Source organism: Dermochelys coriacea, chromosome 3 (genome assembly GCF_009764565.3).
Source record: "Dermochelys coriacea isolate rDerCor1 chromosome 3, rDerCor1.pri.v4, whole genome shotgun sequence".
Classification (NCBI taxonomy): domain Eukaryota; kingdom Metazoa; phylum Chordata; order Testudines; family Dermochelyidae; genus Dermochelys; species Dermochelys coriacea.
The window spans coordinates 1-236,238 of record NC_050070.1 but is presented as its reverse complement, the minus strand read 5'-3'; the positions used below and the strand labels follow the sequence as shown (position 1 = coordinate 236,238).

The window sequence follows — 236,238 nt, the reverse complement described above, 5'->3', positions numbered from 1 at the left end:
TATAAAATCTCTCCACTGTATTTTCCACTGAATGCAGCCGATGAAGTGAGCTGTAGCTCACGAAAGCTTATGCTCAAATAAATTTGTTAGTCTCTAAGTTGCCACAAGTACTTCTTTCTTTTTGCAGATACAGACTAACACCGCTGCTACTCTGAAACTTGTCAAGACTCCCTTTTATACATCGAAAGGTTGCATTAGACCTTTTGACCACAGCGCCACACTGGGGACCTCATGTTCACCTGATTATACAGCAGGACCCGCAATTCTTTTTTTCCCCCAGTCACTGCTTCCCAGGATAGAGTTCTCCATCCTGCATGGCTTACATTTTTTGTTCCTAGATGCATACATTTACATATTAAAGATATTAAAACACATATTGTTTGTTTGCGCCCAGTTTACCAGGCCATCCTGATCACTCTGTATCAGTGACCTGTCCTCATCAGTATTTACCTCTCTCCCAATTTTTGTGATATCTGCAAACCTTCTTAGTGATGACTGCATGTTTTCTTCCAGGTAATAACAAAAATGTTAACTAGTGCAGGGCCAAGACCCAATCCCTGCAGGATAGCAAGAGAAAAACATCTGCTCAATGATGATTCCCCATTTACAATTACATTTTGAGACTTATCAGTTAGCCAGCTTTTAATCCATTTAATGTGTACCAGCTTAAGTTTATATTGTTCTTGTTTTTTTAATCAAAATGTTGTGCAGTACCAAGTCAAATGCCTTACAGAAGTCTAATACATCAACATTATTACCTTTATCAAACAAACTTGTAATCTTATTAAAAAAAATGTACATCAAGTAGGTTTAACAGGACCTATTTTCCATAAACCCATGTTGATTACCATTCTTTTGATTATTTATTGAGCTCTGTATCAGCTGCTCCATTATTTTGCCTGCGATCAAAATCAGAATGACTGGCCTATAATTACCCAGGCCATCCCATTTACCCTTTTTAATTGTTGACCCAATACTAGCCGTCTTCTAGAACTTCCCCAGTGTTCCAAGTTTTACTGAAAATCAACATTAATGGTTCAGTGAGCACCTCAGCCAGCTCTTTTAAAACTCCTGGATTAAAGTTATATGGATCTGCTGATTTTAAAGTGTTGAACCTGCTGTTTAACATTCTCCAGAACTACTAATGAAGTGGCAAGAGTGTTATCATATGATATGACTACATCGTCTCCCCGCAGACATATTTATTGAGCACTTCTGCCTTTTCTGATTATTAACAATTTTACCATTTCCATCTAGTAATGGACCAACACCACTGTTAGAATTCTTTTTGTTCCTAATATATGCCTTTGACTCTTTCATAGAATCATAGAATCATAGAATATCAGGGTTGGAAGGGACCCCAGAAGGTCATCTAGTCCAACCCCCTGCTCAAAGCAGGACCAAGTCCCAGTTAAATCATCCCAGCCAGGGCTTTGTCAAGCCTGACCTTAAAAACCTCTAAGGAAGGAGATTCTACCACCTCCCTAGGTAACGCATTCCAGTGTTTCACCACCCTCTTAGTGAAAAAGTTTTTCCTAATATCCAATCTAAACCTCCCCCATTGCAACTTGAGACCATTACTCCTCGTTCTGTCATCTGCTACCATTGAGAACAGTCTAGAGCCATCCTCTTTGAAACCCCCTTTCAGGTAGTTGAAAGCAGCTATCAAATCCCCCCTCATTCTTCTCTTCTGCAGACTAAACAATCCCAGCTCCCTCAGCCTCTCCTCATAACTCCTTTCTGCCCACATATTTAATCTACATTAATGCAACAGGCTATGAGGAGGGTTGGAGTGCTAGATAGAGAAAAGTGGTTGAAAAACTGAAAGTGAGTGCCCTTTGCCTCACTGGTTAAGGGCATGCGTCGTATTGGCACCCACAACGAGCCCAGAGACAGGTAGCTCTGCACTCTTCTGCCCCATACTGCTAAAGTGGGGATGATTCTAAAGACACTATACACCAAAGAAACAAGAAATCACATTCTTGCACTGGTGACATTTTATTTCATTTTGTTCCGATCCTGATCCTGCTGTTATGACCACAAATTTCACAGCCTCTATAGAAGAGCCCAGAAACCTGCCTCTTTAATACAGCACTGCAATCCATGATAGCTGCAGGTCCCAGCATGAAGTGCAGCTGCTGCACCTAGATCAGAATGGAGCATTGCATGCAGAGTCCAACAATCGCCATGGGTGTTAGGCAAGAGGTGGGGGTAATTTGCTTCACTCTACGCACATTAGGGTATAGCTTCTGTAAAATGGCCATGGCTGGGGAGAGTTGGGTCCTACCCCCAGCCACAAAAGCAATTTAATTATACGGGTGAACGAACATCACTGCTAGAAAACACAAATAAACCTGTCTGTGCCCTCTGCACCTCAGGGAGTCCTCTGTGAATTTCAGCACCAGCAACTTTGGCCGAGGTGGAAGCTTTCACTGCAGCGAGACATGAAGGGTACTGTTGAGTGCCGGATCCTGCTAACTGAATCCTTACATATCAAACTAAAGAGCCAGCTGAGGCAGGGAACTGTAGCAGGACAAGAGAGAGTAGAGGGTAAAGAGACATCAAATCTTGCAGTTTTCCCTGTCAGGGGATGTGGTCTGATATCACAAATCCTGCAGGCCCCGTCCCTGCCCAGCAGAGAATGGGGGTGCCTATGCCTGCCAGAGATGTTGCGCATTTACGGGTCTCAACTGGCTCTGCTGTACAAGTGGAACATGGCAAAACACTCACCATGTGCTAAATTAAAACTTAATTCAACAGGTAAACAAGACCCCCCTACCTCCAGCCCTGACACCAACACACAGGAAGGCTCATTACATAAGGCTTGTCCCAATAAAGGTGGCTAGCTCAGGGGAAAGGGCATCTGCAGAGCTCACTTACAAGGAGAAGCAGCGCCTATTACGGCTTGAGAGGGAAGGAGGACACCAAATTAGGGCAAGGCCACCCCATGGCAGCAATACACAGTGCTTTGCTACTGTGTATGAGCTCTATTCTGCAGGTGGGAGGTGGCTGTTATGAACAGTGAACCTATAACATAGCACAAGCCATCTGCACGGATCTCACACATCCCCAGACTGCAGTGTGCTGGCAGACAAGTTTGCTGCCACATGCCTCTGGAATGCAAGGGTACAGACAGCTGGTCTCTAGCCACAGACGGGAGGAAGAGCTCCCTCCCCACTTTTGACCAGTCAGTGCTCAGCCTTAAAGGAGGCAGGTGCTGAAGGGTGCATTAGCCCACGGCAAACACTTCTGCTTTTGACAGGGTGATGTCCTACCCCATCAGGCAAGCCTGGGTTCCTAAACTGCTGGGCAGTGCTGAGTTTGCAGATTAGTGTAGTAAAGGGATGGTGCTTTATGGCAATGACCTAAAAGGGAGACTGCACTCAAGTGTCTGAGTCTCAGAGGCGGGCCCTTTAAGCACCTGAGATAGCACTGGGCTGCAGGTGATCAAGCCGGAGCATCTGTGCCCCACCCCAGAAACTGCCCAGGATCTGCACTCACTACCCCAAAGGAAATCTGTCCCCCAACTGAGACCTGCACACCCAGTCCTAGAGATCCCATAAAAGGACACATTCTTCCATCAAGGAAACCTGCCCTCACCAAAGCTGAGGATCCCTAAGAGGAGGACAACAAAAGCAGAGAGCTGTAATGGAGGCTAAAATATTTAAAATCACTAAATAAGCAACTAACATAAACTGAACTCGGCCTGTAACTAGGGCACAAACTACACTGGATACACTGCTAGCGCCGCTGTCCATGGGAGGAAGTGACCGCGGTGCCATGACCTGGGCCCCTGGCTTCCTAGGACTGTCTAGTTCCTCTGCCTCCAATGATCTATTTCCTGCCCCGTTTGTGGATGTTTTTTGGAGTTTCTGCTCTCTGTACAGCTTGGGGCTCCTCCTCCTCCTCCTCGCTGCTCCTGCTCTCACTGTCCACCAGCTGGGAACGCCCCCTCTTACTCCTTCTTCTGCTTTTCTCAGCCCCTGCACCAAGGAGCTTCTTGGTAGACACAGTTACAGGCCTTTTCTTTCTGCTCCGGGCTGCGGTACGCTTCTTTCGCTGCTTCCTCTGCTCATCTTCTCTTTGGCGGATTTTCATCAGCTTCTCAAAGCCTTTTTTGTTAGTGGTATTCACATCAAACCAGTCCTGGAGGGTTCAGAAGGCAGAGGGTTAGTACTGGGGGAGGAGATACAATGGCAGTGCCTGTCCTGTTCCACTACTGGAACCACCCCCCAAAGGGGAGGGATTAGCAGAGAAATGGGATCCAAGAATGAGGCTGGCCAGCAAGGTGTTATTTTTACCAGTTGCTGGGCAGATTCCATTCTGCTCTCTGGGGGCACACTAGATTCTGCAATGGGTTGGCTAATACTGCAGGATATGGAAGGTGCTGGCAAAATGAAAAAAAAAAAAAAAAAAAAAAAAAGAGTGGCAGCAGCATGGGACAAGGGCTAAGACATGGCACTTTTCCCCCATCCCTTTGAAGGGGGCAGGGCACCACGCTCTTCTCACCTCAGCATGCACAGAGTTGATGTGATACTTGACCCCGCTCTCCGATATGAATTCCTTCTCACACAGGAGACACTTGTATTTCCCAGCCACAAAGTCTCCCTGCCACCAAAACAGAAAACACATCACCAGACACCACCCTCCTCTCTGCCCAGTGACGCTGAAAGGCCCAGACCTTGCACCCAAGGCATGGCCAGACGTGATCCAGCAGTGAGGAGACAGAGCACAAAATCCCTTAACTCATCCCAGAGGGCGAGCACTCAGGCCACAGCAGCACAGACACTGATGCCCAAGTGCACGCTGAGAGAATGAGGGTGGAACCAGCTCCAGCTACTCCTCAAGTAACCTCCATCACTGCTGGAGGCCTTGCAGGTCTCACACAGGGGGAGTATCTGGTAAAGGTGCTCTTGTAGCCATGGGATTGCAGGCAGGATAGTGACTCAGGTACAGATGCAAGGGATATACAGCCTTACTGCCTCACAGCGCATCTGTGATGCGGATCCATTAAGACGTGGTGAGGCAGTCAGAAACTGTGGACAAGGGGCTATTAAGACCCTAAGGAGCTAAGGACCTAGGAGTTACAATGGATGAGAAGCTGGATACGAGTCAACAGTGTGCCCTTGTTGCCAAGAATGCTATTTTGGGCTGTATAAGTAGGGGCATTGCCAGCAGATTGAGAGACGTGATTGTTCCCCTCTATTCGACATTGGTGAGGCCTCATCTGGAGTAGTGTGTCCAGTTTTGGGCCCCACACTACAAGAAGGATATGTAAATATTGGAAAACATCCAGAGGTGGGCAACAAAAATAATTAGGGGACTGGAACACATGACTTATGAGGAGAGGCTGAGGGAACTGGGATTGTTTAGCCTGCGGAAAAGAAGAATGAGGGGGGATTTGATAGCTGCTTTCAAACTACCTGAAAGGGGGTTCCAAAGAGGATGGATCTAGACTGTTCTCAGTGGTAGCAGATGACAGAACAAGGAGTAATGGTCTCAAGTTGCAGTGGGGGCGGTTTAGGTTGGATATTAGGAAAAACTTTTTCACTAGGAGGGTGGTGAAGCACTGGAATGGGTTACCTAGGGAGGTGGTGGAATCTCCTTCCTTAGTGGCTTTTAAGGTCTGGCTTGTCAAAGCCCTGGCTGGGATAATTTAGTTGGGAATTGGTCCTGCTTTGAGCAGGGGGTGGGACTAGATGATTTCCTGAGGTCCCTTCCGACCCTGATATTCTATGATTCTAAAGAACATTGACAGACAAGGGTCCAGCAGGCCAATGACTCTGATATGCAGGTATCTGAGGAACAATACAGTGGGAGTGCACGTATGAAAGAGACTGTATAGAAATGGTACAAACCAAGGTGCAGGTGCCAAGGTGAGATTTGAGTCCTGAGACACTGCCATATACAGACTCACAGCCCTGAAATGAGAGAAGGGCAACAGCTGTCAGCAAGACAGTTGAGAAATCAGTTCCCCATGCACAGAAATGCTTTTTCTTCTGGAATGGTCCTTCCTTAGAAGGGAGAAAGCAAAGAAAGGATGTACAGTTTTATAAGACCAGACATGACAGGAATGGGGAGAAGAGAGCCCTCTGCAGATAGATTTGTTTAAGACTCCAGTAAATGAAATAAATTCCCACCTCTGGGCAAGTGTGCAAATCTCAAACAAAATAAAAAGACTCTAGCCAGCAATGAGCTGCTGATAGAGATGCCCATTCTACTAAATCCCTGAGTGCATTGATAGGGTTTGCATCATGCCCTGAAGGTCCACAAACCTGGGCTCTGTCAGAGAAATGGGTGGGGGTAATTACCAGAGTCTAGGACTCTTCCTCCACACTAACAGATGGGGTAAGTACTGCAGCTGACCTCAATGGCCCCAGCTGTCATTGGGAAAGGGGCACCTCTATGTCTAGACCCCGTAGTGCTTTGAACACCAATCACAACACCTTGAATTGTTCTCACAAGGAAGCCAGTGCAGAATCTGGAGCACAGGGGGCAACATGCTTCTTGTGGAAAATGCTGCTGGAGCAGTGGCTGCTGCACTGGGTCATCCACCATTTCTGAGGGTAACCACACATGCAGAACATTATAATATTCCAAGGTATGTTGATGATAGAGCCCTAAAAAAAACTACAGCAAGATCCACTGCAGAGAAAGGATTATGGTGGGGCAGCCCCATCCCAGTCGAGGAGGAGTTAAAGAGCTCCTCTGGGTTCAAACAATCCCAACCTGTTGCAGCTGTAAGGCCTATGGGTCCTGGAGAACAGTGGGTCCTTAAAAGGGAGAATACTGGCTCAGGCACAGTCTGTGGGTGGCTTTCAGGAGCAAAGAGAACTAGTGCTGAACTCCTTGGCCCCAAGAAACAAGATCTATCTGCTGGTAAAACTTTGAGAGCATCCTGAGCCCTCTGAAGAAACAGAGGGATCAGTTTTTCCTTACTTTTATTTCCAGCATTCTGGGACTCAGACTTGGTTTGTATGGACACACAAGGGATAAGGAGCCCAGACTTTCTTCCTCAGACTACTGGTCTTTGCCCTGCATGAGGCTGTAGGGACATGGCCCCTTTCATGGACCGTAGTGGTATTTTCACTTTTCCTTTTGGATTACTCTAGCCCCCCTGGAAGAGCAGAGGCTCAAATCTGACCTGGCAGCCTCCCCATCATGATGGAGTGGTGGCTGGGCCAAACCTGAGTGGTGCTGTGCAAGTTCAGTATATACCCTTCTCAAACTGCCATCATTCTACTGAGACAGCAATCAAAGGAACTAAATATGCAGTTTATGTATCATGTGCTCTTTGGGGCACCTGAGTCCCATCAACAGTATTGTGCCAGTTAGGAAACAGGGTGGGCAGTAGAGTTTTCCCACCGTGCACCACTTTCATAGGGCTAGAGTGTTCACACGGGGACGGGGGCGGGGGGGGGACTAGGCACTTTGGGACTGGGTTCCTTTGACTCAAATCTGTGCACAGCATTGTGGACACCAGAGCCCTAGGTTCAAACATGGGTCAGAAAATCCTTAACCTAGAGTTAAAATGCAGTGTAGACGCTCAAGCCCAAAGTTCCTAACATGGGTCAGCTGACTCAAATCCCACTAACCCAAGGCTTACATTGCTGTGTAGACATACCATAAGGAGAAAGGATTATGAAACATATGAAAATGATTCCCAGTTCTTAGCCTGGGTTAGCCATAAAGGACATTAATTGCTGTGTAGACATAGCCTGACACCCACGGCTGTCACATGCCAGCTGACTCGGGCTGCGGGGCTGTTTCACTGCAGTGTAGACTTCTGGGTTTGGGCTGGAGCCCAGGCTCAAGGGCCCTGCACAGTGGAAGGAGCCTAGATTCTGGGCTCCGGTCCATGCTTATCTTGGGGCCTCTCCTTCTGCCCCTCCACCCCCACAAACATGAAACAGTTCTGTGGTGATCTAGAATCCTATTTTTGACGTCTCCAACTCAAGGAATATTTCCAACACACCTCTGAACAACATACTAACCCATAGAGACCTTCCTACCAACACTACAAAAGGAAGGATTCTGGGTGGACTCCTCCGGAAGGTCAAAACAACAGACTGGACTTCTACATAGAGTGCCTCTGCCGACATGCACGGGCTGAAATTGTGGAAAAGCAACATCACTTGCCCCATAACCTCAGCCGTGTAGAACACAATGCCATCCACAGCCTCAGAAACAACTCTGACATCAGAATCAAAAAGGCTGACAAAGGAGGTGCTGTTGTCATCATGAATAGGTCGGAATACGAACAAGAGGCTACTAGGCAGCTCTCCAACACCACTTTCTACAAGCCATTACCCTCTGATCCCACTGAGGGTTACCAAAAGAAACTACATCTGCTCAAGAAACTCCCTGAAAAAGCACAAGAACAAATCCGCACAGACACACCCCTGGAACCCCAACCTGGGGTATTCTATCTGCTACCCAAGATCCATAAACCTGGAAATCCTGGACGCCCCATCATCTCAGGCATTGGCACCCTGACAGCAGGATTGTCTGGCTATGTTGACTCCCTCCTCAGGCCCTACGCTACCAGCACTCCCAGCTATCTTCAAGACACCACTGACTTCCTGAGGAAATTATAATCCATTGGTGATCTTCCTAAAAACACCATCCTAGCCATTATAGATGTAAAAGCCCTCTACACCAATATTCCACACAAAGATGGACTACAAGCTGTCAGGAACAGTATCCCCGATAATGTTCTGGCAAACCTGGTGGCTTAATTTTGTGACTTTGTCCTCATCCATAACTATTTCACATTTGGGGACAATGTATACCTTCAAATCAGCAGCACTGCTATGGATACCCACATGGCCCCACAGTATGCCAACATTTTTATGGCTGACTTAGAACAATACTTCCTCAGCTCGGGTCCCCTAATGCCCCTACTCTACTTGCGCTACATTGATGACATCTTCATCATCTGGACCTATGGAAAAGAAGCCCTTGAGGAATTCCACCATGATTTCAACAATTTCCATCCCACCATCAACCTCAGCCTGGAACAGTCCACACAAGAGATCCACTTTCTGGACACTACGGTGCTAATAAGAGATGGTCACATCACCACCACCCTATATCGGAAACCTACTGACCCCTATGCCTACCTACATGCCTTCAGCTTTCATCCAGACCACACCACACGATCCATTGTCTACAGCCAAACTCTATGATATAACCGCATTTGCTCCAACCCCTCAGACAGAGACACACACCTACAGGATCTCTATCAAGCGTTCTTACAACTACAATACCCACCTGCTGAAGTGAAGAAACAGATTGACAGAGCCAGAAGAGTACCCAGAAGTTACCGACTACAGGACAGGCCCAACAAAGAAAATAACAGAACGCCACTAGCCATCACCTTCAGCCCCCAACTAAAACTTCTCCAACTCATCACCAAGGATCTACAACCTATCCTGAAGGACGACCCATCACTCTCACAGATCTTGGGAGACAGGCCAGTCCTTGTTTACAGATAGCTCCCCAACCTGAAGCAAGTACTCACCAGCAACCACACACCACAACAAAAACACTAATCCAGGAACCTATCCTTGCAACAAAGCCCATTGCCAACTGTCTCCACATATCTATTCAGGGGACACCATCATAGGGCCTAATCACATCAGCTACACTATCAGAGGCTCGTTCACCTGCATATCTACCAATGTGATATAGGTCATCATGTGCCCGCAACACCACTCTGCCATGTACATTGGTCAAACTGAATAGTCTCTACGTAAAAGAATAAATGTACACAAATCAGATGTCAAGAATTATAACATTCAAAAACCAGTCGGAGAACACTTCAATCTCTTTGGTCACTCGATTACAGACCTAAAAGTGGCAATTCAACAAAAAACTTCAAGAACAGACTGCAACAAGAAACTGCTGAATTGGAATTAATTTGCAAACTGGATACAATTAACTTAGGCTTGAATAAAGACTGGGAGTGGATGTGTCATTACACAAAGTAAATCTATTTCCCTCCATACTGTTCTTGTCAACTGCTGGAAATGGCCCACCTTGATTATCACTACAAAAGGATCATCCCGCCCCCCCCCCCCCCCCGGCCACGCTCTCCTGCTGGTAATAGCTCACCTTTCCTGATCACTCTTGTTACAGTTTGTATGGTAACACCCATTGTTTCATGTTCTCTGCGTATATAAAATCTCCCCACTATATTTGCCACTGAATGCATCCGATGAAGTGAGCTGTAGCTCACGAAAGCTTATGCTCTAATAAATTTGTTAGTCTCTAAGGTGCTACAAGTACTTCTTTTCTTTTTTGCGAATACAGACTAACATGGCTGTTATCTTTGATGGAAGGGATCATCTATCACAAAGGTAAGCTTACTTGGGTGGCAAGACAGATGGAAGTACCCAAGGGGACTGTCTGAGACTCCACTGTGATGCTGTTATCGCTCTTGAGGAGTATACACTTGATAATTGGTTGGTGAAACCTAAATATAGAACTCTCAACCAATTTGGGATTTGTGTCCTGTTTCTTAACAGTCTGCCCTAAGGTTGGTACCCATGCTCTTGAGCCACTGCAAGACAGCTTGGAGCGCGAGTTACGTGATGGGGTAAACAACACTTCCCTCATCACTGTCCTCTCCACCCCATTCAGGGTTTTATAGCCCTGACCCTACCTGCTCAGTCGTCTCTTTTCCAAGCTGCATAGTCCCAGACTCACTAATTTCACATCATACGGAAGCTGTTCCGTACCCCCCATCAGGTTTGTTGCCCTTCTCTGTACTTTTTCCAATTCTAATACATCTCTTGAGATGGGCGAACAGATCTGCATGCGGTGTTCAAGGCGAGGCTGTACCATGTCTGTTTAATTATCAATACCTTTTCTAATGTGTCCTAACATTCTGTTCGCTTTTTTGACTGCTGCTGCACATTGAGTGGATGTTTTCAGAGAACTATCCACAATGACTCCAAGTTCTCTTTCTTTCTTGAGTGGTAACAGCTAATTTAGATCCCATCCTTTTGTATGTATAGTTGGGATTATATTATCTAATGTGCATTACTTTGCATTTATCAACACTGAATTTCATCTGACATTTTCTTACCCAGTCATTCAGTTTTGTGAGATCCCTTTGTAAACTCTTCACAATCAGCACTGGACTTCGCTATCTTCAGTAATTCTATAGTGTCTGCAAACTTTGTCACCTCACTGTTTACGCATTTTTCCAGATCATTTATGAATATGTTAAACAGCACTGGTCCCAGTACAGATCCTTAGGGTACCTTGCTATTTACCTCTCTTCACTGTGAAAAATGACCTTTTTTTCATATCCCTTGTTTCCTATCTTTTAACCAGTTACTGATCCATGGAGGACCTTCTCTCTTACCTCATGACTGCTTAGTGAGGCATGATAAGGGGGGATATGATAGAGATATATAAAATCATGAGTGGGGTGGAGAAAGTGGATAAGGAAAAGTTATTTACTTGTTCTCATAATATAAGAACTAGGGGCCACCAAATGAAATTAATGGGCAGCAGGTTTAAAATAAATAAAAGGAAGTTCTTCTTCACTCAGCAGACAGTCAACCAGTGGAACTCCTTGCCTGAGGAGGTTGTGAAGGCTAGGACTATAATAGGGTTTAAAAAGAGAACTGGATAATTCATGGAGGTTAAGTCCATTAATGGCTATTAGCCAGGATGGGTAAGGAATGGTGCCCATAGCCTCTGTTTGTCAAAGGGTGGAGATGGAGGGCAGGAGAGAGATCACTTGATCATTACCTGTTAGGTTCACTCACTCTAGGGCACCTGGCATTGGCCACTGTCAGTAGACAGGATACTGGGCTGAATGGACCTTTGGTCTGACCCAGTACAGCCGTTGTTATGTTCTTATGATTTCCATTTACAAAAGCTGTGTTGGCTCTTCCCCAACATACCATGTTCATCTGTGTCTCTGATAATTCTATTCCCCAATAGTTTCAACCAGTTTGCCTGGTACTGAACTTAGGCTTACCGGTCTTTAATTGCTGATTTAAGTGATGGTTACATACCACAGTTAGTAATTCTGCAATTTCATATTTAAGTTCCTTCAAAAATCTTGAGTGAATACCATCTGGTCCTGGTGATCAATTTGTTCCAAAACCACTGGCACTTCAGCAGTCCCTGTAGGCTGCGAACCTCATGACAAATGTGGGGAAAGCCTCATACTATAGGACAGCTCCCGCACACAACCACATATGCTTTAGTAGTTCCCCCATGCAGTATCACCTGTTTCTTATTTGTCATGAACCTCAGCCAGCTCACTGTCATTCAAGCCCCTACCTCAGACACTGGGAAAGCAGGGATGTATGGTCTAGATCCAATGAAAAGACATAATGATGACACCATATCCAAACTGCATCTCTAAACCTCCAAGTGGCCTCAGATATAGGAGGGCTGGGAATACAACTCTCCAGGATTCCTTACTGGAGTCCTTGGGCATGGATGAGCATTTCCCAACACTTTCCAAGGATCTCTGACAGGGAAGTAGAGACATTTCTCTTCTATGAGGAGTCCCATAGTCCAGGCGGCCACGGGTATGATAATATTGTAGGATGCTGTCATACTGAACAGAATCAGCATGGATTTCTGGCCTTCATCCATCACTAACCAGAGAGACCAGTGCAGTGTCCATACTAAACCCAGACCTAAAGCCCAGCCAACAAGGATCTAGAAAATACCAGGGCTCTGCCTGCAGTCAGAGAGGCTTCTCTAACCCCTCAATAGCCTCGCTCTGGAAAGTCCAGGTGGAATTTGCAAGATTCTCAACATTAAGTGATGGTTTCTAGGCAATGGACTAATGCCCACTCAGTTCTTACTCGCCTTTGGAGAGACACTAACAGTGTCCATCAACGGACCCAATAGTTCCCCACTGGATTTTTCTAGCCATAACACCAGAGGATCGTCTCTTAAGAAGCAACCTAAATGTTGCCCAGGCACATCCAGAATCTCAGTGGGAAACTGACAGATATTCACCCTGAGAGCAAGTAGTGTTTGATTCCTCCGGACACAGAGATGAAGCTTGATTTTGGCCTTGTGGAAGTCTCTCAACTCATTGCTGCACAGCCTGGCCAGACTCAATTATTTTTCTAAGGTCCTTGGACTTGGTCTCTTTAGTGCTTTAGAAAGGACTGGGGGTTGGTTACCTGGTTTGGACAGTGGACCCTTCGGTACATCTTTATCTCCGATTTCCACTTGCACAACACATCCTGACTAAATGTGGGCAGTCCAGGCCGGGTGTATTTCAGCTGAGACAGAAGAATAGAAACAAAATCTGAAGTTAGATGGCAGGATGGCTACACACAGGATCAGGCATGTTCCTCTAAAGTTTTACGGCTGTTTTCCCACAGTAGACACTTCCCTTGTAGTAAACTTCCCTGCCAATCTAACAGTGAAACTCAATGAATAACCTTCCCCAGCACCACTGAGTGACTCTCCACAAGCTTAGCTAAGTCCCCACCCCACCCCACTCCTACCATCCAAAACCTCCCCCAAACTCACACTGGAGTGATTTCTCCCACCCTCAGTTACATAAAAGAGTAGGACCTGGGCCCCTCTCCCTCACAGAAATCACACAAAAGTAGACCTCAAAGGGATCTTAAGAGGTCATCTAGTCCATTCCCCCTGTGCTGAGACAGGGCCAAGTACCATCTGGGACAAGTATTTGTTTAACCTGTTCCTAAAAACCCCTAAGGGTAGGCATTCTACAACCTCCCTGTTCCAGTGCTTAACTATTCTTAGAGTTGGAAAGTTTTTCCTCATATCTAACCTGAATCTCCCTTACTGCAAACTAAGCTGATTTCTTCTTGTCCTACCTTCAGTGGACATGGAGAACAACTTATCATCATTCTCTTTATACAATCTTTTTACATATTTAAAATTGTTTTCATGTTTTCCTCCCACCCCCCACCTAAATTCATAGATTCTAAGACCAGAAGTGACCACTATGATCATCTAGTTTGATCTCCTGTATAAACACAGGCCATAGAACTTCTCCAAAATGATTCCTAGAGCAGATCTTTCAGAAAAAACATCCAATCTTGATTGAAAAAAAATGGTCAGTGATGGAGAATCGCCACAACCTTGGGGTAAATTGTTCCAGTGGTTATTACGCTCGTGTGAAAAATCAACTCCCAGCCTTGGGATCAGTTCATAACCTTTCTCTGCTAGTACTGAAGATCCTAGTAAATAGGGGCACCTAAACTAAGGGTAGGGTGCTCAAAACTAAACCAATGTTCCAATTTTTTCAACCTTCTTCACAAATCAAGTTTTCTAATTCTACCTCTTTTGTTTTTGTTTGTTCATCTCTGGGATCTCTCTATTATGTCCAAATTTTTCTTAAAAATGTGGTGCCCAAGACTGGACATATTCCAGCTGAGGCCTCACAAGCAGATCAGAAAAGATTGTTACTTATCTGTCCCACAACTGTTGTTCTTCAAGATATGGGTGGAGATATGTATTCCAATCAAGTGTGCAGGTGTCCAATGCACCAAAGTTGGAGAATTTTGCCATGGGGTGGAACTCATGCACTGTCATAACCCCTCCTATGGTTACATAAGAGTGGCAGCACTCTGACCCCTCCCTCCCCCCTCAGTTCCATTGCCCTGAAATCCCAGCTGCAGACTCAGATTCAGACGGTGGGTTGTAAAATACAAGTCTGCATCCACATCTCGAAGAACAGTTACCACACAGATAAAAAACAGTCTTTTCTTCAAAAAAGAAAAGGAGTACTTGTGGCACCTTAGAGACTAACAAATTTATTTGAGCATAAGCTTTCGTGAGCTACAGCTCACTTCATCGGATGTAGCTCATGAAAGCTTATGCTCAAATAAATTTGTTAGTCTTTAAGGTGCCACAAGTACTACTTTTCTTTTTTGCGAATACAGACTAACACTGCTGCTACTCTGAAACCAGTCTTTTCTTCTTCAAGGGTGCAGACAGATTCCTCTCAGGTGACTCACAAGCAATTTCAGCAGGAGGTGGGGCTTGGATTCTATTTAAACAGTGACTGCAGAACTGTCTTAAAGTTTGCATCAGATCTTGATGCCAGGGTGATAGCATAAGTATGACTAGAAGACGTTGTAGCAGCCCTGCAAATATCCAATATGGAGACATTGCTAAGAAACGCAATTGATGTCACTTGAGCTCCTGTTGGATAAAACTGTAATGACTACGCTGGCATCATCTGAGGAACTCCATAAGCCAAGGTAATACAGGCAGTTATCTACTTGGAAAAAGTCTGAGCAGAGACCAGTTATCCTTTCATCTGCTCAGCACAGAATCGAAATAACGTACAAAGTGGCTTAGCCCTTTCTAAATAGAATGATAAGCACCATCTGATCTCTAAGGTATGTACATGTTGTTCCTTCACTCCTGAACATGGTTTGGGAAAAAATATAGGTAAGAAAATAACCCAATTAAGGTGAAACAGATACCACTTTGGACAAAAATTTTGAGTGTGATCTTAAAGACACCTTGTTCTTGAAGAATTGAGTGTCTGGAGGATCTGCCATTAAAGCTTGTGTATTGCTGATTTTTCTTGAGGATTTTATAGTCATAAAGAAGGTCTCTTCTGGAAGAGGAGAGCCAATGAGCATGTTATCAGCTCAAATGGAGTGCTGCCACCACCATATTAAGTTCCCACAATGGCACAGTTTCCTTCACTGGTGGAAAAAGGTGAACAATACCTTTAAAAAAATCATCATCATCATCATAGGGTCTGAGAATATTGACTTTCATTGGATGAGAGGATAGAAAGCTGAGATTGCAGCCAAATGATTTTGCAGGGAGCTAAGAACTAGGCCTAAGAGTACAGAGTTGCTTGCGAATTAAATGAACATAAAGTCTCAACCAACTTGTCTTAGAATATACATTGACCATAAGAAGATATATACGACAGAGCGTAGAAGCCTCTGGTGTTATTCCTGAATTCTGCAACCATGGTGCTCTTCTTATTGTGACCACTGAAGCAAATACTTTGGTAGCCATAACAGCTAAGTCCAGGACCAACAGAAAACATGTCTTAACCACCAGATGGCCCTTCGCAACAAATGCCTTGAACTCCTCTCGAAAGGAGTTGGTAATTTGTCTGTGAACTTGGCTACAGAGTCCCAGTTCATAAAATTATATTTGGAGAGCAGTGCCTGCTGGTTTGCAATTTACATTTTTAAGGAGGAAGTTGAATAAATCTTTCCGCCCATGAGACCAAACCTCTTTACCTCTGTCTTGGGGCATGGACTTGTACCTTTCTTGATTCAATCTCTCATTGGCTGCTGTCACAACAAGCAAGTTAGGAGCAGAATGTGAATAAAAATACTTGAATCCCTGAATAGGGACATAACACTTGCCCATATGCTTTGCCATAGTTGTCAAAGGGTGTTCCACAAGGTCATGACAGATTGCAACAGTGCTTTGCTAATAGGGCGAGCTACTCCCCCTGGGTTGAGGACAGAAGAATGTCCACTAACTTGTGAGTATTTTCCTGCACCAATTCAGTCTGATATACCCAAGGCTGAAGCCAATTGTCTAAGGAGCTCCTGATGTGCCCAGAAGTCCTCAGGTACTGGAAAGGAAGCATCTGGTACTCAGGCGTCATCCGGTGATGATGAGGACTAAGGAAGGGGGTTCACTGGCCTTTCAGCGCAATACCAGACCCTGCGCATGTGTCTGAGGCTGCACAGGTTCTGAGGGGTCATCCTCCACCTAAATTTGCACCTGGGCAGCTGGCACTGAGCGCTGCCGGAAAACAGGATATTGAGCTAGATGGACCTTTAATGTGACCCAGTATGGCTGTTCTTATGTAGGTGGCTGGGGAGGTGATGCCATGGATTTGTTGGGTGATCTCGCCCTGGAGCGGGTTGAAGATTGGGACCTTAAGGAACAAGAACATCACCTGGACTCCACGATGGTGATGGGCAAGGAATCAGTGGCCAGTAAACAGGGGGCCAAGAGCTCCTTTCTCTGCAGCAGGGAAAAAATCCTGGTATCAGCAGGTGGTCTGGGCTGTCTCTACACTGGCATTTGAAAGACAAAGGAATGGGGAGGATGATGACCTTGAGCGTGTCCTAGATGAATACCCAGAATCATCCAGAGTTAAGGGGGAGCAACCCCCAAGGGGCAAGCCACCATCCAGCCTCCTTGGAGGTCCAACATGGCGGTAACATCAGTCCCGAGGCCAGTAAATAAGTTGGTGCTCTGAAGACTAGCAGAGGCAATGCACCCTCTCTTAGTACCGATGCCAAAATGAGGCATCGATGCTGGGGTCAGTACCAATCCTCATGACATGGTTTGCATGATGATCGCTGTTGGTGCCGAAGCTGACTGCTCTGCTAATGAACCCCTTGGCACCGGTGAAGGCACCTGGACACCTGTGTAATTAACCCTGATGGTGGGGTCATTACTGAGAAAGTCACAGCAGCTGAATGTTCCTAGATAACTGGAGAATCGGGAACCAAAAAGGCATAGCAGATCTGATACTGCCTGGTATGCCAGAGGGTGGACACTCTAATGACAATGCCATCACTACTGGACTCAATGGACAAAGCCAGAGTCAACAGTACAGCCTCAAGTTGATGTTGCCTGGTACCAGAGGACAGGCAGAAGGCCCAGTTCCACCACACATACCTGAAGAGTCATGGTGCCAGTGTGCACGGATTCTGGCAAAGGAAGATGATGCTCCCCGAAATCTGGAGTGACTACAGTCTGTTTTATTGGTCCTTTTTCTCAGTGGGCCTGAGTAACAGTCAACAATCCCTCTTCCTCAGAGTCTGGACAAGGATCATCATCTTGTTGTGGCTCTGATGATGTCTGAGGAGCTGATACTATTTCTGGTGCTGATGCAGGCCTTCTGGCCTGCCCCATCAGGTGCTGCTCGAGTGCCAAGTCCCTTGACACCTGTGTTTTTTTCTTGAAGACTTGCAGACGAAGCACCTCTCCCAAGCACAATAAACACTATGTGCGGGGAATCACTATTAGGAAGAGCCACCCTACACGACAGACAGTGCTTGAATCCTGACGAAGGCATTCCACCAGAAAAAACAAGCTATTTAATCTAACTCACTATTCTAACTAAGGTACTACTAGCTAACAAACTACTATAACTATTTACAACTAAATCTCAGAAGACTGAGACATGAAAATCAATGTGAAGAAACACCACACGGAGCACTCTGACTAGCTCTGGGCAGTGAGAAGGAAATTATGGGGATCTGAGAAGTGCCACCCTTATATAGTCATGGCAGGGGCTATGAGGGAAGCGTGTGAGTATCACTCCTAGTGTACTGGCTAGGCAATATTCTCCGATTTCAGTGTCTGCAACTACTCATGGATGTAGTAATAGCAGTCTTCTAAGAATATCTGCATTTTTTGCAAGTTCATCACACTGATGACTCATGTTCAATCTGTGAGCCACTATAATCCCCAAATCCTTTTCAGCAGTACTACTGCCTAGCCAGGTATACCCCATTTTATATTGTGTCATAAATCAGCTCTTTCTGCACCCAATCAAGTACTATTGGCCCACTGCCTGGAACCAGAAAGCACTATAAAGTGCCATCTCCTAGGGGCCAGTGCACGATTCTTCTATTGTGCAAGACTTTTTGCCAATACAGTCCCCACCTAAAGCCTTATACCTTCCGATCATCTGGGACGAGGTCCTGTAGAACCTTTTTCTTAGGCCACTCCTTGGCCAGCTCTTCATTAGCTAGCTCATGAAGGTAATAGACTGCCACCTTAGCAGATTTTCTCTGGACTCTGCCTGCACTACTGGGCTCCAGGGTCATTTCCGTCAGACTCTCAGGCCTCCCTTCTTCATGGAGGAAAGTGACCTGCAAGGAAAGCCCAATAGGATGAGCTCTATTCATCAGATCCCACTTAGGCCACACTTGAATAATCCATCAAGGTCCTTCAGACCAGGCCAAAATGCCCTATTTCAGTTACTTCCCCTCAAAAAACTCAGGCACAAGAATACCTTGGGGGCAGGAAAAGACTGCAAGATCCATGTATCAGGGCAGTTGTGGGAAGAGAGCTCTCTGCCCAGACATGACACAAGGCTTGAGAGCACCTGGGCTCAGGAAGAAACCAGAGATGTGTGCCTTGGATGGGTTGATGCACCGCACCCCCATCTCTACTGAACACCACAGGAACAACATACATTCTGGTTCTTGTCCTGTCCCAGAGATGGATCTCAAATCTGGAGGAAAAAAAGAGCAACAAGCAGCTCTCACAGGACTTCAAACATGCCAGCACCATACCCCCAGGGAGGAGGGTGAGGGGAGGTGGGGGAAGGGTTTGCTGCCATCTAGACTACTTACGTATCAAGCTCTGTCCTAGCTGCAGAGCAGCAGAAGTCTCAATCTCAAGGGGAGCATTGCAGGTTCCCCTCCCAGATGAAAAGGGATCAAGAAGGAGACGATTCTACTTGAGAGGCAGGAGGAGCCTACAACACCGTGAAGCATGAAACAGACGGGACTAGGCTCTCCAGTGTACAGTGGGCCCAGGGAGATCAGAATCAATTGTCCAAAGTGGGCAAATGGAAGAGTGGTTTGGAGAAAGAGAGAGGTCACCACCCATAGCTCCTTTTCCCAATAGCAATGGCAACTCATACTTACCGGCCCATGCTCAGACTTAAGGTGATAAACAAGCCCTGCCTTTGACTTGTATGCTTTCCCACAGTGACGACATTTCATGGCCATTTTCTCCAACTCAGAGGCCTCCTTCCCACACTTTTTCATATGGTACACGTATCCCATTATGCTGGTGAAACTGCCTGTACACCCCTGTCAGTGCAGAAGAGAAGAGCATGGACCCAGAGCACTGGCACACGTGGCAGACCCCATCCCTGGCTGGCAAAGAACAGAAATAACCCTACTGAATCTGAAGAAGCCAATGGTCCATCCAGGTTGTGCTGATCGCTCTCTAGCAGCTGCCAGCCTCAGATGTTGCACAGGATATCATAAAACCCCCATAATTCACATACTGTATAATACTGTCCTGGGGAAAGCATTCATGGCTATATGAAGGAGCCTACTGGTCATGGTTTTCCCTCTTTGCCTTACTGCAGATGCCACCCTTTTAAAGCTACAGAGCTAGGTAACTACTTGGCAGCTGCAGAACATTACAGATGTTCAAAGGGGCAAGAAAACCTCCAATGGCAGTGACCACATGAAGAGATACCAATATTTATGGCACTGTGGAGAACAGGGAAGTGATCACAGCAACGAAGTACAGCTGCCAAAATGAAGTGCTTGGGGATTAGAGGCATCCTACACAATAAATACAGAACACCCACATTAGACCAGTCAGTGACTTGCTTCAATATCCCCTACCAGTGAGCTCCACGGAATAATTGTGTGCTACATTTACTTTTGTCCATTTGAAATTTTCATCTTACAGTGTAACCCCCACACCTCCTGGGTGTGGTGCTCTGTCCCATCTAGTGGCACTGAGGCCACTTAGAGAGATTAATGAGTCTGCTCTACAGCCTTATCTAACAGCTATATGCCTTTTAGCTCATGCAGTAGAGGCTCATGCACTAAGCTCCAGCGGTCCCACGTTCAATCCCGCCTGTCGACGTCCAGGGTCTGTCAGCGTTACATTCTGTTTGATAGGGCAGGATAAAGCATGGTCAGCCCCATTGACACAATCCATTGCTCTAAATACCTCTCATACCTCCTTGTACTCTTCCAAATGAAGCAGCCTCATGATCAAATTCTGCCTGTCGCTACAGCCTATTTACGCCATTACATCCCTTTGTGGATTACCACTTGTGTAAAGGAGTTCCTCCCACTGGCATTCAGCTCTCAGAACAGCCCTATGTCATGCTCTCGCACAAGAGGGACAGCACAGAATCTGGCCTGAGTCCTTAATTCCTCTTTCAATGGTGAATTCCTTTGGATGGCAGATGAAATTCAATGTTGAGAAATGCTAAGTAATGCACATTGGAAAACATAATCCCAACTACACATGTAAAATGATGGGGACTAAATTAGCTTTTACCACTCAAGAAAGAGCTCTTGGGAGTCATCGTGGATAGTTCTCTGAAAACATCCACTCAATGTGCAATGGCAGTCAAAAAAGCAAATAGAAAGTTGGGAATCATTAAGAAAGGGATATATAATAAGACAGAAAATATCATATTGCCGCTATATAAATCCATGGTACGCCCACATCTTGAAAAATGTGTGCAGATGTGGTCGCCCCATCTCAAGAGATGCACTGGACTTGGAAAAGCTTCAGAAAAGGGCAACAAAAATGATTAGGGGTATGGAACGGCTGTCTTATGAGGCGAGATTAATAAGACTGGGACTTTTCAGCTTGGAAAAGAGAAAACTAAGGGGAGATATGACAGAGGTCTATAAAATCATGACTGGTGTGGAGAAAGTAAATGAGGAAGTGTTATTTACTCCTTCTCATAACACAAGAACTAGGGATCACTAAATGAAATTAATAGGCAGCAGGTTTCAAACAAACAAACCAAGTATTTTTTCACCCAACGCACAGTCAACCTGTGGAACTCCTTGCCAGAGGATGTTGTGAAGGCCAAGACTATAATAGGGTTAAAAAAAGAACAAAATAAATTCATGGAGGATAGGTCCATCAATGGCTATTAGCCAAGATGGGCAGGGATCGTTAAGTGAGCTGTAGCTCACGAAAGCTTATGCTCTAATAAATTTGTTAGTCTCTAAGGTGCCACAAGTACTCCTTTTCTTTTTCCCTAGCCTCTGTTTGCCAAAAGCTGGGAATCGGCAACAGGATGCATCACTTGATGATTACCTGTTCTGTTCATTCCCTCTGGGGCACCTGGCATTGTCCGCTGTCGGAAGACAGGATACTGGGCTAGATGGACCTTTGGTTTGACCCAGTATGGCCGTTCTTATGGTACCCTCCTTTCAGCCCCACTATAAATAGCTGCCAAATCTTTTTTGTTGCCCTTCTTGGGATTTTACTGTTTTGTTTTACATTTCTGTTCTGTCTTTTCTGAGATAAAATGATGAACACCAAATGCAGATTCTTAGGTGTGGACACACTGATGACAGTACAAATATTAGATATTTGTCCCCTCCCATCCTGCTGTGAACTCAGTGCATGAGAAGTACCAAACTGAGGCCTTGTAAACTGAAACCCTCTTTCTGTAGAGCAGCTACAGCTTGGGAAGTGGTGGCAAAAGCTTGTGTACATTGTCTCTTGCCAATTTCTCTCAGCCCTTACCCAGACAGACCACCTACAGAGGCAAGAGGGGCTGTAGGTCTACATTGCTCATTCAGTTATTGACCTCATTCAGATTGTAGAGATGGGCTAGACAATTTGTGGTGAAGTACACACCTGCTCACTGAGAATGGAACTGTAGCCAAAGTTTATCCAAGCCATAGTACTTCCTAAGTATTTTACTTGCTCTTTTGATCACTGCTGCACATTAAGCAGATGTCTGTTTTTTTCACAATTACCTCTACATCTTCAGTTTTCAATAGATTAATAGAATTTAAGGCCAGAAGGAATCATGATGATCATGTAGTCTGACCTGCACAAAATATGCCAGAGATGTTCATGCAGAAATACCTACATCAAGCCCTATAATTTGGATTGAACTACAGCCCACCAGAACCCATCATATTCCTAGGTAAGAAGTTATAATAGTTCAGCGAGTGCAGATCATTTAAATCATTCCTTCTAAATGCATGTCACCTTACATTTCTCTATTTTAATCCCACTGCCTTTGTACTGTCTACCTGGCTACCTAACAGCATTAGGTTCTTCTGAAGAGGCCCATTGTCTTAAAACCATAACCAGAGCTTTGGCACAGGTCCCACTGACTGGCTCTTGTAAGTGTGTCCAGCAGACATCATGCAGCGCTCTAAACTCTGGCAAAGGCTGCTGCTTCATTTGGGACACAAGATACTGCAGCTCACCTCCCTCATACACTTTAGCTTTCCCATTCGCTTCAGCACCTTCCGGAGGCGGTCTCGTTCACACTGCTCATCAAATTCACCTCCCTCCTTCACAACTGGCTAAAAACAAAGCAGAGAGAAAAAAGGTGAGCACAGGGCCCTCAGCACTCTGTAATTCTACATTTTGGGAATCTGCTCCATAATCTAAGCACTTTCTAAATCTATGGCTGTGTAGGAAACCTTCCAAAAGTAACCTAAATGTATCTGATGATGCGATCTCTGCTTAAGTCTGCAGACAACTGAATAGCTTTAAGAAGAATGAACTGTTCCATTCATCCCAGTGGGGTGGTAACTACTTCACAGGTGATCATTTTAACATCCAACTAAAGGCCCCCACCCTGATGAAAAGCCCAGCCAACCTACAGCTGCTGGGAAGAGGAGGAAATAGGAGGACCTTATAAGGGTGCTATCCCTGGACTCTGGTTGGGGCGCCAATATTCATATCAGCCTCTGACTCCCAGGTATTGGATACATTTCAAGTTGCCCAGATCCCTCTGCCCTCCAGAGAGGAGGAGCATTCTCTTTCTGCTGTTCTCATCCTGTGAGTTAAGGGGCAGGGCAGGCCTCTGTTACTCTGCATGCCTGCAATCCCCCTTCCCTTTTCTTCCATTGTGTTCCCTCCTTCCTTGTGAATAACTCCTGCTGTCTCAGCTGCTGCTCAGAGCTTCTCAAGCAGTAGCAGCATGAAAGTGATACAATTCTCATTCGTTTCACTGCTGTCCTCAGGGTTCAGAACAGCAGGAACACAAATGACAGTTTTGTTAGCAAACTCTGCAGCACAGAAGGACAGCCCTACACCAGTTATTTATTCCATTGGATACCATGGTGATAAACACTATATAAACAGCAATGAGTGATAAATTCACCAAGCCTAGGACTCTCTCCCACTCTTTCGAGTGACATCTCCCGGAAGGGTCTCACTCTTCACTGCCAGACCTAGAGTCAGAGGCTTCTTAAAGGTGACTGCTACTCTGAAACCTAAAGGGGGAAAATGGGTTATGCCCTTTGAGTATCTTTATGCAGGATAAAGGAGGACTGAAAGGTGTTTACTGCTTGCTTTTTACTTTGAAAATGTCAGGATCTCAACTAATCTGCTCCATTATTGCTGGATGACTCTGATCTGTATTTTACAAAATCTCCCAGCCCTTTAGTGAAGGGGTGAGAATTATAGAGTCTTTAATAATCAGATCATTTCTTCTGACTTTTTTTTTTAAACAAATACACACCTGAGAGTTTTAAAGAGTCTGAATAGAAAGGCCTTCCCATCTTTATCAACTGTAACTTGCCTAGCATTTCTGACATCATAATGCTACTAGTTTTCCAGGTATTCAGTTTTTCAGGAAAAACTGGTTAGATAAGACCTGAATTTTTAAAGGTAGAAAATATTTGACAAAACCACCACCTTTCAGTCTCTTTGTGCATCAAAGGAGCAACAAAGGGCTCTCTGGCCTGGAAGGTCAGGGCTTCTGCTAGACGTACAATATCAACGTTACCAAGTTGTTGTGATCTGCCATGATGTGGTATTTCATTCCTGCCAAAGACCTGAGCTGTTTTCCACAGTGATGACATGTGAACATTTCCTACAAGTAAAACAAGACTGCATTAACACAAACCTCAGATATTGGGTGACTGTTTAGGAGAAATGGGGCAGCAGCCAGGGAAGAAAACCTTGTATGGGTCAGATAACTGCACAGTGAGAAAAAAACCCACCATGCATTTGGAAGTCAATGAATGGACTTTAGAGGGGTATAAAGACTAGAGAAAAACAGGGTAAGAAAAAGAGAATCGATAGGTCTCTGCCCACTTTCCTAAAACCACAAGTACACAGAGGAAGGAGCAGTTGGCTACACTGATTTACAGACAGGCAAATGGATACCTCTCACATTAACACGATAGAAGGAAATGGTGTGGTTCTTAATGGTCTGAAGGTTGCGTATCCGCTGGCAGGTACTGCGGTCATTAAGCCGGGGAAGAAAGGAATGGAAAATGGTGCTATTCTGTCTCTCTCACCTGTCTGCAATTCGCCATATGTTTCTTCAGCCCCTCTACAGTCTTCCTGACCACAGCTCTGCATGTTGGACAGGTAACTCTGCCCTTATTTAGGATCTCCAGGTACCACTGTTCCTCCACACTGCCTGTCAGATCATAGGAATGGAGGAAGAGGAGGAGGAAAAGCAAGAACAAAATGAAACACAACTTAGGTTTTCTCTAGCTTTGGCAGAAGGGCTTTTCTTTAAGTTAATGGTTTGATTGTATTGCTGGGGGACAAATTCCCCATTCTATAACTAAATCTGAATGTTGTGTGATCTCCTCACCCTCCCCAGATCATTTACACTAGAAACTAGGAAGGGGGCTGAAGGAATGAGGATGTGTGTGCGATTTCACTGTACATTAATAAATGGCTTTGCTACTTCATGCAAACATGGAATTGCTCCAGAAGACCATGCCACACAACAGGCAAAGAAAAGTGTATGGACAGGTGTGGCCTCCTGGCCCATTTCTGAGAATTAGCAGGAGAAGTTTCAGCTCCAAGGATTCTCTGGCCTGAAAATGGTTTCAGAGAATGAAAGCCAGAACTGGAATCCTTACAGCGATGTGCTCCAATACAGTTCCTCCTTATCTGTAACTCTAAAAGGTGTCCTCTGGAGACAGGAGGGAGGCTGATGTGAATCAGACCATTAGATAGACCACTGGTCTGACCCATTATGGCCGTTCTTATGTTCTTAATCATAAGTCCTTCTGAATAGGAGCTGGGAGTTGAGTTGGTGTAGTTGCCACTCCACTGGTCACTCCGCTGATTATAACAAAGGCTGAACATTATATGGTCCAACATTCTAGAACAAGAGTGTTACTGTATGGTTACAGAAGGGATTGCTTGAGCCTCTGGCTATCAGGCTATGGCATGGGGTGACTTGTAGTAATGCCTTCACTCTGCTAAGTGAAAGAAATATGAATATTTTGCTGTTGTCGAGGCTGAAATCAGCTTGATGCATTTCTGCACAATTCAAGAAGTGATTCCTTCCCCAGGCACCACTGAACACGCATTGCCAGTACAAAGTCTAGATTTCCATGCCTTAGAAAGGGAACATTACCATAGAATAGATTTAAATGACAGAAAGTGGTAAAGAGTAACATGCTGCAACCACCACCATTAGGTATTCCTACAATGTCATCGGGTCCGAATGACGATGGTATTCACACTCCTTTGCCAAAAGCAAAGTGATTGAGATCATAGAAAAACATTACCCAGGACTGACCACACAGAACTACATTCACCTCTTACCTATTGCATAAACACTGCTCGTCTCTCTTACCTGCTGCATACGTTGGTGGCTCTTTCCGCACACAACGTCCTTTGGATTTGGGATTTTGTTGCACCCCAGCTCGTTGCTTTTTCCTTGCTAGAATGTAAATAATGAGAAAAATCTGTGAAACCTAACTCTGCAAACCCTCTGTCATAAATGTAAAGGGAAGGGTAAACACCTTTAAAACCTCTCCTGGTCAGAGGAAAAACCCTTTCACCCGTAAAGGGTTAAGAAGCTAGGATAACCTCGCTGGCACCTGACCAAAATGACAAATGAGAAGACGAGATACTTTCAAAAGCTCGGGGGAGGGAGAAACAAAGCCTTGCTCTGTCTGTGTGATGCTTTTGCCGGGAACAGAACAGGAATGGAGTCTTAGAATTTAGTAAGTAATCTAGCTAGATATGCGTTAGATTATGATTTATTTAAATGGCCGAGGAAATAAACTGTGTTGAATGGAATGTAGATTCCTGTTTTTGTGTCTTTTTGTAACTTAAGGTTTTGCCTAGAGGGATTCTCTATGTTTTGAATCTAATTACCCTGTAAGGTATTTACCATCCTGATTTTACAGAGATGATTCTTTTTACTTTTTCTTCTATTAAAATTCTTCTTTTAAGAACCTGATTGCTTTTTCATTGTTCTTAAGATCCAAGGGTTTGGGTCTGTGTTCACCTATGCAAATTGGTGAGGATTTTTATCAAGCCTTCCCCAGGAAAGGGAGTGTATGATTTGGGGAGGATTTTGGGGGGAAAGCCGTTTCCAAGCAGGCTCTTTCCTGGTTATATATCTGTTAGACGCTTGGTGGTGGCAGCAATAAAGTCCAAGGGAAAAAGAAAAATAGTTTGTACCTTGGGGAAGTTTTAACCTAAGTTGGTAAAAATAAGCTTAGGAGGTTTTCATGCAGGTCCCCACATCTGTATCCTAGAGTTCAGAGTGGGGAAAGAACCTTGACACCCTCATTAGACAGAAAGTGGAGCTCATGGGGCAGGGGCCCTATTCAAGCTACTGGCTTGGCAGGCAAGGACTGCAAGGGTCAAGTTCTCTCTGCAGAAGACTGAAGTTTATTTACTGATTTTAAAATGGAGTCCATTAGCTCAGCATCCAAAGCTAGTTAAATATGACTCAAAAATAAATACTATAAAACCCAACTGCACAAATAATGGAGACGTAAAAGGCCTAAGTCAAGAGAGTATGTGATCTACAGGACGCCCTGAAGTTCATGCAACTGGGGCTCTAGTGTGCCCCATAGGAAGCAGGTTCCAAAGGTGGGGATTTTTCTCTGAATCCTACACCACATATCCCAGAGAATAAGCAACAGGAACACACAGGAAGAGCAACCCAGGAGACTACAACCACTATAATAGGATGTGGGGAGAGAAGTATGAAAGGAACATAAAACTGGAAGGGACCTCCTGGATCATCAAGTCCAGTTCCCTGCTATATCAGGAAACCCATGATACAACCCTGTTCAGAAACTTACCAAACTCCACTGTAAAACTAGTTAGGAGTAGTGGGGAAAACATCCTATTAGGAGGCTGCTCCAGAACATCACTCCTCTGATGGTCAGAAATCTTCTAATTTTCTCCCCAAATTTTAAAATGGTCAGTTTATATCCAATTGTTCTTATGCCAACATTTATCCTCCCTGGTGTTTACCCTTTTGATGTATTTACAGAATGCAATAATATCCCCTCTCAGCCTTTATTTTGCTAGGCTAAACAAGCTAATCTTTTTTCATCTCCTCTAGTCAGATAGGTTCTCCATGCACCTGATCATCCTAGTAGCCTTTCTCTGCACCTGTTCCAGTTTCAACTGATCTTTCTTGAAAATGGGTGACCAGAATTGTACACTGTATTCCAGAGGAGCTATTAACAGTGCATTGTACAAAAGTATGAATACTTTCCTATCTCTTCTGGAAATACCTCGCTTCATGACTGAGTGAGCACTGGTGGCTTGTGGTCATTTTGTGATCTATATATACACCCAGGTATTTCTGCTCCTTTGTTTCCAAATGAAGAGAGAGTTCCCACTTTTTGCAGAAATTTTTATTAGTCGGTAAATGCACGACATCACTTTTTACTATTAAATTTCATCCCATTTCTATTTTTCCAGTCCTCAAGGTCACCCATTTTTTCCTGTGTAATATTCCAACCCTCCTGTGTACTGACAATGCCTCCCAACTTTGTGTCATCAGCAAATGTCGTTAACATACACCTACTTTTTTATCTAAGGTAATTAATGAAAATAAGAAAAAAAGATTGGTCTCAAGGACAGATCCTCAAAGAACTCCAGAGTTACCTCCCTCCAGCCGAACAGTTCTCTTTTCAGCACAACCCATTGACCTATCCCTTTGAGACATTTCCTTCCTCACCTTACAATTCCTATACCAATTCCCATATTCTCCTTCTTACGTAATAATTCCCCAGGTGGTACGGAGCATTATTATATTCAAGGCTGTAGAAATGCCTACAATGAAGGAATGAAAATGCCTAACATTTTCCACTAGAATGGCCTAATTTCAGCTGCAGTTTTCCTCCCTGATTTGGAATAGCATGAGCCTGTGATTTGGAGTAGCAAGTAGGATCCAAGAGGTGCCTTTTGCTTTTCTGTGAAAATTCACCCACATTTGGCCAAGTTATAAAACATGGTGGAAAATCACCATTTTTAAAACACGGAAAATCAAGGAGTTCTCATAGGCATATAAAAATGGTGAATGCTTTTAATTTTCTGAAATTTCCATCTGCACTGTTCATGTTCCTAGGCGCTGCTGCAATTCCTGCATTATATCTATACAACTGGCAGAGTTAGAGTAGAATAACAGACAGGACAAAGAAAATATGGGATTCCTCCACATCATCTTGTTGCTTTCCCCCACCAAAATACCCCATTGGCCTAGGGTTGAGAGCCTTGAGACCGTGAGTTCTAGCTTTACCTTTTCCACTGACTAGTATTACTAATTCCATGAGCAAGGTCTCATACACCATTTCAGAAAGCTGGCAAGAATCTGGGTCCTCAACTCAAGACACACAGGACCTCACTTATCAAAGGAGCTGAGCACCCACAGGGTCTCCTTCACCTAACGTTGAGAGTTGAAGCACTTCAGAAAGTCAAACTCTATGCATCAAGTTGGGCAGCCAGAAAACAAGGAGCCTGCTATTAGTGCCCACTTCAGAAACTCTGGTGTGAGTGACTTGCCCGACACCATTCAGGGAGGCTCTGGTAAAGCCAGAGATAGAACGCAGGTCCCAGTTCAAAACCTTAACCTCCCATTTAGTGGGGCTTGCTTTAAACTTCAAGGGTGAGTGAGATTTAGAGCAGCTCCAGCTTCACTGTGGATTAGAATATGGGCAGCAGCAGCAGAGGGCTCGCATAGGGCACAATCCCAACAGAAAGGTAGCCAGAGCACGTGCAGGACCGTGGCTCCAGCAGGACATGGAAACAACATAGGAAGCTGAGAGCACACACAGGTCTGCGGCTAGGAACTACAAAGAGTCCTGTGGCACCTTATAGACTAACAGATGTATTAGAGCATAGGCTTTCATGGGTGAATGCTTATGCACCCATGAAAGCTTATGCCCGAATATGTCTGTTAGTCAACAAAGTGTCTTTGTCGCTTTTACAGATCCAGACTAACACAGCTACCCCTCTGATAATAGGAACTACAAGTTATTCATATTACCAGGAACTTTCTGCTTCTTTCTGGAAAATTCTTCATAATCTTCATCATCCTCTTGCTCAGATTTCCTCTTCCCTCTGGAAGGCGATTCTCCTGTGAGGTGTCAGAGAATGAAGACAGGTCAGTCCTGCTGAGGCTCGGGGAGCGTAACATCACACCTAGCCGATCTCCATCCGTTGCTTCAGTTTCCCCTTATCTCCAGTGGTGCTCTCTCTGTGTTCAACATGGTTTGGCTGCTGAGGTGACTTAGCCCCGGGGCCAAGTCTCAAAAAGTCCACACCCCTTCTGGGATATCAAAGTCCAAACTAACACAAAGCCAAAAATAGTCTTCTGCCCTGCTATTAAGCTGGACACAGCCTTTCCTTCCCAAGGGTCTATCTTCCCTTCCAACCCTGCCCTTCTCCTGGGCTCAGCTCTAGCCCCACCTGGGCTCTGTTCAGTCTCTCTATCCTCCCCTTGTTCTCAGGGGTCATTACATCTCCTTGCTAGGCGGCAGCGTGAGGGAACTCATATTCACCTTTTCAATGCATTCCCACTCCTGGGAACATAAACTAGGCTGTCTGTCCCCTGGAGCGTCAAATGGCCTGTCCCTCCAACCCACTGCCCTCTTCCTAATCTTTCATCCTGCCCAGATCCCCCCCAACACACTTTTATATAGCACTGACTCCCAGGCTTGTTCTCTCTGCAGTCCCTCTATGATTGAATAAGCTCCCCTTATTTCCCCAGCATACCTAGTTTAGTCATATAACTTCACTCATTTCCTCCACCTGGGGAGGCAAACTAAAAGTATGGCATAGGTGCAACTGAACCTCAACCCTCTTAAAGGGCCAGCTTACCCTAAGACAGGAAGCAACCATTGTGTGCAAATGGGAGGCAAGGAGTACAGCTGACATGAGAGCCAGAAAGAATAATCAGAGATCTGAAGAGTAACATCACAAACCGCTCACAACCAGGTAAGCAGTAACACAGAACAGCAACATGCACCTTGGGGCCTTATGAGGAACAAGGCTGAAGACCTGGGCCCTGTCTACACTGAGAAATAACAAGTGGGTCACCCTGTCCAACACTCAGCTGGAGCTGAAACTGATTTGGTGGTTAGTACAGACCAGAAAGAGAAAGTTGTTAGGTTTTGGATGAACTCCTTCTGTAATAGCTACTCAACACGCTTTGCCCCTGGGTTTCATAGTGGTCGAACTGCATACAAGCCTAGTCAAAGGGAGGCTAAGGGAAGACTCAACAAGTGGGGAACACTGAACCAGTGGTTGTTCTGTCAGGAAGGTGGAATTTTTTGCAGAACCTTGAAAGGACTGGAAGTACTGCACTGCTCCCAGGTTCTACACAGAAAGAGAGAAGCCCCACACACCCCACTGCCAGAACCAAGAGGATGGACTGGAAAGTTTGAGAAAAGGAATATAAAACACCTTCTGGAAGGGTTTGCTCCTCTGCAATATCCATGGAAATGGGGGCCAAATCAGGAGAAAAGATGCAGGAAGGAGCCCCTTATTTGGGATCCTGAGGCCCATATCCAGAACAAGGAACTGGCAACCAGCACTTAAAACTGACCCTCAGCTGCTGCTCCCAAAATTTCCAGTCAGGTCCCCATTAGTCATGAAACTGCTGCACAGACTGCTACAGAGTTTGTATTAGCTCATATAAATCACCTGCCCACCACAGCCACTCTCGGGGGGCGGGGAAGATCCTCATCCATTACAGAAGAGATTTCAGGAAGGCTCATCTGACCACCCACTACTGCCTAGTTTGCATTCTGCTTGTTGTAAGGCACTGAGACACCAAGAACACAGATATCCCTCCCCCACTTAGCGCACTGGGGGAAGAAACCCACACACAGGACACACAAATGCTGATGCAGCACACACATAGGATCTTTCCTCTCAAAAATCAGAGTTGCCAACTCTCATTGTTTTAGCACGACTCTTGTGATATTCTGTGTTTGTCTTAAAGTCCCAGCTCCTGGAGTGATCCTATTACATGAAAATTTCTACTTTCACGTTAAAAAACCCAACAAGGTTCTACTTTCATGGTTGCACCACAGTGGACCGTAAGAGCTCAAAAACCAAAAAGAAAATGCAAAGAAACAAACTTTTTTTAAAACATGATTTTTAAGCCAATTTCATGATATTTGAATGCCTGGGGCTAGCAATACTGAGATTTTTCCCCTGCTGTGTACTGGTGTCTCAAAGATAGGTTTTCAACTGACATATGACATGACCAATCCCTACATATGCAGAACCTTCTCAGCCAAATTCATGCCTCCTTTCACTCTGCCCCAGTTTTCATCCAGTATAGACATTGGAATATCAGAGGTCTTCCTCATCAACTAACAGGTTTTACCTCATGGGAATATGACATGCAAGATGCATTAGTACATGAGCACAAAAGGCCCTACCCCATTCTAAAATCAGAAAACAACAGATGTTAGAAATGGAAAGGACAACTTTGTGCCAGTTTCTAACCCCCAAGACCACTGCTGGCTTGCTCTCTTTTGTATATGTTCTAGTGTTGTTTCTATTGTCTAGCCTAGTTTTAAAATTCCTATGCAAAGCATTCTCCTGAAACACTGGCAGAGCTCTCACCCATAGATAAAAGCAGACTTGTAGTCATAGTTTCAGTGATCTTAAAGGCCAGATCACTTAGCCCCACCTTCTGCACAAAACTGACCACAGAATTTTACCAATAAGTTCTGCAGTGGAGACAGTTATTCTTCCTTAACCTAGAAAAGACACTATTGAGACCATAACTTGTGGTTTTGAACTGTAGCATATCTTTCAGAAAAGACATTCAATCTTGATTAAAAAAATAAGTGAGAAGACAGCTTTGCCCAGTACTATGGGCTCTAAAGTACCTTTCTTCTCTGAGGATTTATTAATATTGGTTTTTATTCCTCTCATTTCCAGCCAGTCAGTGGTCTGCGAATAGCCCACTTGCCCCCAGATTCTGAGCTCCCGCTCACTTGACCCTTGGAAGAGGTAGAAGAAGAATCACTGAAGCACTCATTGTTATTGTCTGACCCTAGGAGACTACTTTCAAACTCCTCAGACCTAGAAAAAAAAAAGAAATCCTAGATATAAAACAAACACCAAGATAGGTACATGCACACATGCTGATGCAATGAGTCATGGCAGAACAAGCTGCTTTCATCTTCACAACCAGTCTTCAAGCCCACACCACAGTTCAGTAAATCTTCTAATTTCTTTTTTATTAATAGTAATGTAGTGTCTAGGAGCCCAGTCATGGACCCAGACCCCAGTGTACTACCCACTGTACAAACACAGAAAAAGAAGGCAATCTCTGCCCCAAAGAGCTGACAATCTAAGTATAAGACAGGAGATAACAGATGGATACAGACAGACAGGGGAATACAGTCTGCAGGAGAGACATCCTGAATGTTGTCTACAGTGTTGTTGGTGCTTTGGTCAGTCCCAGGATATGTGACAGACAAGGTGGGTGAGTAATATCTTTTAGTAGACCCATTTCTGTTGGTGAGACAGACAAACTTTCGAGCCACACAGAGCTCTTCTTCAGTACTAAGTTACTAAGGTACTAAGTTACACCTGGGGGAATTCTGCACCACTGTGCAATGCAGAATTTGCTCAGAAATTAATGTTGTGCATGCAGAATTTCCTTTTTCTCCCACAGAAATTGGCTCCAGAGCTGCTGGCTGCCACTAGGGCCCACTGCACCCAGCAGCACCCAGTTCACAAATAGAGGACACTGCGGGGGCAGGGCGGGGCGGGGCGGAGCTAGAGGGTTCTCAGCAACTACAGTTCTCAACATGCCCCGAAGGAAGGAAGCATCCTGAAGGAAACTCCATACAAGCCCAGGACTCAGCATCTGGCTGTTGCTTCCTCTGGATCCCTGAGGAGTGGGGCCGGGTGGGGGTGGAAGACTCTGCAACTGGGTTCTGCGGGAGAGAGGATGCAGGAGTCTGGACTGGAGGGTGCCCCGCAGCTGGGCTCGGGCGGGGGGCCCGAGAAACAGAAACTGGGTTGTTGTTGTTGTTGTTGTTGTTGTAGTAAGAGTTTCTTTGACTCTGCTCCTGGAAGAAAATGTGTATGTGTGCACGCGCACGCGCTTGCTAACAGATATTTTGAAGTAGATTACTAAAATAATTGAAACTGGCATGATTACATAGCATTATTCTGACAAATAAAATATCCAGAATTTTAAAATATATAGTGCGCAGAACTTTTTGGTGCAGAATGCTCCCAGGAGTATAAGAGTGTCATAACTAAATACAAGATTGAACAGATAGTTTAATATAAGTAGTTAGCACATATTCTAAGGGACCATTAAAGATGAAGTGGCCTGTTAATTCATAACTTTGCTAGCCAAAACACGTGGGTGTATACTAGCACTTTTGTCAGTAAAATTTATGTCATGTAGAGGTGTGAAAAAAACCCACACTGCTGACCAGCAAAAATTACATAGACAGAAGCACAGACGTGGACAGCACTATGTTGGTGGGAAATGCTCTTATGCTGACATAGCTACCGCCGCTCATTAGGGGTGGTTTAATTATGTCAACAGGAGAGCTCTCTCACATTGGCACAGAGGGGCTACATGAGAGATCTTTTAGCGGCGCAGCTGCATTGGTACAATTGTGCTGCTGTAATATCTCTAGTGTAGACCTAGCCTAAAAATCATGGTCTTAATAAAGCACTGAATTTATGGCTTATTTTGTCCTACGACTACAGCGATGTTAACAGACCACTTCATCTTGAATGGTCCCTTGGAATACGTGCTACCTTATATTTAGCTATAACACTCGGAGCTCTTCCTCAGATCTGGGAAAGGTACTCAAAATAGCTTGAAAGCTTGTCTCTCTCACCAACAGAAGTTGGTCCAATAAAAGATATTACCTCACCCACCTCACACATCTAAAAGGAAGTTATTGTTCTACATACACTTCACAGACATTAAGGAGAGCTACGCAAGTGCATTTGAAGCTGGGTGGGGGGAGAGAAGAGGAGAGAGAGTCAGCCTAGCCCTTAAACACCCTGAGCAGGAGTGCATCCACCTAATTCATTACAGCTTCAAAATCTTCAGAAGAGAATGTTTACTCTTCTGACGATTTTTAACACTTTTTATCCTTGGCAGGGGCCAGGGTCATGGGCCTGAGTAGGCATCTGACAGAGGTCCGTTAGTTAGTGCCTTGATAAAGGCTGCTTGGAACTTTCATCAGCGCTGCCATTTGCAGTTTCTGAGTGGTCAATAGCTCCCTGGTGGTGAGGAGCGGAGCTGCGCTGGCTAGGCAGGGAGTTTTGGTATAAAAAGTCACATACTGGGTGAACTCAAGAGCCACAAACAGATGCAGCTAACAGTGGAGTTCCGGAGGGCATAACTGGGGACTCTGTGCTTGGAGGTAGTGGGACTTGGCGAGTGGTGTGTTTGGTCTGTTGGTGGGTTGTTTGTTTATTTGCGCTCTGTGTACAGGCTGCATAGCTAGGCCATGGGCCCTTGAGTAAGTAGATGAGACAGGCCTGTTTGCTGGTGCCTTGGTAAAGGCCACACAGCTCTAACTCTTGGAGCTTTGATCAACTCTGCTGTTTGCAGTCTCCGAGTGGTTAATTGCATCTTGGTGGTGAGTGGCGGAGCTAAGATGAGCTAAGCAAAGAGATTTGGACTATAAAGAATCACTTGTCAGGTGAACCTGAGCGCCATAAACAGAGACAGCTAACAGGGAGTTTCAGAGGGCATTTGGAAAGGGAGTGTGAGACGCTTTCCTTCCAGGGTCAGCTCTACATGTGATTTCAAGATAGCCAGCAATGAACAGTGGTGGCGAATGCAATGGATGTGCCATGTTTTCTTTCCTACCTGAACCCAGAAGGGACTTCCTGTGAATCAAGTGCAAGCTGGTGGCTGTGTTGGAGGAGAAGATTCTTGGATTGGAGGAGCAAGTAGAAATGCTACTGAGAATCAGAGAAGCTGAGGACATCTCAGATAGTTAGGCTCCGGAAGTATCAGCATCCCTGATTCAAGAAAGAAAGAAAGGAGCTTGCCACCAAGGAGCTGGAGAGAGAGAGAGAAGTCAGAAAGGAGGCCTTGGAGCTCGTAACCACTGGAGGCAAGAGGTCAAAGTGACATTCTACATGGCTGGAGACAGATGAAGATGGGTATGCCATGGCCACAAGAGAGAAGAGGACTGGAAGGAATTCCACAGCTAGAAGTTTCCAATTGATACCACATCCAAAACATGGAAACCGTGGACGACACCTCTCGTGATCCAGTTGGTCCAAGGGAATGGAGAGATGTATGGGACACACCGGTGGACAGCAGCTCAGCCCAACCTATAAGAAAAATCACACAGAGTCCTCCAACCGTCCAAGGAAGACGGACTATTGTTGGGGATTCAATACTAAGAAGAATCCAAACATTGTGCAAGGAACAGACAGACAATAGGACTGTCACTTTAAGATTGGACAGGCTTTTGAAGTCAACAGGAAAGGATCCATTGGTGTTGCTTCATATCTGCAGTAATGACACTGTGTTGTGGGGTATTTTGCAGATAGAGGACATCAAGGAACTCAGAAGCTTGCTGAAGAAGAATGACCAAGAGATCTTCTCTGAGATCCTTCTGGTCCTACGAACAAAGGAGGACAACAAGCAGAAGATTCTGGAAGTGAACCACTGGCTAGGTAGGTGGAGGAAGATTTTGGTTTTGTGGAACTTTGGTCTACCTTCTATGTAGTGAACGGCTGAATAGTTTGGAAGGAAGACAGGCTGCCTGGAGTAGTCAGGAGAACATTAAACTAATAATAAAAGGAGCAGAGGAGTGGGTAAAAAGGGAAGATATGAGCACTCAGCACACAATTGAAATGTTGAAACAAAATTAATTAAGGAACCAAAGGACACGAAGAGTAGAAATTAGGACAGTTGTGATTAAAAAAAAAATTGCGATAAAATCACGCTGTTAAACAACTGAATACCATTTATTTTCAATATTTTTGGATGTTTACTACATTTTCAAATATATTAATTTCAATTACAACACAGAATACAAAGTGCACAGTACTCACTTTATATTTATTTTTTATGACAAATATTTGCACTGTAAACAAAAAATTTTCAATTAATCTCAAATAAGTACTGTAGTGCAATCTCTATTACAAATGTTGAACTTACAAATGTAGAATTATGTAAAAAAAAAAAAAAGCTGCATGCATGTAAATACCTTGCAATGCCAGCTACAAAAGTGCCATGTGAACACCTGTTCTCACTTTCAGGTGACATTGTAAATAAAAGAGGCAGGCAGCAGTACCTCGTCAATGTAAACAAGCTTGTTTGTCTTAGCGATTAGCAGAATAAGAAGTAGGACGGCGTGGACTTTTAGGCTCTAAAGTTTTACACTCTTTTGTTTCTGAGTGCAGTTATGTAAACAAAAAAATCTGCATTTGTAAGTTGCACTTTTATGATAAAAGAGATTGTACTTTAGTACTTGTATGAGGCAAACTGAAAAATACTATTTCTTTTTTATAGTGCATATATTTGTAATAAAAAATAATATACAGTGAGCACTGTGCACTTTGTTGTAATTGAAATCAATATTGAAAATGTAGAAAAACACCCAAAAATATTTAATAATTTTCAATTGGTATTCTATGGTTATAAGTGCGATTAATCGTGATTAAAAAAATTAATCATGATTAAATTTTTTTTTTTAGTTAATTGTGTGAGTTAACTGCAATTAATTGACAACCCTAGTAGAAATTACTGAATTGCCTATACACCAATGCTAGGAGCATGGGCAAAAACAAGAGGAATAGGAATTTCTCATTCATTAACATAAAATTTATCTGGTTGGTATTTGTGAAACATGGTGGGAGGATTCCCATGATTGGAATGTTCAAAATCAAAAGGTTAAAACCTATTTAGGAAGATCAAGTGGGCAAAAAGTGGAGGGCAAGTGGCACTATGTCCAAAATGGCATTACCTCTTTCCTAACACTGATAACCAGGAGAAAATTATCTTGAATATTTACGAATCAATGTCCTAACAGATAGAGCACAAGATGGGGCATCAATCTGTGTCTGCTACAGACCACCAAAACATGCTAGTGAACTGGATGAGTGGCTCCTATAACGTGTAGGAAAAAAATAGCTGTGTGATCCTGAGACATTTCAATATGAGTAATGTATGCTAGAGGTCTCATGATGCCAATATTAAAACTATTTCTAAATATTACAGGTAACAATTTCCTAACTCAGAAAGCGTTATATCCAACATGAGAGCAGTCTATATGAGACCTCATCTTGACAGATAAAGAGGAACTGATCATGGAACTAAATTAACAATAACTTCAGTACAAATTATCATGACTTGATCACATTTATATTCTGTTTGCACACTAAAGTCCAGACCAATAATATACTGTGACAGGGTCAGGCCAGATGGCTACAGGAGAGTGATAGAAGGCAGATATATTAGCCCCAGGTTAAGTAGATCCCTTTTCCCTGGGTAAGGTAACAGGGAAGGTTCCAGAACAAGGAAGAACTTTCTGGAAACAATTAAGGCAGACAGGCTGATTAGGACACCTGCAGCCAATCAAGAAGCTGCCAGAATCAATTAAGACAGGCAGGCTAATCAGGGCACCTGGGTTTAAAAAGCTCCTCACTTCAGTTTGTGGTGTGTGCACCAGAAGCTGGGAGCAAGAAGCTGAGAGTGAAAAGGTGTACTACTGGAAGAATGAGAAGTACAAGCATTATCAGACATCAGGAGGAAGGTCCTGTGGTGAGAATAAAGAAGGGAGGAGGCCATGGGGAAGTAGCCCAGGGAGTTGTAGCAGTCATGCAGCAGTTACAGGAGCCACTGTAGACAGCTGCAATCCACAGGGCCCTGGGCTGGATCCCGGAGTAGAGGGTGGGCCCGGGTTCCCCCATCCCCCGCAACTCCCTACTGGATACCGGAGGAGTTGACCTGGACTGTGGGTTCCACCAGAGGGGCAGGTCTCTGGCCTGTTCCCCTATCTACTAGGTGGATCAGCAGAGACTGCGGGGATTGTTGTTCTTCCTTTTCCCCATGCTGGCCAGTGATGAGGCTAACTGAGTGAATGGCAGATTTGAGCCACAAAAGTGGCCAAACTGAGGGCTGCCGTGAACCTCTGAGGCGAGAAAATCCGCCAATAAGGCAGGACCCACCAAGGCAGAGGAGGAACTTTGTCACAATACATATACACCACTTGGGGCTTCAAGAGGACCAATTTCACAAAGCTGAAAACAATTATGAGCCAAATCAACTAGGAGGAAGAATTTAATCAAAAAAGGTGGCTGATCATTTGGAATTGTTTAAGAACACTATTAGATCAAAAAGCCATAACTGAGGAAGAAGGCTGGACTGGTTAAAAAACAATTTGGTTTAGAAGGAAAGTGAAGGCAGCTACACACACACACACACACACACACACACACACACACAAAAAGGGGAAGTTGATAGCAATGAATATAAATCAGAAGCTAGGAATTTTAGAAAATTGATAAGGGAAGCAAAAAGAGACACAAGGAGAAATCTGTGGCCAAAAAAAGAAGAAAGATTTTTTTAAAGTATATTGCAGGAAAAAAAAGAATGCTAACAAGGCATTACTAGATGGAAATGATAGAATCAAATATAATGCAGAAAAGAGAAGTATTCGGTAAATGTTTCTGCTCTCTATTTGGGTAAAAAAAACCCCCGTCATATTATAACACTTTCTATTCCGTTAGTATGTCAGCAAGGTGTTAAACAGCAGCTACTGAAGTCAGACATTTTAAAATTAGTAGGTCAGGATAACTTGCATCCAAAAGTTTTTTAAAAGAGCTAACTGAGGAGCTTACTGGATCATTACTGTTGATTTTCAAGAAATCTTGGAATAGCAGTGAAGTTCCAGAAGATTAGCTTTCTCCCAATATTTTTGAAAGAGATGACTGGGTGATTATAGGCCTGCTGGTCTGACATGGATCCCAGGCAAGATAATGGAGTGGCTGATATGGGACTCAATTAATAAAGAATTAGAGGATAATATATGCCTATCAACATGGATTTATGGAAACAGATCCTATCAAACTATTTTTTGGTGAGGTTACAAATTTGGTTCATAAAGGCAATAGTATTGATGCACTATAGATTTCTGTAAGGTATTTGACTTGGTACTCAACACATTTTAAATAAAAAACTAGCATGATAAAATTAACATGGCACATATTCAGGGATTAAAAGGTGGCTGAGAGGTCTCAAAATGTAATTGTAAATAGGAAATCATCATCAAATGGGTGTGGTGTCTACTGGGGTACCACAGGGACCTATTCTTGACCGTACTTTATTTAAAATTTTTATTAATGACCTAGAAGAAGGCATAAAATTAGCATTGATAAAGTTTGCAGATAACACAAATTGCGGGAGTGATAAATAAGGAAGAGGATAGGTTGCTGACACAGCAATCTGGATAGCTTGGTAAACTGGGTGCCAGCATATAAGATGCATTTTAATATGGCTAAATTTACTGTATACATTTAGGAGCGAAGAATGGAGGCCATACTTACAAGATAGGGGACTCTATCCTGCGAAACAGTGACTCTGAAAACGATTTGGGGGTCCTGGTAGTCAGGTGAACATGATGTTCCCAGTGTGGTACTGTGGCCAAAAGAGCTAATGCAATCCTGAAATGCACAAATTAGATAATCTTCAGTAGGAGCAAAGATGTTATTTTACCTCTGTATTTGGCACGGGTGCAACCACTGCTCTAATACTGTGTCAAATTCTGGTGTCCACAAATCAAGAAGGATATTGATAAAATTGGAGAGGGTTCAGAGAAGAGCCATAAGGATGATTAAAAATTTAGAAAATAAGCCTTATAGTGATGGACTCAAAGAGCTCAATCTACTTAGCTTAAAAAAAAAAGTTAAGGGGTGACTTGACTAAACTCTAAATACCTACACATGGAACAATTAGAGAAAGGTATAGCAAAATGTTGAAGCTAGACAAATTCAGACTGAAAATAAGGTGTAAAAGCTGAACAGTGAGAGCAATTCCACTGGAACAACTTACCAAGGGTCATGGTGGCTTCTCCATCACTGACAATCTTTCAATCAAGATTAGATATCTTTCTGAAAGATATGGTTTAGGAATTATTTTGGAGACTTACTCTGGTCTGTGTTATACAGGAGGTCAGACTAGATGATCATAATGATCCCTTCAGTCATCTATGAAAAGGGGCCATTCAAATCCACACTCCAGGTCAGAGCTGATCTAATAATAGCCTTCCAAAGAGATGTAAATGCCAGGTTATGGAGTGAAGCAGCAGCTGCCACAAGAGACTATTGGACTACCAGTATTACCAGAGAATACACCTCCAGAGAGTTCTTTATAAGAAAATCAAGCTAGAGTTTGTCACCATGCTATAGGTATGAGCTGCAAATACACAAATGTTTACACCTGTGGCAACTGCTCCTACCTTTAGTTGGCATGGCTTGTGGCTCAGAAGACAGCATCATAACAAATCCTGTGATTTACTCTATATTAAGACTTTCTGATTTGGAGTTTAGTGCTAAATAATGTCACCTATAAATGATCTGCTACCATCTGGGGTCAGATGGAGGCAGTGGTGTGCTCTCTTCTCAAATTCTGCCCACAACCCTGGAGTACTTGGCCGTTTCCACTAATATGATCAGCAACTAAATAGTTTTCAATGTCAACATTTAAATTGTTGGTTGTCTAAGATGTTCAGAACTTTCATAAGACCAAACGTGGCCCCAATCTTCTGCAAAGCACGTGTAAATGGGATTTGCACAGAGAATAGAAGAAGAACTGAAGGAAAACAAATATCCACCACCAATCTGGCAGCATTGTGTGGAGTAGCTGTTGAGATGCTCTGCTGCAATCACAGCCCATAAGCTGTAATAACAGTTGGAGGATCTGTGCTTCCTTGAGGTGGGGGAATCTGCCAAGTGGTGAATGCACTGGCTATCCCACTAATGCTTCCCCACCACGAAGCTCACAGCCTCATCACCCTTGCACAAAAACTGGAAAGTAATGGGGGATAAGTTGTGCCAGAGTGGGGAATTGTGTGCATCTGAGGGGAAGGGGTTACTTTCAGGAGAAGAGGCCATTGTCCTGCATTTAAGACTTTCCATAGGTATAGGAGACAGCACTTGACTCTTGGAGCTTTTATTTCTTTCTGTCTGCAGACTCAGCATTGCACTAGGTAACACTTGGAGCAACATATGATTATAAATTCATAGGCCAGAAGGGACCATTATGATCATCTAGTCCAGCAGTTCTCAAACTGTTGGTCGGGACCATAAAGGGGGTCAGGACCCCATTTTAATGGGGTTGCCAGGGCTGGCATTTAAACTTGATGGAGTCCAGGGCTGAAGCTGAAGCCCAAGAGCTTCAGCCCTGGGTGGCAGGGCTCAGGTTACAGGCCACCCACCTAGGGCTGAAGCCGTTAGGCTTGGACTTTGGCCTCTCCGCCCAGGATGGTGGGGTTCGGGCTTTGGTCCCCCCTCCTGGGGTCGTGTAGTAATTTTTGTCAGAAGAGGGTCACGGTGCAATGAAGTTTGACAACTGCTGATCTAGTCTGACCTTCTTTACAACACAAACCACAGAAGTTCCCCAAAATAATTCCTAGAGCATATCTTTTAGAAAAAAATGTTTGAACTTGATTTTAAAATGGTCAGTGATGGAGAATTCACCACAACACTTGGTAAATTGTTCCAGCAGCTAATTATTCTCACCATTAAAAATGAACACCTTAGTTCTAGTCTGAATTTGTCTAGGTTCAACTTCCAGCCATGTTAAGCCTTTCTCTGCTAGACCGAAGAGCTCATTTTAAAATATTTGTTCCCTGTGTAGGTACTTATAGACTTGGATCAAGTCACCCCTTAAATCTTCTCTTTGCTAAACTAAATGAGCGCTTTGAGCCTATCATTACAAGGTCTGTTTTCTAATCCTTTAGTTATTCTTTGTTGCTCTTCTCTGCAGTTTATCAACATCCTTCTTGAATTATGGACACCAGAACTGGAAACAGTATTCCAGCAGCAGTTGCACCAGCACCAAATAGAGTTAAAATAACCTCTCTACTCCTACTCAAGAATCCCCTGAAACAAAATCTTACAATTAATGGGATATCGTGAGAATTTCTCAGCTTTGTTCCTTGTTCTTAGCCAGATTTCACAAGAAATATATGCATACTTTTTTTTTCCCTCCCAAGAGATCTCTTGATCTTCTGTTGCTGTGCCCAGGTCCTGTATCCTAGCAAAACAGAAAGAGGAACAATTCAGGATAGTACCATAAGGATTTTTCTTCTTGTGTTAGTTTTTCAGTTCACATAATAAACTGTACCTTACTAATCTATCTCTGTCATATCACTTATGAAGGGGAAGTGCTGTCCTCTTCAGTGAAAAAAAAATTGTTCACCCCTCAAACCTGGGTGAACTTTTAAAGGAATTAGAATAGGGACCAACCCATGCAGTGGGAGATCTAATCCCTTTTCTTGCACAGGGGCACAATGAAGTTTTCATTATCCCAAGCCATTCATTCCCAATAGATGGGTGACTAAACTCAGCCTGGACTCTCTCACTTGATGGCAATTGGATCAGATCCCCAGCAACGTGTTCCAACTTCTAAAGTATTACTTTTTCCTAATTTTCCTATCACAGTTTAAGCCTGTTCTTACTTGCTCTATAGTAAGAATCACTAGCCTCTAACCTGGCTTAAACACTTTTTCTCCTGTCTCCTCCAACATTGTTTCTGGGTTGTATACGCTCCTGTCTCCTAACCTTTTCTCCTGTGTCTTATTCACCAAATCTTGTCATTTTTTCCATTCCAGTTTGTCTCCATTATGAAATGAGGGTCTTCAAATAAATCCTTGCCAGGTTGGGACAGCACTTAAGACATCAAGGTGATAGGGGCCATATGAATTCCCAAGAGGGAATAAGGATCTCAGCTGCACACCATTAGTCCCATCCAAAGTCTCATTTTCCACCTCCCTCCTCAGTAACATCTCAGGCCTAACTAAGTTTCAATATCAAGCAGTCAGCACAATCCTTTTTCAATAGCCCTCTATGCTTCAGGCTTGGGAACCCAGAGTGTATAGCTTTCCTGTTCTAAATGGGCTGGACATCTACATCTTCACAGCATTACAACACTGAAGATATGGATGGCACAGTGTTGAGAAAAGCTACAGTGTTTCCCCAAATCCAGTGCCTAGTAAAGATATGATTGACTCAGGTGACAGAACAGCTGTGGTCCAGGGTGAGAGGTCAAGTTCTATCATGGATTAGAAACTGGCTAAGAGACAGAAAACAGACAGGCTAAATTGTCAATTTTCTTCATGGCAAAAGGTTAACAGCAGGTGCCACAAAGTTCCCTTTCAACGATGGGGCTTGCTTAATGTATTAATTATCTGGAGGAGGGAGTTAGTAGTGAGGTGACCAAATTTGCAGATGACACAAATTATGTAGACTGGTCAGAGATGGAGGCAATGGGGAAAAACTTCAGAGGGATCCTAACAAAACTTGGGAAAATGAGCAGCACAATGGCAAATGAATGTCAACGGATGTTGACAAATGCAAAGAAATGCAAAATGGAAGGAATAATTCACTATTCACATAGTGCTGACTTCTAAATGTCCTGTACAAACCAGGAAAGATCTGTGGGTCGCTGTTGGCAGAACCAGTCAAAAAAAAAACAAAAACAAAAAACATGTTCGAATGCTAAAGGAATAGGATGGTGAAAAAAGTTATAATTACGGCTGTCAATTAATCGCAGTTAACTCCAGGGATTAACTGGAAAAAAAATGGGATTAAATTTTTTTTTTTTGCGATTAATCACACAGTTAAACAATAGAATACCAATTGAAATTTATTAAATATTTCTGGATGTTTTTCTTTTTCAAATATATTGATTTCTATTACAACACAGAATACAAGGTGTACAGTAGTCACTTTATATTTTTGTTTACAAATATTTGCACTGTAAAAAACAAAAGTATTTCAATTCACCTAATACAAGTACTGTAGTGCAATCTATTCTGAAAGTGTAACTTACAAACGTAGATTTTTTTTGTTACATAACTGCACTCAAAAACAAAACGTAAAATTTTAGAGCCTACAAGTTCATTCCGTCCTACTTCTGGTTCAGCCAATCGCTAAGGCAAACAAATTTGTTTACATTTGCGGGATATACTGCTGCCTGCTTCTTATTTATGTCACCTGAAAGTGAGAACAGGTGTTCGCATGGCACTTTTGTAGGCAGTGTTGCAAGGTATTTACATGCCAGATATGCTAAACATTCATATGCCCCTTCATGCTTCAGCCACCATTCCGGAGGACATACTTCCATGCTGATGATGTTCATTAAAAAATAGTGCATTAATTAAATTTGTGACTGAACTCCTTGTACGTCCACTGCTCTGTTTTACCCACATTCCGCATATATTTCATGTTACAGAAGTCTCGGATGATGACCCAGCACATGTTGTTTGATTTACAAACACTGTCACTGCAAATTTGACAAATGCGAAGAAGGTACCTGTGATGTTCCCCTCTGGCGTTATCCGGACTGGTGATCTGCTAGGTCACGCCAATCCTTGACTCTGGGAACCAGCCTTACCCTGCTCTGCTGTGAGAACCTCCCTATTCCTGGGATGTTCATGCACAGCCTCTGGCATGTAAGCTGCTCCCAGCTACTTGCAACTGAATGACACTAGCAAATATCTCCGGGCCCAGAGACAACCCTAGGAACCTCTGTCTTGCAGTGTCCAGTTATGCCCCCTGGACGCTGCAAGCTTATACGACTTGGTAAATGTAACAAAGAAATTGACATGTACCGTTTGTTATGCCAAGGGGAGACTCTGACACACTTCAAACCAAACGCACTGCTTCGGGTAGAACAAACAAATTTGTTAACTATAAAGACAGATTTTAAGTGATTATAAATCAAAACACAAGTCAGATTTGGTCAAATGAAATAAAAGCAAAACGCATTCTAAGCTGATTTTAACACTTTCAATGCCCTTACAAACTTAGATGCTTCTCACCACAGGCTGGATGGTTGCTCCTCAGCCAGGCTCTCCCCTTTGATCAACACTTCAGTCGCTTGGTGTGGTGTCTGTAGATGTAGGTGGAAGAGGGAGAGAGCATGGCAAATGTCTCTCCCGTTTACTATGTCCTTTCTTCCCCCTTGGCTTTGCCCCCCACCCCCTTCAGAGTCAGGTGAGCATTACCACATCACAGTTCCAAACTGACCAAAGGAAGGGGGGTGACTCCCTCGAGAGTCTAACGATTCTTTTTTTGCTCCCTAAGCCATCACCCTTTGTTCCTGTGTGGTTGGGCTGGGTTTGTCTCATCAACACCATGATGAGATGTGAACTGCCTTTCTGCTCTTGCAGAGTTTTTGTCTGGGCTTATTTTAAGCCATGGGGATACATTTTCAATCTCATGACTATATACATGAAATTATAACCTATAACATCACTATAACAACAATGGTCAGTACATCATGTGCCTTCCGAAGACACCCGACACGACAAACTTTGCATTGAATATCACAATCATTTTACAAGGGGCTGCTGGGTGTCCCCCGGAGGTACAGAGCATCACAGTACCAATGTGAGATTTCTAAAAAATAGCTACAGCTCTTGACCCAAGGTTTAAGAATCTGAAGTGCAGTACAAAATCTGAGGGGGACAAAGCATGGAGCATGCTTTCAGAAGTCTTAAAAGAGTGACACTCAGATGTGGACACTGCAGAACCCGAACCACCAGAAAATAAAGTCAACCTTCTGCTGGTGGCATCTGACTCAAATAATGAAAATGAACATGCATCAGTCCGCTCTACTCTGGATTGTTATTGAGCAGAACCCAGTCATCAGCATGATGCCTATCCTCTGGAATGGTGACTGAAGCACGAAGGGACATATGAATCTTTAGCGCATCTGGGGGCACATAAATATCTTGCAACACTGCCATGCAAACGCCTGTTCTCACTTTCAGGTGACATTGTAAACAAGAAGCGGGCAGCGTTATCTCTTGCAAACGTAACCAAACTTGTTTGTCTGAGCAATTGGCTGAAGTAGGACTGAATGGACTTGTAGGCGCTAAAGTTTTACATTGTTATTTTTGAAAGCAGGGTTTTTTTTGTACATAATTCAACATTTGTAAATTCAACTTTCATGATAAAGAGATAACACAAGTATTGTAGTGTAAGGTGAATTGAAATACACTATTTCTTTTGTTTTTTACAGTGAAAATATTTGTCATCAAAAATATAAAGAGCACTGTACATTTTGTATTCTGTGTTGTAATTGAAATTAATATATTTGAAAATGTAAAAAACATCCTTCTATTATTGTTTAGCAGTGCAATTAATCATGATTAATTGTTTTAATTGCTTGACAGCCCTAGTTATAATGGCATTATGAGAGAGACAAGGTGAGTGAGGTAACATCTTCCACTGGACCAACTTCTGTTGGTGAAAGAGAGAGACAAGCTTTCGAGCTCACTTTATCTCTCTAATATCCTGGCATCAATATAGCTACAACTACGCTGCATTAAATAATGGCATTATATAAATCAGAGGCTCACCCTCACTGGGCATATGATGTTCATTTCTGGTGGCCACCCTATGTACTTCTGTAGGACGAGAGATTGAAAAGATTGGACTGTTTAGTGAGGTGACAGAAGAGCAAGGATATGATAGCAGGATAAAAAAATGACAGGCCCAGAGAAGTTGGATTCAATGTTCCTATTTACCCTCTCAATAAAAGAGCAGGGGAACAGCCAACAAAATTGAAAGACATTACGTTTAAAACTGATAAAAGAAAATATCTTTTTACACAATGCATATCCAACCTGTGGATCTCAATACCACTACACATTATTGAAGCCAAGAGCTTTGCATGATTCCCAAAAGGACTGGACAGTTATATGGACAATAAGACAACTTTGTTTAGTTATTGCAGGCAATACAGTATTTGCATTGCTGTACAGTTTAAAAAAAATTCAACCTATCCTGCTGTTTCTTCAGTCTGGATATTAAAAATAAAACTTATAATTTTAAATCAGTCTGCTCTTCAAATGTTTTAGTGGTACACGCTAAACTATATGGGGAAAAAAAAAAAGCCTCTTACAGGCTGCAGTACCACACAAACGTGAAAGAGAAAAATACTGCTGTAGGTGAGTTTCTATTAGCAGAGATAGCAGTTTCACTGTGGGTATGTCTTCACTGCAGTTACCTTGAGTGTATAACAAGTTACATTTCTCAAGTTAGCCAAGCTCAAGTGACCACACCATGAAACAACATTTGAGCTGCTGTGTCCACCCAGCTGTTGCACTCACTCTCATGTAACACTAAGACATCTGGGGACACAACCCACGGTTCTCTGCACTGCAGTAAGCTGAGCTGCTCTATGAATTCTTCCCCAATAAATTGCAAAGAAGTTGTCTGTCCTTACAGGGGGAACTTTGGGACAGCATTGGAGGACCAATGGCACTCAAGTGGAGCTAGCCTATGTCCACACTACAGTGGTCATATTAGCAGCTGACAAGTGGCACTAACTCAAGCTTTAGCTTATAACCCCGGACAAACCAACCAATTTGAATCTAAAGCACCACCACACTCAAGTTAATAAGTTGTATGGATGGAACTTGAATTGGGGGTAACTCAAATTAACTTTGCTATGAAGAAACTCTATGGCATAGTGTTCACTAAAGGCTTCTGGCTCAATGCTATCAGAAGTGATGTTACAAAAACACAAAAGCTTCCATTATGCCAACAAGAAGCAGGCACATGAAAGACAGTATCCCCACTTCAGGGCCATAACCCTGGTATCAGGTGCCAACCTCATTTTACTGATATCCAACCAATTTCCAAATACTTAAAGAAAGGTAAGTAGACAAAGTCCCTGTCACAAGGACTTAGATTCTAAAGAGACAGTAACAAATTCAGGCACAGGATTGGATATTGAATGAACAGTGACATTTTACATGTAAATTATGGGTCCCCTGAATACCCGGGTGGATAAAAATCAAGGATTTAAATAAATAAATAAAATAAAAAATTTTTAAATTGTTTTGATAAAATGCTTTTTGGGGAAAAAATAAAACTATCTAAAGATAGTTTTAATGAAAACACATTATAGTTCAAAGATATCTCATCATGGAATAGGGATTATAAATTCTAATTCTATAGTATGAGACAATATATCCATGTAATGTTTAAGAAACGTTTTGTAAATACGTTCCAATAGTTCATGGATTAGGGACCCAATTTTATGGTGTTCCAGGGGCTTCTGTATAGATTATTTAATATATTTTTTTTTATCTACCTATTGGGACTCAGTGCTTAGTCCAGAAGATACCATCAGAGATGCTTAGTTTTGCAGTTCTTAAGCTGTGCATTTGTGTCTCCAGAGATAACATGCTTGTTAACAGTAAAAAATGTTTTAAAATAAAAATAAAATAAAAAATAAATATATAAAAGGTGAGAAACAACAGACCTCAACCCTATTGTCCCTCTGCAAATTTGTGTACACAGAGTCAATCCCTTACCTCTCTCTAAAAGTGCAAAGTTTCAAAAAGTTCAATGAATAGAAGATGGTTGGGGGCGGAATAGATCTGGACAAGGAGAAGAAGTCTGGAGATAAATGTGAGAAGGGAGGGACAGGCAGTAGAAACAAAAGTGAAACTGTTTGAGCAGCACATTCCAGAAGTCTTGAGGTCTTTCTGGGCATAGCCTTCATTGATCTGAAATCTACCCTGCCATTCTCTCACTAGAAGGGAAAATCTATAATGGCAGCAGGCCGTAAGAGAGACCCAATTTCGGAATATTTCAATGAAGTTCCTCAACCTGTGGGTAAGACACACACACGTGCAACAAAGAAACGCAAGGCCTAGTTGCCCGAATGAAACATCATGAGAAGTGTTCCTTCTCAGGAGGAAGCTGTATTGAAGATGATGAAAGGAACATGTCTGAACATGCAGGATCTTCAGGTTGGTAAACTTTTTTATTTCGTACTTCTTTCTTAAGGATTGCCTGTTTACCTTCTAGACTATTCTTGAATTCTCATTTTGAGCAAAAAAATATAGTTGTTACTTTATGGTACTATCATTTTAGATGCAGTTGTGATAAATAAATAGCTGAAATAGGCAGATCTTCCTTTTACAATTTCACCTTTAAAGTAGTATGGAGTGACAGTGAATGCAATGAGTACTACTAAATGAGCAGTATGGTGGTAATAATTAAATAACTGCATTGACTTATTTTGTTTAGGAGAATCCATCCTCAACATACAGGATTCTGAAGACTATCCACCTTCAAGATCACCATCATTTTCTATAGTTTCAGAGTTTTCAGTCACATCATGTATGTCACATAGTCACAGTACATTACCTGTAGCAAAAAGGAAAAAAAAAATCTCCATCATCCAGAAACAACCATAGATAAATTTGTGATAAGAACCAGCAGATTACAAAAAGAGGTAATTGATGAAAAAATTGCCTGGTTTGTTTATGCAACAAACTCTCCTTTCTGTATGATTGAGAACCCACAGTTCATTAACATGGTTCAGTCATTAAGACCAGGATACAGTCATCCCAACAGAGCAGATGTTGCAGGCGAATTGCTGGATAATGTGTATGAAAGAGAAATTGAGCAGTGTGCAAAAGGTTTAGAGGGTAAAATTGTTAACCTAAGTCTTGATGGGTCCACAATGATCCTGTTGTATGGGCTTGCGTGACAACAGAAGAAGGGAATGTCTTCCTTACAGAAACAATTGATACATTAGGAAATGCACACACAGCAGAATACTTACAAGAAGTAGCAGTAAAAGCTATAACAAACTGAAAAAAAATGCAAATGTCTAGTACGCAGCTTGGTCACAGACAATGCTGCAATTGTATCCGAGAAGAAATTTAGAAGAGAGTCCCAAGCTAATAACATAAGGTTGCAGTGCTCCTCTGATGCACCTTCTAGCCAAAGGCTTCAGCGTTCCAGAAAAAGGCTAATGTTGTTGAAACTGCAAAATACTTCCATAACAATTACTTTGCAGCCGCTGCTCTGAAAAAAGTGGGAGGAACCAAGCTAACTCTCCCACAAGACATGTGATGGAACTCAGTAGTGGACTGTTTTGAGCACTATATCAAGAACTGGCCTAATCTGATGACAGTTTATGAACAAAATCGTGAAAAAATAGATGGCCCTGTCACAGCCAAAATTCTCAACATTGGGCTTAAGAGAAAGGTTGAACATGGGCTGAGTACCCTGAAGCCTATTTATGTAGCCTTGAACAAAATGCAGGGAAATAGTTGTTTTATTGCTGATGCTGTTGAAATTTGGAAGGAACTGAGTGAGATCTTTAAAAGAGAAATATGCAATGACAGAGGTAAATTACAAGCATTAAAAAAAACGAATGGGACAAGCACTATCTCCAGCTCATTTTCTTGCAAATATTCTCAATACTCTGTACAAGGGTCAAACCTTAATTGCTGAATAAGAGGAGTTGGCTATGACATGGACATCCAGCAATCATCCCTCCATAATGCCAACTATAATAAACTTCAGAGCTAAGGGTGAACCATTATATTTGCCGATGAAGTTTTAAAGAAAGTCACACCAGTGAACTGGTGGAAGTCACTTAAGCACTTTGATTCAGAGACTGTTGAAGTGATAATCTCACTTTTAACAGCAGCAACTTCTTCTGCCGGTGTAGAAAAAATATTTTCTTCCTTTGGACTAATTCATTCCAAATTAAGAAATCATTTGGGACCTAAAAAGGTAGGAAAGCTTGTTTTCCAAATTATGAACAAACAGGAAAATGAAGGTGAAGACATCCGCACCGGTCACTTGCTGGAGGATTCTCTGCACCTTGAAGTCTTTAAACCATGATTTGAGGACTTCAATAGCTCAAACATAGGTGAGAGGTTTATCACAGGAGTGGGTGGGTGAGATTCTGTGGCCTGCACTGTGCAGGAGGTCAGACTAGATGATCATACTGGTCCCTTCTTACCTTAATATCTATGAGTTAGCGGCAGAAGCCAATGTTTTAGGTTTCTCATGTTGACCTGGCTGACAGTTGATTAAATTTGGGGTTTTTTTTAAATATTTCATTTAACTATTTTAGTTAAAAACAATTAACAAAAACAAACCCGATTTTAAAAAACTTGAATGTTTAACTAAACTCAAAAATTCATGTTTATTTTAAACAAACATGTTTGCTGCTGAAAAAAAAAATCCAGAATACATAACGTTGTTGTTTTTGTTAAATATAAGAACGGCCATACTGGGTCAGACTAAAGGTCCATCAAGCCAAGTATCCTGTCCTCTGACAGTGGCCAATGGCAGGTGCCCCAAAGGGAATGAACAGACAGGTTATCATCAAGTGATCCATGCCCTGTCACCCAATCCCAGCTTCTGGCAAACAAAACAATTTAAATGTCTGTCTGGTAACATTCTCCTCCTAATACAGCATGGCAAGAAAATCCTCTAAATATTAATGATTAACCTGTTGAATTAGAGAGAGTTCACCTCCCAATTACTTCATAAATACCTGCTTCAATTACCTTTGGTAAATGAAATAACCAATCATTCATTTTCTGATATAACTGCAAAACTAATCTGAAAAGTTTTCAAAAGAAATAACTTTAAAAATGTATGGTGTGTACCTTCTAAAAATGAAACCTAGATCTCTGAGTTGTGAAGAATACATATTAATCTTATAACAACCAACAAGAATGTACTTTTATGTAGAAATCCATGATTAAATCGAGTCTTCCTGAGTAGTGATTTAAAACTTGATTTAAGTTTGATTTGAATCAAATCCACCCTGATGAACACTGTTTGAATCTTGCAGAAGTATTTGTAATTAATCATCAACAATTCCAGTGCAGTTATGTGTCTGATGAGATGTTAATCAAGGTGCTTACAGATGCACATGGATAAAGAGGGGTCAGCCTCAGCACCAAATGTCCATGTGCTGTGTGGAAAAGTGTATTCCCGTTGCTAAAACTCTATTACAGGTTTCAGAGTAGCAGCCGTGTGAGTCTGAGCAGCAGTGTAAGTATCCACAAAAAGAACAGGAGTACTTGTGGCACCTTAGAGACTAAGAAATTTATTTGAGCATAAGCTTTCGTGAGCTACACCTCACTTCATCAGATGCATGCCATCATGATGCCATCATATGCCAGCAATGCCCCTCTGCCATGTACATTGGCCAAACTGGACAGTCTCTACGTAAAAGAATGAATGAGCACAAATCAGACGTCAAGAATTATAACATTCAAAAACCAGTTGGAGAACACTTCAATCTCTCTGGTCACTCGATCACAGACCTAAGAGTGGCTATACTTCAACAAAAAAGCTTCAAAAACAGACTCCAACGAGAGACTGCTGAATTGGAATTAATTTGCAAACTGGATACAATTAACTTAGGCTTGAATAGAGACTGGGAATGGATGAGTCATTACACAAAGTAAAACTATTTCCCCATGGTATTTCTCCCTCCCACCCCACCCCCCACTGTTCCTCAGATATTCTTGTTAACTGCTGGAATTAGCCTACCTTGCTTGTCACCATGAAAGGTTTTCCTCCTTTCCCCCCCCTGCTGCTGGTGATGGCTTATCTTAAGTGATCACTCTCCTTACAGTGTGTATGATAAACCCATTGTTTCATGTTCTCTGTGTGTGTGTGTATATAAATCTCTCCTCTGTTTTTTCCACCAAATGCATCCGATGAAGTGAGCTGTAGCTCACGAAAGCTTATGCTCTAATAAATTTGTTAGTCTCTAAGGTGCCACCAGTACTCCTTTTCTTTTTGCGAATACAGACTAACATGGCTGCTACTCTGAAACCTATATTAACATAGTGCCTAGGAGCCCTAGTCGTAGTCCAGGACCCCACTGTGCTAGGCCCTGTACAAACACAAAACAAAACATGCTCCCCTACCCGAGAGTTTATAATCTAAGTTTAAGGCAAGAGACACCAGATGGACACAGACCTACAGACGTGGAATACAAGGTAGCGTGATGACAGGCTATGGTCTCTATTTACCTACTTTGTAGTTTGCACCTTCTCCACCTACAGAGACAAGCTGCTCCTTTCCGGCCGAGAACCCGCCAGTAACTCGAGCTGGGCTCCCCCGGGCACGGAGACACCCCTGCCCTAGACAGCTCACAGCCCAGCCTGAAACAAGACACAAGTCAGTGGGGCACAAAGGGTGGAGCTGGCGGGACGCGCTCAGCCAGGGCTGCCCCTTGGCCCCCAGAGCCCATGGACCGGCGGGGGCGGACGGCACAGAGCACAGCACGGGGAGAGGGAAGCTGAGCTGCCTGAAGCCGGGGGGTGTCCGGGAAGAGGGGGCGGGCAGGAAGCACTTACCAAACAGCCGCCGCTCCGCCTGGCGCGCGCCCAACTACAGCCTCATCGCTGTGCACCCCACACAAACAAACATCAGCGCTCACCCACGTGACCCAAACAGGCTCGTGGTGACATAATCTTGGCGCGCCTCAACCATAGAGTCAAACCCTCCGAAGAGCGGCCGTTTCCGAGAGTGCCGCGCCCCCTCCCACTCTGGCGGACCAGCCCCAGTCCCCGGGCAGCAGCAGGAGTCAGGGTGTGTGTGACCACAGCCCGAGGCGGAGCGGGCCCGGCCGCTTCCCCTGCCGTGCCGGTCCCCTCACCACGTCCTCTGATGCCAGCCCCCTAGCGCATGGCTGGCGCCACATCCCCCCTTTGCCGTAGTCCATTGGCTCCCCTCGGTGGCATCAAACACAGGCTTCATGCCTTTGCCTTGGGGCCCTTCCTAGCCTAGCCCCAAGAAAACCAGGCACCTCTGCTGTGTGCCCTTCAGAAGCCAGCTAGCTGGCCATGCCCAGGCAGGTGGCCAGCTGTGAGTATTGCTCACTCAGCCTAAATTGCTACTGGCAGCTGGAGGGGCAGGTGAGGACCTGATGGCAGGAGTGGAGTTATGGGAGCTGGAGAGAGAGGCTGCCTGTGCAGTCTCCTCCTAATCATGAACTACGACTGAATCCTCTTCTGAGCCATCTGAATGAAAAGGTCACGGTTCCTTCTGGCTCCTTTGACTTCTCCCCCTCCCCCAACTAGGGAACCACCTGCCAAAACAAGCTCAGGAAATATCTTTTGAGTAGCCATCAAACTGTGATCATAATGGTGCTGCATTCCCCTTTGTGTCCTTTAGAGTGTCTGGCCTAGATTATAAACTCAGAAAGGACCACTGTAATCATCTAGTTTGATTTAGAAGTGTGTTATTAGAACATAGAATCATATAGGACTGGAAGGACCTCAAGAGGTCATCTAGTCCAGTCCCCTGCACTCCTGGTAGGACTAAGTACACCAGGGGTCTCAAACTCAATTTACCTTAGGGCCAGTGCCAGTCCTCAAATCCTCCCAGGGGGCCAATAATGTCACTCATGCTGCCCAGATCCTGCCCCCCCAAACTCCACCCCCCACCTGCCTAAGGCTCTGGGATAGGGTAACCAGATGTCCCATTTTTATAGGGACAGTCCTGTTTTGTGGGACTTTCTCTTATATAGGTGCCCATTACTCCCCACCCCCATCCTGTTTTTTCACAGTTGCTGGTCGCCCTACTCTGGGAGGGAGTTTGGGTGGGGGAGGAGGTCTAGGATAGGAGATTGGGGTGCAGGCTCCGGAAGGGAGTTTGGATTCAGAAGGGGTGAGAGGTTGGACTGTGTGAGGGAGTCTGGGTGGGAGAGGAGGTCTGGGGTGCAGACTCCGGGATGGAGATTGGGTGCTGGCTGCAGGCTCTGGGCTGGGGATGGGGGTGCAGGAGGATGGGGTGGGGTTGCAGGCTCTGGGAGGGAGCCTAGGGTGGGAGGGGGTGTGTGGGAAAGGGGAGGGGATGCAGGCTCCAGGAGGGGGTTGAGGTGTGTGGCACTTACGTGGGGCTCCAAGGGAGGGTGGGCCAGATCGGGGGGGCCTCCACACGCTGCTGCACCGCCCCCATAGCTTCCCATTGGCCGCAGAGGTGCTTGGGGCAGGGGCTGCTCGCGGAGGTACAGCCTTGCCCCGCCCCAGGGCCGCAGGGAGTGGCTGGTAGATACATGGAGTGAGCAAGCAAAAGCCACTCAGCTCCACTGCGCTGCCGGTAGTGAGTGGAGCACTGGGCCATTTTAAATCACCCGGGGGGAGTGCCCCGGGGCTACAGGCAGGGACCCGGCCCCAGAATTGCTGGAGCCACACGGGGCCACATTGGGGAGGTTCTCAAGCCGCAAATGGCCTGTGGGCTGGGAGTTTGAGACCTCTGATTTAGACCATCCCTGACAGGTGTTTGTCTAATCTGCTCTTAAAAATCTCCAATGATGGAGATTCCACAACCTCCCTAGGCACTTTATTACATTGCTTAACCACCCTGACAGTTAGGAAGTTTTTTCTAGTGTCCAACCTAAACCTCCCATGCTAGCTAATGTGTTATAGAAGGCTAGTTTAATGGCTGAAGCACAAGCCTAAGGTTTGAGAGACTTGGGATCAATTTCCTGCTCTACCAGAGACTTCCTTGTAACCTTGTGTAACCTTGAGCAAGTCACTTAGCCTATCTGTGCCTCAGTTCCCCATTTGTAAATGGGGATAATAATACTTTTCTATTTCATGGTGGTGTTGTGAGGATAAAGTGGTGAAGTTCTCAGATACTGTAATAATAGGAGCCAGCCATACAAGAACCTTAGAAAAAAGCCGAATGTAAACAAGGCAGTGAAGACTTTAACAGGTGGTAAATTGGTTGCCTTAAAAACCAAAGAAGTTCCAACATATTAGCTAACATACATCTTTAGTTAGACAAAGTCTAGCATTCACACTCTGGTAAACTGAGGAGAGTCTAGAGGATGTTTTCGGAGTTGTGCCGATAAGTCCATTTGTATTAAGTCAACCATTTATATTTCCACTTTCTTCTTTCGGCATTAAATGGACAAGTGAAAAATTTTTAACCTCTCCTCATTGCCTTGGTCTCCTTGTCTGTCTCCTTCACTTGGATTTTTCTCTCTAGAACTCCAATCTCCCTTCCCTTTCTTTAGAATTTTTTCCCCTTCAGATTAATTCTCAATCAATATTTATCTTCTGTATTTGGGATGAAAAAAAGATGATGCTTTCTCATCATACAGTGATAACACTCTTTCCATTCCACTAGTATTTCTGGACGGCCTTAAACAGAGGTTAGACATTTTAAAATCAGCAAGTCAAGATAACTTGCTTCCAAGAGCTTTAAAAGCGCTTGCTGAGGAGCTCGCTGGACCATTACTTGATGATTTTCAATCGGTCTGTAAGCACTGGAGAAGTTCCAGACGATTGGAAGAAAGCTAACTTTTTAAAAGGGTAAATGGGATGACCCAGGTAATTAGAAACTGTCAGCCCGACATTGATCCCAGGCAAGATAATGGAGTGGCTGAAATGGGCCTCGATTGATAAAGAACTAAGGGAGGTTAACATAACTAATGCAAATCAACATGGGTTTATGGAAAATAGATCCTGTCAAATTAACAAGATTTTTTTTTATAAGATTACAAATTTGGTTGATAAACATAATAGTACTTACATAATATAATAGACATCATCTGTAAGGGCTTGACTTGCTATTGCACAACATTTTGACTAGAAAATTAGAACATTATAAAATGAACCTGGCACACATTAAATGGATTAAAAACTGGCTAACTGATAGGTCTCAACAGGTAACTGCAAACAGGGAATTGTCATCAAACAGATCTGTTCCCTGGGTCCCTTATGGGATTGGTTCTTGGACCTACATTATTTAACATTTTTACTAATAACCTGAAAGAAAACATAAAAATTGGGGAAATGGTAAATAATGAAGAGAGCAGGTCACTGATTCAGAGCAATTTAGATCACTTGGTAAATAGCACAGGAAAACAATATGTTTTAATACAGCTAAATGTAATATATGCATCTTGGAAGAAAGAATGTAGGCCATATGTACAGGATGGGAGACTCTATCCTGGGAAGTAGTGACTTTGGCAAAGATTTTGGGGTTATAGTGGATAATCAGCTAAACATGAGCTTTCAGTGTGATGCTGTGGCCAAAAGAGCTAATGTGATTCTGGAATGCATAAATTGGGGAATTTCGAGTAGGGGTAGAGAGGTTATTTTATGTCTGTATTTTGCACTAGTATGACCACTATTGGAATCCTGTGTCCCTTTCTGGTGCCCACAATTCAAGAAAGATGTTAATAAATTGGAGTGAGTTCAGAGAAGAACCACAACAATGATTAAAGGAGTAGAAAACATGCCTCACAGTTATAGAGTCAAGGAACTCAATCTATTTATTGTAACAAAGAGAAAGCTAAGGGGTGATTACAATTTAAGTATAGATCTCTATCATATATAGATAACAAATATTTAACAATGGACTCTTCAGTTTATCAGAGAAAGGCATACCATGATCCAATGGCCGGACGTTAAAGATAAACAAATTCAGACTGGAAATAAGGCATACGTTTTTAACTAGTTAAGTCCAAAGCAGACTGTGAAGAGTTAGAAAGGGATCTCACAAAACTGGGTAACTGGGAAAGAAAATGGCAGATTAAATTCAATATTCATAAATGCAAAGTAATGCATATTGGAAAACAATCTGAACTATACATACAAAATTATGGGATCTAAATGAGTTGTTACCACGCAGGAAAAAGATCTTGGACTTATTTATGATAGTTCTCTGAAAACATCTGCTCAATGTGCAATGGTAGTCAAAAATCTAACAGAATCCTAGAAACCATTAGGAAAGAGATAACAAGCCAGAAAATATCATAATGCCACTATATAAATCCACTGTGCTCCCACACCTTGAATAAGGCATGCAGTTCTGTTCGCCCTATCTCAAAAAAGATATATTAGAATTGGAAAAAGTACAGAGAAGGGCAACAAAAATGATTAGGAGCATAGATCAGCTTCTATATGAGGAGAGATTAAAAAGATTTGGACTGTTCATCTTGGAAAAGAGATGACTACAGTGATATATTATAGAGCTCTGTAAAACCTGGAATGGCGTGGAGAAAGTAAATAAGGACGTGTTATTTACCCATTCATAACACAAGAACCAGGTGTCACCCAATGAAATGAATAGGCTGGGTTAAAACAAATGGAAGTACTTCTTTACACAACAAACAGTCAACTTGTGGAACTAATTGCCAGGAGATGTTGTGAAGCGCAAAACTATAAGTGAGTTTTAAAAAAAAAATAGATAAGTTATAGAGGATAGGTTCAACAGTGGCTACTAGCCAAGATGGTCAAGGATGTAATCCATGCTCTGGGTGTCTCTAAACGTCTGACTGCTAGAAGCAGGGACTGGATGATAGGGGTGGATCACTCAATACATTGCCCTGTTCTGTTCACTCCCTCTGAAGCATCTGGCACTGGGCATGGGCATCCTCTGAAGACAGGATACTGGTCTAGATCGACCATCAGTCTGACCCCGTATGGCCGTTCTTATGTAGATGATCACAATGATCCCTTTTGGTCTTAGAATCTTTGAATGAATGTATCCTTCTCTCCCCTTTCTGCATTGACTCCTCTCCTCCTCTGATCTTTCATGGAATTCCTCCTTCCCTTTCCTCTCACGTCTGCTTTCTTCCCCTTCCCCAATCTCACCTTCCTGTCTTCTCTCTTTTCACAAAAAGAAAAGGAATACCCGTGGCACCTTAGAGACTAACAAATTTATTAGAGCATAAGCTTTCGTGAGCTACAGCTCACTTCATCGGATGCATTTGGTGGAAAAAGCAGAGGAGAGATTTATATACACACACACACACACACACACAGAGAACATGAAACAATGGGTTTATCATACACACTGTAAGGAGAGTGATCACTTGAGATAAGCCATCACCAGCAGCAGGGGGGGGAAAGGAGGAAAACCTTTCATGGTGACAAGCAAGGTAGGCTAATTCCAGCAGTTAACAAGAATATCAGAGGAACATGGGGGGTGGGGTGGGAGGGAGAAATACCATGGGGAAATAGTTTTACTTTGTGTAATGACTCATCCATTCCCAGTCTCTATTCAAGCCTAAGTTAATTGTATGCAGTTTGCAAATTAATTCCAATTTGGCAGTCTCTCGTTGGAGTCTGTTTTTGAAGCTTTTTTGTTGAAGTATAGCCACTCTTAGGTCTGTGATCGAGTGACCAGAGAGATTGAAGTGTTCTCCAACTGGTTTTTGAATGTTATAATTCTTGACGTCTGATTTGTGTCCATTCATTCTTTTACGTAGAGACTGTCCAGTTTGGCCAATGTACATGGCAGAGGGGCATTGCTGGCACATGATGGCATATATCACATTGGTAGATGCGCAGGTGAACGAGCCTCTGATAGTGTGGCTGATGTGATTAGGCCCTATGATGGTATCCCCTGAATAGATATGTGGACAGAGTTGGCAACGGGCTTTGTTGCAAGGACTAACACGGCTGCTACTCTGAAACCTCTCTTTTCACAGGTAGCAATCACTCGTGGCCAATAAAACCACCAGACACCCTTGCATTCAAGGCCCCATCTGCTCAGGCATCTGCTGGATGGGTTACCCCACAACTGTATTCTCGTTGTTGCCCCAAACACACGAAGCACTCATCGTGCGGCGCGCCCACGCGGCACACGTTAACCGTCCCTCACGAAGGGCGTCCGGGCCCCTTCATCCCACCGCAGGCTGTTGCGCTGGGAGGCGACAGGCGGTTTTGTGGGCCCGCGTGGCCGTGCCGAGAGGCTCTCGGGAGAAAGGCTGGGGCGCTGGGCACGGCAGGGGTGGGAGAGGGAGCGATGCCGCGCTGCGGGACAGCGGGGAGCCCTTGTCAACAGGCAGAGCCCGGGAGCGAGTCTCTCTCTCCCTCCCTAAGCCCGCCCCGCCCCCGCTTTACACGCCGCGTCCGCCCGGAAGCGGAAACGGAAACGGAAACGGCGTTAGCAAGATGGCGGAGGCGGCGGCCGGCTCCGAGTCTTGCGCCCCGTCGGTGTGCGTGCTGGTGCTGGGCATGGCGGGCTCTGGGAAAACCACCCTGGTGCAGGTGATGAGCTTAGAGCCGGGGGAGGGGCCCCGGGCTGGGGGGCAGGAGTCTGCGGGGGGAGGGAAGAGAGGTCTCCTCCGTTCCTTTGATTTCTCCCTCGTCTCCTCCTCAGAGGCTCACTGCCCATTTGCACAGCCAGAATTCCCCGCCCTACGTCATCAACCTGGACCCTGCTGTGCGCGAGCTTCCTTTTGCAGCCAACATCGGTGAGTAGCTCGCGCTGCGCGCTCTGGCTCGTGGGGCAGATGGCTTCTATCAATCTCTGTTGATGCCCTTTCATGCAACCATGTTATAGGAAGTGCTGAGTCAGAGCTAATAATTGGTGGTTTAATATACAGACTCCTCTGACTACTGAGCCTATTTGTTCATCCCAGTCACGTTTCTAAGGCAAGTCTAACACCTCCCAGTTCATAATGTCACATGGAGTTGAGGGTTGAGCAGAATGAGCTCTTTCTCTTTTTCCCTTACCCATTAAAGATTTATCTAGTAGCGCTGTCTCTGTGCCTGGTCCTGATTGAGAGGGCTCTGGGTTGTAGGCAGGTTGTGATGAATATTGGGTTTTGCTAGTTTCCCTTCAAAATCGTAGTTACAAAACTTACTAGATGTGCAATTCACTGTATTCTCAATACGTTTGTAGTTTTTGTATATCTTTGTTCAGAAATGGGAAGTTGGATGCTGTGAGATAGTTGGCTAGGTGGGTTGTATCTCATGTTGGAAGAGTCTGAATGCTAATGTGGGGGTTTATTTAGGGTAGACTAATGTGGTATAACGGGAGAAAAGGGTTTATTTATTTTTTGCATTGCACTAGCAACTAAAGGCTTGAGTTAGGATTGAAGCCCCATTGTTCTGGGCATGGTACAGATGCTCAGGTAAACAGCCCCAGATTTGGAAAGTTTGCTGTCTAATTTGGAAGAAGCTGTAACAAACAATGGAGAGAATGAGGAATGAAAGACAAGAGTAGTAGTAATATGAGGAGGTTCAGAAGCATTTGGAAGATTTTTTTATTTATAAATAAAAGAGATCGACAGTTGCCACTTAGTTTAGCCATTTTCAATTTGTGACTTCCTTTGTGCATCACAGAAGGAGTCTTGAGGGAGGAAGCCGAAGGACAAGACTAATAGCCTTTCAGAATAGTTTAGAGAGAGCATTTTATTTTTAAGGGATGGTGTGCAAGGAAGTGCAAAGAAATTGCAGAAGGGGACAAATGAGTGAACAAGATTTTCAACTTTGAAACTGGAAAAGTAAAAAATATAAACTGCCTATCAAGAAGCACTTGATGAGGGGAGGTTATTTCAATTTGGTATGCCCTTCAATTGTGATATTCAGGTTGGACTAAGCAGAGCATTGGAGGATACTTTAATCTCAGGATGCCCCCTACAGTGTAAGGGAGTGAAGCTTTCAGACTTCCTTTTCTGGTTTGGGTAAGGGAATGCTACATAACAGCTCTGTCTTCTGTTTCAGTCTGTTTTAATCACTGGGAACAGCCGTGTTCTAGTTTGGGCATATGGACTACATGTTATTTCCGTAGCACTCAAAACTGGGCAGGCACCTTCCAGATATATTGATGTTGCTGGCCTGAAGAATTTAAAATCTAAATAGATTTAAGTGAACCAAAAAACCCACATAAGTTATGAAAGAAAAAAAATCAAAAGTTTAGGTGGGTGGGAGAAGGATGCCCAGGGTTCCAGTGAAAGCAAGTGGCTGCTTAGATAGATGTGTCTTGACCGATTGTGTTGTATCATATTTACTTATTTAAAAAGTAAATTTTTGGGTGGCTCTTGAGGTTTAATTTTTACTTTCTGAACAGCACGTAAACTCTTTGACACAAAATATTATTGAGACTAATAGGTTAGGATTCATTCAAAAAAGAATTACATCTATATGAATAATTTGCACATTCAAAATCACACTAGGACTAAAAAGGGATGGAAACTTTCCTACTTCAGGGCATAAAACAACCACCAGCTGCCTGAGGTTAGGAAGAAACTTCCCCCTGTGCATATTCCATAACTGTCAACTATGGGGTGTCATGCACCTTTCTGCAAAGTATCTGGTATTGACTACAGGCAGATGTGGGTGGACTGGACTAAAATAAACTACCGGTCTGATCCATCCTGTTAATTCCTATATTTCTGTGAAATGGGAAAGGGATGATATTGTGGTAACAAAAGAATGTGAACTGGAGAGTACAGAGAGGTGGATGGTGGGTGGCTGAAAAATGAAGAGAGAGGTTAGAAAACGAGTGAGAAACATAGTGGGCAATGGGAGGGAGTGTTAATAGTGAAGGGTTTGTAGTGCTAGATGAGGGGTGGGTTTAGAGGATTACAAGCAAACAGTGTTGTAGAGAACTATAAATTATTGCTTTACAGCAGCAGTTCTCAAACTCTGGGCTTTGCCCCTCACTCCCGTGGGGGTGGAACTTGGTTGGGCTCAAGCTTCAGTTCCTCCTCCTGGGGTTGTGCAGTAGTTTTTGTTGTCAGAAGGGAGTCACGGTGAATGAAGTTTGAGAATCCCACTTTACTGCCGTCAAGAGTGTTGGATTCCTCACTGTTCAGATAAATGCACATGTTCTGTTTACCATCGTATCTGGATCTAGCCCTGCTGAAAGCAAATCTAATCCAAACGGTGATTGTCAAACATGTAAACTATTTGGAGGTCTCATGTATCAATATGATGTTTTACAAGTATGGTGGGGGTGGCTAGTGTCAATGAAGCATTAAAGTTCTCTGTGAAACTAGTCCCACATGTACTGGCTTCCTTCATTGAGGTAGGGAGGGGAGGGGGAATGCTTACACCTGGGGAGCTGTCTTTCCCCGCTCATCACATTATAATAATTTATTCAGTTGTTACTTTATCATTTTATTCTTTTCTAGATATCAGAGACACAGTGAAGTACAAAGAAGTCATGAAACAGTATCCTTTTTCTTTGCTTAAGATCAACTCTGCATACTCAACTCCTACAGATAGACTACCATCTCTGTACACTGGGGAAAACAGAGAGGATTGGTCTGGGGTTGCTCATGGGTAAAATGTAGTCGGAGACAGTGAGAATTTAAGACAGGATACTGGTTGGGCTGGGTAGGTTGGAAAATGAGGACTTTGGTTTGCTTGTTGGCTGCTCCTGGGATGTGAAGTTAGAATGAAAATGTGTAATAAGGCCAGTATGCCACTTAGATCATTTGTTTCCTTCCTGTAGTAATGTCCGCCCCAGCCCTACTGTTGTAGTGTTTGGGGAATGAAGATTTGCACTTTGTGCCAGTGATTTTATGCCCAGACAGTTCTCTGCCCTCTCAAAAGCAACAGGGATAGGAGCAGGTATTTGCTTCTTTGGTCATGCCAGCCTGCAAACCCAATTCTGTGTGTCTAAGGGAAAAAAAAACAACCCCCCCCCCCCAATACCCTCCTACTTCTCCATAACGAGGGAGATTAAAGGATCAATTTTTGCAGGATTTAAGCAGTGGGTTTTTAAAAGAAATTTCTATCCCTTATAATTTAGAAGAATAACCTTCCATATTGTTTACCGAACATAAGCTGAAACACTGCTATCTTCTTGAATGTTTAGGCCACGGTTTTAGAGTCTCTTGCAGTACAGTGATTTTTTTTCAAGCAGCAGCAGAGTGAAATTAACATGAGTGGAGCTATTTGCTGGGAAGGAGGAATTAAAACTAGAGTATGGAGGGGAGAGAGTGCCCCTGCAGCACCACGGTGGCCTGATCTGAAGAGGTAAAACAGCTGCTTCTTTCCAGAAAAAGGAATGGAAAGTGTGGAGAGGGCTTCAAATTTCTCTCCCACTGGTCAATAGTTGATGTAAAAGACGGAGTCCCTGTGCAGGGTCCAGAGCTGGCACCCTGGTAAGAATACTAAAGTCTGGCTTTCATAAACGAAAATGAAGCAAGGCTTTTGATGTGGATTATTTAACATTTGTACGTAGTGCATGTGTGGATAATGAGTACTTGAGGTTAGACTCCTAGCTATTGATTAGGTGTGACTAGAAGTTTTGGTGGGGTATTTGGTTAGTGATTAAGATTTAATTTCAAAAAGGGGGACTACACAAAAATGAAGAAATTAGTGAAACAGAAATTAAAAGGTACGGTGCTAAAAGTGAAATCCCTGCAAGCTGCATGGAAACATTTTAAGGACACCATAATAGAGGCTCAATTTAAATGTGTACTCCAAATTAAAAAATGTAGTAAAAGAGAATAAAAAAAGTGCCACCATGACTAAACAACAAAGTAAAAGAAGCAGTGAAAGACAAAAAGGCATCCTTTAAAAAGTGGAAGTTAAATCCTAGTGAGGAAAATAGAAAGCACCATAAATTCTGGCAAATGAAATGTAAAAATATAATTAGGAAGACCAAAAAAGAATTTGAAGCTAGACAAAGACTCAAAAAGTAATAGCAAAATTTTACTTTTAGCAGGAAGCCTGCTAAAAAACATGGGGCCATTGGACAATCGAGAGGCTAAAGGAGCACACAAGGAAGATAAGGCTATTGTGGAGAAACTAAATGAATTCTTTGCATCTGTCTTCACAGCTGAGGATTTGTGGGAGATTCCCAAAGCTGAGCCATTCTTTTTAGATGACAAATCTGAGGAAGTGTCCCAGATTGAGGTCTCATTAGAGGACGTTTTGGAACAAATTGGTAAACTAAACAGTAATAAATCACCAGGATGAGATGGTATTCACCAAATGTGAAATTGCAGAACTACTAATTGTAGTTTGTAACCTATCATTTAAATCATCTTCTGTACCAAATTACTGGCAATAGCAAAGGCTGCGAGTCTGTCACGCATTCCATGACTGATGCAGCAGCTGGTGCTGGCTCAGGGGCTGACCCTGGGCCAGCAGCAGCATTCTGGGTGTGTCGGAGGGGACTCAGGGCTAGAAGCAGGGGGTTGGAGGCTGCGGGGGGACAGGACCCTTACCTTGGGGTTGGGCTCCCCGGCTCCCACTGGCATGGCCCCCCTGCAGCTCCTAGATGGTGGAAGAATCTCTGTGCTGTCCGCATCTGCAGGCTCCGCCCCTGCAGCACCCATTGGCTGCGGTTCCCAGCCAATGGGATCTGCCACAGCTGGTGCTTTTTGAGGGAATAGTGGAGCTCCTGCCTTGCTCCCTCTGCTGCCTAGAGCTGCAGGGATGCGGAGCCAGATAGGAAGCCCCTGCCAGTCCATTCCCCCAGCACCAATGGTGGTTCTGGGCCGTCCGGCCCGGTCCCTCCCCACCCTCCCCAAACACCTGTGGCTCTCTTCCGCCCCCGCCACAATGGGCAAACTGGTTGAAACTATAGTGAAGAACAAAATTGTCAGACATAGATGAAAATTTTTGTTGGGGAAGAGTCAACGTGGTTTTTGTAAAAGGAAATCATGCCATGCCAATCTATTAGAATTCTTTGAGGGTGTCAACGAGTATGTGGACAAGAGAGATCCAGTGGCTATAGTGTACTTAGATATTTAGAAAGCCTTTGACAAGGTCCTTCACTAAAGGCTCTTAAGCAAAGTAAGATGTCATGGGATAAGAGGGAGGTCCTCTCATGGATTAGTAACTGATTTAAAAGATATGAAACAAAAGGTAGGAATGAATTATCAGTTTTCCCAGTGGAGAGGGGTAAATAATGGTGTCCCCCAGGGGTCTGTACTGGGATCAGTCCTATTCAAAATATTAATAAAATGATCTGGAAAAAGGGGTAAATAGTGAGGTGGCAAAATTTGCAGATGATGCAAAATTACTCAGGATAGTTAAGTCCCAAGCAGATGGCAAAGAGCTACAAAAGGTTTTCACAAAACTGGGTGACCAGGCAACAAAATGGCAGATGAAATTCAGGATTGATAAATGCAAAGTAATGCACTTTGGAAAACATAATCCCAACTATACGTATAAAATGAGGGGTTCTAAATTAGATGGTACCACTCAAGAAGGAGATCTTGGAGTTGTGGATAGTTCTCTGAAAACATCCTCTCAATGTGCAGCGGCAGTCAAAAAAGCTAACAGAATGTTGGGAATCGTTAAGAAAGGGATAGACAGAAAATATCATATTGCCTCTATATAAATCCATGGTACACCCACATCTTGAATATTGTGGGCAGATGTGGTCACCCCATCTCATAAAAGATATATTGGAAAAGGTTCAGAAAAGGGCAAAAACAGTTATTAGGGGTATGGAACGAATTCCATATGAGGAGAGAGTAATAAAAATGGGACTTTTCATCTTGGAAAAGAGATGAGTAAGGGGGGATATGATAGATGTCTATAAAATCATGAGTGTTTTGGAGAAAGTAAATGAGGAAGTGTTACTTGCTTCTCATAACACAAGAACTTGAGTCACCAAATGAAATTAATAGGCCATAGGTTTAAAACAAACAAAAGGAAGTATTTTTTCACACAACACACAGTCAACCTGTGGAACTCCTTGCCAGAGGATGTAGGCCAAGGCTATAACAGAGAACTAGATAAATTCATGGAGAATAGGTCCATTAATGGCTATTAGCCAGGATAGGCAGGGATGGTGTCCCTTTGCCAAAAGCTGGAAATATGCAACGGGATGGATCACTTAGTGATTCCCTGTTCTGTTCATTCCCTCTGGGGCACCTGGCATTGGCCACTGTGGGAAGACAGGATACTGGGCTAGATGGACCTTTGGTCTGACCCAGTATAGCCGTTCTTATATTATGTTCTTCAGATGGAAATTGAGATTTAAGTGCAAGGAAAGGGTTATAGCTGTCTCTGCAGCATCCAACATTGACCACTGTTGGAGACAACACCTGACTTGATGGGCTTTTTATTATTTGCCTGATCTTTTATTATGGATATTTGATCTCTGGGAAGAATGGTGTTATGAAATAGTGTAGGTATTGATGAGTTAAAGGGTTAGTGTTTGTAGCATACAGTATAGTGGACTGCCAGGTCTGCTATAGTTAACTTTTATAATAGCTTTCAGTTTGAAGTTTCAGAGTAGCAGCCGTGTTAGTCTGTATTCGCAAAAAGAAAAGGAGTACTTGTGGCACCTTAGAGACTAACAAATTTATTAGAGCATAAGCTTTCGTGAGCTACAGCTCACTTCATCGGATGCACTCTCAAGTGCTCTAAAATCTGCACAATTACTTGAATAGCCTTGAACATTTTTGTGCCTCATGGGGGCGTGGGACGGGGTTAGTGATCCAGATTTTTGGTCATTTCACAAAGTGGTTCCTCACCTACAGCTTCCCTCCCACCCAAAAAGACCAAAAACAGATTTTAGGGTTCATGAATTCCGCAATTGTATTTTTGCATACAGATAAGGATCAAACTAGGGCTGAGATCATAACACCAGGGTCTCAGTCACTCAGGCGTTACCTCCGCCAAGTGCATGATACCCCTAGCCTTTTGGGGGACCAAAAAAATCATAGCATTTAGCTCTCATTGTAGGCATGTGCCTAATGCTCATGAACTAAATGGATTATGCTGAACATACGTGGACTGAAGAGCAAAAGGGGTTTGAAGCAAGGATAATTTCACTGCACCTCAAAAGAATAAGCAGTAGTCTTTGATCCCAGCCCACTCAGCCAGTGTCAATTTGAGTTCAGTCTAGGCCAGAAAACTCAAAAAGATCTGAAGACATTTTGCTAAAATCTAATTCTTTCAGGGTTTTTTTTTTTTCATTGTGGGGGGGAAATGTAATCAAAGTATATTTGAATGAAAAAAAGACCTATGGATGCTTGCTGGGAGAAGGAATGGGGGAAAGGTTTGGGGGTGATTATGGGGAAGGGCATAAATGGGGATGGATGAAATGGGAAGAATTGAGGGGCTCAGGAGAGGGTGGGGAGGTGGCCCACTTGGAAGAAACCTGGGGAAGAATGAGACAGAAGTTCCTGTAAGCTCCAAGGAGGAACTTTTTGCATGGTAATGGCTTCTGCAGTGTTAATTAATAGCATGGGAAGGGTAGAGTGAGCTGGAACCAAAGGGAAGGCAAAATGTTTCAGGGAATGGTTGGGAAGAGCTTGGAGAAGGAGAGAGAGACTTTGGATTTTTAATGTTTAAAATTACTGTAACAATGATGTAACAACTGTTAAGATTTTGGAACATAGACCATGTACAAGATTTCTCTGACCGACCCTGTTAGCAGCTACACACTTCAAACATTTCTAAGCATGGCCGTTATCCCTATTCCACTGTAATAAAACGGACAGAAGAGTGGTTAGGAAACTGTAACAGGGTGCAAGACCCGTCCCTCTTCCTGGGGCCTGCTTGCCCTCCCAATAAGGCTCAGAGAGGCTTCAGGGCTGTGCAACACCAGTGTCTTTATTAACTTAACTTCGTCCCACCACCAGTGTCCATCTATGTACAAGTTTTACAGGATTAATCTCCTTTACAGGCAGAGCCAGCCTTCAGCTAGGAGGCCTCCAGTTCCTTCCCTAACTGACTTCTCCCTGGCTGCCCCCTGCCCTTCTGGCTCCCTCCCAGTCTTTATTGGTTTGTCAGGCCAGCAGGTGTTGCCAATTCTCAGGCCGGCATCAGGCCTTTTCCATCAGGCTCAATCTGTTTCCCCTGATTGGAACTGACTGGGCAGGGGCTAATTAGGTGCTTTTGCACCAGCACCCTGCTACAGAAATGCAAAGCGAGTGTGTGGCCTTGTGAAGAGACCACTGGGACAATTCATTGGCCTGCTGAGTGATGTTGGGCAAGTCACTTCATTGCTCTGTGTCTCAGTTTCCCATATGAAAAATAGGGTAATGATGTCAAGTTCTTTATAATGTACTGATGAAAACACTGTCCTTTCCTATCGTTTATTTGGTTACATCACCTAGGAAATTAGATTGTAAACTCTCCAAGGCAGGGGCTTTTTTTCTTACTTGTTACTGTTAGGTGTCTGGCATATTCTTGGACTGTGTAAACAAACAGGTAGTACCGGGTTTTGGGAAAAAAGCCTAATAATATTTCTATAACTTTCTGCTTTCCTGAGCTGTGTGTGCAGATATGGTCTGGGCCCAAATGGTGGAATAGTGACTTCTCTCAATCTCTTTGCCACAAGATTTGATCAGGTACCAAGCTCTTTGTTCTTATTATATGAGGCTGTGCTGTATGTTAGTAAGAGGCAGCATGTAATTTACAATCCAGTTTGACACTCCTCCACATGTGGAATTGCAGAGGGCATAGTTTCACTGAGAAGAGAAGTTAGAAGCTGCAGTAAAAAGTAATTGTTTTGAGGCAGAGTAAGTGCAGTCTGCTGCATTGAACCACAAATTTAGTAAACTGAGTAATATTAAATTGAGTTTGATCCAGGGATTTGCTGCTGTGAGAGTAAAATGTCTCAGAGATACAGACTGGAAGGGTGCAAACAACTGGCACCTCTGCCTGCTCCACTTGGCAAATAGAAAGCAGCAATACTGCAGCGATGTGTTTCTCCCTAACTTTTGATGACCCAGTTTAAAGTGGGCGGGAAAAACGTTATGGAGAGATAATAGTTGTGTTTGCAGCCATGTCCCCTGATTGTTGTTGTTGTTAATCATGTTTATTATAGTAGTGCCAAAGTACCAACCAAGAATGGAGCTCATGATGCTAGGCACTGTACAAACATAGAGTAACAGACAGTCTAAGCCCTGTATTCTCTTATCTTGGAACTTTGATTGGGAAATGTATTTTTGTGCGTGTTTCCTTAAATTATTTTTTTGGATGTTTGAAGGCAATTCACCTAACCATTTTTAAGTTTGCTTAAAAATTCTGCCATTTTCAAAATTTTCCTTGAAGTGTCTTTGAATCCTGTAGCTAAAACAATGTGAAGTTTTAATGTTTACAGTAATACAGTTAAACCATATTAATATCTGGAACATAGTTTAGTAACAAGATAGTTGCCATATGAAGCTTGCATGGTTTGACAAGTACATCATAAATCCTATGCAGAGTAAGAAAAACAGAGGAGAAATGAGAACATTGCAGTTTGTATGTTATACCAATAAAATAAAAACCAGCAGGATCTTATTAAAGGGGAAAAGGCAAAACGCCACATTTATTGTTAATACAGAAAGAATCATAGTAAGCAGTTAGTTATAGCTATAACATTCCATTCAATTTCATATTTATTCACACATTCATTCTCACACACACAGGTTCTGCAAGGTTGTTATCATAGTTACCAGCCTTAGAGTAGCTCATGCCAAGCCACTGGCCTGGTGGCCTGGGCATGAGGAGGGAGCAGGGCCTTGTCAGATGCACATCTGATGCTCCTGGAAGTTGGTTTGAAATCAGACCCCAAAGTTCTCACTTTCTAGAGTCCATTTTTATAGGAATTTCTTCCTATGCCAGTCTGTGGGAATTGCTTCATCATGCTGTTGCTGAATCAATCAGCAGATGGTACATTCCTGACCGCTCCATGCTGCCAGATGTTATATTGTTCTTTGGTTCTCCCATTCTTGAGGCTGTTGGGTGGATTCCAGTCTTCCCTCTGGGGGTCCTCTGGTTATTTCCACTTGATGCCTTCTTCAGCCGATGGACACTGGATTCTTAGGCTGGCACCTCTCTGATCATTCAGTTATTATCCACACCAAGCATCCATCCGTATACATCCTCTATCTCTATTTTAATCACAATTGTTAACAAAGTGAGACGAATACAAAGAAAGGGCGGGGAGTCTCTGGGTGCTGTTTCTGTTGTTACAGAGTACTGCTTTGAGTCCCTCTTTGTGTGAGTAGTTGTTACAAAGAATTGCTTTGAGAACAGACTCTATCTTAGAATGTACTAACACAATTAGCAGCTTGCAAGTTTCACACATAGAGGGAGAGAAACAATACCAAAAACCAAGAAACCTCTTAATTAGTAATACCCTGGAATTTAAACTATGGGGAGTCAAACTCATTTGTGATTTTAATACAGAATTTCTTTAATATGATCCAACATATAAACTCTACAAAGCAATATGAAGCAGAGGAAAATTGGGGAAACTGCAGCTCATTAGCAAAAGTCAACATGGTTTCCTGAAGGGAAATCATGTTTTACTAATCTGTTAGAGTTCTTTGAAGGGGTCAACAAACGTGGACAAGGGGGATCCAGTGGACAGAGTGTACTTAGATTTCCAGAAAGCCTTTGACAAAGTCCGTCACCAAAGGCTCTTACGTAAATTAAGTTGTCATGGGATAAGAGAGAAGATCCTTTCATGGATTGAGAACTGGTTAAAAGACAGGGAACAAAGGGTAGGAATAAATGGTAAATTTTCATAATGGAGAGGGGTAACTAGTGGTGTTCCCCAAGGGTCAGTCCTAGGACCAATTCTATTCAACCTATTCATAAATGATCTGGAGAAAGGGGTAAACAGCAAGGTGGCAAAGTTTGCAGATGATACTAAACTGCTCAAGATAAGACCAAAACAGACTGTGAAGAACTTCAAAAAGATCTCATAAAACTAAGTGATTGGGGAACAAAATGGCAAATGAAATTTAATGTGGATAAATGTAAAGTAATGCACATTGGAAAAAATAACCCCAACTATACATACAATATGATGGGGGCTAATTTAGCTACAACTAATCAGGAAAAAGATCTTGGGGTCATCGTGGATAGTTCTCCAGTGTGCAAAGGTAGTCAAAAAAGCAAATGGGATGTTAGGAATAATTTTAAAAGGGATAGAGAATAAGCCAGATAATATCTTATTGCCCTTATATAAATCCATGGTACACCCACATCTTGACTACTGTGTACAGATGTGGTCTCCTTATATCAAAAAAGATGTGCTGGTATTAGAAAAGGTTCAGAGAAGAGCAACTAAAATGATTAGGAGTTTGGAATGGGTCCCATATGAGGAGAGATTAAAGAGGCTAGGACTTTTCAGTTTGGAAAAGAGGAGACTAAGGGGGGATATAATAGAGATCTATAAAATCATGAGTGGTGTGGAGAAAGCGAATAAGGAAAAGTTATTTCCTTTTCCCATAATATAAGAACTAGAGGCCAGCAAATGAAATTAATGGGCAGCAGGTTTAAAACAAAAGGAAGTTCTTCACACGGCACACAGTCAACCTGTGGAACTCCTTGCCTGAGGAGGTTGTGAAGGCTAGGACTATAACAGGGTTTAAAAGAGAACTAGATAAATTCATGGAGGTTAAGTCCATTAATGGGTATTAGCCAGGATGGGTAAGGAATGGTGTCCGTAGCCTCTGTTTGTCAGAGGGTGGAGATGGATGGCAGGAGAGAGATCACTTGATCATTACCTGTTAGGTTCACTCCCTCTCGGGCACCTGGTGTTGGTCACTGTCGGTAGACAGGATACTGGGCTGGATGGATCTTTGGTCTGACCCAGTATGGCCGTTCTTATTAGCTTCCGTAGGGCTATGTGATCTAGCAAGAGCCAGGATATGGTGGCACTCCTAAGCCTTGAATTTTTTATTTTATTTTATTTATAAAAAAAACCTCCAACAAAATACTACCTTTAAGTTAAAGATATTTAAGATGTTGCTATATCACAACGAACTTCGTTAAGATGAAGTTAAGTTTGCAGGCAAATATCAGTGGTTTGAGTTTATTAGCTTTCCGGAATGTTGGATACATTTTAACTCTAACATGCAGAAACCCAGAATATTCAGAGTTAAGACTAAAGATACAAGAAACCCAGACTTTTAAAAATTTGGAGGTTCCATGGTAAAGTAGCCAGTATGCCTCATCTCTACTCCCATAGAGATGCCAGCTTCTCATTGTGTGTAGAGTATAGAAAATGCCCACCACAGAACATCAATTGTGTAATTTTCATACGTATTTGTCTTTGATATTATGTGTTCTGCTTTGACACCATTCTGATTTCTGTCCTTTTCATGTATGTGCTCTGATTTCTGGACATCTGACGCTTGTATATGGAGACTTGCTAGCTCTATCTAATGACACTTGAAAACTGGCTTCCATCTGGAATCACAGGGCCTGATCTAGTGAAATGCTGAGGACCTTCTGTCAGGGTTCCTTCCCCACTCTGAACTCTAGAGTACAGATGTGGGGACCTGCATGAAAACCTCCTAAGCTTACTTTTACCAGCTTAGGTTAAAACTTCCCCAAGATACAAACTATTTTACCTTTTGCCCTTGGACTTTTGCTGCCACCACTAAAAGTCTAAAACAGGAATCTACATTCCATTCAGCACAGTTTATTTCCTCAGCCATTTAAAGAAATCATAATCTAACACACATCTAGCTAGATTACTTACTAAGTTCTAAGACTCCATTCCTGTTCTGTCCCTGGCAAAAGCATCACACAGACAGAGAGTGAGGCTTTGTTTCTCCCTCCCCCAAGCTTTTGAAAGCATCTTCTCTCCTCATTGGTCATTGTGGTCAGGTGCCAGCAAGGTTATGCTTTTGCCCTTGGATTTATCACTGCCGCCGCTAACGTCTAACAGGGATATAATTTGGAAAGAGCCCATTTGGAAACGTCTTTTCCCCAAAAATCCTCCCAAATCTTACACCCCTCTTCCTGGGGAAGGTTTGATAAAAATCCTCACCAATTTGCATAGGTGACCACAGACCCAAACCCTTGGATCTTAAGAACAATGAAAAAGCATTGAGACTCTTAAAAGAAGAATTTTAATAGAAGAAAAAGTAAAAAGAATCACCTCTGTACAAACAGGATGGTAAATACTTTACAGGGTAATCAGATTCGAATCATAGAGAATCCCTCTAGGCAAAACTTTAAGTTACAAAAAGACACAAAAACAGGAATCTACATTCCTTCAGCACAGTTTGTTTCCTCAGCCATCTAAAGAAATCATAATCTAACACATATCTAGCTAGATTACTTACTAAGTTCTAATTGACTGTATTTTCCACCGAATGCATCCGATGAAGTGAGCTGTAGCTCACGAAAGCTTATGCTCAAATAAATTTGTTAGTCTCTAAGGTGCCACAAGTACTCCTTTTCTTTTTACTAAGTTCTAAGACTCCATTCTTGTTCTGTCCCCAGCAAAAACATCACACAGAGAGAAAGTGAGGCTTTGTTTCTCCCTCCCCATAGCTTTTGAAAGTATTTTGTCTCCTCATTGGTCATTTTGGTCAGGTGCCAGAGAGGTTATCCTAGCTTCTTAACCCTTTACAGGTGAAAGGGTTTTTCCTCTGGCCAGGAGGGATTTTTAAAGGTGTTTCCCCTTCCCTTTATATTTATGACACACCTCCCAAATCACAGGTAGGGTGAAACGCTGGCTGGGATTTCTTTCTGGAGTTCTAGGGAAAAAGAGTTAATAAGCCACATGACCTCTAAATATACTACCAAGTATATAAAGACTAACAATATTTTCCACATTTCAAGGATGATTTTAACCAGTTGATTCTGGGAAACTTTCACGGGAGAGTGCATCAGCCACTTTGTTAGAAGCTCCTGTGATGTGTTGGATGTGGAAATGAAAATTTTGGAGAGCTAAACTCCACCGAATAAGTTTTTTGTTATTTCCCGTGGCGGTATGAAGCCACTGTAGCGCAGCATGGTCGGTTTGCAGGTGGAAACGCCATCCCCAAACATATGGGCGTAGCTTTTCCAGAGCATAGACAATGGCATAACATTCTTTTTCACTGACTGACCAGTTGCTTTCCCTCTCAGATAGCTTCTTGCTGAGAAACACTACAGGGTGGAATTCTTGATCTGGTCCTTTCTGCATTAAAACTGCTCCCACCCCATGCTCGGACGCATCTGTGGTTACTAGGAACGGTTTGTCAAAGTCTGGGGCCCTTACTACAGGGTCAGACATGAGTGTCGCTTTAAGCTGGTTAAAGGCCTTCTGACACTCTTCAGTCCACTGAACGGCATTTGGTTGTTTCTTTTTGGTTAGGTCTGTCAGTGGGGTGGCGATTTGGCTATATTGCGGTACAAAGCGTCTGTAATAACCAGCCAAGCCTAAGAAGGATTGAACCTGTTTCTTTGACTTGGGGACAGGCCACTTTTGGATAGCATTCACTTTGGCCTGTAGGGGGTTGATAGTTCCTTGACCCACCTGTTGTGCAAGGTAGGTCACTCTGTTTAGGCCTATTTGACACTTCTCAGCCTTAACAGTTAGTCCTGCCTCCCTTATGCACTTGAAGACTTTTTGTAGATGTTCCAGGTGTTCTGCCCAGGAATCCGAAAATATGGACACGTCGTAAAGGTAGGGGACTGCATATTCTCCTAATCCCGCTAGACAAGTCTTTGGAAGGTGGCGGGTGCATTCTGCAGCCCGAAAGGGAGTACATGAAATTCATACAGCCCGACATGGGTGGTGAAGGCTGACCTTTCCTTGGAGGATTCATCTAGCGGTCTCTGCCAGTACCCCTTGGTTAAGTCCAAGGTAGAGATGAACTGGGCCCGTCCCAGTTCTCTAATAGTTCATCTGTGCATGGCATTGGATAGTTGTCTGGGCGAGTTACAGCATTTAGCTGACGGTAGTCCATGCAAAAATGTATCTTCCCCATCTGGTTTGGGAACTAGAACCACTGGAGTTGCCTATGCACTGCTAGAGGGGCGGATTACACCCATTTGTAACATATTCTGGGTCATATGTTCTATAGCAGTTTTAGCTTGAGGAGACACCCAGTAAGGTTGGACTTTAATTGGGTGAGCATTACCTATGTCAATGGAGTGGTATGCCCATTCAGTCAGTCCTGGGGTGGCTGAGAACGTCGGCACATAGCTAGTGCACAGCTCCTGGATCTGCTATCGCTGCATATGCCCAAGGGTCATGGAGAGGTTCACCTCTTCCATGCCACCGTTACTTTTTCCTTCGTAGTAGACACCTTCAGGCCACTCAGCATCATCTCCTCCCGGGGCTGTAAACTGACAAACCTCTAATTCTGTGGAATAAAAGGGCTTTAGAGAATTAATATGATATACCTTAGGCTTTTGGTTGGAGGTGAGGAATGCTATGAGATAATTAACAGCTCCCAGGTGCTCCTGGACAGTGAGTGGCCTTTCCCACAATGCTTCCATTTTATGGGCCTGTAGCGCCTTTATGACCTGCTCTTCTACTTTGAAGGAATGCTCTCTGGCATGTTTATCATACCAGGCTTTTTGCTCTTTTTGAGCATCCTGTAGGTTTTCTTTAGCAAGGGCTAGAGAGGTTTGGAGGGTGTTTTGTAGGTTGGTTACAAAGTCCAGAATGTTAGTTCCTGGAGAAAGTGTAAATCCCTCCCATTGCTGCTTCGCCAACTGTAACGGCCCCTTAACCTCATGGCCATATACAAATTCAAATGGTGAAAACCCTAAACTGGGATGTGTTACAGCTCTGTAGGCAAAGAGCAACTGCTGCAACACTAGGTCCCAATCATTGGAGTGCTCATTTACGAATTTACATATCATGGCCCCCAAAGTTCCATTAAACTTCTCCACCATGCCATTTGTTTGATGTTGGTAAGGAGTGGCAACCAAGTGATTTACCCCATGAGCTTCCCAAAGGCTTTCCATAGTTCCTGCCAGGAAATTAGTTCCTGCATCTGTGAGGATGTTGGAGGGCCAACCTACCCTGGCAAAAAATGTCTGCTAGTGCCTGGCACACACTTTTAGCCCTGGTGTTGCTTAGAGCTACTGCTTCCGGCCATCGGATGGCAAAATCCATGAAAGTCAGTATGTACTGCTTTCCTCTGGGTGTCTTTTTTGGAAAAGGACCCAGAATATCCACAGCTATTCATTGAAATGGAACTGCAATGATGGGGAGTGGCTGGAGAGGGGCTTTGATCTGGTCTTGGGGTTTTCCCACTTTTTGGCATACCTCACAAGACCGGACATAGGTACAAACATCCTTGCCCATTCCCTCCCAGTGGAATGACCTCTCCAAATGGTCTTTGGTCCTGTTCACCCCAACATGGCCATTAGGATGATCGTGGGCTAAGCTCAAGAGCTTGACCCGGTACTTAGTTGGAACTACCAAGCATCTCTGAGGATGCCAGTCTTCCTGGTGTCCACCAGAAAGAGTTTCCTTGTATAAGAGTTCTTTCTACAACAAATCTGGATCGATGAGAAGAGCTGAGAGGCGGTGGGTTGCTCCGAGCTGCCGTCCAGGCTCTGTGGAGGCTTTCATCTGCTTTCTGTTTGGTCTGGAACTGTTCCCTTGATGCTGGAGACATCAGTTCCTCATTGGATTGTGGACCTATGCTTGGTCCCTCTGGAAGCGATGTAGGGGATGGGGCTGTTTCCGTTGACTGTGAACCGTTCTCCGCTGGTGCACTATGTTGGGGTTCAGGCTCCGGCTGAGCCTCTTGTGTAGGGTTATTGGCTGCTGCTGGTTCAGGTTTGGTGGGGCCCTCTGGTGTTGGGGTTGCAAGTACTGGGTTCAGTGCTGGCAATGGGTCTGGTGCTAGTTGTTCCGCTGATTCCGGTTCTGGCTCTGTCTGGGTCTCTGGGATTAGATCCACTACTGCTGTTGTAGACATTGGTCTGGGGTCCGGGTCCATCACCTCTGACTGGGTCCTGGTAGAAGTTTCCAGAACAGAGCTAGGTGTGACGGCTGGTTTAGCCTGGCTGCGGCTGACCATTCCCACCCTCTTGGCTCGCTTCACATGATTGGCCAAGTCTTCCCCCAACAGCATTGGGATGGGATAATCATCATAGACTGCAAAAGTCCACGTTCCTGACCAGCCCTTGTACTGGACAGGCAACTTGGCTGTAGGCAAATTGAAAGAGTTGGACTTGAAGAGTTGAATCATCACTTGGATCTCTGGGTTGATTAAATTGGGGTCCACTAAGGAAGCATGGATAGCAGACACTTGTGCTCCGGTGTCCCTCCACAAGGTGACCTTCTTCGTGCCCACACTCACAGTTTCCCTTTGGTCCGAGGGTATCTGGGAGGTATCTGGGCCTGAGGACCTCTGGTGTGATTCTGGTGCAATGAACTGTAATCTGTTGGGGTTCTTGGGACAGTTGGCCTTTACATGCCCCAGCTCGTTACATTTAAAACATCGTCCAGCTGACGGGTCACTGGGGTGAGGTGGGTTGCTGGAGAATGGGATGGCAGGACGATAGGGTGGCTGGAGGGTTCCTTGAGGGGTAGGTATGGCCTTGGGCTGCCCCAGGTAGTAGGGTGTGATCTGAGGTTGTCCCTTCTGGTATCCGCTCCAACTGCGACCAGTTTTTTTCCCTCTCTGCCACCTCCACCCATTTGGCTCCAATCTCCCCCACCTCGATTACAGTTTTGGGCTTCCCATCTAGGATGTATCTTTCTAGTTCCTCAGGAACACCCTCTCAGAACTGCTCCATTTGCATTAGGAAGGGCAAATCTTCTAGAGATTTAACACTTGCTCCTGATATCCAGGCATCCCAATGTTTCACAATGTGGTAGGCATGTCGGGTAAATGACACGTCTGGTTTCCATCTTAGGGGCTCTGAACCGCCGCCGGGAATGCTCGGGTGTTAGACCCATTCTGACTCTCACCTTGGTTTTAAACAGTTCATACTGGTTCATGTGTTCCTTAGGCATTTCAGCAGCCACCTCAGCTAAGGGTCCAATGAGCTGCAGCCTCAGCTCTACCATGTATTGGTCTGTAGAGATGCTGTACCCAAGGCAGGCCCTTTTGAAGTTTTCTAAGAAGGCCTCAGTATCATCGCCTGTGTTGTAGGTGGGGAACTTTCTGGGATGGGAAGGGGTACCTGGAGAAGGATTGCTAGGGTTTGTTGGTATATTCTGCTGAGCCTTTACCTTCTCCATCTCCAGTGCCTGCTTCCTCTCTTTTTTCTTGTCCTGCAGTTCCATCCGTCTGAGTTCTACCCATCTTTCATGTTCCTTTTGTTTTTCTTCAGCCTCAAATCTGGCTAATTCCAGCTTTTGTTGAACTGTGGAGTCTGTCATCCTAACCTCTCTGTTTTTAACTAACTTTACATCTGAGAGTTAGAAAGAAAACAAAACAAAACAACTTGGCTTGTAAAATTTTGCTGTGCTGTCCGGATACCTATGTTCTCTGATAGTGGTTGTCAGCCTACAGAGAAATCCTAAAAAACAAACAAAAAACACCCACAACCCTAACACCTTTGTCTTCAGGCAAATAGGCAGAAAACTCCTCTAGTTGCTCTTAGGTAAAAAAACAACTTTCAGGTCTGTGAAGACTTGTGAATTTCCCTGCAGGAGGAAATTCTTGCCTTTAGGTAGAGAGAACTCCAGCTCACAAAAGACAATTCCCTTTTGAGAAAAAAAAACTCTAACTGCTTTCAGTTTAAAACCTGCTTTCATAGAATCATAGAATCATAGAATATCAGGGTTGGAAGGGACCCCAGAAGGTCATCTAGTCCAACCCCCTGCTCAAAGCAGGACCAAGTCCCAGTTAAATCATCCTAGCCAGGGCTTTGTCAAGCCTGACCTTAAAAACCTCTAAGGAAGGAGATTCTACCACCTCCCTAGGTAACGTATTCCAGTGTTTCACCACCCTCTTAGTGAAAAAGTTTTTCCTAATATCCAATCTAAACCTCCCCCATTGCAACTTGAGACCATTACTCCTCGTTCTGTCATCTGCTACCATTGAGAACAGTCTAGAGCCATCCTCTTTGAAACCCCCTTTCAGGTAGTTGAAAGCAGCTATCAAATCCCCCCTCATTCTTCTCTTCTGCAGACTAAACAATCCCAGCTCCCTCAGCCTCTCCTCATAAGTCATGTGCTCTAGACCCCTAATCATTTTTGTTGCCCTTCGCTGTACTCTTTCCAATTTATCCACATCCTTCTTGTAGTGTGGGGCCCAAAACTGGACACAGTACTCCAGATGAGGCCTCACCAGTGTCGAATAGAGGGGAACGATCACGTCCCTCGATCTGCTCGCTATGCCCCTACTTATACATCCCAAAATGCCATTGGCCTTCTTGGCAACAAGGGCACACTGCTGACTCATATCCAGCTTCTCGTCCACTGTCACCCCTAGGTCCTTTTCCGCAGAACTGCTGCCGAGCCATTCGGTCCCTAGTCTGTAGCGGTGCATTGGATTCTTCCATCCTAAGTGCAGGACCCTGCACTTATCCTTATTGAACCTCATTAGATTTCTTTTGGCCCAATCTTCCAATTTGTCTAGGTCCTTCTGTATCCTATCCCTCCCCTCCAGCGTATCTACCACTCCTCCCAGTTTAGTATCATCCGCAAATTTGCTGAGAGTGCAATCCACACCATCCTCCAGATCATTTATGAAGATATTGAACAAAACGGGCCCCAGGACCGACCCCTGGGGCACTCCACTTGACACCGGCTGCCAACTAGACATGGAGCCATTGATCACTACCCGTTGAGCCCGACAATCTAGCCAGCTTTCTACCCACCTTATAGTGCATTCATCCAGCCCATACTTCCTTAACTTGCTGACAAGAATGCTGTGGGAGACCGTGTCAAAAGCTTTGCTAAAGTCAAGAAACAATACATCCACTGCTTTCCCTTCATCCACAGAACCAGTAATCTCATCATAAAAGGCGATTAGATTAGTCAGGCATGACCTTCCCTTGGTGAATCCATGCTGACTGTTCCTGATCACTTTCCTCTCCTCTAAGTGCTTCAGGATTGATTCTTTGAGGACCTGCTCCATGATTTTTCCAGGGACTGAGGTGAGGCTGACCGGCCTGTAGTTCCCAGGATCCTCCTTCTTCCCTTTTTTAAAGATGGGCACTACATTAGCCTTTTTCCAGTCATCCGGGACTTCCCCCGTTCGCCACGAGTTTTCAAAGATAATGGCCAAGGGCTCTGCAATCACAGCCGCCAATTCCCTCAGCACTCTCGGATGCAATTCGAGCAGCCCAAAGGAAAAAAAATATTTCCTTTTCAAATCTGTGCTTCTGGTTCAAAAAATCTCAAATTGATCTCAAAATGATTTCAAGTTAATCCTGCCACTCTGCCGCCATGTCAGGGTTCCTTCCCCACTCTGAACTCTAGGGTACAGATGTGGGGACCTGCATGAAAACCTCCTAAACTTACTTTTACCAGCTTAGGTTAGAACTTCCCCAAGGTACAAACTATTTTACCTTTTGCCCTTGGACTTTTGCTGCTACCACTAAAAGTCTAACAGGGATATAATTTGGAAAGAGCCCGTTTGGAAACATCTTTCCCCCAAAAATCCTCCCAAATCTTACACCCCCCTTCCTGGGGAAGGTTTGATAAAAATCCTCACCAATTTGCATAGGTGACCACAGACCTAAACCCTTGGATCTTAAGAACAATGAAAAAGCATTGAGACTCTTAAAAGAAGAATTTTAATAGAAGAAAAAGTAAAAAGAATCACCTCTGTAAAATCAGGATGGTAAATACCTTACAGGGTAATTAGATTCAAAACATAGAGAATCCCTCTAGGCAAAACCTTAAGTTACAAAAAGACACAAAAACAGGAATCTACATTCCATTCAGCACAGTTTATTTCCTCAGCCATTTAAATAAATCATAATCTAACACACATCTAGCTAGATTACTTACTAAGTTCTAAGACTCCATTCCTGTTCTGTCCCTGGCAAAAGCATCACACAGACAGAGAGTGAGGCTTTTTCTCTCTCCCCCGAGCTTTTGAAAGCATCTTCTCTCCTCCTTGGTCATTTTGGTCAGGTGCCAGCAAGGTTATCCTAGCTTCTTAACCCTTTACGGGTGAAAGGGTTTTTCCTCTGGCCAGGAGGGATTTTAAAGGTGTTTACCCTTCCCTTTATATTTATAAAAAGAAAAGGAGTACTTGTGGCACCTTAGAGACTAACAAATTTATTAGAGCATAAGCTTTCATGAGCTACAGCTCACTTCATCGGATGCCGTGAGCTGTAGCTCACGAAAGCTTATGCTCTAATAAATTTGTTAGTCTCTAAGGTGCCACAAGTACTCCTTTTCTTTTTGCGAATACAGACTAACACGGCTGCTACTCTGAAACCTTTATATTTGTGACACCTTCAATGAGGCATTGAACCAAACCACATCACACAAGATAAGACTCTTAATGAAGAGTGGGAAATGATTGCCTTCCTCGTACAATTTCTCTAAGTATATGGGCAGAGTTAAAGTTGATTTTAGTATATGCAATCATTGAGTACTTATCCACTTTCTCTTAGCAGTTAATTTCTATATTTTTTAAATGCTTGGGTTTTTAACTTTAGCATTCCTTGGTGTACATATAGTCAAAACAACTTAATTTGAAGTTAAAGCTTATCTTTGAATAAAGAGCATAGTCTTTGCTTTGTACTGGATCTAAATAAAAAGCCTATTATTTATTCCTTTTCTTTCCAATCAGGTGATGAAGTTTATTGAAAAGCGACAGAACACATCTCAGTGAGTAAATTCCAAAAGAATTTGGGGGAGGGATAGCTCAGTGGTTCAAGCATTGGCCTGCTAAACCTAGGGTTGTGAGTTCAATCCTTGAGGGGGGCCATTTAGGGATCTGGGGCAAAAATTGGGGATTGGCCCTGCTTTGAGCAGGGGTTGAACTAGATGATCTCCTGAGGTCCCTTCCAATCCTGATATTTTATGATTCTATTCTGAAATCCCTCTAGGAAAGCCACTTGAAAGAGTTCCAGTATAGGGTCTTTACTTGAGCAAAGCTGTCTGAAATTACCAGTCTTGTGCTGTGAAAGATTTGTATATATCCAGGTGTAGGAACTGTCTGCTACTTAGGTGTGTCGTGCTTGAGAAAAGAGCTACAGTTTGAAACAGAACCACAAGCTTCCAGTAACCAGAGCAGAATAATTTGGAGACTCGTTCTCCTGGTCTTGCACTTCTCTTGTGCTTTCCCAGTACAAGACTGGTAGTTTTATCTTTTTTTCTTCTGTAAGGTCCATGGGATGGGGGCGGGGGAGGGGAGAGTTCATTGCCACCTGCTTGTTGGTTTTCCCTTAGCCTCAATATTGATGATATCTAAACAAGACTTGGAATTTGATGGATAATTAAATTAATGTCCTCTGTGATATAGTCCAAATGCTAACAGTTTGAAGTTGTTAGAGAAGGGGTCTGTTGATTGCAAAGCTCCCTTAATATAATTCATATAAGCGCCATTGTTCTACGTGATGTGTAAACACGGAGAATCAGTTTTTGTTCTAAAGAGTTTACAGTCTAAGTACCTGTTATGTTGATGCTTTTGACTTTATCATTTAAATGTAATCTGCAGAGAACAGTAATGACCTTTTGCTGGCACCTTCAGTGCAGGAGATTTTCAGGTCCTTTCCTAAGGGTATGTCTACACTGGCAAGTTTCTTGTGCCGCAAGTTACATCACTTTTATTAAAACGCTGGAATTAAACCGCTGTTGCGTGTCCATGCTGTGCACCTTGTGATGCTGGAGCGCATTCAACTTAGCAGTTCTTGCAATGGCAAAGACAGCAGTGCATTGTGGTAGCTATCCCACTGTGCAACTGGCCGCAGGGTGCTTGGGAAGGGTTTGCAATGCCTTATGGGGCAGGCACAGCGTCACCTGATGCAGGTTTCCCAATCCCATTGTTCAGTGGTGTGACGAAATGGGGTTTTATTCATTTTGCTATGTTGCATATAAGTCTTACTGTCCTATACTAATACTGTGTGTACCTTAGTTTCCCTGTGTACTGCACCAATAATTAGGTGGTGGGAATTGGGTATGTGATTTTGCTGAGGCTCTCAGGGCAGGTGAGACTGCCCAGCTATTTGCAGCTATGTAACCTGAGACCCAGGATGGAGGTGCAACCAGGTGACACCTTTGGCCTGGGAATCAAGAGGAGGAGGAGGGGCTGGAGGCTGTCAGTCTGCTTGGGGGGAACTGGAAGAGGGGGAATCCAGGGCATCTGGCCCAGGATTTCCAAGATGGACTTGGCTGAAAGTCACTGATGTTTGTAATAGCAAGCTCTGTTCTATGCTGTGGTCCTGTCTACGAATAAAGCTTCTATTTTACCCTGGCTGAGAGTCATGTCTGACTGCAGAGTTGGGGTGCAGGGCCCTCTGGCTTCCCCAGGAGCACCACCGGTGCAGACTTGCTGTGGGAAGCACACGGTGTGAAAAGGGGATGCTGAATTCTCCGAGGTCAGACCCAGGAAGGTCGAAGCTGTGTAAGTTTCTTGCCCTGGAGACAGTTTGCTCAGACAGAGGAAGCTCCCCCAGAGTCCTGACTGGCTTCGTATGGAGTAGTTCCAGAGCATCGCCTGGTGACTCTGTGGCACATGGGCATCCTACTACATTGTCAGCTTCTTTTCAGCTGAAGGGGTGTGGGGGAGGAGAGGGGAGAGTGTGAGACAGGGAGTGTGTGTATGTAGGTGGGGAGAGAGACAGGATGTTTTGGGGGACAGAGTGTGTGTCAGTTCAGACAGGGGCAGGAAGCAGCCAGTCCTGGGGGAGGGGAAACCCCGTGTCAAGGTTCCTTCCCCACTGTAAACTCTAGGGTACAGCTGTGGGGACCTGCATGAAAACCTCCTAAGCTTACTTTTACCAGCTTAGGTTAAAACTTCCCCAAGGTACAAAAGAAAAGGAGTGCTTATGGCACCTTAGAGACTAACAAATTTATTCTTTAAGGTGCCACAAGTACTCCTTTTCTTTTTTGCGAATACAGACTAACATGGCTGCTACTCTGAAACCTGTTATTATCCAAGGTACAAACTATTTTACCTTTAGCCCTTGGACTTTCGCTGCCACCACCAAACGTCTAACTGGGTTTTTTATTAGGAAAGAGCTGTTTGGAAATGTCTTTCCCCCCCAAAAATCCTCACCAAAACCTTGTATCCCCCTTCCTGGGTAAGGTTTGGTAAAAATCCTCACCAATTTGCATAGGTGACCACAGACCCAAATCCTTGGATCTTGAGAACCATGAAAAAGCATTCCGTTTCTTAGAAGAAGAATTTTAATAGAAGAAAAAGTAAAAAGAATCACCTTTGTAAAATCAGGATGGTAAATACCTTACAGGGTAATTGGATTCAAAACATAGAGAATCCCTCTAGGCAAAACCTTAAGTTACAAGAAAGACACAAAAACAGGAATATCCATTCCATTCAGCACAGCTATTTTCTCAGTCATTTAAAGAAATCAGAATCTAATGCATATCTAGCTAGATTACTTTCTAAGTTCTAAGACTCCATTCCTGTTCTATCCCCGGCAAAAGCATCACCCAGACAGACCCAGACCCTTTGTTTCTCCCCCCCCCCATCCAGCTTTGAAAGTATCTTGTCTCCTCATTGGTCGTTCTGATCAGGTGCCAGCGAGGTTATCCTTGCTTCTTAACCCTTTACAGGTGAAAGGGCTTTTCCTCTGGCCAGGAGGGATTTTAAAGGTGTTACCCTTCCCTTTATATTTGACACCCCGACATCAGCTCCAGTCTCCCTCCCTGGACTCTCTGCACAGCAATCAAATGCGCTCACCTGCCTGCTTCCCTCCCTCCTTCTGTGTTCAACAGCACGAGCATTCCACATTAGTGGTTTGCTTTGTGTCCCAGAGCAGATCAGCACGCAATAGCTGTGAGAACTGTTGCTGTGAGAAACGGTGCTTTGAAAGGTGAGGGGAGTAGGTCTCTAGGGCAGCCGAGCTCAAAACAATGAGCAGAGTGGTCGTTTGAGGCAAAAAGCTGCTTTACCATGAAGAAATGTGCCAGTGTAGACAAGCCCTAAGTCTTGGAAAGCTTTGGGAGAAATCTCCCTGAGCTGTAACAAAAATTCACATGATCTGGCTGTCCCCATCTTTTTGCTAGGCTAATCACCAGGAGCTTGTGCTTTTGACTAGGGCTGTTGATTAATTGCAGTTAACTCACGTGATTAACTCAAAAATTAATGGCGATTAAAAAAATTAATTGCACTGTTAAACAATAGAATACCAGTTAACATTTATTGAATATTTTTGGATGTTTTTCTGCATTTTCAAATATATTGATTTCTATTGCAACACAGAATACAAAGTGTACAGTGCTCACTTTATATTATTTTTGATTATAAATATTTTCACTGTGAAAATAATAAAATAAATAGTATTTTTCAGTTCACCTCATACAAGTACTGTAGTGCAATCTCTTTATCGTGAAAGTGTAACTTATAAATGTAGATTTTTTGTTTTACATAATTGCACTCAAAAACAAAACAATATAAAACTTTAGAGCCTACAAGTCCACTAGGTCCTACTTCTTGTTCAGTCAATTGCTAAGACAAACAAGGTTGTTTCCATTTACGGGAGATACTGCTGACTGCTTCTTATGTTCGCATGGCACTTTTGTTTGCAAGGTATTTATGTGCCAAATATGCTAAACAATCATATGTCCCTTCGTGTTCGGCCTCCATTCCAGAGGACATACTTCCATGCTAATGCTGCTCATTTAAAAAAATGTGTTAATTAAATTTGTGACTGAAATCCTTGAGGGAGAATTGTATGTCTCCTGTTCTGTTCTGTTTTACCTACGTTCTGCCATATATTTCATGTTATAGCAGTCTCGGATGATGACTTAGCACATGTTCATTTTAAGAACATTTTCACAGCAGATTTTACAAAATGCAAAGAAGATACCAATGTGAGATTTCTAAGGCTAGATACAGCACTCGACCCAAGGTTTAAGAATCTGAAGTGCCTTCCAAAATCTGAGAGGGATGAGGTGTGGAGATTGCTTTCAGATGTCTTAAAAGAGCAACACTCTGATGTGGAAACTACAGAACCACCAAAATAGAAATCAACCTTCTGCTGGTGGCATCTGACTCAGATGATGAAAATGAACATGTCGGTCTGCTGTGCTTTGGATCGTTATCGAGCAGAACCAATCATCAGCATGGATGCATATCTCCTGAAATGGTGGTTGAAGCATGAAGGGACATGTGAATCTTTAGTACATCTGGCATTAAATATCTTGTGATGCCAGCTACAACAGTATCATGCTAATACCTGTTCTCACTTTCAGGTGACATTGTAAAGAAGACATGGGCAGCATTATCTCCTGTAAATTGTAACCTAACTTGTTTGAGCGATTGGCTGAAGTAGGACGGAGTGGACTTGTAGGTTCTAAAGTTTTACATTGTTTTATTTTTGAATGCAGTTATTTTTTGTACATAATTCTACATTTGTAAGTTCAACTTTCATTATAAAGAGATTGCACTACAGTACTTGTATTAGGTGAATTTAAATATACTATTTTATTTTTTACAGTGCAAATATTTGCACTGTAAAAAATAGTGATCACTGTACACTTTGTATTCTGTGTTGCAATTGAAATTAATATATTTGAAAAAGTAGAAAACATCCAAAAGTATTTAAATAGATGGTATTCTATTATTGTTTAACAGCGTGATTAATCACACAATTAATTTTTTTTAGTCACTTGACAGTCCTACTTTTGACTAATTCTTCCCTTGTTTGTGGGGGTTGCCTTCTTCACAGATATGTTCTTATTGATACACCAGGACAGATTGAGGTGTTCACCTGGTCAGCCTCAGGCACTATCATCACTGAGGCACTGGTAAGTGATTTTTGCACACCATCAGAGTGAGGCTGGCTGGGGTTGGTGGTTGCAGAATGGCACGTTTTACTTAACTAAAACTTGTTTTATCCTATTCTTTCAGGCTTCCACTTTTCCTTCAGTTGTCGTTTATGTGATGGACACATCTCGCAGCACCAACCCTATCACCTTTATGTCTAACATGTTGTATGCTTGCAGGTAAGAAATCATAGGTTCAGAAATCAAATATTTATCTTTTCAAAATGCTGTCTGTTTTATCCTCCCAAAGAAATGAGGGAGCCCACATTTCTTGAAAAGATCTTTAAATTGGAACAAAGTTATTGGATTTGACCATTCATATCTCACTCACAATGTTTTTACCCAAAGAAAACAGTGCAACACTGACAGATTCAATCATTCTTCTCAACCGGGACCTGTGTGAGAACTCTGACAAGCAGCTGCTCCTCACCCCTAAAAATCCCTTGTGGACCTTCACAAGCCTCTGTACCACCCATATCTCTCCCCAGTATTTGAGACCTCTTGGAGAGATTGAGAGGTGCTACATGAAATCAGTTGTTTGCAGTGTTGTTATATTTGTGTTGGTCCCAGGATATGAGCGAGACAAGTTAGGTGAGGTAATATCTTTTGTTGGACCAGCTTCTGTTGATGGAAGGGACAAGCTTTCAAGCTACACAGAGCTTTTCCTCTGGTCTGGAGAACGTACTCAGAGTGTCTGATGAAATCAGTATAGTCTGAGAGGTCATATGTCTGCTCTTCATCAAGATACTGATCTCTTGCAAACTCAGCCCAGGCAAGAGTCCTATGCTAATGGTGGGAGGGCAGAAATATTTTGTTTGCTAGCCGGGATACTCAGTAGTTCTTTCATTAAAGGCATCTGGTCTGCTTTTTGTCAAGGTCATTGATGTTTGAGTACTACTGGTAATCTTGGACAAAGTGGCAAAGAAATTGTTGCATCTACTGATATCTTGTCAGGATGCTTCATCGTTGCCCCTTGGAGTATGAAGCCACAGCAGTTCACACATTCGTCGCCTCCTGGAGGAGTTGTTTGAAATTCCATGTTGTCTTCCTCTTTAGTTCCAGATACAGGAATGTTCAGTTTGTGCAGGATCCCATCTGCTTAGCTACAAAAGCCATCAAGAGCACATCACAGTGGCATGCTACACCCTCCACTGAGTCCTACTTCCTTCAGTGCAAATTCAGTCCCGTGTTCAGGTCTCTTCAAGGCCCTTAATAGTTTGGGGCTCAGCTACAGCAGAGACAGAACTCGCTGCCTTCTTGACCCATCAAGAAAGCTGCATTCCTCAGGGAAAATGGGGCTGACAGTACCGGGGGAAAGCTCCTGAGAGCTGATGGTAGTGTGTTCTTTACGAGGGCCCTGTATGGTACGGAAAAGATTGAGCTTGAATCCCACTGTGGTGGGTTTCTCCCCCAGAGTGCCACCTGGAACTGGGGTACCATTGAGCCCTCTGACCCATCAGCTTGGGCTCCTCCTCACACTGTGCTGCTGTGACAAGTTGTAAAGTCCTTCAAGTTTGCACTTTCACCAGCATTCACCCAGGTAGAGAGACACTCTGCTGCAATCACATGCAGGCTTTTTAACCACCAGCCTTCCAACCTAGGACCCCAGATCAGGACCGTCCTGCCCTGATCAAATTTGGCCAGTATATGGGTTTAACACCCAGTCCGCCTCTCCCTCAATGTGAAGAGGACCATGCACACTTGTGGTAATCAAGCTGAGATTTTCCCAAGACACCTTAGTTCAACGCACACTGGTTTGAATTAAAACATAAAATAAGTTTATTAACTACAGAAGTATAGATTTCAAGTGATAGCAAACCAATCAAAGCAGATTACCTAGTAAATAAACAAAATCGCAAACTGAGTTTAACATACTGGATAGGTAGGATATGAATTAGCAAATTCTTATCCTGAGTGATACACAGGCTGGCAGATTTTTAAGGCACAAGCTGCTTTGGCTTTGCAGCTTGGGTTTCCCAGGTTTTTGTACACAGGCTAGAAATCCCTTAGCCTGGGATCATCATTTCCCCCTGTTTAGTCTTTATTTCTCAGATATTTTCAGCTGTGTTGTTGTAGGGAGAGCGAGGTCCCTTTATGATGATGATTTTTCCCTTTTATATCTTTTATTCACTTGTTGAAAAGCTCTTTTGCTGTGACCTGGGTCAAACAGTTCCCGTTGTGTAGTGTTTCAGAGTAGCAGCCGTGTTAGTCTGTATTCGCAAAAAGAAAAGGAGTACTTGTGGCACCTTAGAGACTAACAAATTTATTAGAGCATAAGCTTTCGTGAGCTACAGCTCACTTCATCGGATGCATTCGATGAAGTGAGCTGTAGCTCACGAAAGCTTATGCTCTAATAAATTTGTTAGTCTCTAAGGTGCCACAAGTACTCCTTTTCTTTTTGCGTTGTGTAGTGCTATCTCTGAGAGGTTTTTATTGTACACAGTTCTGAGGTTGTTCTTGTGTGCATTTCCTTAATAAGCCATTAACATTGTTTGGCCTTTTTACTGTTTTACCTGAAAGGCTACTTGTGGGTGTGTTCAACCCCACAACATATTTTAGTAACACATACACAGCCAAACTTTATAACTTCACATACAATGACAGCACATACAATTCAACGAGATACTAATGTCTAGCAGATTAAGACTTTTAGAATGATACTCACAAGGCATACTTTGTACAAAAAATGTCACACCCACCATTTTCTGAACATGCTGCAAGATTCCCCTTTTTGCAAAAATTTTTCTTATGACTGAAAATAAGACATTAAAATGGAAATAAAAATCAAACAACCACAGTAAACAGACGTTGCTGAACCTGGAATACAAAGCAGATTTCATTAAGGACAACACTAAACAAATCGTGCATGAGAACCATAGACTTATTTGGGCGCCTGGTTTGTCTTTTAGGTTAACTGGCTGATATCCACTCAAGGGCTACTTTTTCATGCAACATGTAATCAAGCTGTGTAGCTTACTGCCAGAGGAAGTCATTGAAGCTAAGAATTTAACAAAATTCAAAAAGGGGTTGGATATTTATATGGCTAATAAGAATATTCAGAATTTTTGTTCTAACAATACATATTTTGAAAGGGATATTAAACCTTGTGTTTCAGGTCTTAAGCCAATCTCTAACTATTAGAGATGAGGATGAGTTTTATATGGGAGATAGATTATTCCACATAAGCCTGCTGCACTGTTCTTATGTCATTCTCTGAAGTGTCTGGTTCTGGCCACTGTTGGAGACAGTATATTAAACTGGGTAGACCTGAGGTCTGATGCAGTTTATCAATTCTGTGTTCCTAAACAAAGAACTTCCCCTTTCTAGTAACTGGTTTCAGAGTAGCAGCCGTGTTAATCTGTATTCGCAAAAAGAAAAGGAGTACTTGTGGCACCTTAGAGATTAACAAATTTATTTGAGCATAAGCTTTCGTGAGCTACAGCTCACTTCATCGGATGCTGTAGCTCACAAAGGCTTATGCTCAAATAAATGTATTGGTCTCTAAGGTGCCACAAGTACTCCTTTTCTTTCTAGTAACTGTGCCTCAAAGTTCATGGATCCAAAAATATGTCCAGTTGGGTCTGCAGGTCTGTATGTATTTTGAGGTCATAGGTCAGTCCACAGATATCATCTCAACCATGCTAAAAGTCCTGAGTCAAAATAAAATTTAAAAAAAAAAAAGGAAGGTTAATAACCAGTAGAGCTGAAATAATAGGAAAATATCAGTCAAGCTCAGCCAGGCACACAGGACAATTGCTGTTCTACAGAGAGATGCTTATAATCTCCTTTTTCTATTTTGATCCTCAGTGATCTGAGTGAAAGATTACACTTTAATTTGGTCAGAGTAAAATGTCCTTTCCTACTAAAATCACAATTTTGGGGTTTGGTTTTTATATGCAGGCCTATCTGCCTCCTGCTTAATGTGGAAAGATGTTAATCTATGTCTTATTGAAGTCTAGGTGACTTTTCTGACTGCGCCTCTTCTCTCCTTTCAGTATCCTGTACAAAACAAAACTACCTTTTATTTTGGCCATGAACAAGGTAAGTAGAATCTATTGTCAGTGTCCAAGCAAACAAGATGCTTGTTAGACTTCTCTTATAATAGTGTCATCACCTCTCCTCAGCAAGGACATCATTGCTTCGGAGATGGATGGAGGAATACTGGCTACTAAAGGGCTCTAATTCAGTGGAGAACGGCATAATAAGAACCAATGGCCAGAAGTCAAAGCCAGATAAATTCTAATTGGAAATAAGGCACAGATTTTTAACAGCGAAGGCAATTAACCATTGGAAAGCAGGGATGTGGTGAATTCTCTATCACTTGGAGTGTGTAAATCAAAACTAGATGCATTTCTGGAAGATCTATTTTAGCCAAACACGAGCAGTTTGGCCTCATTACAGGGTAATTGGGTGAAATTCTGTGACCTGTGTTATACAGAAAGTCAAACTAGATAATCTAATGGTTGATTCTTTTCTTAAAATCTATGAATAGGAGGCTTATTTTTGATGTGGAAAAGATAAAGGCAGTTAAGCTCAGCCGTAAGGTAACTGACAGGAGTGATCAAATCTAGGAAAGTGAAGGCAGCATTTCAATTTGATAATCCATTAAATATTTTTGAAGAATGCTAGTTGTGTCATCATGTCTGGGATCAAAATGGAAGAGTAGGACTGAATGGAATAGAGAAGAGCTTTGTTCTACAGGAAATTGTCTCTAAATTGGAGAAAGTGCCAGACTCCTTCTTTTTCCTCTTATGTTTCCCTCTTTCTTATATCAAACTGTCAATCTTTGCTTGAAACCTCAGTCTAGATCCTAATTTTGTGGGGTTCTGCCTGGATGCTAGGTTTTTCAAAAGCATGTATGTGACTTAGAACCGCAAATCCCATTGAAAGTGACCTATGTTCCTAAATTACTTAAAATTTAAAAAATGACCCTTGCTTCACAGAGGTTAGAATCTAAATATAAGATGACACAACAGGTAAGTTTGACAAGCAATAGGAGAGAGAAAGGGGAAGGCAGGGCCAGGGTAACACGGCTAAGACTCTTTAGCTACAGAAGTAGCTAGTGCACAACGTGATTTTTTTTTTGGTTCAGTTGAAAAGTTCTGCCATTTTAAAAAATACCTTTTAAAACTTTGTTGCTGTTCTTGTGTATGAACATACTCGTGTGTGCCCACACACAAATGACCACCCCCAATTCTGCCCTCCCAGTGCCCTTTCCAAGGTTTAAGGGCTGCCATCTCCCAGCAGACAGCTTTGCCTTAAAAAAAAAAAAAAAAATGGGGCTTCTGAGGGACTGAAGATCTTTGCCTCTGCTGCTGCTCCTCGCTGCTCTGGACCTGTCAGAGAAATAGCCTCAAATGCTTGGATGAGGGCCCCAATTATTCTCTCCTCTTGCGGAAAGTTGCAGGGCTACTCTAGTTGGGACTTCCAGTTTCCAGCTGCTGCACCTTTCCTTTGACTCAAGTCTTCTCCTTTTTACACTGATTTTATATGCCATCTTCACTGATGAAGACCATATTTCTGCCACTTTTCACTTATACTGGATACCTTAACCCTTCAACCAAAGGTGTGGTTCAATACCATATCTACCCCCATAGTTTTGCCCTTCCCTAGTAAGGTAGGGAGAATTTTCTAAATCTACCACTTCTCAATAATGGGCAGAGTTTCCTTGCCAAACAGAAAAAGCACAAATGGAGTCCTGTAAACAAATTCCTTTCTATTGCCTAAGTTCCTTTTTCTTAAGGCGAGAGTCCTCTGTGCTGTAATGGGTATCCTTTGGCAAAGCGTGTTGGTGCCGATTATTGACACTACTAAACTGTATGCTTGGCAAACACAAGTCAGCCTAAAGATGTGTGTCCATTCCTTTTTATTTACTGATGTATACTCTTAAAAGGATGCTGTCATTTTGAAGCCTAGGCCATTTTTGTCAATGTGATAGTTATTTCAGATGCTATGTATTTTCCCAGAATCACCCCATTCCTGAACTTTTCCTTCTCTCGCTCTCACCTGCCTTGGCGACCCCCTGCCTGAATGCCAGCCTCACTTCTCTCATATACATCTGATCAAAGACCCACTGTCCTGAGTTCTCACACTACACTCACTCCTACTCTAGAGGCCACCACTTTGCATGCCCCCTCCAAGCCTGGCTATGTTCCTCTGACAGTTTAATTTTACATCTTCCTAATTTTGCAATGTATCTGTCTGCTTTTGCTGTATAAGAACCTGACCTGGTAATTGTGTGTAGACTGCTCCACTGTAGAGTGCTGTCTAGTGTACAAAGTCAGAAAAATGACACTTTCAGTTAAGGTGTATGCAGTGGTGTGAAGTGACCCTTTTAACACCCCTCCAGTCATAAGGAGGAAAGGTGTCAGGGGACAGACAGCAGCTGGGGGTGGGGGTTGTTAATTGGTTACAGATTGTTGTACTAAGCCATAAATCCAGTGTGTCTATTCAGTCCATGATTTTTAATGTCTAGCAAAGTAATGAATTTAAGCTCCCAGGCTCATCTGTTGAAAGTATTGCACTATGGCTACGCTACAGCTTAAATTGACATAAATTATGTTGCTCAGAGGTGTGAATTAGCCACCCCCTGAGTGACATAACTTATGCCAACTTAGTGTTGTCCCCACCGGCGCTTATGTCGGCAGGAGAGCTTCTCCTGCCAGCTTAGCTATTGCCACTCGCAGGGGCTGGAGTAATTAAGCCAACAGGAGAGAGCTCTCTCCCATCGGCTTAGAGCAGCTACATTAGAGAGCTCTCTATTGTAGGCATAAGATTGTACAGGTTTCCTTTGAGGATGAGGAATGATGGGTCAGCTATAGAGTGATTGCTGCCCACCCCCAGCTGCTTTTCCCCCTTCTTTTCTCCCTGTGACTGAAGGAGAGTTAAAGGGTCTCTGGAAATGTGTTAACTACTTAAGCTGAACAATCTGTTCCACCTTGTATTTAACAGTGATACTCAGGCTATGTCTACACTGTGTATCTTACAGCAGCACAGCTGTGCTGCTATGGCAATGCTGCCGAAAGGTATGCAGTGTAGCCGCTCTTTGTCAGCAGGAGAGTGCTCTCCTGCTGAAAAAATAAAACCACCCCCATGAGGGGCGGTAGCTTTGTCAGTAGGAGAGTGTCTCCTGGTGATAAAGTGTTGTCCACACTGGTGCTTTTCGTCGGTAAAACTTTTGTCTGTCGGGTGTGATTTTTTCCAAAAGTTTTTTTTTTTACCAACAAAAGTACAGTGTAGACAAAGCCTGAGTTAGGCCTTGTTTACACTACACAGTTTTGTCATCAAAAGGCAGCTTTTCACAACAAAACAGTGGAGGTGTACACACGACAATGCACCTCCCACCAACAATATTCTCCTGCTTTGTTGACAAAATAAAACCACCATGTCGAGAGACATAGAGCTTGTTGCAGCAAAGTTAGATCAGCAAAGCATCAGTGTAGACACAGCATTTATTAGCTACCCTCCAGGGGGTATCCCACAATGCTCACTGTTTCAAACTCCACTGCCCTGCATCCAGCTACACAGGCATTCGCCCCCTCCTTTCAAAGCCCCAGGAAGTTTTGAAATTCCTCAGTGTGGAAAGCTCACATGGCACAATCGGCTGGGCAGTAGCTGGCTCCCGATTCAAACGTACTCCTGCCTGGACTACAGGGGAGGGGATTGATCTCCTTGGTCTGTGGGGAGAGGAGGCTGTGGGAGAATATGTTGAACAGCACAGGTCCAGTATAGATCTTTGGGGGACCCTGCTCTTCTCCAGTGTGAACACTGGCCATTTATTCCTACCCTTTGTTTCCTGTCTTTTAACCAGTTACTGATTCGAGAGTACCTTCCCTCTAATCCCATGACTGCTTTGTTTGCTTAAAAGCCCATGGTTGAGGAACCTTGTCAAAGGCTTTCTGAAAGTCCAAGAATACTACAGCCACTTGATTACCCTTGTCCACATGCTTGTTGACACCCTCAAAGAATTCTAATAGACTGGTGAGGCATGATTTCCCTTTACAAAAGCCCTGTTGACTCTTCCCTAACAAATCATGTCTGCTAATTCTGTTATTTTCTATAATTCCAATCAATTTGCTTGGTACTGAAGTTAGTCTTACTGGCTTGGAAGTGCCAGGACTGCCTCTGGAGCCTTTTTTTTTTTTTTTTTTTTTTTTAAAATCAGCATTACATTAGCTACCCTCCAGTCATCTGATACAGAGGCTGATTTAAGTGATAGGTTGCATACCACAGTACTAGTTCTTCAATTTTGTATGAATTCTTTCAAAACATTTGGGTGAATACCATGTGGTCCTAGTGACTTATTACTGTTTGTATCAATCTGTACCAAAACCTCCTCTATTGACACCTCAATCTGGGACAGTTCCTCAGATTTGGCAGCTAAAAAGAATGACTGTGGGGCTGGGATCTCCTCCACATCTTCTGCAGTGAAGACCAGTGCAAATAATTCATTTAGCTTCTCCCAAATGGTCCTGTCTTCCTTGAGTGCTCCCGGTGTAATACACTATATAGTCCCTACTTTGCTGCTGGACTTCTGTCTGCATTATTTTTACTCTTGCAGGTTTTCTTTTTGGCTGGGGTGGGTGGGTGATTAATGGCCTAAATTTAGAGGATTTTTGTTAGGTGTGTCTGCCTCTCTCACTCCCTCACAAAACTCCTGTTGGCTGCTGTATTCGCTGCTTTCTCTGGTTGCTTAGGAGCTGGCTTTTTAAGCCCCCATTTTCCCTGAGTTATCCCTGCCTCTTGTCAAGGGACCCAAAAGGATTTAGGTATCAAAGGATAGCAGGCTAGAGCCTCATTAGTAAACTCTCAGCCTAGCCTAGCACTTGGCTTAGCACACAACTCCCAGAACAGACCACACTATAATCTTCAATTAAGGAATCACGCAGCAGGCAGGCAAGCAACCAGAGAACAAACTAACAGACAGACACCCATTCTTTCCTCCTTCACTTGTAAAAGTCCCTTGCAAAACTCCCCTTTGCTGCTCCTTTTCTTTTGTCTTCCCTGTTCTCCCCCAAATCCGTTTGTCTTGTGTTTAAAAATTATATTGTAAGGTCTATAGGGGCAGGGAGTGATGTACTATATGTTTGCCCAGCTCTTATTGCTGTGGTGCTCAGTGAGTAGTGTTTAGTCACTAATTAAAAAAACAAAGTTTTTCAAGCCAACCAATGGTATGTGAGGTCATAAGTGAGGACTTAACTTGCCTAGATTCCAGTACTGCAATCTCGTACACACTGGCAGGGCCCCATTGGTTTCAGTGGGACTGCATGCAGATGTACGAGTCCTCCCATGTTGATCAAATTGCAGTAGCATTGCCTTAAACTCTAAACATGCCTTTTTAAAATTGAAATAGAGTTGGGGGTTGTACCCTTTTCAAATTGAAACAACTGAACTAGCAAAACAAAGCATGGGATATTTTAGGCCAGGGAGTGAATGTTTTGGAAAATTATGAGCATTTGATAATGGAGTTAGAATGAAAACTGTTTACTAGCCTTAACTCTCAGGTACTAACGAGTGCCCATGCTAATACAGAACCAACCAACCACCATCATCTCTGAAAACTGACTTCTCATTTCCTTATATGTTCCAGACAGATATCATTGATCACAGTTTTGCAGTAGAATGGATGCAGGATTTTGAGATCTTCCAAGATGCCTTGAATCAAGAGACAACATATGTTAGTAACCTGACTCGTTCCATGAGCCTGGTGTTGGATGAGTTTTACAGCTCGCTCAAGGTAAGCCTCCTCTCCTGTTCACTACCCCCTACACAGGGATCTGTCTTCACTGCTCTCAGCCTTGAGTCCCTTGCTGAGTCCTGCACCATGGGGTATAGAGGGGACTGATTTCTCTGCGTCATTCTTCAGAGAAAAGGGTCAAATACTTTGGATTACTTTATCCTGCCTCAGGTGAGGAGGGGTGTGCAAGCTGGCAGAGGGAGTAATTTAAAATTAATTGCAAATAAATCACCAGAGAAAGCGAAGAATGAAGTAGTTGCATTCCTAAGTGTATTTGTTGGAGTGGAGGGTGTTGTTTCAGAGTCTCTCATTTGAAATGCCTTGTACTCTAGCAGGGTCAGCTAAGCCCTTCATCCTTTTTAAAGGAGTCTGATTCAGTTCTGTACCACTTACTGAGGGAGGTTGCTTTGGTCACAACCTTAGAACAAAGATCTAGCCCATATGGTAAATGGGAAAATATCTTTTCCTACCCCAGTGGGATTGGGAGGCTAAATCCCTTACTATAAAGTACTTAAATAATCCAGTAATGAGTGCCATTGAAAAACCTATATATCGGGGAGTGTCAATGATCCCATAGCTATTTCATTGGGGTTTGCATGGTGTCCCTCCGGTACTGTCCTCTTGCTGCAGAATTGTGCTCAACATTAGCTTTCAATTTTAAAAAACAGTGTTAAAATTTAATTTTTTTTTACCTTTGTGCTTTCACCCATGCTGCCCCACACACTTGACAAGTGTTTCCTGTAAACATCCACAAAGGTACCTCATTATCCACCTTTAACTCTCTCTTCAAAACTGTCCTTTGCCATAGTGCCTACAAAAAACTTGACAACAGTTAGGCTGTTGGTGTGCAAAGGCTATTGTCTATAATGCAAAGCCATACTGTCTCTTTGTTCACTTGTACCCCTCCATCTGCCCATATCCATCTGTGGTCCTTGCCTCATACTTTGATTGTAATCTCTGTGGGTCACGTACTGTCTTTTTTTGTTCTGTATCTGTATAACATCTAGCACGATCAGGTTCTGGCTCCTAGGTAGGATGGTAATACTACAGATGATAATGATTAAGAGAACAGAGCGTAAGCTGTTGCTGTATCTTCTTCCTGAAACATTAACTCTGTGTGAACTGCCCCATTCATCGTAACACGATGTTGACTTTGAGACATGATGATAATTTAAAATGTCACCTCACGTATTTCACTGATAATTTTAGTAGAAACATCCAGCTAATGAGTTTATTCCACAGTTCCAAATGGCCTCCTCTGTCTCCCCAGCTGCTAAAAGTACCAACAGCCTGCTCCCACTATGTAGCTGTAAAAACCCTTCTGCTTTCCTCCCTGACAGTTCTGTGATGCATTTAGGCATTGTCAGTACACAAATCTACACATGTTGACATCTGAAAATGTGGGGACAACATAATGTTGAATTCAATAACAAAATAAATAACACCAGCTGCTGAATCAATAATGCTATTTCTTATATATTGAAGAAGAGTGCTATAGTGCTTCCCAATCTTTAATGTAGTTGTCCTCATAACACCTGTCATTTAGGGAGGAGTAATATCCCCATTTTACAGATGGAGAACTAAAGCAGAGAGAGGCTAAGTAACTTTCCCAGGGTCATACAAGAAGTCTCTGGTGGAGAAGGAAATTGAACCTAGTTTTCTCATGTCTTAAACCAGTTTCCTAACCACCTGACCATCCTTTTCATGCATGGAGCCTCTGGCTAGAGCATGACTTACAAATATACTCTACTGATTGCATGATTTATTTTCATACCTAATTCAATAAAATTCTGCTGTTTTGTATGTAAATAAAGGAGTATCTCAGATTTTCTGGTTGTATCACTAGAGAACCACCAAAATCAGGTGGGTTTTACCACATACTTTAGGCCTTGATTATATTGCAAATGTTCTTGTACTTGATAACAATTGCTGCCTACCCTGGATGTTTATTATTTGAATTATGGTAGTATCAAAAGGCCCAAGGTCTGGGCTGCATTATGCTGCACAGACAGAGGAAGACCCTTCCCCTGCTCCAAAAGCCTTGTAATCTCAAGACCAAAATTAGATGAGATGGCACAACATATAAACAAAGTGAGCAGGGTCATGACAGGCCATGTCTTGTAGTACCATCCAGGGAACTGGGGCATAGAGACTAAGTGACTTGCCTAAGGTCACACAGTAAGTCTGTAGCAGACCACAGAATTGAATCCAATTTCCCAAGTTCCAGGCTAGCCCCTGGCCTATCCTCCCTTTCTAGAAAGCTGTGGGATGCTTTGTTTTCCATTGAGTTATCTGTAAGCTCCTGGGGACAGGGACCTTGTTGTCTGTCCTGTCTATAACCTCGTGCTCCTGCTCAGTTGTCTTATCATTCCTTCTGTTTGCCCTTTCATTCACACCATTCCGATTCACTTCTCCACTCCATGCAGCACCCCAAATTATAATAAACCTTAGATTTAAAAAGTCTGTTTAGGTCAGAGCAGGGACTATGTCTTCTTTGTTTTTAAAACCTCTTGAATCATAGAAATGTAGGACTGAAAGGAACCTCAAGAGGTTATCTAGTCCACCCTACTTCCCTGTGCTGAGTAAGGATCAATTAAACCTAGATTTATCCAACCTATTCATAAAAAAATCTCCAGTAATGAGAATTCCACAACCTCCCTTAGTAACCTATTCCACAAGGTAACTAACCTTATCGTTGGAAAGTTTTTCTTAATATCTAACCTAAATTTCCCTTGTTCCAAATTAAGACAATTCTTGTCCTACCTTCAGTGGACATGGAGATCAGTTGATAATCATCTTCTTTGTAACAGCCCTTAATGCATTTAAAGACTATCATCAGGTCCCTCCTCAGACGTCTTTTCTACTGACTAAACGGGCCCAGTTTTTTAACCCTTCCTCATAGGTCAGGCTTTCTGAACCCTTCATAATTTTTCTTGTTCTCCTCTGCACTACCTCTAATTTGTCCACATTTTTCCAGAACTGGACACAGTCCTACTGAGGGCTCACCAGTGCCTCATAGAGTGGAACAGTTGCTTCCATGTCTCTCATATGACATTCCTGTTAATACATCCCAGAATATTAGTCTTTTTTGCAACCGCATCATTTTGTTGGTTCATATTCAGTTTGCCATCCACTGTAACTCCCAGATCCTTTTTAGCAGTATTACCAGCTTGCAGTTATTCTCTATTTTGTAGTTATGCATTTGATTTTTCCTTTTTAAGTGTAGTACTTCGCACTCATCTTTACTGAATTTAATCTTGTTGAATTCAGACCAATTCCCTAATTTGTCAAGATCACTTTGAATTCTAATTGGCATCACGTTAGCTATCTACCACTCATCTAGTACAGAAGCTGATTTAAGTGAGAGGTTACATACCACAATTAGTAATTTTTCAGTTTCATATTAGAGTTCCTTCAGAACCATTGGGTGAATGCCATCTGGTTCTGGTGATTTATTACTGTTTAATTTATCAATTTGTTCCAAAACCTCCTCTATGGACACCTCAATCTGGGACAGTTTTCAGAATGGAGAGAGGTAAGTAAGTGTCCCCCAGTGATCTGTACTGGGACCTGTGCTGATCAACATGTTCACAAATGATCTGGAAAAAGGGGTAAACAGTGAAGTGGCAAAGTTTGCAGATGATACAAAATTACTCGAGATAGCCAAGTCCAACACAGACTGTGAAGAGTTACAAAGGGATTTCACAAAACTGGTTAAGTGGGCAACAAAATAGCAAATGAAATTCGGTGTTGATAAATGCAAAGTAATTATTGTTTTTATATAATAGGCATAATCACAACTGTATATACAAAATGATGGGGTCTAAATTAGCTTTTAGCACTCGGGGGGGGGGGGAAAGATCTGAGAGCCATAGCAAGTAGTTCTCTGAAAACATCTGGCTCAATGTGCTGTGGCAGTCAAAAAAGCTAACAGAACGTTAAGAACCATTAGGAAAGAGGAAATAAGACAAACTCTCCATCATAATGTCAATATATCAATCCATGGTACTCCCACACCTTGAATACTGTGTGAAGTTCTGGTCGACCCATCTCAAAAAAGGTATTTTGGAAAAGAACAGAAAGATCAACAAATGATAAGGATATGGAACATCTTCCATATGAGGAGAAATTTAAAAGATTGGTACTATTTAGCTTGGAAAAGAGACTACTGCGGGGGGGAGGGGGAGAATATGATAGAGGTCTATAAAATCATGAATGCTGTGGACAAAGTGAACAGGGAAGTGTGGTTTACCCATCACATAACTCAACAACCGGGGCTTACTCAATGAAATTAATAGGCAGCAGGTTTAAAACAAAAGGAATTACTACTTCACACAATGCACAGTCAACCTGTGGAACTCATTGCTAGGGGACATTGTGAAGGCCAAAAATATAACTGGATTAAAACAAGAATTAGATAAATTCATGGAGGATAGGTCCATCAGTGGCTATTAGTCAAGATGGTCAGGGATACAATCCCATGCTTTGGGTGTCACTAAGCCTCTGAATGCCAGACACGGGATGGATCACTTTGATAACCCTGTTCTGTTCTTTCCCTTTGAATCATCTGGCATTGGCTGCTGCCAGAAGACAAGATACTGGGCTCGGTGGACCATCTGATCTGACCTATATGGCCATTCTTATGTTTTAGGAAACAAAGGGTAGGAGTAAATGGTCCATTTTCATAATGGAAAGAGGTAAATAGTGGTGTCCCCAGGGGTCTGTACTGGGACCAGTCCTATTCAACATATTCATAAATGATCTGCAGATGTGGTTGCCCCATCTCATAAAAGATATATTGGACTTGGAAAAGGTACAGAGAAGGGCAACCAAAATGATTAGGGGTATGGAACAGCTTCTGTCTGAGGAGAGATTAATAAGATTGTGACTTTTCAGTTTGGAAAAGAGACGACTATGGGGGGGATATGATAAAGGTCTATAAAATCATGATTGGTGTGGAGAAAGTAAATAAGGAAGTGTTATTTACTCACAAGAACTAGGGGTCACCAAATTAAATTAATAGGCAGCCAGTTTAAAACAAACAAGAGAAAGTATTTTATCACACAACACACAGTCATCCGGTGGAACTCTTTGCCAGAGGATGTTGTGTAGTCCAAGACTATAACAGGCTTCAAAAAAGAACTCGATAAATTCATGGAGGATAGTCCCTCAATGGCTATTAGCCGGGATGGGCAGGGTGTCCCTAGCCTCTGTTTGCCAGAAGCTGGGAATGGGTGACAGGGGATGGATCACTTGATGATTACCTGTTCTGTTCATTCCCTCTGGGGCCACTGGCATTGGCCACTGTCAGAAGACAGGATACTGGGCTAGATGGATCTTTGGTCTGACCCAATATGGCTGTTCTTATGTTTAATCCTGTCCTTGAAAGTGCTTTCAACCCCTCCCACCTTGGTGTCATCCACACATTTTATAAGTATACTCTCCACTCCATTATGCAAATTATTAATAAAAATATTAATAGTAGTTAGACCCAGGACTGACCCCCTGCGGGACCCCATTAGATATGCCCACTCTTTGACAGTAAAGCCAATTTATAGTAATTTCATCTAGACTACATTTCCCTAGTTTGCATATCATAATGTCATGTGGGACTTGTCAAAAGCCTACTAAAAGCAAGATATCATATCTAATGCTTCCCCTCTTTTCTGTTAGGCCAGTAACCTTGTCAAAGAAGGAAATTAAGTTGGCTTGGCATGATTTGCTCTTGACTACCCATGCTGGGTATTTCTTATTACACCTATTCTTATTATCCTCTGAGTACTTAAAAATTGATTGTTTAATCATTTGTTCCAGTATTTTCCAGATGTTGAGGTTAGGCTGACTGGTCAATAATCCCCTGGGTTCTCTTTGTTCCCCTTTTTAAAGATGGATACTGTGTTTGCCCTTGCCCTGCAGGGCTGGAGAACACCTGTCCTCCATGAGTTCCTGAATGTAATCGGCAAAGGTTCCAAGATTGCTTTAGTTAGTTTAAGTACCTTAGGGTGAATTTCATTCTGATTTATCTAAATAGTCTTTATTCCCTATTCTGGCTTGTATTCCTTCCCCCTTGTCAATATTAATTGTGTTAAGCATCTGGAAAATCATGACATCATATAAGTCATTAAAATAGTGCTAGGCACACTTATCGTGCTAAATAGTTAATTGTACTGAGCTGCTTTATAATACAAGACCTAAACTCTGAATGGTAGCTTTCCGCATAGATTTTGAGGCTGAGAGAGACCAATAGACAGTTCCATGACTAAAGTGTGGATGCCCTTTGGTGTAACAGAGGGTATTTAGGTGCAAGGAGGGCTCCACCAGGGATCAATGCTTAGTCCCTCACTATTCATAATTGTGATGAATTTCATCAATAAGAAAATCAAAAATGGAATATTGTTCTAAGTTGATCTGTGTAGACAATATTTCTCTAATGCCCAATGCTGAGGAGGATTTGGTTCAGGCAATTGATGCCTGGAACAGGAAACTAACAAATTTGTAACCTCAGAATGAGTAAAGCAAAGACTAAAATCGTGTGGGGTGGCTTGGGTGGAACCAAGATAGACAAATATCAACATTGAGAGCCAGCACCTAAATCAGGCTTCTGTGGTAAGTATCTTTTGGGCTGATTAACGGCAAATGGCAAAATCAATAGAGAACCACAAGCAAGGCTTTGAGTGCAGGAGAAGTCTGGTGCAGCGGAAGTGTAATGTTCTATGATAAATGGATGTCCTTGCAACTTAAAGGACAACTACACAAAACCATGGTAAAACTAGCTCTTTTATACAGATCAGAGATGTGGGTGACCCAAAGAGAGGCACTTGAGAAGACTTGAAACTATTGAAGTGAGATGTTTAAAGGCATGAGGGAGTGACATTGCTGGACCTCATGTGGAATGACGTTCTCAGGAGTGAGACCAAGATCTGTGGTGTTGGAGAGAAGCAGCAAGAGTGGAGGCTGAGATGTTTGGGCATGTATGAAGGATGAATGAAGGGAATCCTGTTAGATGTTTGAAACTAGAGTTCATAGGCAGAGACTAAGAGGGCACCTGAGAAAATTGTGGATAGACTGTGTACGGACTCACAAAGTGGGTATGGATTGAGCATTGGACTGGCAATCATGTCAGAACTGATCCAGTGACCCAACCCCAGCTAGCTGGGAAAACAGGAAGAAGAAGAAGAGAGACCAATAGTTCTAATCTTACCTGTGTAAATACAAGGTTCCCTTCTGGCCTTAGGAATCTATGAATTTGCCTCAGTATTGCTCTAGGAGCCCATAATATATATGTTTAAAAGATGAATTTTTAGTTTCTGTCCCAGAATGAGAGATTTGCTCTATACCCCATGATAACCCATCTTTTTCTTTAATTAGAAAACAGACTTGATTTTTTTTCCCCTGCACTTGCCTCTCTCCTATATACAAGGAATTCATTATTTTCGTGTATTGGATTGTGTTGCCCATATTTTTTACTATGATTCAGCTGAACATTATGAATGTAAAGATACTATATTGTCAGTGTCACATTGTCTTTATTATTTATGCTGTGGCAGTGCTTAAAAGCCCCAATGAGGACTGGAGCCCTGTTGTGCTAGACACTATACATGTGTATAGGAAGGACCTAGTCTTTGCCCCAAAGACCTAAGTCTAAAGACAAAACAAAATAAGTGGGTGTAACAAACGGAGTGAGTGAGGAAGAGATGATGAATGTAGCAATGACAGGAACGTAGGCTATATATACAGCTTGATGGTTCTGGGTCATTTGAAGGATTGTAGTTGTAATTAAATTTAAATTGATAGCAGTCCCAATGGGTTATTTCCCTAGTCATTGTTTTGATTGGTAACTCCAGAATTCATCTCCCATAAAGGTTAATGTGACAGGGTCGGGCCAGATGGCTACAGTAGTGATAGAAGGCTGATGTATTAGCCCCAGGTTAAGTAGGTCCCTTTTTCCCTGGGTAAGGTAACAGGGAAGGTTCCAGAATATCAGGAACTTTCTGGAAACAAGTCAGACAGGCTGATTGGAACACCTGCAGCCAATCAAGAAGCTGCTAGAATCAATTAAGGCATGCTAATCAGGGTACCTGGGTTTAAAAAGGAGCTCACTTCAGTTTGTGGTGCGTGCAAGGATCTGGGAGCAAGAGGCACGCGAAGCTGAGAGTGAGGTTTACTACTGGAAGACTGAGAAGTGCAAGCATTATCAGACATCAGGAGGGAGGTACTGTGGTGAGAATAAAGAAGGTGTTGGGAGGAGGCCATGAGGAAGTAGCCCAAGGAGTTGTAGCTGTCGCGCTGCTGTTACAGGAGCCACTGTAGACAGCTGCAATCCACAGGGCCCTGGGCTGGAACCCGGAGTAGAAGGTGGGCCTGGGTTCCCCTCAAACTCCCTACTTGATACCGGAGGAGTTGAACTGGACTGTGGGTTCCACCAGGGGGGAATGTCTCTGGCCTGTTCCCGATCCACTAGGTGGATCAGCAGAGACTGCGGGGATTGTTGTTCTTCCTTTCCCCGTGCTGGCCAGTGATGAGGCTAACTCAGTGAATGGCAGATTTGAGCCACGAAAGTGGCCAAACTGAGGGCTGCCGTGAACCACTGAGGCGAGAAAATCCACCAATAAGCGCAGGACCCACCAAGGCAGAGGAGGAACTTTGTCACATTATTTATAATCCTTTGTATGAACTATCTCTCATTTAGTTTCTGGAACATACATTTCTTTTGTAGGTGGTTGGTGTTTCTGCTGTGCTGGGTACAGGACTGGATGAATTTTTTATGAAAGTCTCTGAAGCTGTAGATGAATACGAGAGGTGAGGTGGTGATTTTCAATGTGACAGAAAGTGTCCTTGATCTAAAGAATGCTGCTCAGCTACCAATTCATGTGCTTGTTCCTTTGGTTGACGGCGTGCTGGTCTTTTGCAGCTCAGTTGGCCTAGAGCAGTGGCCCCAAACTGTGGGGTGTGTCCCCCTAGAGGGATGTGGAGGAATGTTTAGGAGAGTGCAGTGGGGCCCAGACCAGCCCCCACAGGGGATAGTGAGAGAGTGCTACCCAGCTCAGCCCAGCTGCTGCTCTCCTGGCTTCCAACCATGGCTCCGGGATGTGTGGGGGAGGGCTGACAACCAAAAAAGTTTGGGGACCACTGGCCTAGAGTATTTGTTATAAAACACCTGTCCTGTGTATGCTAGAATACACAAATAAGACATTCAAACACACAAACTGTCCAGACATGAATTTCAAAATTGGTAACTGCTCAATAGAAAATCCACAAAACACCAGTACAGAGAACCCCTCAACTCACCTCCTCCTTAGATTTGCCTCAAGATAGTCTAGGTTTGCATTGTGTCCAGAAAGCAAACACAACAGGGCTCTGGCAGACTCAGTGGTGAGCAAATGCAAGGAACCTTCACAGAAAATATCCTGCCAGCAAGCCCTCTCCTGTTTAAACTGGTGAAGCTCCAGGTCAGGCATCTCTGCTGATCGCAGTTGTGCCTCTCCCCTCATGAAATGCTGCCAGATTGTTTGGTTGCCTTATACAGCCAAACTCAACACCTTAACTCCAACTTGACACCTGTGAGTAGACTGGATTCAGAGTAGCAGCTGTGTTAATCTGTATTCGCAAAAAGAAAAGGAGTACTTGTGGCACCTTCTCTAAGGTGCCACAAGTACTCCTTTTCTTTTTGTGAGTAGACTGTAGGTCATGGAGCATTGGTGAAATGTGCTGCCTATGTGAAACCCAATTAATAAGTAGCATTCTGCAATAGCTTTAGCTTCCAAATAGTCCCACTGTGTAGCACCATGTAAAGCATGCCAGAGTAGTGTAATCGTGAGGTGACAAAGTCTTGAAAAACTGAAACAAGTCCTGCATCTGTGAGAGGTAAATCTTTTTTTTTTTTTTTTTTACTGGGTACAGTTGCAAAAAGAACTCTAGGCTAGGGAGTGCTGCCAGGAATTAGCCCTTCTAATCAGGCCTATGAATTTCAAACCTGTGAGACACTTGTCTCTACTCCTAACCCTTGTTGTCACCTACTACCCCACACTGGAACCCATATGGAGTATTATGAAACAACTACAACCCATACTCAATAGGACATCCCACCCCCCCAACACACCTTTCACGATCTAGGGGTCCTACACATCTCTATCACAATGTGATCTACCTCATCCAGTACATTTTAAATGTCCCAATAACAGCTATGTGGGTGAAACCAATCACTGTGTTCTTAAGTCAGTGGTTCTTAACCTTTACTGCAGCCTACTGCACCCCTTTGGTTCTCAAAATATGTTCTCGCACCCCTTATCAAAAATCGTTGAAGTAGGTCAGTTCTTTAAACCTAGATATAACATAACTATAGAATGACAGAGAGAGAATTATATACATATAAACATAGGTTTGATGAAAGAAAGTAGTTGTACTTACGTGTCTGTGCTTAATTTGTGTTTTTGATGATTTACCTACTAAAAAAGTCTGGCCTGTCTCACACCTCCAGGGGGTGAGTGCCCCCCAGGTTAAGAACCACTGTCTCTTAAATGAACTCTGACAGGAAAATCCTAAAACAAAAACACCCTATCACTTGTGGGTGAACACTTTTCACAAAGCAGTCACTCCATGTTTGACTCATCTGTTTCAAAAGATGAGTCTAGGAGCTTAAATTCATGAGTTTGCTAGACGCTGAAAATCATGGTCTTAATAAAGACAGGATCTGTAACCCACTAACCCCCTTTTTTGTCCTATGACCACAGCGGTGTTAACAGGCCAGTTCACCTTGAATGGTAGGGCTAGTCTACACTAGAAGCATTACATCAGTGCAGCTGCACTGCTGTAGCATGTCTGGTGAAGATATTCTATGCCAGTGGTCTCCAACCTTTTTACGCCCAAAATTACTTTTTGAATTTAAAGGCAACCCAGGATCTACCCTACCCCTTCCCTGAGGCCCCCCCACTTCCCCAAAACCCTGCCCTCTCACTCTATCCACCCCTCTCTTGGTCACTCACTCTCGCTCACCTTCACCGGGCTGGGGTAGGGAGTTTGGGCTTGGGAGGGGGTACAGGCTCTGGGCTGGGGCCAAGGGGTTCACAGTGTGGGAGGAGATTAATGGAAATATGTTCAGAGGCTTAGGTAATGGACAGATGTTTATAAGTAAATGTTCAAAATGTTTCTCTTTTCAGGGAGTATCGTCCAGAATATGAGCGTCTGAGAAAATCATTGGTAAAGGTTTACAAGTATTTCACACACAAGCAGTATATTTTGGGGTCAGAGTGCCAATTAGTCTGCTCCACCTTTCCTTCAGAACCCCAGCTTCAGAGTATATTCTGGTTATTTTCCTTAAAAGACTTATCCAATCTGGATTTAAATTTCCACTGCACTGCAGAGGCCCATTATTTAATTTACTAATCACACTTACAGTGAAAAGCTCTTTCCTGAGACCCATCCTCAGTCTCTCCTTTTGGTAGATTTGATATGGTGCGGTTTTATTTTGTACAGCAGTCTTTTCTACAAACCACGCACCGTCCAAATGCTTTAGTACTAGTAATTGAATGTGTTAAGACTTGGACAGTGTGTCTGAGAGCCATGAGGAAGGCAAATAAGGTGTAGGGTGTGTACAGTGGGGAATAGATTATAAAGCAAGGAGTGAATAATCCTACTATACAAGCTGTAGAGAAATTACTCTTGGAATCCTGTGCATAGTTTATAATCACTTATCTTCAAGGGGTAACTAATCTAGAAGATTCATGTACCTTGAGGGGTGGAGGGCACCATTTGTTATGACCTTCCAAAGTGACGTTTTAGGTCTTTGTATACAACCTCAAATTCCCATTTTGGCTTACATTAAGATATCAAGTGTGTTAATAAAATAGAAGACGGAGATCTAACTTTCATGTTAGAGACAAAAAATGTCTTCTGGCTGTCCTGTTTTATGCAAAGTTTGGATTCTAGCTCCAGGCTGGTAGGTTACTGTACCCTTTTTTTTTCTCTTCCTCTGGGCTGTCCCTTGCCATCCTGAACTTTTCTATTACCATAGAATAGAATCATAGGACTGGAAGGGACCTCGAGAGGTCATTTAGTCCAGTCCCCTGCACTCATGGCAGGACAAAGTATTATCTAGACCATCCGTGATAGGTGTTTGTCTAACCTGCTTTTAAAAATTTCCAGGGATAGAGATTCCACAACCTCCCTATGCAGTTTATTCCAGTGCTTAACCACCCTGACAGTTAGGAAGTTTTTCCTAATATCCAACTTAAATCTCCCTGGCTGCAATTTAAGCCCACTGCTTCTTGTCCCATCCTCGGAGATTAAGAACAATTTTTCTCCCTCCTCCTTGTAACAATCTTTTATGTACTTGAAAACGGTTATCATGTTGCCTCTGTTTTCTCTTTTCCAGACTAAACAAACAGGTTGGTTTTTTTTTTCCCAATCTTCCCTCATAGCTCGTGTTTTCTAGACCATTAATCATTTTTGTTGCTCTTCTCTGGACTGGCTCCAATTTGTCCACATCTTTCCTGAAATGTGGCGCCCGGAACTGGACACAATACTCCAGTTGAGGCCTAATCAGAGTGGAGTAGAGCGGGAAAAATTATTTCTCATGTCTTGCTTACAACACTCCTGCTAATATGTACCAGAATGATGTTTGCTGCTCCCCCCCCCCCCCCAACAGTGTTACACTGTTGACTCATATTTAGCTTGTGGTCCACTATGAGCCCTAGATCCCTTTCTGCAGTACTCCTTCCTAGGCCATCATTTCTCATTTTATGTGTGTGCAATTGAATGTTCCTTCCTAAGTGGAGTACTTTGCATTTGTCCTTATTGAATTTCATTCTATTTCCTTCAAACCATTTCTCCAGTTTGTCCAGATCATTTTGAATTCTAATCCTATCTTCCAAAGCACTTGCAAAACCCCTCCCAGCTTGGTATCATCTGCAAACTTTTTATAAGTGTAATCTCTATGCTATTATCTAAATCATTGATGAAGATATTGAACAGAACCGGACCCAGAACTGGTCCCTGTGTAACCCCACTCGTTATGCCCTTCCAGCATGACTGTGACTCACTGATAACTATTCCTTGGGAATGGTTTTCTAACCAGTTGTATACCCACCTTATAGTATCTCCATCTAGGTTGCATTTCCCTAATTTATTTATGAGAAGGCCATGTTAGACAGTATCAAAAGCTTTACTAAATTCAAGATATACCATGTCTGCCACTTCCCCCTTATCCACAAGGCTGCTTATCCTGTCAAAAAGAAAAGGAGTACTTGTGTCACCTTAGAGACTAACAAATTTATTAGAGCATAAGCTTTCGTGAGCTACAGCTCACTTCATCGGATGCATTTGGTGGAAAAAATTTTTTTTGTTTTGTTTTTTGTTTCTCCCCCCCCCCCCCCACCAAATGCATCCGATGAAGTGAGCTGTAGCTCATGAAAGCTTATGCTCTAATAAATTTATTAGTCTCTAAGGTGCCACAAGTACTCCTTTTCTTTTTGAGATAAAATATAAAGTGATCTGAACCTCCAGACAATTTGAGGTTTACCTTTCACTATGCACAACTTTGAACAATAGCTAGAATCATCTTTATGATCCCTGCTCCTACCCCAAAGTTCCTGTCTAGGGTGCAGAAATATTTTTCAGAGAATAATTTTTAACCACCAAATCATATTTCTGCAATACGCCCCATGTAGACTAGTACTGTCACACTCCAGCTAACATAGAATGTTGATCAGTTGAGCATTTTTGACTGTGGAACTTGCTGTACCAGTTCTCTAAAGACTCTGCTGGCTTTCTATTCCTTTCAAGTTGAAACTTTAGGTGTTGATAGTGTTTAAAGTCTGTGGTCCAAATTCTGTTTTCAGTGACTCAAGAATAACTAATTGAAGTCACTGTATTCCACTGAAACAAAACAGATTGTACCCCTACATGCTTTGAGTTCTGGATATCCAGGAGTCACCTCTCTCAATGCACTAGTGTGACAGTTGACACTGGATGGCTTAAAGTGCTCCTGGTGGAGGTCCCTCAGGTCTAAAATTCACTTCCCTCCTCTGGTCCAACAAATTCTGCTGTAAAGTCCATTTATTGACTCATACATTTACCCAATGTTGGGGTAGTCCTCTCTTCTAGAGCGGAAATATTGTTTTACTTGTGTTACTTTAACTGTGTCCAGAGACTGTGGTGGGTGTTATATTAATCACACTAAAATGTTCCCTTGTGTAGGCAAAAGCCCAGAGCAAGCAGCAGAAAGAGCAGCTGGAACGTTTGTGGAAAGACATGGGCTCTGTGGCTATGGAGAGCAACTCACTTGCAGGTAATGAAAGGGTTTTGTGTGGTGAAGTAATTTAACTTGGTTTAAGTGATCATGAGCTAATTCAGTTCAAACTGAACGGAAGGATTAACAAAAATAAATCTGCAACTAGGGTTTTTGATTTCAAAAGGGCTGACTTTCAAAAAATTAAAGAAATTAGTTAGGGAAGTGGATTGGACTGAAGAACTTATGGATCTAAAGGTAGAGGCGGCCTAGGATTACTTTAAATCAAAGCTGCAGAAGCTATCGGAAGCCTGTATCCCAAGAAAGGGGAAAAAATTCATAGGCAGGAGTTGTAGACCAAGCTGGATGAGCAAGCATCTTAGAGAGGTGATTAAGAAGAAGCAGAAAATATACAGAGAGTGGAAGATGGGAGGGATCAGCAAGAAAAGCTACCTTATTGAGGTCAGAACATGTAGGGATAAAGTGAGACAGGCTAAAAGTCAAGGAGAGTTGGAGCTTGCAAAGGGAATTAAAACTAATAGTTAAAGGTTCTATAGCCATATAAATAAGAAGAAAACTAAGAAAGAAGAAGTGGGGCCACTAAACACTGAGGATGGAGTGGAGGTTAAAGATAATCTAGGCATGGCCCAATATCTAAACCAATACTTTGCCTCAGTCTTTAATAAGGCTAAAGAGGATCTTAGGGATAATGGTAGCATGACAAACGGGAATGAGGATATGGAGGCAGATATTACCATATCTGAGGTAGAAGCAAAACTCCAACAGCATAATGGGACTAAATCGGGGGGCCCAGATAATCTTTATCCAAGAATATTAAAGGAATTGGCACCTGAAATTGCAAGCCCATTAGCAAGTATTTTTAATGAATCTGTAAACTCAGGAGTTATACCGTATGATTGGAGAATTGCTAATATAGCTCCTATTTTTAAGAAAGGAAAAAAAAGTGATCCGGGTAACTACAGGCCAGTTAGTTTGACATCTGTAGTATGCAAGGTCCTGGAAAAAATTTTGAAGGAGAAATTAGTTAAGGACAATGAAGTCAATGGTAAATGGGACAAAATACAACATGGTTTTACAAAAGGTAGATCGTGCCAAACCAACCTGATCTCCTTCTTTGAGAAAGTAACAGATTTTTTTTAGACAGAGGAAACGCAGTGGATCTAATTTACCTAGATTTCAGTAAGGCGTTTGATACCGTGCCACATGGGGAATTATTAGTTAAATTGGAAAAGATGGGGATCAATATGAACATCAAAAGGTGGATAAGGAATTGGTTAAAGGGGAGACTACAACGGGTCCTACTGAAAGGTGAACTGTCAGGCTGGAGGGAGGTTACCAGTGGAGTTCCTCAAGGATCAGTTTTGGGACCAATCATATTTAATCTCTTTATTACGGACCTCGGCACAAAAAGTGGGAGTGCGCTAATAAAGTTTGCAGATGATACAAAGCTGGGAGGTATTGCCAATTCAGAGAAGGATCGGGATATCATACAGGAGGATCTGGATGACCTTTTAAACTGGAGTAATAGTAATAGGATGAAATTTAATAGCGAGAAGTGTAAGGTTATGCATTTAGGGATTAATAACAAGAATTTTAGTTATAACTGGGGAAGCATCAATTAGAAGTAACGGAGGAGGAGAAGGACCTTGGAGTATTGGCTTATAGGATGATTATGAGCTGCCAATGTGATACGCCTGTGAAAAAAGCTAATGCGGTTTTGGGATGCATCAGGAGAGGTATTTCCAGAAGGGATAAGGAGGTTTTAGTACCATTATACAAGGCACTAGTGAGACCTCACCTGGAATACTGTGTGCAGTTCTGGTCTCCCATGCTTAAAAAGGATGAATTCAAACTGGAGCAGGTACAGAGAAGGGCTACTAGGATGATCCGAGGAATGGAAAACTTGTCTTATGAAAAAAGAAAAGGAGTACTTGTGGCATCTTAAGAGACTAACACATTTATTTGAGCATAAGTTTTCGTGAGCTACAGCTCACTTCATCGGATGCATTTGGTGGAAAATACAGTGGGGAGATTTATATACACACAGAGAACATGAAACAATGGGTTTTATCATACACACTGTAAGGAGAGTGATCACTTAAGATGAGCCATCACCAGCAGCGGGGGGGGGGGGAGGAGGAAAACCTTTCATGGTGACAAGCAAGGTAGGCTATTTCCAGCAGTTAACAAGAACATCTGAGGAACAGTGGGGGATGGGGTGGGGGGAGAAATAACATGGGGAAAACTATTTCCCCATGGTATTTCTCCCCCCCACCCCACCCCTCACTGTTCCTCTGATATTCTTGTTAACTGCTGGAAATAGCCTACCTTGCTTGTCACCATGAAAGGTTTTCCTCCTCCCCCCCCCCACTGCTGGTGATGACTCATCTTAAGTGATCACTCTCCTTACAGTGTGTATGATAAACCCATTGTTTCATGTTCTCTGTGTGTGTGTATATAAATCTCTCCTCTGTTTTTTCCACCAAATGCATCCGATGAAGTGAGCTGTAGCTCACGAAAGCTTATGCTCTAATAAATTTGTTAGTCTCTAAGGTGCCACAAGTACTCCTTTTCTTTATGGGGAAATAGTTTTACTTTGTGTAATGACCCATCCATTCCCAGTCTCTATTCAAGCCTAAGTTAATTGTATCCAGTTTGCAAATTAATTCCAATTCAGCAGTCTCTCGTTGGAGTCTGTTTTTGAAGTTTTTTTGTTGAAGGATAGCCACCCTCAGGTCTGTAGTTGTGTGACCGGAGAGATTGAAGTGTTCTCTGACTGGTTTTTGAATGTTATAATTCTTGACGTCTGATTTGTGTCCATTTATTCTTTTACGTAGAGACTGTCCAGTTTAACCAATGTACATGGCAGAGGGGCATTGCTGGCACATGATGGCATATATCACATTGGTAGATGTGCAGGTGAACGAGCCTCTGATAGCGTGGCTGATGTGATTAGGCCCTATGATGATGTCCCCTGAATAGATATGTGGACAGAGTTGGCAACAGGCTTTGTTGCAAGGATAGGTTCCTGGGTTAGTGGTTCTGTTGTGTGGTGTGTGGTTGCTGGTGAGTATTTGCTTCAGGTTGGGGGGCTGTCTATAAGCAAGGACTGGCCTGTCTCCCAAGATCTGTGAGAGTGATGGGTCGTCCTTCAGGATAGGTTGTAGATCCTTGATGATGCGATGGAGAGGTTTTAGTTGGGGGCTGAAGGTGATGGATAGTGGCGTTCTGTTATTTTCTTTGTTGGGCCTGTCCTGTAGTAGGTGATTTCTGGGTACTCTTCTGGCTCTGTCAATCTGTTTCTTCACTTCAGCAGGTGGGTACTGTAGTTGTAAGAATGCATGATAGAGATCTTGTAGGTGTTTGTCTCTGTCTGAGGGGTTGGAGCAAATGCGGTTATATCGTAGATATACACCTACACCCTATTCCCCCAAGGCCACCACCTAACCTTACATGTGCATCTTCTCCAGGGTCCAGGCACCTAATTAGTGGAGCCACACTTGCGTGGCTCCACAATTAGGTGGGTGGCCCTTCATTCTCTCATGTGCGGCTGCCCGGGCACACACCTTAGAGGGAACAATCCATGAACCACCTGAATGGAGCTTGCGGACCACTGGTGGTCCACGGACCACAGTTTGAGAACCTGTGTTCTATGAGTTAGCCCCAGCAGAAGGTAAGGGAAAGAAGAAACCCTGTGCCTAGCCGATAGGGGAGTGGGCATGCTAGAAATAAATAGACTGTGTTGATAAAACATTCCAGGCAGGGTGACATAGCAATTAAATTGGCATCCAACAAGAATTCAACAATATGGGTGGAGCTGTAATCTGTGGGGTTCTACAGGGAACATGCTACTGTGTAGCATCTCACATTCTAGCGCATGTATTTGTCTTTGGGGGCCATGGGATGTGGTCCATATTTGTAGGGTAGGTACCAGTAGCTGTGGTTGCTGTGTGCAGATGCTTGCATTATGACATATTAGGGAATTAGGTTGTTGTCAGTATGAGACTTTGTCTTTAGAAGCTTCTGTTTCTCACTAGATTCTTCTGACACTTCTGCATTGGGCCCCTCTGACTTGATCATGACACGAGGAACTTTGGATGAGGAAGATGAAGAGAGAGAGAGTGATACTGATGATATTGACCATCAAGGTAAGGAAAAGCAAGGCTGCCTGTGGCTTGGAATTGCACAACATGCCCCCTGGGAGGGGAGATCAGAGGTCAAGTGCATGGCTGTTATGGTGAGTGAGAGAGCTGATGCAGGGTTGACGGTCAAATGAGGTGGGAGGCCAGGGATCAGACAGGTCATCAGTGTAGCCATTGGAGACACCAAGGGTAGGAAATTGTGAAGAGAGCAAAAGCGACAGTTATGAATCCAAAATTGGAGAGGAAGGTGAATGGGTCAGAGTCAGGGAGAGGCAGGTAACTGTGATGTGGAACAGGAAGCGGGGAGTCAAATGGAGCCATTCTTCAAAAGAATGGGCTGAAGGAGGAGAGGTTGGAAATGACAAGAGTGGAAGAGAAACCTGTGCCCACCATGTGGGACAGTTCAGAGCAACTGCACCTCTGTTTCCCCTCAGTGGTCCATCAAGGACACATAACTCTCATGCTTCCAGCTCTCCAGCAATGGCCCTTCTTGAGCACTCCCTTCCAACTTGGGTATTCTCATGCTGCACAGTTCCCTGCCTTCACTGTATTATTCCTAGCAGAGGCAGGCTACCCAAACACAGCTGCGTGCTTTCTCTTCAGACATGGAAAACAGTGTGAGTGTCCACACTTACAGTTAGTTACAGCACAGCTCTTTTTATGCAAGCCCATTTTATTCTTAAGGTAAAAACACTGCAAAGGAAAACATATTAAAAACAATAAAGAACCTACGCAGTTGCTAATAAGCTTACCAGAGATCACCCCAACCCTAGCATGGGCTCTGGCAGGAGCAGCCCTTCAACACCCCATCTAAGGGATTTCCTTGTGGATTCATGTTCATTACAGCTCCAGCCTAGACCAAGCACATGGTCTTATGGCACCTCAGTAGGCCTAGTCCTTCCAATCCTTCCCTAAGTATTAGGGCCCTCTGTGGACTTGGGGTCCTGTCTGTTTGCTGGATCAGGAAGAAGGCCCAGAGTTTATTTAAAACCAGGATATTTATTCAAAAACCCTTTCTTGGTCTGTTGGTCCATGGAGAATCCTTGACTTCAGCAAACTTTTTGACACTGTCTCCCACAGTATTCCTGCCACAAGTTAAAGGAGTATGGGCTGGATGAATGGACGATAAGGTGGATAGAAAGCTGGCTAGATTGTCAGGCTGGACGGGTAGTGATCAATGGCTCCATGTCTAGTTGGCAGCCGGTATCAAGTGGAGTGCCCCAAGGGTTGGTCCTCGGGCCGGTTTTGTTCAACATCTTCATTAATGATCTGGAGGGTGGCGTGGATTGCACCCTCACAAGTTTGCAGATGACACTAAAGTGAGAGGAGTGATAGATACGCTGGAGGGTAGGGACTTGGACAACTTAGAGGATTGGGCCAAAAGAAATTTGATGAGGTTCAACAAGGACAAATGCAGAGTCCTGCACTTAGGAAGGAAGAATCCCATGCACTGCTACAGACTAGGGGACCGAGTGACTAGGCAGCAGTTCTGCAGAAAAGGACCTAGGGGTTATGGTGGACGAGAAGTTGAGTATGAGTCAACAGTCTGCCCTTGTCGCCAAGAAGGCTAACGGCCTTTTGGGCTGTATAACTAGGAGCATTGCCGACATTGGTGAGGTCTCATCTGGAGTACTATGTCCAGTTTTGGGCCCCACACTACAAGAAGGATGTGGAAAAATTGGAAAGAGTCCAGCGGTGGGCAACAAAAATGATTAGGGGGCTGGAACACATGACTTATGAGGAGAGGCTGAGGGAACTGGGATTATTTAGTCTGCAGAAGAGAAGAATGAGGTAGGATTTGATAGCTGCTTTCAACTACCTGAAAGGGGATTTCAAAGAGGAACTATCTAGGCTATTCTCAGTGGCACCAGATGATAGAACAAGGAGTAATGATCTCAAGTTGCAGTGGGGGAGGTTTAGTTTGGATATTAGGAAAAACTTTTTCACTAGGAGGGTGGTGAAGTACTGGAATGCACTATCTAGAGAGGTGGTGGAATCTCCTTCCTTAGAGGTTTTTAAGGTCAGGCTTGACAAAACCCTGGCTGGGATGATTGAGTTGGGGATTAGGTACTGCTTTGATTGGACTAGATGACCTCCTGAGGTCCCTTCCAACCCTGATATTCTATGATTCTATGAACTAATATGTGAACCTTTCTAGGGGATGGCGTCAAAGGGGCTGGTAACTGGAGGAATTACATTAAATTAGCATCCCCCTCCTTTGTCGGGAGTTACATAGAAGCTTGAGAGTAGAGGATGCGAGAAGGAGAAGGCAGCAGGAGCTGTGTCTGAAGGGAATCTGAGTTTCTGAGAGCACCATGGGTTGGAGGGAGAAGGACATGAAAAGACGGCAGACTCTTATTGGAGATGGAATGGGCATTTCTTAGGAAACTGAGAGGCAGGGACGGGTTTGAGGATAGAGGAGAGTCTAGTGGGGTGGTATCATCAAATTAAGACTGGAGGCCTTTCTGGAAGATATCCTTTAGCCAAACCCAATTTATGTGACTGCATATGGAGGAACTGGGTAAAATTCTGTGGCCTGTGTTATATAGGAGGTTAGACCAGATGATCTTGTAAAGTCCCTTCTGGCCAGTGAATTAAGTTATAGATGAGTTGAGTTAAGCAGAGAATCATGGGTGGTGGAGGGATGCCCCTTTTAAAACATTTATATAGCGAAATGAAGATAAAGTTATATTAAAGCCTATATCATCCATGAATTACAATTAAATAGAGCTGGGAAAATAATGTTGTTGTTTTTTTTTAATTGGTGATTGAAACAGTCCAAAAAATTTCATTTCCAGTCAAATGAAATGTTGTTTTGATTTCAGCCATTTTAAAATGTGTGTATTTAATAAAATTAAAGGAAATTTTGAAATGAAAAGTCATTTCAAACCAAAATATCAAAACATTTCTTTGGAAAATGTTGAAATTAAAAGTTGAGGGTTTTTTGTGTTTTGCATTTTTTAGGGGTTTTTTTCTCTTTCAGTTTGGTGAAACCTACAAAAATTTGCAAAACATTTTGATGGCATTTTTTCAGTTTCATGTGAAAAATTTTTGCTGGTTGTAGAATTTAAGGTTGTTTTGTTGTGAAGAAATACACGTTCATACTAGATATGAATGTGTTTGTTAGAATGTGAGAGAGTTACTTATTTCCTTGCTATTCCTGTTTGAAAGTTGCCTGATAAGTAAATAATTTCATAGAATATCAGGGTTGGAAGAGACCTCAGGAGGTCATCTAGTCCAACCCTCTGCTCAAAGCAGGACCAACCCCAAATATTGTCAATTAAGAATCTTTACTGACTTCTGAAATTGTTTTTTCTTATCGTTTTGAACTGTACCCAAAGATGTGACTTATAATGAAGGTAGCTACAAACATAATGGGTGAAAGGGTGGGAGCAGGAGAGGATGACAACAAATAAGGTTTGGCAATTCCAAATTGTCATGTGGGCAGAGCTGCAGAAATGGTTTTTACAACATTACAATTCATAGATTTTATTTTAAAGCTGGAAAGGACTATTATGATCATCTGATCTGAAGTCAGCATAACAGAGGTTAGAGAACCTCACCCAGTAAGTCCGGCATTCATCCCTTAACTTCTGTTTGAGCAATAACGTATCTATTAGAAAGATATCAAGTCTCGATTTAAACAATTCAAATGAGGGAAAATTCACCACTTCCCTAGGTAAGTTGTTTCAAAGATTAATTAAACTCTATTTTTTGTTTTAAATGTTTCTAGTTTCAGGTTTCATAGATTTTTAAGGCCACAAGGCATCATCAGATCTAGTCTGACCTCCTGTATAACACAAGCCATAAAATTTCATCCAGTTACTCCCAATAACTTGTATTTGACCAAATCGCATCTTCCAAATGCATCTGAGCCTGAGCTCCAGTCCAAGCTAAACCTTCTAAGCACTATCAGTGTAGCTATTTCTATTTCTGTCAACCAGAGCTGAGAGGCACCAAAATGTGTGTAATCGGCATACCCATAATTTCTCATTCTAAGGCATTTTTTTCCAAACTTCCAATAACTTTTCTCTTCTGCACCCTCTCCAATTTTTCAGCAGCCTTCCTAAAATGTGGACACCAGAATTGGATGCATTAGTCCAGTATTGTTCTCACTAAAGCTATATACAAAAATAAAATAATCTCTCTACTCTTACACACTGCTTCCCTGTTTATACACCTGAGAATCACATTGGCCCTTTTTGGCACAGCATTGCATGGGGAGCTCATGTTCAATTATTTGTGTACTATGATTCCTAAGTCCTTTTCAGACAATCACTGCTTTCCAGGATACAATCTCCCATTCTGGAGGTATAGTATGCATTCTTTGATCCTAGATGTTTGACCTGGCATTTTACTATATAAAAAATGCACGTAGTTCAAGTGGGCCTATCTTACAAGTGATCTTGATTACTCTGAGAACTGAACTTTCTTTATCATTCTTCACCACTCCACCAATTTTTGTATAATCTGCAAATTTTATCAGCAATGGTTTTATATTTACTTCCAGATCATTGACAAAAAGATTAAATAGCATTGGGTCGAACCTCACTAGAACCAACCTAGTCCATTATGATTTCCCATTGTTGTTACTTGTATTAACATAGCATCTAAAAGCCCAAGTCCCTCTTTGAGTGCTTGCTCATGTTGATTCCATGCTAGGCGTGCGCATGCCATGTGTGTAGTTGCTGGAGATGCTTCCCTTAGTGGTATCCATAGGACTGGCCTTAGTGTCCCTTGGAGCCGCAGGGTTATGTGTTTGTACATGGGTCGCCGCCGGCCTCACGCTCTCTCAGTTGCTTCTTACTGCCCATGATGGTTGCTGGAACGTCTCTTGCACTTGCAAGCTTTCTAGTGGTTTTGGGGCTTTGCTGATCTGTATATAGTTAAGTTTAGTTGCTAGCTATAGTTAGTTAAGTAGATAGTGGTCCCATATTGGGACATAGTCCTAGGGGCGGGGCATGCCCCAGTCCCTAGGTTTCAAACCATGTGCCACTTAGGTTAAGCCTGTGCCAGTGAGCGACCCCGCCCCCCATTCGAGCTGCTTAAAGTGCCTCAGGGAAGCCCATATTAAGGACAGGTGCAGGATCGCAGGGGCTTCAGGCCACGCACACAAAAGGACAGGGAGACTCGTTTAAAGCCCTGTTAATGGAAGCAGCACTTAGACCAACTTCAGAGATGTGCTGCTCCGATTCAGTGCTGAGCACATCAGCCTCGATAGGGAGGCTCCATCAGCACCAGGCCCTCCCCAGCACCATTTGCCATCTCCAGTGCTGAGGGAAAGGCACAAGAAACAGCACACCCAAGAGAGCACTCCCCAGTGCCAAAGGAGGATAGGCGGAGAACGGTTGACAAGGTGCTGGCCCACTTGTCCCCTGCAGATCAGTGGTGGCAACTCCACCCAGGGCACCAAGCCTGGTCCAGGATCCACCACTGACTCCTGGGAGCAGTCGGGGTACTCTACACTTGCAAGCCTATTGAGGCTGGAGGCATTCCAGGTGTCAGGAGACCTAATGTTGCTCCCAGTGCCACCCACGCCCCAAGAACCTCAACCGGCGGAATTGTCGATGGCAGCCCCCACCAGAGAGAAACCCTCTATGGGCCCACTTCAGTGGTCTCCGGCTTTGCAGCATCGGTCGCCGGCTTCCCAGTTGCCAGCTTGGTGACACCTATCTCCAGTCCCATGACAATGATCGCCTGCTCCATTGCTCCGATCACCAGCTTCCTGGCACCACTCCCTGATTCCCCATCATAGCCGATAGACGGAAGTGGCAATGGCTCCACCATTGTCTCTGAGGGAAGACTCCTCATCAGAATACAGGTGTGAATCCATCCCTCCCCCAAGGAGACACTGGTATCAGCTTGTATGCACCGGACTTCGGTGCCGAACCTTCTGCAGGCACTTGGCCACCAGGGCAATGGTCAGTGCACTGGCAATATTGGAACCTAGGGGTGGGGAGGGGAGGGTGTTTCCCGTCAATGCTGGGACCTTGGTCCCAGATGTCGTCCTTGGTGGTATCTGAGAGGCGAATCACAGCATCGCCCCAGCCAGTGCCGAACCTTGACTCTGACCCCAATACTGAGACACCAGCAGTGGTCCAAGTGGAGGCAACCCCAGTGGTGGAGAAGGAGCCAGCTCTTCCTATAGTGGTGGCCTCTTCCTTATTGTCCCCAGACCAGGTGGTTGTGGGTCCGGCCAATCCCCTTCCACCAGACGACTTCGGGGCTCACCAAGAGCTCCTCAAGCAGGTTGCCACAAACTTGGGGCTGGAGGTGGAGGACCTCGAGCCCATGGACAACCTATTTGACATTTTAGCTGCAGTGATCCCCTCCAAAGTGGCCCTACCAGTTCACAAAAGGGTGTTGAAGCCGATTAGGGTGTTGTGATAGACCCCATCTTTCCTGCCGCAATCTCAAAAAGGGCAGAGAAGAAATATTATGTCCCAGCTAAGGGGTGTGAATATATGTATGAGCAGGACAGACAGGGAAAGGCAAGTGTCACCCTTAAAAATAAGGGTGCAAAGAGACTGTTTGTTTGGTAGGAAGGTATATTCAACAGCCAGCCTACAGCTTTGTATCGCCAAACAGTAGGCATTGCTGGGAGGTACGATTTTAATATCTAGAACTCGATGGCCAGGTCCAAAGACTCCCTGCGACAGGAGTCAAGTCGGGAATTCTTGGCCATCCTGGAGGAAGGCAAGTTGGTGGCCAGGGCCTCGCTTCAGGCTGCCTTGGATGTGACCGACTCAGCAGCCAGATCAATGGCGTCAGCAGTGTCCAGGCAATACAGCTCATTGCTGCAATTATCGGGTCTTTCTCATGAGGTGCAGCAATCAGTCCAAGACCTCACAGGTGCGTTCTTCTCGGTACAGACGAACACCAAGGACTGAAGGACTCTAGGGCCACGCTGTGCTCCTTGGGCCTGTACACATCCCCGGCCTCCAGAAGACATTTCCGGCTGCAGCTGCCTCCCAGGTTCTCAGGATTTCCCAGGTATGATCCCTATAAGAAAAAAGGGAAAGGTTTTAAGCGCCAACTGCCTGCACCGTCCGCCTCTGTCAAACTTGGGAAGGTACCCCAGTGGCTTGAGGCAGACCTTTTGAGGTTGCACCCAAGGATGGTGTTCCGGACTTGACACAGGATCCATCCCCTCTTTTGGTTTTCTACCATTTGTTTCCTTTTGATGCTGCATGGTCCCTAATAACTTTGAACCGTTGGGTACTCAACACCATGGCAGTTGGGTATACCCTGCAGTTTTTGTCCATCTCCCCCTCCTACTCCTCAACCCCGGCCCTCTTCAGGGACCCTTCTCACAAGCAACTCCTCATCCAGGAGGTGGAAGCTCTCCTATGCATGAGGGCCATAGAGGAAGTTCCTCAAGATTTGAGGGGAAAAGGATTTTATTCCCGATATTTCCTAAGGCCAAAGGGGGCCACAGGCCCTTCCTGGACCTGCATTGCTTCAACACACATCAGGAAGCTGAAGTTACACATGGTCTCTCTGGCCTCGATCATCCTCTCCCTGGACCTGGGAGACTGGTACGCCGCCCTCAATTTATAGGATGCATATTTCAATATCTCTATCTTCCATGGGCACAGGAGATTCCTCTGGCTCATGGTGGGGCAGCACCATTATCAATTAACTGCACTCCCCTTTGGTGTCTCATCCGCCCCAAGGGTTTTCACAAAGTATATGGTGGTGGTTGCAGCTTAAGTGAGACATCAAGGCGTGCAGATTTACCCATACCTCAATGACTGGTTAATCAAGAGCCGTTCACAAGCTCAGGTCCAACACAGCGTCAGCGTTATATGGGCCATGTGTTGGGAGCTGGGTCTGGTTATAAATGAGCAGAAATCAACTTTGATCCTGGTTCAAAGAATGGAGTTTATAGGAACCGTCGTTGACTCCACTGAGGCCAGGGCATTCCTGCTGGAGGCCCAATTCCAGGCGATGTCGGACCTAATCACCCATGTCAGGGCCCACCAACTCATGACAGCTCAGATATGCCTCAAGCTGCTGGAATACATGGCAGCGTGTACTTACCAGGTGCGGTATGTGCCGCTGTGTCTCAGACCTCTGCAGATGTGGCTAGTGTCAGTCTACTCTCCCGGCAGGCACCACTTGGACCCTAAGTCTGACCTAATTCGCTGACTGTTTTAGCATCACTGACTTGGTGGACAGAACCGTGCATGATGAACAGAATTCCCTTTGCTGTCCCATACCAGTCAGTGGCATTGGTCTCAGGTGCTTCAGACCTGGGGTGGGGGGCTCATACTCTCCCTGTGCATAAATGTCAGGGAACTCAAGGTGATACGCTTGGCCTGCCAGATGATCTGTCCCTAACTGTCAGGCAGGGTAATGCAGGTCTTGACGGACAACACGGCCGTGATGTTTTACGTCATCAAGCAAGTCAGAGTTCGCTCCTCGAACCTGTGGCAGGAGGCTCTTCAATTGTGGGACTCCTATATGGAACATGCCATTCACCTCAAGGCATCGCACATCCCGGGGGCCCAGAATGCACTGGCGGTTCTCCTCAGCAGGTCATTTTCCTCTCGCTATGAGTGGTCCGTTTATCCAGAGGTCATCAGCGCTATCTTCGAGAGGTCAGGGACCCCCTGGGTGGTTTGCCTCCAGACAGAACAGGAAATGGCAGCAGTTTTGCTGGATGCATAGGCTCAGCAAGGGCTCCCTGTCTGATGCCTTCCTGCTTTCATGGGCAGGGGGACTACTGTATGCCTTCCCACTGACATCCTTGGTCCACATAAAAAGGGACAAGGCGATTATTCTGATAGCCCCAGTGTGGCCACACCTGCATTGATATGGCACACTTTCGGTAACATAGCTCCCGACTTGATCTCTCAGAACCAAAGTTGGTTGCTTCACCTGAACTTCCCATCCCTACATCTGACAGCTTGGCTGCTGCGTGGTTGAACCCTGAGGAACGGGCCTGCTTGGAGCAGGTTCAGCAAGTCTTATTGGGTAGCAGGAAACCCTCTACCAAGGTGACCTACTTGGCCAAGTGAAGGCGCTTCACTTGTTGGGCCTCCAAGTGGGGTCTTTTCCCATCTCAGTCCAAGATGGACTGCATAGATGACTATCTACTCTACCTGAAGCACCAGGGTCTGGCTCTGTCATCGGTCTAGGTCCACCTGGTGGCCACGCAGGATGGCCTGGACTGCACCCTCAGCAAGTTTGCAGATGACACTAAACTGGGAGGAGAGGTAGATACGCTGGAGGGTAGGGATAGGATACAGAGGGACCTAGACAAATTAGAGGATTGGGCCAAAAGAAATCTGATGAGGTTCAACAAGGACAAATACAGAGTCCTGCACTTAGGACAGAAGAATCCCATGCACCACTACAGACTAGGGACCAAATGGCTAGGCAGCAGTTCTGCAGAAAAGAACCTAGGGGTTACAATGGATGAGAAACTGGATATGAGTCAACAGTGTGCCCTTGTTGCCAAGAAGGCTAATGGCATTTTGGGATGTATAAGTAGGGGCATTGCCAGCAGATCGAGGGACGTGATCGTTCCCCTCTATTCGACATTTAGTGAGGTCTCATCTGGAGTACTATGTCCAGTTTTGGGCCCCACACTACAAGGAGGATGTGGGAAAACTGGAAAGCGTCCAGCGGAGGGCAACAAAAATGATTAGGGGACTGGAACACATGACTTAGGAGGAGAGGCCGAGGGAACTGGGATTGTTTAGTCTGCGGAAGAGAAGAATGAGGTGGGATTTGCTCGCTGCTTTCAACTACCCGAAAGGGGGTTCCAAAGAGGATGAATCTAGACTGTTTGTTTTCAGTGGTTGCAAATGACAGAACAAGGAGTAATGGTCTCAAGTTGCAGTGGGGGAGGTTTAGGTTGGATATTAGGAAAAACTTTTTCACTAGGAGGGTGATGAAGCACTGGAATGCGTTTACTAGGGAGGTGGTGGAATCTCCTTCCTTTGAGACTTTTAAGGCCCAGCTTGACAAAGCCCTGGCTGGGATGATTTAGTTGGGGATTGGTCCTGCTTTGAGCAGCAGGTTGGACTAGATGACCTCCTGAGGTCCCTTCCAATCCTGATATTCTATGATTCTATGATCTCAGCCTTCCATCCTCCAGTCCAGGGTAAATTAGTCTTCTCACATGAGATGACAGTCAGGTTCCATAAAGGCTTGGAAAGACTTTACCCACAGGTTCGTGACCTGATTTCCCCCATAGGACTTGAATCTGGTACTGTCAAAACTCATGGGGGCCCCTCTGAGCCATTGGCATCTTGTTCCCTGCTACCACTGTTATGGAAGGCGGCCTTCTTGGTGGCAATTTGGTTGGCCAGAAGGGTCTCCGAAATCAGAGCCGTGCCTTCAGAACCCCTTATAAGGTGCCCTTCAAATATGAGGTCTGGCTGCACCCCCCACCCAACCTTCCTGCCAAAGGTGGTTTCATGGTTCCATAACAACCAGGACATTATTCTGCCTGTCTTCTTTCCGAAGCTTCACTTATCAGATGAGGATCATCGACTACATACCTTAGATGATAGGTGGGCCCTGGCCTTCAAATCAGCGCAGCTCTTTATAGCGGTGGTGGACAGGATGAAAGGTCTGCCACTATCATTTGAAGATCTCCTGGATAACTGCCTGCATCCGGGCGTGCTACGAGCAGGCCAAAGTCCCACTGCCGGCCATTGTGACAGCCCACTGTACAAGGGCCCAGGCTTTATCAGCATCATTCCTTGCACAGATTCCAGTCCAGAACACAAGCCAAGCACTTAATGGTTCTGTTCAGATAACTGAGGGCAAATATCTTGATGAACGATTGGATAAAACCATAGTCTAAATTAAGGAAAAAAGTTCCATTTCTTTTCCCATCTAGCCTTCAGAGGAAGGACAACAAAAATTGATACAGAGGTAATAAGTCGTCTTGTCATCGGGTGACCAGACAGCAAATGTGAAAAATCAGGATGGGGGTGGGGGTAATAGGAGTCAATATAAGAAAAAGACCCAAAAACCAGGATTGTCCCTATAAAATCGGGACATCTGGTCACCTTATTTTGTCACGTCTTCTCCTTCCCCTGGATAATGACTTAGCATTAGTTACTAACCAACATGAAAGATCAGCAAGGAAAGCTACCTTATTGAGGTCAGAACATGTAGGGATAAAGTGATACAGGCTAAAAGTCAAGTAGAGTTGGACCTTGCAAAGGGCATTAAAACCAATAGTAAAAGGTTCTATAGCCATATAAATAAGAAGAAAACAAAGAAAGAAGAAATTGGACTGCTAAACACTGAGGATGGAGTGGAGATTAAGGATAATCTAGGCATGGCCCAATATCTAAACCAATACTTTGCCTCAGTCTTTAATAAAGCTAAAGAGGATCTTAGGGATAATGGTAGCATGACAAATGGGAATGAGGATATGGAGGTAGATATTACCATATCTGAGGTAGAAGCGAAACACAAAAAGCTTAATGGGACTAAATCAGAGGGCCCAGATAATCTTCATCCAAGAATATTAAAGGAATTGGCACCTGAAATTGCAAGCCCATTAGCAAGTATTTTTAATGAGTTTGCAAACTCAGGAGTTGTACCATATGATTGGAGAATTGCTAACATAGTTCCTATTTTTAAGAAAGGAAAAAAAGTGATCCAGGTAACTACAGGCCTGTTAGTTTGACATCTGTAGTATGCAAGGTCTTGGAAAAAATTTTGAAGGAGAAGTAGTTAAGGACAATGAAGTCAATGGTAAATGGGACAAAATACAACATGGTTTTACAAAAAGTAGATCGTGCCAAACCAACCTGATCTCCTTCTTTGAGAAAGTAACAGATTTTTTTAGACAAAGGAAACGCAGTGGATCTAATTTACCTAGATTTCAGTAAGGCGTTTGATACCATGCCACATGGGGAATTATTGGTTAAATTGGAAAAGATGGGGATCAATATGAACATTGAAAGGTGGATAAGGAATTGGTTATAGGGGAGACTACAACGGGTCCTACTGAAAGGTGAACTGTCAGGCTGGAGGGAGGTTACCAGTGGAGTTCCTCAAGGATCAGTTTTGGGACCAATCTTATTTAATCTCTTTATTACGGACCTCGGCACAAAAAGTGGGAGTGTGCTAATAAAGTCTGTGGATGATACAAAGCTGGGAGGTATTGCCAATTTAGAGAGGGACCGGGATATCATACAGGAAGATCTGGATGAACTTGTAAACTGGAGTAATAGTAATAGGATGACATTTAATAGTGAGAAGTGTAAGGTTATGCATTTAGGGATTAATAACAAGAATTTTAGTTATAAGCTGGGGACGCATCAATTAGAAGTAACGGAGGAGGAGAAGGACCTTGGAGGATTGGTTGATCATAGGATGACTGAGCTGCCAATGTGATATGACTGTGAAAAAAGCTAATGCGGTCTTGGGATGCATCAGGAGAGGTATTTCCAATAGGGATAAAGAGGTGTTAGTACCGTTATACAATGCACTGGTGAGACCTCACTGAAATACTGTGTGCAATTCTGGTCTCCCATGTTTAAGAAGGATGAATTCAGACTGGAACAGGTACAGAGAAGGGCTACTAGAATGAACCGAGGAATGGAAAACTTGTCTTATGAAAGAAGACTCAAGGAGCTTGGCTTGTTTAACCTAACTAAAAGAAGGTTGAGGGGAGATATGATTGCTCTCTATAAATATATCAGAGGGATAAATACCGGAGAGGGAGAGGAATGATTTAAGCTCAGTACCAATGTGGACACAAGAACAAGTGTATATAAACTGGCCACCAGGAAGTTTAGACTTGAAATCAGACGAAGGTTTCTAACCATCAGAGGAGTGAAGTTTTGGAATAGCCTTCCAAAGGAAGCAGTGGTGGCAAAAGATCTATCTGACTTTAAGATTAAACTTGATAAGTTTATGGAGGAGATGGTATGATGTGATGATGTGATTTTGGTAATTAATTGATCTTTAAATATTCATGGTAAATAAGCCCAATGGCCTGTGATGGGATATTAGATGGGTGGGATCTGAGTTACCTAGGAAAGAATTTTCTGTAGTATCTGGCTGGTGAATCTTGCCCATATGCTCAGGGTTTAGCTGATGGCCATATTTGGGGTTGGGAAGGAATTTTCCTCCAGGGCAGATTGGAAGAGACCTGGAGGTTTTTTGCCTTCCTCTGTAGCATGGGACACAGGTCACTTGCTGGAGGATTCTCTGCTCCTTGAAGTCTTTAAACCATGATTTGAGGACTTCAATAGCTCAGACATGGGTGAGGTTTTTCGCAGGAGTGGGTGGGTGAGATTCTGTGGCCTGCGTTGTGCAGGAGGTCAGACTAGATGATCGTAATGGTCCCTTCTGACCTTAGTATCTATGAATCTGCAGGGCCGCAATGTGGTCATCAATCCATACCTTCGCATCCCACTACGCCATCATCCAATAGGCCCGTGACGATGCCAGTTTTAGGAAAGCAGTATTGGAATCGACATGTCCATGAACCCTGAGCCCACTGTCAGGGATATTGCTTGTGAGTCACCTAGAATGGAATTGACATGATCAAGCACTTGAAGAAAAAACGGTTACTAACCTTCCGTAACTGTTTTTTGAGATGTGTTGCTCATGTCCATTCCATGGCCTGCCCTCCTATCCCTCTGTCAGAGTTGCTAGCAAGAAGGAACTGAGAGGGTGTGGGGCTGGCGGCTCCCCTTATATGAACACATAAATGCAGGGCTCCAGGGGCCGCTAGGGCTGTCCCTACAGATACCACTAAGGGAAAAATCTCCAGCAACTGGGCATGTGGTGTGTGCGCAACTAATATGGAATGGACATGAGCAACACATCTCGAAGAAGAACCGTTACGGAAGGTTAGTAACCATTTTTTGTGGACCAGTACCCCATTGTGCTAGGTGCTGTACAAACACAAAGACAGTACTCACCTAAAGGAGCTTACAATCTAAATATAGGACAAAGAGATAACAAATGGACGGAGGAGTACATGGAGTCAGCATGATAAACAGTGGTCTTAGCTCACCAGTAGCCTAACCATTGTCAACCATTTTGTAGGTTTCATAGTAGCAGCCGTGTAAGTCTGTATTCGCAAAAACAAAAGGAGTACTTGTGGCACCTTAGAGACTAAAAAATTTATTTGAGCATAAGCTTTCATGAGCTACAACTCACTTCATCGGATGCATTTTTTGTAGGCATCATGGCAAAGAGTTTTTTGAGGAGGGATTTGGAAGTGGAGAATGAGATCGTTTTGTGGAAGTTTGGAGGAGCACCTCCCAAGTGTGAGGAGCAGCACTGGAGAAAATGCTTGTTTGAAAGCATAACAAATGTGCAGTGGAGGCTGCCACCATGGGTGGATCAGAGGCAAGCATCAACAGCTCATTAGCAAATGAGATAATTGGTAATATGGGGATTGACCGTGAAGGGCCTTGAAAACGAATGCAAGCAGGTTTATGTTTGATGTTAGAGAAGGGAGAGCCAGAAGAGGGATGCAAGAGATGGGTGACCTGGTCAAAGAGAGAGGCTAGGAAAATTCTTTGCAGCCAGCATTCTGAGTGGATATAAGCAAGGCAAGATTGCATTTTGTTAAGGCTAGCGAGAAGAATGTTTCAGTAATTGAGATGTGAGACTTGGATGAGAGTTTTAGCTGTGTGGATGGATAGGAAAGGCTCTGTCTTAGGCTATGTCTCCACTGCAGAGTTTTGTCACCAAAAGTTATGCTGTTTTCATTAAAGCACTTTAATTAAACCACTGTTGCATGTCCACATTATGCTGCTTGTGTTGGCAGAGTGCATCCACACTAGCAGCTCTTGCATTGAAACTGAGAGCAGTGCACTGTGGGTAGCTATCTGACTGTGCAACTGGCCACAGTGCTTTGGGAAGGGTTTGCAATGCCTCATGAGGCAGGTACAGTGTCATATGATGCAGGTTTTTCAATCCCAGTGTTCCATGAGGATCCTACTAGATTGCCAGCCACTTTTCAACTTGTGTGTGTGTGGGGGGGGGGGGGGAGTGACAGGGGGCGTGGCGGGGAGAGGCAGAAACAGTGTGTGTGTTCCTCTTCCCTGTCTAATTCTCTCTAGCTTCTCATATTCCTTTCCTGGGAATTTCTAGGACTTGAGTGGCCCAAGGAGAAGGGAATTGCAAGTAGATGAAGACCTAGATAGACATTTTCCATCCTACTCTGTGTTCCCAGTAGCCTTATTCCCACCTTAACTCAGAACCTTAAGCAGGGTAGGAGCTGGCTTAGCACTGAATTATGTATGTTTGTTTCCCCCCTCCCCCAAGTCACTGAGGAAAGCCAAGAAGAACCAGCCTTCAGAAACTTCATGCAGGAGACCAGGATGAAGTACCAGAATAGAAGTAGCCACTAAGAGACTTTCAGAAGCAAAGTGCTGCAAACCCTTCGACTGGAGGGAACAGCAAGAGCAAAGTGTCCACCACCTTCTGTGCTGTGAAGACACCAGTGCAGCCTTGTATGCAATCTAACTTCTGTGAAGCATTTTCTCTGATACGTAAATATCTGTACTTGCAAAATCAGTTGGTTACTGTGAGCTGGAGTTCTGACTTCAGGTGTTTAACCTTTTGCCATTGTGACTTTTAAAACAAAATAAGGATTGCACTTTTCCCTTTTCTCCAAATAGTTTTGCTCCGCCTTGTTGGGAACTTGAATTCCCGGTGTGTCATCATTATTGTCTGAAGCTTTGGTCCACCCCTGGGAGTTCAACACCATCCCCACATTCAAAGCTCATGGTTTTTCTTGGGTGCAGGGGATGGGTGAGACCTCTGCTGGCAGGCTCTTCTGGGAATTGTCTCCCTTTAGTTATGGTGGTGGCTCAAATTCAGAGGGTTGGGGCAATAGTCTTGTGATGACAGCCAGAGCCTCAATTTTAAATGTATTCCCTATTAAATTCTGTAGCTAAAAGTTTGATCAGAGGCTAGAAAGGTCTTTTCAGGAACTTGTTTCTAAATGGAGTTTTCTCTGAGTGACTGAAACAGGGTAACTGAAATGTCACTGCAATCCCATGTTTGACATTTTATTTTGTTCTGTAATTTATTATAAAATATTTTTTGCTATTGACAAATGGCTTAGTGGTGATTGGGAATGACAGAGTTGGACTTTATGGGAAGTTCATTGAAAAGCTTGCTCTGCATGCTTGCAGCACACTGAGGCACAACACTGGGAGCGAGCTGTGTGCCTGAAGCCATAGTATCTTGAGCTGTGAAGCTAAATGGCATTTCATCCTGTGACCAGAGACACTGAAAAGGCAGGTGCTTCAGGAAGTGGTGTTAGTGATTCAGTAGCTGGTGCTCCTTCCCTCTCAGTCAGAAATGAACCAATACCCTGCATAGTGTTGTGGGGACTGTGCTGGCCACCTACAATTACTCATCAGTTTCATTCTTATTCCAAATAGTTCTAAAACTTTTTGGCCCCAAGACAAGCAAAATGAAGGGTGCTATCCAAATCAGAAAGAGGGAAATCTTCCCATTACCTACAGTTACGTTTATTTACTATATACATTATCCATTATCAGGAGTTTTTTTTCATAAATTTTAAAGCCAGAAGGGATCACTAATATCATGTAGTCCAATCACCTACATGCACAGGCCATAAAATCACACTCAATAATCACTACATCAGTCCCATAATTTCTGGTTGAGCTAAATCATATATTTTAGAAAGATATCCAGTCTTGATTTTAAACTTCAAGTGAGAAAATCGACTGTGTTTCTAGGTATGTTGTTCCAATGGTTAATTATAATCACTATTAAAAATGTGCTCCTTATTTTTATTTTGTTTGCAGTATTGTAGCCGTGCTGGTCCCAGGATATTAGAGAGACATGGTGGTTGAAGTAATATTGATTGGACCAACTCCTGTTGGTGAAAGAAACAAGCTTTCGAGCTACATAGAGCTCTTCTTCAGGTCTGGGAAACTATTCAAGGTGAAATGGCCTATTAACACCTCCGCAGTCATAGGACAAAAAAGGGGGTTAGTGGGTTACAGATTGTTGTAAAAAGCCATATCATAGGAGTGACCACTTTTTCACAAAACAACCACTCCATATCTGACCTCTCAGTTCTCATCCAGATGGGATACTTGCACACCACCTTAAAAAATGAGCCTGGGAGCTTAATTTAATAATTTAGCTGGATGCTAAAAATCATGGTCTTATTAACGACACTGGATTTATGGCTTGTTACAACAATCTGTAACCCACTAACCCCCCCTTTTTTGTCCTACGACTGTAGAGCTGCACACCCTTCAACAAGCTAGAACGTCATTCCAGCTTCCACCTCCTCTGCCTCAATCAGTGTTGTGGGGTGTCCCCAAATCCAGCTCCTACACAAAAGAGAAAGACAAGGGGTTTAGGCAATGACACACTTCATCTTCCTGCTCTTCTGCCCAGCCTACCCCCTCTAGAGACCAGGGCAGCCAGAAACTGGCATTTTGAGGATGCGCCCAAGGATGGCACCCCAGCCAATGCCCAGGATCCATCTCCTGCTTTTCCCTCAACTGTCTACAACCCTTCTGTCAGCCCGGTTGCAGCTGATCTCGGACTGTTGGGCGCTCAACACAATTTCTTTGGGCTTCAGTTGGGCTTCCTGCAATTTGTGGCAACCCCCCTTCAAGCCTCTGGCTTTCTGTTCTCTTCCTTTCTTGGAAGGTTGCGTTCTTGGTCACAATAAATTCAGCCCACAGGGTCTCTGAGATTAGAGCACTTACCTTGGAATCACCCTATACAGTCTTTTACAAGGACACGGTCCAACTGCATCCACACCCGGCTTTCCTGCCCAAGGTGGTCTCCCAGTTTCATATGGGCCAGGACATTTATCTGCCTGTCTTTTTTCCAAACCACATAAGCTGGAGGAGGAGAGTTAGCTGCATTCCCTAGATGTCAGAAGGGCGCTAGCCTTCTACATTGAAGGGACCAAGCCATTCCGCAAATCGACACAGCTGTTCATCACGGTGGCTGACAGGATGAAAGGTGGTCCGGTGTCTGCTCAAAGACTTTCTTCTTGGATCACCGCCTACATTTGCTACTGCTATAACCAGACGAAGGTGCCACCTCCAGCGATTGTCACTGCCCACTCAACCAGAGCACAAGCCTCTTCAGCAGCTTTCCTAGCCCAAGTGTCTGTCCAGGACATCTGTATGGCGGCATCTGGTCATCTGTCCACATGTTCATGTCCCATTACATGCTTACCCAACAGGCCTGGGACAATGCTGGCTTCGGTAGAGCAGTACTGCAAGCAGCTAGGCTGCGAACTCTGAGCCCCCCTCCGAGGATACTGCTTATGAGTCACTTAGAATGGAATCAACATGAGCAAGCACTCGAAGAAGAAAAAAAGGTTACCTTCTTTTCATAACTGTTGTTCTTTGAGATGGGTTTTGCTCACATCCATTCAATTACCTGCCCTCCTGCCCCTATGTTGGAGTTGCAGGCAAGAAGGAACTGAGAAGGTCGTTGGGTCGGTGGCACCCGATATACCAACGCATGACTGCAGCACTCAAGGGGGCGTCATAGCTGACCCTGTGGATACTGCTAAGGCAAAAGTCTCAAACGACTGTGCACATGGGCGCACACACACCTCGAATGGAATGGACATGAGTAACACATCTCAAAGAATAACAGTTACGAAAGGTAGGTAACCATTTCTTCTTTGCCCTTCTGAAAATTTAGTCACCTCCACGAGTGACATGTCCAACTCACAACTCAAAGCTTCTTTTCCCACTTGTATCCTCTAAATGTACAGTAGAACCTCTGAGTTGCAAACTGACCTGTCAATCACACACCTCATTTGGAATTGGAAATGCACAATCAGGCAGCTGCAGAGACCAAAAAACTGCAAATACACTACAGCACTGTGTTAAACTACTTAAAAAAAGGAAAGTTTAAAACAAACATTTGACAGGATAAATAAACTGTTTCTGTGCTTGTTTCATTTAAATTAAGATGTTTAAAAGCAGCATTTTTCTTCTGCATAGTAAAGTTTCAAAGCTATATTAAGTCAATGTTCAGTTGTAAACTTTTGAAAGAACTACTATAACGTTTTGTTCAGAGTTATGAACATTTCAGAGTAATGAACAACGTACATTCGAGGTGTTTATAACTCTGAGGTTCTACTGTATTTTTACTGAGATTTAGACTAGTAATTGCAATTGTCTGCTCCTACCACAAAGCTGCTACCTGGAGATAGACAGCCCTCCTTTGTAGCAGACAGCTTTTATCCATACAGTAACTCAAAAATGTCTCTACGAGAAAGATGTTACATACTGCCCCTTCATCATCAGATGCCTCTTATGTATTCCCACTGGTAGGAATCGAGGTGCCTGTGCTGTGTCATGGTGATCTGGAACCTTCTGGAAAGTCATGCCCTTTGGGCATTGTTTTTTGGGGCAGGAGTTTAAAAAAAAAAAAAAAAAAAAAAAGGTGGAGCTCCGCTGATGTCAGCTCCTTTGGCTGCCATTGGCTATAGATCTGTGAGTAACCTTGCTGTTGTAACAATCTGACTTTTTCAGGCAGCTTTAACCTGAACACCTTTTTTTGTTTCTTTTTTGAATGGAGATAAGAATAATGCTAGATTAGGTGTCTCACATTTACCTCAAAACAATAGAACTGAATAAAGAACTATGTTTTACCTCCGTGTGTTACTGCAGTTTAGTCAAGTTGGTGCCAGTCATAACAGACCTGAAAAAGAGATTATAAAGCCTTCATTCATGCATCTGCTGCCTCTTGGGGAAACATTTTTCACCACCTCCTGAACCATGCAAATTCTGACAGTTTCTCTTGGACCTGGCAACAATTCAGGCCTTTGTATTGAAGCGGTAACTACGGGTATGTCTATACTTATCAATCTTATAGAAGTGGATTTTTAGAAATCGATTTTATACAGTCGATTGCGTATGTCTACACTAAGCACATTAAGTTGGCGGAGTGCATCCACAGTACCGTGGCAAGCATCGACTTCCGGAGCGTTGCACTGTGGGTAGCTATCCCACAGTTCCCACAGTCTCCGCTGCCCATTGGAATTCTGGGTTGAGCTCCCAATGCCTGATGGGGCAAAAACATTGTCACGGGTGGTTTTGGGTACATGTTGTCAGTTGCCCATCCTTCCATAAAAGCAATGGCAGACAATCGTTTCATGTCTTTCTTCCGTGCAGACGCCATACTGCTGTCAGCAGACGGTGCAGTAGGACTGCTAACCGTCGTCATCATCCACCGCTTCCACTGCATCTCTACTCTGCTGTTCTTGTCTCAATAGCGAATAGCTCACGAAAGCTTATGCTCTAATAAATTTGTTAGTCTCTAAGGTGCCACAAGTACTCCTTTTCTTTTTGCGAATACAGACTAACACGGCTGCTACTCTGAAACCTGTTTCTCCATGTTGTCTGTCATGTGCTCCCGGATACTTGTGTTCTTCCTCAGGAAATGTGTGTGGTGCTAACTGTCATCCTCCACCGCTTCCGCTACAACTCTGCTCTCCTGGTGCCATGAATCCACCTTGCAGGTCATAGAATATCAGGGTTGGAAGGGACCTCAGGAGGTCATCTAGTCCAATCCCCTGCTCAAAGTAGGACCAATCCCCAGCTACATCATCCCAGCCAGGGTTTTGTCAAGCCTGACCTTAAAAACTTCTAAGGAAGGAGATTCCACCACCTCCCTAGTTAACGCATTCCAGTGTTTCACCACCCTCCTAGTGAAAAAGTTTTTTCCAACCTAAACCTCCCCCACTGCAACTTGAGATAATTACTCCTCGTTGTGTCATCTGGTACCACTGAGAACAGTCTAAATCCATCCTCTTTGGAATCCCCTTTCAGGTAGTTGAAAGCAGCTATCAAATCCCCCCTCATTCTTTTCTTCTGCAGAATAAACAATCCAGTTTCCTCAGCCTCTCCTCATAAGTCATGTGTTCCAGTCCCCTAATCATTTTTGTTGCCCTCCGCTGGATGTTTTCCAATTATTCCACATCCTTCTTGTAGTGTGGGACACAGTACTCCAGATGAGGTCTTACCAATGTCAAATAGAGGGGAACGATCACGTTCCTCGATCTCCTGGCAGTGCCCCTACTTATACATCCCAAAATGCCATTGGCCTTCTTGGCAACAACGGCACACTTTTGACTCGTATTCAGCTTCTCTTCCACTGTAACCCCTAGGTCCTTGTCTGCAGAACTGCTGCCTAGCCATTCGGTCCCTAGTCTGTAGCAGTGCATGGGATTCTTCCGTCCTAAGTGCAGGACTCTGCACTTGTCCTTGTTGAATCTCATCAGATTTCTTTTGGCCCAGGTCCTCTCATTGTTCTGTATAAATATCTATTCTCATGGCATTCATCATCATCTACCATTTCCGCTGCAACTCTGCTGTCCTGCAGACGCCATACCACGGCAAGCATGGAGCCCACTCAGCTCACCGCTGCTGCAAAAGCAGGCGAGGAGGCGATGACAGTGTGATCACGATAGCGATGAGGACATGGACACCAGACTTTTCTCTCAAAGCACGGGCCCTGGCAATTTGGACGATCATGGAGGTAATGAGGCAGGTTCATGCCGTGGAATGCCGATTCTGGGCCTGGGAAACAAGCACAGACTGGTGGGACCGCATAGTGTTGCAGGTCTGGGATGATTCCCAGTGGCTGCAAAACTTTCGCATGTATAAGGGCACTTTCATGGAGCTTTGTGACTTGCTTTCCCCTGCCCTGAAGCGCAAGAATACCAAGATGAGAGCAGCCCTCACAGTTGAGAAGTGAGTGGTGATAGCCCTCTGGAAGCTTGCAATGCTGGACAGCTTCTGGTCAGTCGGGAATCAATTTGGAGTGGGTAAATCTATTGTGGGGGCTGCTGTGGATCCAAGTTCTCCCCTCTTCCCCCCGCCCCACTCTCCTGCTGGTAATAGCTCACCTTAAGTGATTACTCTCGTTACAGTGTATATGGTAACACCCATTGTTTCATGTTCTCTATGTATATAAATCTCCCAACTGTATTTTCCACTGAATGCATCTGTTGAAGTGAACTGTAGCTCACGAAAGCTTGTGCTCAAATAAATTTTAGTCTCTAAGGTGCCACAAGTACTCCTTTTCTTCTTGCGAATACAGACGAACACGGCTGCTATTCTGAAACCTTTCAAGGGTAGTGACTCTGGGAAATGTGCAGGTCATAGTGGATGGCTTTGCTGCAATAGGGTTCCCTAACTGTGGTGGGGCGATAGACGGAACGCATATCCCTATCTTGGGACCGGACCACCTTGGCAGCCAGTATGTAAACCACAAGGGGTACTTTTCAATGGTGCTGCAAGCACTGGTGGATCACAAGGGATGTTTCACCGACATGAACGTGGGATAGCCGGGAAAGGTGCCTGATGCTTGCATCTTCAGGAACTCTGGTCTGTTTGAACAGTTGCAGGAAAGAACTTACTTCCCAGACCAGAAAATTACTGTTGGGGATGTTGAAATGCCTATAGTTATCCTTGGGGACCCAGCCTACCCCTTAATGCCACGGCTCATGAAGCCATACACAGGCACCCTGGACAGTAGCAAGGAGCAGTTCAACTCTAGGCTGAGCAAGTGCAGAATGGTGGTAGAATATGCATTTTGACATTTAAAAGCTAGCTGGCACAGTTTACTAACTAGACCTCAGTGAAACCAATATTCCCATTGTTATTGCTGCTTGCTGTGTGCTCCACAATATCTGTGAGAGTAAGGGGGAGATGTTTATGGCGGGGTGGGAGGTTGAGGCAAATCACCTGGCAGCCAATTACATTCAGCCAGACACCAGGGCGATTAGAAGAGCACAGCTGGGCATCCTGCACATCAGAGAAGCTTTGAAAATCAGTTTCATGACTGGTCAGGCTACAGTATGACAGTTCTGTTTGTTTCTCCTTGATGAAAACCTGCCCCCTTGGTTGACTCTACTTCCCTGTAAGCCAACTGCCCTCCCCACTTCGATCACCGCTTTCAGAGGCAATAAAGTCATTGTTTCAAAATCATGTATTCTTTCTTAATTCATCACACAGATGGGAGAAAACTCGCAAGGTAGCGCGGGAGGGGTGTGTGAGGAGGGAAGCACGGGGTGGGGTGGTGGATGAAGGAAGGACAAGGCCACACTACCATTCAGAAATTATTGAATGCCAGTCTTCTGTTGCCTGGGCAATCCTATGGGGTGGAGGGGCTGGGTGCCGGTAGCTGCCTCCTTCCCCCCTCTCCCTTCCCCCCTGCGTTCTTGGGCGTCTGGGTGAGGAGGATGTAGAACTTGGGGAGGGCAGGCAGTTATACAGGGGCTGCAGCAGTGGTCTGTGCTTCTGCTGCCTTTCCTGCAGCTCCACCAGATGCCTGAACATGTCAGTTTGCTCCCCCATTACTCAGCATTGTATCCTGCCTCCTCTCATCATGTTCATTTAATGCTTTCCTGGTCCATTGTTTGCCTCCATGCATTCTGCTGAGCTCTTTCAGTGCAGGAGGACTGCGTGAGCTCAGAGAACATTTCAGCGCAAGTGCGTTTTTTTTCACCTTCTAATCTGCACTAGCCTCTGGGACGGAGATAAGGGGAGTGTAGAAACATTTGCAGTTGCAGAAGGAAAAAAGGGAGAGTAGTATTTAAAAAGATACATTTTAGAGAACAAAGGGAAGACTATTTCACACTAACCCTAAGCAATTCACATTACATAGCACATGTGCTTTTGGTACAAGGTCACATTTTGCCTCTTGTATTGAGTGCCTGCTGGTTTGGTGTGAGACATCACACATGCTTGGCTGGGCAACAGAATTCGGCTTGCAGTCAGCCATGGTAAGGCAAAGGGTTTCAACTTCTTCAACCTCCATAACGTGGGAATGGTTTCAAACAGCAGTGCCCTCCTTTCCCATACCAAGCAAAGTCCATTGGGTTGACCATTTAAAAGGAGGGGCTGCGGTTTTAGGGTGAATGTGCAGCACAGCACAACCCAACCCCCCATCCACCCAATTTTCTGGGATGATTGCTTCACACACACACCCCTGCACCGTGTGGCTAGTATCAGGGAAGATCCCTGTCAGCCAGACCCAAACAGCTTAGCATGAACGGGCCTCCCCATTGCATGGCTAACAGTGGGGATGATTTCTTTTCAGCCAAAGGCAAACAGTCTAGCAGGAACAGGCACCTCTGAATGTCCCCTTAAACAAATTTCCCATATTAGAACCAGGTGACCATGAATGATATCACTCTCCTGAAGCTAACACAAAGAGATAAAGAACAGATGTTGCTTGAATGCCACCAAAGCCCGGGCCCATTCGCTGCAATGCTTTGTTCTGCAATGATTCCAGACTACTTGCTACTGGCTTGGCATGGTAAGTGTCCTACCATGGAGGACGGAATAAGGCTGATCTCCCCAGAAACCTGCAAAGGCTTTTAGAGTACCTCCAGGAGAGCTTCATGGAGATGTCCCTGGAGGATTCCTGCTCCATCCCCAGACACGTTAACAGACTTATCCAGTAGCTATACTGACCGTGAATGCATCCCAAGTCTTCAGGGCAAATTAATCATTAAACACGTGCTTTTAAACCCTGTATTATATTTACAAAGGTACACTCACCAGAGATGCCTTCTCCAGTTTCATGGTACCTCCTTGGGAGGGTATTGGCTCCAGGGTGATGAACAGTTCCTGGCTGCCGGGGAGAATGGATTCTCCGTTTGCCTGCTATGCGCTATCCTCAACCTCCTCCTCCACAAAATCCTCATCCCTGTTGTGTGAGACTCCCCCCTTGCAAGTGTCCATAGACAGTGATGCGGTAGTGGTAGGGGCGCTCCCTAGAATTGCATGCAGCTCATCATAGAAGCGGCATGTGTGGGGCTCTGATCCGGAGCGACTGTTTGCGTCCTTTGTTTTTTGGGAGGCTTGCTGCAGCTCCTTAACTTTCACGCGGCACTGCTGTGTCCCTTTGTAGCCTCTGTCCATCATGCCCTTGGAGATTTTGGCAAATATATTAGCATTTTGTCTTTTTGGAATGGAGTTCTGCCTGCACAGATTCTTCTCCCCATACAGCGATCAGATCCAGTGTCCCCCATCATGTCTATGCTGGAGCTCTTTTGCTATTCTGGGACTCCATGGTCACCTGTGCTGATCAGCTCACCACGTTGGCCAAACAGGAAATGAAATTCAAAAGTTCCCAGGGCTTTTCCTGTCTGCCTGGCCAGTGCATCGGAGTTGAGAGTGCTGTCCAGAGCAGTCTCAATGGAGCACTCTGGGATAGCTCCTGGAGGCCAATACCATTGAATTGGGTCCACACTACCCCAAATTCGACCCAGCGAGGTCAATTTTAGCACTACTCCCCTCGCGAGGGAGGAATACAGAAATCAATTTTAAGAGCCCTTTAGGTCGACAAAACAGGCTTGGTCGTATGGACAGATGCAGGGTTAAATCAATTTAATGCTACTAAATTCGACCTAAACTCATAGTGTAGACCAGGGCTAAGAAAGAAGTAGGAAGAACTCTTGGCAGCTACAAGCTGGAGCACTATGTATGGCTCAAGGCAGTTTTTGTCAGCTCCAAAATCCTCCTGGGTGCCATAAAATTACCTTGGCACCATTGGCAGTGCAAAGTAAGGATTTGGTTATAGTAGGAAAGCAGAAGCCTGGAGTGGCTCTTGAACTAAGTGTGTACTCTGGCATGCAAGGTCTTAACTGCCAAAGACTTTGGCCCCAGCTCCCTCCAATTCCCAGCTGGTGCTAAAGAACTCCTTGGCTACTACTTGTTGACAAGACTGCAGTGCCTATGTCTTCTAAGAGGTTCCATTTGATAGTTGAGACCCAAAGGTTAATGACGCACTTGAGTGCTGAAATCTTGGTGCTGGCTACAACCTCAGCACCATGGGCAGCTCCAGAGTTCCAGTGTCACCTAACATCTCTGGTGCTCTCTCTAAGGCCTTGTCTATGCTACCAAGATTTGTCGCCAAAAACTGCCTTTTTTGACCAAACAGTGAGTGCGTACACACTGCAATACGACTTTTGTCGGGAAAAATGTCTGGTTTTGGCGACTAAATACATCCACCCTGCCGAGAGACTTGCAACTTTTTCCTCTACATTTTTCTCGACAAAGTGCCAGTGTAGACACCACACCTGATTTCATTGCTTTAATTGGCCTCCAGGAGGTGTCCCACAATGTCCATCCTGACCTCTGTGGTTAGCTGTTTGAACTCCACTGCCCTGCAGCCAGGTAACCAAACATCTGCCCTTCCCCCTTAGAAGCCCCAGGAATTTTTTAAATTCAATTTCCTGATGGCTTGGTGTGGAGAAGTCTCATTGCATTTTCCCAGATGACCATGGTGGGTTATCACACCAAATGCTCTCCCGTTGGACCACTGTGGAGCTGTTGGATCTGATCAGTATATGGGGAGAGGAGGCTGTGCAGTCCCAGCTGGGCTTGAGCCGTAGGGATTGGGATACCTATGGGCAGATTTCTTGTGGCTTGTGCGAAAAGGGCTATGATCGGGACACGCTGCAGTGCAGAGCGAAGATAAAGGAGCTGAGGCAGGTGAACCATAAGGCGAGGGACGCAAACCGTTGCTCCAGGGCTTCACCTAACACCTGCCAGTTCTATAAGGAGCTGGACGGTATCCTCGGTGGTGACCCCACCTCCACTGCCAAGAGCCCCATAGATACTTCGGAGGGCACAGAGGCAGCAGAAAGACGACCTAACCCAGAGGACAAAGTTATTGGTGAAGAGGTGGAGTTAGACAAGGATGTGCAGCTCCCAACAGGGCAGGTAGCCAGGAACTGTTCTCCACTCCAGAGGTGCCTAGCCAGTCTCAGCAGTTGCTCTCTGAGGAGCAAGAACCAGGAGATGAGACGCCTGGTAAATGGCTGTGGTTTGTGTAGTGCATAGCTGGGTTCAGGATATAGACATGTACAAGGCTGGCTGTGTTTCTGTGAGCTGGACGTTTCCCTGTGTAGCTAATCGGTACAGCAGAATAGGGTGTTGATGCATGCTGAGATCTCACGGGAATACTCCAGAGAGATCTCCAGGAAAGTTTCCTGGAGGTACTTGGCAATCCTTTGCTGAAGGTTCCATGACAAAGCAGCTTTGTTCCTTCCCCCATTGTAGGAAACTTTCCTGTGCCATTAGGCAATCATTTGTGCAGGGACCAAAGCGGCACATCGGGGAGCAGTATACGGAGCAAGGCAGAAGCCACACGCATGGAGTAGATGTACCCTCATTTCCCTGCTTACCCTTAGCAGCGAGATGTCTGCTAGAATGGCCCGTCTGGGGAAAAGTGTGGAAGCATTTTTTCCCTAGAATGCTTCACCATGACCTTTGCAAAGAGTGTATGCTCTTTTCCCTATGTGGAGTGCCCTGTGCGTGCCCTCCCTTTCCCCCCCCCCCACGCACACGCCAACACTTACCATGTTTTGGGTGTTCACAGAGATGTGTGCCTGACTAGGGTCAGTGAGAAAGTGATTGCAATGTTGCAAAAGGTGTATTTAACTGACATGTTTCAATACTGTGCATGAATTTAACAATCCCGCTTCTGTGCATTGTCCCCTGTGCTTCATCAGATGCGAACACCTTCAGAAACACTCCAGGCACTCCAGTCGAGCATCTCCACCGGATAAGAATGCGTCCAAGATGCACCAAAGAAGACATGTTCTGGGAGGTACTGCAGTGCGCCAATGAAGAAAAAAGGGAACGCAAGGAGTGCTGGGAAGCCGAATGGCAGGATAGAAAAGAGAATCACGTGTTTGTCAATGATGCAACTGAGTGGATGATTAGAGTAATGGAGGAGTAAAGGTAGATCTTGATGTCCTTTAATGCTGCAGACTGAGCAGATCTGTGCTCTACCTTCATTGCAGTACATTCCAAACTGTTCCATTGCCTCTCCTCCCCCCAAACTCTGCCCACACCGTCCTTTCCACTTTCCAGGACTTCTCGGTTTCTCCTTCATTCCACCCCGTCATACAACTTTCACAATGATAGCTAGACCTACACACAGTTATGAAAGTCTGCCCTTCCCCAGTTACTCCTTTACCACCAAGCATCTGTGTGTTTCTGTGCACTGTTTCTTGTGCAATAAACACAAAGTTTTATAATGGTAAATCATCTTTATTTTTTTCCTACAAATTGCGATTGCAGGCACTGCCAATACATGTACAGGCATTTTAATCATTATCTTACTGGAATATAAGGCACCAAATGTCACCATTGTGTCATAGACTCACAGGACTCATGCTCTCTCTTGGCTCTGTACGATCCCTGGAAGGAACCCCCTTCAGTGTGGCAGCCCTTCTCAGAGGTCCACTCTCTCTTGAGGGTTTAGCCATAGGCCCATCCGCCTTCTGGAATCGCACCTCTCAGCACACCTATCTCTCGCCGAAGGGCCCCTCCAGGGAGTCCACTCACTCTGGACCCCTGGAGCCTCCGCTTCCAGAGGTAATAATGCAACCCTGATCTCTAGACTGGAGTGACTTTCAGCCAGCGTAAACCAGGAGGTTTTATTGAGCATCTGAACCCAGCACAAGAAACTCTCTTGGACTAGCATCCCACAGCACAGTACATCTTGGTCTCTCCTGCATACAGGTGGGCTCTGTCTGCTCTCTCCCCCCGTCCAGAAGCCCCCTCCATCCAGCTGGGTATCCGATATCATTGTCTCCCAAGTCCACTGCAATACTGTTGGTCTGCGTCAAAGACCCTGGTCCAGTAAAAGTTCTGCAGCAGCCTCTGCCTTGTGCGCCAGATTCCGTGATGCCCCAAAAGGGGAATATCATGGGCCAAGTACACAGTGTGTGGGGAACAGTCTGGGGAACCACCAGCTGCTTCCTGACTTTCCAAGGTTCAGTGTGCCCCAGACCAGCCCATTTCTGGTACAGGAATACCTTCTCCCACCAGAATCTCTAGCAGCGGTCCTCCCCAGGGGTCCTGCACCACTGTGGCCAGCAAGGGCCCTCGGCTTCTCTAAGGAGGGATCCTCCTGCAGCTCTGTCTGGAATCCAGCTGCTGGATTTAGGGCACAGCTGTGGTTGGACAAGGATGTGCAGTTTCCCCACTTTGGGACAGGTGCAGGCTTTTGGTCCAGGATTTTCTGGACCAAACTCAGGATAGGCTTCTAGGGGCACAAAGCTCTAAAGATATAGAGCAGGTTGCACAGAGGAGCCAAGAGGCCAGTGAAGAAGCTTGGCAACATGTGACCTCCAGAAGAGGTAAGCGGAATGTCCGGGTTCCAGTAACACAGACACAGGTAACTAACCGCTTTCATGTTCTCTCCACAGGTACCATTGCGGAGAGTGGACCAGATGATAGGTCTGGGGGGAGAAAGCAGAAGGAGACTCCGCTGGTTGGGAGGCATGAGATGCGATGTCCTGAGGTTGGGGGTTCCACGACCACCACTCCCAAGAGGAGAAGGCGGGTGGTGGTGGTCGGGGACTCTCTCCTCCGGGGGACTGAGTCATCTATCTGCCGCCCTGACCGGGAAAACCGAGAAGTCTGCTGCTTGCCAGGGGCTAAGATTCGTGATGTGACGGAGAGACTGCCGAGACTCATCAAGCCCTCGGATCGCTACCCCTTCCTGCTTCTCCACGTGGGCACCAATGATACTGCCAAGAATGACCTTGAGCGGATCACTGCGGACTACGTGGCTCTGGGAAGAAGGATAAAGGAGTTGGAGGCGCAAGTGGTGTTCTCGTCCATCCTCCCCGTGGAAGGAAAAGGCCTGGGTAGGGACCGTCGAATCGTGGAGGTCAACGAATGGCTACGCAGGTGGTGTCGGAGAGAAGGCTTTGGATTCTTTGACCATGGGATGGTGTTCCATGAAGGAGGAGTGCTGGGCAGAGACGGGCTCCATCTTACGAAGAGAGGGAAGAACATCTTTGCCAGCAGGCTGGCTAACCTAGTGAGGAGGGCTTTAAACTAGGTTCACCGGGGGAAGGAGACCAAAGCCCTGAGGTAAGTGGGAAAGCGGGATACCGGGAGGAAGCACAGGCAGGAATGTCTGTGAGGGGAGGGCTCCTGCCTCATACTGGGAATGAGGGGCGATCAACAGGTTATCTCAAGTGCTTATATACAAATGCACAAAGCCTTGGAAACAAGCAGGGAGAACTGGAGGTCCTGGTGATGTCAAGGAATTATGACGTGATTGGAATAACAGAGACTTGGTGGGATAACTCACATGACTGGAGTACAGTCATGGATGGTTATAAACTGTTCAGGAAGGACAGGCAGGGCAGAAAAGGTGGGGGAGTAGCACTGTATGTAAGGGAGCAGTATGACTGCTCAGAGCTCCGGTACGAAACTGTGGAAAAACCTGAGTGTCTCTGGATTAAGTTTAGAAGTGTGTGCAACAAGAGTGATGTCATGGTGGGAGTCTGCTATAGACCACCGGACCAGGGGGATGAGGTGGATGAGGCTTTCTTCCGGCAACTCACGGAAGCTACTAGATCGCATGCCCTGATTCTCATGGGTGACTTTAATTTTCCTGATATCTGCTGGGAGAGCAATACAGCGGTGCATAGACAATCCAGGAAGTTTTTGGAAAGCGTAGGGGACAATTTCCTGGTGCAAGTGCTAGGGGAGCCAACTAGGGGGAGCGCTTTTCTTGACCTGCTGCTCACAAACCGGGTAGAATTAGTGGGGGAAGCAAAAGTGGATGGGAATCTGGGAGGCAGTGACCATGAGTTGGTTGAGTTCAGGATCCTGACGCAGGGAAGAAAGGTAAGCAGCAGGATACGGACCCTGGACTTCAGGAAAGCAGACTTTGACTCCCTCAGGGAACAGATGGCCAGGATCCCCTGGGGGACTAACATGAAAGGGAAGGGAGTCCAGGAGAGCTGGCTGTATTTCAAGGAATCCCTGTTGAGGTTACAGGGACAAACCATCCCGATGAGTCGAAAGAATAGTAAATATGGCAGGCGACCAGCTTGGCTTAATGGTGAAATCCTAGCGGATCTTAAACATAAAAAAGAAGCTTACAAGAAGTGGAAGGTTGGACATATGACCAGGGAAGAGTATAAAAATATTGCTCGGGCATGTAGGAAAGATATCAGGAGGGCCAAATCGCACCTGGAGCTGCAGCTAGCAAGAGATGTCAAGAGTAACAAGAAGGGTTTCTTCAGGTATGTTGGCAACAAGAAGAAAGCCAAGGAAAGTGTGGGCCCCTTACTGAATGAGGGAGGCAAGCTAGTGACAGAGGATGTGGAAAAAGCTAATGTACTCAATGCTTTTTTTGCCTCTGTTTTCACTAACAAGGTCAGCTCCCAGACTGCTGTGCTGGGCATCACAAAATGGGGAAGAGATGGCCAGCCCTCTGTAGAGATAGAGGTGGTTAGGGACTATTTAGAAAAGCTGGACGTGCACAAGTCCATGGGGCCGGACGAATTGCATCCGAGAGTGCTGAGGGAATTGGCGGCTGTGATTGCAGAGCCCTTGGCCATTATCTTTGAAAACTCGTGGCGAACGGGGGAAGTCCCGGATGACTGGAAAAAGGCTAATGTAGTGCCCATCTTTAAAAAAGGGAAGAAGGAGGATCCTGGGAACTACAGGCCGGTCAGCCTCACCTCAGTCCCTGGAAAAATCATGGAGCAGGTCCTCAAAGAATCAATCCTGAAGCACTTAGAGGAGAGGAAAGTGATCAGGAACAGTCAGCATGGATTCACCAAGGGAAGGTCATGCCTGACTAATCTAATCGCCTTTTATGATGAGATTACTGGTTCTGTGGATGAAGGGAAAGCAGTGGATGTATTGTTTCTTGACTTTAGCAAAGCTTTTGACACGGTCTCCCACAGCATTCTTGTCAGCAAGTTAAGGAAGTATGGGCTGGATGAATGCACTATAAGGTGGGTAGAAAGCTGGCTAGATTGTCGGGCTCAACGGGTAGTGATCAATGGCTCCATGTCTAGTTGGCAGCCGGTGTCAAGTGGAGTGCCCCAGGGGTCGGTCCTGGGGCCCGTTTTGTTCAATATCTTCATAAATGATCTGGAGGATGGTGTGGATTGCACTCTCAGCAAATTTGCGGATGATACTAAACTGGGAGGAGTGGTAGATACGCTGGAGGGGAGGGATAGGATACAGAAGGACCTAGACAAATTGGAAGATTGGGCCAAAAGAAATCTAATGAGGTTCAATAAGGATAAGTGCAGGGTCCTGCACTTAGGATGGAAGAATCCAATGCACCGCTACAGACTAGGGACCGAATGGCTCGGCAGCAGTTCTGCGGAAAAGGACCTAGGGGTGACAGTGGACGAGAAGCTGGATATGAGTCAGCAGTGTGCCCTTGTTGCCAAGAAGGCCAATGGCATTTTGGGATGTATAAGTAGGGGCATAGCGAGCAGATCGAGGGACGTGATCGTTCCCCTCTATTCGACACTGGTGAGGCCTCATCTGGAGTACTGTGTCCAGTTTTGGGCCCCACACTACAAGAAGGATGTGGATAAATTGGAAAGAGTACAGCGAAGGGCAACAAAAATGATTAGGGGTCTAGAGCACATGACTTATGAGGAGAGGCTGAGGGAGCTGGGATTGTTTAGTCTGCAGAAGAGAAGAATGAGGGGGGATTTGATAGCTGCTTTCAACTACCTGAAAGGGGGTTTCAAAGAGGATGGCTCTAGACTGTTCTCAATGGTAGCAGATGACAGAACGAGGAGTAATGGTCTCAAGTTGCAATGGGGGAGGTTTAGATTGGATATTAGGAAAAACTTTTTCACTAAGAGGGTGGTGAAACACTGGAATGCGTTACCTAGGGAGGTGGTAGAATCTCCTTCCTTAGAGGTTTTTAAGGTCAGGCTTGACAAAGCCCTGGCTAGGATGATTTAACTGGGACTTGGTCCTGCTTTGAGCAGGGGGTTGGACTAGATGACCTTCTGGGGTCCCTTCCAACCCTGATATTCTATGATTCTATGATTCAGGCCCAGCCCCATTGAGCTCTACTTTCGGTGCTTCGCTCCCCCAGCCCCCCTCCATTGGGAGGTTCCCTGCTGTCAGACCAGGACCAGGTGTCCCTTGCTGGCTCTGGCTCTGGGTAAGGACTAGGGCGCTCTGAGGGCCAGCCAACCAGTCCTCCAAGTCATTACCCATTAGCACCTCCATGGGTAGCTGAACATGCACCCCGACCTGTTTGGAGCACCTCCTTAGCCCCCCTGTTTCAGATGTATCCCTGCTACAGGCATGTTGATGGGGGGCCCAAACACCCCTCTCAGGGCCAGGTATGCATTGGGCACTAGCTGCTCTGGGTCCACCATCTCTGGCCAGGCCAGTGTCACCTCCGCACCTGTGTCCCAGAACCCCTGGACACTCTTTCCCCTCACCTCAATGGGGATGATGTGGCATTGTCCCCAGGGGTCTGTCCCATGCTCACCCAGTGAATTGAGTGTGGGCGCTCTGGGGCTGCAGCCCATGCCTTCCTCAGCTGGCCTGGCCTGACTGTCCCCTCCCCCTGGTCCTACCACATTGACCACGGCCCCCTGGACTGGTGCTGCACCCTGTGGGTGGACTTCCACTCTGTTGACACTCTGAGGGTTCTGCTTGGCCACCATTTCCTTCATCTTCAGGCATTGCACCACCTTGTGTCCTTTTTGGCCCCAGTAACTACATTTCAGGTCCCTCAAGTCCCATGAGGGGTGTTGGCCCGCCCTGGTGTTCATGAGCACCCCTGAGATGTACTTCCTGGAATTCCATCTTTGAGGGGTCTGTGGGTGACTCCCCTTCTGAGTCCTCAATGCGGGTCTCCCTCCTGCCCCGATCTGCTGTCCACAAACTCATCTGCCAGTGCACCGGCACTGCACAGATCTTTAGGCTTCCTGTACGCTAACCACATGTTACATTTTGGGGATTAGACAGCGGAGCCTGTCCGCGAGGTCAATCTGGTTCAAATCACAAGCTTTCTCAAAGGCTGTGAGGTAGGCATCAATATCTCCCCCATCCCCTCAAACTGGGGCAACAACTTGGTGTCCAGATTCCCTGCAGAACTGGCATCTTAGGGTCCTTTTCCACTTTACCCCCCCCCCCCCGCTCGCCAGCAGGCCCACCTCTCCTCCAATTCCAGTTCCTGCTTTTGCTGTTCTGCATGGTACTCTCATTCTCTTTGTCCACCAGCCTCCACTTCTCCAGTTCCAGCTCCAGTCTCCATCGCTCCTCTGGGGAGAAACCCGATTGGGCAACCCCCCTGCTAACCAGGGAATCGGGTCTGATAGACTCCCGGCTACTATGCTGACTGCACCTTTGGCTACTCCCAGGCTCTCCGGACGTCCCAGAAGCCCTGCTGGGATCTGTAACTTGGTCCTCAGACTGGTCACTCTCTACCAGCCAATCAGCTGCTCCTTAGTGAGCCTCCCAATGCCTAGCCATCCGTCCCTGCACAGACATGCAATATCCCTTTTAGGGAGCTGGTTATAGGCCATTTCCTCACTGGTTCCTTTAATTTCTTTGTTTTATTGCTGGCACCCACTCACTGCAGAGCCCCTCCGCTCACAGCCAGCTGTCTACAGGGTGCATCCACTAAACATCTTCTGCTACTAAGTTGTCACGGACTCACAGGATTTGTGCTCTCTCTTGGCTCTGTACGGTCCCTGGGAGGAACCCCCTTCAGTGCGACAGCCCTTCTCGTGGGTCTACTCTCTCTCAGGGGTTAAGCCATAGGCCCATCCGCCTCCTGGAACCAGCCATCTCTGAGCCTTCAGCATGCCTGTCTCTCCCCTCACCCCTATGAAGTCCACTCACACTGGACCCCTGGGGCCTCCACTCCGAGAAGGAATAATGCCACCCTGATCTCTAGACCGGAGTGACTCTCAGCCAGCATAAAACAGGTTTTATTGAGCATCTGAACCCAGCACAGGAAACTCTGAGCCCACAGGCCTAGCAACCCTCAGCACAATACATATAGGTCTCTCCTGCATCCAAGTGGGCTCTGGCTGCTCTCTCTTCCCAGTCCAGAAGCCGCCTCCATCCAGCTGGGTATCTGATATCACTGTCCCCTAATTCCGATTATTATGTAGACTTTTAGGTGTCGACATAACTTGGTAGTATAGACATGATCTAAGTTCATCCCTGGTGCCAGCTGCTTTCTCCCCATCAACTCTAGAAACAGCCTGACAAAAATCTTTCTTCTATCTGGTGCTGAGGGGAAACTATAAGAAAAAGAGAAGCAGCATCATTGCTCTTGAGAGAACTATGATTTTGCATCTATGGGGTCTGGATCTGACCCCCCCTTGCTGATGACTCCATTGGTATCCCCTACAGGCAACACCTCCACTTCATCAGTGCAGTTTCCTTGAGCTCCTACCTATGAGATATATTCCACATCTGAAGAATCTGCAGAAGAACTGAGTTTGATATATTTGGTTCCTGTAACCAGAACCTACTGTGACAGATTGGACCGCCCTTCTGGGATGCCACCTGATGTACTGGGGTTTCAATGAGCCCCTCTTGCTCCACCAGCCTGGATTCCCTCTCCCTGTTTTGCTGAATTAGGCTCTCCGGCCTCTTGCAGCACACATACACGGGCAGGGCCTCGCCCAGCTGCAGACACAGACTGAAGTCAGCTCTGTGTGAGAGGATTCACCCAGTACTCACGTTCACACCCATTTTGGGAAGTAAACCCAAAATAATACTGTCTTGAGCTGTATAGAAAGATCTGCACAGTGCAAGCTCATAAAAATTCCTTCTCTCCCTCAATGTGAAGAGAGATATGCACAGCTTCTTGCCCCCCGATATGGATTGCACAGACTGGGTTTAATAATAAACAAAAATGTTTATTAATTATAAAAGGTAGATTTTAAGTGATAAGGGATAGAAAACATAACAAAGCAAATAAAACAAAACACGCATACTAAACTTTAAGATCTTACAGATGCAACGGTTTCAAGATACTGGTTTCAAGAAGCAATTCCTCAACCTAAATATTATTTTAGGTAAGTTGCAGCATTTTAGTAGCTTAGAGTTCCAGTTATTTTTTGTTACAGACTGGACCCCAGTCTCAGTCGAGACTCACTCCTGCCTTTCCCTTCAGGTTAGTTCTTTCATCTCTTCTGGATCTTTCAGCAGTCCTTCTTCTTGGGTAGGCAATGGAGGAGAGTCCAGATTAACCCCTTCCCCAGCCTTAAATGGATTTACCTACGGCAGGAAACCTTTGTTTGATCCCCATCTCCCTACAGAGGAAAAGTACCAGCAGTGTCCAAGCTGGTATTTTGTATCAGGTGATCTTATCATCTTATCTGGTAGTGTCACAGTTATGTCCCAGGACGCCTCTCAGGAAGGAGAGAGATTAGTATCTTCACAGTCTTATTGTTTCTTCCAAATGGCTTATCAAGGCTGTGACAGCTGGTTGTCTGGTGGGTGTCTCGCAAATACACACACATTTGTAATTTACATAACCAATATTCCTAACTTTAGATACAGAAATAATACGTACATACACATTGGATAATTGCATTCAGTAAATCATAACCTTTCCAATGATACTTTACATGAGCCATCTTATATAAAATATACCTTACTTATGCCATATGCAAATCATAACCATATTTCTATGAAGAATATCGGGTGTAATGTCACACCTACTTCTTTCAGGTAATTAGAGCTTTGCACCCTCTATATGTTCCACCTCTAAGGGACATGTGGTACAATCCTACCTGATCTCATGGCACTTGCTTCTGGTATACTGAAGACCACGTGGGTTATCACCATTAATCCTCTACGATTATGTGGCCTTATGTTGTAGCAACCAGGCAAGGTACTAACAAACTTCAACAGGACTTTATTTTTAAAGTGGAAACCTCTTTGCCAAGCTGCTGCTGCACCCTTGGTAGTTCTCACTCTGCCTCCTCAACTCCCCCCCACCTCCTTCCTGTTTCCTGTCCTTTCAGACTCCCAACAGCCAGTGCTCCCAGTTCTAATAATTACAAGCAGCATCTAAACACCACACCTTACTAGCCTTAAGCCACACCCAGGTAGTCCAAGAGGCTTCATTCTCCCATTCTTTCCTCCTCTCCTTCCAAGAAACTAAGGATGCATTCTCATTCCCCAAAGTTTACTGAGGAAAAGACAAATTCTTGCAATTGTAGAAGTATAATTTAGCCAGGCCAAAGCAGAATTTGAGGAACATCTAGCAAAAGACACAAGAACTAAAAGCAAAATATTTTTAAATACATCAGAAGCAGAAAGCCTGCCAAATAATCAGTGGCACCACTGGAGGATCAAGGTGCTAAAGGGGCACTCAAGGAAGACAAGCCATTGCAGAGAAACTACATGAATTTTTTTGCAACCATCTTCACTGCAGAGGATGTGAGGGAGATTCCTACACCTGAGCCATTCTTTTTAGGTGACAAATCTGAGCAACTGTCCCACACTGAGGAAGAAATTGATAAATTAAACAGTAATATGACTTAAATGAGCCTCTGTACCAGATGACTGGTGGATAGCTAATGTACTGCTGATTTTTTTTATTATTATTTTTTTTAATGTTGAGGTTCCAGAGGTGATCCTGGCAATTACAGTCTGGTAAGCCTAATTTCAGTACCAGGCAAATTTGTTGAAACTATAGTAAAGAACAGAATTATAAGACACAGACATGAATATGATATATTGGAAGAGTCATCAGGGCTTTTATAAATTGAAATCATGTCTCACTAATCTATTAGAATTCTTTTAGAGGGTCAAAAAGCATGTGGCAAGGATGATCCAGTGGTTATAGTGTTCTTGGACTTTCATGGATCAGTAGCTGGTTAACAGATAGGAAACAATGGGTAGGAATAAACAGTTTTCACAGTGGAGAGGTAAATAGCTGGGTCTCCTAAGGATCTGTACTATGGCTACTATTGTTCAACATATTCATAAATGATCTGGAAGAAGGGGTGAACAGTGAGGTGGCAACATTTGCAGATGATACAAAACTACTCAAGATAGTTAAATCCAAAGATGAATCTGAAAAGTTACAAAGGGATCTCATAAAATTAGGTGACCGGGCAACAAAATGGCAGATGAAATTCAATGTTCATAAACACAAAGTAATTCACATTGGAAAACATAATCCCAACTATACATACAAAATGAGGGGGTCTAAATTAGCTGTTACCACTCCAGAAAGAGACCTTGGAGTCATTGTAGATTATTCTCTGAAAACATCTGCTCAGTGTGCAGCAGCAGTCAAAAAAAAGCTAACAGTGTTAGGAACCATTAGGAAAGGGATAGATACTAAGACAGAAAATATTGTAACAACTATAGAAATCCATGGTATGCCCACACCTTGAATACTATGTGCGATTCTGGTCTTCCCCATCTCAAAAAAAGATATTAGAGTTGGCAAAAGTACTGAGAAGGACAACAAAAATTATCAGGGCTATGGAACAGTTTCCACAGGAGGAGAGAATAAAGACAGAAAAGAGATGATTAAGGGGGGGGATATGATAGAGGTCTATAAAATCATGAATGGTGTGGAGAAAGTGAATAGGGAAATGTTATTTACCCCTTTGAATAACACACAAACCCTCAGTCACGCAATTAAATTAATGGGCAGCAGGTTTAAAACAAACATAAGAAAATAAGTCTTCACACAATGCACAATCAGCCTGTGGCAATTGTTGCCAGGGGATATTGAGAAGGCCAAAAGCATAACTGGGTTCAAAAAAGAATGAGAAGTTCATGGAGGATGGGTCTATCAAAGGCTATTCGCCATGATGGTCAGGGGCACAACCCTTGCTCTGGGTGTCCCTAAACCTCTGACTACCAGAAGCTGGGACTGGACAATGGGATGGATCACTTGATGATTGGCCTGTTCTGTTCTTTCCCTCTGAGGCACTAGCCACTGTCGGAAGACAAGATACTGGGTTAGATGCACCATTGGTAGGGCCGTCCTTACCCATACGCAAAGTACACAGCTGCGTAGGGCACCAAATTTCCTGGTGCCCTACGCAGCTGCATGCTGCTCCACTCCTGCTCCGCCTCTTCCCCATGGCCCTACTCCTGCTCTGCACCAGCCCCACCCCACTCGACCCCTTCCCCTGAGGACTGCAGCAGGGATCAGGCTCGCCCTGCACTCACTGGGTGGCGATAAGTGGAGTGACCCAGCCCCAGGCCACTCCATGCCTCCGGCTCCCAGCTGCGCCACTGGTGAGTGTTGGGGTGCGGTTCTCCCCAGCCCCCCAAGGCTGGGAGCCAGGGTAGGAGAGTGGAGCGGGCTGGGGCTGGGTCACTCCACTTCCCGCTGCCCTGTGAGTGAGGGGTCAAGCCCACCCTGCACTCACCGGGCGGCAGGAAGTGGAGTGACTTGGCCCCAACCCGCTCCGCGCCGCTGGTGAGTGCTGGGGGGAGGTTCTCCCCCAGCCCCCAAGCCTGCTCCTCCTCACCCCACTCCCCGTGGAGGCCTGGGGCCACACACACTCACACCCCGCAGGGAGCTGCGTAGGGCACCAAAATGGCTAGGGATGGTCCTGACCATTGGTCTGACCCAGTATGGCCATTTTTATGTTATGTACTCAGGTTGTGCGGGAACCACTTCCAGCTTATTCTCCAGTGTTTGATAATTACTGATACTCTTTTGGAAACGGAGTATGTTCCACCAGTTGTTCCTATTGATATAGTGACTCAGGGTCTCTGACATCACTTTATCTGATAATGTGGACTAGTCATCTTTAGCTCCTTTCCCTAACTGCAATGACTTTCAGCAATTCCATGATCAAGTTGAAAAGACAGCTGACACCCTGTTACTTAGCACACAGAGGAATGCTCAGGCACTTGAAGTCCAAGGGTGGAAAGTATCCTTTAGATTTTTCAGGTGCTGAGGTCACAGCTGAGAATTCTTGTCGCAAGCTCTAATTATACTATAGTAACTGGGAGAGTGGGGGCATAAGGGAGAGCAGGGCCCTAGTTGTGCAGGCAGTCTAGATGGATCTTCCCCATGGAGGGCTGGAAGTCCCAGATCTTCTGCCTCCTTCTGATTATTGGGGCTGTATTTGGTGAAAGCTCAGGTCATTAATGGTGATGGGGATATGAAGATAGTTCTTACCTTGGTCATTAACACCAGTGATTATTATGGGTCATATTGACTGCATTTCCTCAACTGAGCAGTGATAGCGTGCCATTTCTGAGAAAGTTAGTCACCAACAGTCAAAAGGGGTTCTAACAAACATCAACCCAAAGCTTTCCTGATGCGGCCTGGGAATCCTCTGGCCTCTTTCTGTGGGTTCCAGGCCCTTATTTGGCTTAGAATTGGAACTAGAGACTTTCAGTAGAAAAGTGTGGGCTGGTCATAGACTTAAGGCTTCTAGAGAAGGTCCCCAAAGTGTGATACTACTGTGCATGTGTAGAACGGCTGGTGTTCACCTCCCTATGGTGGGTGCAGTGATCCTGTATGTGCCTGAGAAGCACAGGGAGATCCTTTCTGTCTAGTTATTGTCTGTGGTGGCTTGTTTTGTGGGGTGCCAGAATGAGTGAGTTTCCCCTTCCTCTGCAGGGTTTGTTCATGTTCCAATTCCAACCCGAAAAATCCTTCCATTACAAAGGGCTAAAGCTCAGCCAGTATTGTCAAGGCACCCACAAAGAGAGAACATGAATCAGCTCATCTATGGGAAGGAAAATGAGATGGGTAAGTGTCTGAAGGGCATCCTCCATCCCCACCCAATGCTCTACTTGGGGGCAGTAACTCAGTCGGTGGAGCCCCATAGTCTCCACCCCCTTGTCTGGCCCCAGAATCTACATTTTGTGTAGAGATGACTAATAACAATCTTTGTTGTACCTTAGTTTATGTCTTCATCCACATTAACAGTGCAGGGACAGTCCTGCCCTGCTCCTCTGAACAGCTGGGGACAAAGACATGGATGGATCAAGTTTACAAATGGACCAAGGACACGGGGCAGGAAATTCAAGGTGCTGTAAGCCCTCCAACGTCCCTCCTAGTACTGAAGCTCTCTGTTAATTCCCGTGTTGGCTAGGCAGGTGGCATGAATCCGGGCCTCCCTTCATTAAAGTAGAGAACCTACAGGATATAACCCCATTTGTCTCTTCTCTGTCCCTCAAATGGTTTGCATTGGATCCAGTATTTGTGAGACCTCTTCTGGTGTATTCATTGTGTTCCTGACCACTGCTGGCCTAAGAGCCTGGAGTCACTGCTTTGCTTCTGGACAAAAAAAAAAAAAAAAAAGGTGCTCATCCAGATTTTCTCTGTGAGTAATTTATTTACTGCTTTGCCTCCTCTTACTTGCGTCCATCAGCCTTACTTGCTGTTACAAATGCTTTGAGCACACTTTGTGTCAGTTTAGCCTGTTGCCAGTCACCAGCATGAGGAACTAGTCCAGCTTCTAGTGTTATTGTGCTGAGACCAGCATCTCCAGCTCACTTCTTCATCTTTTGCGTGAAATTTACCCCAGGAGAGAAGGCCTAGGAGCACCTGAATCTTCCAAGACTTGTCCTGATCTTTTCATGTGTGCTAATCTACTCATAGTCCTCAAATGTTGCTCAGATGTATTGTCATCTGGCACCTCCATTTGGGACAGAATCATGGGTTCTAAGGACAGAAGCAACCATTGTAATTATCTAGTCCAACCTCCTGCATAGCACAGGTCAGAGCATTTCACCCAGTGTATCCTGTATCAAGCCCAATAATTAATTTTTGAACAAGTGAATGGCCCCATGATACTTGTAAGAACTTGGCACCTATTTCCAATGGAGCTGCAGCCAGCTACCCAATTTGGTTTTAATTAGGGCTGTCAATTTAATTGCGATTAAAAAAATTAATCATGATTAATCGCAATTTTAATCGCACTGTTAAACAATAGAATACCAATTGAAATTTACTAAATATTTTGGATGTTTTTATACATTTTCATATATGTTGTAGTTTGTATTGTAATTGAAATCAGTGTATATTATTTTTTATTCTAAATATTTGCTCTGTAAAAATAAGAAATTTTATTTTTCTATTCACCTCATACAAGTACTGTAGTGCAATCTCTGTCATGAAAGTGCAACTTACAAATATAGATTTATTTTTTTTTGTTACAAAACTGCATTCAAAAACAAAACAATGTAAAAATTCAGAGCCTAGAGGTCTACTCAGTCCTACTTCTTTGTTTAGCCAATCGCTAAGACAAACAAGTTTTACATTTACAGGAGATAATGCTGCCCTCTTCTTATTACAATGTCACCAGAAAATGAGAACAGACGTTTGCATGGCACTTTTGTAGCTGACATTGCAAGGTATTTACATACTAGATATGCTAAATGTTCGTATGCCCCTTCATGCTTCAGCCACCATTCCAGAGGACATGCTGATGACGCTCATTAAAAAAATGTGTTAATTAAATTTGTGACTGAACTCCTTGAGGGGAGAATTGTATGTCTCCTGTTCTGTTTTACTGGCATTCTGCCATATATTTAATGTTATAGCAGCCTCAGATGATGACCCAAAACACGTTGTTCATTTTAAGAACAGTTTCCCTGCAGATTTCACAAAACTCAAAGAAGGTACCAATGTGAGATTTCTAAGATAGCTACAGCACTCGACCCAAGGTTTAAGAATCTGAAATGCCTTCCAAAATCTGAGAGGGACAAGGTATGGAGCATGCTTTCAGAAGTCTTAAAAGAGCAACACTAATGCGGAAACTACAGAACCTGAACCACCAAAAAAGAAAATCAACCTTCTGCTGGTGGCATCTGACTCAGATGATGAAAACGAACGTGCATTGGTCTGCACTGCTTTGGATCATTATTGAGCAGAACCCATCATCAGACTGTCCCCTGGAATGATGGTTGAAGCGTAAAGTGACATATGCATCTTTAGCACAGCTGGCACGTAAATATCTTGCAACGCTGGCTACAACAGTGCCATGAGAACGCCTGTTCTCACTTCAGGTGACATTGTAAACAGAAGCAGGCAGCATGATCTCCTGAAAATGTAAACACACCTGTTTGTCTGAGCAATTGGCTGAATAAGAAGTAGGATTGAGTGGACTTGCGGGCTCTAAAATTTCACATTTTTTTATTTCTGAATGCAGTTTTTTGTACATAATTCTACATTTGTTAGTTCAACTTTCATGATAGAGATTGCACTACAGTACTTGTATTAGGTGAATTGAAAAATATTATTTCTTTTTTTTATAGTACAAATACTTGTAATCAAAAATAAATATAAAGTGAGAACTGTGTGCTTTGTATTATAATTGAAATCAATATATTTGAAAATGTAGAAAACATCCCAAAATATTTAAATGGTATTATATTTTAGCTTAACAGCACGATTAATTGCGTGATTAATTGTGATTAATTTTTTTAGTTGCTTGACAGCCCTAGTTTTAATGGGTTTATCCTTCATCCAGGGCACCTGGATTTCCCAAGCTGAAAAGAGTCAGGGCACCAGGCCTGTACATGAGCATTTAGGGCATGAAACTGTATTTTCAATTTTTAGTACATGTAGAGCCCTGCAGTATGTGTGCACAACTGATGTTTAGATAGGGTTTGCTTGTGATCATGTCATTTGTTTGCATAATCAAGGAACTTCTGCAGATGAAAATAAGGCCCCTTCAAAATGTGCTACTTAATTGTAGAGCGATAAACTCTTGATAATATACAGAAGAAAAAGTTGGGCGTCTATGATGTACAAGGCCTTTTCCATCTGTCTTACTTTTCTGATCCTGTAATGTAGACGAGACTTCAAGGGAAAAAACAAGGGATGGAAGAATCTACCATGTGCTCAGTCATTTTGATATCAGTACCCCAACATGACCCCAGATGGGGTTGTACTGCAGGAAGCAGTGTTGGTGACATAGTAGGGTGTGCTCTCTCCCTTGAGGCAGTACTGACCCCAATGCCTCAGAATTGTGCTGGGAGTGGGGCTGCGCTGCTGGAAGTGCCATTTTTGGTTCATATTTAAAACTGAAGACCTCTGGAAATTTAATTTTGTTTCCCTAAATTATTGCCTCCTCCCTGTAGTTTCAGTTGGATGTAGGGTTCATCTCTACTTCTTGTCTTGAATTGTTGTGCATAAGGGATGCTTGACTGTTAAACATCTGCTATGTAATACCCCAGAGATAGCTGCATTTTTCAGTGGTGGACGAATAGATCATATGTGTGTGAGAAGTTTTTTTAAATTGTTTGTTAGCCAATATATGTTAGGTGTAGTATACATCACATTAATGGGTATTACGCACACATTATTTATATAATACATATTATATAAATAAAGTGCTGGGAAGTTACGTTAACTGAATGTATTATGCTCTTCCCATAATTCTGTTCACCCATGTCAGACATCTCACAACACTGTCCAAAGCTGAAGTCAGCTGTGATATTAGAAAACAGGAAACTTGTCAAAGCAAAGATTCATGAATACTTTGTATCAAATATGGTTAGGAAGTACTTTTGTGGCTCATCAATGGTTGGAATGTTGTATTCAAAACAAGGTATGGGAAAGTGTAGGGAAGTACTAATGGCAAGCTGGCACAAACTAGTAGGTTAAACGTAAACTTTTAGTGATGCATAACTTGTAAAATCATAAAGAAAAAAGGAGTACTTGTGGCACCTTAGAGACTAACAAATTTATTTGAGCATAAGCTTTCGTGAGCAAAGTGAGCTGTAGCTCACGAAAGCTTATGCTCAAATAAATTTGTTAGTCTCTAAGGTGCCACAAATACTCCTTTTTTCTTTTTTGCGAATACAGACTAATACGGCTGCTACTCTGAAACTTGTAAAATCATACTATCTGAAATTAGTATCTTCGAAGCACACTTGTGTAAGGTGAACATGCTGCAAGAGTGTTTCCTAGAAGGAGAGTACGTATGTCTCTTTCATATTATACTGCTTTGTCTTTTGACAATAATTTTGGGCAAATTTAGTTATTTGGTTTCTTGACTGTTTATAAGAACGAACTGAGAGAGTGTAGTCAATGTGCCCCAGGATGTGTGGTTAATTAACATGCTTAGTATTTTGGCATAACCTGCTGGATTTGGAGCTTTGTGACTGGAACAGAAGACCACAATCTATAATCTCTCTCTCTTCTAGATTCCAAATATTGCTCCATACTGGAGAATGGATCCCTAGCCTTCAAGGACTTCAGCCCAGAGCAGTCTGGAATCTACAAATGCAGCGTCTCCTATTCCAAGGATGGCAAGCGCTACACAAAGCATTTCCATTTCTTTGTCAGGGGTATGGTATGTAGTAAAGCTGCCCGAGGTGTGGGAGAGGGATTGGCTGCTTTGTGAAGAACAGGTCAAGAGGCCAGAGATAAATTATTGCCATGACCAAAGTGGGGAGCATGATCTCCTATACTGGAGAGACCCGGGGGTCTGGGTATTGATGCAGGTTAGGGTGTTGAGGAGAGTGCCAGTGGGAATAACGGTGGGTCACTATGGGTATGTCTACACTGAGATTAAGAAAACCCATGGCACAACCACATAGCTAAGGGGAAGCATGAGCAGGCACTGCCCCCCTGTACATTTGTTTGTTCTCATAAATAAGATGTTCCAGTTTTTCTTCTCCAGTTTCTTATTCTGAGTTTCCTCAGATAAGCGATTGTAGTCCTAAAGCCACAAAGTAATAGTCACAGTTGCAGTAGCCATTGGGGGTGGGGCATGTTAGGCCTGGTCTACACTAGGCATTTGGGTCGAATTTAGCAGCGTTAAATCGATGTAATCCTGCACCCGTCCACATGATGAAGCCCTCTTTTTCAACTTAAAGGGCTCTTAAAATAGATTTCCTTACTCCACCCCCGACAAGGAGATTAGCGCTGAAATTGGTTTTGCTGGGTTGAATTTGGGGTACTGTGGACACAATTAGATGGTATTGGCCTCCGGGAGCTATCCCAGAGTGCTCCATTGTGACCGCTCTGGACAGCGCTCTCAACTCAGATGCACTGACCAGGTAGACAGGAAAAGGACTGCGAACTTTTGAATTTCAATTTCCTGTTTGGCCAGTATGGCAAGCTGCAGGTGACATGCAGAGCTCATCAGCAGAGGTGACCATGATGGAGTCCCAGACTCACAAAAGAGCTCCAGAATGGACCAAAGGGGAGGTATGGGATCTGATCACTATATAGGGAGAGGAACCCGTGCTATCAGAACTACGTTCCAGTTTTCAAAATGCCAAAAGCTTTGTGAAAATCTCCTAGGGCATGAAGGACAGAGGCCATAACAGGGACCCAAAGCAGTGCCAAGTGAAACTTAAGGAGCTGAGGCAAGCCTACTAGAAAACCAGAGAGGTGAATGGCCGCTCCGGGTCAGAGCCCAAAACATGCCACTTCGAGGATGAGCTGCATGCCATTTTAGGGGGTTCAGCCACCACTAACCCAGCCGTGTTGTTTGACTCCTTCAATGGAGATGGAGGCAACATGGAAACAGGTTTTGGGGACGAGGAAGACGATGATGAGGTTGTAGATAGCTCACAGCAAACAAGCGGAGAAACTGGTTTTCCCGACAGCCAGAAACTGTTTCTCACTGTGGACCTGGAGCCAGTACCCCCCGACCCAAGGCTGCCTCCCGGACCCACCAGGCGGAGAAGGGACCTCTGGTGAGTGTACCTTTTAAAATACTATACAAGGTTTAAAGCCAGCATGTTTAATGATTAATTTGCCCTGGCATTCGTGGCTCTCCTGGATATACTCCCAAAGCCTTTGCAAAAGGTTTCCGGGAAGGACAGCCTTATTCCATCCACCATGGTAGGATACTTTACCACACCAGGCCAGTAGCACGTACTCAGGACTTATTGTAGAACAAAGCATTGCAGTGTATGTTTGCTGGCGTTCAAACAACATCCATTCTTTATCTGTCTGTGTTATCCTCAGGAGAGTGATATCATTCATGGTCACAGGGTTGAAATAGGATGCTTTTCTTAAGGGGACATTCAGAGGTGCCCGTTCCTGCTGGGCTGTTTGCCTATGGCTGAACAGAAATGTTCCCCGCTGTTAGCCACGCGGTTGGGGGAGGCAAAATGCGAACTTATAACGAAAGCACATGTGCTATGTCTGTAATGTTAACAGCAAGGTTTACCATGAAAGAGTGTAGCCATTGTTCTATAAAATGTGTCTTTTTAAATACCAGTCACTTTTTTTTTCTCTCCACCAGCTGCATGTGTTTCAAGGATCACAGGATCTTCTCCTTCCCAGAGGCTAGCGAAGATTAGAAGGTGAAAAAAACCGCACTCGCGATGAAATGTTCTCTGAGCTCATGCTGTCCTTCCACACTGACAGAGCAGAGACGAATGCATGGAGGCAGACAATGTCAGAGTGCAGGAAAGCACAAGATGACCGGGAGGAGAGGTGGTGGGCTGAAGAGAGGGCTGAAGCTGAAAGGTGGCAGCAGCATGATGAGAGGAGGCAGGACTCAATGCTGAGGCTGCTGGAGGATCGAACTAATATGCTCCAGCGTATGGTTGAGCTGCAGGAAAGGCAGCAGGAGCACAGACTGCCGCTACAGCCCCTGTGTAACCAACCGCCCTCCTCCACAAGTTCCATAGCCTCCTCACCCAGACGCCCAAAAACACGGTGGGGGGGCCTCCGGCCACCCAGCCACTCCACCCCAGAGGATTGCCCAAGTAACAGAAGGCTGGCATTCAATAAATTTTAAAGTGCTGTTTGGCCTTATCCTTCCCTCCTCCACCACCCCTCCTGGACTACCTTGGTAATTATCCCCCTATTTGTATGATGAATTAATAAAGAATGCATGAATTTGAAGCAACAGTGACTTTATTGCTGCTGCAAGCAGTGATCGAAGGGAGGTGGGGAGGGTGGTTAGCTTACAGGGAAGTAGAGTGAACCAAGGGGCAGGGGGTTTCATCAAGGAGAAACAAACAGAACTTTCACACCGTAGCCTGGCCAGTCATGAAACTGGTTTTCACAGCTTCTCTGATGCGCACCACACCCTCCTGTGCTCTTCTAACCGCCCTGGTGTCTGGCTGTGCGTAACCAGCAGCCAGGCGATTTGCCTCAACCTCCCACCCCACCATAAACGTCTCCCCCTTACTCTCACAGATATTGTGGAGTGCACAGCAAGCAGTAATAACAGTGGGAATATTGGTTTTGCTGAGGTCTAACCGAGTCAGTGAACTGCGCCAGCATGCTTTTAAACGTCCAAATGCACATTCTACCACCATTCTGCACTTGCTCAGCCTGTAGCTGAACAGCTCCTGACTACTCTCCAGGCTGCCTATGTATGGCTTCATGAGCCATGGCATTAAGGGGTAGGCTGGGTCCCCAAGGATAACTATAGGCATTTCAACATCCCCAACAGTTATTTTCTGGTCTGGGAAGAAAGTCCCTTCCTGCAGTTTTTGAAACAGACCAGAGTTCCTGAAGATGCGAGCGTCATGTACCTTTCCTGGCCATCCCACGTTGATGTTGGTGAAACTTCCCTTGTGATCCACCAGTGCTTGCAGCACTATTGAAAAGTACCCCTTGCGGTTTATGTACTCGCTGGCTTGGTGCTCCGGTGCCAAGATAGGGATATGGGTTCCGTCTATGGTCCCACCACAGTTAGGGAATCCCATTGCAGCAAAGCCATCCACTATGACCTGCATTTCCCAGGGTCACTACCCTTGATATCAGTAGATCTTTGATTGCGTTGGCTACTTGCATCACAGCAGCCCCCACAGTAGATTTGCCCACTCCAAATTGATTCCCGACTGACCGGTAGCTGTCTGGCGTTGCAAGTTTCCACAGGGCTATTGCCACTCGCTTCTCAACTGTGAGGGCTGCTCTCATCTTGGTATTCTTGAGCTTCAGGACAGGGGAAAGCAAGTCAAAGTTCCATGTAAGTGCCCTTATGCATGCGAAAGTTTTGCAGCCACTGGGAATCGTCCCAGACCTGCAACACTATGTGGTCCCACCAGTCTGTGCTTGTTTCCTGGGCCCAGAATCTGCGTTCCACCGCATGAGCCTGCCCCATTAGCACCATGATGCCCACATTGCCAAGGCACGTGCTTTGAGAGAAGTCTGTCCATGTCCTCATCACTCTCGTAACCATGCTGATGTCACCTACTCGCCCAGTTTCGCTTTGCCAGGTTCTGGTGCTGCATATACTGCTGGATAATGCTTGTGGTGTTTAATGTGCTCCTAATTGCCAAAGTGATCTGAGCAGGCTCCATGCTTGCTGTGGTATGGCATCTGCACAGAAAAAAGGCGCAGAACGATTGTCTGCTGTTGCCCTGATGGAGGTAGGGGCGACTGACAACATGGCTTACAGGGAATTAAAATCAACAAAGGGGGTGGCTTTGCGAGAAACCTAATGGCCGCCTGAAGGATAGAACTCAAAACTGGGTTTAGCAGGCAGTTGATTTCACAGAGGGAGGGAGGAAAAAATGAATAGAAAACAAATCTGGTCTATTTCTTGTTTTGAGCCACTTCATCTATCTTTATACATCTTGCTGGCAGCAGACTGTGCAGTACGACTGCTAGCCATCGTCACCTCCTGGGTGCTCAGCAGAAGATGGTGCAGTATGACTGCTGGCCATCATATTCTGCTAGCTGCAGATTAAAAAAAGACCGTGCACTGCCAGTAGGACTCAATCGCCATGAGACGAAACAAGGGAAATGACCTGGCTGAATCACTCCCATGTTTGCCTAGGTGCCCGGTTAAAAGAGCACCCAGGACTATGTCAACGATGGTTACCAGTCATACTGCACTGTCTGCTGCCAAAAGGCAATAAACTGCTGCTGTGTAGCAATGCAGTACCACGTCCACCAGCACTCAGAAGACATACGGTGACTGTTAGCTGAGCGGGCTCCATGCTTGCCGTGGTACGGCGTCTGCACAGGTAACTCAAGAAAAAAGGCACAAAACGATTGTCTGCCCTTGCTTTTACGGAGGGAGGGAATGGGCGCCTGATATGTACCCAGAACCACCCGCAACAATGTTTTAGCCCCATCAGGCACTGGGATTTCTACCCAGAATTCAAATGGGCGGTGGAGACTGTGGGAACTGTGGGATAGCTACCCACCGTGCAAAGCTCCGGAAGTCGACAGTTGCCTTGGTACTGTGGACACAGTCCACCGACTACATGCACTTAGAGCATTTGTGTGGGGAACACACACACACACACACACACACACACACACACACACACACACACACAAACACACGTATAAAAATGCTTTCTACAAAACAGACTTCTTTAAATTCGGCCTAATTTCGTAGTATAGACATGCCCTTAGTGACCGTGTTTCAGCTAAATGAAGTGTGGTGACTGCATTACATTGCTGCCATAACAAAAGATGGGCAAGAAAGTCTCTGCAAAGTGGGAACACATGGTTCTATACTTGAGTTTCTGTGACCAGACTGCCTGTTTGGAGGGCAGGCAAGAATTCCTTTCAGACAGAGAGAGGCTATATTTTATAACCTATTTGATCTCTTGTGATAACTTCAGAATAGGTGTTTATGGAAAAAGCTATGGTATTAAAAGGTAGACCTTCAATGAAAAGACCAAATTTATTAGAGTCAAACTGGTTGTCTTTAGACTTACTATTCTTCCAGAACAAGATATACTGGACTCAGCGTTTAAGGCTAAATTGGCCACACACAGTGAATGTTGGAGATGCAAACAGCCACATGACAACCTTTCATACATCCTCTATACCAGCGGTTCTTAAACTGGGGTCCACAGCACCCCAGGGCTCTGCAAGGGTACACCCCGGCATCCGCGAGTCACGTCTGGCTCTAGGCAGGCCACGAGTCATGTCCAGGGCTGGCAGCTCTGCTGATCAACTCCTCTCCCTCCCAGTACCTCCTGCACACTGCGGAACAGCTGTTGAGCACCCCCGGGGAAAAATAAAAGCTGGCTTGGGGATCCGCAAAAATTTTAAAATCAAAATGGGAGTCCTCAGCTTGCTAAAGTTTGATAACCACTACTCTATATTTCTCCAAAAATGCATGTGTTTTGGAACATCATAGTCAGTGCTCTCTCAAAAACTTCTCTTTCTCCAAGCTTGTGTTATTTTAGGGGTGCTGGATGAGCTGGCTTTACCAATTAACATTAAGAAATGGATTGTGGCATCTATTTTAGTGGCAAAAAATAGAGAACTCTGTGACTTCCAAAGATCTCTGTGATTTCAGCCAACTGCCAGCCGGGAGCTGCAGGGTCCTGCTGCCACCCATGGTGGCTGGAAGCTGCAGGGTACCCCTGCCACTTGAGGTGGTGGGGCCCTCTGAGCTTCTGTAGGTGGCAGGGGTACCCTGGAGCTCGTGGGTGGTAGTGGGACCCCGGAGCTCCCAGCTGCTGCCCCACAACTCCTGCCTGCCACTGCAGGGCTCGAGCACCCCGCTGCTTCTCACCACCATGGGTGCCTGGGGGCTCCACAGCTGCTGGCCACCTTTGCAGCTCTAAGCTGGGGGGAGGGGGATCCTGGAACTCCAAGCCTGCACAGATGGCGAGAGCCCCCAGAGCGCCCAGCCGACCTCCCACAGCAGCTCCCCATTTTGTCATGGATATTTTTAGTAAACATCAGGGACAGGGTACGGGCATCCGTGAATTTTTCTTTATTAACCTGTCCCTGATGTTTACTAAAAATATCCATGACAAAATCTTAGCCTTAGTTATGGTGTCACTTATTTATCTCTTTAGTCATTTGAATAATCGATGCCCTTGCATGACTTCTATGGGTTCAGTTTTATTTTCTGGGGATTTTTTTTGTATTTTTCAGGTTTTACAAAAATTAACATTGAATTTTGTTGTTTGTATTGTATTTCTATATTATATGTTTATAGTTTATATACACCCATTTGAAGTTTCACCTTCTCAATATCTAATCCAAGCAAGTCAATCAAAGCACACAGTGATTCCTATTTCAAGAAGTCTGGTGAGCTGGTAGAATAGATTGCTGAAAAGCTTTTGTATAACTTGGTGGTGTTCTCAACAAATTTCCTTTGCAATTTGCCATTGGTTTCCTTGATCAGTTCATGATAAGTTGGGACTACTGATGTTCATTTACACTTTTGAGCCCTGGTAAGTGGGGAAAAAGTTCCCTACTTTTTTAATTTTCCATTACTAAGGTCTTGTTTTCAAGTTGCTTCAGTGTTTTCCCAATAATTTTAATGGTCCATCATTGTCTTTGCTGGGTTGTACAATGCTAGGTACTTGGAGCTTATCTCATCTGTTTGGGGAGGTGGCCCCTCCCTATCTACTTCCCTGTAGTGAAGTGGAGCTGAATGTTGCAGCAAAAATTATGTGTACAAATACATAAGCCAAAGTCTATGTACATAACTCATAATAGCCATCAGGTTCAGAACATTACAAGCTTTAACCCTGTGGTCAGTCAATCTAGGAGTTCCCCTTCCTTGACTCTGCTGTAGTGTCCAGTCCCCCTGGGCAGACTATCTAAGGTTTCTTATGGACTCTAGAGGTGCGTTCCAGCTCTAGTCAGCCCACACTCTCTACTCCTGGGGGAATTCTGCACCACTGTGTAATGCAGAAGTTTGCAGAAATTACCGTTGTACATGCAGAATTTCCTTCCTCCCACAGAAATGGGCTGCAGTGCTGCTAGCCACCACTAGGAGCTGCTGGACCCTGCAAAGCCCAGCTCACATATAGAAGACAAAGCAAATATGAGCTAGAGGGTTCCTGGCAGCTGCAGTTTCCAGCATGCCCCGAGGGAAAGAGACAGTGGCGCGCAGGAAACTCAACACAAGCCTGGGACCAAGCATCAGGTCCTATGTACCCCCAATGCAGATAGAGCTGCAAAACCATTGTCAGGCTCTCTGCATAGGTACTGCTATGAAGGTTTTGGAAGAGCCCTCTGAGGGAAGGGATCAGAAGGAGAACCCATTGGCCGGAAGGCATGGGATGCATTGTCCTAGGGGTGGGGGTTCCATGACCACCACTCCCAAGAGACCGGTGGTGGTGGTTGGGGACTCCCTCCTAAGGGGGACAGAGTCATCCATCTGCCGACCAGACCAGGAGACTCGAGAAGTATGCTGCTTGCCTAGAGCTAGAATTCAGGATGTGACTGAGTGTCTGCTGAGACTGATGAAGACCTCAGACCGCTACCCCTTCCTATTTTATTCGTGGGCACCAATGATGCTGCCAAGAATAACCTTGAGTGGGTCACAACTGACTACATGGCTCTTGGAAGAAGGATAAAGGAGTTTGAGGTGCACGTTTTGTTCTTGTCCATCTTCCCTGTTGAAGGAAAAGGCCCAGGTAGGGACTGTCGAATTGTGGAGGTGAATGCATGGTTACGCAGGGAGCAGGTGATGTCAGAGAGAGGGCTTTGGATTCTTCAACGAGGGGATGTTGTTCTGAGAAGAAGAATTGCTAGGAAGAGATGGGATCCACCTAATGAAGAGAGGGAAGAGCATCTTCGCAGGCAGGCTTGCTAACCTAGTGAGGAGGGCTTTAAATTAGGTTCGCCAGGAGATGGTGACCTAAGCCTAGGGGGAAGTGGGATACTGGGAGGAAACACAAGGAGGAGGGTACAAGACGGGAAACCTCCTGATTCATAATGAGAAAGTAGGGCAATCTTAGGTGTATGTACACAAATGCAAGAAACCTGGGAAACAGGAAGAATTGGATGTCCTGGCACAATCCAGGAACTATGACATGATTGGAATAACAGAAACTTGGTGGGGCAGTTCACATGACTGGAGCACTGTCATGGATGGGTATAAACTGTTCAGGAAGGACAGGTACATGAGGAAAGGTGGAGGAGTTGCATTGTATGTAAGAGTGGTAGGATTGCTCAGAGCTCCAGTTTGAAACTGGAGAAAGCCTGTTGAGTCTTTGGGTTAAGTTTAGAGGAGAGAGCAACAAGGGTGATCTCGTGGTGGGCGTGTGCTATATACCACCGGATCAGAAGGATGAGGTAGACAAGGCTTTCTTCAGATAACTAACAGAACTTTTCAGATCACAGGTCCTGGTTCTAATGGGGGACTTCAATCACCCTGATGTTTGCTGGGAGATCAATACAGCAATGCACAGACAATCCAGGACACTTTTGGAGAGTGTTGGAGACAACTTCCTGGTACAAGTGTTGGAGGAACCAATTAGAGGCTGTGCTCCTCTTGACCTGCTGTTTACAAACAGGGAAGAATTGGTAGGGGAAGTAGAAGTGGGTGGCAACCTAGGCAGCAGTGACCATGAGATGGTCGAGTTTAGGATCCTGATAAAAGGAAGAAAGAAGAGTAGCAAAATACAGACCCTGCACTTCAGAAAAGCAGACTTTGAATCCCTTAGGGAACTGATGGGTAGGATTCCCCTGGGAGAACAACATGAGGGGGCAAGGAGTCCAGGAGAGCTGGATATATTTTAAAGACGCCTTATTGAGGGTGCAGGAACAAACCATACCGAAGTGCAGAAAGAATAGCAAATATGGCAGGTGACCAGTGTGGCTTAACAGTGAAATCTTCAGTGAGCTTAAACTCAAAAAGGTGTGGAAGTGGAAATTTGGACAGATGACTAGAGAGGAGTATAAAAATATTGCTCAAGCATGCATGGGTGTAATCAGAAAGGCCAAGGCACAATTGGAGTTGCAGCTAGCAAGGGATGTGAAAGGTAACAAGAAGGGTTTCTACAAGTATGTTAGCAAGAAGTAGTTCAGGGAAAGTCTGGGATCCTTAATGAATGGGGGAGGCAACCTAGTGAGAGATGTGGAAAAAGCTGAAGTACTCAATGCTTTTTTTGCCTTGGTCTTCACAGACAAGGTCAGCTCCCAGACTGCTGCACTGGGCAACACAGTATGGGGAGGAGGTGAGCAGTCCTTAGTGGTGAAAGAACAGGTTAAAGACTATTTAGAAAAACTGGACGTGCACAAGTCCATGGGTACAGATCTAATGCATCCAAGGGTGCTGAGGGAGTTGGCTGATGTGATTGCAGAGCCATTGGCCATTATCTTTGAAAATTCGTGGCGATCTGGGGAGGTCCTGGATGATTGGAAAAAGGCAAATATAGTGCCTATATTTAAAAAAGGGAAGAGAGAACCCGGGGAACTACAGACCGGTCAGCCTCACTTCAGTCCCTGCCAAAATCATGGAGCAGGTCCTCAAGGAATCAATTCTGAAGCACTTGGAGGAGAGGAAGGTATCAGGAACAATCAACATGGATTCACCAAGGGCAAGTGATGCCTGACCAACCTGATTGCCTTCTATGATGAGATAACTGGCTCTGTGGATATGGGGAAAGCAGTGGATGGGATATATCTTGACTTTAGCAAAGCTTTTGATATGGTTTTCCACAGTATTCTTGCCAGTAAGTTAGTGTACATGGCAGAGGGGCATTGCTGGCACATGATGGCATATATCACATTGGTAGATGTGCAGGTGAACGAGCCCCTGATGGTGTGGCTAAAGTGATTAGGTCATATGATGGTGTCACTTGAATAAATATGTGGACAGGGTTGGCATTGGACTTTGTTGCAAGGATAGGTTCCTAGGTTAATGTTTTTGTTGTGTGGTTGCTGGTGAGTATTTGCTTCAGGTTGGGGGGCTGTCTGTAAGCAAGGACTGGTCTGTCTCCCAAGATCTGTGAGAGTGAGGGATCATTTTTCAGGATAGGTTGTAAATCTTCGATGATGTGCCAGAGAGGTTTTAGCTGGGGGCTGAAGGTGACAGCTAGTGGCGTTCTGTTATTTTCTTTGTTGGGCCTGTCCTGTAGTAGGTGACTTCTGGGTACTCTTCTGGCTATGTCAATCTGTTTTTTCACTTCAGCAGGTGGGTATTGTAGTTTTGAGAATGCTTGATAGAGATCACCTGCACATAGAATCATAGAATCATAGAATATCAGGGTTGGAAGGGACCCCAGAAGGTCATCTAGTCCAACCCCCTGCTCAAAGCAGGACCAAGTCCCAGTTAAATCATCCTAGCCAGGGCTTTGTCAAGCCTGACCTTAAAAACCTCTAAGGAAGGAGATTCTACCACCTCCCTAGGTAACGCATTCCAGTGTTTCACCACCCTCTTAGTGAAAAAGTTTTTCCTAATATCCAATCTAAACCTCCCCCATTGCAACTTGAGACCATTACTCCTCGTTCTGTCATCTGCTACCATTGAGAACAGTCTAGAGCCATCCTCTTTGAAACCCCCTTTCAGGTAGTTGAAAGCAGCTATCAAATCCCCCCTCATTCTTCTCTTCTGCAGACTAAACAATCCCAGCTCCCTCAGCCTCTCCTCATAAGTCATGTGCTCTAGACCCCTAATCATTTTTGTTGCCCTTCGCTGTACTCTTTCCAATTTATCCACATCCTTCTTGTAGTGTGGGGCCCAAAACTGGACACAGTACTCCAGATGAGGCCTCACCAGTGTCGAATAGAGGGGAACGATCACGTCCCTCGATCTGCTCGCTATGCCCCTACTTATACATCCCAAAATGCCATTGGCCTTCTTGGCAACAAGGGCACACTGCTGACTCATATCCAGCTTCTCGTCCACTGTCACCCCTAGGTCCTTTTCCGCAGAACTGCTGCCGAGCCATTCGGTCCCTAGTCTGTAGCGGTGCATTGGATTCTTCCATCCTAAGTGCAGGACCCTGCACTTATCCTTATTGAACCTCATTAGATTTCTTTTGGCCCAATCCTCCAATTTGTCTAGGTCCTTCTGTATCCTATTCCTCCCCTCCAGCGTATCTACCACTCCTCCCAGTTTAGTATCATCCGCAAATTTGCTGAGAGTGCAATCCACACCATCCTCCAGATCATTTATGAAGATATTGAACAAAACGGGCCCCAGGACCGACCCCTGGGGCACTCCACTTGACACCGGCTGCCAACTAGACATGGAGCCATTGATCACTACCCGTTGAGCCCGACAATCTAGCCAGCTTTCTACCCACCTTATAGTGCATTCATCCGGCCCATACTTCCTTAACTTGCTGACAAGAATGCTGTGGGAGACCGTGTCAAAAGCTTTGCTAAAGTCAAGAAACAATACATCCACTGCTTTCCCTTCATCCACAGAACCAGTAATCTCATCATAAAAGGCGATTAGATTAGTCAGGCATGACCTTCCCTTGGTGAATCCATGCTGACTGTTCCTGATCACTTTCCTCTCCTCTAAGTGCTTCAGGATTGATTCTTTGAGGACCTGCTCCATGATTTTTCCAGGGACTGAGGTGAGGCTGACTGGCCTGTAGTTCCCAGGATCCTCCTTCTTCCCTTTTTTAAAGATGGGCACTACATTAGCCTTTTTCCAGTCATCCGGGACTTCCCCCGTTCGCCACGAGTTTTCAAAGATAATGGCCAAGGGCTCTGCAATCACAGCCGCCAATTCCTTCAGCACTCTCGGATGCAATTCGTCCGGCCCCATGGACTTGTGCACGTCCAGCTTTTCTAAATAGTCCCTAACCACCTCTATCTCTACAGAGGGCTGGCCATCTCTTCCCCATTTTGTGATGCCCAGCACAGCAGTCTGGGAGCTGACCTTGTTAGTGAAAACAGAGGCAAAAAAAGCATTGAGTACATTAGCTTTTTCCACATCCTCTGTCACTAGCTTGCCTCCCTCATTCAGTAAGGGGCCCACACTTTCCTTGGCTTTCTTCTTGTTGCCAACATACCTGAAGAAACCCTTCATGTTACTCTTGACATCTCTTGCTAGCTGCAGCTCCAGGTGCGATTTGGCCCTCCTGATATCTTTCCTACATGCCCGAGCAATATTTTTATACTCTTCCCTGGTCATATGTCCAACCTTCCACTTCTTGTAAGCTTCTTTTTTATGTTTAAGATCCGCTAGGATTTCACCATTAAGCCAAGCTGGTCGCCTGCCATATTTACTATTCTTTCGACTCATCGGGATGGTTTGTCCCTGTAACCTCAACAGGGATTCCTTGAAATACAGCCAGCTCTCCTGGACTCCCTTCCCTTTCATGTTAGTCCCCCAGGGGATCCTGGCCATCTGTTCCCTGAGGGAGTCAAAGTCTGCTTTCCTGAAGTCCAGGGTCCGTATCCTGCTGCTTACCTTTCTTCCCTGCGTCAGGATCCTGAACTCAACCAACTCATGGTCACTGCCTCCCAGATTCCCATCCACTTTTGCTTCCCCCACTAATTCTACCCGGTTTGTGAGCAGCAGGTCAAGAAAAGCGCTCCCCCTAGTTGGCTCCCCTAGCACTTGCACCAGGAAATTGTCCCCTACGCTTTCCAAAAACTTCCTGGATTGTCTATGCACCGCTGTATTGCTCTCCCAGCAGATATCAGGAAAATTAAAGTCACCCATGAGAATCAGGGCATGCGATCTAGTAGCTTCCGTGAGTTGCCGGAAGAAAGCCTCATCCACCTCATCCCCCTGGTCCGGTGGTCTATAGCAGACTCCCACCATGACATCACTCTTGTTGCACACACTTCTAAACTTAATCCAGAGACACTCAGGTTTTTCCACAGTTTCGTACCGGAGCTCTGAGCAGTCATACTGCTCCCTTACATACAGTGCTACTCCCCCACCTTTTCTGCCCTGCCTGTCCTTCCTGAACAGTTTATAACCATCCATGACTGTACTCCAGTCATGTGAGTTATCCCACCAAGTCTCTGTTATTCCAATCACGTCATAATTCCTTGACATCACCAGGACCTCCAGTTCTCCCTGCTTGTTTCCAAGGCTTTGTGCATTTGTATATAAGCACTTGAGATAACCTGTTGATCGCCCCTCATTCCCAGTATGAGGCAGGAGCCCTCCCCTCACAGACATTCCTGCCTGTGCTTCCTCCCGGTATCCCGCTTTCCCACTTACCTCAGGGCTTTGGTCTCCTTCCCCCGGTGAACCTAGTTTAAAGCCCTCCTCACTAGGTTAGCCAGCCTGCTGGCAAAGATGTTCTTCCCTCTCTTCGTAAGATGGAGCCCGTCTCTGCCCAGCACTCCTCCTTCATGGAACACCATCCCATGGTCAAAGAATCCAAAGCCTTCTCTCCGACACCACCTGCGTAGCCATTCGTTGACCTCCACGATTCGACGGTCCCTACCCAGGCCTTTTCCTTCCACGGGGAGGATGGACGAGAACACCACTTGCGCCTCCAACTCCTTTATCCTTCTTCCCAGAGCCACGTAGTCCGCAGTGATCCGCTCAAGGTCATTCTTGGCAGTATCATTGGTGCCCACGTGGAGAAGCAGGAAGGGGTAGCGATCCGAGGGCTTGATGAGTCTCGGCAGTCTCTCCGTCACATCACGAATCTTAGCCCCTGGCAAGCAGCAGACTTCTCGGTTTTCCCGGTCAGGGCGGCAGATAGATGACTCAGTCCCCCGGAGGAGAGAGTCCCCGACCACCACCACCACCCGCCTTCTCCTCTTGGGAGTGGTGGTCGTGGAACCCCCAACCTCAGGACATCGCATCTCATGCCTCCCAACCAGCGGAGTCTCCTTCTGCTTTCTCCCCCCAGACATATCATCTGGTCCACTCTCCGCAATGGTACCTGTGGAGAGAACATGAAAGCGGTTAGTTACCTGTGTCTGTGTTACTGGAACCCGGACATTCCGCTTACCTCTTCTGGAGGTCACATGTTGCCAAGCTTCTTCACTGGCCTCTTGGCTCCTCTGTGCAACCTGCTCTATATCTTTAGAGCTTTGTGCCCCTAGAAGCCTATCCTGAGTTTGGTCCAGAAAATCCTCAGTCTCTCGTATACAACGCAGGGTCGTTACCTGTTGCTCCAGACCTTCAATCTTCTCTTCCAATATGGAGACCAGCTTGCACTTTGTACAGACAAAGTCGCTTCTGTCCTGTGGAAGAAAGACAAACATGGCACATCCAGTGCAGGTCACAACAGCTGAACCCCCCCCCTTCCATATCACCTACCTACTATGAGCTTCCTCAGAGACGTTGGCAAGATGTAAGCCTCACTGGGCTCACTCCAGGCGAACTCCCAGGCAAACTCCTGCTGTGAGCTGCTCTGCTGTCCCCGCTGCTCAGCTGGTTCGCGAGGCTCTGGCTATTTTTAAACAGCCAGGCTTCCCTGACGCAAACACACAGACACCCTAATGCCCGCCCCCTGCAGGCTAGCAGCCAATCAGACACTCACTCAGGCTCTCTCCCTGCCCTCCCAGCAAACACACGCTCGGATACTTCCTCAGCAAGCAAACACACACACTCGGATACTTACCAGTCCCAGGCAAACTCCTGCTGTGAGCTGCTACACATCTACCAATGTGCCAGCAATGCCTCTCTGCCATGTACATTGGCCAAACCGGACAGTCTCTATGCAAAAGAATAAATGGACACAAATCTGACATCAGGAATCATAACATTCAAAAACCGGTAGGAGAACAACTTCAATCTCTCTGGCCACTCAGTAAAAGATTTAAGGGTAGCAATTTTGCAACAGAAATGGTTAAAAAAAAACAGACTCCAATGAGAAACTGCTGAGCTTGAATTAATATGCAAACTAGATACCATTAACTTGGGTTTGAATAGAGAGTGGGAGTGGCTGGGTCATTACACATATTGAATCTATTTCCCTAAGTTAAGTATCCTCACACCTTCTTGTCAACTGTCTAAATGAGCCATCTTGATTATCACTACAAAAGTTTTTTTCTCCTGCTGATAATAGCTCATCTTAACTAAATTAGCCTCTTACAGTTTGTATGGAAACTTCCAACCTCTCTCTCTATATATCTATATCTATAATCTTCTTACTATATGTTCCATTCTATGCATCCAATGAAGTGGGCTGTAGCCCACGAAAGCTTATGCTCTAATAAATTTGTTAGTTTCTAAGGTGCCACAAGTACTCCTGTTTATTTTAGTCATGGGGATTTTTAGTAAAAGTCATGGATAGGTCATGGGCAGTAAACAAAAATTCACTACCTGTGACTCGTCCATGACTTGTATTATATACCCCTAACTAAAACTTGGGCCTGGGGGCTGCCGGGACCCCTACTGGTGCTGGGGAGGAGAGGGTGGGTGTCGTCGTGTGGCCTGGGACCCCTGCTGGCTTTGGGAGTGGGAGGATTAGCAGGGCTGGCAGTTTCCCTACCCAACTCCACGTGTCCCTGCAGCTCCTAGGGGTGAGGGAGGGAAGGCCAAGGAGGGCTCTGTGCACTGCCCCGTGTCCTGGAACTGCAGCCAATGGGAGTTGCGGGGGCAGCACCTGTGGCTGGGGGCAGCACATTGAGCCTCCTGGCCCCCTTCACCTAGGAGCTGTAGGGACATGCCGGCCACTTCAGGGGAGCCCTCCAAAGTAAGTGCCACCGCGCACCCCAACCCACTGCCCCAGCAGCGGCCAGTGCAGCTGACCCAGGGGCTGCCTGATCTGCTTTGGCAGCCCCAGAGCCAGCCACACCAGCCACTGCAGAAATCACAGAGGTCACGGAAAATCATGGAATCAATGACCTCCATGACAGACACACAGCCTTATCTAAAGTAATTCCTACAACTTGACTTTTGTTTTCATATTTCTTAACATGTTCTTCTAGAGGTGAGAGAGTTGAAACTATCCCCTATACTTAGAATCATAGAATCATAAAATATCAGGGTTGGACGGGACCTCAGAAGGTCATCTAGTCCAACCTCCTGCTCAAAGCAGGACCAATCCCCAACTAAATCATCCCAGCCAGGGCTTTGTCAAGCCTGACCTTAAAAACTTCTAAGGAAGGAGATTCCACCACCTCCCTAGTAAACGCATTCCAGTGTTTCACCACCCTCCTAGTGAAAAAGTTTTTCCTAATATCTAACTTAAACCTCCCCCACTACAACTTGAGACCATTACTCCTTGTTCTGTCATCTGCTACCACTGAGAACAGTCTAGATCCATCCTCTTTGGAACCCCCTTTCAGGTAGTTGAAAGCAGCTTTCAAATCCCCTCTCATTCTTCTCTTCCGCAGACTAAACAATCCCAGTTCCCTCAGCCTCTCCTCATAAATCATGTGTTCCAGTCCCCTAATCATTTTTGTTGCCCTCCGCTGGACGTTTTCCAATTTTTCCACATCCTTCTTGTGGTGTGGGGCCCAAAACTGGACATAGTACTCCAGATGAGGCCTCACCAATGTCAAATAGAGGGGAACGATCACATCCCTCAATCTGCTGGCAATGCCCCTATTTATACATCCCAAAATGCCATTGGCCTTTTTGGCAACAAGGACACACTGTTGACTCATATCCCGCTTCTCGTCCACTGTAACCCCTACGTCCTTTTTTGCAGAACTGCTGCCTAGTCATTCAGGCCCTACTCTGTAGTGGTACATGGGATTCTTCCGTCCTAAGTGCAGGACTCTGCACTTGTCCTTGTTGAACCTCATCAGATTTCTTTTGGCCCAATTCTCTAATTTGTCTAGGGCCCTACTTGCATGAATCTGTGAGCATAGCCACTGAAAAAAGGAATTGTGAGACAGTGGTAGCTGATATTTGTTACACATCATCAAGAAAGGGATGGATAATAAGACAGAAAATATCATATTGTCTCTATATAAATCTCATGGTACGCCCACACCTTGAATACTCTGTGCAGATGTGGTCGTCCCATCTCAAAAAAGATATATTGAAATTGGAAAAGGTTCAGAAAAGAGCAACAAAAATGATTAGGGATATAGAACGGCTTCCGTATGAGGAGAGATTAATAAGACTGGGACTTTTCAGCTTGGAAAAGAGGTGACTAAGGGGGGGGTCCGACAGAGGTCTATAAAATCATGAGTGGTATAGAGAAAGTAAATAAGGAAGTGTTATTTACTCCTTCTCATAATACAAGAACAAGGGGCCACCAAATGAAATTAATAGGTAGCAAGTTTAAAACAAACACAAGAAAGTATTTTTTCATGCAATGCACTGTCAACCTCTGGAACTCCTTGCCAGAGGGTGTTGTGAAGGCCAATATTATAACAGGGTTCAAAAGGGAGCTAGATAGATTCATGGAAGATAGGTCCATCAATGGCTATTAGCTAGGATGGGCAGGAATGGTGTCCCCAGCCTCTGTTTGCCAGAAACTAAGATTGGGTGACAGGGCATGGATCAGTTGATGATAACCTGTCTGTTCATTCCCTTTGAGGCACCTGCCATTGGCCACTGTAAGAGGACAGGATATTGGGCTTGATGGACCTTTGGTCTGACCCAGTATGGCCGTTCTTATACACAAGTAATCAAAGGAGGCCAGTCTATTTTTTTTTAATTGATCTTTAAATATTCAGGGTAAATAGGACTAATCCCCTGAGATGGTTTATTAGATGGATGGGATCTGAGTTACCCAGGAAAGAATTTTCTGTAGTATTTGGCTGGTGAATCTCGCCCATATGCTCAGGGTTTAGCTGATTGCCATATTTGGGGTCGGGAAGGAATTTTCCTCCAGGGCAGATTGGAGAGGCCCTGGAGGTTTTTCACCTTCCTCTGTAGCATGGGGCATGGTTGACTTGAGGGAGGCTTCTCTGATCCTTGAAGTTTTTAAATCACGATTTGAGAACTTCAATAGCTCAGACTTAGGTGAGGTTTTTCGTAGGAGTGGGTGGGTGAGATTCTGTAGCCTGCGCTGTGCAGGAGGTCAGACTAGATGATCAGAATGGTCCCTTCTGACCTTAGTATCTATGAATCTATTTTTGTGTTATATTTTTAATTTTTGTTAATCCTTTTTCTATCCAAACTGTCTTTAGCATGGAGTTGGCCATGATCCTGAGGTGCGGGTTATCCCAGAGAAGTAGAAGAAGAGAATTAGTGAGATCAGATGCTGTAATCATAATGCATTGCAAGATGCCCCACGTAGATGCAAGATTGGATTTTTCTTTGAGTGTGGAAGCCTCTTAAGGTGTATATAAAAGATGAGAGGGAACACAATTGCATAGCTAGGCTTTTTCAGTGTCAAACAAGGCTGATGTGTATAAAGAGTTACTGGAGGGGAAATACCATATAAATTGCATGGTAAGCCTATTTATTTGAGAAGAGAGCAAGGAAGAGAACTTGAAAGGCAATAGGCTAATACATCTAAATACAAAATGTAAACATGAAAAATACAATAATATATAAAACAAATCATTCATAGTGTATCAAATGCCCTGCACAAGTGAATCACTAGTGCAATTTAAGATTTAGCTTATATAGTCTGCTTTACATGTCAGGAGTGTTGGCTGTTCCAAGGAATTAGTGGTTATTGTAACACAATCCATCCACAAATCTGGTGAAGAGAATCTGTCTGGCAATGCAAGTTGTGATGATTAGTGCAGATAATACTTCAGTCTATAGATGGCACTGTATACCTCAGCTTAGTGTCAAACTATTACTCTGTGCATTGCAGTGCTACAGAATTGTCTTTACTGTTTGGTTTGTGGCAAATTGCCAGCACTACTATGATGGGTCTCACACTTTCTCTTCTTGGGGTGGGGGTGGGGGGTATCAGGGCACTGTTTCTTGCCCCTGAACTGGGATATTAACTGCCCTACTAGTGTCCTAGGGGAGGGGAGTAGAGAGGGAGGGACCTGGGCCTGCCCTCTACTCCAGGTCCCAGCCCAGGGGTCCTAGGGATAGCAGTAAACCACTAGAACTAGCGGTTCCTTCCCCTGGGCTACTTCCCTCTTCTACCCTTCAGCTTATGGAGCTTCCTACCCTCCCTCTGCACAAACCAGGTGTCCCTTTACCTAAGGTCTTGGTCTTCTTAGCCCACCGCAGCACTTCTCCAAACTCTCCTCTGCTTCCCTCCAAACTGCTCTTTGCTCCAATGCTAATCCACTCTGCTTCAACTCCTCCAAACTTCTCTCTGCTCCAACACCAATCCACTCTGCTTCAACTCCTCCTCTTGTCTGATTGAAGCAGGGAGTTTTTATCATGTGACTGGCTTCAGGTGCTTTAATTGCATTTGATACCGTGCCACATGGGGAATTATTAGATAAATTGGAGAAGATGGGGATCAGTATGAACATCAAAAGGTGGATAAGGAATTGGTTAAAGGGGAGACTGCAACGGGTCCTACTGAAAGGCGAACTGTCAGGTTGGAGGGAGGTTACCAGTGGAGTTCCTCAGGGATCGGTTTTGGGACCATTCTTATTTAATCTTTTTATTACTGACCTTGGCACAAAAAGTGGGAGTGTGCTAATAAAGTTTGCAGATGATACAAAGCTGGGAGGTATTGCCAATTCGGAGAAGGATCGGGATATTATACAGGAGGATCTGGATGACCTTGTAAACTGGAGTAATAGTAATAGGATGCAATTTAATAGTGAGAAGTGTAAGGTTATGCATTTAGGGATTAATAACAAGAATTTTAGTTATAAGCTGGGGACGCATCAATTAGAAGTAACGGAAGAGGAGAAGGACCTTGGAGTATTGGTTGATCATAGGACGACTATGAGCTGCCAATGTGATATGGCTGTGAAAAAAGCTAATGTGGTTTAGGGATGCATCAGGAGCGACATTTCCAGTAGGGATAAGGAGGTTTTAGTACCATTATACAAGGCACTGGTGAGACCTCACCTAGAATACTGTGTGCAGTTCTGGTCTCCCATGTTTAAAAAGGATGAATTCAAACTGGAGCAGGTACAGAAAAGGGCTACTAGGATGATCCGAGGAATGGAAAACTTGTCTTATGAAAGGAGACTTAAGGAGCTGGGCTTGTTTAGCCTAACTAAAAGAAGGTTGAGGGGAGATATGATTGCTCTCTATAAATATATCAGAGGGATAAATACAGGAGAGGGAGAGGAATTATTTCAGCTCAGCACCAATGTGGACACAAGAACAAATGGGTATAAACTGGCCACCAGGAAGTTTAGACTTGAAATCAGACGAAGGTTTTTAACCATCAGAGGAGTGAAGTTTTGGAATAGCCTTCCAAGGGAAGCAGTGGGGGCAAAAGATCTATCTGGTTTTAAGATTCTACTTGATAAGTTTATGGAGGAGATGGTATGATGGGATAATAGGATTTTGGTAAGTAATTGATCTTTAAATATTCAGGGTAAATAGGCCAAATCCCTTGAGATGGGATATTAGATGGATGGGATCTGAGTTACCCAGGAAAGAATTTTCTGTAGTATCTGGCTGGTGAATCTTGACCATATGCTCAGGGTTTAGCTGATTGCCATATTTGGGGTCGGGAAGGAATTTTCCTCCAGGGCAGTTTGGAGAGGCCTTGGAGGTTTTTTGCCTTCCTCTGTAGCATGGGGCATGGTTGACTTGAGGGAGGCTTCTCTGCTCCTTGAAGTCTTTAAACCATGATTTAAGGACTTCAATAGCTCAGACATGGGTGAGGTTTTTCATAGGAGTGGGTGGGTGAGATTCTGTGGCCTGCGCTGTGCAGGAGGTCGGACTAGATGATCAGAATGGTCCCTTCTGACCTTAGTATCTATGAATCTATGAATTGGCTTCAGCTGCTTTAATTAATTTATAGCAAACTTTCTTCCCTATACAGGGAATAAGGCTCTCTTCTAACACTCTCCTGCTCTCTGGACATGCTGTATTACAGGTTCTAAAGGAGATCAGTAGAAGAGTTCAGTGCAGCTGGTTATTTGTTAGGAACTGGAAGATTATATAAGTGAATATTACCATATCTACAAGGATACATAGGAAAACATACTGATTTTTAAACTTGTTGATGTATGTTTTTTATGATAAAAAAATATTCTGGTGCTTTTGGTCAAATCTGATCTCAGTCTTAGCAATGTCTGCCAACCTTCAGAGTGAGTTTTGCAAAAATCTTGTGGAGCCTGCTAAATCCATAGAGAAGGTGGATAGTTACTTGATGTATCTAACATTGGTCCCCTTCAGGATTTGTTTTATGCCATTGAATGCAGCCTTCTTTTTGTTAAATGCAGCTGAGAAGTCAGGAAAAAAGAGAAATTTTGTGGCCTTTGTACATAAGGGTTTCAGCTTTTCTGGCAGCATTCTTTAGTGTTAGTTTGTCACTGAACTTCAGCAGCTTGAAGATGATGGGATTCCTGCTTTCTAGTACCAGGCATTCAATGAGCCCTTTCAATAGCTAATGGGAGCAGCTGGGGTCCAATTTAAGTAGGTCAGGGGCAGCTTCTGAAGAAAGATGATGATATCCATCCTCTCAAAGCCCTCAGCAGTGCCCAAGTGGCAAAAGTTGTTTTTTCAAGATCTGTTTTTTAAATCACCTTGATTTTCTTCCAGTTTGTCTAATCTGAGTTTTAAGGAGTCAGTTTCTTCTTTAATTTCACTATTTCAATGGTAGTCTTTTGTAGCTCATTTTCCAAGTGAACCGTTCAGGATTTTACATTACATATAGCCTTTAGAGAGGCCATGAATATCTTTCAATATTTAATCTAGTCAGTCTGTGAGGAATTCTTTCAGTGCCACAATATCCTGGGTTAGGTTCTGCTGTGGCCTTGCATTCTCCCACTTCAGTTGCTCAGGTGATTCAGGCTTAGGTGTTTTGTTGCCCCTCATTTTGTCACTGGAATCTATAGTCAACAGTTTGAAGTTTATCCAGGGGTTTAATTTAAACTTTTATGACAGAAAGTTATTGGCAGTGTGCTAGGAAAGTAATTATTAGAGATGACTTGATATGTGGGGAGTGAGAAGTCTGGGACTAGGCAGCCATCTTCCTCCCCGTTTTCACCCCCAAATGGGTGAATTTAAACCACTGATAGTTAAAAAAAAATTGCAAAGAATTTGAAGAAGTTCTAGGTGCTGCCAAGGACTAAAATGAGGCTTTCCCATATATTTTTGAAATGTCGATAGTGGTCTTGTTGTTTGGAGCATCAACTACAACATGTGAGAAATCCTTTTCTTGTTTGAAAATAATTTTATCACACCTGAGGATGAGCATGACCCATGAAAGAAAGAGAAACAATTCTCCTGTCATATGAAAGTGAACTGACTTGAAAACTGAACCTTGCATGTCTTTGTGGAGGAATGAAGGCACTATTATCCAAGAAGACTTCAACTTTAGTGTCATGAACAGTCTTTACGTCACACAGCACTTTCATGTTCAGATCTATACTTTTATATTTCTGAATCTTTGAATTTTTGTGCATGCTTGAATATTTGCTATGCTGAACAATCACATAAACATGCATTTTATTTCTTATTTCATAAAAATAGTTTTAAAAGGCTTCTGATTGAAACTGCATTTTTCACTAAGTACATGAATTTATGAAGGCAAACCTCAGTCTGCCTCCCCGAGTAAATGTCTTAGCTACAGGGAGTGGCACCAAGTCTCAGAACCTGGGTCACTGGCTTTCTAGGGCTTGGGCTGGAGAGCTAAAATGTAGATGTTTGGGCTTGGGCTGTAGCCCATGCTCTGAGACTCTACCCCCTTGCTGGGTGTCAGATCTCAGACTCCTGCCTGAGCCTGAACATCTACACTGCAGTTTTATAGCCCGCATGACCAAGCCCCATAAACCTGAGTCATCTGACCTGGGCTAGCTGTGGCCATGCTGTAGGTCTTTTATCACAGTGTAGACATACCCTAAAGGGATTAGCTTCCCCACAGGATAGATGGGAAGGATGCTGCGTGTGCAGCACTATGAGGATTAGCAAACTGTATGCAAATTGAGTGTTTTTAATAGAGTTAACACTGTCCTTTCCCTTTAGCTTATCACAGGCCAGACAGGAGTGTGGAGATCCGGTCTGCCTTTTACTCTCCTCTCTGCAGCTCAGCAACCAACAGTATCTACATCCATAGCTTTCTGGAGCATCTGAATGGGCTAGTGAGGAATCTCAGCTGTGAGGTCTTTGAAAAATACACTGAGTGCATCTGGCCCTCGCAGGAAAGGAACCACTCTGAAGTGTGGATGACTGTGCTGAGTAAGAGCAAAGCTTGTTACTTAACCCTTAATGTGTTTACAGATACGAAATTACAACCATGATCTTGCTGGCCCTTCTCATCACCATTGCCTCTGGACATGTATTTAATCACAGTTTGCATTTCCAAGCTTCCTTCAGACAGCCAAAGTCCCTCACCAAAGGTGACATGAATAAGGTGGTAGAAGCCCAAGATCAGACTACAAACCAGGCTTCAAGCTGCTGCAATACTGATCAGGTAACAAAATAACACAAGGGCCCCTTTCCTCTTGCAGTGGCATAAGTCAGGTGTAACTCTGCTGATATCAAGAGAGTTATGACTGGGTAAGCAAGAAGAGAGTTTGGCCCAAACAGTTTATGTCATCAACTTATTAAACTAGCATTTATTGGAGAAGCCTGGAGCCTGGGTTACAGCATCTGGCGAAGGCTGACTTCAGGCTTGCAGCTATCTGCAGGAGGCTCGGAAATGTCTATGGGAATTGTACATTTAGACATTGCATATTGTTTTCCGACGGGAGCATGATACTTTCTTCCCCCTTAAACCCAGTACTGTTGAATATGAATGCAAGTAACAGGTTTATTTGTCTTGTTCCTGAGAGAAAAGTCAATTCCCAGTGTCCAGGATGGAATCAAGGCTAGAACCCAGAGCCAAGCCTGAATTCAGAGACATACTGAGGCATACAGATGCTTCTCAGAAATGACAGCGACTTCTTTGTAGCTATGCTTTGTGGATTGTGTACAGTGTCTGGAATGATCTGGACATCAGTAGCCATTTACAGTTGTGAAATGCTAACATACAAGGATGGATGGATAAATACTATGAGACAATGCAGGAGCTGTCAGTGACCATGTTTGCTTTATTATTTCACCACAGTGTTTCCTTATGGAGTCATGTGGGAAATTCATTGCCCACCAGAAAGTATGAGCAAAAACTGTGAACAAGACATCAAGGATCGCTCTAAAGAGGTGATGTATCTGCTGTAATTGGTACCAGATTCCAAATCAGTATCAGAGTCCTAGCTCAGAAAGCAAAATTGTCACAAAACTGACTAAACACACCGTAGAGGAATTGCAGATCATTATGGCTGGAAAGCTGGGGCAGTGTCCCAGGTTCCTGATCATTCACAGATTCCAAGGCAAGAAGGAGCCATTGTGATCATCTAGTTTGACCTTCTGTAAAGAAAGGCCAGAGAAATCCCCCAAAAATAATTACGAGAATCTATCTTGCAGAAAATGTTCCAATCTTGATCTAAAAATTGTCAGTAACAGAGACTCCTTCATGACCGTTGGTAAATTGTTTCAGTGGTTAATTACCCTCAGTTGTAAAAGGTGTATGCCTTATTTCCAATGTGAATTTGTCTAGTGTCATCTTCCAGCCATTGGATCATGTTAGATATTTCTCTGCTAGTCTGAAAAGCACATTGCGAAATGTGTTCCCTGTGTAAATTCTTTTAGACTGTAATCAAGTCACCCCTTAACTTTTTCTTTGTTAAGCTAAATAGATTGACCTCTTTAAGCCTATCACTATAAGGCATGTTATATAATCCTTTATTCATTCTCATGGCTCTTTTCTGAACCCTCTCCAATTTATCAACCTCCTTCTCGAATTGTGGGCACCAGATCTAGACACAGGATACAGAGGTAAAATAACCTTTCTCCACGACTCAAAATCCCCCTGTTTATACATCCTATGATTGCATTAGTTCTTTTGGCCCCAGCATCACACTGGGAGCTCATGTTCAGCTGATGGTCCACCATGACCCCCAAATCTTTCTCAGAGTCACTTAGTTCCCCATCTTGTAAGTATGCTCTACTTCTTTGTTCCTACCACCCTATCTGGAGGTGAACACTTCTCACAAAACAATCAATCTGTATCTGACCTATCAGTCCTCAAAGGAAATCTGCACAAGACTTTCAAAAGATGAGCCTGGGAGCTTAAATTAATTAATCTGCTAGTCACTAAAAATCATGGACTGAACAGAGACACTGGATTTATGGTTTATTACAACAATCTGTAACCCACAACCCCCCTCTTTTTGTCTTATGACTGCAGAGGTGTTAATTGGCCACTCTACTTTGAATGGTCCCTTATACAATATATGCTAACTACTTATACTAAACAATCTGTTCCACCTTACATTCAGCTGAGATGCTGGGAATACCTTTCCCAGACCTGAAGAAGAGCCCTGTGTGGCTCAAAAGCTTGTTTCTCTCACCAACAGAAGTTGGTCCAATAAAAGATATTACCTCACCCACCTTGTCTCTCTGAAACCAAAAAAGGCATTTTACACTTTGGCCTTTGCTGCGATTTCTGTTATTTTCTTCTCATTGAGTAATGGGCTTATCCTGTCCTTGGTCTTCCTCTCACTTCTAATACATTTGTAAAATGTTTTCATGTTACCCTTTATGTCCCTAGCTAGTTTAGTCTCATTTTGTGCCTTAGTTCTTCTAATTTTGCCTCTATATACTTGAGTTGTCTTTTTTTTTTTTAATGAATCCTTCATAATTTGACCTAGTTTCCACTTTTTGTATGACTCTTTTTTGAGTTTCAGGTCATTAGCTGGGGACCGACTGGCTAAGCAGCTGTTCTTCAGAAAAGGACCTGGGGATTACAGTGAACGAGAAGCTGGAGATGAGTCAACAGTGTGCCCTTGTTGCCAAGAAGGCCAACAGCATATTGGGTTGTATTAGCAGGAGCATTGCCAGCAGATCGAGGGAAGTGATTATTCCCCTCTATTTGACACTGGTGAGGCCACACCTGGAGTATTGTGTCCGGTTTTGGTCCCCCTACTACAGAAGGGATGTGGACAAATTGGAGAGAATCCAGCAGATGGCAATGAAAATGATTAGGGGGCTGGGGCACATGATTTATGAAGAGAGGCTAAGGGAACTGGGGTTATTTAGTCTGCAGAAAAGAAGAGTGAGGGGGGATTTGATAGCAGCCTTCAACTACCTGAAGTGGGGTTCCATAGAGGATGGAGCCAGGCTGTTCTAAGTGGTGGTAGATGATAGAACAAGGAGCACTGGTCTCAAGTTGCCGTGGGGGAGGTCTAGGTTGGATATTAGGAAACACTATTTCACTAGGAGGGTGGTGAAGCACTGGAATGGGTTCCCTAGGGAAGTGGTGGAATCTCCATCCTTAGAGGTTTATAAGGCCTGGCTTGAGAAAGCCCTGGCTGGGATGATTTAGAATCATAGAATCATAGAATATCAGGGTTGGAAGGGACCCCAGAAGGTCATCTAGTCCAACCCCCTGCTCAAAGCAGGACCAAGCCCCAGTTAAATCATCCTAGCCAGGGCTTTGTCAAGCCTGACCTTAAAAACCTCTAAGGAAGGAGATTCTACCACCTCCCTAGGTAACGCATTCCAGTGTTTCACCACCCTCTTAGTGAAAAAGTTTTTCCTAATATCCAATCTAAACCTCCCCCATTGCAACTTGAGACCATTACTCCTCGTTCTGTCATCTGCTACCATTGAGAACAGTCTAGAGCCATCCTCTTTGAAACCCCCTTTCAGGTAGTTGAAAGCAGCTATCAAATCCCCCCTCATTCTTCTCTTCTGCAGACTAAACAATCCCAGCTCCCTCAGCCTCTCCTCATAAGTCATGTGCTCTAGACCCCTAATCATTTTTGTTGCCCTTCGCTGTACTCTTTCCAATTTATCCACATCCTTCTTGTAGTGTGGGGCCCAAAACTGGACACAGTACTCCAGATGAGGCCTCACCAGTGTCGAATAGAGGGGAACGATCACGTCCCTCGATCTGCTCGCTATGCCCCTACTTATACATCCCAAAATGCCATTGGCCTTCTTGGCAACAAGGGCACACTGCTGACTCATATCCAGCTTCTCGTCCACTGTCACCCCTAGGTCCTTTTCCGCAGAACTGCTGCCGAGCCATTCGGTCCCTAGTCTGTAGCGGTGCATTGGATTCTTCCATCCTAAGTGCAGGACCCTGCACTTATCCTTATTGAACCTCATTAGATTTCTTTTGGCCCAATCTTCCAATTTGTCTAGGTCCTTCTGTATCCTATCCCTCCCCTCCAGCGTATCTACCACTCCTCCCAGTTTAGTATCATCCGCAAATTTGCTGAGAGTGCAATCCACACCATCCTCCAGATCATTTATGAAGATATTGAACAAAACGGGCCCCAGGACCGACCATTTAGTTGGTGTTGGTCCTGCTTTGAGTAGGGGATTGGATTAGATGACTTCCTGAGGTCTCTTCCAACCCTAATATTCTATGATTCTATGATTGAAGATGTCCTGGTTAAGCCAGGTGGTTTCTTACACACTTCCTGTGTTTTTGATGCATTGGGATAGTTTGCTCTTGTGCCCTTAATAACGTCTCTTTAAAAACCTGCCAATTCCTCTGACTCCTTTTCCCCTAGACTTGCTTCCCATGGTATCTTAACTACCAATTCCCTGAGTTTGCTAACGTGTGCCTTCTTGAAGTCCATTGTCTTTACTCTGCTGTCTTCTCTCCTACCATTCCTTAGCATCCAGAACTCATTGTTTCATGGTCATTTTCACTCAAGCTGCCTTCTGCCTTCAAATTCACAGCCAGTTCATCATGGTTTGTTAGAATCAAAACTAGAACACCTTCTTCCCTAGTCACTTTCTTCACCTTCTGCAATAAAACATTATCTCCAATGCATTCCAAGAACTTGTTGAATAATCATTACTCTGCTGTATTATTTTCCCAACAGATTTCTGGGTAGTTGAAGTTCCCCATCGACACCAAATTATGTGCTTTGGATGATTTGTTGTTGGTTTTTAAAAAAACTCTCATCCATCTCTTCGCCATAGTTAGGTGGTATATAGTAGACCCACTGCCATGACATCATCCTTTTTAAACCCTTTTTATCCTTTATCCAAAGACTTTCAACTGTTCTGCTTCCTGCTTCTATCTCAACCTCAGTGCAAGCGTATACATTTTTGATATACATGGTAACACCGAACACCTCCCATTTTTCCCTGCCTGCCCTTTCTGAACAAGCTTCTTCTATACCAATATTCCAGTCATGTGAATTATCCCACCAAGACTCTGTGATGCCAATTATATAATAATTGTGATTATTCACTAGTATTTTTAGTTCTTCCTGCTTATTCCTCCTACTTCTTGCATTAGTATACAGACATCTAAGATGTTCATTCAGTTTCCCCTCTATATTCTCTCCTGTCTCCTTTGCCCTGCTATGATTGCCCATGATCCTCCGAGATTCTGACCCTTCACCCAGGTCTCTATGTTTTGGACCTATCTATGGGCTTTTGTCTCCTGCCCCATCTAACCTAGTTTAAAGCCTTCCTCACTAGATTAGCCAGTCTGTATCCAAAGATACTCTTCTCCTTTCTTGATAGGAGAACCCCATCTCTACTCAGCATCCTTCTTCTCAGAACAACATCACATGGTGGAGGAAGCCAAAGCTGTCCTGTTGACACCATCTGCACAGCCATGCAGTCACCTCCAGGATGCGTCTGTCATTGCCTAGGCCCCTACCATTGACTGAAAGGATAGATGAGAACACCACCTGTGCCCCCAGCTCCTTCACCATCACTCCCAGAGCCCTTTAGTCACTTCTGATCTGCTCAGGGTCATACCTTGCGGTATCATTAGTGCCCACATGGATTAGGAGCATTGAGTAGTGGCAAGAGAGCCGCATGATCCTCAGCAATCCTTCTGTAATGTCTCCGATATGGGCCCCTGGCAGACAGCACATCTGGCTGGCTGGCAGATGGATGCCTCCTTTCCCATTAGAAAGGAGTCACCAATCACCACCATCCTTGGTTTTCTCTTGGGCATGGGGTCCATGATCCTCCCAGTCTTGGGACTACATGGCATCTCCTCCTCCATCTTTGGGGGAGATTCTTCATCCCTCATTGCCAGGGCAGCATACTGTTTTTTTTATCTCTGTGGTTGGTGGGCTGGGAGCCAGGGGGAAGTGGAAAATATAGATGTTATTGACCAGGTGAATACTGCTAATTGTTTTCTTGACTCCTCACAGGCCTATGAGAGAATTCATCGCTCTATCGAGGTGCTGAATGAGTTTCAGATCCATGAGGGGAATCTGCCTCCTTTGCACTACAAAGTTGGGTCACTTCTGGCCTATAAGATGGATCATTGTAAGCCAGGGTTTGGTAAAAGTAACACTACAGATGGGTGTTCCAACTGTTGCAGTAAGTCAATTGTCAAAAAATCTTTCCACCCATCAGTGGGTCATAATCCTCACTGGGGATTGTTCCTATCACAGACTTCACACTGGAGCCACTTTTGTTATACTAATGTCTAGAAATGGAGATGAAGATGCAATTCTTAAACACACCATGTAAAAATTCATTACAAGTATATAGAGGCTGTAGGAAAATGTACACACAAACATTTCTTTTCTTGATGAGCCATGGGATATCCATTAATAAGATGCTCTTTCCTGCACTGGCTCCATCACTCTAACCTTTAACTCTGATAGGAATCCTCAGTTTGAGTCTCTGACCCTAAATGTCACTGCATCTCTTCTTTTAATGGTTTTACAGTTGCTTGTTCCCCAGGGCTGTACAGCTCACTGAATACAGTCACATGTACCATTTGCCCCCTGGGTTCTTACAATGAGCATTATGGGAAGACAGAGTGTGAGACCTGCACGAGGAGCTTGGTGACCTATCACAAAGGGGCTACGTCCAGTGAAGACTGCGGTGAGTAGTGAGGGCTTTCCTAGTCCAGTAAGTAACGCTTCTGTAGTGACAGTAAAGCATGCTTCCCAACAGGAGGTAGGTCTGTGCAGCTCAGACAGGAGGAATCATTCCCAGCTGATAGCATCTTAGCACAGCTTCTGCTGTCTCTGTGGCTCACCTGTTAGAGTTATACAGCAACCTATGCGTTGCAAGATATGGTGACGTATACAGTGCAGCTTCTGAGCTCTGCTCATGTTTGGTGTCTGGATCCCAGTTGTCATACATCGTCAGACAAGGATGGGAGCTCCAGCTCCAAGTTCCTGTCTGTGAGTTTACCCTTTCCATGCTAGTCCCAGCAGCTAGGCTTGGTAGAGCCTACAGAAACCCGAGCCACTTCGTCTGGTCACCCTCACCTTTTACAAGTCTCCCCAGCTAGTCTTCCGTGCATTGAGGGTTGCAGAAATCCATCAGGCATTGATCTCCAGTTCTGGTAATGCTGCTGTATCTATTTCAGTCCCTGCCATCTCGCGTCTGGTGCTGATGCTGTGTGTATTCACCTTTGGAGTCACACCATCCATCCTCTTTGTTTCAGTGTACATGTAGGTCTGTTTTTAGATTCTTTAAATAAAAATAGGTAGCAGTTAGAACATTCCCCGGTTCCCTTCCCTTGTTGTGCCCAGGGCCTCATTACTGCTTTAGTGGGTGGCCTGACTATTGGGTGAAGCTGAATCTGGAACACAGAGATGCAGGGGCACTCCCTGCAGTGTGGAATGGATGAACCCTTCTTAAGGAACATAGCTGCCTGAAAAAGCTGCTGGCATTGAGAATTTGAGACTGAGCTAGGGAACATTGCTTCGTGTGTCTGTAGTGCCCAGTGCATTGCACCCCCCGCCCCTTGCAATTCTGAATCGGGCCTTTATAGACTATAAAGTATTTCTGAGGCTCCCTCCTGCAGTAGGGACTTGGTACTACCATAATGAGCCAGGCCTTAACTTAACCCCATGTGTGCGAGGAGAGATGCTATAGAACCACTGTCCTCCTCATAGCTGGTGTTACACAAAATGGAGCTGATGTGCCTCCCACTTCTTCCACTAATATTTTCTCTCCAGTGTCATGAGATTGTTTTTTCCTTGGACAAAGTTGGGCAAAGCCCTGCTCCACAAGGAGCTGGAGTTCCTGCACAAAGTGACGGTGTGTGATGGGGATACATCTGAGAAGCCAGGTGAAGAATCCAAGAGACCAAGGGAGTGGGAAAATTTTTCCCAGCCTCTCCAAGCTGCCCCAAATGCTGTGGGACCATTCCCTGGGCCAGAAGCTCCACCACCAGAGTTTTAAGCCTCACTCTGGTCCTGGACACAGTTGTGTGTCTTTGCAGGAAATTGAAACAAAATTTTCAAAAGTATAGAGAATTTCAGTCCAAATAAATCTAAAGAAAATCACTAAGAACGGTGGGTCCTGAAGCTGACTGTGCAAGGTGTGCGGTGCAAGCTTATAAACAAATGACTTTAGAAAGAGTCACTTGCTCCTATTGTATTTGTGTTTTCACAGCAGATATTGAAATAACAAACTGCCTGAGGCAACCCCTTGTTGTACAAGTTAGTGAGAATATCCACTGAGAGCAGCAGAAACAGCCCTAGGCACCAGGTTCCAAAACATAAAACCAATCTAATTCAGCTTAATGAGAGTTTAGAGAGTCATAGAGTCTAAATCCAGAAGGCACCACCAGATCATCTAATCTGATCTCATCACCGAGCACCCTCACACTAAACCCAACAACCAAAATGAGATCAAAGTATTACAGCTCACAGGAGACTAATGTGCCACAGGCATAGACTAGGAGGGACTGGGGTGTGCCACACTTGAGGGGCCTGCAATGGCAGGGAAATGATTATGTAAGATATACCCAGATAATCCTGGCACATGACCTCCACCCACATGCTGCAGAGGAAGGCAACCTCCCTCCCCCGCCCAAAAAAAGAAAGATCACTGCCAATCTGATCTCTCCCTCTGGCACATAATATTCTAGTCTCCTATGGTCTGCAATACTTGGTTTAATTTCAATTGCTGGGTTTAGTATGTGGGTGGTGTTGGTAACCTGTGATATCCAGGAGGTCAGATTAGATCAGGGGTTCTCAAACGGGGGGTCAGGACCCTTCAGGGGGTCACAAGGTTCTTACATGGGGTGTTGCAAGCTGTCAGCCTCCACCCCAAACCCCACTTTGCCTCCAGCATTTATAATGGTGTTAAATATATAAAAAGTGTTTTTAATTTATAGGAAGGGGTCACACTCAGAGGCTTTCTATGTGAAAGGGTTCACCAGTACAAAAGTTTGAGAACCACTGGACTAGATGATTTGGTGGACCCTTCAACTTTAAAATTTATGACTATGCATTAGACCCTGAGCATGTGAGTGTAAGCAGGGTCTGAATGAGCTCTCCCCCAACATCTAGTGATGAACTAGGAGGAAAAGACTTCCATAGCATACAGTATTTGCATAGACACAACTGTGCTGGCTAGGTACTCAGCAGATGGAGCTGCTTTGCTAAAGAGATAATTTTGGCTGGATTTGGGTTACGTTCACTGTAGTATTGAATACAGAGAATGAAATGTTATCATTATTGTATGAGTAAAGGACTTAGCATGTCCTGTTTGAGGAGGTCACCCTCATCCACTTGCTAAGCACAGGTAGGAATGCCAAATGCCAGGGGAAAACAGGATGGAGTGTTGGACTCTGGTGGTGTAAAGTCTGTTTGAAGAGTTCTAGACAGTGTTTGACTTTCTTCTCCCCTCCCTGGTGTTTAATGACAGAGTTTATTAAACATCCTTTTTTCTGTCCTGTGATTACCAGAGGTTAATCACTGATAAACAAGTCAAGTGGTTAAGTGTTAGACCTGGTGTGGGGGCAGTGTTGCAGTAAAAAACTGCACAGAAGCTGAACTGGCAGTGAGGGTCCCTACTTTCCAGTGAAACCGCTAAGAGCTGGCCTAAGTGGTAGAACCTCAGAACATGGTATCATCCACTGGATTGATATTATGGCTCTATCTTGTAAACTCCTTCAGTGTGCTAGCCTCTCTAGGCATCTCAGTCTTCCTCCAGGATAAGCCACACAGCTTCACCACCTTCTTAGACTGGCCCTCTGGGCCTTCAGCACTCCTGCTTCACACCATATGCTCTGTTCAGCTCGTCCAACTGAGACAGGCTCCTGATGGAGATTTGTACACTATTCAGGAATTAATTCAGCTCACCCAGTATTTGCAGTGACACTCAAACAGCATTCTCAAAATAGTTGGCTTTATTATTTACCTGGAACACAGCATAGGAAGTCCTTTGAGTAGCACAGAGAAATAACTGTTAAAGCATAGTCCATTCTGGTTAGCCTGGAGCCCAACCAAGCTCTGTCCAGCTCTTTGTCTGACCTCCTTCCTTAGACTCCTAGTGAGAGCCCTGACACCTTCCAGCAGCCAACTCTTATTCCCCACCTCATACCTTTCCAACATGTTAGGTTGATAGAAGCCACCATAAGACAACTTAATAATGTATGTGTGCACACTACTTCCACCAACCTAAGTCGCCTGTAATGTATACTTCTGTACTGCACCTCCGTGAGAAGTATAGCAATTAATTCGATATTCACAGGTCAACATAGAGGTAGTGCAGACGTGTTGAGTAATTGGCCTCCCAAAGGTGTCCCACAATGCTCTGCTGTGACCGCTCTGGGGAGTGTTTTCAACTCTACTGCCTGGTACAAAGAAGCAGCCCCTGCCCTGGTAAAGCCCTGGGAACTTTTTGAATGTTCATTTCCTGTTTGATCAGCATGGAGAGCTCACCAGCACAGCTGATCATGGAGACTCAATGCCCCGAACGCGCTCCAGTCTGGAGTGCACAGGATGTGGTTGATCTTATTGCTGTGTGGGGAGGAGACTCTGTGCAGACACAGCTCCGATCCAGCAGAAGAAATTCTGACATCTATGCAAAGATCACGTGGGGCATGGAGGAGAAGGGCTACAGCAGGGACACGCAGCAGGGACATGTGGAAATAAAAACTTCAGCAAGTGTATCAGAAGACAAGGGAGGTGAACAGTCTTTCTGGCTGTGCCCAACACACATGCCGCTTTTACCATGAGTTGCACACGATTCTCGGCGGTGACCCACAAAGTAGCCCAAGATGCAGAATGGATACCTCCCAGGAGCCTGAGTCCTGAGCCACCTCAGGCAACAATGAGGAGGACATTGTGGATGAGGAAGGGCAGGATGAGGAGAATGGGAGACAGGCGAGCGGTGGATCTATACTCCCCGACACCCAGGATCTGATTTTAACCCCGGAGCCCAGCCAGTTTCAGGACAGAGTGGCGGTCAGCCGTGCTGCCAGGGAAGTCACCAATATGTATAGTCACAAAATCATTCACAAGCACTTCAATAGTGTTGTTAAAATCCATTCCATGTTCTTCTTTCCACTTTCTTTTGCACACCAAGTCAATGTCATTACATCTCAATTGAGATGTCCTCAGTTGGCTGGGGTAGGTTAATTTCAGGGGAGACTCCCTTTCTTGCCAGGCTGGATTTGAACCAACAGGGAGTGCCCAGAATGAGGGGGAAGAAGGCATTCACCTGACCTGAGCTTGGCACTGCAGGGAGTCAAGAAAGTAGATTTCAAAACAAAAATCCACTAGCTGAACCCATTAGTCTGTATACTAATTCACTATTGAGCTGCTTGTGAATGACTTTGTGATTATACTTGACTGGGCATGCATATCCATAGAATTCTGATGAATTTTCTGGAAATTTTGTTTAGTGACATTTTTGACTCCTTTTGAGTGCTTAAACAGCTACATCTAGCGACTTTTCAGGGTTTGTCTGGTGACTTCCTGCTACGTGGAGTTGGCAACACTGGTTGGTGCATGCATTGGATAAATTACAGCTGCTGGACATAACTTAGGTCTAGTCTACACTAGAAGTGCTACAATGGTGCAGCTGCACTGATGCAACCTTCTGGGAAGAGACATAATTCAAGACAGTTAAGTCCAGTGCTGACTGAGATAAGTTACAAAGAGATCTCCCAAAATTGGGTGACTGGGCAACAAAATGCTAGATGAAATTCAATGTATATAAGTGCAAAGGAATGCACATTGGAAAACAAAAACCAGCTATACGTACAAATGATGGGGTCTAAATTACTTTTAACCACTTGAGAAAGAGATCTTGGAGCCATTGTGGATAGGTCTCTGAAAACATCTGCTCAATGTGCAGCAGCAGTCCAAAAAAAAGCTAACAAAATGTTAGGAACCATTAGGAAAGGGGCAGATAATAAGACAGAAAATATCATAATGCCGCTATATTGATGTATCCCTTAACTGCATGCAGTTCTGGTTGTCCTATCTCAATAACGATGCATTAGAATTGAAAAAAGTACAGAGAAGGGCAACAAAAAAGATTAGGAGGTCTGAAACAGCTTCCAGTGGAGCAGGGGTGTAGCCACGAGTGGGCCGGGGTGGGCACTGGCCCACCCACTTAGCATCCAGGCTCACCCAAATCTGAGCAGGGGTGTAGTGCTGCCACAGTGGCCTGGAGCGCCCCTTGGGCACCTGAAATCCAGGATGAAGCACTGCGCCCAACCTTCAGAAAGCTACACTCCAGCAACTCTGCCTTGCCATTTTCTGCGCTTCCCCATGCATGCCCAGCTCAGCAGGTGAAGCCCTGGGCTAGGAAGGGGGTGTGGCGTTGGGGGAGAAGCTGAGCTAGCAGGTGCTCGGGGGCTGCCCATTGGCCAGTGGCGTTCTCTGCACGGCTCGTCCCCTGCGTGGCCAGAGACAGTGGCAAGGCCAGTCTCTCTGCAGCATTCCCAGCTTTGCTGGGCACTCAGTACACAGTCTGGGCCAAGTTGCTTGCACAGGCAAGCCCCCGTTCATGCCCCCCCCGTGCAGCCAGAGCTGAACCCACACAGGAGTCCTACGGCCCACAGGAGATATGAGCCCCCAGCTGAAGGACAGCAGCCCATACCCTGCAATGAGGCAACGGCTCCCTCTTTCCCTGCTGCCGAGTCAAAGTGCAGCTGAGGGGATCAGCGCTGTCTGCCCTGGCCAGGTTGCACAGTCTGTGATTGACCACCCACCTGAAAGTCGGGGCCCACCCAAATTTCCACTCTAGCTATGCCCAGCAGCGGAGGGGAGACTAAAAAGACCTGGACTGTTCAGCTTAGAAAAATGACAATTGCAGGAGAATATGATGGAGGTCTATAAAATCATGACTGGTGTGGAGAAAGTGAATAAGGAAGTATTATTTACTCCATCTCATAACACAAGAACTAGGGGTCACCAACTCAAATTAATAGGCAGCAAACAAACATAAGGAAGAACTTCTTCACATGACACACAGTTAACCTGTGGAACACATTGCCAGGAGATGTTGTGATGGCCAAAAGTATAACTGGGTTAGAAAAAGAATTAGCTAAATTCCTGGAGGATAGGTCCACCAATGGCTATCAGCCAAGATGGTCAGGGATGCAGCCTTATGCTCTGGGTGTCTAAATCTCCAATCTCTGACCCAGTGTGGCTGTTCTTATGTTCTTACCCATAATGTCCCTGGAAGCACCCCCCTTACAGCTTGGGAATAGGTGTCTGCATCCCTCCCCCAACCCCCTTGTATTTCTAACACCCTGAGTCCCCAAATCCTTGTATCCCACATCACTCTTTAATGGTGCCTCTCCCTACTCCTTGCTGCAGTCCAAGCTGCAGAAAGCTGACATGCTGCAGATCATGGTGCAGCACAGCTCCCATTGGCCGCAGTTTCTTGCAGTTGGTGGCAGTGTGCAGAGCTGTCTGGCCATGCCTCTGCCTAGGAGCTGAGCGAGGGGGATGTCACCACTACCGGGGAGCCTCCCAGTAAACATCGCCCAGAGCCCTCCTCACCCCATCCCATGCCCCAACCCCCTGCCCCCTCCCATACCCAAACACTGCTGCTGCTGTGGGGGGAGGCGCGGAGCCAGGTAGGGAGCCTGCTGGCCCTGCCAACACCCCCACCCCCAGCACTAGTAAGGGGCTTGGGCTACATGCCACTCCCCCCCCCACAGCACCCACTATGGGACTCCTCGGCAGCACCCCCAGTTTTATTCACAGGTATTTTTAGTAAAAGTCATGGACAGGTCATGGGCCATGAATTTTTCTTTACTGCCCTATGCTGTTTCTGATATTGCCCCATCTCTTGCAGCTAGCACCAAACAGAGCCTGGCCATGAAGCAGCACTACAGCTGTGGCTACCTCAAGTGCATGGACCAGCTGTACACTGTGCTCCTCAGCTGCTCAGGGACAGACAAGCACCTGGGCTCCCAGCTGCTGAACAACCTGCTCCAAAGCCTGTCCCAGATCTCACCCTCCTCAGGCACCAAAACCCTAGCCAGGGAAATCTACCCCCTCCTCTCCTGCTCCCGGAGTAGCCTGCTCAGCACAAAGACTAGCCCCTGCCCGGCTGGAGCCCCAGCCCAGGACCCAGCTTGTCTAGCAACCAATGACTCTAATATGGAGACCCTCATGTCTGATGGGATAACATCCCAGCATCTCCTCTGTAGTGTCAGGACACTATTATCCCCTATAGGGTATCTGCTTTGTGACAGATGTATGCCTTCTCACAGTTTGCTACTTCTGTGAAATCTTTATTTTAAATTGGGACACTCACAAAATGAGTTTTCTAATTTAATACATTTTTCTAAAATAGTCAAAACAGTCAGCCTTAAACAAACCTACACAAAGCTAAATTAAATATGTACCAACATCCAAACAAAAAATGTAATGTTCTAATTCTAACTTTTTGTTTCACCCACTAGGGAAAGTGTTTTGTAGCCACAATAACCATGCTGTCAGTACAGCACTTCTTTCAATAAATAACATTTTTACCAAGACGTTTTTACCCTTAGAATTGTCTAACAGAAATTCTAATTTTATCTTTGCAATAATATCCCAAGTATACAAGTATGTACTCCCAGGGCAGCACCACATTCCTCGATTCCTAACCCAAGTGGATAACTGATATTTGTCTGCTAAGAATCCAACATGGTTGATGTAAAAATGACAAGGAGTCCTTGTGGCACCTTAGAGACTAACACATTTATTTGGGCATAAGCTTTTGTGGGCTTAAAACCCACTTCATCAGATGCATGGAGTGGAAAAAACAGGAGCAGGTATAAATACATGAAAAAAATGTGAGTTGCCTTACCAAGTGTGAGGTCAGTCTAATGAGACAATTCAACTGACAGCAGGATATCAAGGGAGGAAAAATAGCTTTTGAAGTGGTAATGAGAGTGGCCCATTTCAGACAGTTGACAAGAAGGTGTGACTAAGTTGGTGCAAGAAAGGAGGTAAGTGCAAGAGCTTCTGTGGTCAGGTTTCATTTTAATCATGGAAAAATGTGGATTTTTTTCTTCATAAACTAGGATCCCTGCTAATAACTAGTAAGGCCTCTCACCACATTCAGCTGGAGTTCAGTGCAGATGGCGGCCTGCTTGCCAGAACTGCTTACATTTTGTCTAACTGCCTCTAAAGTATTGTAGAGATGTGCTGTACAAAACACTGTTCAGAGACAGTTTAGGGTGCCAGAGTTCACCATTGTTGGATCCTTAGCTCTAGTTTGTGTGTTGCCAAGGGAGACAATGTTAAGGTGAACATGTAAATGTTTGCAGGCTACTGAGTGGAGTTGTTTTTTTTTTTAAAAGATAAGTGGGCATTTTTACATGAAGGTCCTTTCAGAAGAACAGGGAAATAGCCAAAGCCAATATTTATTGATATTCATGTCCAGTCTTTCATAAATTTTAAAGAATAAGTGGGCATCTTACCTCTGCAGGTAAATTTTGATATGAGAAGAGCAAACATGCAACTTTCATGAGCTTTCTCCCTTATATATAAAGAAAGGAGCAATGGTCTCAAGTTGCAGTGGGGGAGGTTTAAGTTGGATATTAGGAAAAACTTTTTCACTAAGAGGGTGGTGAAGCACTGGAATGGGTTACCAAGGGAGGTGGTGGAATCTCCTTCCTTAGAGGTTTTTAAGGCCAATCTTGACAAATCCCTGGCTGGGTGATTTAGTTGTGGTTGGTCCTGTTTTGAGCAGGGGGTTGGACTAGATGACTCCTGAGGTCCCTTCCAACACTGATCTTCTATGATTCTATGAGCTGTCTGCCACCTGCTGGGGAGCAAGGGGAGTTGACTGAGTGACATACTAGCTTATCTGGAGAGCAAGGGGAATTGACTGAACATGACAGTACCTTATTTGCATATTAAAAGCTGGCAGTTTGAGGACATGGGGGTAAAATTTGAGTAAGTTTTGAGGTTGGGGTCCACATTTCTTAGTGTACCCTGTTGGGAGCCTGCCTGGGCAGAGCCTGGCACTGACTGGAGATGTGGTCAGCCTGAGGAGAAAAGATGTTGCCCGAGGTGGGGTAAAGAAGCTTGGGTGAATGAATGAGGGAAGAGAGGTTGTGCATTCTTTTAGGTTAGTGGTTCCAAGCTAGGGTTGCTGCTTATTCTGGAAAAGTTGGTCAATTGAGGCTCCCACTGGCCATGGTTTGCCGCTCCAGGGCAACGGGGGCTGTCGGAAGGGCAGCTAGCATGGCCTATGCTGCTTCCTGTAGTCTGCATTGGCCAAGAATGGTAAACTGCAGCCATGGGGAGCTACAATTGGCTGAACCTGTGGATGTGGTAGGCAAACAAACTGGCCTGGCCCATAAGGGGCTCTCCCTGGACAAGCGGTGCCTCTAGTTTGGGAACCACTGCTCTAGGTGGCTTTGTGGAGGAGCCACTGGTCTCTGATAGTGGCCTATGCCTGATGTCAAAGAGTAATGCAAAAGAAACAAGTTGGCTGAAGTGACAAAGAAGGTCCTGGTTAGGTTGCTGGAGAAGAGCATAGGCCAGGAGTGCTGTGGCTTTGTGGGGCTGATTGAGGAAAGCTGCAGCTGCTGTTTTGGTTTATGGGGAGTGGCCCACTGGTGTGGGCTGACGAGAGCCAATACCTCTGGCCAACCAAACTGCCCCTAGAGGGCATTTTCTAAAAGAGCTAATGGGTGGAGCCATAAGGGCCTTATCCAGTTAGTGCACATGCTTGACATGCAGCAGCCAAGGAAAAGGTCGGATCAAGCAAGAATGTTTCCTGCTGCCTGGGCAGAGGAAAGAAGAATGCGGGGAAGGAGCACTGCCATCCTCTCTAGTTATTTACAGGGCGTGACCCCCGTGTGTGGGGCTGACGCTTTCTAAAAGCGCTGATAATAGAGCTGTCACTATGTGGTGTGGGCGGAGATTGCTGCACAGTGCAGCCCAGCAGCAATTGTGAGCCGGAATCACCAATTTGCACCAGAAGAGCAGAGATGCGAGGAAATGCATATGATAATTTTATGGGAGGAGGGGACGTTTCTGTGTGTGTAACTGAAGTCACTTTAACCTGGAAGCCTGTAAGAATCGGGAGTCCTGTTTTTGGGGGGCTGTTGTGTCAAAGTGTGGGAGGGGAAACTTGGGGTTAGGGTGAGGAATAGGGGGTTGGGTTTAGGGTTTAAAAGTTGGAGTGGCTGTTAGGGTTAACTGAACTTGTTCACTTATTAAACTAAAGGGGAGTTATAAACAGTACCCTGTGCCCTGATTACACACATATTGGAGTTTGTCAGAAGGGTTTAAATAGCCAGAAGTCCCTGATACTTTTTTGTTTGTTTTAAAAAACAAAAAGACAAATCAATTGTCAACACTGAACAGCTCATGGAATCTGCAAAATTCTGTAGTGGAGGAATAATAGTTAATAAGAGATGAAGCCTTCAACAGTTGCTGTGTGACTAGACTAGTCAGATCGTTCCATCTCTTCTCCATCATACCATTCTTCAGAGAGAAGCAAGGGGTGGGGAAATGCACCAGTACAAGTTTGTGCTGTGGGGTGTAGGTGATGTAATACTTGACTTTCTCTGGTGTATTCCTTGTGCTCCTGGCTTCTCCTTTCCTCCTGTCTCTGCAACACCTTTGGCAGATCTTTTAGTCTGTTAATTGATGTAACCTATTGTCCTAGTTGTGTGGCAACTTAGGAACTCCTAGCCTATGCTGAGGGATGTAGTGTCCCATGTCCTGTATCAAGTCTATATAGGATACGTTTTGTCCTTGATTCCATTAATACTAAGGCAAAGAATCCTATTCTTCCAGCATGGTTATGATTATGTGTAATAATAAACTGTACAGTTCTCTCCCTGGCAGGTATTACACCATCCCTTCCTGATGTGGTGTTGCCTTCAGCTGCAGTGCAGGAGTTGGTCTCAATCACCCTCCCATCTGGAAGTATGTGGTTTCTCTCTGCTGCAGAAGAATCAAGAAGAAAAGGAGTACTTGTGGCACCTTAGAGACTAACAAATTTATTTGAGCATAAGCTTTCGTGAGCTACAGCTCACTTCATCGGATGCATTTGGTGGAAAATAGAGTGGGGAGATTTATATACACACACAGAGAACATGAAACAATGGGTTTTATCATACACACTGTAAGGAGAGTGATCACTTAAGATGAGCCATCACCAGCAGCACGGGGCGGAAAGGAGGAAAACCTTTCATGGTGACAAGCAAGGTAGGCTATTTCCAGCAGTTAACAAGAACATCTGAGGAACAGTGTGGGGGGGGGGGGGAATAACATGGGGAAATAGTTTTACTTTGTGTAATGACTCATCCATTCCCAGTCTCTATTCAAGCCTAAGTTAATTGTATCCAGTTTGCAAATTAATTCCAATTTTAGGACTTTGTCCTCACCCATAACTATTTCACATTTGGAGACAATATATACCTTCAAATCAGCGGCACTGCGATGGGTACCCACATGGCCCCACAGTATGCCAACATTTTTATGGCTGACTTAGAACAATGCTTTCTCACCTCTCGTCCCCTAATGCCCCTACTCAACGTAGTGCAAGTAGATGACATCATCATCATCTGGACCCATGGAAAAGAAGCCCTTGAGGAATTCCACCCTGATTCCAATAATTTCCATCCCACCATCAACCTCAGCCTGGACCAGTCCACACAAGAGATCCACTTCCTGGACACTACGGTGCTAATATGCGATGGTCACATAAACACCACCCTATATCGGAAACCTACTGACCGCTATTCCTACCTACATGCCTCTAGCTTTCATCCAGATCATACCACACGATCCATTGTCTACAGCCAAGCTCTACGATATAACCGCATTTGTTCCAACCCCTCAGACAGACAAACACCTACAAGATCTCTATCATGCATTCTTACAACTACAATACCCACCTGCTGAAGTGAAGAAACAGATTGACAGAGCCAGAAGAGTACCCAGAAGTCACCTACTACAGGACAGGCCCAACAAAGAAAATAATAGAACACCACTAGTTATCACCTTCAGCCCCCAACTAAAACCTCTCCAACGCATCATCAAGGATCTACAACCTATCCTGAAGGACGACCCATCACTCTCACAGATCTTGGGAGACAGGCCAGTCCTTGCTTACAGACAGCCCCCCAACCTGAAGCAAATACTCACGAGGAACCACACACCACACAACAGAACCACTAACCCAGGAACCTATCCTTGCAACAAAGCCCGTTGCCAACTCTGTCCACATATCTATTCAGGGGACACCATGATAGGGCCTAATCACATCAGCCACACTATTAGAGGCTCGTTCACCTGCGCATCTACCAATGTGATATATGCCATCATGTGCCAGCAATGCCCCTCTGCCATGTACATTGGTCAAACTGGACAGTCTCTACGTAAAAGAATAAATGGACACAAATCAGACGTCAAGAATTATAACATTCAAAAACCAGTCGGAGAACACTTCAATCTCTCCGATCACACAATTACAGACCTGCGAGTGGCTATCCTTCAACAAAAAAACTTCAAAAACAGACTCCAATGAGAGACTACTGAATTGGAATTAATTTTCAAACTGGATACAATTAACTTAGGCTTGAATAGAGACTGGGAATGGATGAGTCATTACACAAAGTAAAATTATTTCTCCCCCCCACCCCACCCCCCACTGTTCCTCAGATGTTCTTGTTAACTGCTGGAAATGGCCTACCTTGCTTGTCACCATGAAAGGTTTTCGTCCTTCCCCCCCCCCTGCTGCTGGTGATGGCTCATCTTAAGTGATCACTCTCCTTATAGTGTTTATGATAAAACCCATTGTTTCATGTTCTCTGTGTGTGTATATAAATCTCCCCACTGTATTTTCCACCAAATGCATCCGATGAAGTGAGCTGTAGCTCACGAAAGCTTATGCTCAAATAAATTTGTTAGTCTCTAAGGTGACACAAGTACTCCTTTTCTTTTTGTGAATACAGACTAACATGGCTGCTACTCTGAAACCTGTCCTTATGCAAGAAGAATCAAGGAGACTGCAATTCTCTCAGCAGTTTCTGAGACCTTACCCTTTCCCACGGGGTCCCAGTATAACACTCCCTCCTGTTGCAGGCAAATACTTTAACCTGAGCTACACAGAAAAAATCATTACCAAGGTGCAGGTCAAATAGGAGGTGTTCCATTACCCCCACAGTCAAAACACTTTCCAAACCTTCCCAAACCACATGAAACTTAGCTAGTGGTACGAGGAATCTGCTTTCGCCTACCCTCACAATCTCTGCCATTTGGCCAGGTAGCATACTGGCCTTTGGGACCACACTCTGCTTAAGCAGAGAGAGGTCTGGGCCCCTGTATCCCTCTGCCCCAAGTATTCCCTGCCATCAATTTGGACAGCCTTAACATGCTCCATGTCTGGTTTGGCAAAGGCTAACCTCACAGAACCAATATGATAGGTTTTAATTACTTGGGGGGTTTCTCTGTTGAGGACAGCAGAACTAACATGAGCTACTGTTTGCCTGCTTCCTCCTAGCACAGGGCATTTATTCCTCAGATGATCAGTCGAGTTACACTGATAGCACCTTCTGGGCTCTTCTGCTTTTACAGGAGATTTGGGATGAGGGTTAGAGGAATGTTTTTGGGCAAGAGAGTGTTTAGGCTCCCAGCCCCCTTCTCTCTTAGATGCCTGATTCTGTTCAAAGGCATCAGCTAAAAAAGCCATCTCATCCACAGACTTTACATCTTTGTCCCATAGACGCTGCTTTACATCAGCCTTATACTTGGTTAGGAAATACTCTTGAGCAACAAGATCCAACATTCCCTCAAAACTTGACACCTCTTTATCCCCACCCATTTTCCCAACAAATCTTTCATTTTGTTTACATATTCCCCATTACTCATACCAATATCCCTCTTAAGATTCCTAAATTTAACTCTATATGTTTCAGGAGTAATCTGAAAAGTTTACAAAACAGTATCTTTAAATTTACAATAGTCTAAACCATCTTCAATAGACATTCCATTGAATACATTTCGAGCTTTACCAGTTAATTTCGCAATCAGGGTAGGAACTTTCTTATCATCTGAGATTTCATGTATTACATGCAGCCTTTCGAAGGTAGTCAGACATTCAGTGGTATCATCCTCACTGTATGCAGGACATAAATGTTCCAACTTGTGGATTTTTGGAGTCATGGAAGTCATTGGGGTCAGGGGTTCTGATTCTGCTTCTCTAGCAGGTCCAGTTGGTGTTGTCTCTCTCTCTCTCTCTCTCTCTCTCTCTCTCTTTTTCTTCCATGGGTGTTCTATGTGCAGCCTCCTCTCTGGCTGACTCTTTTTCTTTTATCTCCAGTTCTTTCAGTTGCAATAATCTCTGGTGCTCCCTCTCCTTTTCTGCATTCTGCAGCCTAAAAAGCTCCAACTTCACAATCACTTCACCGCTTTCTCTCATTTTCCTACTTTTCTGTTCCTACTTCCCTTTCCCGAAATAAGCAAACAGAAAATAACAAAACTATGACCTCCTCCTGACCGTTCTTAGCCACTGCACTTAAGACTCACTTAAAATCACAAATATCAGTGCTTATAACCCTAAGTGTGAACTTCACTTGAAGTAACAAGTCATACATACACCCTGCTTGCTGCGCTACTGTGACGTTCCCCTCTGGTGTTATCTGGACCGGTTATTTCCTAGGTCACCCCAAGCCTTGACTCTGGAAGCCAGCCTTACCCTGCTTTGCTGTGAGAACTCCCACTTCTGGGCTGTTCACGCACTGCCTCTGGCATGTAAGCTGCTCCTTGGATTGTGCAACCGAATAACACTAGCCAATATCTCCAGTTCCAGACACAACCCTAGGAACCGCCGTCTTGCAGTGTCCAGTTATGCCCGCTGGACGCTGCAAGTTTATATGAGTTCATCAATTTAATAGAAATTGATATGCACCAGGCTTGTTATCCTAAGGGGAGTCTCTGTCACTCTGCAAACCAAACGCAGTGCTTCAGGTAGAATAAACAAACAGATTTATTAACTATAAAGATAGATTTTAAGTGATTATAAGTCAAAGTATAACAAGTCAGATTTGGTCAAATGAAATAAAACCAAATGCATTCTAAGCTGATCTTAACACTTTCAGTGCCCTTACAAACTTAGATGCTTCTCACCACAGGCTGGATGGTTGCTCTTCAGCCAGGCTCTCCCCTTTGATCAGCATTTCAGTCACGTGGTGGTGGTGGTGGTGTCTGTACATGTAGGTGGAAGAGCGAGCGAGCGAGCATGGCAAATGTCTCTCATTTTTATCGTGTCCTTTCTTCCCTCTTGGCTTTGCACCCTCCCCCTACCGCCTCCCTCCCCCCCCCCCCAGAGTCAGGTGAGCATTACCACATCACAGTTCCAAACTGACCAAAGGAAGGGGGGTGACTCCCTTAAGAGTCTAACATATTCTTTTGTTGCTGCCTAGGCCAGCACCCTTTGTTCCTATGAGGTTGGGCTGGGTTTGTCCCATCCATGCCCAGATGAGGTGTGAACTGCCCCTCTGCTTCTGGAGAGTTTTTGTCTGGGCTTGCTTTAAGCCATGAGGATACATTTTCAGCCTCATAACTATATACATGAAATTGTAACCTATAACATCCCTATAACAACAATGCTCAGTTCATCATGAGCCTTCCAAAGACACCCGATATGACAAACTTTGCATTGGATACCACACAATCATTTTACAAGGATGAACATGGGGATGCTGGGTGTTCCCCCTAGGTACAGAGCATCACACCTACCCTGTGGTGGGTGCCAGGGGTGGGGAGCTGCCTCCTTCCTCAACCTGCTACCCATGCCATTCTCTTTTGTAGCTGGCAGCGGCCAGAGAGGGAGTGCAGCATGGAGTGGCAGGGATGTGAATGGGGTGGCAGATGGGGCTGGGAAAGAGACCCGGCCCCAAACATTGGTGGATCTGTGCCTCCATGCCCTAAATTTGCTGGAACATGGGCACCACAGGCCCATATAACATGCCACCCCTGGCACTCTGTGCCTGCCTGATGGTTTGTAATGGGTTATGTGGGGATTTCCAGGTGGGGGGACAGAGTCACTCCCCAAGGTGTTGCTCCAGCAGCCCACCCTCCTCCCAATTGCAGTTCCTCCCCCTCCCCACTGCCCCTCCTCAGCTGCAGCCTGTCCCCCACCTCTCACCTAGGGTTGCCAGGCATCCAGTTTTTGACCAGAACACCTGTTCAAAAAGGGACCCTGGCGGCTCTGGTCGGCACCGCTGACTGGGCCGTTAAAAGTCTGGTTGGCAGTGCAGCAGGGGCCCAGGGCTAAGACAGGCTCCCTGCCTGGTCTGGCTCTGTGTGGCTCTCAGAAGTGGCTGCCAAGTCCCTGCAGTGCAGTCCCTAGATGGATGGGTGGCCAGGGAGGCTCCACATGCTGCTGCTGGTGCCACCCCTAGTGCTGCCTCCGCAGCTCCAATTGGCCAGGAACCGTGATCAATGGGAGCTACAGGGGTGGCACCTGCAGGCTCAAGGGCAGCACACAGAGCCTCCCTGGCTGCCCATGGATCTAGGGGCTGCACTGCAGGGACCTGGCAGCCACTTCCTGGGAGCTGCAGTAAGTGTCACTGGGACCCTGCACCCCCTCCCGCACCCCAATCCCCTGCCCCAGCCTAGAGTCCCCTCCCATACCCAAACTCCCTCCTGTAGCCTGCACCCCCCCAACACCCAGCCCTAAGTTCCCTCCTGCACCCCAAACTCGCAGCTCCACCCCCAAAGCCCCCCAGTCAGAATTCTCACCCCCTGCATCCCAGCCTGAAGCCCCCGCATCCCTGGCCCCACCCCAAAGCCAGCACCCCCGGCCCAAAGCCCATACCTCCTCCTGCACCCCCAACCCCCCTGTCCCAGCCCAGTGAAAGTGAGTGAGGATGGGGAAGAGTGCGGGGCCTCGGAGAAGGGGCAGGAGTGTTTGGTTTTGTGTGATTAGAAAGTTGGCAACCCCAGTCTGTGCCCCTGGGGGGGGGTGTCCTGTCCTGCTAGGGCCCAGCTCCATGCTCAGCTCTGGTCTTTTGGGGGCAGGCAATGGGGATCCCAAGGCATTCCTGCTCCACCCAGCCCCTGGGCTCATGCTCACCCTGACATGCTCTCGGATACGGAAGTGGTCAGCATAGCTCTCCAGATAGGCCAGCATGTCTGAGTGGTGCAGGAAGGATGGCAAGGGGGGATCAAAGGGGAAATCTGGGAACGCCATCACCTCCTTTAGCAAAGGACTTTAGCAAAGCTTTTGACACGGTCTCCCACAGCATTCTTGTCAGCAAGTTAAGGAAGTATGGGCTGGATGAATGCACTATAAGGTGGGTAGAAAGCTGGCTAGATTGTCGGGCTCAACGGGTAGTGATCAATGGCTCCATGTCTAGTTGGCAGCCGGTGTCAAGTGGAGTGCCCCAGGGGTCGGTCCTGGGGCCCGTTTTGTTCAATATCTTCATAAATGATCTGGAGGATGGTGTGGATTGCACTCTCAGCAAATTTGCGGATGATACTAAACTGGGAGGAGTGGTAGATACGCTGGAGGGGAGGGATAGGATACAGAAGGACCTAGACAAATTGGAGGATTGGGCCAAAAGAAATCTAATGAGGTTCAATAAGGATAAATGCAGGGTCCTGCACTTAGGATGGAAGAATCCAATGCACCGCTACAGACTAGGGACCGAATGGCTCGGCAGCAGTTCTGCGGAAAAGGACCTAGGGGTGACAGTGGACGAGAAGCTGGATATGAGTCAGCAGTGTGCCCTTGTTGCCAAGAAGGCCAATGGCATTTTGGGTTGTATAAGTAGGGGCATAGCGAGCAGATCGAGGGACGTGATCGTTCCCCTCTATTCGACACTGGTGAGGCCTCATCTGGAGTACTGTGTCCAGTTTTGGGCCCCACACTACAGGAAGGATGTGGATAAATTGGAAAGAGTACAACGAAGGGCAACGAAAATGATTAGGGGTCTAGAGCACATGACTTATGAGGAGAGGCTGAGGGAGCTGGGATTGTTTAGTCTGCAGAAGAGAAGAATGAGGGGGGATTTGATAGCTGCTTTCAACTACCTGAAAGGGGGTTTCAAAGAGGATGGCTCTAGACTGTTCTCAATGGTAGCAGATGACAGAACGAGGAGTAATGGTCTCAAGTTGCAATGGGGGAGGTTTAGATTGGATATTAGGAAAAACTTTTTCACTAAGAGAGTGGTGAAACACTGGAATGCGTTACCTAGGGAGGTGGTAGAATCTCCTTCCTTAGAGGTTTTTAAGGTCAGGCTTGACAAAGCCCTAGCTGGGATGATTTAACTGGGACTTGGTCCTGCTTTGAGCAGGGGGTTGGACTAGATGACCTTCTGGGGTCCCTTCCAACCCTGATATTCTATGATTCTATGATTCTATGATTCCTTCAGCAAGTTGGTCCTGGGGGGGTGCGAACACTGAAAATGCCCCCTAGCCAAGATGGATATGCTGCCCTCTCTGCAGAAGGTCCCTGTTCCCTCCTGCACCTGCCTTCCCCTTTCAGGGCTTGGCACTCCCAGGACTGGCCCATGTGGGTAGCAGAGGGGTCCCAGCTGCAGTGGGAAATGGGGAAGGTGTGGATGGTGGGATAGCAGTGAGGAGACAGACCCTCCTGGGAGGATGGGGGGGCTGGTCTCAGGGGAGGGGATCCTACCCCGCCCCCCCCCCCCCACACACACACACACTTGGAGGCCTGGCAAGTACACAGGACTTGTACCTTTTGATGCTAGGCAGGGGCTGAGTATCCTGTGCCCTCCCCCATGTGGGGTTTAGGAACAATTCCTCTGCCCCTGCTTGATGCCCAGGAGCACACAGTACCTGCTGCCTCATGCTGGCTATCTGAGGTCCCAATACATACTAGAGTGGACATGAAGCCCATCCAGTCTCTTTCGTATACACCCAGGTGCCCCCGAAATGGCTGGATGCCTTGAACACCATGGGGGGTGCAAAGGACTTGGGGCAGGCAGCAATGTAGTGAGCCGTGCATAGCCCGGCTGCTCCTTCCCCGATCACCACCACCCGCAGTTTCCCTAGCATCATCATCCCGCAGCGCAGCTGAGAACAGGCAAAGCAGATGGGATGAAAGTTTGGGCCCAGGCCTCTCTTGGTCCCACCCACCTGCTCCGCACTACCTGAAAACTCCCTGCAAATGCCACAACCCCCCAAAGTTCTCCATTGCCCCCATCCCTAAAATTCCCCCAGCCATTCCCTCCAAACCCTCTCCTCACCCACACCCCCATAAATGCCATCCCACTTTCTCCCTCCTGCCTTCTCCGTAGGACAGGCTCCTACCCCGTTCACAGGCACAGAACCACAACCAAAACCTGAGTGGACTTTGGCCACATCTCACAGACACTCAGCGGATTCCCACCGGCCCTTGCGCTGGCTTAGTCACCGGGGAAAACTTTTATAAAGAGGCTGGCACCCATTTCCCCAGCACCTTCCTATCACTGATTCAAAACAAATTAGTTACACAAACAGGGACCTCTTGCCAAGCACTGAGGTGCAGCCACCTCTGGGGTGGGCACAGGGGCTGTTTATACAGAAAGAACAGTGAAAGCATTTTTAGAGTTATGTTTAAAAAAATAAATGCAGTACTTGTGGCACCTTAGAGACTAACAAATTTATTAGAGCATAACCTTTCGTGAGCTACAGCTCACTTCATCGGATGCATTTGGTGGAAAAAACAGAGGAGAGATTTATATACACACACAGAGAACATGAAACCATTTCTTTTTGGAAGGAGAGTGATCACTTAAGATAAGCCATCACTAGCAGCGGGGGGGGGGGGGGGAAAGGAAGAAAACCTTTCATGGTGACAAGCAAGGTAGGCTAATTCCAGCAGTTAACAAGAATATCAGATTTCAGAGTAGCAGCGGTGTTAGTCTGTATTCACAAAAAGAAAAGGAGTACTTGTGGCACCTTAGAGACTAACAAATTTATTAGAGCATAAGCTTTCGTGAGCTACAGCTCACTTCATCGGATGCATTTGGTGGAAAAAACAGAGGAGAGATTTATATACACACACAGAGAACATGAAACAATGGGTTTATCATACACACTGTAAGGAGAGTGATCACTTAAAATAACCATCACCAGCAGCGGGGGGGGGGGGGGAAGGAGGAAAACCTTTCATGGTGACAAGCAAGGTAGGCTAATTCCAGCAGTTAACAAGAATATCAGAGGAACAGTGGGGGGTGGGGTGGGGGGGAGAAATACCATGGGGAAATAGAAAAGGAGTACTTGTGGCACCTTAGAGACTAACAAATTTATTAGAGCATAAGCTTTCGTGAGCTAGCTGTAGCTCACGAAAGCTTATGCACTAATACATTTGTTAGTCTCTAAGGTGCCACAAGTACTCCTTTTCTTTTTGCGAATACAGGCTAACACGGCTGCTACTCTGAAACCTGTCATGGGGAAATAGTTTTACTTTGTGTAATGACTCATCCATTCCCAGTCTCTATTCAAGCCTAAGTTAATTGTATCCAGTTTGCAAATTAATTCCAATTCAGCAGTCTCTCGTTGGAGTCTATTTTTGAAGCTTTTTTGTTGAAGGATAGCCACTCCTAGGTCTGTAATCGAGTGACCAGAGAGATTGAAGTGTTCTCCGACTGGTTTTTGAATGTTATAATTCTTGACGTCTGATTTGTGTCCATTTATTCTTTTACGTAGAGACTGTCCAGTTTGGCCAATGTACATGGCAGAGGGGCATTGCTGGCACATGATGGCATATATCACATTGGTAGATGCGCAGGTGAACGAGCCTCTGATAGTGTGGCTGATGTGATTAGGCCCTATGATGGTATCCCCTGAATAGATATGTGGACAGAGTTGGCAACGGGCTTTGTTGCAAGGATAGGTTCCTGGGTTAGTGGTTCTGTTGTGTGGTGTGTGGTTCCTGGTGAGTATTTGCTTCAGATTGGGGGGCTGTCTGTAAGCAAGGACTGGCCTGTCTCCCAAGATCTGTGAGAGTGATGGGTCGTCCTTCAGGATAGGTTGTAGATCCTTGATGATGCGTTGGAGAGGTTTTAGTTGGGGGCTGAAGGTGATGGCTAGTGGCGTTCTGTTATTTTCTTTGTTGGGCCTGTCCTGTAGTAGGTGACTTCTGGGTACTCTTCTGGCTCTGTCAATCTGTTTCTTCACTTCAGCAGGTGGGTATTGTAGTTGTAAGAATGCATGATAGAGATCTTGTAGGTGTTTGTCTCTGTCTGAGGGGTTGGAACAAATGCGGTTATATCGTAGAGCTTGGCTGTAGACAATGGATCGAGTGGTATGATCTGGATGAAAGCTAGAGGCATGTAGGTAGGAATAGCGGTCAGTAGGTTTCCGATATAGGGTGGTGTTTATGTGACCATCGCTTATTAGCACCGTAGTGTCCAGGAAGTGGATCTCTTGTGTGGACTGGTCCAGGCTGAGGTTGATGGTGGGATGGAAATTGTTGAAATCACGGTGGAATTCCTCAAGAGCTTCTTTTCCGTGGGTCCAGATGATGAAGATGTCATCAATGTAGCGCAAGTAGAGTAGGGGCATTAGGGGACGAGAGCTGAGGAAGCGTTGTTCTAAGTCAGCCATAAAAATGTTGGCATACTGTGGGGCCATGCTGTTGATACAGGGACCCCTTGCCCAGCCCTGAGATGCAGCCGCCTTGGGGGTGAGGGCTTTTTATACAGGTATCCTTTGCCTGGTTCTGAGAAGCAGCCACCTCTGGAGAGGGGTGGGGGGGCTGTTTATACAGGGACCCTGCACCTGGCCCTTAGACGCAGCTGACTCTGGGGTGGGGTGGGGTGAGGTGAGGTGCAGTGGGCTATCTATTGAAGGACCCCTCGCCTGGTTCTGAGATGAAGCCACCTCTGGGGTGGGGTATGGTTGAGGACGTTTATAAAGGGACCCCTCGCCCAGCCCTAAGATGCAGCCGCCTCAGGGGTGGAGTATGTGGGCTGTTTAACAACCAAACAGAAGCACCACACAAGCGTTTCGGACAGGACGTGAAAGATAATCCTGTTTCTAGCTGACACTGCGGGGGATATTTCCACCACCGTGGGGCCAGGACACTAGAGGGGAGCTGCCTGGGGATCTCTCCCTGCACAATAGGATGGGGGGTTGGGGGTCTCATTCCCTTTGCCCTAGATGGGGGCTGCCCCGCAGCTGCACCCTGGGGCTCTGACAGAAGGGATGCCCCTCACCCTCCTACAGGCACAACTAGGACTCAAATTGCACTGCCATCTTCCCAGGGCAAGGATCATTGCCCACCCCCTCTCAGCCTCAGTGCTGCCCCCCGACTCACCAGCTGTGCTCAGACCCATATGAACCTTCCTTGGTAGCATCCCACTGCATGCTGGGAGTTTTAGTCTTCTGCTTCCTGCCGCCATTGGGCGAGGGGTCCCTTTATAAACATCCCCAGCCATACCCCACCCCAGAGGTGGCTTCATCTCAGATGGGATCCTGTCCCTATCTGAACCTCCTCAGCCCCTGAGAGGCAACAACCCCTTTTCCCAGAGGCTAGAAGGGCGCCAGGGTTTGGTCTGGTTAAATTGCAACCTACACAAGTTTATCAGTTTGCCTTGTAGAAGGAGCTCTCAGTGCTGCAGGTTGGAATTAAGATACAAATAAAAAAAATCAGCATTTGAAAGTTGTTTTTTTTTATTAGTTAAGTCAAATTGCCTTAAATGTGCTTGATACATAAAAAAATTTAACAAAGCATATCTGTATTTCAAACTAACTGATTTCTTAAAAGCAAGGTATAATCTGTAATTAGTGAATTGAACTGATTGTTTCTGGTCACTACGGCTGTCATGGTTTTGGACCTAGTACATGTCAGTCTTATTTTTATCCATAAACTGGAAGAGGAAAACAAGATTTCTGGTATTTCAACTCCCAATCAGTTTCTCAATGTTTGTAGCCTCTAAAGTGATGTTTGGGTTAAACAGAAATGTGCTGAAGAGTAGGTGGAGAACAGGCTTTTGGGCCTGAATTTAGGCTTGATATTGGTGAAGCCTGGTAAATAGTGGGTGAAGTGTACTGAGACAGCTTAGAGGTAAAAAGAAAAGGAGTACTTGTGGCACCTTAGAGACTAACAAATTTATTAGAGCATAAGCTTTCGTGATGCATGTAAATGCATCCAATGAAGTGAGCTGTAGCTCACGAAAGCTTATGCTCTAATAAATTTGTTAGTCTCTAAGGTGACACAAGTACTCCTTTTCTTTTTGCGAATACAGACTAACACGGCTGCTACTCTGAAGCTTAGAGGTAAGTTTGTGATAAGGTAGGACAGGACCCCAGGCCATATTGTAGACAGGTTTGTGTCTAACTGGTTTTAATGAATGTTTTAGATGAAATATGAATGGTTGGGAAGGAGGCTGTCTATGGTGATAATTACTGTAATGGCACTTACACAGATGTTTAATATTAAATAGCCAATGAGGGTGTCGAAGCCATATCAATTAAGGTTTCAGAAATATAGATATGGTAAAAGCCAGACAATGTTAATTAATGAGGGGAGCTATTGTAAGTGACTATAAAAAGGGTAGCATGCTAATTTTAGCTAGAGCACCCCACCACTATCAAGGAACCGGTGGAGACAGGGACAGCTCCAGGTGGGATGGACTCACTGCAGGTGCCACATGCCTCAAACTCACCCTGGTACTGTACAGCCAAACCCACCCTGCCCTGGTGCTATACAGACAAATGAGTCCTGTTCTCCCCTGCACAGCACGCGCGCGCGCACACCCCCATCCCCATCCCCATCCCCACCCCCACCCAGGCTCTTCACGTCCTCGCCTGTACTTGGGTTTCTTGTGTCTGCTTCTCCTGGCAGAGGCGATGCTTGATCTGCACCACTTCTCTCGCTAACAGCCCTTCAGCTGGTGAACGAAGGCCGGAATCTGAAAGGACTGGGAAGCTCAGGGTCAGCGATATGCAGAGGGGCTCCTCCTCCTACAAGCAGCTTACAGGTGGGCTAGGAAGGGTGGCTGGATCCCCTCTATCCCAACTGAATTGCATGGATGAACAGGTGTCATCTGCACCTCTCCCCAGACATGCTCTGGGTGCTGGCCCGGTGAGTTAGTGGGATGAATGTGCAAAAGGATTGTACATTGTGAGAGGGGCCTAGAGAGTTTTAGGCCTGAAAAGCTGAGGGAGGAGATGGCTGCTTCCAGGTACCAGGGTGATGGGTCCCATTAAGGTATCTGGAAAATAAATGCAGTGTAGAAAGCCTACACCGTGGAGCATCTGAGGGTGGATATTAACGGCCAGGGGAGATGAGAGCAATAAATCATCCCTCCGAGTCCTCAGATTGGGAAACTCCTGAGCAGCAGGAACTGAAAAGGCCAATGCCCTCTCTGGTGCTGCCCCGGTCCGGGGCCAACAAAGCTGGTCATAGGAGGGAGCCACAGGGCAGCACTGGGCTTTTCCATCCCAAGCTGGGCAGTTGAGGAGGAGCTGCAAGGCAGTGCCATGGCAGCCCCTCCCCACAAGCCAGGCGGAGGATGGGATTCCCATCTCTCCTGTCAGCGGGGCGGGTGCTCTGCTCCCTCCTACCTACCCTTTCCTCTGACCCTGGTCTGACCACAGACACCAGCCTGGCTGGGACCAGACCCTGATCTGATACCCTGTGTGTAGCCCTCCCCATTGATGCAGTGCCCCCTGGTGGCCGGGTGGGACAGTGCCCTGTGTGTATCACCCAGCCTCCCCCGCACACACATGGGGAGGGAGGCAGTGATCCCTGGTATCCTCACAGGGTAGTAGCCTGTGTATAGCCCACAACTGGGGCAGGTTTCAGAGTAGCAGCTGTGTTAGTCTGTATTCACAAAAAGAAAAGGAGTACTTGTGTCACCTTAGAGACTAACAAATTTATTTGAGCATAAGCTTTTGTGAGCTACAGCTCACTTCATCGGATGCATTCAGTGGAAAATACAGTGAGGAGATTTATATACACACACAGAGAACATGAAACAATGGGTTTTATCATACACACTGTAAGGAGAGCGATCACTTAAGATGAGCTATTACCAGCAGGAAGGGCAGGGGGAGGAAAACCTTTTGTGGTGATAATCAAGGTGGGCCATTTCCAGCAGTTAACAAGAATGTCTCAGGAACAGTGGGGGGTTGGGTGGGGGGGGAGAAATAACCTGGGGAAATAGTTTTACTTTGTGTAATGACCCATCCACTCCCAGTCTCTATTCAAGCCTAAATTAATTGTATCCAGTTTGCAAATTAACAACTGGGGCAGTGACCCCTGCTAGGTAGGTGGGCCTTGTGTGTGTGTGTGTGTCTCTCTCTATTTGTGCAGTGACCCCTGGTGGCTAAGTGAGGCAGTGCCCTCTGGTTATTCCCTCCCACACACACTGAAGCAGTGACCCCTGCTGGCCAGCTGGGGCACTGCCCCATGTCTAGTGCCACCAATTAGAGCAGTGACCCATCCCCTCCCGCCCTCCCCGTGGCCAGGTGTGGCAGTGCCCTATTTATATTCCCACCACCATTGTGGCAGTGATCCCTGGTGCCCAGCTAAGATAGTGTATGCTGTGTGACCTCTGGTGACCAGTCAGGACATTGGCCTGTGTGAACCCCCCTGTCAATCACCACCATTGTGGCAGTGCCCTCTGATGGCCAGGCAAGGCAGTGCCATTAATGTACCTTATAAATGGGAGCAGGGTCTTTTGGTGGCCAGGTGGGGCAATGCGTGTGTATCTCCCTATTGGAGTAGTGACCCCTGGTGGCCAGACATGGGCATGCCCTGCATGTATCCCCCCCATCACTGAAGTGACCCCTGGTGGTCAGGTTGGGTAGTAGCCTGTGTGTACCTCTTTTGGGGCAGTGACTCCTGGTGGCCTGGTGCTAAGATACAGCCACCTCTGGGTTAGGCACTGGGGTTGGGCCCATGCAATTCCCAGCAGTACTGGAATGTCTGGACTTCTGGGCAGAGGATTCCACACTGTATTTAGCTGTGATGCTCTAAGTACCTTTCCCAGACCTCAAGAGGAGCTCTGTGTAAGCTGGAAAACTTGTCTCTCTCAACAACAGAAACTGGTATGAAGTGAGCTGTAGCTCACAAAAGCTTATGCTCAAATAAATTTGTTAGTCTCTAAGGTGCCACAAGTACTCCTTTTCTTTTTGCGAATACAGACTAACACGGCTGCTACTCTGAAACCAGATATTATCTTACCCACCCTGTCTCTCTGGTAGTCTGGGAACATGAGCACGGCCACCTTCCCCTTCTTTATAGCTCCCCAAATCTGCAAGGAGCCCCCCAGGGTACCCCACCCTGCAATCCTACCATCTACCCCTGACCCCAACCCCTGGGGGCACCACGCCAGCAACCTCTATGAGGGGTACTTGGGGACATGTGAAATTCTGGGGCCACAAACTCAGTAACAGGGTTGAGGCTGCCCCAGCAAGGAGAAGCAGGGTGGGTGGAGAGGGAAAAGTGAAGCAATGCATGATGGGAGATGTAGTGCCTGCTGCTTTACACTCCTGCACAGTCAGCTTCCGCCCCCTGCCCAGACTCTGCCCACACCACCCCCTGAAGAGCAGCTTTTAATGCCAAATCAGGGCTGAGTACGGGCAGCAGCTTCAGCACATGTCACTGAGCATGCGCCGTGGGTGCGCCCATGCTCAGTCCCAGCCAAGTGTTGACGCAAGGCACAGTGCAGGCTGAATCAGCGAAGCCGAACCGGCCTCCGGGTTCAGAGCAGCGAGGCGTTCCCGCGGCCGCGGCACAGACTCCGGCTCACAGGCAGACGCAGGTACAGAGACGGTTGGGGTGAGGATTTCTACGAGACGGGTGGGTGGGGAAGGTGAATCACAATTTGATGGAGCGGGGGGGGATCAAGTTGGGGGGATCAAGGGGGATCAAGGGGGACCTAAGGCTGGCCCCGAGAGGACGGAAGCGCCCCCGGGGCAGGTGGGAGGTGTAGTGCCTGATGCTCATCTGGCCAGAAGTGACGTTGTCCCTAGCGCAGGAAGCAGAAGTGGCCCATCTGGCCTGCCTTCTCTCCCGGGGCACGCTGGGAAACGTAATTCTCTCTCGGGGTCGTGCTCGGCCTTCTACTGGCGGAGGGGTAGCATGCTCATCAGTGCGCCGACCCCGCTCCCTGATTGGCGGCCGCTCGTTTCCCCGCCTGATGGCGGGTAGGGGAGGTAATATATGCCTGAGGTGTGGGGGACGTTGAGCTTGCCTCTAGGCAAGGAGCCTGCGAGGGTCTAACATGTTGCCCACCGCCTCCTCTGTAGTGAGTGGCCCCCGATGCAAAATGTTCTCTAAGGCTAGTTCCTCTGTCCTGCTAGCGATCCCACAATAACTAGCAATCCCCTCCAGTTTCCGCTTGGGCTCACGTCCTGGACAATGGAGAGAAAATCCTGGCGGGTGTTTCACCCCTTTTCTCTCCATCTAATAATGCTGTGACAGTCACTCAGGTTTCCCCTTTTTTTTACCGGCTAGGGACCCTACTGATAGAAAGCCTCCCAACCCTCACATTGTCCCACTTCCTCCCTCTCGCTTGTGAAAACTCATCTGAAATTCTCCACATTTCCACCCTGCTCTCTGTAATGACTGAACGGCAATTGCAACTGCATCAGATTTTCCCTTTTTCCCTGTGTATTTATCAAATGTCCCTTAAAAAGTGCTGTGAAATTCCCATGTTGAGTTGCAGCAACTTATCCATTTGTAGAGGGAATTTGTTGCCTTGAGCCATTCTCTCTCTTGCCGGTTTCATGGGTCTAAATGATCAACTTTCCCCTCTTGTTTGAGACTGATTTTTTTCCCCCTTTATCTCCATTAAAATGTTGGCTGATGAAAGTGACTTGCCCCATATTTAATACACATCAAAGCCAGAGGCCTCCCCCTGTTTCAGAGAACAATGTCTCCCAGCTTCTCACAGGACAGTTGGCTGATCCCTTTTCCACAGAGGGCACAGGATGAGGGGTTCACTCTGTGATGGGCTCCTTGCTGCCCCAGGCAGTGCCCAGAGTAGCTGAGAATCTCCATGCTACAGTGTTAACCCCTCACCACGGTCACCAGTAGTATCTCCTCAAAAAAACCCATGATGAATGGTCTCCATGAGGGGTTGCTTCCTGTATCGCTGCTTGGAGTGGGTCTATGATAGCCATTATTTTCCAGTCACAGGTCCTGGAAATGTCTTAAAAATTTTGGCTCCTTCATGCTGTCCATTCTCCTGTTAAAGAAGCATCATCCTAGGCTACCTACACCTGTGTGAATGGCTTGCAAGGGTGCCTGATAAATGGATAGAAAGTTATCAAATGTTGATATGAAACCACCACAGATTTTGCTTCCCTCCCGCCTTTCAAAAGTGCAGCAACAGCAGGTTTTGGAGGGAAAACTGTTGCTGTAAATCCTCAGAATATGAGGAGTGAGGGAGGGTGGAAGGAGGTTATAATCCCCTTCTGCAATGATCTGTTTAAAAGGATTCTGGCCTCATCCCTACTGAGCCATGTTTCTGGTCTCACTGAGACCAGTGTTAATCCAGAGTCACTATAGGGAAAGACAAGGAGTGACTCCAAATTAATATGGGGGCAAATAAGATCTGTCCCTGTGGGGAGTGGGTTTCAGTTGTTGCTAAAGGGGGGAAAGATGCTCAGTTTCTCTCTGTCTCTTTCTCTGCTCAGGATATTAGGGTTGAGCTTCCTGGGTCAGACACTGCTGCCTCCATTGTGATCTGGGAGCCAAGGCTGAGCAGCTCCTGTTCGCTGGTGGGATCTGGGCTGGGGAGTGACTGTGAGTAAAGCTTCCTCTGTGCCCAGCCAAGGTGAGGACTTTCTCCAGCTGCAATTACCTCATAGGTAGGGCTCTACCAAATTCACAGTCCAAGGATTTTAAAAATCATAAATTTAATGAAAAAAGAAAAGGAGTACTTGTGGCACCTTAGAGACTAACAAATTTATTAGTTAAATAAATTTGTTAGTCTCTAAGGTGCCACAAGTACTCCTTTTCTTTTTGCGAATACAGACTAACACGGCTGCTACTCTGAAACCTAGAAATTTAATGATTTCAGCTATTGAAATCTGAAATTTCACAGTGTTGTAATTGTAGGGATCCTGACTGAAAAAAGTTGTGTGTGGGGTGGGGGTCACAAGATTATTGTAGGGTGGAGGTTGTGGTTCTGCTACCCTTATTTCTGTTCTGCTGCTGGTGGCGGTGCAGCCTTCAGAGCTTGGCAGCTGGAGAGCAGCAGCTACTGGCCGAAAGCCCAGATGCGTAGGCAGAGCCACTGCCAGCAGCAGCGCAGAAGTAAGGATGGCATGGCACAGTATGGTATTGCCACCCGTACTTCTGCGCTGCTGCTGGCGGGACACTGCCTTCAGAGCTGGGTGCCTGGCCAACATCTGTTACTTTCCAGCCAGAAGTAAGGGTGACAATATCGCAACCCCTCTAAAATAACCTTTGCAACCCTCACTGCAACTCCCTTTTCGGTTAGGACCCCCAATTTGAGAAACACTGGTTTCCCCCATGAAATCTGTATGGTATAGGGTAAAAGCACACAAAAGACCAGATTTCATGAGACCAGCTATCACCGTCTGTGATGCGTTTAACATGTCTGTCAATTTGGTAGGGCCCTACCCATAGGTCAATACTATGCTCTGCCCACACCAACATCTGAACCAGAGACTCCAGGTGATTGATAGAGACCTCAGGGAACGTGCTTGGGATGGGCATGAAAGTGACTCTGCACAAACAGCCCCTCTTCACCCCACATCTCTCCTCCCCATAGTAACTGCAGGAACTGATCCAGCCAGAGGAGAGCGAACACCCAGGAATGTCTGACTATCAGAAGGGAAGGCTAGAGGAAGGGGGACGCAAGGAGAAAAAGGAGAGTGAGACCTAAAGGGGCAGTGAGAGAAATAATTGGGGGGGAGAGAATCCCAGATCTCTAGCCTGCCCAAACACACTTATTGCAACATTCCTGGGCAGATTCACTTTCCTGTGAACAAGGTGAGATGCAGGAAGAGGAAAAGCCAGTTCCTTACTCTCCCTGTTCCCCTTGCAGTGAGATATGCTGCCCTGGATACGATGTCAGGGGAAATTCCCCAAAGTCACTCCTTTTGTTCTGCTCTTCTCTCCCATTTGGTTCCCAGACTTTGTTACTGGGTGGGTTTCAAAATGACTCGGTGGTTTAGTCCTTGTGGGAGGGGCTGGGTCAGTGCTATAATAAAGAGACCAAACATTTCCCCAGCATAGAATTGTAGAAATGTATGGCTGGAATGGACCTTGAGAGGTCATCTAGTCCAGCCCCCAGCACTGAGGTGTTGTCCATCCTGTTCTTAAAAACCACCAATGATGGGGATTCCACCACCTCTGTTGCTAATCTATTCCAGTGCTTACTTAGGTTTTTTCACAATTGAATCACATAGTTGACTCAGCTCCAATTTGTGATTCACTATAACTCCAGATCATTTTCAGTAGTACTACTCCCTAGCCAGTTATTCCCCACTTTGTAGTTGTGCATTGAGTTTTCCTTCCCTAAGTCTAATACTTTTGCACTTGTCTGTATTAACTTTTATCTTTTCATTCAGCCCACTTCTCCAGTTTGTAAATGTTATATTGAATTTTAATCCTGTCCTCCAACATGCTTGCAACCCCCCACAGCTTGTATTATCTGCATATTTAGAAAGCATGATCTCCAGTCTGTTTTTCAGTCAGTAATAACTGAAAATATTGAACAGTATCAGATCCAGGACTGGCCCCTGTAGACCGCCTTATATACAGTCTCCCAGTTGGACAGTGAACAACTAATGATTACTGTTTGAGTACAACCTTTCAACAAAATTTGCATCCATTTTATAGTACTTTCATGTATTACATGTATTATACATATGTATACATATTAAATGTATAGTACATTTCCCTAGTTCACTATGAGAATATCATGGAGGCCTGTCTCAAAAGCCTGACTAAAATCAAGATATGTCCTGTCTACATTGTCTCCAAGATCCAGAAGACCAGTACCCCTGTAAAAGCAGGAAATTAGATTGACTTGGCACGATTTGTTTTTGAAAATCCATGCTGGCTATAATTTATAATCTTACTATCCTCTGAGTCTACATGCTTAGAAATTAATTGTTTAATAATTTGTTCATTCCGGATACCTACATGAGGCTTGACTGATCTTTATTCCCTAGTCTTCTTTGTTCCCCTTTTTAAAGATAGGTACTATGTTTGCCCTTCTCCAGTCTTCTGGGATCTCACTGTCTTTCAGGAGTTCTCAAAGATAATTGTGAATGGTTCCGAGATTGCTTCAGCTAATACCTTAAGTACCCTAAGATGAATTTCATCAGGTCTCGCTGACTTTAATACATCTAATTTATCTAAATTTTTTTTTTAACCTGTTCTTTCCCTGTTGTGGTTTCTGTTTCTTCCTCCTCTTGGTTAATCTTAATTAAGACCCTACCTGAATTGCAGTATGATCTTCAAATAATTGCAGCTGAGTTGCGGACAAGACTTGGAAAATCTTGGAAAAGAAATAATGGATCTATATTAATTGCAGTAATTTGGAAAAGCCATACTGGACCTATTTAAGAAAAATCTGCTGTAACAATATAAACACTCAACACTCTGACCCCCTGTCAAGGTTCCTTCCCCACTCTGAACTCTAGGGTATAGATGTGGGGACCTGCATGAAAACCTCCTAAGCTTACTTTTACCAGCTTAGGTTAAAACTTCCCCAAGATACAAACTATTTTACCCTTTGCCCTTGGACTTCCACTGCCGCCACCAAATGTCCGGGTTTATTTTTTGAGAAAGAGTTGTTTGGAAATGTCTTTCCCCCCAAAATCATCACCAAAACCTTGCACCCCCCCTGCCTGGGGAAGGCTTGATAAAAATCCTCACCGATTTGCATAGGTGACCACAGATCCAAACCCTTGGATCTTAAGAACAATGAAAAAAGCATTCACTTTCTTACAAGAAGAATTTTAATCTAAGAAAAGGTAAAAAGAATCACCTCTGTAAAATCAGGATGGTAAATACCTTACAGGGTAATTAGATTCAAAACATAGAGAATCCCTCCAGGCAAAATCTTAAGTTACAAGAAAGACACAAAGACAAGAATATTCATTCTATTCAGCACAGTCTAATTTCTCAGCCATTTAAAGAAATCATAATCTAACTCATATCTAGCTAGATTACTTACTAAATTCTAAGACTCCATTCCTGATCTGTCCCTGGCAAAAGCATCACACAGACAGACCCTTTGTTTCTCCCCTCTCCAGCTTTGAAAGTATCTTGTCTCCTCATTGGTCATTTTGGTCAGGTGCCAGCGAGGTTATCCTAGCTTCTTAACCCTTTACAGGTGAAAGGATTTTTCCTCTGGCCAGGAGGGATTTTAAAGGTGTTTACCCTTCCCTTTATATTTATGACACCCCCAGATCCCTTTCCGCAGTATTCACGTCCTAGGCAGCCATTTCCCATTTTGTATGTGTGCAACAGATTGTTCCTTCCTAAGTGGAGTACTTTGTATTTGTCCTTATTGAATTTCATCCTGTTTACTTCAGACCATTTCTCCAGTTTGTCCAGCTCATTTTGAATTTTAATCCATTGTCCTTATTTTCCTGCACTAACGCCTTCCTTCTCTTAGAATCATGAAACCATCATTTCATGAACACTTTTGCCCATATTGCTTTCCACCTGCAGTTTCCTAACTAACTCCTGTTCGTCCCCCTAGTTATTACTTCCATCTTCTGAAGCAAACAGGTGTCCTCAACACATTCCAAGAACTTATTGGACACTTTGTGTCTGGTTGAATTCTTTTTCTAACAGGTGTCTGGGTAGTTAAAGCCCCCCCCCCCCAGTCCCATTTTGAATTGTGTTATTACTAATTGTGTTATTTGCTTGAGAGAGTCTAGAACATCAGTCTCTGGGGAAACAGCCGGGGGGAATTGTGATGTGACATTACTGTTCTGACTTGTCCTCAATTGCCCTGACAGGCTACAGCATAACATCCCATCCTTCTGGAGGACGTGGAAGGGAAATGGCTGCTGTGGAGCCAGTTCAGGTAGGGATTATCAGGGAGTTGCTGATGAGTTCCTGTTGACGGGAGAAAGACAGTAAATACATAGGAGTTGGGCACTTCTTGAGGGGGTGGTGGTCTGGAGGGAGGAGGGGGCAGGAAATATAGAGTGTGCAGAAGGGGAGGGGGACAGGGTGTGACAACCCTGCTGGGATTTGTTTACTGTAGGGCCTGGATCCTAGCAACAGACCCAGGCGGCTTGTGGAAATTCCCTAACTTGTGGAACAGGACTGGGCTGGGGAAACTCCAAGTTCTGGAGCCTGAACCTACTCGCTAGAGGATGCTATAAGATATGAAGAGGCACCCAACAGTGAGGCCTGGGAAAGACACCCCATCCCCTCCCATCTGGCTGCTGGCAATGGGGAAGGTGTTGGGATTGCCACCAGGGAGTTGTCTCTGGCCTGCTGGGGGCTCCATCTCCTGAAGCAGCCTCTGGCTAGTAGGTGAGTGATGAATGTGAAGACCCCTGCCATCTCTAGCTGCTAGAATGGGAGAGGGGCTCTCTTTTTCCCCTCACCTTGATGCTTCCTGGTTGTTCTGATGGGGTGGGGGTGGGACTCTGCTGCCTGCCTGCCTCCAAGAGCTTCCATGTGATTGGCCCTCCTCCCCTGTGAACGGTGGGGTTGTCATTGGGCAGCAGGTACTGAGTGGGGGGCTCTTGTTCTTTCAGGGGCTGGTGACCTTCAAGGAGGTGGCTGTGTATTTCACCAAAGAAGAGTGGGCTCTGCTGGACCCTCCTCAGAAAGCCATCTACAGAGACGTCATGCAGGAGAACTATGAGAATGTGACCTCGCTGGGTAAGGATTCCATTCTCCTCAGTTATTAGAAGGGGAAATGAAGAATTAAGATTCACAACACCCCACAATGCAATCTCAACTCTGTCCTGTTTCAGCAACACACTGACAGGCCAATGACACACAGACTAGCACTCTACCCTCCCAACTACAGAACACTTTGGGAACAGAAGCTACCTATCCTTGGCCTGCACTCAAACACTGAGCCTACTGCACACAGTCCATCTCTGACTTTCATAATGTCACCACCCCTTTACCTTTGCAGTGAGGATTCCTTCTGAGTCCCTGCCTTCACTTACCACTTACTGAGCCTTGGAGACCACTAGCATGTATGACACCAGACAGCTGATAACCCTCGTGGCAAGAACACACCCTTGTGCACCTTTATTGACACTATCTACAACACTCAGCACTGAAATGAGTTTCCTTCAAGTTTCACATGCACCTCTCTTCATATCACAGTCACAGCTCTGCCAAGCTGCTCTAACAAATCCCTCTGCTGTTCATGTAAAGCCACTACTGACACAGTGCACACAACTGGAGTGCATGCGGATAAATGTTTGTATTCAGATTTGTAGAACACATTAACAATGGCATGTTTTTAGTCCTTTCTTCCACTGATTATTGATCAATAGATTTTAAGGCCAGGAGAAACTGTTAGGTCATCTAGTCTGACCTGCTGTGTAATACAGGCCATGGAGTTTCATCCAGTTACTGTTGTAGTGAGCCGAATACCTTGTGTTTGATGAAAACATCTCCCAGAAAGGCATCCTGTCCTGATTTGAAGACTTCATAAGATGGAAAATTTGCCACTTCCTTGCGTAATTTGTTAATCTTTGCACCACCCTTACTGACCTATTCCCAGTGATATTTGCTGGGTCCAGGGTTGGGGGTAGGAGCAGAGTTAAGGTTGCATTGCAGGGGTGGTGTGTAGTTTAGTCCTTCATTTCCTGATTTTCAGAGGTTTTAACTTTTGCCACCAACCACATGCTTGGAAAGGCATGCGGCAGCACTGGGCAACCTTAACTGTGCTTTAATGTTGTTTATGGGTATTTAATTTCTTTGATTTCTTTTTAATAGACTTTTTTGCACTTTTGCCGGCAAGCCGTGTCAGGTGGGGATGTGATTTTTTTCACACCACTAACCAGCCGATCTATGCTGGCAAAACTCTTAATTAGTGACGAGTCCAATATCTCTGTGTAGATTTGAGAGCACTTTAAAATATTGTTCTTAATACAGAAATGTTGGTATCAGGGCAAAACTTCCAAGAGAAACTCCTACAGAATGTAAGCATAATACACAACACACATTGTCTGACAGTTGGCAGTGATAGGGCTCAGACTTGGATGCATGGTGTAGCTCAGGTTCAATGGCCATGGCATGTCCTTTTGTGCCAACCAATTACTGTGACAGCAGATTGCTGGAAACCCTGTGGGTGTAATCTTGCTGCACATGTGAATTTCAATCCCTTAGACTCGTCATTTGATGATAGTAGTGAGGAGGGCTTTAGGTTTATTAGAAACTGGGAAATCTTTTCAGAAAGGAGGAGCCTGTACAGGAAGGATGGACTCCACCTAAGCCAAAATGAAACCAGACTTCTGGCATGTGAAATTAAAAAGTTCATAGAGGAGATTTTAAACTAAGTGCTGGGGGAAAGGCAACTAGGTGTAGAGGAACATATGGTTCGGAAAGAGCAATCCCTTAGGAGAGGATCTCTTCATGGGGATTCTCTATATCCTAATAAAGAGGAGAGATAGTAGCTGAAGAGAAACGGTCAAATGAAAGAGTCCTGTTCAATTACATCACATGAAGGCAGACAACTAAATATTCACAAATTTTATAAGTTTTTGTATAGAAACGCAAGAAGGCTAAATACTAAGATGGGTGAACTTGACTGTCTGGTTTTAAATAAGGATATTGGTGTAATAAGCATCACAGAAACTTGGTGGAATGATAATCAATGGGACATGGTAATATCAAGAAATGACAGAGTAGGTTGTGCTGGTGGGAGAGTGGCACTATATGTGAAAGAAAACCTAGAATCAAATATAGTAAAAAATGTTAAATGAATCAAACTGTGCCATAGAATCTCTGATAGAAATTCCATGCTTGAATAATAAGAGTATAACAGTAGGAATATACTACTGACCACCTGGCCAGGATGGTGATGGTGTTTATGAAATGTTCAGTGAGATTAGAGAGACTATTAAAAATAGAACACAATAATAATTGGGAATTTCAACTATCCCCATATTGACTGGGTACATGTCACTTCAGGACAGAATGCAGAGAGAAAGTTTTTAGACACCAGTAATGACTGCTTATTGGAGCAGCTAGTCCTGGAACCCACAAGGGGAGAGGCAATTCTTGGTTTAGTCCTAAGAGGCGCACAGGATCTGGTCCAAAAGGTGAATACAGCTGAATCACTTGGTAATAGAGATCATAATGTAATTAAATTTAACATGCTTGTGAGGGGGAAAATACCAAAGAAGCCCACGACAGTAGCATTTAACTTCAGAAAGGGGAACTACACAAAGTGAGAAAGCTAGGTACATGGAAATGAAAAGGAGCACTCACAAAAGTGAAATGCCTGTAAGCTGCATGGAAACTTTTTAAAAACACTATAATAGAGGCTCAAAATAAATGTGTACACCAAATTCAGCGGGGGGGGGGCGGGCAGGGAAACAGTAAAAGGACTAAAAAAATGCCACCATGGCTAAACAACAGAGTAAATAAGGCAGGTAGAGGCAAAAAGGCATCCTTTAAAAATTGGAAGTCAAACCCTACTGAGGAAAATAGAAAGGAGCATAAACTCTGAGAAGTCAAGTATAAAAAGTATAATTAGGCAGGCCAAAAAAAGAATTTGAAGAGCAACTAGCAAAAGTCACAAAAACTAACACCATTTTTTTAAAGCACATCAGAAGCAGGAACCCTGCCAAACCATCAGTGAGGCCACTGGGCGACTGAGATGCTAAACGAACACTCAAGGAAGCCAAGGCCATTGCAGAGCAGCTAAATGAATTCTTTGCATCAGTCTTCACTGATGAGGATTTGATGGACTTTCCTGCACCCGAGCCATTCTTTGCAGCTGGCAAATCAGAGAAAATGTCCCATGTTGGTGTCAATAGAGGAAGTTTTGGAACAAATTGATTATTTCAACATTAATAAGTTACCAGGACTAGATGGTTTACAGATGATACAAAATTATTGAAGATAGTAAAGTCCAAAGCTGATTGTGACGAGCTACCAAGGGATCTCACAAGACTGGGTGACAAAATGGCAGATGCAAAGTAATGTACATTTTACATCATAATCCCAACTAAACATACAAAATGATGGGGTATAAATTAGCTGTTACCGCTCAAGAAAGAGATTTTGGAGTCATTGTGGATAGTTCTCTGAAAACATCCACTCAATGTGTAGTAGCAGTCAAAAAAGCTAACAGTATGTTGGGAATCATTAGGAAAGGGATAGATAATAAGATAGAAAATATCATATTGCCTCATATAAATCCATGGGATGCCCACATCTTGAATACTGCATGCAGATCTGTTCATCTAATCTCAAAAAAGATATATTGGAATTGGAAAAGGTACACAGAAGGGCAACAAAAATCATTAGGAATATGGAATAGCTTTCGTATGAGGCGAGATTAAGAAGACTGGGACTTTTCAGCTTGGAAAAGAGACAACTAAGGGGGGAATATGATAAAGGTCTATAAAATCATGATGGGTTTGGAGACAGTAAATAAGGAAATGTTATTTACTCCTCATAACACAAGAACTAGGGGTCACCAAATGAAATTAACAGCCAGCAGGTTTAAAACAAACAAAAGGAAATATTTCTTGACACAACGTACAGTCAACCTGTGGAATTGTTTGCCAGAGGATGTTGTGAAGGCCAAGACTATAACAGGATTCAAAAAAGAATGAGATAAATTCATGGAGGATAGGTCCATCAATAGCTATTAACCAGGATGAGCAGTGATGGTGTCCCTGGCCTCTGTTTGCCAGAAGCTGGGAGCAGATGATGGGACAGATCATTTGATAATTACCTATTCATTCCCTCTGAAGTACCTGGCATAAGTCACTGTCAGAAGACAGGATACTGGGCTGGATGGACCTTTGGTCTGTCCTAGTATGGCCTTTCTTATGTTCCCCATCAAGGGCTTACTTTGTCTCCCAGCTTGCCAGGGCTGAGTAATTCTGCTGTGAAAAGTGATTTATATCTTTGTTAATATCACTTTTCACAGCCTGCCAGCTAGGTAGTAAGTCTGCTGTGAAAAGTGATATTAACAAATATACAAATGCCACTTTTCACAGCAGCAGACTTACTAGCTAGCAAGTGTTTTGTTTTGTTTTTGTTTAAAGGCAACCAAAAAAGCAAAAGAAACAACAACAAAAAAGACAAGAACATGCAAAACACCTTATTTGTGTTTCTAGTCTGTTTAGGTACAGTAAAGAATAGAGACAACTGTACATTATTTTTATTATTGAGTCTGCAAAAAAACCCTACATAAATAAATTACAATGATTTGGACATGTATATATGTATATTTATTTGTTTGTCCTAAAGTTAATTAAGTATTTTAGGAAAAATTGTCAGAGAGGCCACCAGCAGGAGTTGGTGGCCATGCTCTGTGGCCACTGAATGGATGGTGATCAATTGTTCTCCATGTACCCTGGGTAGGAAAAGAAATAATTGGCTTGATCTGCAGCAAGGGATGTTTAGATTGGATATTAGGAAAAGCTTTCCAACTATAAGGATAGATAAGTACTAGAGTAGGTTACCAGAGAGGTTGTAGAATCCCAACGCTGGAGGTTTTTAAGCAAGGAATAGAAAAATACCTGTCAGCCATGGTCTATGTATACTTGGTCATGCCTCAGGGCTGGAGGATGGACTAGCTGACATCTTGAGGTCCTTTCTACCCATGTGTTTCTGTGATTTTTTTGATTCATTATCCTAGCCCTTTTCTTGGACCTTGACTCCCTCTAGAGAATGGGGGATTTATTTAGTAAGGTTTTTTTTTTAATGAAAAATATGCACAGGTCAGTTTCCCCCTCAGTTTGCTTTGTTAGTCACTGGGTGTGAAGGGTGGGGAACATGATTGGGGTCTTCTGGGATGGGGACGTCATTGCTGTTGAAGTAACATAGGCCTGCATCCATTTACATGGATACAGTATCAAGAACTGTCCACATGTGAATGAAGCACACTAGAGAATGGAAATCTCAAAGACTGGAGGTTAACATGTAATGACTGGGTCCAAGGGAAGCAGAACATGGGAACACAACTGCACTGCGCTTTGGGATGCAGGAGCTAGAGTACAAACAGACTGGGCTTTAAGTTTGCTGCTATTCAGGGCAAAAAGACTGAGAGTAGGAGACAGAGAGAGATGAAATCAAGAAGGCTTTGGAAAAACCGGGCAGATTACTTTGCCAATATGAATGTAGAGTTCAGGTTTGCTTTCCCAGAGTGACCAAGGGATCTGTAAATCCTGTATTCCAGTTGCTTAAGCAGTGCGGTCTTGTTCTGAAAAGGCTCTGTTGTGTTGCTGCAAATACCTACTGGCTGCAGCACCCCAAAAGAGACGGTGTTTATAAGGAGTCTGAAATCACTGGGACTCACTGAAGTGCCATCATAACACAAAGAGGTGTTACCTCCAGAACGGCCTGTCTCAAGAGTGGTGGAGCATGGGGATCACGCTTGCAAAAAGCAAAGCCTAGGAAGGAGCACAATATGGGTATGTCTACATTGCCTTTGGGAGAGATCCTCCCAGCCTGGGTCCCCAGACTTGTGCTGAGGGGCTATATATAACTATGTAGATGTTTGCAAAAAGAAAAGGAGTACTTGTGGCACCTTAGAGACTAACAAATTTATTTGAGCATAAGCTTTCGTGAGCTACAGCCCTAATGCATCCGATGAAGTGAGCTGTAGCTCACAAAAGCTTATGCTCAAATAAATTTGTTAGTCTCTAAGGTGCCACAAGTACTCCTTTTCTTTTTGCAAATACAGACTAACACGGCTGCTACTCTGAAATCTGTCATTATGTAGATGTTGCAGATTGGACTGGAGCTCAGTCTCGCAAGCCGGGGTGGGCTTGGGAGCCTGAGCTCAGGCCTGAGTTGCAATGTCTACAGAGCTATTTTTAATGTGCTAGCACAAGCATCACTGGCTGAAAGTCTTGCTCCTTGGTGTAGTGTAGACATACACTAAAGGGGGCAGAGCCAGAAGAGCCTGTATAAAGGCGAGAGTCATCTAAGACCCTACAAAACCATATCACAGCCCTAAGTAAGTACTAAATATTATCTAGACCACCTCCTACTGGTGTTTTTCCAACCTGTTCTTAAAAACCTTCAATGATGGAGATTCCACAGCCATCCTAGGTAATTTATTCCAGTGCTTAACTACCCTGACAGTTTGAAAGTTTTTACTAATGTCTAACCTAAAACTCCCTTGCTACAATTCAAGTCCATTACTTCTTGTCCTTTCCTCAGTGGATAAAGAGAACAATATAGCACTCTCCTCTTTATAACAACCTTTTATGTACTTACTGACTTATGTCTCCCCTCAGTTTTCTCTTCTCCAGACTAAACAAATCTGATTGAGAAACAAATTTTCTCCATCTTTCCTCGGTGGTCATGTTTTCTGGACTTTTAATAATTTTTGATTAGCTCTCCTCTGGACATTCTCCAATATGCCCACATCTTTCCCAAAGTTTTGTGCCCAGAATGGGATACAGTATTCTAGTTGAGGCCTTATCAGTGCTGAGTAGAGTGAAAAAATGACTTCTTGCATCTTGCTTACAGCACTCCTGCTTATACATGCCAGAGTAATGTTCGTGTTTTTTGCAACAGTATTAAATTTTTTAGTCCTATTTAGTTTATGATCCACTCCAACCCCCAGATCCTTTTCAGCAGTACTCCTCCTTAGGCATTTCCCATTTTGTATTTGTGAAACTGATTATTCCTTCCTACGTGTAGTACTTTGCATTTGTCCTTACTGCATTTCAAGCTATTTATTACAGACTGTTTTTCCAGTTTGCCAGAATCATTTTTAATTCTAATGCTGTCCTTCAAAGCGCTTACAGCCCCTCCCATTTTGGTATTGTCTGCAAACTTGATAAGTGTACTCCCTATGCCAGGGGAGGGAAAACTTTTTGGCCTGAGGGCCACATCTGGGAATAAAAATTTCATGATGGGCCATGAATGCTCACAAAATTGGGGTTGGGATATGGAAGGAGGTGAGGGCTCTGGCTGGGGGTGTGGGCTCCGGGGTGGGGCCAGAAATGAGGAGTTCACGGTGCGGGAGGGGGCTCCAGGCTGGAGGGGGGGAGTGAGGGGTCTGGCTGGGGGTGTGGGCTCTGGTGTGCGCTGGGGTGAGGAGTTTGGGGTGTAGGAGGGTGCTCTGGGCTGGGACCAAGGGTTTTGAGGGGGGAGGGGATTAGGGCTGGGGCAGGGGGTTGAGGTGTGGGAAGGGGTGCAGGCTCCAGCTGGGGGTGCAGGCTCTGGGGTAGGGCTGGGGATGAGGGGTTTGGGATGCAGGAGGGTGCTCTGGGCCGGGATCAAGGGGTTCAGAGGGTGGGAGGGGGATCAGGGCTGGGGCAGTGGTTTGGGGTGCAGGGAGAGACTCAGGGGTGCAGGCTTCGGGCAGCGGTTACCTCAAGCAGCTCCTGGAAGCAGTGGTATGTCCCTTTCCTGGCGCCTACCTGAGGCATGGCCCGGCAGCTCTGCATGCTGCCCTGTCCACAGGCACTGCCCCTGCAGCTCCCATTGGCTGTGATTCCTGGCCAATGAGAGCTGTGGGGGCAGTGTGCAGAGCGGAGGACCTTGGCTACCCCTACGCATAGGAGCCAGAGGGGGAGCCGTGCCACTGCTTCCGGGAGCCATGTGGCTTAGTCCCTGACCCTGCTGCCCGGCTGGAGCGCCGGAGGGGGCCATGGTGCTGCTTCCAGGAGCCGGGTGGAGCAGCCACCAACCCTGTGATGTTATTGACATCAACTGTGACCGAATAGATCATTGTGGCAACCAAGGTCCTATAGTTGCAGCAAATCTTGTACAAAGGAGGTCAAGTAAGGTATCTATGGAAAGGTTGTAATTTGCTGGTTATGATTACTCTCTGTGTGTATCATATTTGTATTTGAAGTTATGAATATTGGCTATGTACTTGTATCTCAATGTGTTTGATTCTAAGGAGCATCAGTGAAGCATTTGGTCAGCTTCTTGAGAAAGGACCATTCTGAGTAAGTGCCCAATCAAGAAACACTTAACTGATAGTGGACTTGGGGAGATGCCACATCCACATCTGAGCTTTCCTTGGAACATTCAAACTAGCATGTAAACAATGGCATTGGCCTGCAAAGAGCGGAATCATTGATGGACATGTGAGTTGCCCAGGTGACTACAAACTCCACCTCGTTGCTGTGATTTTGCACAGAAGAACAAAGGGGTTTCCACCCACAAGAGAGAGAATATTAAAGGCCCTAGAAGCCTCTCCATTTTGTCTTCAGTTGGCTCAGGAGATGGCCTCTCCACCCCAAAGAGATGCCTGAAAGAAACTGGAACAAAAGACAGTAACTACGGGGGTGTGAGTGATTGCTGGACCCAGGCCATAAACTACAATGTTGGTCTGATTGGGATTGGAAAGGATTGGGCCCAGACTAGGAAGGAGTCTAGTCCTGTGAGAGAAGCTTATTGCGACATCTCTGAGAGTGAGATTTACCTGTATTCAATTTCCTACTGTATTAGGCTTTGACTTGCTTATTTTGCTTGGTAATTTACTTTGTTCTGTCTGTTATTACTTGGAACCACTTAAATCCTACTCTTTATACTTAATAAAATCACTTTTGCTTATTAATTAACCCAGAGTAAGTAATTAATACCTAGGAGGGCATATCTCTCTATCAGTGTTATAGAGGGTGGACAATTTATGAGTTTACCCTGTATAAGCTTTATACAGAGTAGAACAGATTCATTTGGGGTTTAGGCTCCCAGAAAGACTGAATACTGGGTGCTGGGAAAGTCCCTGTTAACTGAGAAACCCCTGAGCTAAGTGAATCTTAGTTTCTGTGCACTGCAGGGGGACATGACCCACCTCTTTGTCTGTGCTGTAGGTGACTGGAATGTCTAACTCAGCGAGATGGGAGTGGAGGGAAGCCTTCTCTGGCAGGGGGGTTTGCTCTTAGTGGTATCCCAGCACATTTAGTGACAGTCTTGAGGGAGCGACAGAAGATGTGGAAAAAGCTAATATACTCAATGCTTTTTTTTTGCCTCTGTCTTCATGAGCAAGGTCAGCTCCCAGACTACTGCACTGGGCAGCACAGCATGGGGAGGAGGTGACCAGACCTCTGTGGAGAAAGAAGTGATTTGGGACTATTTAGAAAAGCTGGACAAGCACAAGTCCATGGGGTTGGATGCGCTGTATCTGAGAGTGCTAAAGAAGTTGGCGGATGTGATTGCAGAGCCATTGGCCATTATCTTTGAAAACTCATGGTGATCGGGGGAGATCCCGGATGACTGGAAAAAGGCTAATGTAATCCCCATCTTTTAAAAAAGGGGAGAAGGAGGACCCGGGGAGCTACAGGCCAGTCAGCCTCACCTCAGTCCCTGGAAAAATCATGAAGCAGGTCCTCAAGGAATCAATTCTGAAGCACTTAGAGGAGAGGAAAGTGATCAGGAACAGTCAGTATGGCTTCACCAAGGGCAAGTCATGCCTGACTAATCTAATTGCCTTCTATGATGAGATAACTGGCTCTGTGGATGAGGGGAAAGCAGTGGACGTGTTATTCCTTGACTTTAGCAAAGATTTTGACATGGTCTCCCACAGTATTCTTGCCAGCAAGTTAAAGAAGTATGGGCTGGATGAGTGGACTATAAGGTGGATAGAAATCTGGTTAGATTGTCGGGCTCAGCGGCATAGTGATCAATGTCTCCATGTTTAGTTGACAGCCAGTATGAAGCGAAGTGCCCCAAGGGTCAGTCCTGGGGCTGGTTTTGTTCAGTATCTTCATTAATGATCTGGAGGATGGCATGGACTGTACCCTCAGCAAATTTGCAGATGACACTAAACTGGGAGGAGAGATAGATACGTTGGAGGGTAGGGATAGGATACAAAGGGCCCTAGACAAATTAGAGGATTGGGCCAAAAGAAATCTGATGAGGTTCAACAAGGACAAGTGCAGAGTCCTGCACTTGGGACGGAAGAATCCCATGCACCACTACCTACTAGGGACAGAATGGCTAGGCAGCTGTTTTGCAGAAAAGGACCTAGGGGTTACAGTGGATGAGAAGCTGGATATGAATCAACAGTGTGCTCTTGTTGCCAAGAAGGCTAATGGCATTTTGGGCTCTATAAATAGGGGCATTGTCAGCAAATCGAGGGACGTAATCATTCCCCTCTATTCGACATTGGTGAGGCCTCACCTGAAGTACTGTGTCCAGTTTTGGGCCCCACACCACAAGAAAGATGTGGAAAAACTGGAAAGAGTCCAGCAGAGGGCAACAAAAATGAATAGGGGTCTGGAACGCATGATTTATGAGGAGAGGGAACTGGGATGTTTAGTCTGTGGAAGAGAAGAATGAG

General features: G+C 44.8%; 3 protein-coding genes and 1 long non-coding RNA gene across 23 annotated transcripts; 2 read left to right on the top strand and 2 right to left on the bottom strand.

Moving 5' to 3' along the window:
• Positions 1-1,974: 1,974 nt before the first annotated feature.
• ZNF512 (zinc finger protein 512) lies at positions 1,975-50,233 on the bottom strand. Its single transcript, XM_043509917.1, is given in 15 exon segments — positions 1,975-4,146; positions 4,510-4,608; positions 5,859-5,921; positions 13,170-13,271; positions 18,654-18,848; positions 19,632-19,799; positions 22,929-23,027; positions 24,461-24,547; positions 24,978-25,102; positions 26,282-26,368; positions 29,948-30,037; positions 32,808-32,867; positions 32,870-33,003; positions 40,477-40,593; positions 50,193-50,233. Coding segments are annotated over 15 exon segments (1,770 nt in total). The 5' UTR covers positions 50,225-50,233; the 3' UTR covers positions 1,975-3,834.
• Positions 50,234-50,263: 30 nt separating this feature from the next.
• Positions 50,264-54,472, bottom strand: LOC122459135. 2 transcript variants are annotated; one of them, XR_006279607.1, is made up of 3 exons: positions 54,306-54,468; positions 53,983-54,110; positions 50,264-50,325 (listed from the first exon to the last, which is right to left on the bottom strand). It is a non-coding gene; the product is annotated as an uncharacterized LOC122459135 (long non-coding RNA). The 2 variants fall into 2 exon arrangements; XR_006279608.1 differs by having other exon boundaries at positions 50,275-50,325; positions 53,979-54,110; positions 54,306-54,472.
• A 5,934-nt stretch (positions 54,473-60,406) lies between these two features.
• GPN1 (GPN-loop GTPase 1) lies at positions 60,407-192,142 on the top strand. 8 transcript variants are annotated; one of them, XR_006279605.1, is made up of 20 exons: positions 60,806-60,962; positions 61,075-61,168; positions 63,836-63,875; positions 69,907-69,973; positions 83,075-83,112; positions 88,140-88,218; positions 88,322-88,416; positions 92,232-92,277; positions 97,826-97,972; positions 106,689-106,771; positions 109,129-109,168; positions 112,166-112,256; positions 116,255-116,365; positions 156,734-156,865; positions 157,021-157,146; positions 161,275-161,418; positions 184,620-184,832; positions 185,704-185,795; positions 190,832-191,516; positions 192,010-192,142. XR_006279605.1 is itself a non-coding variant. In XM_038394971.2 (19 exons), exons 1-19 carry the CDS (start codon positions 60,867-60,869, stop codon positions 191,114-191,116), a joined length of 2,019 nt encoding a protein of 672 aa, XP_038250899.1. In that variant the 5' UTR covers positions 60,806-60,866; the 3' UTR covers positions 191,117-192,142. The 8 variants fall into 8 exon arrangements, 7 of the variants coding, with proteins under 7 accessions (XP_038250911.2, XP_038250899.1, XP_038250900.1 ...); XM_038394971.2 differs by having other exon boundaries at positions 190,832-192,142; XM_038394972.2 differs by lacking the exons at positions 106,689-106,771; positions 109,129-109,168 and having other exon boundaries at positions 190,832-192,142.
• Positions 192,143-218,380: 26,238 nt separating this feature from the next.
• On the top strand, positions 218,381-234,506 carry LOC119854008 (zinc finger protein 558-like). Of its 12 annotated transcripts, XR_005292307.2 has the most exons (6): positions 218,796-218,983; positions 220,469-220,608; positions 224,783-224,850; positions 225,034-225,308; positions 225,536-225,662; positions 225,925-227,705. XR_005292307.2 is itself a non-coding variant. In XM_038397819.2 (4 exons), exons 1-4 carry the CDS (start codon positions 218,968-218,970, stop codon positions 225,966-225,968), a joined length of 255 nt encoding a protein of 84 aa, XP_038253747.1. In that variant the 5' UTR covers positions 218,798-218,967; the 3' UTR covers positions 225,969-227,705. The 12 variants fall into 12 exon arrangements, 3 of the variants coding, with proteins under 3 accessions (XP_038253747.1, XP_038253744.1, XP_038253745.1); XR_006279602.1 differs by having other exon boundaries at positions 225,536-227,705; XR_006279603.1 differs by having other exon boundaries at positions 220,469-220,642; positions 225,536-227,705.
• The last annotated feature ends 1,732 nt before the right edge of the window (positions 234,507-236,238 follow it).

Excerpts from the sequence above, each read along its gene's own strand:
- GPN1 (XM_038394971.2), top strand. The coding sequence starts at position 60,867 with ATGGCGGAGGCGGCGGCCGGCTCCGAGTCTTGCGCCCCGTCGGTGTGC. Across the intron at positions 88,219-88,321 it reads CTATCATCACTGAGGCACTG|GCTTCCACTTTTCCTTCAGT; the intron begins GTAAGTGATTTT and ends CTATTCTTTCAG. Across the intron at positions 184,833-185,703 it reads AGTGTGGATGACTGTGCTGA|TGTTTCCTTATGGAGTCATG; the intron begins GTAAGAGCAAAG and ends ATTTCACCACAG.
- LOC119854008 (XM_038397816.2), top strand. Across the intron at positions 224,851-225,535 it reads CTGCTGTGGAGCCAGTTCAG|GGGCTGGTGACCTTCAAGGA; the intron begins GTAGGGATTATC and ends TTGTTCTTTCAG. Across the intron at positions 225,663-228,572 it reads TGAGAATGTGACCTCGCTGG|CACATCAGAAGCAGGAACCC; the intron begins GTAAGGATTCCA and ends ATTTTTTTAAAG.